We start from the raw sequence: 252,607 nt of genomic DNA, 5'->3' as shown, positions 1-252,607 counted from the left end.
ACCACACACGAGGCACTCGCCGTAAGGGCCACTGTTGAACTCCCTATTTTCGATCTGCCGCTTCATACTCGAAATATTGTAAATTATCATTCGACGGCAAATATAAGGGTAGGAAGCAGTGATGTTTTCAAAGATTTCTGCGTAGATGCGAATATACTTTTAGTTTCTGTGCGGTTTGCGGATAAAATTGTTGATCTTTATGAAAATACTAGAATTTTCTTAATCACTCTTCTAAACAATATTAGTTATTTGTGTCTTGCCTGAAGGTGTGGTTTTGTTTCGGGATAAATATTCGCCAGAACAAATTTGGGATTGGTGGGATTTTCTTTCAATCTCATAATTAGGGTTGCCATATGTCCGTATTTTGTACGGACTGTTTGTATTTTTGGTCCATGTCCGTATCCGTACAAAGCATGAAATAGGAAAATGTTCCTATTTAACATGGAGCTACCCGAAAATTTCCGAGTCGAGAATCGCTAAAATCTCGGACAAAAAGAAATGTATTTTCATCATATAAATTATATTTTAGTTACTATTAATAAAGTAGGTTATGTTTTAAAAAAGGTCTCATTTTTCCATTCCAGGCTTCTTTTTGTTAGATTTAATATACGTAATCTAATGGCACGATTTATTATATTTGTGTTCAGGGAGTAATCTACACCCCAGAACACCCCCTAATATCCCCAAATTTCTTTAAATCAAATTAGTTTAAATTGATGCCCCCCAGAATAAGCCTCAAATATGCCTGCCTCCAAATGTTCAAGAAAACTCTGCTCTCCAGAACCCTACACAGCATTGTTTTGCAACTTCACAAATATTTTGAATATCGCTTAAAAAAATTGAAGACAGATTTGCGCCGCTGCAAATGCTCATACGCGACACTGTGGCACAATATTTCGCGTTCTTCCTTCTGTGTTCTTCATATACAATTGATTTTAGCTAAAACTCTGTCATGAAATTCAAACACCTCGTAAGGTATTTTAGTGAACCACCTGCACCTCTTTTCCTTCCCTTCTACGTTAAGTGGCAAACAAACCCGCTCAAATACATTATGAATTATTTTAAATAAAAAAATCAAATTACCAACTTTCATATTTCTAACAATAAGGGATCCTGAGATATGGACATCTTATAATATTTCCCATCCCTTCCCTTCCCTTTTAGGTAAAATATCAAAACCGCTGAAATTCGTGTTGAATTATTTTAAGTGGGAAGTCCATATACCAAATTCCATGTTTCTAACTTTCAAAGATTCTTAGATATTGATATCTTACTATAATAATTGCAATCTGTGTCCCTTTTTCCTTCCACCTCTTGTTTTCTCCATTGTACTAAAGCATCAAAAAACGTTGAAACGCTTGTAAATTTATTTTAAATAAGAAATCCAAATGCCAAATTTCAAGTCTCTAACATTAAGGGATTCGGAGAGATGGCCATCTTATTAAAATAATTTCCACACCATTTCCCCTTCCTTTCTTCGAATTTCAAAAAAATCTTTCCTGAATGATACCCTACGTCACAAATCTTAACTACTGTTGGAATTTCAAGTTCTAGCTTAAGCAGTTTGGCCTGTGCGATGATAAGTTATTAACTTAGGACTTCGTCTTTTATATATGAATTACAATAACAGCTTGTGTCATTTCCCAAGAAAAGATGATATGCCATTAAAAGCCACAATTAATTCCTGGTCCCTTCCTAATGTTTCCGCGTTGAACCCCAAAAATCACGGCTTCTTTGTTGATCTAGTAGCTAGCGAACGTATCTTTGATCTTTGATGTATGAAGTTCTGTGGTCAGTGCCGTGCCGTGAAAAATCAGCACCTGGGGCGAGAGTAAACGACGGCGCCCCCGTACATATAAGTAAGGTCGATAGACTAGCCGCGAAGGGCCACCATGGTTGGCGCGAAACATAAAAAAAATTTCAAAAATAAACCCTGCTTTTCCTGGTTTTTGAGTACATTTTTATTACTTTTCTTCCTTCCATTTTATATATGTGCACAAGTATAAATCTGACCTCGGTGAAATTAAATATTAGATTGAAAAATACTACTGTTGATCTAAAATGTTTTTTAAGTAAGTTTTCCTCTCTCTTTTTTTCCTTCTTTTCTTTTTCCACCCGAATTTTGCGTCCCCTTACTTCGGCGCCCGGGACCATCGCCCCACTCGTCTCGGCACTGTCTGTGGTTTGATTCCTGGTGAGTGAGCATCGAACGCACTACAGTGGTTCAGATCCAACTTTAAACTCTAGTTATCGTTCCGTAAAGCATCGCTTTTGACAAACGACATAAATACATATCAATCAATCAACCAACCGAAAAGTCTCAGATTCAGAAAGCTTTCGGTAAGGAGCGCTGAAGATTCTCTGTTTCTCTTTACTCAAAGTGAAGATACTTGTAGTTTCGGGACAAGAATTCTATTTCCATATCCTTTTTCTGGGACACAATTTTAAAATATACCTTTTTAGTTCAAAGGTTTACCCTCCTTCCTACAGCTGTTCGCCCAACGAGTGAATCATATTCTCGCTCCTTTGGGGCTTATGGTGACCGTCTCAAGGAACTAGGGATAGAAGTAGTCACATTTCAAATATGTCTGCATTAAGTACTATTAAGTACCACACATTTTGATTTGACTGTGGTAGGCTTGTCCCACAGTTTGGATAGGTCGGGAAAAGACCTTCCCAATGGTGAATGCTGGAAATAAATTTTTAAAAACCTCTGGAGGGGCGGTCGCCCCCTCCGCCCTCCCCGTGGATCCGCTAGTGCTTTCGGGTAAAATGCATTTTATACTATTTATAACGGTGAAATCAACAAAACCTTTCTCTATCAATTTATTACTAATATTGTCATTATTATTGTTGATATTCCTATTCCTATTCCTATTATTATTATTATTATTATTATTATTATTATTATTATTATTATTATTATTATTATTATTATTATTAAGCCTATTATTATTACTTTTGATAAATAATAAGAATTGACCTAATGTTGCGTTCGCCCTTACTACCCGGAACACCTCACATAGGCCTACTTTCGCTGTTAGTAATTTAAATATACATCTATCAAAAGTTATAATAATAAATGAAGGAAATAATCAATTTTACTTGTACTACATCCTCTACACACCGAAGTTCGAATTCAATGGCATTCAAAGAGTGGGAGAAGTGTATAAAATGTTCATCAATCTAGTTTCATTGAAAATGATACTATTAACAGTTGAAGAGATCAATTCTAAAAGAGCCTAAGTCAAAAAAGTAAGTTTTTCAGGAGACGATTTTGTGTGTGTGTGTGTGTTTCCATCATTCTATTTCTGTGAAATGAAAGTAATCTACATAAAAGAAAACTGTAATTACCTTTTTTTTTTTTTTTTGCAAGATAACGGTGAAATTTTCTATAGCAAGAGTTTTATAAGTCTTTTTAGGCGTGAGTCAGAAAATAACTGTCGACTAAGGACATTTTGGAAAACAAGGCTCTTTTTTTGCCCACAATTAATTTGATTTATGGAGTTTTGGCATGAAACCCAATTCATTATACAGAAATACTAAAATAGAACTTAACAAAACCAGAAACTCAAAATTGACAAAATATGACTTAGGCTCTTTTGGAATCCACCTCTTCAATTTCTTCGTCTACTAATTACTAATCGTACTACAGTATAATTACTTAGAATCACTAGTGCATTTATAAAGTAAAACGTAAGGGCTTCATTCTCGACAGAAAAGAACAACGAAAACAGTCTCTTGACCTTTAGAACCTTTTTCAAGTAAAGATGTAGATTATCGAAAATATGTAAAAGAAAATTACTGATTAGTAAGTCTTCGTTTTCAATCGGCCAATCATAACAACTTACGTGGAAGTTCGTGCATATAACTAGTTACATGATAGTAACACATTCAATTTATGTGTAGTTATTTTAAGGGAATATACAGAAGGAGATAAATAAAATTATAACTAAGACAATTATAAAAGAAACTGTTAAATGCCGACCTAAAACAATAGTAACACATAACAAGTGTAATCCGTCGAAAAAAAAAAAAAAAAACAGTATTCTTGTCTTGCCTTATCTTGTCAATTATGGCTGACTTGCCATTATGACAAATCTGTCACATTAACAATCATATTCTCTTAAATTTGCACACTAGTAATAAATCCTCATATTAACACTGCATGTACCATACACTCATGCCCAAAATTATTGTCGCATGTCTATAAATATGCTGTTGTAGGAATATAATTTGATAACGAATTCGCCCGATATTTCTTATAATGTTGGTATGTGTATAATTGGCAGAGACATGTATGTGGCAAATTTCATGTCAAAAGAACAGTAAACAAGAATAATAAAACGAAAATAAAACTTTCGTGTCCGTTTAGCAACATTTTGTTTTATTTCATTCTAATTTTCGTATTTATAATTCTTTTTCTATGAAATTTACCACAAATATAAATTTTCCGATTATACACATAGTATCAGTATTAAAAGTACCCTGCAAATCATTATCAAATTATATTCTTACAAGGAATCAGTTATAGATAATGCGACAATCATTTTGAACATAAGTATACATTCTTTATGTTTCTCTTCCTCTATGAAACCCATTTTATTACACTGCTAATTATGTCTAATTTTCCATTGTAACAACATAATTATTTCAACTGATGACAAAGAAATATTGGGAAACTACGAAAGAAAGAAGTGTTTAACATGAATATGAAGATAGTAAAACAACGAAAAGAGTGCAAGAATGAAAATGAGGAGCGACTCTAATCATTCCAAGAGCAATAGTAATTTTTTATATCCATGGAAAAAAGAGTTCTCGGAATATAAGATAGGCTTTGCACTAAATTCCATGATATTTTCTGTTTCAAGAAAAAGATCATTTTATTTGGTAAGTAAGATCGGTTACCTTAGATTTTTTTAAGAGTTGCTTAGTTTCTGATATATCAGTAAATGAGTAAAGTAGCTGGTTATTGTGGTTTACATTACAATATTCTTGTCCTCGAGCTGGTTATGGAGATTCCTTCTATTTCAACTTCAATCGCAAGTTATAAGGAAAATAAGTCGGGTAGCATGATCGAGCAATCTACAACATCAAGTGGAGATCCTGGAGTAGTGGATGAATCCTGGATATTTGAGTGCGATCCTGAAATAAAGCGGCAGAGCGAAGAGTGGCACACTCCGTCATCTCCTCGGCCGAAGAAATGTCGAATGAGCAAATCAAAGATCAAGACGATGCTGATTTTTTTCTTTTTTCTTTGGACAGTAAGAGTATCGTGCACAAAAAATTTGTTCCACCAGGATAAACTGTCAACCAAGTGTTTTATAAAAGTGTCCTTGAAAGGCATAGGAAAAGAGTGATTCCTGTGAGACCAGACATTGCAGTGGATGCTTCATGACAATGCCCCGTGTCACACAGCCATTTCCATCAGTGAACTTTTGACCTCAAAACCCATTACTGTTGTTCCTCAATCCCCCTATTCACCTGATTTGAGTCCTTGTGACTTTTTCCTCTTCCCGAAATTGAAACATGTTCTAAAAGGACGTCATTTTGGAACTCTGGAGAACATTCAAAAGACTGTGACCGACCATTTAAAAATCATACCAGTTGAAGACTTCCAGCGCTGCTACCAAGAGTGGGAACCAGGGGCGGATCCAGGTGGATGCGATCGGGGCGATCGCTCCGCCCCCCAGAAAAGGAAACTTTCTTATTTTATATATAAATAAAGCCATCCATAAAAAGTTTGGAGGTCTTAAAACTAGTTCTAAGTAGCAGTATTACTACCGACCACCCTCCCCCCAGAAGTCCGTCCTGGATCTGCCCCTGGTGGGAACGATTCCGCCGGTATATAGCTGCCCAAGGGAACTACTTTGAAGGGGATAACATTGTTGTTTGAAAAACATACAAACTTTAGTTAGTACAAAATCAGTCTCATTACTTTTCTAACACACCTTGTATATGGATGACAAGCAATATTTATACTAGAATTAAAGAGCACATCAAGTACTTCAAAGATTTATATCAAGAAATTTCAAGAATTAAAATACTTTTAGGTGAATCCAAATATTCTGTTAATATGTGATTCATCTTTTATCTGGACAAAGGACCCAAAATTGAATTTAGACAAAAGTAGTTTAGATAGACAATGTTACCATTTAGTAAGTAACCGAAATCATAAACTTTGATAAAAAAAAATTCCGGAAATGTGAACCACCTAGATATTTGCATATTATCATTTAGTAATAAGCTTAGAGGCGACGAAAAGAACTATCATAAATACAAATGACAGCCACTGATCGCTGAATTTTTCAGTGTAATTCATACTTCTTGTTTCCAATTTGATACGTGCACCTTTATATTGTGTTTCTAAAATAGAAGTGTACTTCTACAAATTAAGATAAAAACAGAAAGATCTTTTAAAAAGTAGTTCCATCCGTTCCATGACATCTCTTACGGGAGAAAGAGAAAAGTATTCCCTTCAAATATCTTGTGTAGGAAATAAAATAGATCAAGGCTAAAAGTATTTGCATAGAAGAAACAGGAGGAACAAATGAATGTCAGATCCCTTACTAAGTAGTAAAATCAGTTGCATTCTTCAGCTATATGGTAATTAATGAGATATAGCCCAAAATTATAATTAACTCTTGTACTTTAATTTTTGTTTAGCTATATGAGCTTGAGTTGAATTGATTTTGAGTTTAACGTCCCGTTCAGCAGCGAGGCTATATGAGACGTGGACCTACTGATTAACGTGGAATCCGAACCACATGAGCTCCCGCCGGGAATCGAACCCGGGCCTCCTACGCCAAGTTTAGCTATAGCGTTGTTCAAATATGAAACATATATCGATTATTAAGTCATATCAAACTGAATAAACAATATACTAGAGGGTAAATTCTTATTTTAATTTTTGAAAAAACGTAGAGAAGATAATTTTTATAGCGATAAAATGTACGTTATTCGTTGTCAATAACCGATATATTTTATTCTGGTGGACTATGTTATTTATTTATTTATGTACTGTGTATGAAAAAATGCATTGTTCATAAGGAGATTGATTTGCCTTCTTTCAACAGTGTCACACATACTTCTACCAGTGACACATAATCATAACGGCAACACACATACACCTAATAGTAGCACACATACTCCTACCAGTGACACACATAATCATAACGGTAAAACACATACACCTAATAGTAACATATATACTCCTACCAGTGACACATATAATCATAATGGTAACACACATACACCTAATAGTAACACACATACCCCTACGAGTGACACACATAATCCTAACGGTAACACGCATACACCTAATAGTAAAACACATACTCCTAACAGTTACACGTAAATAATACGTAAAAAAAAAAAAAAAAGGAGCTTATATTCAATTTTAATGATCGACATGAGTGCCTTTGTAGGTAAAGAACAAGAAATAATATAGCGTGGTTTAGGGTCAAAGAAACAGAAAGGAGAAAGAAGTTGATGAAGTTTTAACGGAGGAAACCACTAATGATAGGAAAGATGTTCAATCAACGAAAGAGAAGACAGACCAGACAGAAGTGGTGGCAACTCTTGAGGAAAGAAAATATAACAATCATAAATTACAATTTTATCGCTACAAGATAAGGGAAGAAACTTAGCTAATGCCCTAATTGTTGAATTATTAAATCTTTATCGCTACATGCTAAGGAAAGAAAACTTATATAATGTTCTAATTGTTGTACGTATTAAAACTTTATTGCTACAACTTAAGGAAAGAAAACTTATATAATGTCCTAATTGTTGTACGTATTAAAACTTTATTGCTACAACTTAAGGAAAGAAAACTTATATAATGTCCTAATTGTAACTGTTTATGTATTTTTTCTCGACAATGTAAGGGAAGAAAACTTACCTAATGTCCTAATTTTTATATACAAGAATTAAGACATTCAGTAAGCTTTTTTCCTTAGCTTGTAGTGATAAAATTATGTTGTTTTTTTTTACTGATATGACTTCCCTTAAGAACCACTATTGCCTGGATGTCTCCTTTAAATGATCAAAGACACAACAACAACAACAAAAAATATAATGGTACCTGATGTTTCTTTATGAAGACACATTTTTCACATCACAATCCTGTGTTGATTGAAGAGGAATCCAACTGAAAATGTAGCTAGGCAAGAAAATGGAAAAAGATGAAATTAGCAATGGTAGTTATCTCATGTGTGTAAGGTAAGCAGTGCATACCCAAAGATAAAACTCACAAAAATAATATTATTATCTGACACTGAAAGAATATTGTAAGTATCAACTGCTGAAAGGAACGCTAAATCCAAAATGAGATCAAAATCTATGTATGAAAGAGGAAATCCTGACTAACTGACTGAATGAATTACTTACCAACGCCTAGACCACATACTTAAAGTAGATGAATTTTTGGAAATTAGACGTGGAAGGAAGGATCAGGGTTGCAATGGTTATAATGATACATCTATATCTCGAAATCCAATAAAGTTAGAGACATTAAATTTGATATTTAGACTTTTCATTTAAAATAATTAAGCACGTGTTTCAGCGTGTTTTGATGTTTCACCTAGAATGCAAGAAAAAGGGGTGGAGATGGTTCAATAAGATTCCCATATAAGACGTTCGAATTTCCTACGAGAGAAGGAAGATGCAAGGAAGATTGACAAAAAAGATCGTAAAAGATTGCCCACTGTTGCACATGGGTTCATTTGCTAGTTGCAATAGTTGCATTTGCTAGTTACATCTTACAGAGATCATTAGACAAGTTAGATTTTTGAATTTATGTGCAACAGTCTAGCAAACTACATTTGTCATATATGATATAAACAAGTAGCAGTGGATAATCAGTAGCGAATGGACAATTATCTTTAAAAGTGGAACTACTGGCATGTGGTATTCTGTCACTTCCGGCTTTAATAGAGACATTAGATTGGAGATAGAATACAAGTATATTCTTGGGGCGCTTCGTCGATAGCAGAAAACTGCTTCTCACTATATGTTAGCAATTTCTTTCTGTAACGATTGAAATGAAAAGTTGAAGTGATCGATTTCTACCACTTCTGTATGGCCTGATATTTTTTCAATTATTATTGATACTGGAAGCGGTAGTAGATTTATATCAATTTCAGTTTTACTAGAGTGGAGATGACACCGTGCTAGTGGGTTTTCTCGGGGTTCTCCCACTTTATTCATTCCGCCATTCCTTTCCTTCCTTATCATCACCGTCTCCTTTAGCCTGACCGGCATAACTGTGGGACGTAAAACTCAAATATTTCATTTCCTTTTATTTTCGAGTGGACATGGAATATCTTCTTTGCAAGCTTAATTGATCGCAGAAAACCGCTTCTCGCTATCAGTTACCGCTTTCACTATAACAATCAGGGGTGGATCCAGGGGGGATCGGGGCAATTGCCCCCCCCCAAGAAGAGGAAACTTTCTTATTATATATATGTAAAAAAAAAAACATCCCAAAGTTTGGAGTCCTTAAAAGTAGCAGTATGACAATCCACCGCCTCCCCAGAAGTCGGTCCTGGATCCGCCCCTGATAACAATCAACGCCAAATCCCAAAGTGATTAATTCCTACCACTTCCGGTTTAATTAAGTGTTAAGTGAGAAAGTAGTCCTATTCTCAGAACGCAGATCGATCCCATAATACCGCTTCTAACTATCTCTTATCAATGGTTTTAGGAAGACTATTCTCTCTATTTACTACTGTTTCTACTCATAGACATCACCGTTTTCTGACACTTTTTGTTTTAATAACAACATTATAATAAAAATAGAATATATTCTTGGGACGCTTGATTAATTGCAGGAAACCGCTTCGCGCAATTTACTAAGTTTTTAATCTTTGACGATCAACGTCGAAACAAGAAGTGGCTGATTTCTGCCATCTCTGATATGAATAAAGGGTTAAGAGATAAGATGGTATCTGTCACAGGGTTCAAATTAACGGAGGAGGATGAGGAGGATTTTCCCCCTTGTCACAATTTATCCCCGGTTTGTAACAAGTAAATGTCTTCCTTACCGGGAATATCTTTTTCTCCTGTATAAATATGTGAAGACAATATCTAATATTGCAATTTAGTTACTGCAAACACTCTCTTGAAATAGTTCTTTCCATTAATTAGTACAGTAGTTAGTAATGTTTTTATTATTATTTAACGGCTATTATTATTGTTTTCAGTGTAATATTATAATACCGTATATATAAAGGTAACCAAGAAAGTTCTATCGCTTTTTGATGAGGTCTGTGTTCAATTGGCCCTCACACCGTGAGTTGAATGCGAATGGAGATAAGGCGAAGGTCAGTTGTTGGGGTGGATATATCCAACATACTACCTGGTTGTGGCAGTTCAGTTACACTGTGAACTTGAGTAAGAACCAGGGGCGGATCAAGGACCGACTTCTGGGGGTTCGGTGGGTTGTCATACTGCTACTTTTAAGGGCTCCAAACTTTGGGATGGGTTTTATTTATATATATAAAATAAGAAAGTTTCCTCTTCTGGGGGGCGATCGCCCCTCTGGATCCACCCCTGGTAAGAACAGAGTGAATATGTGACCTCCACAGAGTGTCATAAGTGCGTGTATGCTGTACGAGTTTAAACTGGGATTAAACGTCGCTGCAGCGGGGCGGAAGACATGCCGGACCTTTGGTAAGGGTGTCGTGACTACGCGGAGAATGCAGCGGTGACTTAACAAGTTTAAGGACGGTGACGAAACACTCGAAGACGCAACACGTCCCGAAAGACCAAGACATGTACAAAACGAAGATCATCTGGCTGCAATTGAGGAGAACAGAGGCCAGACATGTGAGAGCTGGGACTACAATTTAGTGTGAGTGGGAAACCATTCGACAGCGTCTCCATCGATTTTGGAAGCATTACAATTTGGGTTGATGGGTCCAACATGATTTGACTCCGGGCCAAAAGGCAACCCGAGCAGACACCTGTTTCTTTGCTGGCTCGCCTGAGGAAGGAGTTATTTCTGGACAGGGTGTGGACATATTATGAGATGTGGGTCCTGTACGAAGCTCTACGGCGCCGTCATCATTGGTTAGCATTCTACGAATTGGTTCCAAAATAGCCGAAACCAGCACTGCACCAGAAGAATGTCCTATTGTGTGTTTGGTGGTCTACTCGAGACATCGTGCATCGGGAACTGCTACCAGCTGGTCAGAGCATCAATGCAACTGTTTACTGTCAGCAGTGGAGCCGTGTTCAAGAAAAACTATAAATTCAGGAGCCACCACTTTTAAATCACAAAGGAGTCCTGGTGTTACAGGACAACGCTAAGTCCCACATCGCTAGGATGACCCGGGACACTATTCTACGCCTTGGATGGGAAACACTATTGCATCCGCCATACCCCCGGATATTTCATTGTCCGATTATAACCTGTTCCATTCCATAGACAATCATCTTAGAGGACGCCTGTTTGTCCCTAGTAGAGATGCAAAACCTACTCGCAAAACCTACGTTGATACCTTCTTCCCTTCACGACCCATCAAGTTCTATCGCAATGGAATTCATGGTCTTCTAGAACCAGAATTCATGGTTGTTAGAAGGTCGTCGATGCTGATGAGGACCAGTGGCGACCGGTGGATTGTGGTTTCAGGTGTTGCAGTGCGAACGATAAGAGACAGAACATATAAAGTTGACTCATTGACTAATCAGCATAACTTTAGATGCAAATGCTATGTGACATGATAAATTAAATAAAATTCTGTTTTTAAAAAATAAAAAATGCAGAACATTTTATCCGATTAATCACCTTAATTAATTAGTAAGTTCATTATCCTCTCTTTGATTGAAGCAAATCTGTCTAATACATACATGAGGCGAAACAACGCTTACCAATGTGATATGGTCTGGAAAGGAAACCTCAAAACTCGCCAGATGAAGGATCAGCATGTAATAGAAGCCAAAAATCAAAGAACATCAAAACAAACAGCAGTTCTACACCCAGAAATGTTAACTGGGAGGGGTCCAAAATATTTGAGGGACGCGTCCAGTACGTCTACATAATATGAAACCTGTCTCATTCTGCACCCGAAAAGACGATAAGTAATTCTTACTTACTGTCACCTATATTTTTAGAAAAAATGATACAGCGATTATTTCTAGAAGAAAAGAAATAGTATATAATGAGGCGTAAAATGAAATATTTAGCCTACACCAATCGTTTCTCTGTTAAACAAGTATAGTTCGTTAAGAAAGTCTACAAATGTTAGTCAAGTTTCGAAATTTTTGTGAGGTCCGGACCCGGTGGACCCCCCTCGTGGATACGCCCCTGAGCATTGCTAACTAGTCCCAAATTCAATGTGGCGTTCCCCATCATACAGTTTTATGTGGAAATTATCGAGAGTATAAAATATATTTATTTTATAAAAGAAATATGTTTATACTAAAATACTATCCACAGAGGGGGGAGGGCAATTCTACATACTGACTTATTAATATTTGATTCACAAATTACTGTAGAAGAAGCCTTCATTATCAATATAAGCTAAGAATTAACTTGTAAATGCGGGTCTACTTCCATTTGTTTTCTCCTCTACTAGATATTTTCTTTCTTATTTTGTAATTCTGCAATCACTTTTTTTAATTGTCATTATATTGATTTGCTTCAGTATGGTCCCGTAATTTAAAAATATAAATGCATAAAAACAAATTCCATTTGTTAATTGTTAGTGAAAGAAAATTCAGAAATCTTATTTAGCGCGAAAAACCTTCTCGTTCTCTGGAAACCATGCTCTGTTGCAGAAGCACTGCAACGACCAGTACCTTTAACTTCTGAGATAGGGGAAAGGAGACTTAACATTTGCTCCAATTGCCGCGCTGAAGGAATCTGGTCGTTGTATGCTCGCTGCAACACAATATAAATTAGAGACTCTGTGACGGATTATTTTTCGCTTTTTAAAACGGATTAACGGAACAGACAGTTACAGAAGTAAAAAAAAAATATGTTATTTAAAGTGTATATATGCGAGTATTAAAAAGTATTTTTTCTGTTCTTTACTACTATTGATAATAATATTTTTTCTTGAAATACTTTGGTCGTTGCGCAACGCTGCAACGCTAACATTAGCCGCCACTGATGAGGACTATTTTTGATCTTCCAGGTACGTCTTAAGTGTCATACCGATATTCGAAGGTGGTGGGTGAAAAAGCGACAGAACTTTCTTGGTTACCTTTATATTATGCAACTTTGTTTTATATATACATCGAAAACACACAAGCATCCCCCCCCCCTTATCGTCAAGAAGTTTTAAGTCAAACAATTATACCTATTTTGATCGCTGAATAGTTTCCGAAAAATCCACCTCTTGCTATCTGTTATTGTTTTTGCTCTGTGTAGATCAGTATTGAAACCGGAAGTTATATTAAATTTTACCATTTCTGGTTTTAATGAAGAGTTAAGGATTGATACATGGTATGTTATTGGATCGCTTAAGCGATTGCAGAATACCGCTTCTCTCTAGTGCAGTTTTTTTTTTTTTTTTTTTTTTTTTTTTTAAGCGATCAATGTCAAAACTGAAAACAATTATCTTCTACCATTCCCGATGTGTGTATTGGCTCCAAAAACTCGCTCCTAGCGATCTACATTCTATCCAATTTTGGTGATGATTACTCAAGCAGCACTCGAGATATTTTTCTACCGGATGGAGAGGATAAATATACACTTATAAAGAAATTTTGATAAACCAAACCCTTAAGAAAAACGATCCATTTTCCGCAATACTAACAATAATAATATGATAATAATACCCATTTAATAAATCAGATTTAAGTTTTTATTATTATTATTATTATTATTATTATTATTATTATTATTATTATTATTATTATTATTATTATTATTATTATTATTATTATTATTATTGGGCATTGACTTTTGGACATTATCTGCAGTAAGATTTCCGTGATGGTTGTCAGCAAAGAATATGTGGGACTATGAACAATGGGAGTGAGCAATATACCCGAGTAAAAGTGAGCAAACTCAATTGAGATCAGTAAGCGCCAGCCGAATTGAGAGAAGTGATCCCCAGTGGGATTTATTATTCCTTTGATTAGTAACCTCCACTTCTAACTGCCTTGTCCGATTTCTTACAGTCTTATCTATTGCAGACTCAATTTGCCTCCTGTGTTTTTCTTCTCCCTAATATTTCTTTATTTCATTTTTCTCCCTCTTTCTTTCGGCTCAACATCCTTGAGTATCGTATCCGAAAATTTAATACATGCGCCTTTGGTCTCTATATTTATTTTCTTTTGTTCTTCTTTTTTAAAAAAATGAGTTTGAAGCACAAGCAGAGTGAGCAGAGTTCTGAAATGATGTCAAACAAAATGAGTTTGAGCAGGAGTAAATACAAGCTCATTTAGAAGAAATGAACCTGATCATGAGTATACGAGTATGCGAGCCCAATTGATGGAAATTAGTCCGAGAGCGAGCGTGCGAGAGCCAAATTTAAATTAGTAAGCGCAAAAATACAGGAAGCAAGAGCTCACGTGAAATTACAAGCGTGAGCCCAACTAAGATTTGTAAGCGCAAACCCGAGAGAGCAAGAATTCAATTGAGAGAATGGAATCTGAGTTTTACGTCCATGGTTATGCCGGCTAACTAAAGGAGACGGTGATGATGAAATAATGAGTGAAATGGTGGAATGAAGAAAGTGGGAGGAAACGGGAAAATCCCGAGAAAACCCACGCACACGGTGTTTGTCCACCATAAATTTCACTTGGTGCGAGCTGGGATCGAACTACGGACCCCAAGCACCAGAGATGAACGGTCTGCCACAGATAAATGAGTAACGAGCCTCATCGTTAGTTCTCCAAGTCGAGGTCAAGTTCACGCCTGATTACAGTATGTCTAGTATTCTTTGGTTCTCTTAACAGTAATGCATATACTTGTAACAGTAACATACATGCTCCTAACAGCGACCTGACTACATATATCGCTGCTCATATTATTATTATTATTATTATTATTATTATTATTATTATTATTATTATTATTATTATTATTATTATTATTAAATAAAAGAATTTTCCCTTAAATGTTATTTATTAGTTCAACTTTAATAATAGATTTTCTCAATATTAATCAAACAATTCTTAACTACATACAGTATTATTTGTTCTTGACCTGCCTATTTCTTTTTTCTTTTCTTTTCTTTTTTTAAACTCCAAACTGCACAAATCCTTTACCTTATTTTCAACCGAACGAGAAAAGAATGTAGAACGAATACTTTATAGAATGAGTTTTCTTCAATTTCTTTTTAGTTAGTTTCCAAGCAGGAAGTTGATCTAACTGTAAATTATTGTGCAATATTAACAAATAGAGGGAAAGAGGAAGCCAAAAAGAGAAGGAAATAAAACAAAATAGCAGTTACAAGTGTGCAATTCTAAAATTCAATCACCATAACATAAACAATAATAATAATAGCACTTGCTGATGAAAGAGTAAAAAAAAAGAAACCAATAATGACACAAGTGAAACTTGACATCTTTCTGGTTTAATATGATTCTTCTGTTTCCTCCTCTGTGGTGTTTTCTCGCTTCACAGACTGCACAAGAAGAATCAGAGTCAGTTGCTTTTTTTTTTTTTCCTTTCTGATTTACTGTATGTGTTTCTGTAATACTGTGCCGAATGTATTGTAAAGTAATAATCATTTCCACTACGAATTGGAATGCAGATATTTAGAAAGAACTTGTAAGAAACAAAACACAGAAAATAAATGTTACATATTCGGAATCAACAATGATATATATACTGTATATATATATATATATATATATATATATATATATATATATATATATATATATATATATACATATATATATATATACAGTGGCGTATTTACGATTTGGTTTCGGGAGGGGATTTGCTAACTTTCGGGGGGGCTTTGCCTGGAAATGAGAAAATTCTGCAAGATATTTCATTTACTTTACTATACTAAGTAAGATTTCGTGGGGGTTAAGCCCGGAAACCACCCCCTAAATACGCCACTGTATATATATATATATATATATATAAATTTTTAATACTTTTTAAATAATTTTTTAGCATACAAAGACGAAGAAGGCAAATTTTATCTTATACGTAAACGCTCAGTCTAGCCAGTGGTTCCCAACTTTTTTTTTTTTTTTTTTTTTTTTTACTGAAGACACTTTACTGAACTTCCAGGACATCGCGACACACTTCTTTGATATTTTTATTATTACTAGGAATGCAATGTATATACCCGATTGCAATGAAATGAGCTGAGCGAGCTTAAACTACGTAATCAGGAAGCGTTTTTCAGTGATTATTCCTCGATGGTACATCAGATTTTTGATTTCGACCTATGTTGTCACTCAGCATGACATACTCTATCAGCGTGCTAAGTTTGGTTGAGATCGGCCAAACGGTCTAGGAGGAGTTCGCGGACAACCAAACGGCTAACCCGAGTATAAGAGCTTCGCTTCGCTCAGCTCAATAAATAATAATAATAATAATAATAATAATAATAATAATAATAATAATAATAATAATAATAATAATAATAATAATAATAATATCTATTATAGTAGTGAAACTTATTAATTTTTATAATGACTCTATATAGGCCTAGCAAGAGCATTATTGCTACCGCTGGAGGTGTTGACTAGAACAGCCTGTCTCGATTTTAACTAATTACTAGCATCAATTACCCGCTTCTCTGGGTTGAATTAAGAAAAAAATAGTATTATATTCCGTTAGTCAGTAACTTTTTACTATTACTAAAGTGGTCACTGATATCGGTCATATTCGATGAGTTTTATATTTCTCTCCCATACTCCTTCCCCATGTTGCGTGTTTGAATTTAGATTTAAAAGGCATCTGAAGTGTCACTGTTCATCACAGTGACCCCGCAAACTATGGATTCGGCACTAATATCGGTCATTTTCGAGGATTTTATATATCTCCCCCTCCCCTTATCCCATGTTGCGAGGTACGGTATCGGAAGTGTCATTATTCATCCCAATGACCCCGAAAACCATGTCGGTCCGGACCGAACTAATGTCGGTCTTTTCGATCATTATATATATATATATATATATATATATATATATATATATATATATATATATATATATATATATATATATATATAATTATCTCGATTATATTCGGGATGCATTAGGCGACAGGAAAAAATGTACTGGCGTTTTTCTTGACTTAACTAAGACATTCGACCTTGTTTCGCATCAAATACTCCTCTAAAAACTAAACAATATCGGTGTAAGAGGAGTTGTAAATAAATAGTTCCAAAGCTATTTAGAAGATAGAAATCAAGCCGTAGAAATTGATTACACGGATCAGCGGGGTACAAGTTACAAATATACCTCTGACATCAAACCAATAAAATGTGGGGTGCCACAAGGCTCGATTTTAGGCCCTATCTCTTTATAATTTTCATCAATGATCTTCCAGCTTACATAAAAACAGCCAAACCAACCATGTATGCTGACGATACAAGACTAGCCATTACTGAATACACTGACAGTAAAATGAAAGTTAGTATCGAACAAACAATAGAAGAATTAAACTCATGGCTTGAAAATAATAAATTAAAATTAAATACCGATAAAACTACAGTGATAAACTTTCATCACTGTTGAAATACAAATGTAAATAATCCAATCATATCTATTAAAAATAAATTTATAGATAACGTTAAAGCAACGAAATTTCTAGGACTCTGAGTAAGTGATACACTAACGTGGGATAGGCATGTATCTGTACTCCAAAAGAAACTTTGTAAAGTGCACTATGCCTTAAAAAGTGTGAAGACATCATTCAACATATCAGCATTAAAAGTAATTTATTATAGTCACTTTCAGAGTCTACTTACGTATGGAATAGTACACTGGGAAAACGCAGCAGAAAGTAAGACAATTTTTAAGATTCAAAAAAGGGTACTGAGAACAATGAAAGGTACAAAATCAAGAGTATCATGCAAAAGAATATTCCGTGAGCTTAAAATTCTCCCACTGCCTTGCCTTTATATATTACGAACGGCAATATTTATAAGAAAATACCTGAAACCGTCTCTTAAATGCAACAGTGACATTCATACATACAATACCAGAAACAAAAGCGATTTTGCAATTCCCATTCATAATACAGCACTTTTCCAAAAAGCCAAAATATACAGGAATACAAGTTTATAACAGCTTACCCATCAACATAAGAAACTCAGAATCTGATCACCTTTTTAAACAAAGACTAACAAAGTACCTACAAGAGCACTGCTTTTATACTGTCTCGGAATTTTATGAACATGCTCAATCTAGAAACTTGTAGTTGTATGAATCAATAGTAAGGTATTTATTTTATTTTATTATTAGATGAGTAGTCATATTTATTTATGTACTATTATAATCAAATATCTTCTATGCGTGTTTCCTAAATACTAAATGAAGATAGCATAATGTAAAGAAAAAAAAACTATAGATTCTCGCACTATGAATAAAACCAGGTAGATGAATAGATAAGGTATGGTATTTCTATGTATATATATGTATCATATTGTAAGACTAATGTAATGTATAAGGAACTATAGTAGTAGTTTATTATATAGACAATAATAGAATTTGACATGTTCTATACCGCATGTACAAATGTACAATACTGTGGTCTCTTGAACGCAATATATATATATATATATATATATATATATATATATATATATATATATATATATATATATATATATAGGGTGTATCTTTAATGATGGGTCAAACTTCAAGGGATGATGGATGTTCGGGATGCATGCACGAAAGCATTTCCCATTATTTACTAAACCTTCCCTGCGCCTCGCTACTTGTTGTTTGTTTAGAGGAATGAATCGGAACCTGGTTAAAATATAGCTAATTTAATTAACAAAATATTTAATATACACTAGTGGACACAGGTATGTACTGTATGTGAAGTTCTCACTGAATGTTTTATTGCACCACAATAGTTCGACACAAGACACATCCACCACATACGTTTCGACTGTCTAAAAAACACACACACACTGCCCTTCGTGACGGCTCATGTTCACTTTCTACAAAAAAAAAAAAAAAAAAAAAAAAAAAAGGGGGGGGGGGAGAAAAAGGCCACCCTCCGAGAGCAAAGGGAGTCAAGGACACTGACCATAGCCTGGCATATATTCTCTTACGTTATAGCTGTTTAGACTAAATATTTTGTAAAAGAAAAACAATACACTCAACATACGCCGCCCACCTTGAAATATCCATATTTCAACACAAATCCCAATATCGAAGATCTTAATATTGACAATAGATGAAATAAAAATACTAAAGTTACAATACTATGCAATTAAATGTTAGAATAAACATACTAAATGATCAATTACTTGTGTTCAGATTGAACTGTTGATGACTCCCTTTCGTCGAAAGGCAATAGGGACAACTTCACTATCGGCCTCTTGTAGAGTCCGTCAGATGTTTTCACTGTCACCGTACGCACGAGACCATCTTTTCCTGGGTGAGTCTCAACGATCCTGCCAAGTTTCCACAGTTGTGGGGGTTGGTTGGTCTCGCGAAGGATCACCATGTCATTTGGTTTGAAGTTGGCAGTTTCTTTGCACCATTTTGGTCTTCGTTGAAGTTGCGACAAATACTCGGAAGACCACCGTCTCCAAAAGTGTTGCGTTAGTTGTTGAGTCAGTTGCCATCTTGTGAGACGATTCACCTTTGTACCTATGAAATCCTCTTGTGGTGGAGCTAACAATGCGTCGCCAGTTAAAGAATGACCGGGTGTGAGGGCCCTAAGATCACTAGGATCAGCTGACATGGGAGTTAATGGTCGCGAATTAAGACATCCTTCCACCTGAACTAGCACAGTTATCATCTCTTCATATGTCAGCACTGCATTCTTCAAAATGCGTTTCAAATTATATTTCATCGACTTGATGTTGGATTCCCACAATCCCTCAAAATGGGGTGAGGCTGGAGGGTTGAAATGCCACTGGATTCCAAGTGAGCTCAAATAATCACTTGTTGAATTTGAAACTCCTGTCGGCGTCACTATTGTCAAAAGATCCTTCAACTCACGGTTTGCACCTACAAAGTTTGTTCCGCAGTCACTGTATATGTCACTTGGCTTCCCTCTACGCGCCACGAAACGTTTAAGCGCAGCGAGAAAGGCTGAAGTAGATGCTTCGGTCACTAGTTCAATATGCACGGCCTTTGTACTGAAGCACACAAACAATGCAATGTATCCCTTATATGTCTTGGCAGACATCCCCTTTGTGCTCTTCAACAACACTGGACCAGTGTAATCTACCCCACACTGGTTAAACGGCCTACTTGGAGTTACACGCCCAGCGGGCAATTGCCCCATGAGCTGAGTTGCATTAGCTCGAGAGAATCTGTGGCAGGTTATACACTGTCTCACAATCAGGCGCACCACATCTCTTCCTCTTAGTATCCAGTACTTCTGTCGAAGAACTGACAGAAGTAGCTGTGGACCAGCATGCAAATTTTTTACATGTTCGTCACGCACAATGAGTTCGGTTAAAGTATGTTTCCGTGGCAGTAGAATAGGATGCTTCTCGTCAAAGTCTAATTGTGCCCTTTGCAGCCTTCCTCCTACCCTAAGCAGACCTTTATTGTCTATGAATGGATGCAGACAAAATAATTTACTTTGTGCTGGTACGTCACCGTTTTCCTTAAGACATTTCAGCTCTAGAGAAAATTCCTCCTCTTGTACCAACCGAATCCAGCAAACCAATGCTTCCTCTAGCTCACTCGCCGTCAAGGGTCCATGTAGCCTTGCATCAGGTTTACTCTTTGAATTATTTATAAATCGTTTGCACCAAGCTGTCACACGGTTTAATCTTGCTACCGAAGAGTAATTTGAAAGAAGGCTAATATCTGCCTTGGCGTGCATTGTAGCAACCGACGTCTTTTGTTCAACAATCACTGCATCTGAGGTTTCATCGTTAACCTCTACAGCTGGCACTGTTTCTGCTGCTAACCACTCTGGACCTGTCCACCACAATCGATGATTGATCAGCTCGGACGGTCTAACACCACGACTCGCACAGTCTGCAGGATTGGTCTCACTGTTCACGTGATACCACTTGATGTTACTTCTTTGTTGCACTTCACTTACTCGATTTGCCACAAATGTCTTCCATCTACTTGGACATGACGCAATCCAAGCAAGGGCTACCGTCGAATCGGAATAGGCACTCGTGCTGACTATTTCGACTTTAAGGGATTGAGACACAAAGTTTAATACCTTCACCAGGAGCACTGCGGCACATAGTTCAAGACGTGGTAGTGTTTGTCTTTTGATAGGGGCCACCTTTGTTTTTGCACTTAGCATGTTCACTGCATTGCTTCCGTCATTTCGCACACATCTCGCATACACTACAGCAGCATACGCAGCCTCTGACGCGTCACAGAACCCAATGAGATGGACTTCCCTTGTATCGTGTGGAATGGCACATCTTTGGATTCTCACTTCCTGCAGCAGTGGAAGTTCATCGCAATAGTCATGCCATTGTTTGATGATGTTGCTTGGAAGAGGGTCATCCCAGCCAATTCCTAGCTTCCAGATCCCCTGCATGAGGAGTTTGGCCTTTATGGTAGTAGGAGCTAGCCACCCCAATGGATCAAATAGTTTGGCCAAGTCAGACAATAACTGTCTCTTCGTAACACTATGACGAGTCTTTGGTACGGTGATTTTGAAGCAGAATGTATCTTGAGACGGACACCACTGCACTCCTAATGCCTTGATAGCATCATTATCGTCCCAAGGATCTATCGCGTTTGTTTCTCTTAAATGACTTGGAATGGACTCTAAAACACTTGGTTCATTACTCGCCCACTTGCGCAATTCAAACCCTCCCTTTTCTAACAGTTGTACTAGTTGTGACTGTAGATGAATTGCTTCTGTCACCGAGTTACTCCCAGTCAGACAATCATCCATGAAGAAATCGTTAAGCACAACTGGTGATGCTAACGGGAAGTTGTGTCCTTCGTCGACGGAAAGCTGCTGGAGACATTTTGTTGCTAAGAATGGTGCACATGCGATTCCATATGTGACTGTGAGCAACCTGTAGTCTTGAATAGGCTGTTTCGGATCCGATCTCCACACAATGCGTTGAAAGTTTGCGTCTTCTTGCTTCACGCGAATTTGCCTGAACATCATTTTTGCGTCTGCACATAGGGCCACCGGGTGAGTTCGGAAACGCAGCACAATAGACGTGAGATCCTCTTGCAATCTTGGACCGACCATGAGAGCTTCATTCAGTGACACACCTGTCGTGGTTTTTGCACTAGCATCGAACACCTCACGCAGTTTAGTAGTTGTGCTACTCTCGTTTAAAACGGCATGGTGAGGAAGGTAGCAACTTGTTGTTGGGGACACACTGTCTTCACTTGGTGAAATAGGTTCCATGTGACCGAGTTCTAAATATTCTGCCATGAACCTGCAATATTGTTCCTGATAGCCAGACCATCGTACAAACTTTCTCTCTTGTTGATGGAGTCGTTTTACTGCTATATCACGAGAATAGCCGAGGTCAGAATGATTGGTCTTAAACGGTAAGCTAACTTCATATCGACCATTAACTCTTCGATGCGTCACTGCAAAATGTTCTTCACATTCCCTTTCTTCTACTGTTAAGGGACGCACAAACGGTACTTCTTCGATTTCCCACAGTCGCCTCAATGAGACATCTAGATCACAGCTTACATGAAATGCGGACACTGCCGATGAACCACTGCAATTCACTTTCCCCGATAACACCCAACCCAGTGCCGTTTCCAATGCGATGGGTGCACCTTGAGGGCCCATGCGTTTGCCTCCTTGGACGAGTAATGGAAACACGTCCGCACCGAGTAGTATGTCCACACCACTTGTTTTGTAGAACTCCGGATCAGCCAGATCTAAATCCTTGATATGGACCCACTCATTAGCCCTAGTGAGAGCCTGTCTAGGCATATCTCCGGTCACTTTTCTCACTACTACTGCTGTTGTTGAATATTTATCGTTATTGTATCTTGACTTAAAAGCAAGATCTACAACTGCACGTGAATTGCATGCACTACTGGAAGCTATTCCCGAAATAGTTATATTTGCACTACGTATTGGGAGTCCCAGCGCTTGAGCACACCGTTCAGATACAAAACTTACCTCTGATGCACAGTCAAGTAACGCTCGAAAAGATTGAAATTGCTTTCTGTTGTTTCTCACCTTTACCACTGCTGTGGACAGCAACACTTGAGGAAAAACAGTTGTCATTGTTCCCCCATCAGCTGCTACGTGGGACGACACATCTTGAGCGCACTGAGAGAAAGAATCATCTTCGGGCTTCCTGTCAAAATGTAGTAACGTATGATGCAGCTTTCTACAGCGATGACACCCACCTGATTTACACTGAGCAAGTTTATGTGTTCCTTTTAGGCAATTGAAGCACAAAAGCTTACCTTTTACAAAGGAATGTCTGTCGTCTACTGACATTTGAATGAAATCCTTACATTTATGCAGCGCGTGCTGCAGTCCACACTTCACACATGTCACATCTGCCGAAGCATGATACGCCACTGTCCTGCTCTTTCCGGACGAACTTGCCGATTTATGGGCCTGAGGTTTATTTGATTTGTTTGTCGCGGAAGCCGCGAGTGCGCGCGATCTCTGGTTGAGAAACTGCGATAAGTCCGCGAAGGTTGGAAGTTCGTTTGAGTTAATTGATAGCTCCCATTGTTCTCGTGGATCACTATCCAGTTTTTCAGTTATGTGGTACACGAGTATAGCATCCCAATGCTCCACAGGAATGTCGAACACTTTCAAAACTCGCACACATTCATTAGTTGTATCCACAAGCCGTCTTAGAGAAGCTGGTGAATCGGCTACTGCACACGGTTGACGAATCAGTCTTTTTATTGTATCATTTACAAGTTCGCGTTTATTTTGGTACCGAGCATTGATTATTTCCCACGCCTCTGTGTAATTTTGATCGGTCACCGACAATGATTGTATCCTCGTCGCCAAAAGTGCCTTTACATCGCCGTGACGGGTATGTGACAGCGCAGTACTCCGAGGAAGGGATGGTTGCATAAGAAATTGCGATTAATTTTGAAGAGTTTTTATTTTGACTAGGGAAATAACGTAGTATAGGGAGTAAAGGCATAGATTTGAAGCATCAGCGAACTGTCATCTCTGAAAAGATTCGTATTTTCAGTTTTTCAATTTATTGTCCTATATGTGAAGTAAATAAATGCTAACAACTGCTATTAGCGCTTTTCACTCTCCAGGAATTTACTGTGACATTTTCCCAGGACACTTTTCTAAGTCCTAAATGAGTTAGTGAATTACTTGATTCGCCTCACTGTTTTCATTTGAGAATGGAAACTGTGAATATGTTTCGCTGTCGTCAAGCAAGGGCGGTAATAAATGTAAATAAGATTCTTATTATTAAATAAAACACAACAGTATTTATTCTATCTATAGCACAATATAATAAAGTAATTAAGCAACATGATAATTACTAACTCCTGCAGGATTTTTTCCAACGGGAAGGGGGGAGGTAAAAGACCGATATAGAGTTTTTCGATGTATTGCCCTATATATATTAAAAGTCATAAGATTTATCATTGATAGCGTATATCCTCTTACTTTTTAAAATCGCCAATAAAGCCTATTAGTCAGAACATTCATCTCCAGATATAATGTAGAGAGAAGGAAGGAGATATGAAAAGTGGCGTAAGTAATTTTACTGCGCCCTGGATCATCGATTTACTCATACCCGCCCCTGTCCCACGCATTTCAGCTGCTGCGTTATATAATATATATATATATATATATATATATATATATATATATATATATATATATACAGGGTTTTCATAAAGTATGTACGGATTTAATTCGCTTATAATTTACATAAAAATGCTCATATTGAAATCAAATAAAGTGCAAACGGTAGCGGAAGGATTAAATTTTTACCTGTAATCTGCACCAGCTCAGTTCATTCACCACCACACCTCCAACTGGGCGCCATTTACGTCCACACATTCGCGTAGGCGGCGCTGGAATGTTGGCGGCCTCCCACTTCGAGGACGGTCCAGGACGCTTCCTGTCTCCAAGAACTTAGCATGCCACTTTCGGATTGCACTCTCAGTCGGTGCCGGCTTTTTGAACTCTTTGGTGAACTTTCGACACACCAGAATTGGTGATTTTAGCTCTGCGTACCACAGAACACATTGCGTACCACAGAACATAAGAAACTGACCCTTGCCTTCCCTCTCCCTTTCTCAACGTGTTCAGAGTTGCCGCTTATCTAACAGTGTTACCAACTAAAAATTTAATCCTTCCGCTACCGTTTGCACTTTATTTGATTTCATTATGAGCATTTTTATGAAAATTATAAGCAAATTAAATCCGTCCAGACTTTATGAAAACCCTGTATATAGATATGATTCCATGTCAAAAGGGCCCGACAAAAGGGCGAGGATAGAAAGTCCGAAGTCAAAATGGCCCGCCAGAAAGACCCCGCGTCAAAAGAGCAAGTGCAAAAGTGGCCCGCAACAAAAGTGCCGAGTCGAAACTCGTCAAAAGGTTTCCCTCGTCAAAAGGGACCGGGTCAAAAGATCGTCGCGGGAAGAGAGCCCGAGTCAAAAGGGACATATGTCAAAAACCCGAGTCAAAGAGGACCCCGCCTCAAAAAAGCACAGGTCAAATGGTCCTCACCAGTAAAGAGGACGAGTCAAAAGGGCCCTATGTCAAAAAGCCTAGGTCAAAAAGGACCCCGCCTTAAAAGGGCACTGGTCAAAACGGTCCCGCGTTAAAAGGGCCCGGTAAATACAATTCCACGGCTAAAAATTCTGAAATCAAGAGTGGAAATCAGGAGAAAGAAAGAGATATGACCAGTGGCGTAACTAATTTTGCTGCGCCCTGAATAATCGATTTACTCATACCCGCCACCTGTCCCACACATTTCAGCTTCTGTGTTATGTGGTTAAATATCAGAATGGCCCGACAAAAGGGCGAGAAGGGAAAGGCCCGAGTCAAGACGGACCCGGTCAAAAAGGCCCGGTAAATACAATTCTGCGCCTGATCGTTCATCATCTATTTACTCATTCCTGCCCCCCACATTTTAGCTGGTGAATATATATATATATATATATATATATATATATATATATATATATATATATATATATATATATATATATATATATATAGCTCTGTCTGAAGGGCACGGACAAAAGGGCGAAGACAGAAATGCCTGAGTAAAAAGGGACCGGCGACAAAAAGGTTCGAGTCAAAAGAGACCCAATGTCAAAAGTGCCCAAATCAAAAGTTCGACGCGACAAAAAGGCCCTATCTCAAAAATGCCCGGGTAAAAAATGACACCTCAAAAGGGCACGGCTTAAGATGGTTCCGTGTCAAAATGGCCCTACTCAAAGGACCCCGCGACAAAAAGCCCCGAGTCAAAAAGGCCCCGCGTTAAAAGAGGCCGAATTAAAGAAGCCCTGCGTCAAAAAGGTCCCTGTCAAAAAGGCCCAGCGACAAAAGGCCCGGTAAATACAATTCCACGGCTCAAAAGCCTGAGATCAGGAGTGCAAATCACGAGAAGGAGAGAGATATGACCAATTGAATAACAAATTTTACTGCGCTCTGTATCGTTGATCATCTATTTACTCATACCTTCCCCACGCATTTCAGCTGCATGTCAGAAGAGCACGGACAAAAGGGCGAGGACCGAAATGCCCGAGTCAAAAGTGCCCCACGACAAAACTTTCCGAGTCAAAAACGGCCCCGCGTCTAAAGGGCTCGACGACAAAAGGATCTGAGTCAAAAGGGTCCAAATTAAAATGGTTCCTGGTCAAAAGAACCCGTACTCGGTTCAAGACAAGAAAGCCCACGTCAAAGAAGCCCTGGTCAAAAGGGCCGGAGTCAAAATGGTCCCGCGTCAATAGGGTTCGAGTCGAAAGTGCCGCACGTAAAATAGGTCCGAGTGAAAAAGTATCCTCGTCAAAAGGGACCAGACGAGTGGACCGAAACTTTTCAAAATTTTGTCACGGGTAGCTTGGTCTAGGGCCCCAGATCAAGACGAAGAGCTTTTATTCTAATTGCGAACTAGGGGATCTCAGGGGGACGTTTACCGGGACCGGCCTGGGGACCAGACAAGTTGACGGCCGAGAGTTACCAAATTTTGATCAAAGATGCCTTGGTCCAGGTCCCACACCAAGGCAAAGCGTTTTTGACAAAATTCGAACCAGGGGGTCTCAGGGGGGCGTCTACCGGGACATGTAAAAGTACTAGAAAATGACCGATATCAGTGTCGATTTCATAGTTTTCGCGGTCGCTGAGATCAATGGTGAAACTCCGAGCGCATTAACTTCCAAATTCTCCCTATTCAGCTGCGGGCTGTGAGTCAACGGGGGGGGGGGGGATACCGAAACGTAAAAGTAATCCAAAATGACCAATATTAGTGTCAAATCCATAGTTTTCGCGGTTGCTGATATCAATGGTGACACTACCATTAGCGATGAGTCAAATTCATCCACCGTTGTATGCGGGCCTTGGGTCACCAGAGGGGGGAATTCTGAGACATGTAAAAATAATCGAAAATGACCGATATTAATGTCAAATCCATAGTTTTCGGGGTCGCTGGGCTCAATGGTGAAACTTAAAACCGCGTTTACTTTCACATTTAGCCCCATCAGCTAAGGAACGGGGGCATTATAAAGGGGATCACGAGACAAGTAAAAATAATCCACAATGACCGATATCAAATCCATAGTTTTCGCGGTCGCTGAGATCAATGGTGATACTTTCATTAGAGATTTTTTTTTAAAAAATTAGCCACCATTGTATGCGGGCCGGGAGTCACCGGGGGGTGCGGATTGCGAGACATGTAAAATAATGGAAAATTACCGATATTAGTGTCAAATCCATAGTTTTCGCTGTCGCTGAGATGAATGGTGATACTTCCACAGGCGTTGACTTCCAAATACAGCCCCCATCGGCTGCGGACCAGAGGCGTTGTTTTTTCAAAATTGGAACCAGATGTTCATAGGGGCTTTTACCGGGATATGTAAAAAGTAGTAGAAAATGGCAGATGTTAGTGCCACATTCATAGTTTTCGCGGTATTGGTTGGGGGCCAGAGGTTTTTTTCACAACTCGAACCAAGGGGGTCTGAGGGGGCGTTCACCGGGACATATAAAAGTAGCAGTAAATGGCCAATATTTGTGTCGAATCCATATTTATCGGGGTTGCTCAGATGTATAGTGACACCGCCGATAGTGTTTATGTTCAAATTCAGCCCCCATCGGTCTTCCCAATGAAAACACATGTACGTTGTTGGATACATAAAATATGTCCAATTTTAGAAATGTTTCTTAATTGTTCTCCCGTTGTTCAGTTTGTTTACATTGATATTTTATCTGATCCGTGCGAAGAACGTGCATAACAGCTAGTACCAAATGGTAAAGTGTTTTTATAGAGATGCAAGGGCTCGGAAAAAACCGGCTTTTTTTGGAAAAAAACTCGGTTTTTTCTGCTTTGCTTTTTTGCTTGGGAAATTTTGGGCTTTTTTCAAAATACTGCTTTAAATTGATAAAACAGACCTTGTATCGCTTCTCTATAACACAAAAAATCATTTAATTAGTGGTTGATGCTGATAATATAAAACATCGAAAATAAACTATGAATTTCGAAAAAATATTTCAAACAATTTTTCTTCAACATATTTACATTATGAATTCCACAGGATTAACCAATGTATATAATAAGAATTTTTTAACCTCCTATATACAAAAGTAAGCAGAGTTGGCAAGAACCGTGGTTGTTTTTGAAAATGCCAAAAACCCGTTTTTTGGGGGATGTTTAAACCAGGCTTTTTTGGTTTAAACCAGGCTTTTTTGACTTAGATTTTTTGCTTTATGTATTTATATTACATATTCACAGAAATAAGTTTGTTTCGCCTTGATGTTATTATGCAACAGCGGGGTTATGCCGGAAGAACTCCCATAAGCTTAAAGAAGTGCGGTCAGTAAATTTCTTAAGTTGAGAATCTCCCGCCCTAGCCATTGGGAAAATCCCGTCATTACTTGAAATGTAAGACAATAACGGGAAATTCCTGTTATTGCTTTGCATGTAAAATTTAAAGGTCAACGTACCATAATCAGTACGCTAAAACTGAGGTATTAAATTACAAATTTAGTACCGGTACGTAGATATCATTGAAAGTCCAATCCAAGCTAATGTTGGAAGCTACGTAGGCAATCGATAAATTTTGCCAATTTCTATCAATATATTTAAGCAATATTGGCTTCTTTATAAAACAACACGCATTTAGGCATGCAGAAATATACAATTTGGTTTGTTTCGTATATTTAGGCTTAACATCCTTACGAAATACCGAGGTTATCAAGGAGAAGACTTTCGCTTAAACTGACATCCGAACCGCTACTTGGGTTACGCATGAAAGAAGGTTTGTGGTTCGACCGAGAATTGAACATGGGACACCTTGATAAAAAGGTGAAAGGGAAATAAAACTATTGCAGGTGGTTTGATATCTGGAAACGTTACCATGAAGTTCACACGATTCGCATTTTTCATTCTTTTTATTTTTGTGGTTTAAACCACTTATTTAAAAAAAGTTGGTGTAAACCAGCCAACCCTAAAAGTAAACACTTCTTTTTAAAGAATACACAAATAACTAGCAAAATAGTATGTAGTATTTTTACTTCAAAATATTCCATACCCTCTTTTTGAAACAAAATAAAATTAAAATAAAACATAAGAGAAATACTTAGATTTATATGATACACTTAAAGGCTGCACATCTAGAGCTTTTGGTTCTGTATGTTCTTGAAATTCTACAGTTAAGTTTTATAGAACCACCATCACAGTTTACCCAATCCTCAAGTTTTCTGAATTTTTAACAAGAGGGATTCAACATATCATTACGGAACTCCCCCCCAAAAAAGACTACGGAATATATTTAAGTTGAGCTAAATACAACTGCACAACAAACATGACTGAGTGATTAGCTTTTGCGCTTCTATCGGGAAGTCCGGGATTCAACCAGCATTCGACCATTCTGACAAAGCTTTTCTTCATTCCATCTATGAATGTAGAAATAGTGCGTGTACTGTGAGTTGGGCGACTTCCTTTTTTATTGTTTTTAAATCGTTATTATTACTAATTACCAGCAGTGACGGTTTTGCGAAGGTTAGGGGGGCGGTCTTTCGGACTGAAGCCCGTTCCCCAAAGTTACGGAATGTCTGCAACAAACGAAATATCTATTATTTATGCCTTTACTCATAAACTTTAAGCTCCCGTCAAATAAAAATTACGAATGTTTAAAAAAACTAAACATTAGTAAGAAACCCTTCCCAAAATACTTTTGTAAATCCGCCACTGATTCTCAGTATAAAATGATTTTTAAAGTTGTATCCGGAAGATTATTGCTAAACATATAAACGAAACGAAATATTAGTTATGCCTGTACTCATAAACTTCAAGCACTTCCCAAATAAAATTAGTACTTTTTAGGAAACGAAACAATCAGAAAAAACCCTCCTAAAGTACTTTTCTAAATCCGCTACTGATTATTTGTATAAATTGGTATTCAAGGTTGTGTCCGGAAAATTATTGCTAAATCACTTCACAGCTACAGTATAACAGAAATGTGGAAGTACGGTTTGACGGATATATTGAAAAACGTACGCTTTGACGGATAAATAGAAAAACGGGCAAGTTCAACTTTTGCGCTAGAAGCTAGAGTACTAAAAGCTCTTAGAAATGAAACACGGATGACAAACTAGAGAAGAAAAAAGATGTTGATAACTCAAAAGTTAAAATAAAGTTAAATAGCCTCTAAAATTACCCTCAAATACTACATTATTCATGTTAGCTTTAATTCGTAAAACATGTGCTCCATCCATCTTGATGGTGAATTTCATAGCGAAATATCACATTCAGGTCATGGAATTCTTATCTAACTATAGAATATACTATAAGAAAGCTATTTAGATAGAAAAATCATGAAGTTGAAAAAAGCCAAAATTTCCAAAATTCTCGTTTTTTTTCCAAAAAAGCCGGCTTTTTATGTGAAAAAACCATCGATTCAAAAAAGCCGGCTTTTTTGCATCTCTAGTTTTTTATGAACCAAATTACAATGAATTCAATTATATAGATAATTATTATAATTATAATAAATAATTATTTCCTTGTTGAATTATAGATACTTTTCAGTGGAAAAAAGAATAAAATTTGGAAGTCCCAAATCAACGTAAAGTAGACCAACGTAAAGGAAAAATGTATAACATTTTCCATATAATTAAGCTTACAAACTTAAAATTTCCATGTAATTAAGATAAATTTCCATTTTTGTGTCGCTTTGTGCGCCTATTTCCTCGTTTTCTGCGTCACCGGAAATGGCTCAATGTTATCCTACAAATATGGCGGAACAAGTTAATGCTGTTCCGTTAGGAACGATTTCGAGGTCATTTCCTTCACATCGTCTTGTGCGTGTTTTCTACCGTTTTGTAAGCCTATGTCCACGTTTTGTAAATCAATGGTAGTGTGTCAAAATGGGCATTCAATGTGGGAAGAAAAATGACCCACTCTCCCACCAAGATCGAATTTCGAGGTCGCTTTTTTCGCATTGTTTAGTGCATGTATTTACCGTTTCTGCACATATTTTCACGTTTTGTGAGCCAACGAAAGTGGGTCAAAGACGACCTACAAATATGGCAGAAAAAGACATATTCATTCCACTTTCAAGGTCCATTTTGACCCACTTGCACTGATGCACAAAGCGACACAAATCATGCATAAAAATGTGAAGGAAACGACCTCGACATTCGATGGTGACAGAACAGTATTAAGTTATTCCGCTACACTTATAGACCATTTTGACTCATTTTCGTTGTCGCACTAAAGTGGAAACAGGAGCACAAAACGGTACAAAGCAGGCACTATACGATGCGAAAGAAACGACCTCCAAATTCGATAGTGGCGGAACAATGGTTCTATTTCCTCAGACCTTGATGGACCATTTTGACGCATTTCTGGTGATGCTCAAAACGTGGAAGTAGGCGAACAGAACGGTACAAAATACACATTAAACGATGTGAAGGAAACGTCCTCCAAATTCGTTTGTAGCGGAACAACATTAACTTATTTCATTATATTCGTAGGTCCATTTTGACCTACTTCTGGCGACGCACAAAACGTACAAAACAGGCACTAAAAGATGCGAAAGAACCAACCCCGAAATTCGATAGTGGCGGAACAATGAGCCATTTAAATCCCACTTTAAAGGCCCGTTTAACTCACCTCGGGTGATGCACAAGACGAGAAATAGGCTCAGAAAGCTTTCAATAAAGGCACTAAACGATGCGAAAGTAACGATCTAGAAATTCGATAGTGTCGGAACAGTGGGTCATTTTTGTCACACTTTGGAGGCCCATTTTGACACACTTCTGGTGACGCGCAAAACGTGGAAATAAGGGCACAAAACGGCACGAAACATTCACTAGTCGATGTGAAAGGAAGGACCACGAAATTCGGTAGTGGCGGAGCAGTGGGTCATTTTTACCCCACCTTCGAGGCCCATTTTGACCGTCTTCCAGTGACGCACAAAACGTCGAAATAGGCGCACAAAAGGGTACGCGATGTGAAATTAACGACCTCGAAATTCGATAGTGGCGAAACTCTTGATCATTTTCGTCCCATCTTGGAAGCCCATTTTGACCCACTTTCGGTGACGCACAAAACTTGGAAATAAGGACACGAAACGGCACGAAATTCACTTGTCGATGCAAAAGTTAGGACGTCGAAATTCGGTAGTGGCGGAGCAGTGGGTCATTTTTATCCCACCTTCGAGGCCCATTTTGACCGTCTTCCAGTGACGCACAAAACGTCGAAATAGGCGCACAAAAGGGTACGCGATGTGAAATTAACGACCTCGAAATTCGACAATGGTGGAACTCTTGGTCATTTTCGTCCCATCTTGGAAGCCGATTTTGACCCACTTCCGGTGACGCACAAAACGTGGAAATAGGGGCACGAAACGGCACGAAAATTCAGTAGTCGATGCGAAAGTAACGACCTCGAATTTCGATAGTGGCGGAACTCTTGATCATTTTCGTCCCATCTTGGAAGCCCATTTTGACCCACTTCCGGTGACGCACAAAACGTGAAAATACGGGGACTCCTTTTAACCCACTTCCCATGACGCACAAAACGTGGAAGTAGACGCACAAAACGGCACAAAACGATGTGAAGGAAACGAACTCGAAATTCATTGGTGACAGAACAGCAATAACTTGTTCCGCCATATTTTTAGGCCCATTTTGACCCACTTCCGGTGATGCACAAAATGTGGGAATAAGCGCATAAAGCGACACAAAACTCGCACAAAAGATGCAAAACAAAGTACCTCGAAATTCGTTGGTCGCGGAACAAGTTAATGACGCGGTGAGCACCAATATAGACCTAAGTATATACTGTAGTTCTTACCAGGGGGCGCGGTGGCTCAGCGTTCACCTCCGGTGCTTGAGGTCCCTGGTTCGATCCCAGCTCGCACCGTGTGGACTTTGTGGTGGACAAACACCGTGCTCGCGGGTTTTCTCGGGGTTCTCCCCTTTCCTACTACTTTCTTCATTACATTATTTCATTCATTTCCCATCATCACCGTCTCCTTTAGCCTAACCGGCATAACCGTGGGACGTAAAACTAAATATTTCATTTAATTTTTTTGTAGTTCTTACCATCAAGGCTGAGAACTGCACGGTCCAATTTTTTAGCCAAAGTAGAAGCCCAACCGGGATAGTGATGTCAACCGGCTCGGCTCGGTTCAACTGAGCGTACAGCTTGAACTGGCTTGGTTGGGATGACCCATCGACTGGGCTCAATTGAGCCAATGGCTTGAACCGGCTCGGTAGAAACAAGTCATCGACTCGGCTTGGTTGAAACGAGTCCATAGGCTGGGTTCGAGTCAGCTTAAATGAGCTGATGGTTCGAACCGGCTCGGTTGGGGTAAGCAATCAGCTCGGTTCGGTTCGGCTTGTGTGAGCCATCGGCTCGAGCTGGCTTGGTTGGATGATCTGTTGGCTCGGCTCACTTCTCGGTTCGGCTCGATAAGTGAATGAGCTGTGAGCGAGCCGCTTGAGTCGTTGACAACTCTAAACCCGGGTCGAGCAATTTTGAACATTTTTGACTGGAGTCCTATAACTTTTAACAATTTTCAGCTCGAGTCCGAATAGTTGTTCATCCTGAACTCAAACCTAGAACCTCGTGACCGATGTCCTTGCCTCCTGAAGATTTCTTGACGACCGAGATCGACAGTCAACTAATTTTTAGTATTGAGATAAAAGCCGCCTATATCCTATGTTTATACAGGTACACGGTGTTATAATAATAATGAGTTATAGTAGTACTAGTAGTATCATTGATAGTTATATTGTCTATGTAGGACACTTGAAGATAGTAGTACTTGGAACTACACAAAGGACTTAGCTCGAATTGGCTCGACTCGACTGGAAACTCGATCCGAATTCGAGTCGAGTTGGGGGAAATGTTTCGAGCCGAGTTCTCGAGTCGAGCTCAAAGATGTCTGCTTCGAGTCAAGTCGAGTTTTAAAGAAAACTCGCTCGAGCTCGCTCGTGCCCATTCCTATTGTATGCATGACGGGCATATAGAGTTCTTTCGAGTGGGATAGAACCATAAACATAATATATTTTTAAAAATTCTTAGTTTCACGGCTTTCTTCCCAGGGGGGCGAAGGGATGATAGTTATCCAGCATTTCTTATAAGTACCTTATTTCAAATATGTAAAACAGGAACAAGTGGACAACACAATATACACACATCTTCTTATCTTTAGTTTTAATTCCTGAGTTCAATTGCAATTAACAATTACAATTAACAAAACAAGTTTCAATTGTCAATTGCAATTAACAATTAAATGTTTCAATTGCACCCTTTGCAATTGACAATTAACAATTAAAAAGTTTCAATTGCCTGGTGACCAATTAACAATTAACAATTGACGAAAATTTAATTGCAAATTTTATGATTGAATTCAATTGCAATTGAAATTAATTGTCAATTACAAATTGAAATCGTTAGCAATTGAAATCAATTGCAATTAATTTTCGGAGCAATTACTTTAAATTGATTGATCAATTGCAATTGATTTCAATTGATTTTGCCCAACACTGGTCTGTGATTCCTTTTCCTGATTGGGGGCGCGGTGGCTCAGTGGTAGAGCGTTCACCTCCGGTGCTTGGGATCCCTTGTTCGATCCTAGCTCGCGCCGTGTGGACTTTGTGGTGGACAAACACCTTGCTCGTGGGTTTTCTCGGGGTTCTCCCGTTTCCTCCCACTTTCTTCATTCCACCATTTTCACTCATTTCTCATTATCACCGTCTCCTTTAGCCTAACCGGCATAACCGTGGGACGTAAAACTCAAAGATTTCATTTCATTTTTTAAAGATTTCATTTCCTTTTTTTCCTTTTCCTGATCGCACCAAATATTAGGCGTCACTTGGCAACGTCGCATAGCAGATACGTAAACTACAACTTTCGTGCCACAACATGTACTGTGGTTGTCCTTATTCATCAAAGTAAAGCCCGGCATGTAAGTCTTGCAGGCCGAGTATACCTTTTTAATGTTTTCATATACAGTCGTCTTTGGTTCCTTCCAAAACTATTTTCCTTGCAATTGCTGTGGCACACAGTGCAATTGCTGTGGCATACTCACTCCCTAAGGGTGTCACGCGACAGTGTACTTATCAAAATGCGACGGTGGCCTTGGTCTTGAAAACATTCAACTTCAGAGCTGCTCGCTGTTCTACATAGCGTGAGCCAAACCAAGGCGCTTTAACTTATTAATTTAAAGCGCCCTGGCGAAACACTGCTCATAGTTGGAGTCCCTTTCCAGCACAGTAAAAGAGTGCAAGGACGAAAAAATGAAAAGAAAAGAAAAAAGAAAGAAAGAATACGGAGAACTGTTCCTTATGCAAAGAGCGTTTGAAAACATTTCAAAAGGTACGCTATGACTATTATCAGTTAATTGTCAACAACCGATATCGGGGACAGATCCAGGAATTTTTGATGGGGAGGGGCGCAGGTCTGAAAAATAAATTTGAGACATTTTTCTATATGTGGTTCGCTAACCAAAAATGTGAGCTGGAGTGCTTTCTAATACGTATTTATCGCCCTTCTGGAGGCAGCATTGAGGAAAGCCATGTTGTTCAACACGAGAGAATCCAGGATTACCGTAAAAAAAATAATTTTTTTATTACCATCTATTTATTATTGCATTATTTTATTTTATTATTATCATTATTTTTCTTAAATTAGATTATGTAGAGTAAACTATTTTTAATTTAATTTCCTATTAACATAATTCATATTAACTCTTCACTAATATCGTTATTTTTATACTGCATAAGTACTATCGTGGGGTCAGATTTAACCCCGTTATTTGTTTTGAAATTAAACTATGTTAAAACGTATTACCATTAGCAGTTGATTCTGGACCTTTTACTAGTCCTATACTTTAATGGATTTAACTAGTTTTGGGGACAAAAAATATTTTCAAAATATTTTTGACTAATTGTCTTTTAGTAATAGATTATTACAAAGCGAAACAACATACTTAAATGAAATAAAGTTTTTTGTTATCCGAAAATAACAAAGTATGAAAATAAACTTATTTTCATATAAGGAAAGCATTCAATTATTAGTGCTGAGAAAATGTAACTTGTCATTTAAAAAAACTGACAATTGATGCTTTTTTGTTTCATCAGTTGCTTGGCTATAGGCCCGTACCCACATGGGGACTAGGGGGCCGGGCTCCTCTAAAGTTTTACTGTCCCCCTAAAATATTCACGGTAGGCTTGCAAATGAACTACTATAATATAGTGATGAACTATCATATGGTTGGATCACCCCCCTAACTTCTACCGCCCCCCTCATATTTTTGGGCTGGCTACGGGCCTGCTTGGCTACATATCAACACACACAATGTTTAGTCTTAAGGGACCGTCCACATATTACATAACGCTATTTTTGACCAATTTTTACCCCCTCCCTTTCCCTTGTCACACTTCGTAACGCAAGGCTGAACCCCTCCCCCGTTCGTTACATAACACCTTTGTATTTCTGTTTTTCACCAATCTTGCTTATTTTGGGAGTTATTATAATAAAACACTATTTTTAATGGGAGAACTTTTATTACAAAATGCTTTTATTCTGAATATATTTGTAGTGTTTTTCGCCAATAAAGCAAATACCGGTACGTATTAGAAAATGGTAGGATGGTAATCATATTTTAACCCCATAAGATTGCTTAATTAACAGTCCTAATTCTTCAAAACAGCATACTGTCGTTTTCCCAAGGAGATCACACCTATCCTTTTCGGTCAGATGATGACAATGAGGAAATACTGACAAGGAAGATGAAGGTGGAACAGGATCTAAAGAACTAACATTGACCTCTTTTTCAGGGATCCAGGATGCTTCGTGCATTTGAAGTTCGCCAGTGTCGACGATGCAAAGTTCTCTTCCTCGTCGACCACAGATTCGAAGTGGCTGTGAATGTGGAGGAGGAGGGACATCTCGTTTGTGAACAAGCTTTCGAGCATCTTTTTTGGACTTCGGACTTAAGTTTACCTCTTTTCATATTCTTCTTGTCCTAAATCAGTGCGAGAATGCGAATAAACTCAATTTCTTCAGAAATATTCAAATTCAAAAATAATAAAAAAAATAGTACGAATTAGGTTTTTAATATCTTATTTTGATCTACAAATCCTGGATCGTTCCATCGCGGAAAATATAATTTCACGAAAAAGATTTGCTTCTGTTTCCCATGCAAAACCCCTTAGAAGAATAGAGTGAGTAATGATTCGAATCAAAGGTTTCAGATAACATTCTTAAAAATAGCAATACGAGTGGGGACATGAGGGCATTTTCAGGCGGTGGTTACGATCATTAACAACTAACTCCGAAAAAGCATGTTCCCTAAATCCAATGCTGCGATAGCGACAAAACGGAGTTTTATTGTATTGTAATACATGCAGGTTTCGCCACCATTTATGCTGGTGTCTAGTGTGTCTTCGAATCTCTTCTGTATGATTCCATGGTGTTTGGGGTCGCTGAGATGAACAGTAACACTTTCGATGCCGTTTAAATTAAAATTTAGTCATGCAACTTGGGGAAGGAGAGATGTATATAAAAATGATCGAAAATGACCGATATTTGTGTCGAATCCATAGTTTGTGGAGTCCGTAAGTTGACGGTGACAGTTTTGGTTCTATTTATATCCAAAATGAAACGTATTCTCCCCGTATGAAGAGTATTCTAGCTAATTTATAAAAAAAGAAAAGACTGAATAAAATTATTTGTTTAAAAGATTGCATATAAATCTGAGAATAAAAATAAAAATACAACAGAAAAAAGTGTAACGTAACAAAGACCTAAATCCCCTCCTCCCCCCTTGTCAGGCTTTGTAACGCAAGGCCGAACCCTCTCCCCCTTTGCCGCGTTACGTAATATGTGGACGACCCCTAAATGTGTCTTAATCACATATCCGTTAGATACAGAACAAATAAAGACATTTTAGTTGTTCTACTGACAGTCAGTACATATAGTGTTTTTTCTTGAATGACCCTCGTGCACATTTCGGTTGCACACAGAACAGATCCAAGGACGTTTTTTTTTTTTTTTTTTTTTTTGTCATCAATTTGAGGACAAATAGCACATCTCCTCCTTTTAGCTGGAGAATCTGTCTGCGGACGGTCTTCATTGATGTTCCCACCAGTTAGTCGTAACAATGACTGCCGAAGCCTACGAGAAAGTGTCTCGCATTCGCTCCTTAATTTTAGGTGATCTTGAATGAGGGTCATCCGAATACTCCTCATGAAGTCTCGCCTCTGAAGCCTTCTTGGTTCTTTGGAAAGATGGTAAACAACAAGAATATTTAAGCATGCAACGTCCAATATTCTGTAGAAAATTGCAAGAAACCACCTTCTGCACGATCTTGCTAGTTCGGAGTTCTGCACACACCTCCGTAACACTTCCCAAGAAAACCACAGAAAAAATGTAATGCAGAAAACAGATAGCGCAAGTACTATCCTGGAGAAAATTTCGACCCCAGAGGTCCGAAAACATCGAAACAACAAAGCGCATGGAAACGAACACCTAGTCGCTACGAGATCTCAAGATCAACTGAAAATTGCCTCCATTAAGTTTTACGTCCCACGAATATGCCGGCTAGGATAAAGGAGACAGTGATTATGAGAAATAAATGAAATGGTGGAATGAAGAAAGTGGAAAGAAATGGGAGGACACCGAGAAAACCCACGCACACGGTGCTTATCCAGCACAAGATTCACTTTGCGTGGGCTCGGATCGAACCCAGGACCCCATGCACCAGAGGTGAACGCTCTACGACTGAGCATGGGCATGAAAAGTGGAAGGGCATCGCGAACGAATCTTGTGTATGCAACTTCTACTAGGAGAACTTATAAGAGTAAGACGGAAAAGAAAGACAGGTAACATACTGTATGTAATAAAGTTAGAAGTTCATATTACAGTAAGTTCAATAATGAACTACAAAGTGTGAGTTTTGAATATATATCCTAACATAATACATATTTATTTTTACATAATATCTTACGAGAAGTTAAATCCCAAAACTTCCGTTGCATACTCCACAGTGTAAAGACAAAAAAAGTGTGATTATAATGTGACAACTTTGTATATACAATTCCACATTATGTAATAATTACGAACATCCAAATATGTGGATTCTGTCAAAGTATTCCAATGAGAATGTTTTTTTTCTTCTTTCTTTTCAGTCTTACACTCAAATCCATTATGATGATTTGGCGCTGTTCGCGCTAATTGTTAAAAGTGTTGGTTACATCATGTAATTTTTATTGACTTAAGCCACAATCTTACTAAAGTCCGCGTTAATCACTGATATATATATATATATATATATATATATATATATATATATATATATATATATATATATATATATATATATATATACAGGGGTGCCCATCCCCCCCAAAGCTGATGGCGCACTCCCCCCAAAACTAATAATCTCTTCCCTCCTCAAAACTCAAGTCCTCTAAAAACAATTGCCCAGTGTAGCAGTAGTTTTTATAGTACTAATAATTGTTATTTTTGTTGTTGTTTTTACTTCCTGTAGTAGTATTATATAATGCTTGTAGTAGTAGTAGGGGCGGTAGTAATTATAAAAATGGCATTACTTTTATTAGTAGTCTTGGTAGTGTACAATACTAAATATGTTCTATAAGGATATTGAAGGGTATAAAAACTTCTACACCCTGTGTATGGCACAGGTATTCTTTTTTTTACAATTAGTAGTATTATTTTTTTCTTTACAAAATATTGATATAATTCCCTTGTACATGAAAAGTAAGACGCAAGTTACAAGTTATTGAGTTTGATACCAAAAGAAAAGGTTGTCCTCGAAATTAACCTACAAAAAGAAGTGATATCCAACAAAAAACATTCCTGTAAAAGAGCCAAGTACGAGTGGCCTTAAAAAGAATTGAAATCACAAAAATAGGCGCCAAGTTCTGGTGGACAACAGTTACAAACACTCAAGGAATCACTTTCAAATTTAGATTTGAAACTTGGCTATTGTCTGTATGGTTACCATTAGCTCACAATTATGTCAAACTACTTTATAATTTTCAACAAACAACATAGGCAAGTTTCAAATCTAAATTTGAAAGTGATTCCTTGAGTGTTTGTAACTGTTGTTCACCAGAACTTGGCGCCATCGTGCGCGGTACTTCATTCATAGAGTTTCTAAGCAGGGGGTAGGGGGATTCATTCTCGAGATTTAAAAAAAAATCGCATCGTGTTCCAATGTTATTCTGACGACAGCAAAATTACTTATTCGACATTAGAGTAAAAGTCTTCCCCAATTTTTTTATTCCCCCATTTTTTTTCTCGATGGCACAGCTTGCGCCATTCATTCCTCCTGTGGGCGGCCCTTCTCTCTTAAAACAAACCAACCTTTCCTTTCATACGGCTACTTGCGCGGTACTTCATTCAATGAGTATAGAAGCAGGGGGTACGGGGGTTTACCCCGGAAAATTTTTGAAAATTAGCTTCTCAAAATCGTGTTTTAATGCTATTCCGACAGTAAAATTGCTAGTTCGAAAGTAGAGTAAAATCCCCCCCAAAATTTTTCTCAATGGCGCAGCTTGCGCCATGCATCCCCCCTGTGGGCGGCCCTGTATATATATATATATATGTTATTATCGTAGCCGTAACTGTTGCTTTAACGACTAGCGCATGAGCCTTTTCTGTACGAGAGCTCGAGTTCGAGTTCCACTTTAAACTGTAGATCTACCATCTACGTCTCATATAATCTCGGTTCTCAAGAAGAAAGCTAAAATTCACGTTTTGTTTGATTTGGTTTCGTCTCTCTCCCAATTACATAGGGCTGATCTCAAAACAGATTTGTAGTACTCTCTTCAATTGCCATCAAGCGACATAAAAATTAGCAGAGTATTTCTTCTGAATCGAGACCAGAAACTACTTTACGAGACAAGAGGAGACGGGAAAAACTTTTTAGATTATCGAGACGAAAGAGAAATAATCCTCTTCGAAAATCGAGACGAGACGAGAATTCTATAAAAATTGACGAGACGAGAAAATCTTATTTCTCGTCTTTCTCGTGAGGAACATAGTATATTTGGGATTGAATTATGGTCCTCACATCAAATTTAAAGGCTGTACTACTGAGCCATCAATCTTCTTCCTCCCTAGTGACACGGAAGACTTGATTTGAACGTTTGTGTACTGTTCCGCACGAGACGAGATGAGAAATAAAGTTTTCTCCTGTCGTCTCTTAAATTAAGTGTTGGATTCTCGTCTCGTTTTGATTCTCGAAGAATTATTTCTCTTCTCGTTTTATAAATTTATGCCTTGGCTTTCTTCTTAATTTTATCTAGAAATTATGAGAATGCTTCCGAGTTACGAGAGTTCCACTAAGAGTGTAATATATCAATATTTAAATCATATGTAGTATTGAAGTATATTATGTAATAACTTACGTATCTTAAAATGTTGATAAATACTCTTCATTGTCTGTGCTCTTGGGTTTTCTCGGGGTTCTCCCGTTTCCTCCCTTTCTTCATTCCAGCATTTCATTCATTGGTATACGGACAAAATCTCGCGGCTGAAACATCGCCGCCCAAAATCTCGCCGGCCAAAACCTCGCGGGACAAAATCTCGCCGGGCCAAAACCTCGCGTGGCCAAAACCTCTCCGCCCAAAACCTCGCGTGGCCAAAACCTCGCGGGACAAAATCTCCCCGGGCCAAAACCTCGCCGCCCAAAATCTCGCCGGGACAAAACCTCGCCGCGAATGAAACTTTTCTTTAAAATTTACCCAATGTGTTTCCTAATATACAATTCCACATTACAAATAATAATAATGATAATAATAATAATAATAATAATAATAATAATAATAATAATCAAAACATCGTGTGCGTGGGCTTTCTCGGGTTATTTCCGTTTCCTCCCACTTTCTTTATTCGATCATTTCCTTCATCCTGGTCATCTACGTCTCCTTTAACCTATAGGACATAATCAAGGGACGTCGTAAAAACTCATATATTATTTCATACTTTCATAAATATTATTAAATTTTTATTAAAATTTTAAGTTTTTGGATGTTCCAAAGTTCACGAAACTAACCTCGTTAGTTGTCATTACTTTCCTTATGCAGACTTTCTTTCCCTATAACCAGTTTAAAAACATCCTGTCGCCCTACCTTCACATTGAAATCCTCTAATAAAGAAATAGAATTTTCATATGGTATCGCGGGACTTGGTCAAATACCCGTGATACTTCTTCTGAAACAGCGTCTTTTATACCGTCATTCTTATCATCTGTTGGAACATTTACATTTTGGTCAGGCGAGATTTTGGGTATGGCGAGATTTTGGCCCGCGAGGTTTTGGCCCCGCGAGATTTTGACCCGCGAGGTTTTGGCCCCGCGAGGTTTTGGCCAGGCGGGGTTTTGGCCTGGCGAGATTTTGTCCCGCGAGGTTTTGGGCGGCGAGGTTTTGGCCAGGCGAGGTTTCGGCCTGGCGAGATTTTGGGCCGCGAGGTTTTGGGAGGCGAGGTTTTGGTCCGCGAGGTTGTCGCCGCGAGGTTCTGGCCGCGAGGTTTTGTACCCAAACCCATTCATTTCTCATCATCACCGTCACCTCTAGCCTAACCGGCATAAGCGTGGGACGTAAAACTGAAAGATTTCATTTTACTCTTCATTGTGTTCGTACAACCACTGTTATAAATTATGAACTTTTATTATGAATGATGTAATATTAAAACACTGGTATCTAAGACTTCGGATGAGACTTGATAAATATCTTGTCTCAAAAATTAGACAACAATTGTCGTTTCTCGCCTTGTCTCTAACTTGGGCATACACTTCTTGTCTGAACTCTTATTAGAACATACACTTCTCGTCTCGTTTCCGAGACGACACGAGAAATTTCTGTATCCTGCACATTACTTTTTTGCTTCTCCAAATACTAAATTTCTCAGTTACCTTTCATGCCACTTGTTTCCATTTGTTTGATTCATCAACTATTTAAAAGTTAAACTGAATTTAAATATTTCTCTTTGAAGTGTAATCTCTTTCTAATCAGATATGTTTTATTTAAACGAAATATTCTCTATGCGATCTAGCATGATGCAAAGATTTTAGAAGAACCCGTAGTTATAAATCCTACTAACCTATTATCCTCTTGAAATTTTTGTCAGAAATATAATTTCTAAGATTTTTTTTATATATAATACGTATGTTTTCTATTACCATTATTCTGCGGACAATAACAATTTTAATGTGATAGCATTTAAGTTATATATATATATATCTTCTTAGCACTTAGTGCGTATCATTCAAAATTACTATATACATGGTGTTTCAAAACAACACCGAGAACGTTCGGGAGCTGATTCCTGACACTAAGATAAGACAAAAAATATAGACCAACCTGTGTGCACAAATGCTTCCTTTGAGTTATAGACTGCCGAAAACGCGAAAAAATGAAAGTTAAAGGTCCAAAACTATGGGACCTACCGTAGTCGGGTCAAGACTTAGCTTAGGATCTAATATGTGCACTATCCAAATATCCATGTTTCAGAATCCTGCGGTACTTCCGCGACATTTTTTATAGAGGTTGTTGGTGAGTGTTTCAAATTATATGCCCGTAGCCAAATTCCTTCTATAAAATTTGTTGCGGAAGTACCGCACGATTCTGAAACATGTATTTTTGGATAGAGTACACGCTAGTTCCTAAGTGAAGTCTTGACCCGAGTAGGTCCCATAGGTTTGGGGCTATGGACCATTAAAGTTCATTTTTTCATGTTTTGGACAGCCTATAACTCCGAAAGGAAGCATTTGTGCACCTAGGTTAGTCTATACTTTTTGTCTTATCTTGGTGTCAGGAATCACCTTCCAAACGTTGTCGGTGTTGTTTTGAAACATCCTGTATATATATCATGATTTACAAAAATGTCTGTAAAACGGCTTGTTTCTTTAAAAAAAACTCTCGTGTTGAGCTAGGTGTCTCCACCCAGCACATTGTGCGCCTGCCTATCACTACTTTGTGTGACGTCACTCGCTACGGTGAAGGGCTTCTCTTGAGATTGTCTTGCCTTACCCCAATGAAAATCAAACAATATTTTCGCAAACAGCCACAGCTGGGGGACATAGAGTGGCACAGAACGCACACAGCTCGCTGTATAGCTGCAAATACTTAGAACTATGAGACGTGAGACCCATGGACAACTATAGTTGCTCTCTTGTTACAAGGCGTTCAGTCAGGGAGACAACTTTGGTCTTGGTTGCCTCGCACCTACCAAGGTCAGTTCCTGCGACGGAAGGAAACAACAGCAACATAAAACTACTCTCTTCTGTTTACTTTTCACGAATATTTGTCACCTTCGTGGGTACGGGTCACGTACTGCGTAGATTTAAATTATATGTTTGTCAAGAATATATTCCCTATAAAGATATGAGTACTGAGAAAGAAAAAAACATGTAGCTATTTTTGTTCTCCTTTTTCTATTAGCCAGTGGAAGTGTGTTTGAACACCCTTCTTGTCATGGGCGGCGATTAGGGGGGCAAAGGGGGGCAGTTGCCCCCCACCTTTCTGAAATGGCCTATTAATGTATATGGTTTCAACCAGGGAAATTTGTATATTAAAATTGATATACAAATATTCAGATCATGTCTTGCCCCCCCCCACTTTTAACGTCCAATCGCCGCAACTGCTTCTTGTAATTAGTTAAGATTCACTTCGTCTTTTTAGTTAACCTTTGGGTATGAATAACACCGGGACAACTCGTGGTTATGATAGTGGCGTATTTTCGCGCCCGAAGGATTACGGAAATAATAAGTAATGTAGACTCCGATGCTTTTGAAACGGACAATGAAGGTAATTTGTAGGAAGATTCTAGCATCAATTTATGTGACACGCATCTACCTCTATATATTTCGAAATACTGGGTGATATCAATAAAAATAAGTAACTACTCCTGAGAAGTCCTGCTCGTGAATCGGAGTAACTACAGCTGGAGTAATTTCCTCCCTCAATGGGTGATATCAATAAAACGGAGAAGTTACTCATTATTCCCAATTTTGTAGTAGTTACTCGCATTGGTATCAATAAAAAGAGAACTGAGCACTAGTCGTCTCGGCTGACCTCGGAGAAGCCCCGCCCTTTTGAAGTAACCACACCTCTATTCTCGAGCCGAGTAACTACTCCGCGTTTGTTATCAATAAAAATCAAAGACTCTTCTGTGATGCTAGTAACTTCTCCAAATTTGTGGAGCAAGCTAAATAGGTGACTCCGTGCGAAATATGGCAGAGTATATGATTGTTTTACTACGTAGAAAAACTTATAAACTGCATAGAAATGTTGGAAATGGAGATTACAAAAAGCATTATAAGTTTATGAAAGAAAATGGGTGATATCAATAAAACGGAGAAGTTACTCATTACGCCCAATTTTGAAGTAGTTACTTGCATTGGTATCAATAGAAAGAGAACTGAGCACTAGTCGTCTCGGCTGACCTCGGAGAAGCCCCGCCCTTTTGAAGTAACCACACCTCTATTCTCGAGCCGAGTAACTACTCCGCGTTTGATATCAATAAAAATCAAAGACTCTTCTGTGATGCTAGTAACTTCTCCAAATTTGTGGAGCAAGCTAAATAGGTGACTCCGTGCGAAATATGGCAGAGTATATGATTGTTTTGCTATGTAGCAAAACTTATAAATTGCATAGAAATGTTGCAAATGGAGATTACAAAAAACAGGTTCATGAAAGAAAATGTAGAGTAGTTAGCACAACATTTTTTAGGAGAATCAACGGAAATTTGAGATGGTGCACTACGTAATGACGAAAAGATGCGGGTTTTCTTGCTTTACGTGAGTGATCCGGGATTCCAGGTCTGAATGTTAGGGGATTCTGTTGTGGCTCAAAGTACTGTGTCTATGACTACTACAAGTGTAATGGATGCGATTATTGCGAAATATGAAAATTGATTGTTTCCAGAGGTGTGTATAATATTCAAACAGCAAAGGCAGAGTGGCAAGAACAATATACATTTCCGGGTGCTATCGAAGCACTTGACTATACACACGTGGCAATAAAGAAACCTAGTATTTTGAAGACGAATACGCTAATAGGAAGAGCTCCTTCGTGGCTAAGCGCATAGCGTACATGCGTTTGACATGAGAGACCCGCGTTCGATTCCCGGCGGGAGCTCATATGGTTCGGATTCCACGTTGATCAGTGGGTCCCGTCTCATATAGCCTCGCTACTGAAAAGGATATTAAACTCAAAATCAACTCAACTCAACGCTGATAGGAAGGGTGTATACATGAGAATGTATATTTTTTATGCCAAGGTGAAAGGGGACACATATGGTGTGGAAAACGCAAACAGATGGACGTGCTTTATGACGTGACTGGCTGGACTATTTAAAAAAGGAAACAAAGGGGCCAAGTGTCTGATTTCGTTCTTAAAGACAAACAATCTTGGACAACACGTGATATGCACTTATCGTGCTAATCTTGATATTGCTGGATTCCAATCAACATCCATCAGTTCCAAGAGGTTCGTGTTTTTTTTTTTTTTTATGCTCACTCAGATATTAAAGATTCTCTTTTGGATTTGTGTCTCATTTGTAGATGTATTTCATATTTCGTTGCATTTCACTGTACTTCCTTCAAAGCTTCGGCTTTCCTTCGTTTACTTTCTGCTAACTGTGACTTTGAAAGTACCACTGAAAACTCTTTTATAATATCCACAAATGCACTTTGATTGAAGCTGTCGTTACTACTTGTCCCTTCCATGGGGTTTAGGATACTGCGCCATAAGTTACCCACAACGAAATGACCGCCCAACAGATGGGAGAAATGAGTAACCACTTCTTTTATTGATGCGACTCAGTGCTACGTGCAGAGGAAGCGCGAGTAAACGTTCATAAATCTGGAGTAGACTAGACCTGAGTAGTGGCTTGTTTTAATGATATGAAATTGAGGGAGAAGATTATTCCAGGTGTAGTTACTCCGATTCTCGAGCAGGACTTCTCAGGAGTAGTTACTTATTTTTATTGATATCACCCAATGTAGAGTGGTTAGCACAACATTTTTTAAGGAGAATCAACCGAAATTCGGAGAATCAACCCGCATCTTTTCATCATTAAGTAGTCCACCACCCCGAATTTCGGTTGATTCTCCTTAAAAAATGTGCTAACCACTCTACATTTTCTTTCATAAACTTATAATGCTTTTTGTAATCTCCATTTCTAACATTTCTATGCAGTTTATAAGTTTTTCTACGTAGTAAAACAATCATATTCTCTGCCATATTTCGCACGGAGTCACCTCTTTAGCTTGCTCCACAAATTTGGAGAAGTTACTAGCATCACAGAGGAGTCTGATTTTTATTGATATCAAACGCGAAATAGTTACTCGGCTCGAGAATAGAGGTGTGGTGTCTCCAAAACGTCGGGGTTTCTCCGAGGTCAGCCGAGACGAGTAGTGCTCAGTTCTCTTTTTATTGATACCAATGCGAGTAACTACTAGAAATTAGGGAATAATGAGTAACTTCTCCGTTTTATTGATATCACCCACTGTGTGGTATACAATATACGGAATTCAAGATGGCTGCCATGATGTACACTAAATCATTTAACGCTGTTTCTACACCAATGCCAAATTGTAACATTTTCGTTTACTCCGTTCATGCGTCTCTTTGTTACTGCCCTGTCACAATACATTTTTTCTATTAGATACATATGTCAAACATAGCATTCCCTGTCCCAAACAGATAATGTGTAAAAAATAAGTTCACATTCTCATTTGGGAGAATATTCAAGCCTAGGTTGAAGTGTAAAATCATAACCTTTTACATTTAAAACAATATTGTGTGATATGCAATATGGCGGAATTCACGTACTGCGCAGATTTAAATGGTACGCTGTGTCAAGTATATATTCCCTATAAAGATATGAGTACTCAGAAGGAAACATCCACTCCAAATCAGTGCGTCTACGCATGTCGTTATTATTGTTCTGTCCCAATGACCTGTATACAGATCCACATATGTCTTCTCACAGCAACATTATACTAATCTTTTCCACAGAATATTTTTCATTCTATACTTTGATCCAGGGGTAGAAATGAAATTTTAGAACTAAGGGGAAAGTCAATAATAGATAGAGTTTGATTAGGCTATGTATCAAGAATACAAACTCAGACAGTCGGAAGTTCAAACAAACTTTAATGGAGAACGACTTAAGCAATAGCGATTGTTGCAGAACAGTCAACAGCCAAACAAAACTAATTTCACCATTCAAATTTCCTATTTGTTACTAATAACTACAGATATTTTTCCTTCTTTTGCACAAACACTTCAACTTACTAAGGGGATACTTTCCCCTTGTGCATGCCTGATTTCCACTGTTGCTTTCATCTCAGGCTTTTTACACGTGGACCGTATTTACCGGGCAATTTTGACGCTGGGCCCTTTTGACTCGTCTCTTTTTGTCGCGGGGCCCTTTCGCTCGGACCTTCTCCACGCTGGGCCGTTTTGACTCAGGCCCTTTTGAGGCGGGGCCCTTTTGACCCTGCCTCTTTTGACGCAGGGCCCTTTTAACTCGAGCCCTTTTGACCCGGGCAATTTTAACGCGGGGCCGTTTCTACTCAGGGCCTTTTGTCGTGAGGCCCTTTTACCCGAGCCCTTTTGACCTGCGCTCTTGTAACTCGGGGCCGTTTCTACTCGGGCCCGTTTGACGCAGGGCCCTTTTGACTCTTGTCTTTTTTTCTCGCAGGACCCTTTTCACCCGGGACCCTTTGACGCAGGGCCGGTTTGACTCGGACACTTTTGTTGCGGAGACTTTTGACCCGGACCTTTTGGCTAAGGCCTTCTTGTAGCGGGGCCCGTTTTGACATGGGTCCATTTGACATAAGGCCCTTTTTAGTCGGGGTCCTTTTGACTCGGGATCTTTCGACGCAGGGCCCTTTTAACTAGAGTTCTTTTGACCCGGGCCCTTTTGATTGGGGCCGTTTATACGGGGGCCCTTTTTTCGCGGAGACCCTTTCACGCGGGCCCTTTAGACTCGAGCCCTTTGGTCGTCGAGATCTTTTGACCCCGGGCCGTTTAGACTCAGGCAGTTTTGTCGTGGAGTCCTTTTATCCGGGCCCTTTTGACCAGGGCTCTTTTCACGCAGAGCCGTTTTTACTCGGGCCCGTTTGACGCAGGGCCGTTTTGCCTCGGGTCTTTTTGTCGCGAGACCTTCTGACCGAGCCTTTCTGACTCGGGCCTTTTTGTAACGTATCCCTTTTGGTACGGTCCATTTGACGTAGGGCCTTTTTGACTCTACCCCTCTTAACACGGGGCCCTTTTGAATCTGGTCATTTTGTCGCGGAGAACATTGGACCAAGGCCTTTTTCACGCTGGGCTGTTTTGAAACGGGACCTTTTGAAGCGGGGTCCATTTGACCCGGGCTCTTTTGACGCAGTGCCCTATAAACTCGAGACCTTTTGAGCCGGATCATTTTGACCAGGGATTGTTTTGACTCTTGCCTTTTGTCGCGGAGACATTTTGACGCGGAGCCCTTCTCACTCGGGCCCTTTTGAGCGGGCCCTCTTGACCGGGCCTCTTTTGACCCAGGGCCACTTTGTCGCAGGCCCTTTTGACCCGGCTCCTTTTGACGCGGGGCAGTTTGGACTCGGGCCCTTTTGGCACAGGGCCTTTTGTCGTGAAGATCTCATGACCCGGGGCCGTTTTTAGTCGGGGCCTTTTGTCGCGGGTGGACATTTACCCGGGTTATTTTGACCGGATACCTTTTGACCTGGGCTCTTTTCACACGGGGCCGTTTTTACTCGGGAAAGTGACGCAGGACCCTTTTGACTCGGGTCTTTTTTGTCGCAGGACCCTTTTGAGCCGGATCCATTTGACGCGGGGCCGTTTTGACTCGTTCACTTTTGTTGCGGAGATCTTTCGACCAGGTCCCTTTTCACTCGGGTCTTTTTTGTCGCAGGACCCTTTTGAGCCCGATCCATTTGACGCGGTGCCGTTTTGACTCGTTCACTTTTGTTGCGGAGATCTCGTTTTGACACGGGTTCATTTGACGCGGGGCCCTTTTGACGTGGGCCCGTTTTGCCTTGAGCCCTTTCCTCGCCCTTTTGTCTGGCCCTTTTGACATATAAACATATATATAACGCAGCAGCTGAAATTCCTGGGGCAGGCGGTGGGTATGAGTAAATTGATTATTAATCGATCCCTGGCGCAGTAAAATTAGTTACGCTACTGGTCATATCTCTTTCTTTCTCTTCTCTCTACATCGTGTCTGGAGATGAATGTTCTGACTAATAGGCTACAGCGGCGATTTTAAAAAGTAAGAAGATATATGCTACCAATTATAAATTTTATGAATTTAAACAATATATATAGGGCAATAAATAAAAAAAACTTTATGTGGGCCTTTTGCCACCCCCTCCCGTTGGAAAAAATTCTGCTGGTGTTAGTGATTATCATGTTGCTTAGTTACTGTATTATATTGTGCTATACACACAATAAATACTTCTGTGTTTTATTTAATAATAAGAACCTTATTTATGTTTATTACGGCCCTTGCTTGACAACAGCGAAACACATTCACGCTCAGTGTAATTAGATTCCATTCTCAAATAAGGTCAGTGAAGCGAATGAAATAATTCACGCACAAATTTAGGACTTAGAAAAGCGTTCTGCGAACATGTCGTAGGAAATTTCTGAAGAGTAAAAAGCGCTAGTAGCAATTGTTAGCAGTTATTAATTTAACATATAAGACAATAAATTGAAAAACTGAGAATACGAATCTTTTTAGAGATGGCAGTGTACTGACGGTTCAAATCTGTGCCTTTACTCCCTATACCTACGTTATTTCCCTAGTCAAAATAAAAACTCTTCAAAATTAATCACAATTTCTTATGCAACCATCCCTTCCTTGGTGTACTGCGCCGTCACATACCCGTCACGGCGATGTAAAGGCACTTTTGGCGACGAGGATACAAGTATTGCCGCTTCGCCACGCAAAGATGCCTTCAAATATTGAAGCTTTTGCGCTCCATTCAATAATGCATTACTGCCCACGGATGCCACGAAAAGATCCCGAAACGACAACCAATCTTTTAAAGAACCATCAAATGTTGGTAATTCCAACTTCGGTAATCGCACTTCACTCACTTTTGAACAGGTTACGTTTTCATTTGATGTTGATGAAACACTTTCTGATTGCTTCATTACCACCAATTTATCAATTAATTCGTCAACTCTGTCTTGCATTGTTTCTATTTCTTTGTCATACGTATCAAATGTCTGTTGATCACAAGTTCTTGTAAGATCTAACACAAGTTTTTTACAGTCATCTGCTAGTTGATTTGCCTTCTCTATGTACGTATTCACTAAAGCTTTATTGAAGGACTCACTGTTTATTTTATTCTCCAAGCGCGTTATTTCGCGTTTGGTGACAGTTTTGGAAGCAACTAATTGTTCCATCGTTGGTCACTTTTCACTACACGGCTAAACAATCAACGGAGGGGGGGGGGGCGGTGAACGAGATACAGGCAGTTCAGCGGTTGCACAAATTACGCTGGTGTTCTTTACAATTTCACTTTTCTTTCTTCTTCGAACACTACTAAAAAGACAGTACACATATATACACACAGTTCAAAATATTGCTCTGTTTTTAGCCTTTACGATTTTTTGTAACAGCAAAATCCGGCTTCACTAGGAGGACCAAATATTCGGGATGCATGCACGAAAGCATTTCCCATTATTTACTAAACCTTCTCTGCGCCTCGCTACTTGTTGTTTGTTTAGAGGAATGAATCGGAACCTGGTTAAAATATAGCTAATTTAATTAACAAAATATTTAATATACACTAGTGGACACAGGTATGTACTGTATGTGAAGTTCTCACTGAATGTTTCATTGCACCACAATAGTTCGACACAAGACACATCCACCACATACGTTTCGACTGTCTAAAAAACACACACACACTGCCCTTCGTGACGGCTCATGTTCACTTTCTACAAAAAAAAAAAAAAAAAAAAAAGGGGGGGGGGGGAGAAAAAGGCCAGCCTCCGAGAGCGAAGGGAGCCAAGGACACTGACCATAGCCTGGCATCTATTCTCTTACGTTATAGCTGTTCAGACTAAATATTTTGTAAAAGAAAAACAATACACTCAACAATGGAGAATAACAAAAGAAGTGATTTAAGATAAGAAGTTCTTATCCGAAAATGTGTCAGTACTGAGCTATAGCAAGATAGAATAAAAACGAATAGAACTAGAGAACGAATTGTCGGGAAAGGTCGGGTCAAAGGAAATAGTTAATGATGGGCACGAGCGAGTTCAAGCGAGTTTTTCTTGAAACTCAACTCGACTCGAAACATACATCTTTAACTCGACTCGAGAACTCGACTCGAATTTGGGTCGAGTTTCGAGCCGAGTCGAGCCAAAACGAACTAGATCGAGCCAAATCCTGTGAGTAGTTTCAAGTTCCCTTTTCACTTATTCTACATAGACAATATACCGTAATTATTATCAATGTTTCTACTTCCACTACAACTTTATTATTATTATTATTATTATTATTATTATTATTATTATTATTATTATTATTATTATTATTATTATTATTATTATTATTATTATTATTATTATTATTATGAAATTCTGTATTTAAACTTGAAAGATAGGCGGTTTGTTTCTGAATACTAAAAACTAGTTGACTGCCGACTTCGGTAGTCGTGAAATCTAGGACGCAAGGACATCATTCACGAGGTTCTGGGTTTGAGTTCCGGATGAACAAGTATTCGGGCTTTGGCCAAAATTTGTTAAAAGTTATAGCATACCAGACAAATATGTTTAAAACTGCTCTGCCTGGGTTTAGGGTTGTCAAGGACTTGAGCGGCTTGGCTCACAGCTTATTCAATATCAAGCCGAACCGAGAAGTAGGGATGCGCAGTAGTCGAGACATGTCTCGAATCTCGACTCGATTCGAGTAGAGACACATTTTGTAAAATTCGAGTCGAATCGAGACCGCTCGTAAAAATCTTGATTAGACTCGAATGTCTCGAAACTCTTCCCATATTTTTAAAAATAATTTCGAAGAAACTAATCACTCAGAAACAACAATTATATATATATATATATATATATATATATATATATATATATATATATATATATATATATATATATATATATATATATATATATATATATATATATATATATATATATATATATATAAAAGAGAACGTACAAATCCTTTGTCCGCTCATCACGCTAATACGGCTGAACCAATTTCTTTTATTTTTGGGGGGTTATTAGGATTTGGACCCTAGATGGTTTTTATCATATCACTTTAATTTTCAATTACCAGTGTCTTGAGATAATTGACCATTCAGGTGTCCATAACGTACAAATCCTTTGTTAGTTCATCATAGGTATAAAAATAAACGTATGTATATGCAACCCGCATGACCGTGTCACTCGGCGGGTTAACATAAATGACAGGCGTTATAATGGTTTTTATCATATCACTTGAAAGCGAAAAAGTAAAAATTATCTAAGTAACAAAGTTTATTGCGTTCGGGGGTGACCGCAGCGAAGCGGGGCGGGTTAACATAAATGACAGGCGATATAATGTTAACATTTACTGCAATCTTCTATGGTTTTTATCATATCACTTGAAAGCGAAAAAGTAAAAATTATCTAAGTAACAAAGTTTATTGCGTTCCGGGGTGACCGCAGCGAAGCGGGGTGAACGCTGCTAGTATATATATATATATATACAGTGGGAGATCCAGGATATGATCGAGGAGGGCTAAACTATAGTTTGCCGCTTTATCCAATGTAAAGCAAGATTGAAGCCTATTTTATCCAGTGTATACCTGAGTGTGAAGGGGGCTATAGCTCCCCTTGGATCCGCACCTGTACACTGTAAAAAATAATACGTCTATAATACAATAATAAATAGAATAGTACCAGCAGTGCCCCCCGAATACTAGTGTGCCTAGTGTTGTAACATTTCCTTAAATTTTGAACCGGCTGGTAAAAAAACATTTTTTTCCGGTTTCTCTCCCGAAAAAATTGGGAAAATAACAAAAATCTTTGTATTAGGTTAGTTTTACTAGCAATGGAACAGTTATTTTTCGAACGCGTGAAAAATGTAAATTGAGAAATTTCAATATTGTGAATATTTAAAAAAAAGAAGCATTCGAAAATAAAACTTGTAATTATTCTTGAAAATTAATAGTATGCACTCATTTCCTTTATGTGCCTTTTAGTCGTTTACTCCTGGTTGTGCATTAATTACAGAACTTTTACAATTGCATACACATCTACTATCATGAAGTGTTTCTGTTTCAACAGGGCTCTTGAATGAAACTGAGTTCTTAATGTGCTATTTGATCTGGTGAAATTTTGTTAATTTTAATCAAATTCCTTCTTAAAAGAAAGAGCAGTAGGCAAATTTCACTAATACTCATGCACTAAGACATATAATTACTATAATTTAACATTCAAATACAGACATTAATATAAACTTTATGTACAAAATTTTCTATGTAAAAAAATACCTGTTTTCTAATGCGAAAAATTATCTACATATATAAAATGGAAGTGACTATATTTGTAACTTAATAACTCTTGAACCGCCAGACTGATCTCGATTAAAAATTTCAACATACATGAGATGCGGGCCGGGGATGGATTTTACCATTTCACTTTGAAAGTGCAACTTGGAGGAAGGAAGTACGGATATATATTGAAAATTACCGATCTTAGTGTCGAACTCGTCGTTTTCGGAGCTGTTGAGATGAACAGTGATATTTCCGATGAAGCTTAAATTCAAATTCAGCACTGCAACTTGGGGGAAGGGAGGGAGATACATAAAATGATCAAAAATGACCGATATTAGTGTCAAATCCATAGTATTTGTGGTTGCTGAGATTAACAGTAACATCTCCGATGCTGTTTAAATAAAAATTCAGGCCCGCAACTTATAGGAGGAGGAAGCGGAGATATATATATATATATATATATATATATATATATATATATATATATATATATATATATATATATATATATATATATATAAATGATTGAAAATAACCTATATCAGTGTCGAATCCATAGTTTTCGGGGTCACTGAGGTGAACAATGACACTTTCGATGCCGTTTAAATTCAAATATATCCCCGCAAACTGGGGGAGGAGGGAGATATATAAAAATTATGCAAAATGATCGATATTAGTGTGATTCCATAGTTTTCAGGGCCGCTCAGATGAACAGTGACATTTCCGGTGCAGTTTAAATCAAAATTCAGCGCCGCAACTTGGGGAAGGGAGAAGGGGTGGATATATAAAAATGATCGAAAATGGCCGATATTAGTGTCGAATCCATACTTTGCGGGGTGGCTGAGATGAACAGTGACACTTTTGATGCCGTATAAATCCAAATTAAGACCCCATTAGTTACTCATAAAGGGGAAAAATGACATGTGAAAGTAACTGAAAATGACTGATACTAGTATCGAATTCATAGTTTTGGGGGTTCCTAAGTTCATTGGTGACAGTTTTGCTGCTCTTTATACCCAAAATGAAACGCATTCTCTCCGTGCGAAGAACGGGTATTTTGTTAGTCTTTTATAATAACGAACGGAAATTTCACATGTTAAATTCTTTAATATATTTGTCGCTGCTCAAATTTACGCACTTGTGCGGTGTATGTGTATATATGTAAATAAGATCATCTCTTTGATTTGTTCGAAAAATATAAATACAAATAATAAAGAGGAATTTTTATCAAAAATCAGAAAACTAAAAAGAAAAATTAAAAGCTGTTACTTTAAGTATTTCCTGCTAGCGAAATACGTTGTATGCATATATGCTGCAGACACGTTACAGAAAATAAGAAATAGTTTTACAGAAAATCAGGCGAAGAAATACCGGTAGTTTTTAAATTATATTTTCCGTTGACAATATTTCCGATCAAAAGATTTTTTCTAATCGGTTCAAAATTTCCGGAATTTTTACACAGCACAAGGACAATATGTATCTCCTTAAAATATAAAGGGTGTTTCAAAACAACACCGACAACGTTTGGGAGTGATTCCTGACATCAAGATAAGAAAAAAAGTATAGACCATCCTGGGTGCACAAATGCTTCCTTTCGGAGCTATAGGATGCCGAAAACATGAAAAAATAAATAAATAAATAAAATAAACTTTAAAGGTCCATAGCTCCAAAAATATAGAACCTACATAGTCGAGTCAAGACTTCACTTACAAGTAAAGGGTCCAAATGGATGAATTGAGTTGCGGGATGAGACATAGTGCGACTGATAGAGAATGTGAAAATATGTGCAAAGTTATAGCGGCTGAGCGCCATAATAAGCGGAGGGGGAGGGGGTCAAAGTTTGTGGGAGGGCTATGCTATGTTATTGAAATACATAAAATAAACTTTTGAATCGTGAAAATAGTGAAGGATAGACAATAGAAACGATGGTAGTTTCACATATTAGCAAAAGAAGAATGGGCGGAGTGGGTCACGAACTTCCGCCACTATCTTGAAATCCGCCATTTTGGAATATGTGATATTTTTTGAAATGGAAAGGTAGTCATGTGATACATCAATTAAGTCCAGGTTGTTCTCAAAAAGTCAATTATGAACCTTAATGATTGTTGTCTGTACTTATTTGGGAGATTTAGGACCATTTTTATAGTTATTTATGAAAGTCTAGGAGACTGATACTCGTATGTTGAAAGTTTGGATTATTACGAAAACACGTGTAAGTTGAACATATCCACAAGCGAAGAAAACTAACCGTGAAACTTCATATCCAAGTTGTATATTATTAGATTATTATTATCACATTTCACTGTTGAATATCAAATATCACTGTTAGTTTTCTTGGCTTGTAGATATGTTTAGCTTACGTGTGCTTTCGTGATAATCCAAGCTTTCAACATATGAGTATCAGTCTTCTGGATTTTCATAATTAACTATAAAGATTGCATTAAATCTCCCAAATAAGTACAAATAACGATCATTAAAGTTCATAGTCGAGTTTTTGAGAACAATCTGGCTCTAATTGATCAAAATGGCGGATTTCAAGATGGCGGCGGAAGTTCGTGAGGCGGCGGAGACTACTCTACCCATTCTTCTTTTGCGAATATGTGAAACTACCACCGTTCGTATTGTCCATCTTATACTACTTTTACGATTCAAAAGTTTATTTGAAGTATTTCGATAATATAGCATAGCCCTTCTCACACCAACTTTGACCCCCACCCCCTCCGCTTCTTATGGCGCTCAGTCGAAACAGTCTTAAATCTCGACTCGACTCGGCTCGTGCGCATCCCTATCGAGAAGTGAGCATCCCTATCTCATCTCAACCAAGCCGACTCGAACCGATGGCTCATCCCAATCGAGTCGGCTTGAGCCGGTGGCTCACCTGAGCGAAACCGAACCGAGTTGATGACTTACATTAACCAAGCCCACTGGAGCCATCGGCTCAGTTGATCAAGTAGAGCCGAAGCCGATGGACTCGTTTCAGCCGAGCCCACTCAAACCTCAGTCGAGTCTAAGAGAGTTGGTGGCTTATCCTAACCAAGCCGGCTCGAGCTATCGGTTCAGTTGAGTCAAGTCGATGGCTTATCCCAACCGAACCAGCTCAAGCCATCGACTAAATTGAGCCGAGCCGATGGCTTATCCCAATGGAGCTGGCTCGAGCTGTTCACTCAGTTGAACCGAGTCGAGCCGGTTGACATCACTACTCGGGGTGTGCTGCTTGAGCTCAAAATTTCTACCGTGCAGGTCTCAGCCTTGATAGTAAGAACTACAGTATATACTTATATGGTGCTCACGATATTTAATGCTGTCTCGTTATAAATATCTATTGTCGTCTCGTTATCGAGACGAGACGGAATGCAAGCAGTGTTCTCTCTCGTGAGCAACACTTAAAGTATTAAACATTACTGGTTACATTTCTCATACCTTTCGCTTTCCAGTCTAATCACTTAATCAAGCCATGATTTTAAAACGAGCTAAAACGAGCTGCACGAGCGAACCATTTATCAAACTCGACCTCAAAACCAGTGACTCGGCTCGGAACTCGACTCGAGAAAGTTACCTTTGGTTCGACTCGTGCCCATCCCTAGAAATTGTGCATTATTGGACCTGGAGATTCGATTCAGATACAAATCGATGAGGAACAGTGGCGGCGGTATGTTCACAGGAAATGGACAAACTCTTCGTGCCGGAGGCAAATATCCGACGTGGAAGCTGAGTCGTAATTCTCGTACGTAGAACCGTTTGAAATATCGGGAGTGAACAACATAAATACAACATGTCCACAGTGGTATTTATTAGGAAAAGACATTGCTGCACTAGCATCAAAGTAGGTCGCACTAGCTACCGATAGTACAAATGGAGGTGAGTTTGGCGCAAATCCCGGGGGGACAAGGAGTGGGCCCTGGGGGGGAATGTCCCTCCAATAATCTGATGTAAAAAGTGCTTTTGGGGATAAGCGTGATGATTTGTGTCCGACTGCCACAAAGGAATGTAAGATGAAATTGATTTATCTTGGCTTTTCCATTTTCTTAAAAGAAAGAATCGTATTCTGTAGTATTTCAAACTGAACTTCGTGCTGTAATGCGTTTAGTAGTCTCATCAATATGTAATAATTCCATTTCCGCTACTTGGGCACAAATTGCAATAAATGCCAGAGGAGGATATGCCCCTCTCCTCATGCTGAAAAGTTGTCTCAGCTGTAGTTACGGCCAAAAAATTCCGGGGAAATGGGGGGACATGTCCCCCAAACTTTGGAACTGGAGGCTCTCCCAATAATCCGATTTGAAAAGTGTTTTTTGCAGATAAGTGTGATGATTTGTGTCCCACTGCCACAAAGAAAAGTGAGATGAAATTGGTTTATCTTGGCTTTTCCATTTTTAATGAAAATAAAGGTGTGCGACTGTGCATGACTGTGAAATCTTATGTCCTCCTCTCCCCTAGGCCCTAGCACACGAAGAGTATAAAAAGTTCAATGTCAGTAGAACCCATCTTTTCAGTAAATGCGCATTTCATCTATTTATAGTATCAGCCTAGGCATCTACTCATGCTTCGTAAGCTAACTAACTCTATGGCCTATGGAACCCGGAAATTCAATGCCGCGTTCACAAAAGCTCTCCACTGACTTCTATCCTTAGCCAACTGGATCCAGTTTCTACTTTGTATTCCTATTAATGCGAGATTCATCTTAATATTGTCCTCCCATCTGCGCCTAGGTCTTCCTACTGGTCTTTTCCCGATTGGTCTTTTAGTCAAGACTTTTAAAGAGTTTTTACTTTCTTCCATCCTAGCTACATGGCCTGTCCACCTAAACCTCCTAGATTTGATGACCGTAATATGTTTGGTAATCAGTATAAATTATGTAGTTCCTCGTGAAGTTTCCGCCATTCCCCATTCCCGTTCCTATTGGGTCCGAATATTCGTCTCAGGTCTCAGGATCTCAAATACTTTCAGTCTATGTTCTTCCCTCAGAGTAAGCGACCGACCATGTTTCGGAACCTTACAGAACAACAGGTATGATTACCATTTTATATATTTTAAGCTTCAAATTCCTCGACAGAATTCGCGACGACAAGAGATTTTGAACTGAATAACAACACGAATTCCTCGTTTTTAGTCGACATTTAATTTCTTCGTGAATATGATTTTCGTCTGTTAATATTGATCCTAAATATTTGAAAGTATCCACTTTATCAAAAGTATAATTTAATATTTTAATGCATTCATAATTTGCCGTATTACGGTCCCAACGCACTTCCATCTATTTAGTTTTCTCTGCATTTATTTCTAAACCCATGTCCCTGCAAGCGTTTAATAAGACCTCTGCATTTCTTTCTATTGGAGGAATCTATTCTTTCTATGGTAGGAAACAAACAACCAGGACTCCAGATCTTGAAGAAGTTGTTCTTGATCGTGTAACAGAACAACCTTCGACTAGCACTAGAGTATTAGCACATGAAGTGGGGGTTGATCACAGTACTGTTTAGAGAGTACTCCGTGAACAACTACACCCCTATCATCCACAGAAAGTTTAAGACCTGCATTGTAGGGGGGTATACAACCTTCGCAACCTGTGTGGTGTTTAGTGAATGGCTAGTGCAGCGCTGTTTGCACGACCCGCATTTTTGTGCCGCGATCCTCTTCACAGATGAAGACTGTTTTACGAGAGAGGGTGTATTCAATAGCCGGAATAGTCATGTGTGGGCCGACGAAAATCCCCATGGTACCATTGTGCGTGGACATCAACAGAGATTTGGGGTAAATATCTGGACAGGCATCATCGGTAACAAGCTTATAGGACTATATCTCTTACCACCTCGCTTAACTACACCATTGTATGCATTGATCGTGCAAGAAACAATCTCTGAATTATTGTAAGATGTACCTCTTGATGTTCGTCAACGTATGTGGGTTCAGCACGACGGGGCTCCAGCCCACTTTGGAGTAGCTGCTCGCCAGTGCTTTGACTATTCCTATCCGCATAGGTGGATCGGAAGGGGAGATCCTATTTGTTGGCCGGCACGATCCTCTGATCTCAACCCAATTGATTTCTTCATGTGGGGTTATGTAAAAAATCTCTTGACTACGACACACCTGTACAGAATGAAGAAACCCTCCTTGCACAAATTCTCGCTGCCTGTGATATCATTAGCACGAAACCAGGCATCTTCGAGAAGATGAGGCAAAACTTATTCCGGCGATGTCTTGTCTGCATCGAAACCAGGGGACGCCATTTTGAGCACCTGCTGTGAATGTAAGTACATTTGCTGTTTTTACCAGTATAATTTTCAGTTTTGTCTAGCCTTATTATGTGTCCTTCCCATTACCATTCACGCAATTATTACGTACATATTTCTTGCTACAAGGATCCTACTTCCTAGGATCGCTCTCAACCTTCGTGATATCTGGGCTTTGAGATCCCACATTTTGCCATAATTTATACAGCTTTCATGACGCCGGCAAATCGCCTCCTGTTTTGTTATGTCCCTTGAAACACTGTCAATTCTCCATAGCCCTTTTCCCAAGGCTCCGTACAGTACATTTCTGTGATTCTTCTCTTCCGCCACCACTGTTCCTTATCGATTTGTACATGAGTCGAATCTCCAGGTCAAATAATGCACTATTTCCTTTGATCCGACCTTTCTCCTACAATTCGTTCTCCAGTTCTATTCATTTTTGTTCTATTTTAGTACATCTTCAGCGGGCTATAGCACAGAACCGTCGCATTTTCGAATAACAACTTCTTATCTCAAAACACTTCTTTTGTCATTCTCTATCATGCCTTGAAGTTTGACAAATCATTAAAGATACACCCTATATATATCGGCTATATATTAAACGGCATCGGAAGTGTGATTGTTCATCTTAGCGACCCCAAAAACTATGGATTCGACACTAATATAGGTCATTTTTTAAATCATTTTTATGCATCTCCCCTTCTTCAAAGTTACGGGGCTGAATTTGGACATAACGGGATCGGAAGTGTTACTGTTCATCTTAACGACTCCGAAAACTATGGATTCGACACTAACATTGGTTATTTTTTAATCATTTTATGTATCTCTCCTTCCCCCTTCACTTCCCTCAAGTTTCGGGGCTGAATTTGGGCGTAAACAGGATCGAAAGAGTCACTGTTCAGCTCAGCGACCCCGAAAACTATGGATTCGACACTAATATCGGGAATTTTTTTAAAAATCATTTTTAAATGTCTCTTCCCTCACAACCACCTCCCGTAAGTTGTACCGTCAAAGTGATACGGCAAAAATCGTCCCACGGCCAAACCACATCTATGTTGAAAATTTGATCGAGATCGATCGGGTGGTTCAAGAGTTACTAAGTTTTATTTATTTTTATATATCCACCCCTCCCCTCCCCCTCCCTTAAGTTCTACCGTCAAAATGATATCATGAAAACCACCCCAGGTCCGAACCTCATCTATATTGAAAATTGGATTGAGATCGATCCGGTGGTTATTAAGAGTTATAAAGTTTTATTTACTTTAATACACGTATCTTACTCTCCCCTAGGTTATAAGATCAAAGTGTACATATATGGGCCACCCTGTGTATATATATATATATATATATATATATATATATATATATATATATATAGTATGGCGCTAAATTCGTTGTACAAAAGCAGAGGAGTGATTCCTGAGAGTAAATCAAACAAAAAAAAAGTTCCTATGAACATAGGGCGAACCCCATCGTTTAGGTGTTATAGGCTGCCGAAAACATGAAAAAATGAATTCTAAAGATCCATAGCTCCAAAACTATGGGACCTACTATAGTCGGGTCAAGATTTCACTTAGAAACTAGTATGTGCTCTATTAAAAATTACATGTTTTAGCATCCTAAGGTACTCACGCAACAATTTTTATGGAGGGAGTTGGAGAGTACTTTATATCATGTGCCCGTAGTCAAACTCCCTTTATAAAAATTCTTGTGGAAGCACCTCAGGATTCTGAAACATGCATTTTTGGATAGGGCACATACTAGTTCCTAAGTGAAGTCTTGACCCGACCAAGGTAGGTCCCATAGTTTTGGAGCTATGAACCTTTAAAATTCATTTTTTCATGATTTCGGCAGCCTATAACACCTAAACGATGGGGTTTTCGCCCTATGTTTATTGGAATTTTTTTTTGTTTGTTTTACTCTCAGGAATCACTCCTCTGCTTTTGTACAACGAATTTAGCGCCATACTGTATATATATATATATATATATATATATATATATATATATATATATATATATATATATATATATATATATATATATATATATATATATATATATATATATATATATATATATATATATATATATATATATATATATATATATATATATATATATATATATATATATACACAGGGTGGCCCATTTTAATTTTTCCACTGAAATATCTCGGAAACGGTTTAACATAAATCAACTGAACAAGAACTCAAATAGGAAATACCATAGGGAAAATCGAATGGTGATGTCGCGGTGTCCTCCAGGGCCGCTCTTCAAGGGGTCCTGGGCCCAACTTTAAAATGTTAAATGGAAACATGGGACGTGTGGCACCTAGTTCGATAGATCTTTAAAAACTAAAAAGCGATGTGGCAAAAAAAAAAAATAATAATAATAACGGTCACCGTATTCAAAATGGCCGCCAAGATATGTTACCTGTATCAGATAAACGTCCAATACCACTAGTATGAAAACGCTTGAACATAAATGAACCAAACAAGAACTCAAATAGGAAAGTCATGGGGAAAATCGAATGATGTTGTCGCGGTGCTCTCCAGGGCCGCCTTTTATGTGGGCTCAGGCCCAACTTAGAAATTTTAAACGAAAATATGGGTCTAGTGATACCTCGTTCAATAGATCTTCATACACTAAACAGCGTTGTGACAAAAGATTTTTAATATGGGTCACCGTTTTCAAAATGGCCGCCAAGACATGGTGCTTCTATCAGATAAAACGTCCAGTACCACTAATATGAAAATTGTTGGAGATAAATGAACAGGATAAAACTCGTATAGGAAATCACAGAAGGTATTTATCCAGTGTTTCTTCCATACCTGTTTTTTTTTGGGGGGGCACTGTCCCCCAAAGCAGACCAAATAATACGTCTATAATATAATAATAAATAGAGTAGTATCAGTAGTGCCTCCCCGGAATACTAAGTGTGCCCCCCCCCCACGGAACATTGTTTCTGAAAGAAACACTGTATTTATCATTCCACTCCTCGAGAATAATCCAACGGAGGAAAAGATTATTTAAGTGTAAGTGACATAATGCTAAAGAGAAAATCTAATTCTTAGAAAACTATCTTTCCGATCTCCCTCCGTAAGTGGGTGAAGCGGGAATGAATGGTAAAATCTCAAATGAAGAACCCCACTTTTACTTGCAATAGGTATGGTTTGTCTGAAACACTTGGGTGTACAAGTGACTGGTACTGTAATGAACCAAATTGTGTAGACAGTTTTTGAGCAAAACCAACGTTTGTACACATTGTTCTAAAATTGCATTGTTAGACAAATTGGTTTCCCATTACAGTTGTTTCATTTTTGCAAAAATCATTGTCTGTAATCAAAATGGAAGGTACAGTCCACAGCAAAACACTTGCAACATGAGCATGTAAGTTTATTGTGAAACTACGCCTAAAGGCCAACATACACTAGCGTATTTTTCAGCGCGCAATTTCGGTCCGTAAGGTGGCCCATACACCTAGCGTAAAAATAGGCGCGTAAAAGAAGAAAAAGATGCGGTCATTTTTCGCTCTTCCTCCCACCCGTTGTTTGAGCACGCGGTCATTTTCCAGTTTACTCAAGAACAAGATGGATTTATCTCAAGCCATGCTTTTAAGTGCAGGTGCTATAAAGGTTGTGTTGTGAAGGAAACGAATAAAAAGAAAGCATAGAAAAAATAGAAATATTTGGACCAGGAAATGGATTTTAGAGAGAAATACTCAGGGTGCGTATCACCAGCTTCTTCAGGAATTGAGAGTGAGTGATATCAATGCATATAGAAATTTTTTGCGCATGAACGAAGATGATTTTAAAACTCTACTCGAACTTGTGAAACGAAAGATTCAGAGAAGGGATACGCAAATGAGGATGTGGGTTGGTTCTTCGAGTCCGGACTCTCCCGAAATCCTGACTTTTCTGTAAATTTCATCTAATTTTAGGGTTAATTTTACAAATTTTAATATAATTTATCCAGAAAAACCAGTATCTCTCATTGAATTTGCTCCAGGAAAGCAATGCATCTCCCAATATAACTCTTATATACGTCTTTGACTATACACATTTATTTCTGATTACTTTCCAAATGAAATTAACCATAATTCGGTTTGAAACATTCTAATCTGATTCATAGTTTACCCCTATTTTAACAAAGATAACCAGAGATCGAGTAAAGCTTTAACCATGATAACGCAACAAATATGTATATTTATAATTCTTAGAGTGTACATAAGAGCTAGGACTTTGTTGAACTATAAACTACTACAAAAAAATGACTGACAAGTTTTATAGAAATACCATAAAATGATATAGTGAAACAGAACTGACCTGCTTTATAAGGATCGTGGACATATGCTCACTGGCAAAAACTTCACCACAAACAATACAACAGTTTTATAAACTAATTATATAACTAGCTGAACCTTCGCTCTCTACACAGCGCATCATTCACATATGAGCATGAATTTCCTTGTCATTCCTCACAACATCTGTTTACAGACATAAGTGAAACACGTCTAGATAAAAATCGGCTAGGATAGATTTTTTTTTTTTTTTGATAATTTTTTCAATAACTCGCACCGTTTGCAAGATTTGAGCCTACTTCCGGTTGAAGTTTCTAATTCATGTATGACCAATGTTTTCTTTCTTCTTGTATGTGGTACGTAATAAGGAAATATATTACACATACAACTAATTATAATGCCAGTGATATATGATGTTCATTGGACAAAACACTCCAAACAATAAAGATTCATCTTAGACTGGGAATGTTATCCTTCGTTCTTCATTATCATTTTGACCATGAAACAAACGCCTGAGAGGCATGTAACCCCTGTATACAAATATGTGTTTTTGGAATGAATAACTCGGACGATACGATGCTTTACTTTTTAAATATTTCAACACTTCCAGTGTATTCCTAAAAAAAATTAATAAAGAAATAATGGCCATGTTTTTTTTTTTTTAAAAATATTAAATTAGAACTGGACAATCTACACAAAATTTGCAATCGACCAGTGAAAACGGAATCTTTCTAGCACTTGTGGTTTTCGAGATCTCATTGTCGAAAAGATTAGAGAGAAACATATAAATTTTTCTTTGGAGACAAACATATAAACCTAGTATTTTAATATATAGATAACTAGCTGCACCTGCACTCTCTACACAGCGCATAATTCATATATAAGCATGAATTTCCTCTTTATTCCTCACATCTGTACATGTCCCTTTGCAGACACAAGTGAAAGAAGTCTTGGTAAAAATCGGCAAAAGATACCGTAAAGGGGAGATTTTTTTCGATTACTTTTTCAATATCTCGTACCGTTTGCAAGATTTGAGCCTACTTCCGGTTGCAGTTTTTAATTCATATATGATCAGTGTTTTCTTTCTTCTTGTATGCAGTATGTAATAAGCAAATACATAAACTAACTCTATGGCCTATGGAACCCGGAGGTTCAATGCCGCGTTCACAAAAGCTCTCCACTGACTTCTATCCTTAAACAATTCGATCCAGTTTCTACTTTGTATTTCTATTGCTGCGAGATCCATCTTAATATTGTCCTCCCATCTGCGGCTAGGTCTTCCTAATAGTCGTTTTCCGATTGGTCTTCCAGTTAAGATTTAGAAAGCGTTCGTTCTTTCTTCCATCCTGGCTACATGACCTGAGCCTCCTAGATTTGATGACCCTAACAATGTTGGATAAACCGTATAAATTATGTAGTTTCTCGTTATGAAGTTTCCGCCATCCCCTATTCCCGTTTCTCTTGGATCCGAATATTCGTCTCAGGATCTTGTTCTCAAATACTTTCAATCTATGTTCTTTCTTCCGAGTAAGCGACCATATTTCGCAACCATACAGAATAGCAGGCATGATTATCGTTTTATATATTTTAAAATAAGCTAATACATTACACATACAATCAATTATAATGCCATTGATATCTGGTGTTCATTGGACAAAACACTCCAAACAACAAAGATTCAACTTAGACTGGAGAAATGATTATCCTTCGTTTTTCATTATAATTTGGCCATGAAACAAACGTCCGAGAGATATGCAACCCCTATATACAATTGTGTGGTGTTGGAATGTATAATGGGTAGGATATGATGCTTTAGTTTAGTTTTTTTTTTTTTTTTTTTAATTTCAACACTTCCAGTGTACCGGTAAAAATGTAATAAACAAAATAATGGCCATGTTTTTTTTAAATATTGAGTTAGAACTGGGCAATCTACGCAAAATCTGCAATCGATCAGTGAAAACGTAATCTTTCTAGAGTATGTAGTTTCCGAAATCTCACTGTCGAAAGGATTTCCCACAAACATAAACGTCCACAAACGTATAGTTTAAAAAAATTACAAAGATGGTAGCACAATTCATTTACATTTATTTTGGAAAAGGCAGGGAATCAATGTAACACATGGCTCGAATCACACAGAAGAAACCTCGGCGTCCACTCCTGCACACTTATTTTGGAGCAAAAGACTTCGTCGTTTCACAATAAACTTACATGCTCATGTTGCAGGTTTCTTGGTGTGGCCTGTACCATTTAACAAGAATTTTACCTAATTCTTTCCATTACAGACATCTTTCTCTTATAAAAACACATTTCAGATAATTTTGTTGCGTAGCTACAATTTGAAAAAATCTAAGGTTCTCATTTGCAATTTCACCGTTCCTCCCCGTCCCGCTTCACCCAGTTACGGAGGACGTTGGAACGTAGGAATTAGATTTCCCCCTTTGCACTATGCCACTTTTACTCTAATAATCTTCTCTTCTGTTGCAACATTTTCAAGAAGTGGAATGATAAATACCCTCTGTGATTTCCCATATTAGTTTTATTCTCTTCATCCGTTATTATCTTCAACCGTTTTCATATTAGTGGTACTGGACGTTTTATCTGATACAAGCACCATGTCTTGGCAGCCATTTTGAAAACGGTAACCCATATGCATAATCTTTTGCCACAACGCTGTTTAGTGTATGAAGATCTATCGAACGAGTATTACTTGACCCATATTTTCGTTTAAAGTTTCTAAGTTGGACTTGGGCCCCCATGAAAGGCGGCCCTGGGGGTACCGCAACAACATCATTCGATTTACGGCATGGTTTTCCGATTTGAGTTTTTGTTTGGTTCATTTGTGTTCAACCGTTTTCATATTAGTGGTACTGGATGTTTATCTGATACAGTTAACATCTTGGCGGCCATTTTGAATACGGTGACCGATGTGAGAAATATTTTGTCATATAGCTTTTTAGTTTTTAAAGATCTATCGAACGAGGTGTCACTCGTCCCATGTTTCCATTTAGTATTTCAAATGGGGGCCCTAGGGGTACCGCGACATCACCATTCGATTTTCCCCATGGTATTTCCTGTTTGAGTTTTTGTTCAGTTGATTTATGTTCAACCGTTTTCGAGATATTTCCGTAGAAAGATTAAAATGGGCCCATATATATATATATATATATATATATATATATATATATATATATATATATATATATATATATATATATATATATATATATATATATGGCAAAATAAAATGGCATAAAATGGCCAAATATGGTTTAACAACTCCCTTGATCATATCCTGGATCCGCTCCTATATATATATATATATATATATATATATATATATATATATATATATATATATATATATATAGTACAGGGTGAGTCATAAGTCTCCATACAAGATGACTAATGTTTATTTTTGACTTTCCAGGCAGTAAGTCTCCAAACAATATGACTAATGTTTATTTTTTTTCAGGTAGTAAGTCTCCATAGAAAATGACTAATGTTTATTTTGTCTCGATATGCAAGGGAAACATGTGGAACGTATTTAATAACTGTAGTGTAGTATTATCATCATTTGTATGGAGACTTATGACTCATCCTATATATATATCTGTTTGTGTGTGTGTGTGTTGGTGTTTTTGTTTTTCTTTGCAGTGGGTATAATAATGTTAGAATGGTGTGATGCCTACTCCGTAATCGGGTGGTTCTGGATTTCAAACTGGAGCCGCCCACCTTGACTAAGTTGCTGCAAATATATTGGCTAAACAAATCTAGTACGTAAACAAGACTAAACCACACTAGCCCATCCATCAGGTGTAGAAAAAAAAGTATTTTTCTGAAAAAATAAAAATAAAATGTACAAAATTCAAATTCACATGGTAAGCGTATGGCTCACCGAGATACAGAACTGCACTACACATATCAAGGTGGAATATCACTTCTCTCGCAAATTGACTTGCTATTATTAATTCGATCATTTAACTTAAAATGGTGTATTTCTCATGACTGTGTGTGCCTTTCCCAGATTGGCTTACGGACCCCTTGAGACCGTCTTGCGGACCCCTGGGTATCCGAGGACCCTAGCTTGGGAAAGGCTGTTCTATAGTAAACTCCTTGGACATCTGTTGTTTGCGATTTAGCACTGCGAAATTGTGGCACGTAAAAATAATTAGAAGTGAAATCTCATCTAGATTTTAAAACTATCTCACTTGATAGTAGTCTGTCAAACATTTTTTAAGAGAATAAATATGATACAATAGAATAATTAATTATAAAAACCACCTTTGATATGGTTCATAAAATGAGAAATTCAATGGACAATCCTCATGGAATGTTCTATTTTATAATGTAACAATAGCATTCTTCAATTTATATTCAAAGGCAGTAATCCCTTAGAAAAAGTATTAAATAAGAAACTTGGCTGGCAGTTTATATTTAGAAATTGGCATGTATAGCAATCTCTTTTGAATAAAAACAAGGGAGACTTCGAAGGTCAAAGCGTGCAGGTATCATGCTAGAATGTTTATCTGTCTCCTCCGCAGAGTAGGAAACTATCTGTCAATCATGCGCACGCACAGATTTTTCTCAAGGAGTAGTGGCACCATAACACTGTATTTAAGAAGCTAGGATTTCATTCTGAAACTGTCGTGTCATGTTTTGCAATGCGATATCCAAATGAAGGGTAAGGGAAAAAAAGAAGGAATGTCACAAAATTGCATTTTCGAGAAAACGGCGTTTTAATATTGAAAACAACGTAAAAATAATAGGGTTAGTCAATTTTTTGCCCCTTTTTACATGGATATTGCTACATCTAGGCATGCATGGCATATACAGTCAAATAGTACCAAGAGTCACAAACAGATAGGACAAAACACCCGAAAAAGCACGCACATGGACATTCCTTGTTTTTACCCCTTACCCTTCATTTATTCTATAAACACACATGAACAATTGTTTCATGTTTATTTGATTCAATCATCGACATTATAATATTATTATTATTATTATTATTATTATTATTATTATTATATACGAATATATCGTATTTTTTATACTCAATAAATCAGCATACAATTCAACCTGTTTCAATCAACAAAGACTTGGGTGTTATGATATATTCTAAATTACTATTTGATCATCATGTTTCTACCATGGTTTCCAAGGCTAGAAGGAATCTGAGACTCATCAAATGGAAATGAAATGAAATGAAATCTTCGAGTTTTACGTCCCACGGTTATGCCGGTTAGACTAAAGGAGACGGTGATAATGAGAGATGAATGAAATGGTGGAATGAAGAAAGTGGGAGGAAACGGGAGAACCCCGAGAAAACCCACGAGCACGGTGTTTGTCCACCACAAAGTTCACATGGCGGGGGCTGGGATCGAACCCGGGACCCCAAGCACCAGAGGTGAACGCTCTACCACTGAGCCACCGCGCCCCTCGACTCATCAAATGGGTTGCTAGAGATTTTAAAGATATTACAACATGTAAAATCTTATATTGTGCATATGTTCGATCCCATTTGGAATTTGCTAGTTTAATCTGGAACCGCAATCTTACTAGTATCACTCAAGCTTTGGAGTCAGTCCAGATTTCTTTCTTGGCTTGGTTAAAATATAAATTTAAATTATACAATATGACTAATAGGGAGATTCTTGCTAAACTGCATAAGTCTTGAAGTTCGGCGAAATTTAAGGCAAATCAAATTTTTCATGATATAATACATGCTAGAGTCAATTTAATTGATAATCGGTATAGCAGTTATAATGATTTGTGTGTGTGTGTGTGTTTCGTTGCTGTATGCAGGATTATGGAAAAACTGGTACGGAATGACTCTTCATGTTTTTTTGTATACCTCAAATGAGACATTGATTGATATGTCTTATCCTTGGACATTTTTTCCATTAAAGTATATAGTATTGTAGAATTTATCGGAACACAGTTTAACGTTTGCGTATAACGCCAATCTCTTAAGCAGGAGTTCGTCAAAGAATCAAACAAGGTGTCTCAGGTGATGATCTTCTGACTACTGAATAATTGTAATAAGGAAACAAGAAAGACGTATATACGGAAATAATAAAACATTTCATAGTAACTCTTTTTGCTCATGTAGAAAATATCTTCTTGTTCTCCTCAACCATAGGTTGGTGGGCAACATGGAAATTTTAAAACCTCTCTCTCCCTTGGGAGAGCTGTTTTATACTTTGATAGGGTATCTTCTTCGTAACTGCATCTAAATATTCTATCTTTGGTCTTCCTATTCTTGGTTCTCTTCTGTCTTTCCCTCTATCAGCACGGTGATCAAATCGGAGTGCCAAATAAGATGGCCAAGCATGCTGTTTCTTCCTTTAGTAAGAAACTGTCGATTTGCTTTTAGCTTCCTTTAGTAAGTCTTCATTCCTTTTCCTTTCGGGCCATGCGCAGCATTCTGTACCAACGCCACATTATAAATGCTTCCAGCTAGGATATTTAAGCTTTTCTCGAACGTCTAACGACACATTTGTTGATGTTAGCAGTCCCCTTTTCCTATTGAATGTTTGTTTAGCCTGCGCTATTCTGGAACTTCAGTCTTTTTTACTTCTTCCGTCCGAGGATATTAGACTTCCTAAATAGGGGAACGTTTTAACGTCTTCGATTTTCTCTCCATTTAGCCATACATTTTCCCCTTCCTGTCCTGCTCTTGTGCACTTTGGTTTTCTCTTTATTTATTTTCATTTTGCATTTTTTGTTTTTGTTTTTGTTTGTTTGTTTTTTCAGTTGCTCACCAAGTTTGAAAGTGCTGCAGGTTCTTTTCGTTCTCCGCTATCAGTGCTATGTCATCAGCAGGGCCCTGATTTTGTTGACCTAAAATTTTCTAAAAAGTGACCTATAAAATCACACTAAAATTCCTGTAAAATGACCCTAAAATTCACAAAAGTTGACCTTAAAACTTGCAGTTTTTTAAACGTTTATTTCATTAAAACATTGACATTTTTTGAATATTTATTGGATTTTAATTACTATTTCTCACTCATTCTCAAAAGTTCTGTTTTAGTTAGTTGCAGTCCATTGATTATTTGTATCTTTAATTAGAAAAGCAATAATATTAAAACTAAACTCTGACCAACTTAGTAAATAGCTTAGCATTTCATATTTGAATTACAGATATATAGGTCTATATCCAGTTAAGCAACATATAAACATTTTATAAGCTGTGATACAACAAACTAACTCAGGAACTTTGTAATCGTCAGAAAATTTAGCTCATACCTTATTCAGCATTGCAGAAGATAACTGTAAATATTGTTACGATTTTATTGAATTAGCAGCCTTAATTATATACGGAGCAGCATCTGTTACAAAAACAACATGGCCATGTTGGACACCTTCAGGCCAAAGTAGGGATATCGATTTATCGAAAAGTCTACATATTGTAAAATGGATGACAGATTCCAACACTTCACCAGTTAGCAAAAATATTTTGCTAGGTTCGTCGGCTTTCATTGCCCCAACAATAATATTGACTATATAGCGTTCCTTCACATCACTAGTCTGTCTATTTATCTGAGTCCAAAGTTCCTCTCTTATTTTTATTATTGTGTTCTCGTTACACTTTGGCATGTATTTTTTCCTAAGATTGGTTTCGTCTGGAATGGAACGACCTGTATGACGTTTCAGGAAATCCCGCAATTTCACATTGTTGAGTTTCCAAAGAGGAATATTTGAAGACACAAAAACTTCACACAACTCTTCTGAAAACTGAGGATTTGCCTTTACTATTCAAAGCACTCTCCACAAGTAACAACTGCGAACACGTGGTTTTATGTTTGTTTTCAACTGCCCTTAAATGTTTTTCGCTTTTGATATGCTTTTGTACAATGTCTCTTTTCTCTGCTGCCACTTTTACTTCACATGCCTTGCAAAACAATATTGTACCGTCAGTACTAAAAACATCCTCACCAAATTCGGAAACAATCTGTCTTAAATGAGAAGCTGTAGATAATTTAGACCTCGGCATTCTACATACTGAAACCATCAATTCACTCTCGAGTTGAAACTAGGAAGCACACTTACAGAATAAAAGTTCGCAAGTGTAGATTGTATACACCAGAATAATAGATAAAAAGCCTGTTTAAAATATTTGTACGTCTTCTAATCTATTTTTAGTTATTCACGTAGTCATATCCTTTGTGGTAAACAACCAGAACCATCTGCTTTGGTCACTTACGAACCCCCAGCCCTCGTCAACCAGCTACAGCGTTCACTAGCTTGTTAGGAATACAGTTTCTTCACCCCAACAATCAGGATGCAGAAAAGAAGATCATTTAACTTCTTGTTTTTAAATCAGTAAACGGTTTTCATTTTAAGATTTCCTTATGTAGAAGAAAAAGAATAAAAAGACCATAAGTGACCTAAAAGTTACCTTAAAATATTAAAAATTGGCCTGAAACTTCAAAACGGGGAAAAGTGACCAAAAGTTGGCCCTAAAAAATATGCTTTTAGAACCTTGAGTTGACTGATAACATTTTTATTTGACTTTGCCTTGTCCTATGCGTAACAGAAAAAAGTTGACTTGTCAACAAGATCCGGGCCCTGGTCATCAGCAAACTTTATTGTGCTGAAAACCTGGCCATTTACTTTTACGCCTTTCTCGTTTTTATCAAAGAATTCTTTCATAGCCACTTCTATATAGATGCTGAACAGGCAAGATGAAAGTCCACATCTTTGCCTTACTCCTTTACTTATTCTTGCTTCCTTCTGATCTCTTCCTATAACAGCTGTCTGGTTCCTGTAAAGCTGGTATATTATTCTTCTGTCTCTGTAATCCACTTTCAGATCCTTCAACGCTCTGAATATATTCCAATCTACGTTGTCTAAAGCTTTTTCTATATCTACAAATGCTATCACAATTGTTTTGTTTATTCTGATATGCTGTTCCATGATCAATCGTAGGCTCAGTAACCCCTTGTTCCCCCTTTTCTACTGAATCCAAACTGGTCTTCCGATAGCCATTTTTCGATTTTCCCCTGTTCGTTGTGCGATAATTTTGCACAGTATTTTTTATGCATGGGAAAGCAAACTTAACGTTCTGTATTCTTCGCATTTCCGTGCGCCTTTTTTCTTTGGAATAGGGAACAATATGCTCTTCGTAATTTCCCGAGATGTAAGTTACATTTCCTTAATAAGATTAAGTAGTTTATTCTTTGTTATTCCAAGATTATTAATCACTTCCGCTGGTATTTGGTATATTCCTGGAGCTTTAACATGTTGCATTTTCTCCAAAGCAATGTCAAATTCGCACTGTTAAATTAATGACCCTAATTCATTTTCATCGACGTCTTATTCTTTCTCTGACTCTTCTTCGATCACTGTCTCCTTTGTAGAGTTCTTCAATGTGTTCCTGCCATCTTCTTGTTAACTGCTCCTCTTCTATTAGCGTTGTTCCATCATTGTCTATGATAATGTCTGTGCGTTTCTTTTTCTCACCGAACTGTTTCCTGACCTTTCAATATGCCGTTTCTGTATTGCCTTTGACTATATTTTCTTCAATTTCCCTGCACAAGTTGTTTACCCAGTTTTCTCTGGCCTTCTTTACTTCTCTGTTGATGTGATTTCTGCACCTTCTATATTCCTTTTCATTGTTTGTTACCTTGAACTGTCTTCTTTGCCCCATCATTTCCAATATTTCTGCTGTTATCCAGGGTTTATATTGGGTTCTCACTTCTCTTCCTCTGTGTCAGCTGCTTTTCTAATCCCTGCTTTAATGGCTTCCCATTTGGAGTTCATGGCATCACCCGCTAAAGCTACCTTAGACGTCTCTTTGTTGCAGTTTTAATTCCCTTTTCGTGTTTTCATCTCTTCTTAGCTTGATTGTTCCATCTTTTGCTTGGTGCTACCACTCTTCTTCTTTACTCGGAGTTCGCTCTTCATCAAAAGTAAATAATAGTCTGAATCAACGTCTGCACCTGGCTAACTTACTATATCCCTCTTACTAAGGCATTTTGGAGATTTTCAAACCTTTTAATTAAATTTAAAAAAATCTCCAAACTGCAGATAAGCTTATTGGAATGATATTACATTTGTCACTCTGTAAATCTTAAAATAAGTAGGGTAGCTTCGGTAGAATAGGGCCACCGGATGAATAGGGCCACTCGTTACATTATTCACCTTACTTGTTTGTAGAATAGAAGCAGAGAAGCGAGTGCCACGCCGTGTCTTCACTGTGAGTCTCTACAAGCTCATTATGCAGTTAGATTGAGTGAATGCTGGACGCTGATTGTATTACAGAGCAACTTTCATCATCAATTGAATGCAAGTGATAAGAAAAATAGTGTATTTTTAATAATTCTCTCATGTATTCTTTCTTGTTACGCTATGTAGTTTTGTTGGAAGTTCAGAAGTTTCATTTTCTTATCTTCAACAAGGTTAACTCAAGTTGTTATGCCTAGCATGATAATCGTGAAGGAACTTAAACAGGGTTGCCAACTTATTTTTCTATATATTACCAACTAGGGTGAATAGGACCATAGCTAGTTAGGGTGAACAGGGCCATACTTTTTGATTAGGAAGCTGCGATGGCTGTGGCAGAACGTTCACCTCCGGTGTGTGGGATCCCTGGTTGGATCCCAGCTCGCGCCAAGTGGTGGATAAACACCGTGTAGATGGATTTTATCGGTGTTCTCCCGTTTACTCCCACTTTTTCATTTCACCATTTCATTCATTCTCATCATTACCATCTCCTTTAGCCTACCTGACATAACCTTGGGAAGTAAAATTCAAAGATTATCTTCCCACTTCAATTTTGTTCGAATGCATGTATCAACCACACCCCACCCATTCATCCTATCTATTGTCTTATAGAAGTGGTGATATAAGAATTCGATAGTTTTTGTCTCTCTTATTTCAGATGGGAAAATATGAGCGTTAAACACAGATGACGTACAAGAAGCAGTACAAGTTTTAGCCCTGTTGCACAATTGAAATATCTAATAAGGAAGCAGAAATTAACGCTAACAACTCAAGATCTGCAGAGTAAGAAACGTCAGCAACTACATCTGTGAAAAAAAAAAGTTGAGTGTATGCCTATGTCCAAGAAGGCATGCGTTTCTTTTCATGATTTAATACCAACTCCCCAAAAACATTGTGAAAATATATCCAGTAAATCTAGACCTAAGCAGCGTGCTGAGCTACTAACATCTCCAGAATCTGTTCGAAAAAGCATTATTTAAAAGGGATCGGCAACGTAGAACGTCAGTAGTAAATTCAGACGACCTGCCGGAAGAAAAAAAATATGATGAAGATGAAGCAACAAAAAATAGAAATAAAAATAAAATGATCGTGTGTTGGTTTTGCAGCATTTCCTATTGCTACCCTTTGTTTTCATCCTTTGGGTACTGGATATATTGCTACAAATGCAAAGCGTGGTGTCATACGCGATGTATCGAAGGAGAATAAAAAAAAAAATGTTTACTTGTGGACGTTGTCTCAGCAATCCAGCAACCGAACGAAATAAAAGTTAAAAATGAAAAGTTTACTGTTTTTTTGCAATGTAAACTGAAGTTTTGTTTTTGTGTACTCTTCGTATATGATAGGCTAGGCCTATAGACACGGGTTAATTAACGATTTTTTGCTGATTAGAAAAAAAGAGATCGTTCGTCTTATTATTAACAGACTGTTCAAGAATTTTTAGTTATAATGTGATTATTGTGATATAAAAAGAAGGTATTAGAGACTACTTATTTGTGTTGTGTTTTCTTAAAATACATTGGAGAGAAACTTGTTTCCACCCAAATATAAATATATGACTTTATGAGCACGTAAATCTATTGCTTATACCTTCTATTATTCTAAAATATTATGTATACGAATTCTACTCTATGTTTTAGTATGACTTTACAATTGTGTGTGGTTTCAATCCACTTAATACACGTGGCCCTATTCACCTTACGAATGGCCCTATTCACTCAGATATGTTAGGATGAATAGGGCATTCGAGGCAAGTATATATATACATTTTTATAGTATTATACAATTTTTGAAGAAAATGATTTTTTGTGAACTTCATAGTATATATATATATATATATATATATATATATATATATATATATATATATATATATATATATATATATATATATATATATATATTCTTTAATAAAGCACTAATTAATGCAGTACAACATAATTTTCTTGAAACTGGCCCTATTCACCCCAATCTACTATAAATAAATAAATAAAACTGTGAATCCCAGATGTTAACAACTCTTTTGTCAGTATCCTTGATTAATTAGATGAGTAAAAGAATGTTTACACTTAAAGTTTACAAAAGTAATCTGATGTTTAGTCCGCGATATAAGTGAACACTATATTTTATAGGACAGATTTTATATAAAAACATGTTTTTATTATTTATTTTGCAGATCACTATACGTACATAATTACGACACAAGAAATAAGGACCTAAGACAAAACAACCACGTTTACAGAATTATATTTTCCCCGGATATTGTTTTTATAAACTTTCAGATTAATGTTAAATAAAATATATTACAAACACAGCTGCATTTTTACATAAAACAATTACATGTTTAATTGATAGAAGTTTAAATGGTGAATCTGAAATAATTAATGTTCATAGATACTTTTTGTTTTGTCTCAACTGTACTATATTTTATAGGAGTCACGGAGGATCAGATTCTATTCAAAGCTGAAAACATATTATACAGCCTAGTTTTTTTGTTGCTTTTTTAAAAATTAACATCCCGCTACTATGCTCTGAGGCTAAGGGAGACGGTGATGATTATATTGAACAAAACTGTGGAACGATAAAAGTGGGAGGAAATGGAAGAATTATGAGAAAACCAAGAGATATGATGTATGTTCACCATAAAGTCTACATGGCGAGATCTGAGGCAGAACCAAGGACCTCACGCACCAGAAATGAGCATTCCGGCATTTAGCTACTGTGTATCCTCGGTACTCGGTGTTAAACTTCAAAACAGCCAATAATTTTAGCGATGTAATAATGTCGAGGGGCTCGAAGCGATAGAATATAAGTTACAAGCTTGAACCGACAGATAGGTACATCATGAGGCACAAGCCCCACTAAACATATTGTGAGTCCCACTAGAAGCGTAAACAGTCCTCACTTCTGATACAAGAGGTCTGGTCTAATCACTGGTCATGTGAATTGGAAGTGGACAACATCGAGTCTGTGGATTTTCTTTAGGTTCTCCCGTTTCCTCTTACATCTCTTTTTTTTCATAATCACTCACTTCCGTTAATCGTATTCCTTTGAAATAAATGGTACACCTTGTCTCAAAAAGGTTGAGCGCATTCTTTACTGGTGTTTTGAGGCAATAATTTTCTAAGTCCAGCTTCGGGTATCTTCGGGAAAAAGTAAGCCAGGTTCGAACCTCCAAGCCAGCCTTTGCAATCGGGAAAAAGTTTGCAGATTTGTTTTTCTTCTTTTAAATATAATAAGACTTGTTACCAAGTGTTTAAAAAAGCAACATTGATTGAAATACTTAATGATACAATATTTCGAAACCTTTTTTTTTTAATGTCAGCACATGCTTGTTTGCCATTTAGCTCTCCATACGTAATGGAACATTTAAATACATTAAAGAATCTTTCCATATGTAAAAGAATGCTCAAAGTTAAGAAATAGAACATAATTATCGCCTGAGTACTAAAATAAAAGTCAAAGTAGAACAGAAACAGCGTTTGTAATGGATATGAATGTCATAATTATCTTGAGATCCGTTATACATCGCTAGAAGCATAATTCTAGAAGTCCTTGGGCTAGCTCATTGGTAAGCTGTCGGATATCAAATCATAAGGTTGAGAGTTCGAATCCCGTTTAGGTTAATCCTTTTTTTTAAATTATATTTTCCGCAATGCATGAAAAATTATATAAAATAATTACATTAGAATACATAAGTTGTGTATATATAACATAATCATTGCAGAACATAGTAATTATTATGTTTAAAATATAACATCTGAGATAATTTTCACAGTAGGTCGGTATTATATATGAGGATGTAAATACAACTTAAGAAACTCGTTCAATAGCAATAAATAAATCATGTAGTGTATTTATTTGCAGCTATTTGTCATATAGAGGGTAATTCTCAACATTCATAATACAGAATGTCATTTATGTTCTTGAAAAGTTATTCGATGCATAAACAGAAGGTATAAACAGAGAATCCAAAGTCGGAACGCTCACAAACAAATTCATGAACCCCAAAGGTCACGTGAGCAGACTGGAATTGTCCTTATGAAGCATGCCACAGCAGAAAGTCTTTACATAGATTTTCAATTCAATTCCTGATATATGCTTTTGCAATGTGGAAATGGTGATGCCTTCAGTCGCTCTCTCTCGCTCGCTCGCTCGCTCACTCTCTATTTATACAGAATATAAAAGTGGATTTATGTGTGTATTTCAACATAATTCTGATATATCTAGAGCAATTTTAACTATATTTCTTACAGTCTGAAAAAAGAGTACTGTCGGGATACATATAAAAAATGCTAGAAACGGGTCGATATTAGTATCGAATCCATAGTTTCGTGGTCGCTTAGGTGAATGTTTCTACTTTCAATTCAAGTCCAACTAAGCTCCCATTAGCACCCAGGGTGGTTACGTAGCGACATAAAGATATCGAAATCATTCGATATTAGAATCGAATCGTAAGTTTTCAGCGCCGCTAACAGTGCAGCATTTCCCATTAGTCCACAATAGTCCACATTTCACATTAGTCCCATTGCCTAGAGGGCAACATATTTGCAGAGTGCAAAGTTTAAAACTTGAATAATATTTTATTTTTTTCCGTATGAAAAAGTTATAAATCAAGAGAAAATATACTATTTCACGAACAATCCTCTTTTACTATTCTAATATGTTTAATAATAGCGTAAGAAATCTAATAGTAATTCAGAACATGTTTCACAGTTGTTATTTTTTGTTACATAGTTGTAGCTGTAGCATGTAGTGAGTGGAATTTAACTGTAATAAATTCACTAATTAACCATATTCGAATTAAGTTTTATTTTTAAGTTCGGGATGAAGGGGCGGAGAAATATGTAGTTATTGGGGGCACCGAGCTTTTCTACATTTTACTTTCAAGATCTCCATTTTTCTTTTGTCATTTGCTCCTAATAAAAACAGTTCAGTCACTTTTGGATTGTCATAGGATAGTAGGAGTTGGATTTTGGGATGCAGCCTGTGAGATTCTAGAGGAGCTAACTGCTTGAAAAAGTATTTTTGAATCATCTGTAACATATGAAATAAGGATATGTATCATAAAAAATTGAAAGTAACTATGTCTGCGTAATCATCACGGTCAAATTGCAAAGTCAAATAAATTGACGTTTGGTATATAATCAGGCTCCAATCCCAACTGGGAAGTTATCATACGCGTGTCACTTTCATTATAATACATATCCTTAGGGGGAGTAGAAGTCCGAATTTTTGCGAAAAATTGAGTTGAGTTGAGTTGAGTTTAGCGTCCCTTTCAGCAGCGAGGCTATATGAGACGTGGACCTACTGATTAACGTGGAATCCGAACCACATGAGCGAAAAATTGAGTATCTCACAAGCCGTTCAACTGAGAGCTGAAATTCAGCATATAACTCTTTATTAAAAATAAAGAGAATATGTCCTGGCATTTTTTAAAATTATCTTTTATGAGCGGGGAGACGGGGGTGCATTTTCTATATATTGGAAATTGGTAGTGGGTTGATTTGTAAAAATAATCGAAAACGATTGATATTAGTTGAGAAACAGATTGAGTAATGCAAATTAAAGTTCTTTTTGAATTTTATACCCACTGCTTTCTATTTATAATTGCTGAAGCTGGTGTTTAATATATGGAGCGTTCCGAGCATAAGGCAATCAAGCCATAAAGTTAGAGAAAAATGGCCATAAAATTTGTATTCTAAACTTAATTACATGGGCATTTTCAATTAGTACGGCATGCTTAATTATATAGAAAATTAGTTTCTCTCTCTCTCTCTCTCTCTCTGTTTTTTTTACGTTGGTCTACTTTTCCTTGATTTGAAACTTTCAAATTTCACCCTATTTTCTACTGAAATGTGTCTGTAAGGCAACAAAGAAATAATTATATATGATAAATTTAAATTCATTTTAATTTGGAAGATGAGAAACACTTTGCCATTATATATCGTAAAGGTCAGACCCACCAGTATTGTAACAGAGAGGTGCTTGAGCCATTAACGGTAGAAATTCAAACTCCGATAAGTGATAATTTCACAGTCTTGTTTTATTACAAGTGTAACCTCTTTAGCCAATGGAGAGGAGGACGTGGGCCATCGGTCAGAGTTGATGTCGATGGGTTTTGGTGGGTCGGAGTTGGTCACAATGGTTCATAGTTGGTGGTGGGCCAGAGTGGATCACGATGGTTGATAGATCAGAGTGGGCCAATGGGGCATTTGGGTGGTGGGTGATAGTGGGTCATGGTGGGTCGTGGATCAAATTTTCATTGACCCACACCATCTCTGGTTAAAATTGTACTAAAGATAAGAGGCACCGAAGATGCATGTCGGCTATTATGCTCAAATTTTGCTCATGGATAGTACTCCACCAGGAAGCAATAAATCTGAAACGGTTCACGGTATCACCTTCTAGAACTCGAGATGTAGGGGTTTGTCTGATTGGCTAAATTAAGACGTCAATGATTTATCCTTCAACAACCAAGCTTTTTATGATCGTTTCCGTGGGGAAGTCAGAAGAACACGTGCCTAGTAATCGTAATATTGATAGTTTGCGTCCACCCCGGGTATTTGTTTTGTGTTTTTTGATTCACCTAAATATAAACAAATCACACATATAGGCATTTTGACATATTTTGGGAGAGTAATTTTGTGGTTCGTTGGCGTTTCATCGCGTCTCTGCTGCTGGTAGTAAAGTTTTCAAAATGAAACTTGGGCCACCACGGATCGTCGCTGCGGGGCCACCAATTTCTGGCGAGAGGTCAATAGTTGACCATCTGTAGTCCACCGACGCTTACAGCTTAGAGTGATGAACGATGTCTTTGCCTTGTAGAGTTCATGACTACCGACGTCGGCAGTCAACTAGCTTTTAGTATTCCTTTACTAACCATCTATTGTTCATGTTTGTACACGGTGTTGTCATAATAATAATAATAATAATAATAATAATAATAATAATAATAATAATAATAATAATAATAATAATAATTATTATTATTATTATTATTATTATTATTATTATTATTATTATTATTATTATTATTATTATTATCATTATTATTATTATCATTATTGTTATTATTATTATTATTATTATTATTATTATTATTATTATTATTATTATTATTATTATTATTATTATTATTTGTAGTAATAGTAGTATAATTGATGATAGAATAATTATTGTCTATGTATTGTCCAGGTAGGACTACACACAGGATTTTGCTCGTTTTGGTTCGACTTGACTCTAATCCGAGTCGAGTTGGAAGATATTTATCGCGCCGAGTCCAAGAGTAGACCTCAAAGATGTCTGTTTCGAGTCGAGTCGAGTTTCAAAGAAAAGTCGTTCGTGCCCATCCCTACTAATGAGAGCTTAATCGGAGTTAAGCGAAATTGAAAGTCTCACTATTTATCTAAGCGACCCCGAAAACTATGAATCTAATATCGATCATTTTCTACCAATCTTTTATATGTATCCCCCTCCCATTCACCATAGGTAACCCGACAGCACTCTTTTCGAAACTATAAGAAATGTGGTTAAAATTACTCTAGGCCAGTGGTTCTCAATCTAATTCCTATCACGATCCCCTTTTATCACACGCTCTTGCCAGCGACCCTTTTATAATTTGTTTTATAATAAGCTTGTGTGGGATTTTTAACATGCCTATTTCTATAATAGTAGAATCCATTTTTTTGTTTATAGTGAACAGTGCCATGGAAAATCAGCGCCCGGGGCGAGAGTATAGTACGATGTCACCGTATATATGAGTGACGTCGACAGACTAGCTACGAAGCGCCACCATGGTTGGCACGAAGCTCAATAACATTTTCAAAATAAACCCTACCTTTCCTTAATTTTGAGCACATTTTATTAGTTTTTTCCTTCTATTTTACCCATGTGCACATGCACTTTCCTAACATGAGTAACACACTTCCTCCGAAATGTGTGGCCCCTTTTTTCGGCGCCCGGCACTGACAGTGGATACAGTAACTGTAATATCAATATTCCCAACGACGAAGGTGCTGGTTCAAGATGGATGTTAAACTCCTTCATTGAAGAGGCCATTAACGTATCCGATCTAAGCCCACAACTTCTCTACCAAATAATAGAATGATCATGCGACAAGTCTTTGCAACTGTTTTTTTGTAACGAAGACTTGGACAAGTTCTGCCTGATGAGGAGAGAAGAATATCCTGGTCTGGGGATTGCTGCTTTAAAAGTAATAATTCCATTTGCTATATCGTACTTGTGCGAAAGTGTGTTTTTTATGGTAAACATTAAAACAAAGATAAGAAATCGCTTATCAGTTGAAAGTGGCTTGATAATGTTCGTCATGAAGATTGAACCGGACATTGCTGAACTAGTGAAATTACACCATGCTTAGGTGTCTCATTAGGTTTTAATTTTAATTGTATTTCAATGTGCAGGTTTTGTTGCATGTGTATTTTTCTAGTATTTCTATATACAGTTCTCATTAGTTTTATATCATACCTCTTTGATTTAAATTCATTTTTAAACAACTCTACTAACTAACTAACTCTATGGCCTATGGAACCCGGAGGTTCAATGCCGCGTTCACAAAAGCTCTACACTGACTTCTATCCTTAGCCAATTGGATCCAGTTTCTACTTTGTATTCGTATCTCAGCGAAGTCCATCTTAATATTGTCCTCCCATCTGCGCCTAGGTCTTCCTAATGGTCGTTTTCCGATTGGTCTTCCAGTCAAGATTTTGAAAGCGTTTCTACTTTCTTCCATTCTAGCTACATGACCTGTCCACCTAAGCCTTCTAGACTTGACGACCCTAACAATGTTGGGTAAACCGTATAAATTATGTAGTTCCTCGTTATGAAGTTTCCGCCATTCCCCATTCCCGTTCCTCTTGGGTCCGAATATTCGTCTAAGGATCTTGTTCTCAAATACTTTCAGTCTATGTTCTTCCCTCAAAGTAAGCGACCATGTTTCGCAACCATACAGAACAACAGGCATGATTATCGTTTTGTATATTTTAAGCTTCAAATTTCTCGACAGAATTCGCGACGACAAGACTTTGAACCGAATAGTAACACGAATTCTACACCCTTTGAAAATGTTCAGTAGACTTATTTTTTATTGTTCTTTACAGTGTGTATAAAAAACAAAAGTATGCCTATCAGAACAAAATTAAAAATAATATTTAAAAATAATTTCTGGTATTAGATTCTAACTATATTTATCTCTTCCGCCTATCTTCGCGATCCCCTAGGGGCCGCGACTCCCAGGTTGAGAAACCCTGTCCTAGGCATACATGAGTTATGTTGGAACATACATACATACACTTTTATGTGTATAAATGCAGATAAGAGAGAGTTGAGAGAGAGCGATTAAGGAATTACCGCTCTCAATCTCTTCACTTTACTTTTGCGATTCGCGAATTTCTTACGTGACAGTTTGGGGCTAGCTAGTTTTTTGTCTTGGACCACGATCCGATTTTCGATATGCTCTACCTAAATGCTGTAATGCGAATATTGAGAAGTTATCTGTGATGAAAGTAGCTGCAAATAAATACATTACATAACTTATTTATTGCTATTACACGATTTTTTTAAATTTGTGTTCAATATTCACACATAACACACCGACGTTCTGTCAATACCTCAGATGTTATATTTTAAAGATAAGAATTACTTATGTCGTGAAATGATATGAATATATATATTCAATTGATATATACAACTGATGATATGAATATATATATTCAACTGATATATACAACTGATGAATTGTAATGTAACTATTTTACATAATTTTCATGCATTGAGGAAAGTAGAATATCATAAAAGAATTTCACCTGAACGGGTATCGAACTCACGATTTAAACGCTCGGTGGTGTACCACTGAGCTAACATGACCGCTTTTCGGAAGCTGCTTCTGAAATATAACTGAGCTCATACGTAAATGCTCTTTTCCGTATGGAAATCACAATGACGAAACGAGAGTGTGAATACATAGTCTCGAAATATTGTATCATTAAGTATTTCAATGTTACTTTTTTCTACACTTAATACCATTTCAACATGTCTTATTATATTTAACAGAAGGAAAAACATATCTGTACATCGTTTCCCGATTACTAAGGTTGGCTTTGGAGGTTCGAACCAGCAGCTTTAGTTTACTGTTTTCCGAAGATACCCGAAGTTGGACTTCGAAAGAGTTTGTCTCAAAACAGCTATCATCATATCGCTCAATCTGTTTGGTATATGTTTTTATACGTGTAAAGTCAGTATAACAATTCATTCTTTAAACAGCTTTTCGTATGTATTAATATTCCTTTATAAAAACTGTTTTTGATATTATTATTACGGCACACCATTTTCAGATTTCTTTCGCGAGTCGTTGACCAAGTCGTTCCCCACCAGCGTTGCCAGACTCACAGCTCGGAATTATTCCAAAACCTGATCGAACTTATGCTAGATTCGGTCAAATTATGCTAGATCCTCATAATTACTAATTCAGGAGTTTAAAAAAACGAAGTTGAGATACGATAACGTAACTTAAAATACACAGAGAGCAAGAATGCAATACTTCACGCACCAAAATTTTAACTCAGCTAAATTAATGCAGTCGTTGCCAGACTCAATGGCGTATATATCGTATAAATGAATGCAAAGTTTTTGTTTACATATTTTGAAAGAAAATTACTTCGCAGCATAAGGGGAGTTGGGAATCGTCTGCTAGGGGGGGGGGCGGCAGATTTTTGGTCGGTCTCGGAGCTGTCATTTCAGGAATAAATATGATCATGAAGTCAGAAATAAAGATGGCGAAGTTGTCAAAAAGTTGGGGGGAGAATGGCCCCCATGGCTCCGCCCATGCCTCGGAGTTAAAGGATTAGAAAACCCTGGGTGGAGCCACAAAAAATCCCAAAGACGTTTCGAACTTACTTCGGAAAATAAGACTGCCTGTATGGTTTACCGACTGTATGAATCAATGGAAGAGGATACATTTCTGCCGTTCTTTTTCTTCCCACGACCAACTTCTTTCTCATCTCCAGGTTTTACGGCTTTCTGATAAACTTGCTGAAATTGTGCTAGATTTGGGCAGGATGCTAAAAGCAAGATGCTAGACATGCAAATTATGCTAGATCTAGCATCATTATGCTAGATCTGGCAACGCTGTTCCCCACAATAGGCGTGTCGTGCAAGTAACCAATCACACGTCAGGTACTAGCTTTTACCTATTGCTTCCTTCTCACAGCTCAGAACATTGGTAACTATGGATAGACGTACAGCAGTAATTACTTTATGGGAGTTGGAAGGTTATTCTGCAACTGCAGCTAGCAGGCGAGTAGGTGACCCGGCCTCTACAGGAAGGCGATGGATTCGGAAATATGGTGCTACAGGTCAGACTGATAATTTACGATCTCCTGGTCGTCCGCATGTGTCAACCGAAGCCCAAGATGCGAGATTAGTAAACGAAGCCCGGTTAGACCCACTAAGGACGTCTAGACAGCTAAGGGAAGTTTCTCTCTTTCCTGGTAGAAAGCATACAGCTCTGCGAAGGATTCGTCATGCTAGGTTACGTGGCCGTGTTGCTGCCGTGAAGGAAAAACTCTCAGACGACCACAAAATTTACCGTCTCGCGTTTGCACAGGCGAATGTGGGTCTCAATTGGGAAAACGTAGTTTTCTCAGATGAATCCATATTCACAACATCAAAGGAGGGACGCCGTTTTGTGTATCGTCCGAGAGTCACCCGATATGACCATGGATATGTGGCTGCTTGCAATCGCAGTGGCCATGTATCTATTTTATGTTGGGGTTGGATTTCCAGTCGCGGAGCAGGACAGCTTCATAGAATTGAAGGACATCTGGACAATGCTCAGTACTTAGACATTATCAGTAATATCATGGTGCTATCTGTACGAGTATTTCAGCCTGATGGTGTAATTCAGTTCCAGCAATACCAGTCGCCAATACATACTTCCCGTGTGATTCAGGAATGGTTCGCAGGGCATCCTGAGATTGATTTAATCGACTGGCCGCTCGTGGAGCAGACCTCAATCTCATGGAAAATATGTGGGCAGAAGTGAAGCGTACTCTAAGGGAAAGTTGGCCTGAGGCAGATCCACCAAGAACTCAGGATGACCTGTGGCATCTTGTTTCCGAAGCATGGCTGGAGGTAGGGGAAGGAGATAGATTTGTCACCCATGTAATAGATTCCATGCCCAGAAGAATGGAGCGTGTAATAAATTCAGAAGGGTCTTGGACACAATATTAATGTCCCCGCCTTAACTACCGAAAACAGCCCTTTTCAGGGCTACCTAAACGCTTCTGAAAATATTTCTAGAAATAAACCACTCCTTGTATCCGATTTCTGTGCAATCCTACTAACAAAAGAATGATCATTAGCTGTAGGCTTTGAACTCAAGACCTCTTTATTGTCAAGTCCGTACTCTACCAGTGAGCTAACATAAACACGCAAACCCAACCTGAAGAAACACGACTTTCAATTTCTGGTATTCGATGACAATGATGCTCATATACTTGGCAAATGTTGTATTCAACTTGGGATATTCCGCAACACACACACACACACATACATAAACAAAGCGAAAGAGAGAGAGAGAGAGAGAGAGAGAGAGAGAGAGAGATGAATACACAAAAGCATATTCAACGTATTCGAATGAGACTCTAAGTAACGACATTCCGTTCTAAAGAGAGTTTGTGTTTCTTCCCGTGACGTTAAGGGGATCGGGAAAAGTTATGTGTCTTGAAGCAGGATACGACTTTGGATACTCTGTTTATACACTTTCTATATCCGTAGGAATATATTGTATTTCACGAATGTAAATGACATGCTGTAATGAGAATATTGAGAAGTTACATCTGTATGACAAATAGATGCAAATAAATACACTACATAACTTATTTATTGCTATTGAACGAGTTTCTTAAGTTGTATTTACATCCTCATATATAATACCGACCTACTGTGAAAATTATCTCAGATGTTATATTTTAAACATAATAATTACTATGTTCTGCAATGATTATGTTATATATACACAACTTATGTATTCTAATGTAATTATTTTATATAATTTTTCATGCATTGCGGAAAATATAATTTAAAAAAAAGGACTAACCTAGACGGGATTCGAACTCTCAACCTTAAGATTAGAAATCCGACAGCTTACCAATGAGCTAACGCAAGGACTTCTAGAACTATGCTTCTAGCGATGTATAATGGATCTCAAGATAATTATGACATTCATATCCATTACAAACGCTGTTTCTGTTCTACTTTGACTTTTATTTTAGTACTCAGGCGATAATTATGTTCTATTTCTTAACTTTGAGCATTCTTTTACATATGGAAAGATTCTTTAACGTATTTAATGTTCCATTACGTATGGAGAGCTAAATGACAAACAAGCATGTGCTGACATTAAAAAAAAAAAGTTTCGAAATATTGTATCATTAAGTATTTCAATCAATGTTGCTTTTTTAAACACTTGGTAACAAGTCTTATTATATTTAAAAGAAGAAAAACAAATCTGCAAACTTTTTCCCGATTGCAAAGGCTGGCTTGGAGGTTCGAACCTGGCTTACTTTTTCCCGAAGATACCCGAAGCTGGACTTAGAAAATTATTGCCTCAAAACACCAATAAAGAATGCGCTCAACCTTTTTGAGACAAGGTGTACAACGTGGGACTTAAAAAAAATAAATAACACTTTTTACGGAACTGACTTTATATAAAATATGCTTGTTTTGAAAGTGGCAAACTTTCAGACAAAACAATCGTATTTTCAGTTAATTACAATTTTAATTGACACAAGTTTATAATGATAATGAATACCTGCAAAGTAATTAATGCCCATATAAATTGACGTTATTGTTAGTATTAGCACAATTTTTATTTTCCTCTTTCTTTTTTTCTTTCTTTTTTTTTTTTTTTTTTTTTTACAATTTCATAGACAGTATTTACGTTTATCTTAATGTCAAATTTATGCAATTTGTACACTATTCTGTAATCATAATTATTGATTTATCTCTACTATACTATATTTTTGTAGTTTGCACCAATATCATGATTGTTTTGAAATAGCGTCCCTTTGACATTAAAGTTGTGATACTACAAGCGCTTAACTTCCACAATTTAAATTATTAGTCAGTTTATAATTATTGTCACTTTAAAATTTAGCAATATTTTAACTGGGCTCAAAATAAACTCCATGTGTTGTACCTTTCGAGAATTTTAGAAAATGGTATTCTTTAAAATTATTTAGTGGATATTTTCTTTATATTTATATAAGATGATGAATCTAAATAAAGTAGAATTAGTACTTTTTTTAAACAAAAATGTCTGTGGTAGGTCAATCATATATATGTGCGATTTGCGTACGGGATCTAGATTTTACATTTTTCCTGTTAAGTTTTACTTTTCTGGCAGTTTTGCATTGTACTTTTCCTCGTATAATGATTTCTTACGTTTCCTTAGCAAATCAAAGAAATAGTTTTAAAATGATATTATAATGCAAAAATGATTTAGGGAAACTGATTTCTCAGATCCTGTTAACTATGCAACCCAGAGATGACAGTAAATGACAGTAATGCACAGAAATATGTATAAGTAAATAAATTAATTAAATTTCACTTATCACTAAAAATCTTACTTTTTTTATCTCTCTAAAAATTCGTTTTTTCTTCCCCTCTGAAAAATCAGGCAACTTAGATTTATGACGGAAAAAGTAAAAAATGGAATAAAATGAAGGATAAAAATAAAAGAAACTTCACCGAGTCCGTAGAAAACAAATTCACTGCAGAATAACACTTTTTAAGTATGAAAAATTTTCCTATCCCGTTACGCTTAAAAAGTGTTGTTAATAGCACGTGCTAAGAATCTGTATTGCAGTGGTATGTGCTTGTGCCTAAACTTACTAGCCTTGAACTAGACGTTTTTGAAGAATGTTATAAATAATCTTATGAGCAGAAAAGGGTTCTTCGCGAAAAACAAACAAAAAAAGAAATAAATAGGAAACAACATAAAACTCGTTTTGAAAAATGTTGAAAATAATAACACTTGACAGTAAATTTATGTGAATTTTCGTTAATAGTAGTAGTTCTATTTATGGTTTTCGTCTATACTTAATTAATAAAAGTAAATGTACTAAAATTCTATATCTTTGTAGCTGTTTTTAAGGAGTTTGGTTTACCAAAAACTCCTTATGTATTTTATCTTGTCTGTCCGTATGTCCGTCAGGAAGACACAAAATCCAAAGAATTCAGATTGATCACCATTAATTTTAGCCAATATGTAGACGGTCAAAAGTTGGGAATCGAGTTCCGTTGATGGAAGTGATCCGTAGACGTGATCTCAAGATATGAACAATTCTTACAATTCTTGAAATAGGAAAGGCCAATGAAAGATGCTAGGTGCATTTAGCACGAAGCATAGTATTTTAAGCAGAAATGAGTCAATTGCATTAAATTGAATTTAATTTCGTAAATAAAATTGCAAGAATTTCAAATCTTGTTTAAAAAATTTTCTACAACGTCCTATTTTAGAGGAAGCAAAAAGAAAATAATTTAGGCGAGCACTGCCTGCTCTCTTTCCTCCCTGACTACAGACCTGGACTTAAATATTTTCTATTTTCAAATATTCATGCAAAAATTATGATAATCCAAACTCCAAATTGGTTTGTCATTTACCAAAAGTGGCATTATTTGTGGATTTAGGAACAGTTATATTCACCCCTTCTAATCGGTTTAGAACAAGGACTTGAATTGCTATTTTATTCTCTTTGTTTTGCTACATGAATCCGATTGCTATTTATTTTTTTAAAAAATAAATTTATTGTAAGTCTTCCAGGAGGAAAAGGTTTTCGTATACGTGACGAAAGCAAAAGGAATCCATAGCTCAATGAACTCATCTGGACTCGATTATCAAATCTAGCATTATAGAACTGGATCGGTAGAAGGCTTAGCGAAAGTAATCCTTTCATACATTTGCCGTTAATAAACTTAAAAAGCTATTAACTGAACCATCAACTCCTGTATTTTCGGAGAGGTTACTTCCAATAGAGATGTTACCCACCTTTCTTTCTTGTATCTATTGGCCATCTGAGACATGACATTAAATGATGTTCTAAAAGGATTTCAAATAATGTAGACCAAGATCACATACACTATCGGATGTTTAATTGCAGAGCGACGTATAGAGCTGAATTTAGCACTAGAAAGATAGGAACAGCGTTGCTTTAATGATGCCAAGTTCCAAGGCAGACAGGTGAAAACTTACACAGTAATAAATAATGCATGTCTTGAAGTTTGATCCATTAAAGATACACCTATATATATATATATATATATATATATATATATATATATATATATATATATATATATATATATATATATATATATATATATATATATATATATATATATATATGCACTATGATTAAGGATAAGTACAAAGTCTATCAAAGTGTAAGCGCGTAAGAATCACAAAAAAGAAAAATATATGTGAATTCCTTGTGAGGGATGTCAAAGTTGAACCAAGCTAGCCTGTAAAACTTGTCATGTGAGATATGTCACATAGTGTTGTGTTCAGTCATTTTAATAGTCTGTATGCAAAACCACTATATTATTTTTCAGGATGAGAAGATGAATAAACATTAAATTATATTTGAAACATTCAAGAGATGATACCTTGATTAAGAAACATCACACCAGTAATCAAAATGAATATCCTAGTTCGAGTAGTGGACATCATTAATCGACTATAAAATTCTGAAGAAATGAAGTAGAGTTGGTTGGCTATTTTCGGGTCACTGGGTTTGTCTGAGCACTGGGTCTTCAAAGATCAGTTCGGATCTAAGAAACGAGACCCTGTTCAAGTGACTCTTGCAAAAATCGTGACCAAAGGCATCCATGTGACACGTGATATCATTGTTTGGGTGTATTTATAGTTTTGGAATGGTAGGTAGCACTTACCCAATGGAAGGAATCAGCCAGAATTACTGCCATGATCTGTTAGTAAGCACTTATATGTGGGAGGAAATATTACAACTTAGTACATTATTTTCCTCTTGAATATAAATTCCGATGTTAAAACTGATATATATGTATAAAGATCATGAAGAATATAAAGAAATCTCAAATTAGAGCACGCATATGTATGCAATTAAAATTAATTCTTGGAGATCATTATATTGTGCAAGAAAGAAAAGTACTTGTGTTCCTGGTAGTTGTGGCACTTTTAAATAATGACAAGTTTACCTTGAATATTAAATCAGTTCTTTAGAATTTATACCTGTGGCTTCACTGGAAAACTAGAAGAATAAAAATCAATCAGACAAGGAAATTTATGAAAAAATAATACTTTTCTAAAGATGTAACACATCTTAATGATCGCATTTAATTTGCAATCAAATTGCATGTAAATTCTTTTAAATTAGAGATATTTCTGAAAAGTTTTTGCAAAATCTCTCTTTCAACTAGTAAATCTTGGTGAAGTTCGACTGAAGTTCTTCCAATGTGACAGTTTAACCAAAAACTACGCTTATGTTAGTGGTGAAAACGATGTTCTTTAAAAGCCTCCAACAAAAATACGCGGATGCTAGAGTTCTTTTATATGAAAGGGTAAAATTATTTCTATTTACTTATTTATTTTGCGTGGTTCAATAAACAACTATATTTGAAGTCTATCAGTTTTATGTCCCACGGTTATGGCGGCTAGGAGCCGGTGATGACGATAAATTAATGCAACAGTAGAATGAATAAAGTAGGAGGAAACGGGAAAACCCCGAGAAAACCTACGAACAAGGTGTTTGTCCATCACAAAACCCACTTGGCACGAACTGAGATCGAACCAGGGACACCACAGGTGAACGCTATAATACTGAGCTACCGTGTCCCTACCACTACATTTGTACGCATTCTATGCATAACTATGGGTTGTGAGATGCCGATCTAATTGATCAAAGTAAAGTCGCATATAAAGTTGATAGGAGATATGAAACCTCTAGAATAGCAGAGACATATGCGCCAACATGTTTATTTTCACTTTTTGTGACAGCATATTATATGAACTTTCCTCTATCACTGAGAGAGTCAATCGTTTATATATAGCGGATTTCAGTTCCAATACAAGTAGTCTACTAAGGCTTATGTATTGGTCAAGTCTTTAAAACCAAAACTTATACTAGTGCATAAGTTGTTGCGACTCATATAAAATTAAATATTACCTACATATGCTCTCCGATCAAGTAAACATCAAGTAAATTACCGGTTTCAATACTGATTTCCACAGAGCAAGAAAGGTAAGAAATGTCGAGATGTAGTTTCCTGTAATAGATTAAGCGTCCCAAGAATAGGTTTTATCTTCTATTCAAACCAGAAGTGGTTTCAATTAACCATTTCCGGTTTCAATATTTATCACAATCAAACGAAAATGCTAACAGATAGCAAGAAGTGTTTTTTTTCTTTCTTTCTAAATGATTCAGCATATCAAAGTAACGAACCATGAGACTGCCGAACACCCTCCAAAACTGGGGTTGTTGAAATTTACTATTACTTCCGGTTTCAATACAGATTTTGATAGAGCAAAAAACGGTAAAAGATATCGAGATGCGGTTTTTTGCAATTGACTCCGCGTTCCCGGAACAGGTTCTACCTCCTCCGTTAACCCGCTGTTCAACCCGGAAATATTAAATAAACCATTTCCGGTTTCAACATGTATCGCTATAGAACAAAATGGTCATTAGATAGTGACAAGTGGTTTTTTAAACGATTCAGTGAGTCAAGAAAACATATCACCACAGCACCCAAACTTCAATAAAACTGGAAATGGTTGAAATTTACTACTTCTTCCTTTTTCAATAGTGATTTCTGTAGAACAAAAACGGTAAGAGATATCAAGATGCATTTTTTTTCTTTTTTTGCAATTGATTCAGTTTCCAAAGGGTATACCTCCTTACTTAACCATCTATCTAAACCGAAAATGGTTCAAATTAACGATTTCCGGTTTGAATCTTTATCGCCATAGAACAAAAACAGTAAAGCGTAGCGAGTAATGCCTTTCTGATATAAATTCAGCATTCGAGGAACAGGTTCTAATTTTGATCTTGCAACCAGTAGTTATAGATGTGCTATTTCAAGTTTGAGTATTGAATTCCCATAGTTTGGAAGTCTACCGTAGTTTCACACTGTGAAATAAAACTTACTTGCTCATTATTAGTCTTAATTCAAGTTTGAGTATTGAATTCCCATAGTTTGGAAGTCTACCATAGTTTCACACTGTGAAATAAAACTTACTTGCTCATTATTAGTCTTAATTCAAGTTTGAGTATTGAATTCCCATAGTTTAGAAGTCTACCGTAGTTTCACACTGTGAAATAAAACTTACTTGCTCATTATTAGTCTTAATTCAAGTTTGAGTATTGAATTCCCATAGTTTAAAAGTCTACCGTAGTTTCACACTGTGAAATAAAACTTACTTGCTCATTATTAGTCTTAATTCAAGTTTGAGTATTGAATTCCCATAGTTTGGATGTCTATCGTAGTTTCACACTGTGAAATAAAACTTACTTGCTCATTATTAGTCTTTATTCAATCCAGCCATAGTACTCATGCATGTTGCCTTTGCGCGGATGACAGTGCACTTAAGTATTGGTTCCTAAGTTTTCTGTTAGAAGCTTCACATAAAGATCTTGAACAATCGCTGAATCACTCTGCCCAATGAAATCATGCTTAACTGATGTCACATCGTATATAATTCGCTACGCAATAAGTAATCTAAATACATTTGTAATAATTAATTTTACGATAACATTATAAACTACAGCGAAAATTCTGTAAAATTACTGTATTATCATCGGTACAAATTTCAGAGATGTAGTTAGTATGCAAATGTGTGCAATTTAAGTTACAATATCTCACTCTAACAAACAGAAAAGTAACCTAAAAAAAGCATATTACTTTTTTTTTTTTTTATTTAAGGAGCAAATTCAACATAGTGATGGTCAAACAAAATCCACGAGTTAAAGTGAAAGTAAAGAATTCTTACTTCGTGATATTTTTGAAGAGTTAATGAAGTGTTCATTATTTTGGCGGGAGAGTTCACGAGCGTTGAGAATTAGTTACAATAAAACTACATCATGGCCTTCAATATTTCTTAGCTTGCCCGTTTCATTTAGTTTATTATAACGATTCTGTGCCTAGTAGTGCAATTCCAATTATATGTGTATAGTGCGGGAGAGAAAGAGAGAGAGAGGGAAGAATGATTATAACACTTTCACAGTCAATGATCCTGAAAATATTGTCTTCGTACACAAAAGTTTGTGTAGAGACAATAAAAATTGTTTTCAATACGGTTCTAATTTTCTACGTAATTTTGTAGTTAACAAGTATGCTAAAAACCATTCTCGCAAATACCTCTGACCGAAGAATTAAACTGTAAAGTTTGACACAATTACTGAATGATCTTTTATATTTTATAAGTTATCTTTTTAGCCATCCTATGTTTAATGTATGTTATGGTTCTATAGTTGATATATATTTTAGTCATTCTATGTTTTATAATGTCTTTTTAGGTATTCAAAAATATTAGAAAAAACATATATCGCCTGAATAATATAACATCCTCTGGAAGCTTCCCCTCGAGAGCAGATTTGAGCTTAAGAAGGAACATGAAGTCAGCTGAAGCTAAATCAGGCGAATATGGGAGTGTTCAAAAATCGTGGCTCTCGTTTTGGTCAAACACTAGTTTGGACCGGATCATTGTCATTTTACCAACATTTCTAATTCACTGTAATTTATTAATGAACACCTACTTGTGCCTCGTGGCAAGACAAGAAGTTCACGTTTATTGGACATTGTCTAAAATAGAATATTTTTAGCTCTATCTTCTCTGTTCTCCAGTGTAATAAGTTTATGGTTTTCTTTCAAATTCTGTCAGCAATCAAGTCATTGCAATCGAACTTTATATAGACGAGGAATTAAACACTATTGCTCAATTTCCACAAGTAAGATTATTTTATAATTTTTCTTAACATGATTGTGTCATGTAATTAATAATTGTATCTAAACTCAACATGACCTCTAAGATTTTCCATTGTTTCTAATGAATCTGAAAGTGAAACAATGAGGTTCGATGGCTAGATTCTAAAGAGAAATAATCTCTAAACCACTACTGAAAAATCTGAGATATTTCCAAATAGTAGCATGAGTAAACTAAAGTTGTTTAAGAAAAGTAACTTTATATTGGATATAGTGTATGGATTCTTCATTTATCTACTTACAAAACCAGATACGACCGGAAAAGGCATTTTGGACTGCCCATAAGACACTTTAAAAATAGTCCAAGTATAACAGAAAACAAAAATACTAGAAAATAGGCCTAAAATTACTGAAAACAAAAGAAAAACAATAAGGCAAGTATTCAATCAGATATCACACTTAGAAAGAACAAGGAGTACATTATTGGTAAAAACACCAGTACTATTCTCTCTCTCTCTGAAAATATTTTCATTTTTATCTACTATATAGTAGAAATAAAATCAAACGACTGTGAATTGTCTTTTATAAACAGAATTCTTTGATTTCAAGTGTTAAAATTTCGTGCCTAAGGTTACGAGAATGTGTTCTTTGAAAGAAAAGTGAACGGGTTAAAGAAAGGTTAAACTTCCACTACTAATAATGTCTAAATCAGAAAGAAATTCATCAATTGGAGCAACAGTCTATTTTCAAAGTATTGGATAGGGATGCGCACGAGACGAGTCGAGACAGGATTTTCCTTACAGAATTCGAGTCGAGACACGGCTCTTCCAATAGAGAAATATACATTTTTCGAGTCAAGACATCACTTTTACAGCATATTTTCGAGACGAGACAGCCACAAATCTTGTCTCGTGCGCATCCCTAGTCTTGGAGCATGTAAGACAAAAAAAGGTGGGTGTAGGAGTATGTCCAGCTGTAGAATGCAAAAATCAGTTAAAATTTCATTATTCTTAATTCTTTCACAGAGATTGAAATACCTATTTATACTCTGTCTTCACACATTCTTATGCACACATACACGCACAAAATGACCAGAGTTGGGGAGAAAATACTTTGATGTTATATTCATAAGATGATAGGTGGAATAGCATATTAACATGGAATTAAACCCTATTCAACTTTTCTTTAAATGACCATGACATAATGTAAATCATAGTCTGGGAAATGCTAGATTTCTTATCTCCAATAGTCAATTCACAGTCTTTGTGAACGTATTGGTAACAACAAGTAGCACCATCTCAGAGTTCGCAAGGGATAAGGCCAAAATAGTCCTCCGACATAACAGTTAAGTTGATTTTGAGTTTTACATCCCGTTCAGCAACGATGCTATATGAGACGTGGACCTACTGATTAACATGGAATCTGAACCACATGAGCTCCAACCGGGAATCAAACCCGGGTCTTCCACGCGAAGGACGCGTACGCTAACCACTTAGCCAGGAATGAGTTCCCACCGACATAAGAGTTTTACGTTTTTATTAATATACAATTTATTACAAAGTATGTGTTTCTCAAATTATTGCCCCCTCTTCCCTAAATGATGCACCTGATAATAATTACCACGCCGAGTATGTCTAACACTTCCTGCTATATTTATGCTCACATTACCGCAGAACACGATTTTCTCGCTTTAAACAGAACATTTTAAAAGTCATTTTCTTGACTGTTTTAGACAAAACAATAGGAAGTACTATATCTTTTGAGATGGTAGTGGTGACGGCTGTATCACCATTATTCTTCCAGTGACAGGTAAATTTGCGCAAATACTAAGCATTTAAGACATCTATGCACTAAAGACGTTTACAAGACACAGAATAAAATATTAAAATACTCGTGAAAATTATAAAGAAAATTTTAAAATTGTTCAAAGAAGCTATTTTACTGCGTTTTACTGAGAGCATAATAATGCTTTATGCAATAGGATTTCTTAATTTGATTGATTTAATTGTGCGTTAAGTGGAAGATCATTACTAGATGCGTTACTTCTTCTTCTTCTTCTTCTTTTAAAATAAAAATCAAAATAGCGTTATAATCAAAATTAAAAGGTTTCTTTTGGACTTTTAAGTGTGTCAAATGAATCATATAGGTTCGTCAAATATTCTTGTAAAACATCCTGTGTTCTGCGAAAAACCATGATAATAGAAACTTTCATGTTACGCATAGCACAATGTATTTACTATCACACTAATATTAATTGCAAGAAATACATGAAAGACGACAATGATTTCTTTTTTATTTTGGACATCATTAGTGACAGATAAAGAATATATAGAGGAAGAAACAAACAAAAGTTGGAAATGGGAGTGAAAGTGTTATGGTGTGTGAAAACAAAGAAGGAACGATGTCCGCGACAATGTTTCCTGTGACGTTTGCTAATCAGCATCGCTTGTGGGAACACCAAGGAATTCTTTTCCATCAACCTTTCTTTGTGTCGTAGCTATCACTGTTCACACTTGATAGATATTTAAATACAGGGGGGGGGGGAAGTCACTTCCTTCATTGTGTTATTATGTTTCCATGTTCTAAGAGCGTGTACTTCATTTAGTCTGATTGTCTAGAGAAAAAAAAAAGTAAAACACATTAAACGAATGAAAGAAAAATAGTTATTTCAAGTTTTGTTTATAGAGTAGGGTACAGTCCGCAGCAAAAAAACCTTGAACATGAGCATGTAAGTTTATTGTGAAACTACGCCTAACAGCCCAGGGGATCAGCGTAACGTCTAAGCGGCACGAATCACACCAGGAGAAACCTCGGCCTCCTCCCCTGCACATTTATTTTGGAGCAAAAGACTTTGTCATTTCACAATAAACTTAGATGCTCATGTTGCAGTTTTTATTTTTTTTTTTTTTTTTTTTGGCTGCGGATTGTACAATATATTTTGACCTTAATGTAGTCAATTGTTCAGTTTTTCAATATTTTCTGACAACTGCGATTTTTCTTTTTTGATAGGATATGTCGTGCTTTAAAGCCATTACTATCATTAGGGATATGCACGGAATAAGAGTTGAGGGTGTCTTGTCTGTTTCCAGGTCCGTATCCACGGGGGCATAGGGAGCCGGCCCCTCTAAAATTTTCACGGTAGGCTTCCAAATGAACTATAATACCTATGGTGATGAACTATAATATGGTTGGATCAGGCCCCCTAACTTCCACCAGGCCCCTCTACATTTTCGGGCTGGCTACGAGCCTGTCTGTTTCTGTTGAAAGGACGCTGTCTGTCTCGAATTCCGACACGAAAATGCTATCTTGTATCCTTTCTTGCGCAACCCTAATCATCAAGAGCACTTTGCTGTCACTAAGAGGTAACTTGGGATTAATTTCAAAGCTTCTGTATTACCTCTGCTTGTTTCTTGTTTTATTTTCTATCTTGAAGCGATTTTTTTTCATCATTCATTTTCTCTTTGTTACCAATAGTCTTTCGCAGCACTTCGAACAGTCTGTGTCTTACGCCTTTCTTCAGAATTGTTTATTGTGACGGAGCCAAATGGCTAAGTAGTTGACGTCCCCACTCTACCTCCAATCAACGAATGACTCAAATTACATTCGCTTCTTCTCGATTTGGTACGTAAGAATTATGTTTATAAACAGATATCTAATTTTGCTCTCAAACACAATGAAATTACATTTGTTAGGATGATTTAGGCCTAATATTTCCGAGAACTGACTTTATCAATATAACATTACTTGAGATTATATAATCTACTCCGCCTCTCCCTATTGTGTTTTTTTTTTTTTTTTTTTTTTTTGTTAGAGGTAAAAACGCAAAGTAGACCTAAGATTTGATACATTTTAGATTACATGTCTAATTTTGATTTTGATTTGATTTTAGCGTCCCTTTCAGCAGCGAGGCTATATGAGTCGTAAACCTACTGATTAACGAGGAATCCGAACCACATGAGCTCTCACCGGGAATCAAACCGGGGTCTTCCACGCCAAAAGCGTGTACGCTAACTGCTTAGCCACGAAGGAGCTCACATGTCTAATTGTAATAATGTAGAGTGAAGATAATATATTTCTTTTTATTTGTTAATTTGGAAAAAAAATGACGCAGGAAAGAGGTTAATAATGTTTTTTTAGAGCTTGCCGATAATAGGAAATGATTCAATCAATTACATATTCGCATTCGGTAAAGAGAACTATTAAATAGATTACATAATTATTGAATAACAAACAAACAAACTTTGTCCCTTGGGACCAACATCTTATACACAAATTTCAATCTTGTGCTTTCCAGGGACCGACCAAGGCAAAATTTTTACCCTGGCAAAGTGATTTTTTGGCGCCTCCCTTATCCTAGCCTATATTTTACGTTTTATTAGAGTGATTTTAATATTTTAAACCTATTTTTCAAAAAGAAAAAAATAATACTTAAATACATGATATAGGTATATTTAGTATTAATGCTTAAAAATATACATGTGGCATCATTAGACCTACATTGAGTTTTTTAGTATTATTATTTATAAACCGATATGTATAAAGAAAAACAATATCGAACAGCATTTATTGTATATAGTGTTCCTTCTCAACCACCACTTTAAGAGAGTAACAAAAAAAATCCAATAACATTCTTTGTCTGGGAAAAGTTCACCAAAAACATGGCCCGTTATAAACAATACCAACTCCCCCTCCACTCTTTCTTGTATATGGCATGTCTCCATTTGTCGATACAGCCCAAATAGTACTATGAAACTCTCTTCTTCTATCGTGGAATGGAAAAAGATGATGTAATTGACGCTACTTTACAAGAATATAAAGCAGAAAGTCAGTAGAAAACACGTTGTAAAATTTACTTTTTGAGGTTTGTTTTGGCGCCCTGGGCAGTCGCCCAGTTTGTCCGGCCCTTCCTCTGCCCCTTGTGCTTTCTGAAGTGATATCAAACTTAAAAGAAAAAAAAAGGTAACAGGAGGAAAGCAGAAATTTAAAATTTGGACACTAAAAGTTGAAAGACGAATAAATTAAAACTAGAGTCATTACAAAATTCGAAGAAAAGTATTTCACATTCAGAAGAAATAGAAATAGGAATTGACGAATTATGGGAGCATCCCTGTGTGCTTGGGTGGCAGAACATCATGAAAGGTATGGCCTTAAAAACCACAAAGTACAGGAAAAAAAAAAAGGACAGAAAATAGGGAATGAGGAAGAAGAGTGTAGGGAAGCAAAAAATTGCACGATGAAGAAATATATATATATAGTGGAGCCGTATTTATATTTGTGGTTCTTCTTATGACTTAGTTTACTATATTTGTACTTTCCTTTTACTAATAATATTTTGTGTTGGACTCCGTTGAATAGGGAGCTATAGATGAAAATAAAGAGTAGAAGTGATGTAAAGACAAAGGAATTGGAACTTGTAAGAAAATTAAAAAAAAAAAAATCTATAAGAAAATAGAATCAACGGAAATAGGAAATGAGAATGCTTTCGGAATTTTATAATTCGTGTATGCTTGTATTAACTTCAAATTAATAATAAACTATGTCTCAAATAGGATAATGTTATCAAATTATACAGTACAATACATTTGTTATTTCTCTCTATATCACATCACAGATATCAATTGAAATTTTATCAGTTTCTAATCAATGCAACATTAGGAAGGAGTAGGAAGTCACAAAAATGCATCCACATTTAGTTTGCACATGTAACTCCTAATCTTAGTTTGAGCCTGCATTTTATTTTAATTTTCATGAAAGAGAACGTCCATTTGTAGGGGATCTATCCACATTTTAACCCTTTAATTGGCGAGCATTGATAGCATTACCATTAAAATATTTAGTTTGCTTTTATGGTTGAACCATGTCCTCCTGATCATAATTTCGAAGTATTTTTGTACTTTGGTTACAAAATACAGGATGTTTATTTCAAAGCAACATTGACATAAAATAGGTCTTATGTATAGCTACTGAGCAGCATTGCCTTATTATGGTAAAATATCATAAGAATACTCTCAGTAACTACCGAGTTTCGTTGAAATATTTTCCTACAGAGCTAAAAACCACACACACACACACACACACACACACACACACACAAAAAAAAAAAAAAAAAAACTTTTGGGGAACGTAGGAGATAAAGCTTCTACAATACTAAACTTGACTGTCTCTTATTGACGAAGATTAGAAATATCTAAAGAAGCGACCCGCAAATCATCTATATGAATATTGTATGAAAGCAATAATGCCAATTAAATGATAACTGAAGTTATAATTCGTGCGAGTAACGCAATAGAATGCGATGTTGTTTGAGAGCAACACTGCCCAATAAAGGGTTAAAATTAGTTCGTAGATCAAGACCATTTTGGTATGGTGACTGATCATCGTGTAGTATCATAACCACGTTTTTTGAAATTGAGCCCTAAGGGAAATAAAGAATACATTAATACTACATGTTTATTTTGAGCCATTGTGAATGTGTGTCTCTTCTGGTCATGGAAAATAATCTTATTCCTATGCATAGATTCAAGATGTATGATACTGGGGGAAGGGGAGTGCGTTTGTAAATTGAATCATTATGCAAAAGTGCTCCCTCGTTGCTAAGCGGTTAGCATACTCGCCCTTGGTGTGGGGAACCCGGATTCGATTCCCGGCGTAAGCTCATGTGGTTCTGTCTGTGGCTAGCTCATGTGGCTAGTCTGTCAACGGCGGTGATTTTTGGATCATAACAAGTCAGTAGGGTGATTTTATCACATCATTTTTTTTCGTCGGGAATTCCCACCCTAAGGTGACATTTATTATAAAGAGGGTTTTTAATCTAGATACCAATACGAATATGTCATTCACTTGGATAAATTCAGCATGGAGAACGCAGAGAGAAGGATAATCGGGAAATATTATCAGCAGTAACGTATGGGAACATTTGCTAGATTAATGTAGAATAACTGGTAACATGTAGTTTTAAGCACTTCTTATCATACAAACGTTCACGAAAAGAAACGAACTTTCTAAATGCAGAAGTTCTTATATATGTTATTTTGCTATCTTAAGAAAAAGAAAAAAAAAAAAACATAATTTCTTGTAATATTAGCCGTTGTCATTTGTTGTTTTATTACAGAATATCTATAAACTTCAAACGCTTTACATTACTTCAATTAAGAATAAGCAGTTGCGTTAATCTAATAAAAAACAACAACCAAACAAACGATAATCAAGAAATATGGGGATATAAAGCCATGAATTTCTCGCCATACACACTATTTTTTTCTTCTTTTATGACGAAAAATAAATGAACGTTTTCAATGGAAACTTATGGCACAATAATAATATAAAAATGACGAGTTTTATATTTTTTCTCCTTTTTGGTTTAGCGTGTTTCCCTTTCAGTTTTTTTTAGCACTTAAAGAAGAAGAAGAGTAATCATAATCAGATTTTTCCCACGACAAGGGAATTCTCTGTGGGATTATATGAGAAGGCATTGACCTGAAGAGCTTCTTCTTTCAAAAAGAAACAAAAGGAAGAAATGAAACTCACAGTATATTTATAAAGGGTAAAAAAAATCAACGAGGGATATTTTCATTGAAAACTCCCACGCAAGAGATTATACTCACCAGTGATAGGGAAAGGTTTGTTCAAAAAGGAAGGAAAATATGAAGGCAGATTTTTCTTAAGAGAGGAAACACTGTGACAATACATTCAAAAGCGACATGAAATTCCCGTTGAAATCAATGAATATTTGTTAGATATATATATTACACGTTTGTTTTATGTATTTATATTCGTTGTCCAATAGGAACTAACTAATCATGATACTCAAGATTCACGAATTCGATTTTTATCTGTTCTAAATCTCTAGGAATACCAAATTACTATACGAGGAGAAAGCAGACTTTTCCTCGCTATCTCCATTCATTTGATTGTGAGTATTTTCTAAACGTACTTATTTCTTATTGCCTTTTGTTTTACTGAGTTACTCCTTCCGTGCTAATTTGATGTTCTATTAGTGTACACGCAGATGATCCGAAAATTATATACTTCGTAATTGCAAAATTTAAATCATGTTCTGTCTTTCTTCCCGCAAAAAAAAAAAAAAAAAAAAAAAAAAAGTTGAAAGTGTGTTTCTTAAAGAAATGAGATGAAATATTTAGTTTTACAAGCCTTAGTTGTCCTTTAAGCCATAGGAACGGATTATAAATTTAAGCGAACAATGATAGAAGAGAGGAAGCAGAAGAATAGGGGAAGAATAGAGAGGAAGAAACTAATTAAATAAATAAAACCTCGAGAAAACATCGTCATACATTCGAATAGCCTGGAATCAAACCAGGAATGTTTAGTATTAGAGATGATCTGTTTGCAACTGAGCCACCATGATCTCCATTTTCAGTTGTTATAATAAATGAAGGCAGAATGATAAAAAGTAAGACTCCTGTCTATTAATAATAGTAATGTATAGAGTGTGATATGCTAAGGTACTAACCTATACACTAAACCTCAGCAGACGATTCCTGGGTCAGATAACAAAAAGTCTTTATCAATACATGCTTGATACCGCGTCGCTCCCGAGATACAGAGGTTGAACCAAACGACACGACATACACTGTAGTGTGTGGAAGTGGAGGTGAATAGGTCATTAGTAAGCCGGAATGACTACTAATAAAGTGAAAATGATCATCAGTGAATCATAGACGTAGTTAAGGGGGACCCTTTAAAATTCCGGCTTTTTTTAAAAGGTAAATTATAGACTTTCAGCCAAGCGGCTTCAGCATCTTCCCTATTTATCGTAATATCATGGTTCATATTTCGTTTTTTCACAATAGAGCACCCTTTCAAACGGTTTTATTCACATTTCCCTATCATGTCTCTGAGGCGGGAAATTTTGAGAGAAATCGGGATTTTTTTCTCTGAATTTTTAAAATTTTGAATCCCTCTGGACCCCCCTGTGTTAATGCAGAGATCTGAAAATCAACTGAAAAATACTAAGGGGTGTACTAAGTGTGTGTACAAAATTTCAAGGTTCTATCTTGAATAGTAAGGACGGGAAGAATATTTACCAATAATCCCACAATGCCCCAAATTACCGCAAAAGACCTTGATCTCAGGTGAAAAATTTCCTGGACTATTCGTATTTATCTTAGCGTCATGTTTTGAACCTCATTCTCTTCAGAATAGAAGTGCCTTTCAAACGGTACGATTCACATGTCTCGATCATGTACTTTAGGTAGGAAAATGGCGAAAAAAAAAGGGATTTTTTGGTTAAAATATACCTTTTCTTTACCTTTTTGCCCCTCTGGATACCCCTTGTGTTAACGAAGAGATCTGAAAAATCTGATAAATACTACTCTGTGGACTGAATACTTGTGCAAAATTTCAATCTTCTAGGTGCAAGAGTAAGCTCGCCAAGAAATAATAAAAATAGGCCAAACAAAAATATATTTTTTTAACGTTATGACGTCATCACTTTCTATGTCTCGACGTAGAAAGGCGTGAAACCATACGTACTTGAAAAAACACACGCACAAAGAAACTAAGTAAAAAACTTTATTGGTTCTTTTTTAATCAAATGATGAAGACATTACTTTAGTATATAAAAATAGCTACTAGAACTCCAAAGGGTTAAGAGGGAAGATGGAATGATGTCAACAGGCACTAGAAACAAATATTTAATTAACGCAACTTTCTGAATGACTCATACCTCTCGCAGGAATCAGGCACATAGCAGGCTTGGCAGATCTCCGGGCACTGTCCGGAGTGCCTGGGTTCGAAATACATTCTACGGATTAAATATTAAATTCCCTATAATTCATACTATTATATAAAAGAGTAGAAGTGTGTGACTCATCATTGTGAAGAACACTACTATAGGTTTTTAACGTGAAATTTGGAGAGAATACTCACTTTGTCACAAAAATAAGGGACAAGTAAGGATTTTTGGAAATACCTATTCTAGGCAGGAAAAGGAGTTCAAAATTTCTCCCAAGAATACTATATCTCATGAATTCCTGATGTTAGAGAGATGAAACTCGATATATAAACTCTTCATTTAAAATAAGGAAAAACATATTTTAGCGTTTTCGAATATACCGATCCAAAAGAGGAAAAGAGGGGCATTTGTAAAATACTCAAATTAATCAGAAAGTGCCGGATGTGAGGACTCGTTTAATTTAGAGATCTGAAATTTCGTATGGATTTTTAATTTAAAATAAGGAAACACGTATTTCAGCGTTTTCGAAAATTCCACTCTTAAAGGGGAAAAAAAAAGATAATTTCGATCATGTTGAAATTTTCCTTTATTTATACACAAGATGCCGAATATTTATTTATTTTACAATCACCAGATACAGCTCAGAGGCCATTTTATACTGGATATCTAACAACAACAACAATGGAAAGGATTTGGGAAAGTGTTGGTCAGGGCCTGTTTGAGTGGGTACCATCCCGATTTGCCTGGTAGGACTGAGGGAAACCCTGGAAAACCCCAATCAGGATGGTCGGCAGCGGGAATCGAACCCACGACCTCCCGAATGCGAAGCCAATGCTCTACCAATTGAGCTACTTCGCTCGGTGAAGTATTAGGATTTGCTTAAATGAAATTTAATGAAATTTAACTCCTTGCACTGAAATAATGAGTCTAGCTCGTTATGACCTCCCGGTGCTAAATCGCACAATGACGAGCTACACTCGTTATAAAATTTAAACTATTGTAGCATCATGTAAGATTACTATATTGATGTTTTGAAAGCTGAATAGTGATGTACCATCTATAATACACTTATACAACTTATACTTCAATTATCAGAATTCAGAAAATAAATCGTAGTGGAAGGGGTTAAACCTAAGATTTGAGATTAGGTTTTAAAACTCTTCGTTAAAACAAGAAACATGTATTTCAGCATTTTTAAAAATTCCGCTCCAAAGAGAAAAGGGGGCATTTCTAAAATACGTTGCTAAGGGATTCATATGTTTTTTTTCTTCTTTTTCAGAATAGAGTACCATATGTATTCCTTAAGTTAGGGAGATAAAACTCAGCATATAGAGTCCTCATCAAGTGGGAACATGTACCGTCATTTCTAAAAATTCCCGTTTTAAGAGGAAAGAGGGAGTTTCTATTATTTCCCCCCCCCCCCCCGCATTGAAAGTGATATTGTCTGTTGTTTGTGATCGCATCACGGAGAAATGGCTAAAAACTTTGAAATGAATTTTGGGACATACTTAGTATCTACTTCGAGCTAGGTCTCAATCACCACTTTGATTAAAGGGTGTGTCCTAAAAGAGTATGGGGTTCAAAATTAAAGCAGAAAAAAGAGTTCCTCATGAGCCTCTCAAGTTAATATAAACCCCTCATTAGCAAATAAGCGGACACTGAATTTTCCAAATTTCTGGTTTTGAGGCTGGGAGGTGCAATTTTTATATTTTCCCACCACATGGGAATAGACGTCTGTTGTTTGTGACTGCATAACCGAAACCGTCTTAACCGTTTGAAATGAATCTTGGAACATATCTCGTACCTAAAGTTTTTATCATGCCATATTGATTAAGGAACCTATCCTAAGAGGATAGGGAAGTTCACAATTTATGTCAAAATAGAATATCTTATGGATTTTATAATGACATTTTCATTGAAATTGATATCATAAAGGGGAAAGGAGCGGAATATTCCCCTTAGGAGCGTAATTTTCAGAAGCGCTGAAATACATGTTTCCTTGTTTTTAATTTAAAATCTGTACACGGAATTTCGGATCTCTAACTTAAGCAGTCCTCAGGCCTCACAATGATTAAGGGAAATTTGAGTTTTTTTCCCCCTAGAAATCTCTCTTTCCGTTCTTTCGGGTGGAATTTTCGAAAACGCTGAAACAGGTGTGTTCCTTTACTTTTAATGAAGTGTTCATGTTCTGAGTTTGATTTCTGTAACGCAAGGAATCCGTGACATATAATATTCTTGAGGGACATTTTGAACTCGTATTTTCTCCCTTACAATGAGTATTTTCAAAAATTCTTCCTTATTCCTTACTTTTGTGACAAAAGGAGTATTCTCTCCAAATTTTATGTCAATACATCAATACTTATAATAGTACGACCTGGGCGATGATGATTCACCACCCACCTCTACTCATATATACTACTTATATATATAAATATAAACTTATAAATCAAGAAAGAAAAATGAGAAAAATGTTTAAACATATTTTTATGTAATAGACCTTGTATATTTTAGTCTTCTTACTGTTGGAACAAAACATATTTTTGTGATTATACCTTCACAATTACTGTAGATAATTAAATCATGAGAACTGTTTGACAAGATTACATTCAAGCTAATAAACAAGATTACAGAAGTAAATACTGTAGACAAGATCATTTTTTCTTTTATGAAACCAAAGTATTAAATCACTCTTGACAGCAACAAAGGGAGAAAATTGTTATATTTATTGATAAAAGCTGTGGGTATCTGGCTGGGTGTCTTCCTGTTCTGCCAAATACCTGTTCTTCCTAATGATCCTCCAGCACTTTGTACCGCATTTTTGATTTAATCTTATCTTTAGGCAGAACAGGAATTCCTGTTCTGCCTAGCTCCTGTTCTGCCTAATTCACACAAAAAGGGATATTTAGATTTGAGGGAAATTTATTAGTACATATTTCCCCTTGTTTTAAAAATATCATTCAAGAAGTTTTTAATAAAACTTCAAGGCACGAGTGAGGGTTGGTTAGTTAGATTGAACACGCGAGTGGAACGAATTGTTTCATGTGACCAAATACTCCTAAAAATCATTTTAGTATAACAAATGTAGGGAAAGTGTCCGGTATAATGTAAAAAGCAAAACAAAACAATTACGTTGAGTAAGATGATTACACAATTTATTAGAGATAAATACTTCCAAATTTCTACAAAGGAAACTTTAGAAGAACAAAGTTTGCTCTACAATAAGAAATTAAAATATCGGAAAGGAAATACAGTTTTAACTTCTTAAAGTCACATATATATCTTTTTAATTTGAGAGAGAACAAAACTTCGAAACTTCGAAACACATACTAAACCCACACACAACCTTCATTGTTATAAATGTGAACTGTAAGCTACAGCGTCTACATAGGAAATCAAATCCAATTGACCCGACTCTCATCTACTTTGCAAGGACTTGATTCTCTGCTGAATACGCTTATATTTCACTTTCTGTCCTCTTGGTTTCTTCCCAACTTCTAGAAGCATCATTGATCTTTCATTTTCGTTCTGCTCTTGCTGTAAAAGCTGGACAAGGGTAAACATATTCGGATGTTCCTTTGTCAGCCTTTTATTAAACTTCGAATGCCTGCCCTCCACTATATTGTTTTTTCTTTCTTCTCCCTTGTCATAATAGTTCCATAGTTCACTAGAAAACATTTAAGAGAGCATTAGTATTGAACAACACTAAGCAAACAAATTATAACGTTTACGAATAGATAATTGTCTGAAATATCTGTTGAAGTTTCAACGAAAAGCGCATCAAGTTTTCTGCCAAAATGTATGAAATTCAGCGTGCAGTAAACAGACTGAAGGTTCTAACACAGGGTACAAAATCGCAACAGTCAAAGTGGGAGGAGACAGAAGCACAAAAATAAAATCTCTTCACACTGAAATGTACTCGTATTGACATAGGGAGCTCAAATATTTGAATATCCATAATTATTACACTTACACAGCTAACCATTACTTCAGCCATTAATAACATATGAAATGTACGTAAATGACATATGAATTACTGTAATTCATTTGCGGGCTTTTGACAATGGTGTCAGTGTCACTTTATTCAGTAACAATCAGAGCTATTTTCGAAAACTATATGTTGAAGGAAACACTGGAATTGATCAACATAAGCAAATATTTTTGTCTGTCTTTCTTTATTGCAAGTTTGGACCAATATACTAAACGCAAATCGGTAATGAGGAAAAATTACTGCAATAGGAAATTACATATGTTTTATATAATTCGTAAGAAAAAGTAAACCTAACTATACAGTACTTACGGTGTGAACTTGGCGTCTGCATCGTCCAACCACGTTTCAACCAAATAATCGTGAAAATCGTCTCGATTCGGCACTTCTGGTGCATCTTCTTGTATATGTAAGTACATATGTAAGTAAAAACAAGGGGAAATATGTACTAATAAATTTCCCTCAAATCTTAATATCCCTTTTTGTGTGAATTAGCCAGAACAGGAATTCCTGTTCTGCCTAAAGATAAGGTTAAATAAAAAATGCGTTACAAAGTGCTGGAGGGTCATTAGGCAGAACAGACAGGAACCAGAATTTAGAATCGTAAATAAATTTATAGCTTCTCAATATTTTGTTCTTAAACGGCCTTATATATTTTACCACATTTACTTCTGTATAATCTGCATAAAAGGCCGAAATAATTTTTAACCTATTAACAGTAATGATGTGGAAGATACTTCACTTTGTCTAGAATCGTTTTGTTCGCAGCTTCTGCCGAAACGGATGCTTGGTGACAGTAGCGAACAGTAGCGAAAAAAAAAAAAAATGCCAGAAGAAAGAAGTTTTAAAATACATAGTTTTAAAGAAGGCTGCTAAAACCATTGAGTGAATTTGAATGTTTTTAAAACTATTATTATTATTATTATTATTATTATTATTATTATTATTATTATTATTATTATTATTATTATTATTATTATATAGTAACTTTTTGATAAAGAAGCACTAATAATATACCTTTTTTCATTTTAAACCATATCTATCAACTTTGTGTCGCATAAAGTTTTCATCGGACGTAGGTTATTCAAATTAAATTTCATAAAAAGTAATGCGCCAAGGTTGTTATCAAACAACATTATGTTATATTAGTGATGTAATTTATAGTAGAAACAGATTAAAAGTGTTTTAGGAGAGTTAAATTCACTACCACTCCTAGAGGCAGGAATAATTAAAGCCATTCTTTATGAAAGAAAAATAAACCATTTATTAATATTTCGGAACATTTTTTAAAGTTGCGGTAAAATCACTCCTTAATATTAACCTATTTCAATTCCAAGCAAGAAAAAAAAAAAGTTCTGAAGCTTCAAGGAACACATACCGTGTAGGGCGTATATGTAATTAAAATTAGAAAATGTAAACGAAAGTTATATAGAAAACAAAAAACATTGGAATTTTAAGAAGTAATAGTACTTAGAAATACTATTAAACAAACTGATCATTATTTTCAAGATCTTACATATACAGTATCTATAATGCAGAAATTTTTGTATCTAAATAAGTTTTCACGAAACCAAGAGCTCGATTAGTCTCTACTTCGCTCCAGGAAACTACTACAAGAACACTGACTATGCTGCCTGATAATACTCACCAGTTAATATCAATTAGATTTTTTAAAAAATTCTCCATCGATGTTTGAGCTAGATAAGGAGGACTTTTTTTTCATGGATTTGGATTCTTCCAAATCTTAGGGAGAACTAAATATGAGTTCTCAAACGTTTATATGCGATTTTTCGTATTTCCCGAGAGGGGGAGGGAAAGCAAAATCAAAATTTGGGAAAGAACTTCTCCTCAGACATCATTGTTTCGAATTTAACAATTCGTAGCTTTATTATAAAGTATATATTGATTTACTCAGAAACTATGTGAAAATATTTTGTCTCTTGTTGTCAAGTGGCTAACATGTATATTTCAGTTTCGGTCACGATTTCCGATGAGGTTTTAAACCTTAAATAAGAATCGTAGTGTAGTGGCTTGTATCCCATTTTAAGTAATAGGTCTTATTTTGCATATCCTAGTATGCAGAAAAATGTGCACTAAATTGCATACTCCTTGATATTTCATTTAAGTTTTATTTTAAATGTATGTTGTTAAATTATGAACGTATGTGTTAAATACATTTATGATTCTTGGTTAAGATTTAACTGCAGTAAGGCAATAATGAGTTTATTGTAAAGTTAATTGTAAGTTTTAACTAAATGAAAAGCAAAAGGCTTTATATTATGATTCGAAGAAATTAAAGTAAAATACTGAAATGGAGAATAGTTAATGCTATGAAAATTAAAGTAAAAGCAATGTTCTACGTGATTATTTTCTGAATGTGTTTTAAGATTGCTTTAAATTTCTCGTGTTCTTCTGTTCACTGGATTATATGATTTTGCAGTATTTACTGTAATTACCTTTTGACAAATGCAGTTTCGTTTTAAGGACATCGCTAAGCTATAATTAAAATTAATTTTTAAGCTTCCATTATAATATTATACAAGCGTATATTACGATAATAGTTAATGTAAGTTCTTCCAAATGTTGTTTTACGGTATTGTATCACAAATCCAAGGAAAAGCAAATTCTTTTTTGTGTTCTACCCTTGCTGGGCACTTACGCCTACCAAGAGGAAAATAATCAGACACAGTAATCACGTTCAGTTCTATTGAATGTAAAAAAAAAAAAAAAAAAAAAAAAGTCCTGATTTTATATGCAGAATTTTCTTTTTCATTAAAGCACAAGGAAAAAGAGGGCGTTCCAGTGATAAATGCTAGTTTCCCACTGGAAGATTTATTATCTTGAAACAAGCTACTTTTTAGGGGGGATAATATCTGCATACGAAAGATTACACACGCTTTCTCTGCTTTGTGTCATGTATTTTGTCATTTAGAAGTTCACAAAATTATCTTCAATGCATCTACCATAAATAACGAACCACATTTGTGATATATGGTTTATCCTAATTAAGTATACACGTTAACATGTTTCTATCTTCTCCTTCTCTGATGATTTTTTGCTATTATTAGCATACATTTTGACAACATTTGAAACATCCATACCATGAAAACTCAAAGTAAATATCATATGAAGTTTTGCTGTACTTATGACATGAATAACATTTGAAGATTATATATGATTTCATTTCTCGCTTAGGTTTTTACTAATGTCTCGTGCGGAGAGATTATATACTGTACAAATGGCATAGCCAGATGTGGAGAGATTATATAGTGTACAAATGGCATAACCAAAAAAAATATCAATCATCAGTCATGGAGGGGACTAGTAATTGCCATGTCGTAGCACCGTACGGACACACACACACACACACACACACACACACACACACACACACATATATATATATATATATATATATATATATATATATATATATATATATATATATATATATATATACATATACGGACGAACTTTCTTGTCCCGGCAAAAGTGTAAGTATTACTATGAGTGTCTATGAGTGAGAAGTTTCCCTTTTAGGGACACGGGCTATCTTCTTTTACCTTCAATGCTTTAGTAATCTCTCAATCTTTTCATAATGGATATAAATTATTCTAAAGAATTATAAGAGGGGGACCCAAAAGAAACCGGATTGAAAGAGCGCCGCTATTCCTAGGCGTAGTAGGGAGTTCACCCGCTAGGTGAGTCTAGTAGAGATCTTCCCAAATCAGTTGGCCAAGCGGCGTCTGCGTAGGAGATTAACGTTTGATCGTATTATTGTTTTTCTCACCTGTTCTCGTTTGCCGCCTGCAAAATTGTTATGGCAGATTCAAAGGAACAAAGAGTGTATTTCAAAATTTGCTTCCTACTTGGAAAATCGGAAACGAAAACATACCAAATGCTTCAACATGCTTTCAGAAAGGATACTATGAACAGCACACAATTTTTTGAGTGGTTTGGACGCTTTAAGTGTAGTGAGACGAGTGTTGAAGATCATGCTCGTTCTGGGTGCTCTTCATCATTTCAAAACGAAGAAAATATCGAAAAAAATCTGTCAAAAAATCAACGAGGATCATCGATTCATGACCGATGACATTTCAAAACAGACAAGAGTGAGAAGCTCGTGGCAGCGTGAGATTTTGCAAATGGAACGTGTTGCCGCTAAGTTTGTTTCTCGCCTGCTCACACAGGATCAAAAACATTCGTTTGAATTTGAGGCAGAACTTAAAAACTCAGATTGAAACTGATCCCAACTTTTTGAGCAACGTGATGACAGTTTCCGAGAATTAAACAAAATCTAAAAGGAAAGTGTTTTGATAGTATAGAGGCTATAAAAAAAACTTCGCAGAGTGCACTGAACGCTATAAAAGTTTAAAAGTTCAGAGATGCTTCAAATAGTGGGAAAGAAGACTGGAGAAGTAAATCGCATTTAATGGAGAGTACTTTGAAGGAGACTGAAAGAAATTCATAAAAATAATAATAATAATAAAAATACTATATATATAGAACAAACGTCTGGTTTCTTTTGGGTCCCCTGTCGTATGTATACAGAATAGAAAATACTTTCTGCAATTTCATAATTAAAAATCTTCAACTGACCCAGCAGTTACAAGCAAATTTCGATCAGAAACTTGTGCCCGCAGGACTACAGGGCAGGCAGTTATTGTAGAAGGAATAGTATCTTACGAAGTTCATGAACAGTAATGATTAGTTAGTTTTGTTAACATTTTCAGTATTTAATAACAATGCTGCAAGTTCAATATTGTCTTACAAAGGAAATGAAGAAGGTTTGATCCGGGTCAATCGCCCTACCTACTAGGGTGGTTCGAAAAAAATCATTTTTCTATTTCCGGAATGCTATTTTTTATTCATATATCTTCCGGTCCCGCATCGCCGTTAAAATTTGAAAAATCCGGTAAAAACAATAAATTTTCAATATTTTTTGAAACGACTAAAGTATATACGACGAGAACCCTATATAGACTAAAGGTTTCTTCAAGTATGTAAAAACAACGTTAAAATAAATAAACTTTATCTATATGACATCTTCTGGTCCCGCATCGCTGTCAAAAATTTGCAAAATTTGCGAATTTAACAAAATTTGCGAATTTAACAAAATTTGAGAGTTTAACATGCTTTTTTAAAAATTATTTTCTTAAAACAAGTAAGATAAGGATGCTACTCACGACGAGGGAGTGACTGCACTTAAAGAGTTCCACTACCCAACCTCTTGATTAGGATGTATTATTTACTATTGTATTAACAAGTTTATAATTTTACATAATTCGTCCCCTACAAATTTGCATTTTCACTTTTATTTTTGTCCATTACCAATGATTTTATACTCTGATTTATGCGGGGGCAGCGGGGGCTCAATCATAAAGCGTTCACTTCTGAAGCACGGGGTACTTGGTTCGATCCCAGCTCGCACCAATTGAACTTTGTGGTGGACAAACACCGTGTGCGTGGGTTTTCTCGGGATTTCCGTTTCCTCTCACATTTTTTTCATTCCACAATTTCATTCATTTTTTTATCATTACCGTCTATTTTAGCCTAGTCGGCATAATCATAGGACGAAGAACTTAAAGATTCATTTTTCATTTTTTTCTGATTTATGCGAAAATGTTGGGAGGAAATGGCACAATCCCGAGAAAATTCACACACACGGGGTTTGTCCACCACAAAACTCACTTGGCGCGAGCGGGGATCAAACCAAGAACCCCATGTACAAGAGGTTAACGCTCTATCACTGTCACACTGCTGCCCCCGTATTAATCAGAGTTTAAAGTTATTAGTAATGGGCAAAAATAAAGGGGAAAATGAAAATTTGTAGGGGACGAATTATGCAAAATTATAAACTTGTTAATACAATAGTAAATAATACATCCTAATCAAGAGGTTGGGTAGTGGAACTCCAAGTGCAGCCAACCCCTCGTGGTGAGTGGCGTAAGGAAAAAAAAAAACATGTTAAACTCTCAAATTTTGCTAAATTCGCAAATTTTGCAAATTTTTGACAGCGATGCGCAACCAGAAGATACTATATAAATATAGTTTTTTTTAAAGTTGTTTTTACATGCTTGAAGAAACCTTTATGCTATATAGGGTCATCATCATATATTCTTTAGTTCTTTTAGAAAAATATTGAAAATTTATTGCTTTTACCGGATTTTTAAAATTTCAACGGCGCTGCGGGGTCGGAAGATATATGAATAAAAACATTTTTCTTTTTGGTATTTTTCTTGTCTATACCAATGGCAACTTTTGCGCAATATAGCGTTCCGGAAATAGAAAAAATGATTTTTTTCAAACCACCCTACTACCTACGTCATTGTAATGTGCATTCTTATTCATCTACCAATGAAGATACTGACTAAATAATATATATTCCATTGTATACTTTAGAAATACTTTCTCTTTATTTAATTTTGTATTTCAAGTGAACGGCGGGTATACAGAATACTTTTTTGAGATTATACTTGTTTTGTGACAAAAATATTTACATGCAAAAGAAGATATTAAGCGCAGTGTTATATCTCCTAATCAAATACGTAGCAAATTATCGTTTTAATAGCAAGCAATTGTATATTATACTTTACCTATTTAATATTTTTCATATGCAATGTAAAGTTGAATATTAGTACTCACAAACAGAGTAATATATTGCAGCATCTAGAATTATCTGTAGTAATTATATAGGTAAACTTTAAGATAGAATTTACAGCATACTGGGTATATGTTAAAAACTTAATACAATTACTACATATTGTTATAGTTGTCCCTTTTTTAAAGCTGTAATAACATACAGAATCTGCCTTACCTTAGTATGTTATTCTTTTCAAATAACTATCTTTTTCACTTTGATTCATGGATAAAATTGACTTGCAGCATACAATTTACCAAAGAGGAGAACCAAATATGAATTTATTAAAATATACGAAACATAAGTAGATTAAGTATTAAATCAATAGAAGGAAGAACTTCGTATTTTGAGAAGCAGGGATTAATGTTAAACTGTTTTTTAATAGTTTTTACTGCTTAAACTGTTTAATTCTACCTTCAAATGGTACATTGAAGTTCGATTGTGCTCTTTCCTAGTTTGGAATGTAGCGCATCTTTCAGCACTGAGATTATGTGAGAAATGGATCAACAGTTTAATGTGGCATTCGAACCACGTGAGCTCTCACCGAGAATCGAAGCCAGGTCTTCCGCACCACATGTGGCTATGTTAGCTAACCATTTATCCATAGGTGAGCTGAATTCTCTTATTAATAAATGCAGAAATGCATAGCGACGTAGCTTAATGTAGGCACATTTCAAGAACTTTGAACCTCTAAAGTTTTTTGGGGAAAAAGTCTTGTGTTCATGATAACTTATAGGAAAGACATTGCAGTCTAAGTATTGTAGCAAAAGCTTACATGAATGCTTCAAAAAAGAAACAATTAATGTCAGGTTCTACTTGCACAAATAGTCAGTAAAATGAGGGAATTTTCAATTTGAAATACCATTATAAATTTATCAAAATCTAGATTTTTATAACGTTCTAAGAATTTTAACAAATATTGTATTGTATTTCATTGAATCTTTTGAAAACTATCTGGATAATTATTGCAACTTTGAGCTTCACTACTTTCTTGTTCTTCTCATGTTGGTGCCAGTGGTCACAGCCTCAAGGACAACACAGGCCTCGGAGGTATGCAACACGCTCAGAATCTCAAATTAAACAGTTGCATTGGTCAGATTGGCATTTACAAGAAATCCATTTCGATTACTTATGGTATTGTCCAAAGAGCAAGCATGCCATCACAACCTGGTTTTCTGATGCAAGTGAACTGAGCGTGGCAATGGGAAAAAGATACCTCGTGGCAAAAAAACACAGAGAAGTCGCGCAATATACCGTTAGCTCACGTTCTCCGTTCGGGCCGGTGCGATGGTTTGACCCCAGGACTGAGTGCTTCCTCAATTCCCAACTGTCTATAACTGCTTTCATGTTCTCCGTTTCAGAAGAATCCTCGTCATATTCAGCAATCGATATTAGGCACTAACATTGTATATAATAATGAACACTTATTGTAGATAAACGTACAGTGACATTTTAGCTTTCTTGTCCTAAAGATGATACTAGAAACGCATGAAAATAAATTGTCTATCAATATTTCTATAGTAGTTATATATGTATATAATAGTCAACAGAATTCGATTAAATTACAACTATAAGATGGTTAAAAGTAATAAAGTCAAAAATTAGATGTAACATTCAAGCACATAGATAAACAGAGTTAAATAAATAAATTCTATAATGATACTAACATTTAACGGGAAAAATGTCCAAAGATGGAATATATATTAATCGATAGATCTCATTGTGCTGATCAAAATGATACGGTAAAGTGTACATGTTTATGCGTAGTTTTAGAGGAAAACAAATTCTTGTAAAGTTAAACAATTGTTGCTATACGATGAGCAGGTCATCAATTAAAATAAAACTAATACTGAAGAATACACTTATAAATCTTTTCATTATAATAAAGGATATCTAGGATTCTATGATTTGATTCCATTATCTTCCCTGTACAACTCTTATGCTTAATGCCTTAAGTATAGGAAAGTGTATGCGAAATGGGTGGCTACAAGTATTTGACAGAGATTACGGAGCAACCGGTATGGAAAATCTCGTCTACTGTTGTGACAAATGCTTGAACAAAAAAGGTAATACATCGAGGACTAGTGTTGAGTGCCCTCTATCATCAGGTGTGTTAATTTTCCAGCTATGTCTCACATATAAGTCATAATAGGTTTTGTAACCTTTTTCTTCATCATTCTTCGTATGCCCTATATATTCATTGCTAGTTATTCCAAAATATTAATGTTCTTTGTAATTCAATTGAATGGTACAGTATGGCTTGGGAATTATTATTATTATTATTATTATTATTATTATTATTATTATTATTATTATTATTATTATTATTATTATTATTATTATTATTATTATTATTATCTATTGTATATGTGAATGTATTTCAGGGTTGCTTTGAGATAATTTTTAAGAAATATTGCTAGCTGTAATTAAAATATTGCTAGCATAGGTTCAACATTGTTAGAATATCAAGTTCTCTGAATATCTTTTTACCGGATACTCTTGTTCTGGTATTTTCATTGCCCTTGTCATTGAGCAAAAATTAGTAATAATCAAATTTGTTATTTCACTTGCTCTACAATAATTCGGTACACGATTTTCTTGTAGGATAATATGGGTAATTGGTATTATCCTCTACTGCATGTAACCTAGTATAAATGGAATATCACGAGAGCAAAATTAAACAGATTAACAGAAAAATAAGTTAAACCTAATTTTGTATGTGTGATGAACAGAAACAGAGACAGAAAAGGTGTAAACAGGAAGATAAAGAGTTTATGATGTCATGGTTAATGTAAGCGGAGAATGAAAAACAAGTGATAAATAAGTAAATTTGAGGATTACGTCATATTGAGTTGTGTCTGTCAACAAAGACGCGAACTGTTTTATAAACAATAGAAACGACTGATGTCCTTATGAGTCAATTTACATATTCCTGTGAAATCAGGTATTAACCAGCACACAGTCATATGAGCAAGGAAATAATTTGGTTACGGTAACACAATGAATACGTACTTGTTGTTAGAACTGAGAGCAACATGCAGTAGACTCTCCCGCCTATTGCTTCTAGTAAATAATTTAAACACGTATGTGTGTGTAAGGTAAATGTAAGTTTCTTCAACAGAATGTTAAGTCAGCAAAACACAGGTCAAAGTAGGATAATTAATATTGTGTCCTAGAGAAAACTACGTCGGTTTCCAACAAGACCTTCTATTATTATTAAATTACAATGATATCACAAACATTTCTATTCATTGATAAATTCAGTTAGACATTAACTTGACAAATAAAAAAATCAAAATCAAACTATTGAAGTCTTCATTTTTTCTTTCGTAAGAAGAAATTTTAATTCACTTAACGATTGACCCATTGTGTGTCAAAAAGTTCTTCTCAGTTTCCAATCTACAGTAGTGTAATCTTAAGACACCTATATATGTTTATTACAAAAACAAAGACACAAATAGAAATTGCAGTAATAACTGACCCTCTCGGTAAATCATTTAAAATTTTGAGAAGAAGAAATGACTCAAGTTTTCACTACTGCATTTGATCTTCAAGGTGATTTTAGATCTGTAACTAGTAGGTGCTCAAAAAATATATCTTCTTAAAAAGTTATAACAGAAAATGATTTCTCCCACTTACTAGTGTTAACAGTCTCGTTGCTGTCACTTTGAACCTAGAAATTTAACTCTGAAATATGGGTAAAACAATTGAAAGTGTTATACGATTGAAGAGGGTATTTTCTTCATGTAGACAAAATTAATAGTTGAGAATCATGCGAAGGATGGAAGATATTTTGTTCCAACTCTATATCGAAATTGATTGACAATTTATAGTCTTTAAGAAGATGATGTAAAGGACAAGAGCCACTAGCGACAGTTTCCAAAGAACTGCCAAAGCTGTCGGCTCAAGAGTGGCATGCCACACTTACGCTTCGGATTTAATAATTTAGGAGAAAAGTCAAACTCCCATTTTGAAGATTACATACCTGGATTGTTTTCAGTAACTTCTGTATTATCCTTAATGTGTAAAAAGAAATTTAAAAAATTAGTTTTTCTTCTTGAAATGTTCTAAATTTATTGAAGTATGGCAATACATTATCCTGATTAAAATTTTGCAATATAGTACTTGGAAGTACTACTCTCACTCTTGAACAGATATTTCCCATATTGATATCAGTGTTGCTAAGTCGTAATTCTGTCAAAATATTTGTAGATGTGTGGAAAATCCCCTGTACTGAATTTTTCTGTAAATTTGAAGTTATAGATAGATTGATCTTTTATATACGATTGTTTACAATATAACTCCATTGTTTGTTTAGAGTACTTTTATCTAAATTTAGTTGAAAAATTTGAAGATTGCATCATTGCAGAAATAATAAAACTCCATTGGATTATGTCCTGTGCTAAGTCTGGTCAGTCCGGATTGAAATTATTCACCTCTGCCAGACTGTTTTATGTTGTTCTATCATCTTGTTCTCGGTCTAACAAAAGGTCTCTTTCTCGCAGGCTTTCCAATTAGAATTTACCAATGGTAGTACACGGTTCTGACCATTTTAGACGTCTTGACTTTATTATCCGTATGTAACTACTGTCAGTGATATGTAACTATTGTGAGGTTTCGTATCCTAAACTTATATCCTGTTCATTTTCTTTCGACACTCAGTTCTTGCCTGTTAGGGAGAAACTTTCACATTCATATAATACAACGCACAGAATATGGCGTGTACTTAAACAGATATAGATGCATAGAAGAGACTAGTATTATATGGGGGAAAGAGGATAATAAAAAGGAGACTAGAAGTACTAAATAGGAATAAGTGTACACAAGACAAGGTTTTAAAGAAATTGGAAACATTGTGAAGTTTACTTGTAGCACCCTGAGTACCACTTACGAAGCTGACTGTAGTTATTAATCGATCGCATACCTGAGGAAGATTCAGCAATTAGGACGAATATTTTGATAAGATAAATAATAAACAAAAGGGACTTGCTTGAAAAATTGTAGTAAAAAAACACAGACAAACAGCTCTATTCCAGTTCCAAATATCTCCCTTACGGGTGATTTATAAAGAAAGTCACGGCCATAAAGCCCTGTTGACTGCTTCACTAGTTTTGTTTTAAGTATTTCGTTAAAAAATCTGATTGTAGAAAATGGTGGGTTCCAACATGGACGAATTCGCTTATTCTTAGTAAATTTGTTTTAACACTATTTTGTAGAAATAAATGGCGGGGGTGAGGGTGAGGGTAGAAGCGCCAGACATATAAAAAGTATGTAAAAATATAAAGATTGTAACAAACTAAATTATGTCTAAAAGTAAAATTGTTTCCTAATCTACAATTGAAAAAAAAAATAAATAAATAAATAAATAAAATTAAAGAGCATGACGCTCCAATAGTGAACAAACCCGACACCATTTTGATCCCCCAGCTCTATTCTCTTGATCATTATCAATTTTATTTCCGCGTTACTAAATTGTTAGGAAGTAAATTGTGAAAATTCATCGTGTTATAAGAATCACATGAATTGTGTTTATTATGGAATGCTATTATAAAAATACAGTTTATTATACAATTATATGAGTGTCTTGTTTATTTTTCATTTAAATATTTGATTATATTACCTATAAAGAAACGAAATGGTCAAACACAAGAAAATACAACTTGATATTTTAATTAGTTGCTAATTATTCAGTTCGTCTAACTTAAAACTCATCATCTTGGAAATGTAATATAAAGTAGCTATTTTGATCACTACTATTTAATCATAAATGAATTTGACATCATTATTGGTAAATATTTCAGTTACCGATATAGTTATTGTTATATATATATATATAAGTAATGAGTTGTGGGTATCTTGCTTTGGAACATTGAGCAGTTTGTATCATTACTAGGCTTTAATTGGGAAAATTATCAAAATTCAACCAGTAAAGAGTTACACCTTTTCTTTGACCGAGCTGCTATGTAATTATTTGATTAAACAATATAAAGCTGATTTAAATAATAATAAGAAGGAAAGAACAATGACAGGTTGCCAAGCCAGAGAAAAAAAAATAGTGAAGCTTATGGCCTGGAACTTTCTACATTATACTAATTTACATTCTGATTATAAAGACAATTTAATTTACTTCATTCCATGTTTTAAAATTGGCAATTCAGACATATGTCCGTGCCACCCATTTCAATCTAATTAAAAACAATATTACTTGGATTTTATATCTGCTTCCTGTTTATTATAGCATGTTATGGTTATTAAGAAATAAATAGAAGATGATTTTATTCAGAAGTAGTTGTGGAAAGTCAATCAATTTTTAGAGTTCAAATTGTCTTGATTTTGATTTTTCTTTTGAGAAATACATTTAATATTTTTTTTAAAATTAGTTCTTAATTATTAATATTATTAATGAAGTGCTTGCATATTACAATAATGATAAAGATTAGCGAGACAAATGCAGAGCAGTCTTCTGTTCTGGGAAGATACGGAGCTTACAACAAACAATGAATATGGTCTGTAATTATACAAGTATTATACTGCAGTGATGGACTGCAGATATGATGAGAATTATTGAGGAGCATAAATATGGAATTTAATATCATTTTATGATCATAGGCTATCACGAGCAGCGTCAGATATGAATTGTATCCACCATCAAGGGACTCTAAGCAAGAAAGTATGAATTCAGGTATTTTTTCTGAACTTCTTCAAGGTAAGGAAAATCAATTCTCTGTAAGTTCAGATAGCAGATTTTCCAATATATTTAAGGAAGAAGTCAATTTTCTTCTAATATCTATTTATTTTTTGCGCATGTTTAACATGTTGCGTTTTACAAAAGAACTGAATCCAACTCACGTAACGAAAGATATTTCATTCTCATGTTATAAACAAATTCTGAATTGATCAAACGTGTTACAGGCTATGCTTTTTAAACATAAAGTTACGGAATAAAAATGAGAGACCAATTTGGAAACTTACTTCAATACTACAAGTTCGTAAGAGGCTATAAAGAATGGAATTCAGAACATTGAATAGTTCATGCAAATGTTTTAATCTTATTTTCTAAAGTGATTTTGAGGTTAAGCACAAATTTCTACATTTACAAGGCTGAATTACATTTCGGCTTAAGACAGTTTAAGACTACGCTTAAGAATTCTAACTATTATTCTACTTACAGGGTTCTGTAATTCCTGAATATTATTTGTATTTCCACAATTTCCACTTCCTCCTGGAGTCTTGGTCACGGAGGATAAAAACAGGAAGAAGACAAATAAAAACAGAAGGGAATAAACTAGAACGGACTTATCAAGGGAAGAGCGGTGCTGGAATACATTTTGTCAAGTTCAACGATCACATGTCAAATGGTGGTGACACAAGTTGCAATATACCAAAGCCGATTTCTGCGATCTTTCGTTATTCAGTGAAAGATTGCCAGCTCGTATTGATATTTTTGTTGTTACGCCAGTGCTCTGCGAATTTTGTAATTATTGCTTCCCATTCACCATTTAATCATCTCAAAATTTAATTATGGTTTTCTTAAACGAATAAATAAATTTTGAAATACGAAGTCTCTACTTCATTTTTGGCTCCCAATAAAATTTTTGTATTTTCTACCTTCTGTAGAGTTTCTTTCAGATCTTTCGAATGACCTGTCACCGGGCTTTTCGCTTTTGAATCCCTAATATGCTCCTTGATTCGTACTGTAGATTTCTTTTGGTTTTGATTATGACAACTGCAGGTTTGCTAACTATCATGGCAACTGTATTTTAGATCATAAATACTTGATTTTACATTGGGATCCGTGTAGTAAGTTTTAAATTGGGTAAAGTTCTTTTCTAAGGTTTTGGAGGCTTTCAAAGCTGTACAGGAACCGTATTAATGTAGATCTTATTCAGTGCAGTTGTCAATCTGGGAAAATAGGTAATCCCACTCATTTTGTGTCATTCGTGTCGGTTTCATGTCTATAGAAACATAAATTCCTTTTAACCTGGTTATGCCAGTTAATGGAGAATGGGGACTGGGTACCCATTCGTACTACCTAGCTTCAATAAATGGCTATTTCTATCTGTATGTTTCCAGAAAGGTAAGGTAAGTCTGGAACGCAGAAAGCAATTCTTCCAAATATTTGGTTCGGTACTTGCAGAATGAGCAGATTTATAATGTGTGTACTGTGTGCCGGCTGTATGCTTGCGGTAGACACTAGTGACTTATTGTTATATCTTCTCATATTGAGTTCTAAATAATTAAGTCTTTCTTTCCGTTCTCAAATGTAAATCTCAAATTACTATGGATTCCATTCAGTTCATTCAGTAAAAAATCAAGTTATGAATTATCCCTGTACAAGAAAAGTACATCGTCTACATATCTCTAAAAATAATATTTTGTAAAAGGGTAGACTTTGTCAGCGTTCCAAAATAACTGAAGTTCTCACTTTAATTTTAAGAATCTTTTTGAATCACAAAACTTTAAATTATTTCGTCTCTGTCTAATTCAAATATTTATTATAATCTTTTACATTACTCTTGTTCCCCCCTCCCTTTTTTTCCTTGTATCTTATAGCACAGAGGCCAGCAAAAAGTGTATATTTTTCTCAAGTTAGAGTGTTATAATCTAATTAACTCAGAAGTAATTTTGGGAAATCGTAAAATTATGAATAAACCCCCCTCTCCCCTCCATCCTAAAAAAAAGACATGTTTTTCTGTCTTATAAGACTCGATACAGCCATTAACCAAAGATTATACCTTCTCTTTCTGTATGTTCTCTTATCAATAACTAGGAAAGACGAATGGGTCATTTTGTATGCACTTTTCGGTACATTACAGAAGATGATTTTTCTTTGCGTTATAGAAATTTGCATTCAATTTTATCAATCCACAGTTATTAAGAAAATAAATATATAGGAAGATACTATGTACTTTCGCTGGCTACTATACCAATTCATAAACGACAAGAAAAGATTACGCTTCTTTCGACCAATTATAGCACTCTTTTTAAATTAGGAACACTCTCTTAAAGTTACGGGAATACTGTACCAAAAATTGTCTTTTCATTTGTTCTGAATTTATTAAGAAAACAACATTGTCTCATTGGATTTGAGTTTAGCATCATGTTCAGCAGCGATGTTATATAAGACGCGGATCTACAGCTTAACGTGGAATTCAAACTACATGAGCTTCCTCCGGGAATTGACCCTGAGTCTTCCAAGCCAAAGATGAGTACGCTATTCACGTACCTACGAGGGAGTTATCTCAAATTCAGCTTTGAATGTCACTGTACGATTCTTCACAAAATATTCTCCTCCTGTATCGTAACATTTATTTTTTTCATTATTATGACATTATTAACTTAACTTAGGTTTTTAAAAATACATTTCCCATAAAATGTCATACGTCATAAAGGAATGAAAGAGAACAAAATATACATTTTAAGAACATTTTAAGTTAGAACTTTTTTTTCCTACAATTTTCAAGCCACAATAACAATTAGAGCTAATAATAATTATAACTTCAATTAGTTTATTGTTTATTGTTTTTTTTTTTTTATTATTTTTTACTCATATTTAGTCTGTTCGAAAATTAAATGGAATCTATTCACAAATTGACTTTAGTATGTAAATCGACGTACAGTCACGCTCAAATGTAGGACTCTAACAAATTTTCCGTTTTATCAATTTTTCAGTAGCATTTGTGTTTTCATTTCAGATAAGTATAAATGTTAGAAAACAGATGGTAGTATATATCACCTATCTTTTCAATCTATTTATAAAATGAGACAATATGCACAAGTAATTAAATCAATTCAAGAGATTAATACACAAACTTCGTCCGAAGACAAATTGAATAGGTAATTAAAGAGTACGAGAGAGTTTTATTGATTGTAAAGCGCACTTAATTGTACTCTTCATAAGCATGCTTCCAATAATAAAACGTTCATTAATGGAAGGAACAAAATATCACAAAATTGTGCGGATAATTTCACATATATTAACGAAAGGAGAAAACAACCAATTTAAACTTATTTCTACATACCAAATCTTCTATAGGCGTGAGTTCAAAAACACACAAAGAATGAAAAGTGAATGACTGGACCGACAATCGAACCCGAGATCTCTGGCATACGTGCTGATGCGTCATACCTAACCACCTAGTCCGCTTTCCAAAACAGCAACACTCTTTCACTCCTGAAGTGGATGCTCTCCACTCAGACCACATGCCTTGTACCATAGAATAGCTGCTGTATTTGGACAATCTAGTGTCCATATATTGAGAACATCTTTTAACGACAGTAATTTCATATATATTAATGAAAGGAGGAAACAATCGATTTAAACTTATTTTTACATACCAAATCCTCTGTAGGCGTGAATTCAATAGCACATAAAGAGTTAAAATTGAATGACTGGGCCGAGACTCGAACCCAAGATCTCCGGCATATTATGACGCTGCGTTAACCACAACGCGTACGCGTAGTGGTTAACGCATCGGTACATTATGCCGGAAATCCCGGGATCGAGTCCTGATTCAGTCATTCACTTTCTTGCCTTTTGTGAGTACGGATAACTCTCTAATTATTGATTCAAGTTGTCTTTGAACAAAGTTTGAATATTCGCTTCATGAACTAGATATTGTTATTGTGAGTATTGTCATCGCCTACAAAATACATTAGAAAGACAGGGAAAACGCACTGCCATCTGTTGATAATTGGGCTCTTTTAAACTCACCTTCATTAAAGAATATTCTTCTCTTATTGGTCAATTTACATAAAAGCTACTGACAAAGGATTATTATTATTATTATTATTATTATTATTATTATTATTATTATTATTATTATTGCTATTATTAGATAAAAGCTACTATCGCATTATAATATTTTGATGATGTTCACTACCTTAAAAAGGCATTTATTCAAAAATTGTACACATTGCCATTTATCTATATGTCTATACGAAGGCGTCCCAAAAGAAACCGGACATTTGTTCTAAAAAATTAATTTATTAAGTTTTTTTTTGTAACACATTTCCTTCAGTCTCCTTCAAAGTACTCTATATTAGATGCGATGTACTTCCCATTGTTTGAAATACCTCTGAAACTCTTCAATTTTAATTCGTCCAGTGCCCTCTGTGAAGCTTTTAACACCCTCCACATCATTAAAACGCTTCTCTTTTAGATTTTTTTAAATTATCGAGAACAGAAAAGAGTCGCACGGAGGTGGGTCTGGCGAATATGAATATGGCAGCGAATGATAGTTCAGCCATTAGAACTCAAATAGCGGTTCACAGAACAAGTAGTGTGTGTGGGTACGTTGTCATGGTGAAAAACCAGTCAGTTGATCACTAGAATTCCAAGAGTTTCCTCCACACATTCTCCCGAAATGTCTTAAAACTTCCAACTAAAAGTGATGGTTAACAGTCTGAGCAGAGGGGACAAATTCACGGTATACAATTCACGAACATTAACAAAAAAAAAAAAAAAAAAAAAAAAAAAAAAAAAAAAAAAAAAAAAAAAGATCATCGTCTTAACATTTGATCTCACTTGCCTCGTTTTTGTTTTTTGTTTGTTGTTTTTTTTCTCGTCAGGAGGGAAAGAGAGTCGAGTATCTTTCACTAGCCAGACCCAACACTTTCAATCTGATTTTTCAAGTCCTGGCTCAAATTCAGACGATTTTTTTTTTCATTCTGTGTGAACAGGCGAAGAACAAATTTAGCGGCAACACATCTCATTTGCAAATCTTAGGTCAAAATTCGCTTACATGAGCTCCAACTCACTCTAGTCTGTTCTGAAAGTTTGTTGATCGTGAAACGATGATCTTTGTTGACTTTTTGGAGTGTTTTTTCAATATTTTCGTCTTTTCAAGATTATAAAGGGTGCCCAAAACGAGCACAATCTTCAACACCCATCTCACCACGTTTAAAGCGCCCAAACCACTTGAAAACTTGTATGCAGCTCATATCATCCTTCTTAAAAACCTGTTGAAGTATTTGGTAAGCTTCCGTTGCCGATTTTCCAAACAGTAAGCAAATTTTCAAACACACAGTTTGTTTCTTTAAATCTGCCATAACGATTTTGCAGGCGGCAAACGATAACAGTTGAGAAAAACATTATGATCAAACGTTAAAATCCTTGGGCAACTGATTTTGGAAAAGTTACTACTAGACTCACCTAGAGGAAGAACTCTCTACTACGACTTGGAAAGGCTGCCCGCTTTGAATCCGGTTTCTTTTGGATCCCCTCCCTCATGTCTTTTGATTTTACATTAATAATCCACTAAACTGTAAGTTTATTTTAAATTACTTTAATTATTCTCTTTAATATTATTTTTTTCCTAAAAAAATTCAGATATGTAAATGAGAATGTATACAATATTTCAATATCTCTTCGAAAGACACAATGGAGAATAAGTTTTGAAATTATAAACTGAGGCGTCAATGCTAAAACATCGTTTCTTTGTATACAAACCATTAGGAAGTGTATGGTGTATAAAGGAAAGTCAACAATAACAATTAAAGAATGTTATTGATATCAATCTTTTTTTAAAATTATTTCAAGAACAAATCAAACCTTCGTAAAGTATATTCCTAAAAGATGTATTTAGTTCTTGACTTTCGTCAAAACTATTATTCGAGAAGCAAGAATTTCCGCTTGAGTTGGGAAACCGTGTGGGTGTTCATAACTGGTAAGATATATATACGTCATTTCTTATCTGCGGACAATATATCTAAGACACTCGCTACTCTATTTCATAGTATTCTTAAACGCCATGTCAAAATTTTAATTTTATTTTCTAATTAGAGATATTAAAAAAAAAAAAATGAAATGCTGTGAATATTTAGTTTGAATAACCCTAAACAATACAACTTGATTCACTGGGAAAATCAAAATTTTTCCGCCTTCCTACTGATTATTATAGTACTGCTGATTTCAGAGTATCAGATTTAATTCTATTAGGGACTGGAAATATTAAATGTTAGGCGACTGATAAAAGTTGAAAAAGTAAATTGGAAATATAATTTAATTTAATTTTTCTATAATGGGATCCCTTAATACACTTTTTTTGGTGGTAAGTGATCATTTCGAACTGATTTTGCTTTCCAAAATTAGCTTAATTTTCACAGGAACTAAAATAGAGACAAGTTTGAAATAGTTACAAATCTCTTTCTACTTGAAACAATATTCCGTCTCCTTTAGCCTAACCGGCATAACCGTGGGACGTTAAACTTAAAGATTTCATTTTCATTTTTTTGAAACAATATTATTAAGAGGGAGTTGTAAAATTACAGGTATAAATATAATTTCATTCATGTAATTTTTATTATTTTTCTTTTAAGATATCAGACGTTACATCGCTGAAATATATTTATACATACATACATAAAACAATGGATAATTTGTGATGTTTGGTTAGTAACACAGGTCACATTTAATATTTGTATTCATACGCATTAACGCATTTTTCTGACACACACACACACACACTACTTCTCTCTCTCTCTCTCTCTCTCACACACACACACACACACACACACACACACATACACACACACACACACACACACACACACACATACAGACATACGTACTTTTAAAAACAGACACACCCACACATATCATTACATCCCAATCGGCTTTCCCTTGTTTATGAATTCATAATACAGATATTTCTTTGATTGAATATTTGTCTAAAGTTTAAAAAAAATAATAAGTATACGAAATATTCATTATATAAAACAATTATCAAAAATTTTCCATCCTGTAACCAAACACAACCACACACACATATACATACATACATACATATACACATACACAAATATAGAATAATTTGTGACCTTTATTATACAGTTAACACAAAATTCAAAAATATTCCTTTACTTTTTCTTTAAATATCTTCAATTCAGCTATGATATTCAAAAAAAACTGTTCATTAATACATCATGGCACGTAACACTTCATTCAACAAAACGTTTTTGCTCTTGATACAGCCAACACTTATACATTCAAAACATACTAATAAATTTATTTATTTACGATAAGATTGAAATTGTTCTTTTCTTTTTGTCTTTCTTTTGTTTTAAAGAAAAACGTTTCTTTTTAATAAGAATAATTTCATGTAAAGACTGGCACTATTTCACTAAGTTGCAGCATCACTGGGTGTTGGTCTTTGCAGCACGAATTTTGTTTCTTATACATGCTATATCCTGAGTATATTTACTAATGCATGTCTTTTTCCTTTATGTGTGTGATATTTTATTAAACGGAATCATTTATATGACAGTGGCACAATAGCAATAATATACAAATCTATATTTAGTATATACTATTCATAAACTATGAAAAAAGGTAATATTTTACAATACATACAGTTAATACACAGTTTCTTTCCTTTTAAAGTTTCTTTGAGCAAATGAGTGGAATCATTATATTATACATTTCATAATTTCCTCAGTTCATGTTATTGAAAACAAGGTAAAAATTAATATATAATAATAATAATTATTATTATTATTATTATTTCATGATTAAAACTTGAATTGCTGTATACTATAAATATTAATAAACAAAAATCTATTTACTATTGTTTGCCAACTAGTAATGGTTTTGAGTGAAAAATTTTCCCTGTTGAACATACAATTACACACATTGGTGATTAAAATCGAAATTGGAATAGTAGTAAATGTAATTAACACATATGACACAAGAATAATTACTTTTGAGTGAAAGAAAACATGTAGGCCAAAGAAGTAAGTTTTAATCTAGGTTTTAATAGCTATAAACATGTAAACTTTAGTCTCATGCAACACAGGTAATTTTTTCTAGCGATATTACTATTTTACTTTTCATCATTATTAAAAATAATACGTACATTTCGTTCTAAGAATTCTTTAAATTCATATTGTAGATTATATTTTCGTTTCTACTACTTAAATTACATTCCGATTATTACCATATTGTTTGGTAAACAAGCATAAGTTTTAAAAGTTAAGAAAAGTTATCATTCATCTCTCTTCAGCAAAAGAAAATCAGTTCTTGATGATAACCGGTGAACCTCTGATCTTCTTCTGTTGGCATTTTGAAAAGCCTGGAATATGTTTCATGTTCCAGCGTTTTAGTGTCGTGAAATAGGAAACACTGTTGTTAGAAACTATTGGTTTGTGGATACAATGTTGAAGACTATAGTGATCAAGATTGTTCTTCCATAAGGATGGAAGAATTTATAGTTTGTCAACGTAAATTGGTTTTTATTATAGTTACGTTTATGACTTAATAATATCGTGCCAGTGTTTATCAAGATTTTCTTCATCTAAATTTTATTTTGGCTGTTTCATGAAAACATTGTAAGTTTTGGAAACAGTCCTTTTCGTTGGTGATTTAACAATGTGTAATATTTGTATTTGATTCACTGTATGTTCACTTTCAATAAATGACTACGTAAAGCAGAAGTAGAGGTGTTTTGATTATTAGGGATCTTTGTGTGCCCTTTTCTTCTCGTTTCTTCGTCTTTCCTATACAAATATATGTATATTCACAATGGCTTAGTAACTTTCTAAGACGTAATTTTGTATGTGTAATTGGTTTCCATTTCCTAAGTGACATTTTATTTGTTGAGTTGGTTTTCTTTTAAAGCGGAGAGGTGAATAATAGATTCTTTTAATTTTAATAATGTGCTCTGCGTGCAAAAGCGATATGTGAAATATAATTTTGTCTTATATTTTGCTAAGCTAATATATGTTAATTAATACATAATCGTTTACAGAAGTAATTCTTTATTGAATTAATTTTTATTGCATAATTTGTTTTCTATTATGAATGATCACGTGATTTTCCCATTATCAATATATTGTAAATTAAATTTAAAACCATAGTCAGGTTTCGCTTCTCTCTTTACCAGTGCATAATTTTAAAATCAACTCTTAAATATGGTTTATATATACATACACAACATTGATTTACTTATGACAGAAAACTATTAGTGATTAGTCAGTATTCACGATGAAGATATGCATTTTTGCACGCAAACAAAAGTCTGAAAAATTGAAGAAAATTAAGGAAAGAATTCCTTAAAAAATAATAATAATAATAATAATAATAAATAAATAAAAAAATAAATAAAAAAACTTGAGTTTTGTCTGAATTTTGAGTCAAGTTCTTTCATCATCATTGTTATTTTTAATATTTTGTTGAATGTGTTTTATATATGAGAAGAGGATGAATAATACATTTACGTATTTTACAAGTTTTATTTCATCTGTTACCGTTTAATATTTTTTGTATGTGAGCAAATTTTAAGTCTTTTATTGCCTTTCTTTCTTTGTCTGGAAAAAATGGTAAAGCAAATACGTATACTGCACGTGACGAATCTAGAATTCCAAATTGGACATAATATAAGTACTGTCAACTGAGAAAAATGTATTGCTTCGACTCTGATTGATTGAGTGCTTGAAATTATCCACATGGTTTGTAGTAATAACGGTATTTAAGTTTAATTTTTGTATAATGTTTGCTTAAGCACTCAAGTTTGAGGCAAAAAACAAATATAAACATTGAATTCAAGTTCACATATATATAAATACAGATATGCACATCTAGAGAAAAAAATACCACAAGGATGACATATTACAATTATTGTTTCATTATATTTGCTAAGTGTTACTTATGAATCCGTTATTTTTTTTTAGAAGTCTAATGCAAGCTGAGTTGTATGATGACCAGTGTACTTTGTTAACACTATTTGGCTAAAAACAACAAAAACGGCACTACAGAAACTGTATTTACTATTATAGCAATTCAAATTTCAATCATTTAGTTTAAGAAAGAAAAATAAATAAGAGTGACAAGTTCTTGAACTTGCAAAAGCAACTGTTTTCGTCATTTTACAATGACTTAATTACAAATGGATACAGCATATTATCACGTTACACTATAATTCGTCAACTCAGTTTGCGCTCTTATTCAATTTACTGTACAGTGGTTTAGTATAGACGGTTGTCGTTTTGCCTATCTTGACCTACACTGGGCAGTTACAGGGCATTCTGAACCTTAAGGCTATCCACATCTGTCTGTGTCCCTGTCCACACACACATTATAATTCTTAAACATGCCCCTTTCTCCTCAATTCCCTTGGCTTTTCCACAACCAAACGAATCAGAAAAAAAGAGCAATCTTTTTTCTCTTTCTTAAACCTCCAGTTATTCTGTTTACGGACGTTCGATCGTCAAAGTTAAAGTGTGTTTGGAACAGGTTGTTAGTTCTTTAGCGTTCCGAGTTCCGACGACCGCCTGGTTGGTATCATGCTTCGAACCTGACTGGAAAATTAAAGAGCACAACTCGTCTCCCGGCACTCCTTGTCTACCTAACCAGTGTTGCCAAGTTTAATGTTGTCAGTATCCAATCAAGCAAAAAGGACCTACAAGGCCAACAGCATTACACGAAAATAAAGGTTTTACAATAAAAAAAAGAAGAAAAAGCCTGAGGAAATATATATACTAATATCTGGGAATATTGAATATTTGATACATATAACAGTCAATTTTTCTAGAAGAAAATACACCTAACTGGAATAGTAGACAACACACGTACACAAAAATAACAAAACTAATCTAATTAAGTTTATCTCCGTATACGTGGACATAATGGGACTGAGACGAAACAAACCGCAGGATACAGTACTTGATCAGTTCAAACGTTGATGTATGTATGTTTGATAATACACGTTGCCATTTCGAAGCACCATCCAATGTATGTCAGGCGGCATCCTGCTTCTTTTGACACTGCATAAAAAGATGCTTGCGACCATTTTTCACTTCCAGCGACCTGTAAAGATACAAAAAGAAAGAAACTGTAAGAACACAGAAAAACATGTTTATGTTTTAGTTTTGCATTATGAGCTATTTTTAAAACTAGACCACAAGCACATTGATATTTGTGTTCTATTAAATTAGAAACAAAATATTTACCAGAAGCAATGAAAATAAATAAACCACTTTATCCAGTGGCGTAGGGAAGGGGGGGGGCCGGAGGGGCCGGGCCTCCCCAAAGAGGTCCGACAATGTACTTTGGTACTTTGATGTTTGTAATTTTTTATATATTTTTATGTTTATATATTTTTTTGTTTGTAATTTTTCTATATGTACCTATAACAGCACTTGGGCCCCCCCCCCAAACACACATCCTGGCTACGCTACTGACTTTATCAATATTTCGCTTTTTAGTATCCTGTATTTAGAAGTACTTGCTGAATTTTCAATGAATTGAGCTGTCGCCTTTATTCATACGCATTTGTTAGGAATGGTTCAGTGGAAACCTATTCACTGTTTTGGCCATCGCAGTAACGATGGTAGAATTTAGTCTTATCATTGCGATCTAAGTCACATTAAAGGCGGGCGGCTATACGCTAGGAAGGTGGCTTCTATGGCGTAGAATATAAGTTTAGAACGTGGTTTTAAGTCTTCACCATATTCTGCCATCTGTCAGTGTTAAAAAGAAACATAATGCACTGATTTTTCTTCTTTGTGGTGGTGCTATCTACATAACACTATTTGAACGTGTGCTGAAATTCTTCGACTGCAGCATATTGGGTGAGTTTGTAACTATTTTTTTAAAATTTATATTATGTTGTAATATAACATTTTCATTAATTGTGAAAATATGTTACGAAAAGTGGTGGCTCTATAGTCTAGTGGTTAGAGTGTTGGACATGAATCCAACACTCTAACCACTAGACCATAGAGCCACCACTTTTCGTAACATATTTTCACAATTAATAAAAATGTTATATTACAACAGAACATTATGTCCACGTGGTCCTGAGTTCGATTTCCGGCCGATGCATCCCAACTTTCGGCGTCCACCCAGCATCGTGAAGCAAAACTGAGGAGTCACGTGAACAAAATACGTGACGGTCACTAGGTCCAGAAAACTTCTGATACTCCTCTTTGAGATAGAGAGACGCAACGCACTGACCATGTGCTGTCGCTAGGGTGGACGTAGTTCAGCCGGTCGCTAACAGATGGTGTTGGGGCGGCTCAGGTCCAGAAAGAGCTATCACGCCAGTAATTTGGTTATGTTAGTAGAAGGGCTTGGTAGTCTCCTAATATGTAAGCAGTGAAACTTTTAAGTTCCGGGTTAATTCTGTGAAAGAAAGACTTTTTATATATTAAGGAGTGTATTATTCTAAATATCAACAAATGTAGATCCTTTTCCCTTATCTGCTATTCCATTTCAATTTTCAATAAGAAACCTAATTGAACCATTTCTACAATGAATGTATATTTATTACGCAGTAAACACTAATTATAGCAATGGTTCAATTGGATGATTTCTAGCTTAAAATCCATGACTAAAAACATTCAAATTTAATAACAGATAAGGGAAGAAAATCTTAAAACATCTGTTAACATTCAGAATAAGATATTTATTATAGAGCTAAGAGCCAATCACATACACACTCAAAGCTTATCAAATTCTAATTAATTTCTAGCTAATAGACTCAAACGTGTATGATAGCTATAATTCAGCGATAATTCAGCAAGTACTCTGAAATACAGAACATTTAAAAACATAAGGAGTAAAGAATTTGTAGTTGACACTAAATTATAAAGTTAATTCCATCAATAATTACCAATAAAGTGTACCAGTACAACGAAGTTATTTTAGATGAAATGTCTATTATATCAGCAAGCATGCAAGCATTTGCTCAGGTTATGGAGTAATCGACATATGGTGAAAATGAAAAACATCTATTTTAATTTCTCATATTTTACTTTCTTTCAAGGTTAGTAAGGACTTTCCGTACCTTGAACCAGAACTCAGATCATTCATGTCAGAAAAGAAGTTAAATCTAAATTCAACTTAAAACTAATCGATAGCGTGAATATTGCTTTAACTAATCGACTGTAAATCCTCGCTTTATATATATATATATATATATATATATATACTGTAACATTTAGTCGATTTAACTAATTAAAAAGAAAAAAAGTATTGATTTATTATGCGCTTTAATGCTTTGTCCAAAATTATAAAATCAATCAAGTCACAAAATAAGTGTATAAGAAAACTTAACTTTTTTTATTTTATTTTTATTCATTTGATTTCAGTTTAGCATTCTTTTTATTAGCGAGGCTATGAGATGTGGATCTGCAACTTAACGTGAAATCCGGATCACATGAGCTCCCGCCGGGAATGGAACCCGAGTTTCCCGTGCGAAAGACATACGTTATCCACATAGCCATAAGGGAGTTCTAGAAAGTTTAACTCTTATGCAACAATTCTGTATTATCTGGACGAGGTTTGATCATTTTTTAAAAGGTGGTTGATTTATTTATTTATTTATTTATTTTTGTTTTGGGTCTATTGTTAACATCATACTTAAAAAAATACCTAGATATATCGTCAGTGTACCAATACATGTTCAGTGAAAAAGCTAGGGCAAAGAGTCTTTGGTTTGATCCCAGTCCATGGCGAATATGTGGTGGAAACATCGTGTCAGAATTTCTTTTATTTCCTCCCATCTCACTTCTCAAGACTTCTATTTCATTTACTTCTATTATTATTGATGTTCTTTAGCTTAGAGGGGATAATCGTGGACAGTGCCGGATCTATAAACCGCAAGACTCCGCATTGCAAGGGAGCTTGTGCCCTAAGGGGTCCAAGGGCTTTTAAAGGCCTCCCTGCATCTTGCCTGTAAATACTGATCTTTAAAAATAATATTTACACAATAGTTTAATTACTTGAATCAAGTACTGAGCTACCAAGACTGACAACGACGTACAAGATGTCTCTTACTTTCGAGGTGTTTAAAAATAAGCTTATCTGCATATTGTGCTTCCTGCAAGAGTCGCAACACTGCTGAAGTGTGTGGGAGCAATTCGTTTAGTAGCACTCTGGCCAGTTAACTCTGGTGCATTGTCCATTGTATCAGAAGCATAGCGATTGGCGAAAGTCATGGATTCCTTCGATTTTGTGTTTCTGACTGTGATGACAAAATGAGAGAATTCCAAACAAATAAAACAAGAGGACACAGCTGTTGCTGAGAAGTGGAAAGATGAACTGGTAGAAGATCGTTCGTTTTCGAATACAGAGGCTTGCTTCAGGGTTAATGTTTACAATAGACTTCTATATATATCATACAATTAAATAGAGAACCGTTTTTGCATCGTCACAAACAATTCTTGATGAATTTTCAATCATATTCCCGAAAAGTAGTGTGAACCTTTCAGACGAAGAAATTTTAGTTAAGACTGAAAAACTACAAAAGAAGTACCAGCAAGACATTGGCTCGTCGCTACCATTGGAATTAACTTCCCTTCGCACTGAACCTATAAACCATATTTCAAAAATTAACCCTGGTCTTGAATTGGCGGTATTACTATACGTCGAGTTATTATTGCCCCAAGTTATCCTGAAGTTTTGACTACTCTTGCTTTATTCCAGACTTTACTCGTGACTGAGGCTTCCACTGAAAGGTCATTCTCAGTCTTACAAACGATCAAGAGCTATTTAAGGTGTTCAATGATACAGGAGAGAATGAGCGACTTGGGAATATTGGCAATCAACTATCAGAGGGCTGCGACCATTGAAAAGAGAGATCTTATACGGGAGTTTGCGGAAATGAAGTTGAGAAAGAAGGATTTCTTGTAAAACATAAGTATTTGAGTTTCTATTCCATAGCAAATAGAACACTAGGAATATTTCGTTAAAATGTACTATTAAAAAAGAATTGAATATAGAGGGGGACCTTCAAATTTCCTTGTGGGGGGCCCGAAATTTCTAAATTCGGTACTGATCGTGGAACGTTAAACTAAAAGTTTAATTGCAGATAAATAGGTAAAGCCAGAAATATAGATGTTAATTAAAAGTAATCTTGTTAATGGTTGTCGTATAGTGGTTTGTTATCCATGAAGTTATAGTTTTTTAGTATTAAATAATAGATATATCTTATAATTTCTCTTCTATTTCCAATAAACATTTAAAACTGAATTACTTAATGGCGGAATATGACGCATATTAATAATTGAAAATTATACTAACTGAAGTATCCAAATGCTGTCGATAATTTAACGGTACGTTTCAATGGCTCCCTGTCATCAGTATATTTTCATGAGTATATTTTTAACAAAATTACACTCCTTGTAGTTCTATATATTTTGATCAGTCTTCTCTATTATAGAGAAAAATTCGAAGTTTCTTGAATTACCCCTTTGGTTAAATCTAAACAGTTTGAAAAATATTATTGAAAAATAACACCAATATTCATAAACACTGTGTTGAGTTGATGGTGTGTTTTTAAAAAATGTTAGAAAAGGAAGGAGTGATTTTCGATACGGCCTACTGTGGAGTAAACTGATCAGAACAAGTAGTTCTACAAGGAGTATTTTTTTTTCTTTTATAACGCAAGTATGAAGAAAATGACAAGAGGTCACTAAAGCATAGTGTCAATTTATCTTCAACGTTTGGGTGCTTAAGTTAGTATAATTTCAAATTTTAATTAAGAACTGATTAAATTTTCATGTAAAAGGGGACAAATATAGTTCTATTAACTTTCAGCGTTACTATGAATTTTATTGATATTTGTTTCGCTTGATTAAACCACGTGCTTACAATATATACTTTTAGAATTTACATATATAATTTTTCTCTCTTTAATATGATGTAGAAAGTATTTGCATCGCCATAATCTCTATGACCTACGTTGCCTGTTGCTTCAGCCATTGAAAACAGGAATTGAAAATAACAACGAATAAGAATAAAAATCAACAAGGAAAAAAGAAAAGAAGGTAAAAGGTAAAGTCGTTTGATGAGGTTGTTGTTCTACAACCAACTGTAACTCTTGATTGCATCATTCATACGGTAGGTAATAAGTGTTTTTATGTTGAAATGATCCAGTTACTCCCTTTAGCGAAGAACAGCCGTAGCCTACATTGGGTTTCAAGACGAACTGAAGGCAATAACCACATTTTGTCTGTAACTTTCATCTTATAGATCATAAAATACTTATTATTAAATGTTATGAGTGTAGAGAATAAACATAATCCTGTAAAAGGAAAGGCACAACAACAATGAGAAGTATTAGTTATATAAAATATGAATAAGGAAACTAGAAGTTATCGCCTGGCGATATATCATAGTAATTAAAGATCACACTATAAATAAATGAAGTGCTTCCCTGTATGAAACATAAAATTAGATTCTGACGAATGCTTTCAATGACTGTTTAAACAAACATATATCTAAAGAAAAAACAAGAGTTACCGTGTACACATCAGAATCATTTTATGGGAAGAAAGGCAAAAATAGGAAAGCCAATATTATTGATCCTGATGAAACGTTGATTTCCTCAACTTCCTCATGAAAGATCGAAAGTATTTAAAACAAAGCATTTAAAAGTTTTTACTGTGAATTTTAATTTGTAATAATTTACTATTTTTTTTGTTTAATTAATAATATTAACAAAATTGATTGGTATTAATACAGTGAAATATGTTGAATGTAAGGTTCCTTACAGAACAAGAATTTCACTTACATTGTTTTAGAACAATATTTTACTAAGTGCGGAAAAAAAAGTCAAATAACCGGTAAAATAATATTATCTATAGTTTTAGAAGTAAAATACTTTACTACAATTTCTTAATAATATTGAATAAACGTTAAATAAGAGTTTATATATAATCTTATAAATTATGGAAAACGTAATTTTAATATAGAACACTAACAGAATATTAAAGAAGCACTACTTACGAAATAGATAGATTCTTTTAAACAATTAAATGAAACTCAAACGCATAATGATTTTCCGAAATTTTAAACAAATAATATAAAAAGAGAAATAACCATCATCTTCCTTAAAATCACTTTCTTGAAGTTAAAATCAATATATGTAGCAATACAATATTTATAAAAGTTTTCATTTATTCAGAGTCGAAAACGCTCTCCGTTTTCTTGATAGACAGATTTGCTCAATGCAAGTTATATTAATGGTAATTATACAAGAAAAGGGATTCAAGGGATTGTATTTCTTTCCAGTTCTGTTAAATGGAAGTTTTATTATAGAAGTTTTGTTTAGAGTTTATTAGACAGAGTTTCAGCTGTTTCGATTTTATTGCATATGTTGTAAAGAATATGTTGATTTTAATATTGCAGTAAACTTGATCTCTGCTATATATATATGTTAAAATTCCGTTACATCTTAAAGTTAAGTTTCTAAGTGGAATTACTTACAAGGTTAACACATTTTTTATCGTTAGGTAATCAATCTTATTGCTGTTATTTTATAATTGATACGAATTCATCTCGAATGTGTATTGAAAGGTAATAACGGATAATAGTAACACTTTTATATATTTACCTTTTCTCAAATGTTATAGTAAATAATTTTATATTAAAATATAGTATCAATTAGGCATTTTACGAAAAATCCATTGAAATAGAGAGAAACTGAATTCAGACAAATGTGTTCGTAGTTACCTGTACCTTATACACGTTTCTGTTTGCTAAATTCCTCTCTAAATTTGCTACCATAATATCTGCAAACATTACATAAAAATAAAGAACTAAACGATAACCACTGGAATATCTGTAAGTTTTATTATTCTAAACAAATAATAGTTTAAGTTTGCTTCCGGGTGCAAACATATTTCCCAAAGCATTTCTTCGAAGCAACGAAAAAAAAAAAAAAAAAAAAAAAGGCTTTCAAAAGAAGATAAATATTATTTAAGAAATGTTTATAGCTGCGGGCTCTTTTGCAATTACTCATGAGTATTTTCATAAGTATTTTCAAAGTTCGATGTGAATGGCACATAGAAGGAAGGTCAAGCATGTGCAACAGTGCTCAGTCATTTTTTAGGCCGTTGTGTCAGTCAAACAGGTCGAGGACCATTCTCAAGGATTTTGTAGGTTCCATGTTATATGATTCCACTTTGGTGTTATGACAACAATAATATACTTTTTTTCTTTGAAAGGAAAAAAGTGAAGTTGCTTTTTTGAGGCTATATTAAAATAAAGAAGAATTGAAATGATGTTTTTTCCTCTTGACTTATGCTGTTGTTTGTTGTCATTACGATGCTTGAAACGCGATGACAGAAATTTTCTTATGTATACTACGTGTCCAACCATGCGTACACGGAACTTCAACTAAAAATTACATACTGCTAACAGAAAACTTAACAAATAGTACATTTATTTAAGGATGACAAAACGAAACTTCAATCTATGCAATACAATATCTTCCTTTGTGAATAAAATATCGAAATTACAGTGTAATCACTAATCATTCTAGAAACAGTAATCAAAACATTGATGCTATTCAGTAGTTTTAATTTTAACATATATTGAAATGTTTAATTACTCTGTACTTCACCGGATAAATTTTGTAAAACAAAAGTATCTTCATCTTCTATCGCAAATTTTCGATAATAATTTTTTCAGATTTCAGTGATGCAGGAATTACAGTATCGTAACTGATAAACAAACCAAGAATGATTTCTACGAAATACATAAAATTACATTCAAGGAAATTCAATGCAATTCTTAAAATAATTCTGATTAGATGTAATTGATTTAAAAACATATTTTGAACATAGGATAAACAATCAAGAGTATAGTGCTAGTGTTTTCGTTTTCCACCCATCATAAACATTCTTTTGCTACTAATGCTTCAAGAATAACACAATTTTCATCATTGAAGTTGAACTGATTCAAAATACACACTAATGAGATATTACTTTTGAAAAAAAAATAATAAAAAATAATTGATTTAAGGTATTTTTAAAAGATAATAATTTGTCTACAAATTAGTTTAACTGTACGGATGAAACTGCAAAAATGTCTTTGAAATGTTAAACAATAAAATAATATTTTATAGGAATGGAGAATCAGAAACACGTTATAAATATGTCGGCAAGTAGAAAACATTTGCACTTAGAATCAAAGGGATAATAACAACATTATCAGATTGAGAAGTCAGGGATAATAATAATAATAATAATAATAATAATAATAATAATAATAATAATAATAATAATAATAATAATAATAATAATAATAATAATAATAATAATAATTATTATTATTATTATTATTATTATTATTATTATTATTATTATTATTATTATTATTATTATTATTATTATTATTATTATTATTATTATTATTATTATTATTATTATTATTATTATTGCAACTGTATGTATCGAACATTACAACTATGCATGACATTACAAGTAAGAGCACTTGTATATACTTGTATATTTACATATTATTTCTACTGTTGTATAAGTGTTTCTATTTCATATTATTTGGCAAATCATTCAAAGACACTCCCATTAACACTACTTATGTGTACAGTACTTATAGGTAATTTTAATTGTTGTACTTGTAGACCAATAGTAAAACACACTCCTAAATATGTAAATCATAAAGTAGATTGCTTATGTCATTCACGAGAATCACAAATTAAATTGAAAATTATAAGAAGAAATATATTTAAAAGCAGAAAATATATTTAATACTTTTACGTTGGAGAACCAGAATAAAACTCATCAATGTTGAGTATATTGGTTACTTTTGGTCCAAAGAAAGTTTTGTATCTTGCATAGATGATTATTTACCGACAAATTCGTTGAAAATGAAATGAAATTTGAGTTTTACGTCCCACGGTTATGCCGACTAGGCTAAAGGAGAGACAAATTCGTGTAACCTAAATTCTTTGTTTTATGTTTACACTTGAAGAGGAGTACTCAGAAAAGTCATTTGGTGCTTCAAGGGAGGGGTAATTGTTTCCTTGAATTTAAAGTTGAGTTTGTTGAAACAGCGGACTGTCATTGAACTTCTGGCTGCGGAAGGTTGTACGCCAGGAACATTCATCGCCGGCGGTAAGTCATGGATACACTATTACGACCCGGAAACGAAGCGTCAGTCTATGGAGTACTCCCACACATCCCATCCTCCGAAAAAAAAAATCAAAGTTGTCCCATCTGCTGGCAATGCCTCATCCTGCCTATAACCTGGATCTTGCGCCCTGTGTTTTTTGACTCTTCCCCAAACTTAAGAATCACCTTAAGGGCCAAACGCTATAGTTGTGATGCGGAGGTGGAAGCAGCAATTCGACAATAGTGTCGTCACCATAATTCTTCGCAAACGGCGTGAAAAACCTTGTTTCGTGTTGGCGTAAGTGTGTTGCCCGTAATGGGGACTATGTTGACAACACCATTTGTAGCTGTCATTACAAGCTTTTCACTGGTACCTCTATCGGTGATATCTGTCAAACACAAATAAAGGTATCACCTTGGAGGAATTACTTTCTGAATCACCCTCGTAATAAAAAGTGTGAAATTCTACTTATATTGGAGAGTCTCTCCCCGTAAATAAATTTGAAATGACACAGTTGCCAGTTCCAACAGGTTCCAAATATAATACATAAACCTGTTCACTAAATGCTTTGTATTACTGCAAATATATTTAGCTAATAGCTTTCAGTTAAATTACAATGTTAGAATTAAATGAATTAGCAGAAGTAGAAAAGAAGAAGAAGCTAAGGTGATCATTTTCTTGACCGATAAAACTTGACACAATATTGAAGTTACTTTTCTGTTTTCGTCCTTTTTTTTTTTTTTTTTTGTTTCTTTAGCTATTTATGATATTGTTCTGGATCTCTCAAGAAAACCTGTTTTCTTGTATGAACTCCACGGAACGAATAGAACAAGAGAACTAATTAGTTTTATATTAAGTGTGTAGTTATTAAATAAAATAAATAAAAAAAGTGATCGGGAAGAAAACACTTACATTACAATTTAGTTTCATACCGGAAAATCTGTATTATCAGATAAACGTTTACCTTGTATGATGCATTACGTGCTTTGTTGTCATTGTTGTCATAAAATTGACATTAAACAATGTTACATAAGAGCAATGATTTAAATATCATAGTACATCAACATTTTCCTACTAATAACAGATAGCTAGATATAATTAACATGTAATTTTCTCCCTTCTTCTCAGTTTGGGGTAGATATTTGTAGTAATCAAATTTTGTTCTATATTGGAAAGCTTGGAACATGATACTTTGGTTAAGAACTAGTACAGTCTATATGGAGAAAAAATTTTAGTTGTCATAGACATATCTATAAAAAATTCTATAATTTTACTAGTGTTTAACGAAAAAAAAGGATCCAAAGATGTGATATACACCAATCAATACAGTGGTAGAGCGCTTATCTCTGGTGCGTGAGGTCCTTGGTTCGATCCTGGGACAAGTAAGTTTGTGGTGAACAACATTGTGCCCGTGGGTTTCCTTGGGGCACTCCCGTTTCCGTACATTTCTCATCCCACCAATTCTTCCGTCATCACTCACTTGACGTAATCATCGTCTTCCTTAGCCTAAAGGGCATAATTGTTGGACGTTAAACTTAAAGATTTCATTTTTTTCACATCAATCAATAGATCTCATTATGCTGAACAAAATTATATAGTATGTGCAAATCCTCATGCGTAGTTTTCGACAAACGAATTTTTTTGTAAACCTAAAATTTAATGCTGAACGATAACCATGTCACCTATCAAAATGAAACTGATACTAAAGTATACATTAGTCAAGCTTTTCATTATAACAATAGTAAGATGAAAGTATATAGATGGTTAATAGACAAGACATATATCAATCCATAGACGACATCGAGCTAAACAAAATGAAATTCCTGAGGGTATATTATCATGCGTAGTTTCCGATAAAATCGAGTAAAATGAATGGCGTTAAATATCATGTCGTTCTTTGGCAATCTAATGCAGTTGATAGTTTTTATTCCGCTAGAATAGCTTCTTTTTATTTATTTATTTACTGTATACTAAATAATATACACTGTTGAGTAGCAATTTGTATCTATTGTTTGATATCTCCTAACAGTAACACACAAATACAGACACACGCATACAGTCCTAATAGTGGCCTACCTACTACCTGTGTTTCATCTAGTTCAAAAGAGACCTGGGTACCTGTTTTACTTTGATAACCAACAATAATATATTAATAGAGGTTATTATAAGTCTTTATCCCTCAATTGTTTTACACTGAAAACAATGTAGAAATGATGTAATATAACAATAAAATTGATTAATTATTTGCAAGTATTTCCAAAACAGTACATTCATAAATACTAGGGTCATTGCTTTCAAGATATAGAAGATTGAGTTTGTGATATTAAGATTATTATCATATATGATATTTTATGATATTTATAACATAAACATATCTATCTATCTATCTATCTATCTATCTATCTATCTATCTATCTATCTATCTATCTATCTATCTATCTATCTCTCTCTCTCTCTCTCTCTCTCTCTATATATATATATATATATATATATATATATATATACTGCAATAAAATGAAATTTTACATATAGTATGATTTGTATAGCTAAATGATAAAGCATGGAAGGAAGCAAACGTAGGTGGTGGAAAAACCCACTGAAACAACTATTTTCTAGAACAAAATTCACCTGATATGGAATCAAAGGTGTGATCTCTGCACTAGAGGTGAGCGTTCCTTCACTTTTTTTTTTTTTTTTTTTTTTTTTTTAAAGTAACGTTTGAAACCAGCAGTAAATTGCTACGTCATTTCCCATACAAAATGAAATTGTTTAAGATTTATAAAGAGATAGGAAGTAAAATACATACGTAATGTCCAATTTTTATACATTTGAAATCTGCACATTCGCCAAAGAATTATTTGACGACAGTGACTCCATAATTCGCCCTAGATTAATTCATATCACATGAGGGAGGTACTTTCATTCCTGTATTTATTTCATTTAGGAAAAAAAAATATTCTATGACAATAATTTGTTTGCCTTACTTCAGTAATATTGTAGCATGTTTTTAGTGTTCACTCACCTTGAAAATGAATGTCTCAACTCTTAATATTAGTGAGTGGGTGGGTTATTATTGACTTTATATACATTTCACTAAGCATTGCTTCAGCTGCTATATTTACTAATAATACCAGACGTTTGAAACAAATTTTCAAAATTTATGTGCTTTAATTCACATGGAAATGAGAATTCCTCCATGCTTGAATTGCCTACGTACCACCACAAAATCTACATCGCCAACGCATTTCTTTTCTTTTTTTTCACTGAGAAAGGAAAATGAATTGGAATTCGTCAATTGCTACAACTTCTTCATCAGTTTTAATACAAATTCTCAGATCGTAAAATAAGTCATGCTTTCGTGATACCGTGTAAATATTTTACAACATAATCACCGTACAATTGTTTGGCCATTGAAATTAATTGCTTCTCTTATGCAAATAAATCGTGCAGAACTTATTTTTATTCTCTTCAGTAATTTTGAAGTTAGAAAAAAGGTTATTATTGTCAAATTTTTATTTGTACGTACCAGAAAGTTATAATGCTTTTTTCACATACATTTCAGTTATAATGATATTCAAAGTAAGTGTAGTAATTTATGTGTGTTCGACTGTGAATTTTTCTCAACCTTGTATTATTTATATATTACATATTTTCTACAGTATTTGGTTTTATCAATCAGTTATTAAAGTGTTGCTATGGCATTGCTTTAGAGTATGTACAAAAACACCTACTTGGACACACCTTAAAAATGGCCGTCAAAATTTACTTCAAATATACTTAATCAAGCGAAAGAAAATAAAGAAGTTTAAAAGGTAATCAAGGTATGTTAACTCTGACGAGTTAAAAGTACCGGCAACATAAGTGAATCAGTTAATGCAAAAAGGGCTTCAGTCACACAAATTTAGTTTTGAGAAAAATAAGAAAAACATTGCAGTTTTGAAACTATAAAATCAAAATGAACTATTTTTTTTTTTTTTCGTGTAAATAACAATTACATTAATCGAAAGGTGTATAGGAGAAAACATTTTTATGCTCATTGCCACGAAAAAAAAACTCTGGATTGAAGCCCTTTTTGCATGTAAATTATAGACAAAGCCCTGTATGCATGTAATTTTATTTAGTTATTACTTTTTGCTCTTTTTTAAAACACAAAACTGTGTTAAGATATTTTTTTGTCAGGTTCCAAATGTTACAGATCTACCTACCGAATGGGACGAAATCAATAGCTATTGCCACTATTGAAGTCTTTTTTTTTTTTTTTTTTTTTGGCATGAACTGCTTCAAGTATGAGTAATTGGAATTATTATTAAAATTAAATTAATAAATTTAACATGATTGGAGTAGTTAAAATGTCCCTGGTAGTTTTCTTTAAATGAGAGTTTCAAGTAAGAGGAGACTAGCACACTAATCTTGAGCTCTATTGAGTTTGATTCGTAGATTCATTACAGTCTTCAATACGTTGCAGGAAATACCTGACAGTAAATTAAAATAAACAAACGTCTCTTTTGTGGAACAATCATGTACATGATGATAAAAACAAAATTCCAAAACCAGACATAATGCATGTCTAGCATAGTTAATTTATATATATATATATATATATGTTCAATTTCTGCTACTTAAAATGTTTCACGGGAAGTGAATAAATATACGCATTTGTGTATGAAGAGTAGGAGGCATACATGATAAGTCCATTTCACATTTGCTCATATACCTTTCTGAGCACAAACAATAACAAAAGGATTTTTATATAATATACTAGCAAATACTGTCATGTGTTACTGCAGGCAACATCTTGCATTTTTCTTTCTGTACCTTTCATATAGAATCGATCTGAATTCCAAGGGTTGCACGAAATTCGAATGTCTTGTATGAGCATCTTAGTTAACTGCCCTTACCCTTTTTTCTTCCAATCCAGATCATATATAGAAACGCTGAAGTACATGTTTAGTTATTTTGGATGAAAAGTCTATATACCAAACTTCATATATATATTCCGAGATATAGACTTCTTATTATAACAATTGCTACCCCCATTTTTTCTCTTTCACATCAAATTTCCAAAAGCCCTTCCCTATGGTACCTCACATTACAAATCCTATGCACTGTCCAAATTTAAAGTTTCTAGCTTAAGCAGTTTGACCTAAACGTTGATCAGTCAGCTGGGACTTTTCCTTTTATATATAGAGCTCCTTCGTGGATAAGTGGTTAGCGTCCGCACCTTTGAGGTGGGAGACGCGGGTTCAATTCCGAGAGAGAGCTCATGTGGTTCGGATTCCACGTTAATCAGTAGGTTCATGTCTCATACAGCCTTGCCGTTGAAAGGAACGTTAACTCAACTCAACTCTTTTTATATATATATAAACTATTTTCAGGTCTGGCTGATCGATGATTGATTCCTTAACAAATTCATAACAATAAAGAAAACAGAAGGGTGAGTACCTTTTAAGACTAAATTTTAAAATAAGACTTCTTTCCTTTTTTATTGATTAATTCTGACAGTTCGAACGGAAAAGTTGTAGACTGACCGTGGGGTGAACAATGTTTTGGGCAATTTCCTCGTGGCACTCTGAAATGGGTATAGAAAAAAGAAACTAGATATTTAGTGGTTAATTTAAACAATTAAAATATTCCTGCGAACATAAAATAGTTTTAATTAAACTGGAACTTTAAGATTAAAAACGTCTAAGACATACTAGCATTTCTAGGAAGTAATAATTTATTTTTAAACACATTGTTTTTCTTTTCTAATTAAGTAATGTTAATTCGAAAAGAAGACCATTGTTGCTGTGTGGAAAGCGGTATACTAACACTTTTATTACAATTTGATCTATGAATACTTCCAAGAACCAGCAATTTATATGGTTATGTTTTATTATGTAAGGAAACGTCCATTTTTTACGTGTTCCTTTTATTCTTATATGTACCATGTCATAACATTATCAAATATGTTATTTCTGAGAATTACCACCTTACAAATTAAAACCAAAACAGTCTTTTTTGTTGAAAGATTTAGACTTTTATTTCTTGGTAGGTAGGTAGAGGATTTCTTGAAAAGTTATAATTGTACATGAACATTAGAAGCTCATTTATATATATATATATATCGGGTGTTGCAAATTAAGTGTTACAACTCTTGGGAGGTGACTCCTGACACTGAGACAAGAAAAAAAGTTCTCTTCAACTTTCGGCTATCGGACATAGTTTCAGATCTACAAGGTGCCGAAAGCGTGGGAAAATGACTTTCGGATGCCAATAGTTCGGAAACTATCCAACGTAAAGAGGGCGGGTAAAAAATTCACTGAAGAAGTCGTACCTGCTGTATTGAATTTTGCATGTTTCACAATCCTACCATGCACGCGCAAGGGATTCCCCAAAGGAACGTAGGGAGTCCCGAATAATCTGCCAAATGAAAATTGGTCTAAATGGATACGAATTGATAGGGTTTCTACCAGGTAACAATAATTCGTTTGTATTAAGTACATATCAGGAACAAATACAAAATGGCGGACACGTTCATGCCCGTTGTGTGTGGTTGCATAATCGCCAGGTACGGATGCTGGCCAACAGTGACGTTCTGAGTATTAAGTGTAACGAATTTGTACTCAAATGCTCTAGAAAGACATCTGGAGAGTCGGTAGAGCACAACAGATGAAGCAGGGTGATTCACATGTGAGGAAGCACGTAACGAAAAATGCCCAGAGATGCACTCATACTCAGTAAACGTGAGTTGAAAGCATCGGAAATGTAAGGAATAGCATCAATAACATGAAAGCCATTGTCAATTCACCAATAATATTTCATCAATCCGATGCAATATGATCTGTATGGTAGCATACCAATTAGGATGCAACAACTGAGGCCAAGTTGAAATTGTGCAAGGGGACTCACGAAGAAACTGGGTAAACTCAAGGAATGTCAGTAGTGGTATCGCATGATTCTTATTGAAATATGGCCAATGTGTGTTGATATCGACATGTAGGTAATGGACAAATATCAACATGTCCCATTACTATTGGGACACCGTCCCACGTGCAAAAATTAGGAAAATAATGTTGTACATTCTGCTATTACATCTGGCGCACTTTTTGGTAGAACCTAACTAAAACCTGATTGTATCAATGTCCCTCTTTGTTTGGGACATTGTCCCACAGTCGACAGATATGAAAAGATATCTCTTAATCTATGGTTCAAATTCTGATAGAGCGTTAAAATAACAAACTTGTATCATGTCCCACGTCTTCTGGGACATATGACGTACTCGAAATATAGGAAAATACCTCCAGAAATTCGTATCTTATACACAGTGCACATGCCAAGACAAAGACGAAAATGAACCAATTTGGCACATGTAACACTAATGCTGGTAAACCATACATATGGAAAATAAAACGACATGAGAAACGGGAAGAAACGTCTTAAGGTTGGTTTAAAGTGTTGGTCTTAAGGTTGGCGATATGTGCTACTACAGTCTTCGTATCTCTCTCGTGTATTTTTTAACTTTGACGAAAATTTACAATTTCCCTTACAAATTTCAGCCTAGAGACTTCAAATTTTTTAGAGAAGGAACTCCATACCCTATCAAATACAACAGTCCGTGCCAACTTTTCATTTAGAATTTTCTTCATTGTTGAAATGGCTGGATTGTTGAAATTTGTATCCAAACCTTTATAAATATAACTATTTCAACAATGAAGAAAATTCTAAATGAAAAATCGGCACAGACTGTTGTATTTGATAGGATAGTTAGTTCTTTTTCTAAAAAAAAATTGAAGTCTCTAGGTTGAAATTTGTAAGAAAAATTGTAAATTTTCTTGAAAGGTAAAAAATACACGAGAAAGATACGAAGACTGTAGTGACACCTATTGGCAAAACTTGTCACTTTACACCAACCTTAAAGCTCTGATTGTTCACAACTGTGCAGTAGCAGTAACAAAATGAAACACACAAGCATATCGGAGGTTGTACAAGAGCGCTTGCCAAATAAAGTGGGTAATCCTCAAAATAGTGAATACAGAAAAAATGAGGCTCCGTCGAGGCCTGAGGGCTAGAGCGCTCTCTTTCGCTTGCGTGGTCGCGGTTTGCAATCCTACTGGGAGCCCACGGCCTCAGATTCAAGACCTGAGTAGTTATTTTCCTATTTCTCGTACGTGGGACGGTGTCCCAGCAGTAGTGGGACATGTTGATATTTGTCCATTACCTACATGTCGATATCAACACACATTGGCCATATTTCAATAAGAATCATGCGATACTACTACTGACATTCCTTGAGTTTACCCAGTTTCTTAGTGAGTCCCCTTGCACAATTTTAACTTGGCCTCAGTTGTTGCATCCTAATTGGTATGCTACCATGCAGATCATATTGCATCGGATTGATGTAATACTATTGGTGAATTGACAATGGCTTTCATGTTCTTGATGCTATTCCTTACATTTCCGATGCTTTCAACTCACGTTTACTGAGTATGAGTGCATCTCTGGGCATTTTTCGTTATGTGTTTCCACACATGTGAATCACCCTGCTTCATCTGTTGTGCTCTACCGACACTCCAGATGTCTTTCTAGAGCATTTGAGTACAAATTCGTTACACTTAATACTCAGAACGTCACTGTTGGCCAGCATCCGTACCTGACGATTATGCAACCACACACAACGGGCATGAACGTGTCCGCCATTTTGTATTTGTTCCTGATATGTACTTAATACAAACGAATTATTGTTACCTGGTAGAAACCCTATCAATTCGTATCCATTTAGACCAATTTTCATTTGGCAGATTATTCGGGACTCCCTACGTTCCTTTGGGGAATCCCTTGCGCGTTCATGGTAGGATTGTGAAACATGCAAAATTCAATACAGCAGGTACGACTTCTTCAGTGAATTTTTTACCCGCTCTCTTTACTTTGGATAGTTTCCGAACTATTGGCATCCGAAAGTCATTTTCCCACGCTTTCGGCACCTTGTAGATCTGAAACTATGTCCGATAGCCGAAAGTTGAAGAGAACTTTTTTTCTTGTCTCAGTGTCAGGAGTCACCTCCCAAGAGTTGTAACACTTATTTTGCAACACCCGATATATATATATATATATATATATATATATACAAATGAGCTTCTAATATATTATGTTGATTCAGCTATAATTTTCTGATTACTATTAAGTGGCGTAACGCATAAATTAAAAAGTTTCATTACCCTTCATGAGTTTAACATAGAGAGTGAAAGGGAATAGTCGAGACAAGAAATTCAAAATAAAGATGATGAGCATAGCATAAGCAGTTATTTCCTGTTATACTAATTGCATTAAACGTTTACTATCTTTTAGTCTACAAACATCTCACCTTATATCTTTAAAGTATCTCTACATGAATCTATATACTCAAGATTGTCTAACAGTCGTGTTGAAATCACAAACATATTTACTGTTATGATGTCTTCGTTTTATTATCTACCTCTCTTGCGAAGATACACTTCTTAGCTATCCACAATTATCTTATAATAAACTATTTGATCAATAGTTTACCTAATTCCTCCTATTGAATATACTGGTAGCTATCAAAGTTGATATCTTATTTCTCAAAACTAGTTAAACCTTCTCGTAGTCTTTACCCAGGCTTTCTGTCCAGACTAACATCCCAACAAAAACACATCATGCCAAAGATTACCTCTATGTGAGTAGATATTAGCTGAACTAAATACTTTATGTTAATGTAGGAAAATATTTTTTTCGCATATGTTGAGATAAAATGAAGCTTGGTAACTAAAACTGATGACATTACATTCTAAGTTAATATTCTAAGAGAATGTTAACAAAAGTAAATACATATAGTAGAACATTTTATTAGATACTGATGTTGGTTATTTTTTTCTGAAAGTGTAAAGGTTGATTTGAGAGATTATATCTTCCTAAATTTAATTTCATTTTTAACTTCAAATTACTAATAAATTAAACTTTGTTTTATGAGTGGAAATAATTTTACAGTTTGATTTTTGGTTTGAATTTTGAGTTTCTCGTCTCTTTCAGCACCGAAGCTATATGAGACGTGGACCTATAGCTTAACGTGAAATCCAAACCACATGAGCTCCCGCCGGTAATTGGACCCGAATTCCCCATGTCATGCCAAGGGCGTGTGCGCTAACCACTCAGCCACGAAAGAGTTCAATTTTAGATACAATATTTCTCGTAAATACATATTTCAGAAAATATAATATAGATGTACTTCTATTGCCTAGAATGCCGAAGACGAACCAGAAAAAGCTATTTAAAATGCGTGTATCCAAGAACCACTCCAATCTTCTCTCCTGAATATTGGGGACTAATTTTACAAGAATTTCTCATTGTTACATGAAGTAATAATTTTCTTGTGTTAGTTTTAATATGATAGAACATCTATACAAGGCAAAAAATCAATTACATTGCTGTATATTCTGAATTTGTAATATAAAGAGCAACATGTTTTTCATTCAGGTAATTTGCAAGTGTGCACTGCAAGTAGTCATGTAATTTGAAGCACATTGATATATCGCAATACAACACAATCTGCACTTATATAACTATTAGGTTATAGATAATTTTAATAGCTTTAATGTCTACAAGGGTAATAAATTCAGTATAATTATACGAAATAATGCATTTAGTAATTGTAAATATGTATATGTAAGAAACAAACATTAAATTGCCACTCTCATTACTACGTGTAGAAATATATTGAGTAAAAATGCTTATCATTTACATAATAAATATGTGTGCTACACATCAACAAGTTCTGCTCTATCGACATGTGTCAGATGAGAATAGTATTTTTTTAATTAAGTTTTTGTTGTTTTTATTTTTTGTTATTATTTACGTAATAACCTTACACAACTTACTTCGATACCCATATATATACGTACGTATGTTGTTATTTATTATTTGTTCTTATGTTATGCCTACTTATATATTTTTCAAGTTTCTTTTTACACATTTCTGAACATTTCTTTTTGTTTCACATCAAATATCTTATTCTTTACCAGATATAATCTCTCGTGAGAAGAATTCGCCAAGGAAACCTTTCAGTATACTTTTCCCATCTCGTTGTTAAATAGCCTTGTTCCATTTGGAAAGCTTCATTCACTCCCATATGCTCTGATGTAGTTATGTACATTTCACATTCACTCAAAAGTAACGTAAAGATAAAGAGAAGAAACAGAAACTTCCATTGGAAGTTGTTGGAAAGTGTTCTTTTGAATAAAAAGAAGAAAAAAAATCTGCCAAGAGCATCGAAATACTGGGTATAACATGAAAGAAACGAGAGTTATTTGTCTGAGAATATGATTGGCGGAACTTTACGTGTTGTGCATGGCATGTCTGCTGATATATAGGGCTCAAGGTGAATATATTATTAACTTGTGATTGACAGAAGATAAGACTGCAAGAATTAATCCAGAGAAAGGAGAAATGTCAAGTATAAAATTATCTTTTTCTTGTCATTCTGGGATTCTAACAATGTACATAAAATTAGAACTTTCTCAGAAGTGAATTAGCACATTTGAAGTTTTCTTTTCACAGCAATTTGATCCATTGTTAGTTACTCGTACTTTGTGAATATCCGCTCACTAATATTATTTGACTATGGTAAGATATTGTTTTAATTACATGATTCATAGACCAAACAAAATGTCTCTTAATTCTGGCCGCCACTCGTGTCATACTGGTGGTAATGCATTTTCAATTTTCCTACTATTTCTCGAAGCATCTGATGACTCGATTACAGCGCCATGTCATGGTTGTAAAGTGTAACAAACAACCATTATTATAACTAAATAAATTATACAATATAATTAAAATATATAGAGTTACATGTGTATGTAAAATGTATAAATTTTCTTTCCTTTTCCTTTATTTAAACACATTTATGAAGACATTTTATGTACGTACAATCTATTTAGACTAGAAATTTAAGAAAATATATATCTTTTGCAATGTTTTAGTTATCAAACGTCATTTTAATCTATCAGTTGTTATACAAACTTCCACAATCTTCGAAACAATGGAAGTTACAACACAACAACGATATGAATGATAACTGTACACAAATTCTTCTATCAACAGAGGAAGGAATTCTTCAGAAACAGAGCTCAAGTAGCATGCTTATAAAGGTACATCAACGTTTAGTTTGACAGGACTGAAGAATAATGTTGGATAAATTTCCGTCAGGATTTTGACAAGAGATGTAGAGCGGCAGCTATACTAACAAAAAAATATTTTCACCATATAGGTGTTAGAAAAATTTGAAAACTCGACAAATTTAACTCAAAATTAACAACACATTAAATACGGCGTTATTAGATACATAAAGGAAAATATTTTTACGTACATACCCCGATGTCGACATCGATACGTATTATCTGAGTACTTTGTACATAAAACAGTATCTTATAATAAAATTGTTTTTAGTAAGTTGCAAAATCGACAGTCGCCAAGTTGATTATTCTCCAGTTTACTTCATTTTGAAACTACTGAAACTGTAATAAGAAGTTTGTAATTCCCGTTCTCTTAAAAAAAAAGAAAAAGAAAAAAGTTATGAAGAGCTTGTTCGGAAGTTTATGTTTATTAGTTCTTTTAGTAATATTTTATTAATTGATTATTTACTTGTTTATTAACAACGTTTCGGACACAGTTGCTGAAGCACGATTTTAATGTAGTCTTGGAAGCGATAACAATTAAATTAGGAATTCTTCACGAATATCGGCCAAATACTATTCATGTAAAGATACTATATCAACATTCGTCTGGCAGGATTGAGGAAAAGTCCTGGATAAATTTTTGTCAGGATGACAAGAATTGGAATCGAAACTTTAAGACTACAAACCAAGGATATTAAAGGGTGAGAATATTAAACAATATAAATAATAATTAGTGATATCATATATAATAAAGAAATTGTAACTATTTGTACTCTACATTTGACCAATACGACTAATATCCAGTAACACGAGTAACGCGAGCCAAAATTTTGATAGTACTGGGAATGTGTTTGTCAATCATAAAAATCTGCAGGAAAATTCCAATAAATTTAAAGATTTCATAAATGCAAAAAATACTAGGTATCCCAGGAAAATGTTGGTTTGAAAAAGTACAAAAGAAAATAAAACATTTATGCCATGACTGTATTTATAAGAAATGAAATGAAATGAAATGAAGTTGTCACAGGAGGTGCTTGCAATATCTTTCCTGTAGTCCAAACACAACTGAATATGAGGTTCTGAAGTTGGTTGCCAAAACCTCTGTTGTTACAGGTCAAATCTTGCTTCAGATGTCATCCCGTGTCCTCATCTTGTTGGTAATAACCGAATGTGAGTTCCTGACGATCTAACTAATTCAGAAATTCTCAGAAATGTAAAAGAAATCCTTGAAATATTTGTAACAGCAAATAAATATTATCGGAGCTACCTTCGAATGGAACACCCGTTAACAAAGTATAGTGCTCATTTCATAATCAAAGGTTATGTAATAACCTTCCGAAATAATTTTCCCCATTTAATTATTACGGCTTTATAAAGATGAATTAGAACAAATCACGCATAAACTTCATTAGTTCTCAGGACAAATTAATTGATTGTTTGATTTCCTATACGTCTTATACAACACAGAGTTTATAAAAGATGAAACCTACTATTTACTTGAGCTCCGAACTACTCCAAGACATTCATTCGATGCATTTGATGGGTGCATAAGATCATCCAGCAAAGAACAGCTAATGGATTTTTAATTCATCACGGTGCTCACAGAATAGAAATTTAATAGACAGATAATGTACGCTAAAAACTTCGAAATTTATAATCAAAATCTATATTATACACAATTTTAAACAAAATTAAATATACTCATATTATATTAAAAACGATCTTTCCCTATTCTTTGTAAGTTGGTCCTTGTATGAAGAAACCACATTACAACCTTTCTATTTCACTGCCTACATACTTTTCCTTGCAATGGCATGCTGCGTAGTTTTAGTTGATATCTTTCTTTCGTTTTGTTCACAATGCTTGGTCGACTGAGTAGGTGGAGGACTTTGTGGTGTGCTTTGTGTGCATGCATATAGACTATAACTTGAAAGAATAGGCTTCAATTGTCGCCCGCAAATATCCGGTTAGTGGTAGCCGCGCCTTCTAAGGTCTAGTTACGTCAGACTGGACTGGACGTTCGTTACACCTTCTCTGAAAGGTCATGATGCTTTTTGTGAAACCAGAACAGCTGATAATAAATTGCTCTTGAAAAAGCAATTGAAAGTTTCTGACAATTTACTACAGAACTGAGAAATTCTTGATAATTTCAACGTAAGTAGTATTTGAGAACAAAAGAATGTTTCTGCATATAACTATCAGTGGCAGCTGTTAAGGAAAATAGTCATATTGATAAACATCTAAATTCTACCGAAATAAGCTAAGGGAATAAAATTGACTGAATGTGTTAATTTTCGTACACAGCTTTCAGAAGCTGTATGAAAGTTTCTTCTCTTAATTTGTATTCATACTTTTAAAATAAATATCGATATGACTTCCCTTAAGAACCGCTGCTGGTAACTATTGAAGTTTTAATCTTACATAGAGTGTCCTAAAAGACATGTAATCATGAGCTTCGAATGATACTCGTATGGTTCAGAAACTGAATACGAGGAGAAGAAAAGTTTTGTGTGGAAAAAATTAGGATCTGTTTATTCAGAAAATGCAACATAAAAAAAAAATTATCATCCATTAATTAACGATAATTGATGGAAACATTACTATATTTTCTTATATTTTCAAAGTGAATATACTTACACAACACATTTATGTAAATGATAGCAATATTTGTCAATACTATTCAACAGCTTACATGGCTTCCCATAGAGTAAGAAACAGAAAGTTCCTAGGATCTCATAAAATTTGTACAGGAGTATATATATTTATATTATGAATTACGAAAATCGAAGATTTTCAATAATAGGAAGTACACTATAATATTGCTTTTGTCAATTGACATGAACAGGTTTGCTACATATCTGGCTACCTAGTTATGGCATTTTTAAATATAAAGAATAAAGTTGATTATCTCAGAAGAAAAGCTGAAAGGGTTACCTAAACCTGACTACCCTGAGTGTCATGTGCGATGTGAATTTCGAATTTCAAGATATTCGAAATAATAATGCCATACCTATGCCCAAGACTTCTAAAACATGCTAAAAGATGTCAATTTATGTGTCCAACAGACTTTGAACACTTTGAACATTTGGTTTTAAGTTTGTAGTTTCAAGACAGCCAGATATAATTTTCTCATATAGCTGTTACAGTTTCCTGAAATAATTCAGCTCTTGTCTTTATCATTAAACATGCCACAATTAAGTAGCCAGACTTAAATCTATCTGTCAAAGACAAGTGATAGTATTTTCATTAGAAATTTGTTTTTCTTACCCTTTGGGCAGCTGTATATGCCGTTCAGTGATATTGAGAAACTCTGCTATTCCTTACATAAATGAATTCAATTTTAAGAAGGTTTCTTTTTTAACTCTGGCAACACTTTTAACAATAATTATTAATTGATGAATGATGATAAAATTTCCTCATAATATTTCTGCAAAAAGATTTTTTCTCTCAGCTTAGGATACTCTATTACATATAGGACAATTATTTACTAGTGTATACTAATACAATAACGTGATTTCACGCATATATATATATATATATATAACGAGTGGAAAATACGAGTAGAAAACAAAATCCTCTACGTAAGTCACAGAACTCAAAATTTGCTCATTCGTTTCGGATTTATTGTCTTTAAAAACATATATTTAAAAAGTATATCGGTACTTGCTTCTAATGGCGACTGAATTTAGAATTTCAGCTTTTTCTCATTATTTTTCCAATATTATAACCTTAATAAACTGAGATAAATTTAGTTATATAGTGGGTAATTTTTTTTCATTACTTTATTGAAACTTAGATATTTTAGGTCAGGAACAAATAATTTGTAAAAAATATAACAACATACTATGTCTAAATGCACTTTGAAATTAAAGCTTTAAGAAATTGCATATGGGTATGTAGCTGTTGCTTAATAGGAATTTTAAGTGGGTGGTAAGTTGGGAAAGCAAATAATCTTGGAAGTTTATAATCACAGTAATAAACTTTATAAATATTGATCAATGGTGAACACATTTCTACAAAATTAATCCTACATGTGCAGTTACAAAAGAAGTTCCAGTGCAAAGTCGAGATCGTTCAATAGAAGAGTTTTTCAAGTATAAGAGATTTACATTAAAAAGAATTTAAACTGATCATTTTTTAATTAGGCATATGGGAAAAGTCCTGAGAAGTAAAAACAACTATCATCTGAGTTTTTCAGAACTACTGTTGAAAGTAACAGAGATTGCTGAAATAATACAATGAAACTGCATTTGGATGCAGTAAGTTGTTTGTATATACATATATACATATATACATATATACATATATACATATATACATATATACATATATACGAACAGCTTACTGGATCCAAATGCAGTTTCATTGTATTATTTCAGCAATCTCTGTTACTTTCGTCAGTAGTTCTGAAAAACTCAGATGATAGTTGTTTTTACTTCTCAGGACTTTTCCCATATGCCTAATTAAAAAATGATCAGTTTATAAATTCTATTTAATATAAATCTCTTATACTTGAAAAACTCTTCTATTGAACGATCTCGACTTTGCACTGGAACTTCTTTTGTAACTGCACATGTAGGATTAATTTTGTAGAAATGTGTTCACCATTGATCAATATTTATAAAGTTTATTACTGTGATTATAAACTTCCAAGATTATTTGCTTTCCCAACTTACCACCCACTTAAAATTCCTATTAAGCAACAGCTACATACCCATATGCAATTTCTTAAAGCTTTAATTTCAAAGTGCATTTAGACATAGTATGTTGTTATATTTTTTTACAAATTATTTGTTCCTGACCTAAAATATCTAAGTTTCAATAAAGTAATGAAAAAAAATTACCCACTATATAACTAAATTTATCTCAGTTTATTAAGGTTATAATATTGGAAAAATAATGAAAAAAAGCTGAAATTCTAAATTCAGTCGCCATTAGAAGCAAGTAATTTCTCTTTTACAGACTTTTGAGTCAAATTCCCTATAACTGTGTAGTTTTTGAATATGTTTATACATATGTATCTAGATTTCGTATACAAATGTATAGGCTTCTGGAATTTAGAACAGTTTGCAATGGTTTGTTTACTATCTCGATCAAGTAATTCTGCTGCTCTGTTTCGTTCACTCTCGTTCTCAGACTAACTGGAGCTTTCGTTACCTCGCAGCTCACCGTTGTTTGCGAGTTTTCGTAGTCCCACAACAACCACGAGACACTCACTCACGGTCTCACATTGTTAACAATAATAAGGTTTTATGACTTTGAGAGAAGAAAAACAAAAGAAAAGAAAGAATAAAATCCAATAATGCGTGAAGTGTGAAATGGCTGTTATAAAATATATTGAAACGGAGTGTGTGTATTCACCTTATATTTACATCAGATCACACTTAAATTACTGGCAATATGCGATAAAAGAAATATTGAATTTTATGGAGTATATAAATAATACGTTACTTAAGAAGTTTTTATTTTGTTTAACTGAATATATTATATTATTATGTTCATACCTGTAATCAACAGCCAGAGATGTGCCCTTTAGAAAAAATCCCTGGGAAATGAAATCTTTAACTTTTCATGGTTATACCTTTCAGACTAAAAGAGACAGGTAATTGATGAAAGTGAATGATTATAAAATTAGTGGATTAAAAATGTGAAAGGAAACACGAGAATCCTACAAAAACTCACGAAGGCGATATTATCCGCCACAAACTCACATTACTTGGAATTGAACCAGCGACCCATGGCACCAAAGTTAAGCATTCTACCATTAAGCCACCGTACTTCCTAAATATCTGTGGAGTATGTTTTCAAATATATGTCCATTAATATAGGTTTTACAACGATGAAACCATATTACTATTTATGTTCTTTGTGATTTGTATAATTATTACCTGGAATATATGAATATAAAAGTTTTCTAAAAAAAACGCAATGAATCTAGGAATCTATTAGTCTTATGTATCCTAATTTCCTTTATTATACAGTATTCATTATTATATTGATTTATTGACTGGCTCGTTGAGAATTTTGATGTCCTTTTTCAGCACCGAGGCGCTGTACAAGAAGGAAATGTATCACTACAAATTGGGTTTGGATTTGAGGTAAGCACCCTCATCGGAAATGAACTCGTTACCACACAGGGAAGCTAACTTGCTTAAAAATGTTAATGTTTTACAAAGTACTTATTTTAAGTCTCTATTATAATGTCATAAAAGAATTTATATATATATATTGTTAATATCGTCCATTACATATAAAATAGTTAAACGAAATTAAGATTCATTAAGCTAACTATTTATAAGTTCGGTAATCGAATGAAAATTTTACAAGGTAATTTTCTTGTAACGTTCTAAAAATTTGTTTGCTATTTTACCATCCGAATATTTATTTTAAATCTATTCGTACATATAATGTGAAATGAATGGACATCACATCCTTTTGGTACAAAGCTCTACAAATATTAATTGTATTGAGAGTCTGACATGGTATCTTGCGATGTAGCGGTGTGTTTCAGGTATAGAAAATACATTTATGTTGTATTTAATGTAAAACAAAGTCCTAATAAAGCTATAAACAATGCTGTATTACTTTATTCATATTTTGTGCAAAAGACAAAAACATAATTACACTCTTCCTCAATGGCACCTTACTCGTTAGGGACACAAGTTGTAATAGAAACTTCAATAACAAGGATAAATTTCTTGAATAACTTTAGCAAGATTCTTTTCAGATTTTTTTAATAACTAAAGGACATATTTTTGGAACTTTAAATAAGAAGAGACAATCTAAATGAAAAGCACACTGAAATTTTTCATGAGCAAACAAAATTATAAGGAATATATCTTTCGCTCATGAAGTACCTTTCCTTAACTACACAGGATAAAGTACATGATACTTGTTTTAAATAAAGTAAAAATCACAAAAATATTCGATGAATAAACAACTTATCCAAATGTTATCTAGAATTTTAAAACAAATCATGAATGAGAATTAAGACTAATTGAGTCGCTGAATATCATTAAAATGCGTGGGAAAAAGTTGCATCCAAGCAACGAGATAGACATACGACTGAAATGAACCTAAAGGCTATAGAACTCATGTGTACATTTTACTTTTAAAAAAATCTTGAAAATAAAAAAAAAGTAACTAATACGTTGACATGCAAAAGAACAAGTTTCATCTTCACGCGAACTCTTGGGTAAAAAGAAAATAATAATGAAAGACGCTCGTGGTTGTCATTTCTGAAAACTAAAATAGCCTCGGGGGACTTCTATCATATTTGATGCAGAAGGAAGTTCTACGACCTTTGATGACTCAAATGTTTTTTTGTACCATTTTGCTAAAAATCTGGGTAAAAAAATGAAAGTATTTTGATGAACAAATGGAAAACAAAATCTAGGCGTTACTATTTTAAATGATATCAATATTATAAGATTTTACGTATGTATAACAGCTTATCATAGTTCAGTACTTTAGAATTAATAAACACTAAACAATCAGGTCGTAACATTATGTATTTGTAATTATAGGTTGATATTACACGTAAACTATTCATATTGCAACAACAGTATTAAATTTAGAAAACTTTATAGACTTAGCCTCTGTCATAGTATTCAATTTTGTTCTTTCCCAACATTTAAAAATTTAAATAGACTTGGCAACAAACCTTTTTAATTTGCTAGTGCTACTAACAACGCAACAGAAAAATTAAGTGAATTTGTTCTTAATCCTTAAGATTTGAAATAGTAATAATAAACTGGGAAGAATAATCTTATCTGGTAAAACTGGGCAAGTTTTTTCTTATTATTTATAGAACACTGTAGTATTTAAAATGTGTTAACCTATCTTTACTTTGTGCTTTGAAGAAGATTGCAAACTAAATACGATAGCACTCTAAGCAAGACTATGTGATAATATATATAAAACACACAAAATATCACCTAGCCTTTCTTAGTGTGCTGTTGTGTTTAGTTTGACAATGTAAAAACAAGACCTGATCAAACAGAAGATTGCAGTATCAGCAATTAAAATTATTAACGAAAAGTTCAAAAATTTGAACAAGATTCGTAATTTCTTATATATATATATATATATATATATATATATATATATATATATATATATATATATTCCTTACGTTTGATTATTAAGTACGTATTCTACCCATGTTATTAAAGCACAATGTTTCTAACAGAAAATGCAATACTCAGAAAGGAGATTTCACCGGTGGAATAGAAAGGTAACCGCTTGCGTAACACAAATAAAATCTAAGTTAAAATCTAAGTTGTTGTTATAATGTTGTTTAGGAAAGATGAGATTTTCTATCAGAGAAGTAACACACAAATCTATCACTGGAATATATAATTTTTTAATTTGATGTGAACCGACTAACAAAAATACCTTAATAATGATTTTGTTCTATATATCATTACTGCATTAACATTAAATAGTGATCAACACAAAAAGATCTAAGACTCTTTTTCCTAGAAGATCTTGATATCTTGATGCATTGACAGATATATTCTACAGCTACAATTTTTCTGTTTTTGTGAAATGTACATTTCGTAAACAACCCTGTACTAATTAAATACCGTGAATGACGATTAAAAGAGAGAGAGAGAGAGAAAAGGAAATTATTAAGAGAGGACCTTGCAATTAAACTTTCAGAAAAAAAATCAATTAAAAGCTTTTTTCTTTAACTTTCATATTTAAACCTTCAGGTTATTTTCTAATAGGAAATTTAACTTCCCCTGCTCTTAACTTTCTTTACTTCTAAGAAATAATTTTAGGCAGTTAATGGCATGTTATTAATAAAGAAATATTTACAAAATGGGTACAAAGATCTTGGAAAAATGTAAACAGACTTGCGTTAATTTTTTTTTTTTAAAAAAAAAGAAAAATAAAGGATAAAGTGTTTAAAAAACTGGCTAGTTTATTTTGAAAGATTAGGAATGAGAGATATTCGTTCATCTACCTCAGAATGACAAGGGTATTTGAGGAGAGGTAGAAGGAATTTGTGTGAAATTCTCTCGTATTGTGAGTGGTTTGGTGCCTGTGTTACGATGAATTCCTACGACGTTAACAGCGTTGCCAGATTTGTGTCAACATGGGTCGGTCACACACACCTGCAACAGCAGCAGGCGAAAAGCACTGCAATTCAAGGTCATGCTCGGTCTATATAATACTGATATCCCTTTGCAATAAATGTATAGCACAATCTGTTATTTTTAATCTATATTTTGATTTTCACTTTTTTCTTTTTCCTTTCTTTTAACTGATAATGATCAATCTAATTTGTGCAATTTCATTATCTGATCAAGAATGTTTATTTTTAACTTTTAAATATGATTTTAATTTAATTATGAAATTTTGTTTTCTTATTTTTAATGATATGAAATCTAAAAAATGTGATAAGTCTTACAAATCTGTTTGTAATAAGGTATAGAAGTCTTTAGTAAACTCAAGGTGGGAGCAAATCGAACACTTGATCTTTCGCTTAACATGTGAAAATTACTCAGGAAAAGATTATATTGTCAGAATAGCTATGTTTTTGATTGTCTGTTTATGAAAGTCAAACTGTTTTTGATCTCAATTTCGTAAGCGAATTCAATTCTTTACACCTTTTTATGTTTTCATTTTGAAAATATTTCTTATATCCTAAACTTATAGACAAACAAACAAACAAACAAAAAATGAAAAAGAAAATTAGATTTACATATTTTACTTAAAATTTTAACGGTAAAGACCAAATAATGGTCTATGTTATCCTTAAAAATTTAGTGTGCAACTATTTAGTTTAAATGTCAAATCTTTACTTTAACTCTAAAAGCAATATCAAAATTATAAAAAGGAAAGAATGAAGAGACAACATTAATAAGGTGGAAATAATAGAAGACTATCTTGTAACCCATATGTAAAGATATCTTCTCTGCTACTAATTTGAGATTAAAGTATGTTCCGAAAGTAACAATAGCACGGAATCATTCTTGTCAAGTATGTCTGTCTCTAATTTCTTTCTTTCGTTTTTTTCGTTCTAATGAGTAATGATTCGTGAACCTGGTATCAATTTTCGAAGTTTATTTATAAATGACCTATGATATACTATTTATTTCAAGTGTAATTTTTCTTCGGTGTTTAGAGATTTGATGATGCTTGAGAGTCATTACATTTCGCATTACCGGTACATTTTTTTCTGTCGAGTGTGTGTATGTGTTCGTTTGCCCTTCCTATGTTTGACTTTTGAAAAGAATAAGTAATCTCATTCACAACAGAAGAATCTAAACTTGGTAATTTTTAAAAAATATTATTCGGTTCAATTCTTCTTGGAGGAAGATAAGCTGTATAAAAATTATATGTTTGGAAGCCTGTTGTAGCGTATTGTTTGTAGAAGATATATGAGCACATTTGAAGCAAAGAAATGTTTCTATTTCCATCCTAGGTCCGTCATCTCTTATTCTTCACTATTTTCATTATATAGACAATGCTTTTAGAATTAAAACAATGATTTGATGTGTAAACATCTCTTGTTATGCATAAGAAGTGTAATCGGTTTCTCAAGGTTAATGTATACTATAAACTTAAATATCTTCCCTTTCTTTTATGTAATATATTTCAGTAGAATCAGTCACTAATTGAAGAATTTCTGTATTAACTAAGGTCTTGAAGAGAGTGTGAGATTGACAATGCATAAAGGCTCCTCTTCTTTTCTTCTACTTTAATACCATCTTGAATTCACAATTAATATTGATAATATAGAGTTATGAAATATACATGAAATATAGTATTGAATAAAATTTTCATTTATTTTACTACTCGCTGCAATCGACCATCAATATATTTATGATAGCGATTGACAGACCATCTTTTTTGCAAGAACCATATTCTTTACACGGTAATACGTATCTATTGAATTGTCTACAGTGGACCATGTAGGAGGCATGTTTGTGTAAATTACTATAAACTCAATGAACTTAAAAATTGTCCCGTTTAAATTAATCGACTACTTTCGCAAATTAATATTATATCCTACTTAAAAGAAACTCATAGTATTAAACCAATTCTATATATAGTGTGTATAAAAGTCTTAAGTTTCCTACCTACACCATTTTTTGTTACAACTGCCTTGTTTGATTCATTTTGTCTTCAATACGTTATTTCTTTATTCCTTTTGCAAGTTAGTTCTTGGTTACAAGATTCTCCGGTCATTTTATCTCACTTCTTATAATCAATCTACCCTCCCAATCTTTTGTACTAAGATTACCATATATGTTGCTTTTTTCTTTATATAAGTTATAGTTTTCTTACTACTTTGTTTACTATTATTTTCTTACTATAATGTTCGTAGTTTTCCAGAATTTAGTTTACTAATATATCAACCACTATATTTATTAATTTATTCAAATATGAATTTACAGTATTTATTCTTTCAGGTTAGTCTTATGGATTGTTTGTTTTCGACTTATTACAAACAGTTTAGTTTAAGGTTCAAATTTTTGTGTTCCATATAAACGAAAAATAAAAAACACCTATTTCAAAGTAATAAACAGAAAGTTAACCACAGTCATACTATAAATTATCGGACCATTCACATACAGAAAGATGATCATTAATTTCTCAATTTCCTTTGGAAAAACATGAAGGTAATGGTTGCACTTTGTAATTCGGATCGATACAGTTGTTAATTTGGTACTAAAAATGTTCCATTGTTGTTTACATTAGGAAAAACCGCTTTAAAAGTATTTGTATGGATAAAGATAACTATTGCAACATGTTGCAAGGCCATGCGTTACGCAACATTATACTATGTACGGAATTCTCAATCGCTTTTTTCTCTTAAAAGAATTAAATACCACGCCCAGACAGTGTTGCAAATCCAAGCTAAATTCATAAAAATGTTCTTGGTTTATAACTTCTGCTTCCTGGAGTTCCTTAATAAATAGCTTTTGTCTTCGGATTTTACGTTAATTTTATATCTTGCGCTAAATAATGTATCTTAAGAACAAAATCAAATTTGTCTTCAACAGTGGACAAGATAATTAAAATTTTATCCTTGATGGGAATCATATTCAAATTATAGTATCTTTTTTTTTTTTAACATTTTGTTCCATCAAATATGATAATAATAAGAAGAGTAACAAGTGACAAATATATATATCACTAATTCTGTTTTGACTGCATTTTAGAGAACTACAAACATTCGGCACATTTACATTTCCCTAAGAAATTTCTAGAAAATACAATAAATTAAAAACTAAAATCCCAAATTAGTTTTAAAGGTTTGCCTGCGTGTATATCAACTTCAGATTCGGTTGATAGAATTCAAATTTATGTCTATCTTAATAATAACAATGACAATATAATCTAATGTTCCATTAGAGAAAAAATTGACTTGAAATATAATTTCAAATTAGGATGGTATCATTTTGGTATAATTTCCATTTTCATTTTTCAACTTCTGTTACATATTCGTCGAAAATATTCGTGATTATAAAGAATAATATTAGCTCTGAGATCAATGTTATGAATGTAAAAGGCCTTTATATTTTTTCTGGTAGCACATAAGGGTGCATCGTACCATCACCTCTCTGAGATTTATCCTTTAAGGTAATATAAACTTTATTTGTAATTTCAAATAGCGTAACCAACTGGTACATTGATTCGCGATATTTGTAATAAATGCATGTAAAGTACACTATATTCTGCAAACGAGACAATTAAAATCCTTTCTTTAAAAGGGTATAAACACTAACATGTAGGTACCTTTACATAAAAGAGAGATTAAGTATTGATTTCATCATGGTTTTTAATTTTAAATAAATATAGATTATGAAGATTTTATTGTGAGCAATATTAAAAATTCATGATTGATCCTAAACAAAGAGAACTTTGTGCAAATACGAGAAAGGGATTGAAAAACTCACTAAAATCCTAGCTGTTGGCTAGTGGGAAGGAATAATGAAAAGACATTGGAAATTTAGCAAATTTAGTTAGACACAAAACGCAGGAAAATAAGTTAATTAACCTATATGGTTAAAATGTATTCTTTACTCAAAATTGAAAAAACAATAGATAGAGGCTGTTTTAGAATTGCGGAATAAAATAGAAAGGAACATAATATCACAACATCATCGTTAAATATATATGATATAATTATTTTTTACATTTTTAGTGACTGCAATTGATTTAGACTTATGTGAACTGAATTCAGAAGATCTCATATTATATTTTTCTTCGAAAGTTAAAGTAAGCGGTATGGAGATTACTTCCTTCAAAGTTAAAGGGAAACTAAAACTAAAATTGTCTCAACATATAACATTATAGTATTTCTTCCTTTCTTATACGTGCAGTGAGAACCAACGTGTCATAGACATATCAATGCCCCCTCCCCTCTTTCAATAAAAAAATCAATAATAATACTTCCGTATTTTATAAAGCAGGTGCACACCCTAATCTAAACCGTTGATAGTCAATTAATAATATACTGCGGGCCCGGACAAAATAACAACTATAATTGGATAATAATGTCACATATATGGTAAACAGTGACTTTTGTTCCAAAATAAATCAGAAAAAACTTTTACTTTTCTTATTGTTGTTTGCACTTTGAAAAGAGTTTCAGTCTTTATTTCTTCTTCGAAGGAACAAGTAAACTCTTGGATTTATTATTTCGTTTTTTAAATCACAACTGTAGAATGTCTTACTCCTCTGCTCTCTTGAGACGACGGCATGCTGAATGCGCCTAAGGCACACATTTTATGAAATCTTCTTTTTCTTCTATTCCGTGTCCTGTTGTTTCATGTATTTAGGCCAATTTTTGGACCTGAGCTACGAACATTTGAAGGTAACTATAAAATCTGCAGTTTTCTAAAATCGACCCTGTACCAAGGACCTTATCTTGTAGAATAAGCTTGGTAGGCAAAAGGTTAAAGAAAATATTTTGACAGTTAAAAGTGAAGTCTCTATTCAGATATATTGTGATGAACCCTCTTCCTTTCACAAATGGAATTAAAAAGAAGGAACAAATCATACATTTTTATTTACGACCCGGATGAAACATATTCGCATACCGAATTAGGGCCATTTCCATCATTACGAACATTCGACAACATTGATAAATTGTTACATATTATATAGAGTAAACATATTATATACCTAACATCGTAATAAAATTTTCATTGATGAGACAAATATCTATGTCAAGTGTACTTTAAACTACACAAACGATAGTCTATTTTCACGTGAATCTTCTAATAATACAGGTATGGCATTGTTTCCTAAAATATGTTATATACCGTAACAGCTACAATTTTTTCCTTCTAAAAGAAAACAAAAATGCATGAAAAATAATCTACTCGTTTTCACCATTCAGCATAAAGCGGATGAACAGCATGTATAGCCTGAATAGACACAGAGAAATTCAACGAGATTTTATACATCGTTTCAAAGAGAGTAGAGGATGACAAAACTCAAATAAAAAAAGAGATGGAGGGGAGGGAAAGACTTTTGAAAAATACCTCTTTTCGTTTTTCCTGTGTAGCCGGCTGTTCGCTTGAGTGCTCAGATTTCAAACATCTGATGGGGTCACTGTTCATGTAACACAACACAGGGACAGGTGCAGCAGACAATAGGAAAATCACGGTATATCCCGGATAATATGAAATACTATTTTTCCTCTCCCTTTTCCTCATAATGTTCTAATTTCTATATTTACTTCTGTTTACAAGTTTGTATGTATTATTCTTATGCTATAAATCTTGTTTTGAAATAAAGTACTAATCCCATTTAAACAAGATTTGCTAGTCTCTTCTATACGTAAAAGTAGAATTATAAGTTGTTGTGTTTTTATCATGTAATTTGCTATTGTAAAGGATCTAACTCTTTTATCATAGATTTATTACTTAGATTAAAATCTTTTCTCTTAATATTGCTTTATTTTGGAGTTCAATTAAAATATTACTTCTTAGGAGCCTGACATACTAAAAATAATACTAAATTTACCATTTTTCTTTTGCTTGTTTTTCATAAGTGAAAGAAAATAATGAAATGCAACTTTACCAAAATCATAGATAATGTTATTCTACAACAGAAAATATGAACTTGAAGAATTTTCAGTGTTGTCATCCATAGAAATTACAGTGTTTCCAGAATAACATTTCCTCCAAAATCTAAGTTAAGGCAGTGACTAGAGGAATGAACTCAACTGCATTTGATTACGTATCATATTGTTTAGGAATCCTGTGAACTATTTTTTAAATAATTATTATTTAATTTTATTAATTGTATTTTAAAACTATTTTGTTTATTAAAAACTAAATATAACTAAATATTATTTAACAAGTAGTTCCAAGGATTCCTAAATAACATGATATGTAATTAAATGTAGTTGAGTTCATTCCTCTGGTCACTGCCTTAACTTAGATTTTGGGGGAAATGTTATTCTGGTAACACTGTAATTTCTATGGATGACAATACTGAAAATTCTTCAAGTTCATATTTTCTGTTGTAGAATAACATTATCTATGATTTTGGTTAGTTGCATTTCATTATTTCCTTTTACTTATGAAAAACAAGTAAAAGAAAAATGGTAATTTTTATATTATTTTCAGTACGTCAGGCTCTTAATCATAAACTGCTCACATTCGAATATATGTCAATTACAAAAATCTAGAATTAATTGGTGCCTTGAAAATATTAAATTTACTGTAACTCTATAACAAAATTAACTCAATAAAAATAATTAAATCAGCAATCAATTATAATATTTTCTTTTTTAGCTCAGTTGACAGAAAGATAGTCATCTTTTGACCTGAATCAATTATTTGAATTTACTTTCTTGTAATCCTAAATTTATTAACATATTCCGCGAATGTTTTGGCAGCTTGTACAGGGTCTGGTTCACTTCAACATAGTGGTGTGTAACGACGTCAAATTTTAATATTATTCTTTGTGGTAATATAATGCATTCGAATTTTGTTTGAAAAAGAATGTGCCGAGGTTATATTGTCTGAAAATTTAACAAGTAAAATACGAAAAGATGTAGTACAAATAATTTTTGATTCTCCACATTGTTAATCTGTTAATTTACATTGTTTCTTATCATATTTACCAAATTTCTATTTTTCTATGTTTAAAAATTAATGCATTTTTGATGTATTTCCCGAATAGATTATGGCATATATAAAGACGACTGAAACAGATGTATTGCTTTTATTGCCAATGTGAATTAGAACATTTGTATCATCTTAAAAACACTGCATGCTTTTTCTACTTTACATCTAAAAATTGAGACTTTTCTCATCATCGGTGTTCATTTAATTGTAAATTCATTTGAACAGTTCCGACGACAAAATGGTCAAAGTATTTGGAGTAACTGCAAAATTAATTTTAATTAAATAAAACGAATAAAAAAATTCGCAAACATTACAAGAAATTTAATTTATAAGACGTTGCATGTACTTCTGATGCAATTTTTGTCTTCAGAAGCAGGTGGGAGCGTCTTCGCTTATCCTTCAGTACATAAATTGACTGTTCCTTTAGTTGTGTAAATTTACAAAGTATACATCACTGTAATTGAGTTTTTTTTTTAAACAAAGCAGCTCACTTATATTAAGACTACAATGCAAGAAAGGTTTAAGTGGTAACGTCACTGCTATATTTGCTTACGCCATTTTAGTTTACCTCTTTGAAGACAAACATGGAAATGACTTGAATCAAGTAGTTAGATGGTCTTCTTCTTAGAGTGAAGTGCATCAGAATGAAGGTCAAATATTACGTCATTCCTACCTTTTGAAGTGACAGAGTAATGTGCTGTACTAGGAAATGGAATTTTTAAAGAAATCTTAATGGATATTTTTTTTTAATTTTATTGACAGCAAAATAAGTGTCTAAGGTGATAAACAAGGATAAAAACTCCGCACGTGCTGAGTATAAAGACTAAGTCTTTTAAAATCTTTAAAAACGGAAATTACAAAATGCTAGTATCATTATTGAAACTGACACGAATACAAAAAATGTGTTTATTTATTTGTTTGAAGAAACACCAAATCTGTTTATTTATTCGTTTTGAGTTTCACCCAATTTCAGAACTACCTGTTTCAGTGGCTAGTTTAACCATTCAGTGGCTAGGTATGGGTCTTTAGTTTAACGTGGAATCCAAATCATGTTACATCTTACCAGAAACTGAAATGAGGTACGCCAACGCTAACCGTATGGCCAATTTCAGCAAGAGAAATCAAAGTAGACCATTAATGCAGTTGAAGGCAAATTCAAAGAGAGATTTACATAATTTCTAGTCATTGTAATATATCTCAAGAGTATTTAATGCTAACAGTACAGCTATAGCGTATGAGATGCAACAAATAAAAAGTTAAAGCAATTTGACAAGAATTTGTTTGGAGGATATTCTTAATTATTGAAACTTGCTATCGAAGAGTCATGAAGCTTGACACAGCAGATTCGCTCAAAATCAATTTTAATATTAGCAATTATTCATGTTCAAAGTTTCATATTCTATGTTACCTGTAACTTTCTCTAGATACTATACAACTATAAATATCTGAGTATTATTAGATTTTTTACAAAGATTATGTAAAACATGTGATTCAAAATAGAATTTTAGAATTATATATTGTAATTACTTCACTTAGATTAGTAGCATGTATGTATCTTGAAACTTCTAAACAGTAAAACGCATTTCTACGTCTTTAAAACATATAAACATTCTTTACATTATTATGTGTAAGTACTTTGTACCGAAATTTCAGATATATATATATATAAGGAATATCAACGATGTAAGCTACAAAACAAAATCTAATTGGTAAAATGGCATTTTATATCATATATATATATATATGTATATATATATATATATATATATATATATATAGTAAGTTATATTTTCCATATGGAAGTACAAGAGTAATGAAACAACTAATATCCTTAAAATTTTTCTAAAATATTCCTTTCATTATTACTAATATTTCGTCTAACAATAACAGACTTAATCATGTCGATGATCGAATATATCGTAAGAACAGATAGACAAGATAAAGTATGGTACAAATAAAACCATCCACTCGTCAGCATACTAAAGTAAGATTGTTTCTATATCGCATTTCTCCTTTATTACGCTGCCAAGCTAGAATGATAGTAATTGACCATGAGGGCAATATATGATAGGTTACTGTTAAATATTTAATACCTAACTCTCTGAAGCAAAGTTAAAAGCATCACGCGAAGCAAAATGATCTTAGTAACCCGTAATCTATTAATTTAATATATTGAAAAATACTTTAATTCTCTAGCATCTCTTAAACTCCTGAAGATTTTATAAGAAGCGTGAATACAATTATTATCTGTAAAACATGTTACAATTGATGTTAAAGCAGAACAGACTCTGGTGGTGAAGACATAAAATTGCAGTTGTCTGGGTCGTTTTCACATGGGAAGACATGGGGTCACAATACAATGGAAGGTGTGGTTCTCCCCTCACTTAGTATTCCTACTCTAACAACTTCTCTGAGGAGAAGACACATGCTACAGTCAAGGGCAATTCAATGTCAAGTGGATCATCGCTGAAAAAAAGATACTCGTAATAAAAATGCTAGCGAGAGTTTACATAGTTTAAGGATAACGCGGTTCATGCATATATTTCATTAACTTATTTCATGCAAACGTTCGAGCAAACTTCTGATAAAATTTATGAAATAATCGTTTGCTTACTTTTTAAAAATTATTTCATTTATTTGTATCAGATTAATTGATATTTACTTGAGCAAAATTCTTAATACTTGCTCGCCAAGTCGACAAATGTTACTTCTATGATCAACAGTTCTAAATTTTGTTCTGATACAGGTGTTACACAAAACTTGATTTGCTCAAATGAAAGTGAAAATATGAATTGTCAAGTATAGGTGGTTGTCAATTTGCAAAGCTTCTAATTTTAAAATCAAAATACAACCTAAGATACTAAACTTATATGTATCATTTTAATTAAAAAAATTAATTTTGAGACATTTTTGCTCTAGGTTGCAGGAAGAGAAGGAAGAAATCGAAGAAGGAGAAACAAAATACGGACACATGTGCCTGCAATTATTATGAAAACTTACAATCACAGAAGAAACTATACTACAATCATCAATACTTCAAATAACTTACATCCTAATCTGTGGATATTAAGCTGCGAAATAAATTGTTTTATAAAATTTTTGGAGATAAAAGAAGAAAAATGAAATTCCACACAAGAACACGTGTGGACTTTAGAGTAAAGGTCCTCATATTATTAGGAAGACTGCTTAAAATATACCTAGTTTTGTACTAAAATCTTCACGTTTAAAAAATGGTATGAAATGAAGATTTTTTTCTTGCTATATGTACAGTATATATAAAACTATATTTTTGAAGTTAAGTCCACATAACAAAATAAAGAATAAATTATTAAGAGATTGTTCACAATTCAGACTTCATGCTATCACATGGCATTTAGCTTATAATGTTCCGTAATTTATAAGATCAATCTTAATACATCACATAAAAACAAGTACAAATAAAATTATTTTCTTTTCCCGCGTATTCGAGACCAAAGATTAAAAGAACGAAAAGAAGGAAAGAAAAAGAAACGTATTTACAAAGATTTGATTTTTAAAGAAAAAAATAACCTTAAAACATTAGGATTATTTCAGCCAGATAAAATATTTCCTTAGAGAAGAAAATATAATTTTACAATACTTATATATTTATAAAAGATGATCTTGCTAAACACTTGTAACTTAAAACATCCTTCCTCAATAAAAAGTCCTGGATGTACTATACTTGAAGAAACTGTGAAATTATGAAGGCGAACACAACTCAGTACCTTATAAAGAAAAATCTTCAGCCATTCGTGGTTTAGTGGTTTACATGATGATGATAAGAAGAATATTCTTTTATACTTTTTTTTTTTGTCAGTCCCGTAACAGAGCATCTTAACGGCTTCACATCGTGGGTATTTCTGCTACTCCCCCTTCTGTCACGAATCGGATATTCACTTGAACGATCACAGCGGTCATCTTTTATCCCTTGTGACATGAGCAGTGGTCTATTTAGAAAGATCCACCTCTTTTTGGTGTACAGCAATTGAGCATTTCTTACAGATGACCGCTATATAGTTATCTTCTCTGAATTGCTTTTTCTCTGTTTCTCCTTGTGCAAAAAGATTTAAGTTCTTAACTGTTCTAGAAATACTTGTGGTTTTTCCTTTGCATTTATTTTTTTTTAAAAGCAGAAAAGCAATGATAATAATTTCTTAAGGAATACTTTTACGTATACTTCTAATATTACTGCGGTGGAACCATATACTTCATTACATATTTGTCCTAGAGGAGGTCTAATGCTCAACGTGTACAGCAGGAAGAAAAAATGGATTCTTGATGAGTTCTTTCGAGAGAGTAATTGTACTCATCAAAATGGATGTCATTGTGAAAATAACTATCCACTATGTTTCATTATGTCAATAACATTATTTCTAGTTTTTGTCCAGTTCTTACTTTGATTCAGTAAGAATGCTCCAGTACTTGCACACCAATTTTTAGAGAGGTAGGTGGAGAGTGATCAAGTATTCCCAAACAGCCTCTCTAAAAATGATTGTGCAAGCACCGGAGGTTCTGAAAGATGGATATTTGGATAGTTCACATATTAGTTCCTCAGTAATGTCTTGGCCCGACTACGATCGGTTCTATAGTAGTGGAACTATGGACCTTTAAAGTTTATTTTTTCACGTTTTCGGCATCCTGTAACTACGAAACTATGCACTTCCGACCACAGTTCTATCTGAACTTTTTTCTTATTTTGATGTGAGGAATCTATTTTCAAAATATTATGACAAACTTTTGAAACACACTGTATATCTACTGTGCAATAAAATGTTACCTGGTATGGAAATATTGCATCAAAATACGTACAAAACTCGAAAAAGGGAAATAAATCGCTTAATTTAATTTGTTTATTTTAGAGTATGATCGAAATGTGAACGAAATGAATGTCTTTCAGAAAGTACATTCTGATATATTATAATACTGCATCAAAATATAAACAAACTAATTATATTTGCTCAGTATGTGTAGATACAATAAGAAAAGCTAAAACGAAACTATGCATATTGAAATTAACAGTAATTCAACGGCGCATTGTGCAAGAGATTGAACCATTAATGCACACATCTAGTGCATGTATAATAATCTCTAAATTGTACGTATCTAACGGAATAATCTGGTCAAGTATTTATATGAATATACACGATTGAAATACATTGCCATACATTTATTGATTTCAGTTTGACATAGTTTGCTGCGAGTATTGCTTGATAATTTTTTTTAAGCATGTATCGTATGATAATACGCAGCTAATTTTTGAAAGTGACATCGAGAGAGATTTGAACCTCTCCCAGTTACCACTAAGGATGATATACAAATCACAGTACTAAATAGTAATTTTTACATGGTAGGAATTTACTTTCTTATGTTAAAACAGCAAATGTATTGTTAAGTATCGATTAGATAACTTTCTAATGATTTATAGTACGAAAATTTTGCGTTTATATTAAAATCAATATACATGTTTGAATAACATTAAAATCATGATTATGTTAAAATTAAGAATTGTGAATTTTAAGTTATTTATTTGGTTCTTCCATTTATTGTCTAAGCTGATAGATGATTACCCTATATGAAAGTGACTTTTATTGAAAAGTTCGATAATAATAATAATAATAATAATAATAATAATAATAATAATAATAATAATAATAATAATAATAATAATAATAATAATAATAATAATAATAGTAGTAGTAGTAGTAGTTGATGAGAAGAATTAATGAACACGAAATATTATTTTCATGATCCTTAAGATATTGAGTCCTTGCCTGTAAGCACCCTCCAAGTTGAGTTTCTAGTGACGCTACTGCTTTAGTAAGCTTGAAGCAACCACTTGTCATGGCAGATAAGTTATCAATTAAATTGGAACAATCTTGCTGTCACATAGGTTACGCTAGCTAAGGAGCCATTTACCTTTTAACTGTGAACTAAAAATGCAATTTATAACCAAAATAGAGACAAATGGGTGTGGATAATTCAACGAAAGATCTATGGGTCGTTTGACATTGGAGAACGTTTGCGTTCATGGTTTATTCTGCTATTTTAATCAACCTTACTGTAACCCAACCATTAATGGAAACTCAAGAGCGACAACCAAACTGTAAAGCATATTCACCTACAGACACAGAACCTACGATCTACCGGACTTTGAGGTAAAACAAACATCAATCCACATTTACTTAGTGAGCAATACTTCACAACAAGAATGATGTAGCTGTCCAGGTGGTGACCTTATTCATTTAAGAAAAAGGAGAAGAAAGAAAGAAAGAAAGTACTTACTCATTATTTCCGTAAACTCTTTAAGCACACACGCATACAAATAACATTAATATAAACTGACGCTGAGTTATGATTTGATGAAATAATGTCAAGTAAATTCAAATAAGCTTATGAGTGAATTTAATTGTCCATGTCCTTCACCAATGATGATAACGCATCTTATGAAGAAAAAAAAACTACATACAGTTATCAAGGAGAATGAAAGTATTGAAATAAACTAACCTTGTAAAGATTATGCGAATAAGTTGTTGTGAAGCTGAGAGCCGGAAGCTGTTAAAAGACCAGAGATACAAACTTCTTTTGTAAGTATTCCCTAAAACACAGCAAGTGAAGCAAAATTTTGAAATACTGTTAATTACTATTGGATTCTCAAGGTTTAATGGTCTTTTCCCCCAAAACGTTCCTTTCTCTCATAAACAGATAAAGTATATCACAATGTGACTTTCAGATACAAATAATTAAAGAATTCTTTAGGATTAAATGTCTTCTAAGATCCGTGTATTTTTCATTTCTTGATAGTAAGTGCTTTATTGAATTAAGATATACTGCTGAACGGATTTTGATGGAAATATGAACAAAACCTAATCAGGAAATGTTAATGTTTTGCGTACGGAAACATTTTTGAAATTATTTAAGTAATTATAAAATAAATATAATAAAGGTGGTTCTTTATTTTCTTTCTGCATAACTTAGATAGTTACAGAAACTGCTGCTATCAAGGTTGAATGCCTTTCTATCCTTCAAATATGTTTTATGTCATTTCGCTGTATTTACATCAACGAAACTGTATTCAAATCACCCCACTTGTTACCAAGCTATTGTCAAAAGAACATGTTCTTAGTGAATGGATATGAAAGTTTGTTCGCAACTGCACAAATCTTGTAAATGTATTGTATTAAAATTTATATCTAATCAAGTTATTTATATAACTTGATCCAAGCAATTTATATCCAAATATTCACAATACAACTCAAAAACAATGCTTATAGAAAAAAATAAATTTTTCGTAGTACTTTAGAAATGCACTTGACATTTTTAAAGATTTTTCCATTCGAATCAATCTGCTATCTTTAATACACAAACCTACTTTTCAAATTATGTTTTACTTAGTTAATTTTGTATATATTAAAAAAATGAAAATATACAACTCAAGTATATGCTTGAGTATGGACCAAACTACGTACTGTTCCTTCATTACAATTTATCTTCTCCCAATTTAATATTTTCTACACTGGAATCAAAAAATGAACAATGCCTATTTCAGAAACAATCACCGTGACTGGAATATTACTGTACCTCACAACAAAGCACTAGCGTTAATGTACCGTAGTATATCGATTCATTTCTTCAACGCGCAACAAACAGAAAAAAAAGGATATATAACTGTTGTTCACAGTCATTGTGGAAGCATCCATCTGCAAAAGATTGCTTTGTTTCAGTTCTTTTCATCTCTCACCAATTCGAAACAAATTATTTCCGCTGCTCGAAAATGTGTTTCAAATGATGTTTTCTTACTTGTTTCCTGTAGTAATTTCAATTACAAAAGAATAAAAACTTTAATAGTATTAATTAACAATAATATATGTGATAATTGATTCTAAAAACAATGAAACATACTGTATGTATCTCGTATATAAACAAAGACGCATAACGTAAATATCCTGTTATTCCATATTTGTCACGTAAAAAAAAAAAAAAATCTAATATTTTTCTGTTTTCAGAATATTTTTCAGTTTCACTTAATTTGTTATTTATCTACTATTCTTGAGTACATTGTTAACACTTGCGATGTAGTACAGAACGACAACGTACAGAAACTACTATGAGTGGATATAGTTATACTATTGCATAAAAACAAAATATTACTTTAATCTAATAGATGTATTTACAGTTAGTATATAATTTATACATATATTTTTTAAAATACTTGTAGTTAACAAATCTTTTCAAAACCTTGTTCATTTGAAGAACTTATATATATATATATATATATATATATATATATATATATATATATATATATATATATATATATATATATATATATATATATATATATATATATATATATCGGCTCCCCCCCCTCCCAACAAGTTGCAGAACTGAATTTGGATTTAAATAGCATCAAAAGTGTCACTGTTCATCTCAGCGATCCCGAAAACTATGGATTCGACACTAATATCGGTCATTTTTCGACCATTTATATATATATGTATCTCCCCCGTCCCCTAAGTTGCACCGTCAAAGTGAAATGATTAAAACCATCCCAGTTCCGAACCTCATCTATGTTGAAAATTTGATCGCGATCGGTCGGGTGGTTCAAGACTTATTACGTCACAAACATAGTCACTTTCATTTTTATTTATATAGGTTTTTATTCTTTACGAAAGATGCTTTAACAGGCAATACCAAGCTTTAAAAACTAAAAATACCTCAATTTATCACAACTACTGTATTCTACTATTTTCACCCCTATCTTTCAGTAATGGTTATCCTAAAACATTACATGCCTAAGTCTCTCAAGATTACCCTAAATCAGCGATTAAATTTAGTTAGAGCTCTCCGGCACGTACTTTGGGTTTTCGTTACACTCGGGAAGATAAACCATACATTTGTGTAACTGCAGCTACTCCAGATTAATTGTTATACTACTCTATCTTCTTTATTATAGAAATAAAGATAATAAAAATAACAATAATAGGTAAAAGAGGCACAAACGTTTTTATTATTATTATTGAAGAAATACTTTTACAATTTCCAGAATTTAGTTTCAAATCCTCTAAAGATCATCTGCGAACTAATGTTAAACAAATAATTTGTATTATTATTATTTACATTTAATTTTAATAGTCCCACTCTCAAAAAGAAATCAACTCATAGCTTACACTACTAACATCTGAATAAGTATTTCTTTTTCTTTTTTTTTTTAAATTTACTACTGCCTTAATGATACGTTTGAAAAAAAAAATCGAAGAATACCAGTGCTTGTTGGTACAAAGGAACTATCTTATTGCTGAGTTTCTTTGTTTGGTTTAAAAATTTCTGTACGCTACAAAAAAATTTCGAAAGTTTATTACTAACCAATACCTTCTACGTCCGAGCTTTAAAATGTACAAATAAATTTAAGGATGCTCTTCTTTCTTTTTGGTACTAGTTCATGTGTAATTCCTTGACCCGTTTACGATAGACCCCATAGTTTTCAAGCTAAGGCGTTTTAAGAAACTGATTTTTCATATTCCCGGCGGTTTATAACTCTGAAAGGCGTTTTTTGACCGGTGTTTATTAGAACTTTTTTTTCCCATTTAGTAGAAGGAATCATGGTGTTATTTTTCCGCAGTCTGTATATCTTATCTTTGGATAATATTATAATAGTATAAAAATTAAAATTAAAATTGAGTTAGGCCTATCATAATTTTAGGCTGTATTTCATTAGCCATTCTCTGTACTGTCATGTTATTAGTATTATAATTGAAAGCCTAAGTATCAGTTTTACCTCAATAGGTGGTGCGGTTATCGTATTGTATCAATTTTTAGGCTTTTTTTTAAAAAAGAATTTTTTTTTCAGAATGTCTTGAAAACGGCGCATGAAGATTTACACTGACCCGTATCATTTTATTTGGCTCGATGAGATCTCATCTATGGACATTTTTAAAATTAACTGCTACTAGTATTAGAGAATTAGATTTAAATAAAGGATCACTTATTATCTGAGAGAAGTGTTGAATGTGTTTGAAATAGTGTAACTTTCTGTACAAGATGTTGCTATAAATAAATAAAATAGTAGTCAAACTCAGTGCTAAAAACATGGCCCCTTGTTTTGTTTGTAACTCTCTCCAAGGTATTTTTGTCTCTTAAATTCACAATTCACGTGTCGGGCTCCGTGAATACCTTTCTCTATAGAAGACTCACCACACCTCTTTTTCATAAAGTTTCTACTCCTTCAAGAGAAAAAGCACCAAGAGAAACATGCGGTTCTGCGAAATGAAAATTATGCGTATATCCTATATATATGGGTGGCCTACAAGGATGACGGAGAGGCTAGGTCAATGGAAAGCTTGTGGCAGCTAGATACCGCTTTTTAGATCACTCTTGCCTTCAAGGCATACATTTCATTATTGTTTCTAACACATGCGGAAGCAATATATATTTTTTTAAAGGGATGAGCGAAAGAGAGATGGTGGGAGTGGGAGTGAGAAGCCGGAACAGCTAATAAAGAAATATTGCAAAACAATAGCATTTCATAGCAGGTGATAAATTATAAAACACAAGTTGGCAGTTTGTTCCATTTTTGATGAATTACCTTTTGGTTAAATAAAATTAATGGGTTTAACTGAGGCAGAGACATCTTATAATATTGTGTTGGTAGTACGTAGGTACGTACGTTACTCTGCGCGATAACTCCTCAACGGATGCGATTTTTTAAAAATTTTGATTTTTGCAATAGAGAGCTAGAGCGATTGTCTCGGATAAGATTCTTAAAGAAGTATATCCATTAACGGATAATGGTGACGTGACTTTAACGATGGTTATTTATGGTCCATTAGGAGAACTCTTGAATTGTTTTATTTATTTATTTATTTGCAATAGATCGTTAGAGCGTTTATCTCGGCCGAGTTTGTTAATGAAGTCAACCCGTTATCAGATTAACGGATTAACGGATAACATAATTTAACGGTGGGTATCTATAAGCTCATCTCTCATACATTTAACTGAATTTTTTTAATTGTTTTTACAACAACTAGAGTAATTACATGGACCGAGTTCATTAATAAAGTCAATCCGTTATCGCATTAACGGTTAACGGCAACTTTAGAGTTGGCTATCTATAGCACATATTCCATGCATGTAAGCGATTTTTTTTTTAATTTTGTTCTTTTGCAACTGATAGATAGAACGATTATCTAAACTAAGTTCGTTAATGGGTAATGATAGGTATCTGTAGCCCATATCACATACAGGTAAACGAATTTCTAAATTCTGTTTTTTTGCAATATATTATATAGGTCGAGCTTGTTAGTGGAGTCAATCCGATAACATAATAACGGATAACGTCGAATTAATAGTGGCTATCTATAACCCATATTACATACATGTAGCGAATTTTTGAATTAAGTTTTTTGGCTATAGACAGTAAAAGCGATTATCTCGACCGAGTCCGTTAACGGAGTGAATCCGTTAACATCTTAGCGGGTAACAGTGACTTTAACGGTAGTTATCCGTATTCTATTTCTACTATTGAAATTAAGGTAGCAGAAGTTACACATCTCGCCACTAGATGGCAGCAGACATCCTTCAGGAGTTGAAATCTATAGGACGAAATTGAAAATTGTAGTGCGTGATCCTTTTTTACTGTCTATCAACATTTTATTGTTATTATTAAGAAAAGCTGTAATTTTCAAGAGAGATGGAGAGCATTATTACGAAATGTGTGCTTCTCAACTTTTAATTTCTATCAGCTAAACTGTGAATCATTCCACCCTTTTATTATAAAAACAAAATAATAAACATGAAATATTTTCGAAAGGAAAATTTAGATTTGAAAAAATGTGACGTAGTCACTACTGCTGTGAAGCTGAAAACTTGCCTATAGTTGAGAAATCACGTAACATTCCTGTTATTCCGTATAACTAAAAATAAATCTTTCAGTTTTACGTCCTATTTTATGTTTTATATGTTAAAGAAGATGGACGATTAATGGAAGTGCGTACATATAATTAAGAAATATTTGCTGGCACAATTGTCTTCATTTCAGAGTTTCTGAAAAAAAAAAGAAGGTAGATACTCAATTTTGCTGGCGAATGTACAATTACCCACAAAATTGAGTTAAATTATGCCTATTTTATAGTGTGGAATCATAAGGTCGTCAAGCGTGTCTATGTTCATCAAATTGCTTCAACCAAAATACAAGAAAAACTTAAAAAGAAAAAGATAAGAAAAAACGAAATAGTTACTAAACAGGACTTTCTGCTTCTGCAAAATATCCTTGTAACGGTTTATTGCAAGCCCCTGACCGATAACTGCTCTACCTATCTGGAGGTCTTAGCGGGAAGAAGCACCTCAGGCACACACTGTATAACGATGATCAGAATACTTATACTTGTAACACCAGAAAACTAGATTAAGTGATATGTCTACAGTATAGCTATCCGCACTCGTTTCTTTTCATCAAATTAAACTCATTAAAAATGTTTTGTCAGTTTCATCACTTCAAGCAATCTAACTTGTTTCTTTCTTTTTTTTTCTTTTTTCATGTTCAATTTTCTTCAGCAAATGTTTAGTAAAATTAAATATTTGTAGAAATTTAAGACAAAGACTTGTATATTCAAAAGACATATGGTATCTAAAGAGCAATTGATGGGTTATATCCAAATATGATTTTAATTTGTTTTGTTAACCATAATTTAACATTATGAAAAGGGATATATTTCAATTCATTATCAGGATTACAAAATATTCGAGTATGATCATATCTAACGTGAAAAATACATTTATAACAGATCAATAAAACGTTTAAGATTCTTGTTTTCACCTCTCACAATAGTCCAAGGAATATACAAATTTGAATGTAGTATTGTAAGAATTTGAAATATTAAAATTTTCAATATTCAATTATTTTTGAACAGTTTTAAACAGTGCTAGTAAATTGTACTGTTTAAGTATTTCTAATATTTGTGCTATGTATGTTTCTAATATTTATGTAGTCTATGAGAATGGGTCTCGAAATAAATATAATTATAATACAATTTTTAAATTTATTTTTTCAGACAGAAATTCCCATGGCGTGTAGCCCTATCACTCAGAATAATGATTTCCGAAATTTTTTGGTTCGCGTAGTCGCGTAGTCATGTATAAGTTATCTTTTATATATATATATATATATATATATATATATATATATATATATATATATATATATATATATATATATACTAGAACAAGCTAGAACTGGGAAACTTTTCACTTTGTTCTCTTTTCTCTTTAGTTTTCTTTTTTCTTTCTTTTTTTCTTTTTCTTTTTTTTTTTAACATACTAATGTATTCTAGTATTCTTCAACCTATATGAATCAACTTTCAGCGAAAAGAAATATGGATGATGTCTTTGTAAAATATATTTCGGCAACTGATTGGAAACAACACAATCAGTTTCCGGAAAAGTACTCTTTAATTGATCTAGGCAATTTGGCAATATCTGTGCCATTTTGGTTGCAGTGAATATTGTGATTAGTGAAATCAAATAATTAATTACAAACTAGTGAAACTAACTAATTATATACAAACAATTCCTATACAAAACAATTTTTAGTGATATGGTCGACAAGGTTTTAAGGCCGCAACCTTAACATAAAACTAAATAAATATCAGTGAGTAGTGAAACTTAAATTAGAGCTTGCACTTTCAAATTACATTACAAGGTAAAAATATAATTGGAAGGCTATATTCTTCAATACAATTTATCAGTGATTTTACATTTAATATATCTCTAGATTAAAGTCCGAACTACACACTCTCTTCAAGATATTTTGACCTGGAAGTTGATATTCAAATACTGGAAATTATAACTACTATAAGTAGCAATTAAGTAATGCATATTAAAGTTTCAGTCTTTATAGTTTATAGTCTCTTTTTAGTGGCTTGTATGTAAAAGCAAAGTTAGAGTAAAGAAAGAAAGAAAAAGAAGTAAGTTTGTCACTTCCAGATGTTGTCTTTGGCCGTTAGCAGCAGATTGTTCCCGTCCTAATTTTTATATTACGTGTATTGGGTTTCAAGATGTCTTTACGTACCTCCGGGAATGGAAGTAATACCTAGCCTAGCTAGGTGAATGGTAATAAAAATTGTAAAACGAATTTTTGTTTATAGAAACTTAGACTTTCAGGATCATAGGTATACCGCCCGTATCTCCACCTATACCTTCGAAAATTAGGTAGTTGAATCTTTCATTTTCCAGAGGAATAAGGAGTAACTTCTTTTTCTGTTTGTTAAGTAGAGATTTCAAACTTCTACTTTCGGAATTAATATATTAATCCTTTTGTTTTCCTTACACTTACAAACTATACTTCAGCTAATATGTTAAGGTATGAAAAAAATACACTTTCGCGCTAAGTATGTAAAAAACGTTTATGTCTATTATTACACTTCAGTTAGTTCAACTTCGAACTCTCGTTCCACTGTAGATCTCAAAAGATCTCTGTTTTTGTATTTTCAATATATGTAACCGTACTATGTTTTCTTACTTTGTAAGCAGCTTCCCCAGACAAATAAGCGGGCAAGGTATTTTTAAAAAAATCACGAACGACTTATACGAATATAAGTTTAACACAGAAGTGAGAACCGTACACAAAAATTATCTCAGAAGTTGAGATAAGAGAATATAGAAAATAGCATCTGTATATTTATGCAGTACTTCTGTACATTCAAGTTAGTAATATATCATACAATATTTAAATAGGAAATTGAAAGTATAGTGATTGCTTTATGTGTCCAAAATAAACAGCTTCAGTAAATTTATACAGAAGTTCCTTTTCAAATATCCTTAAAGTTGAAAGAATTTCGCTAAAAATATTTCGGATATATTTTTATCTTTTCACTACAATAGAAGGATCTAAGACAAACAAGAAACGGTTCTCTTGTAGTGTGCCTTTTCATTCAGGAATGTGCCAAATAGAGAAAGACGGAAGGGTCTGTCTTCTTGCCTCAAGGCCTAAAGCGGAACGTCTGAGGTATGCAGCAAGATTCTGTAGAAGTTTTTCCCCTTGAAGCGAAAGAACGACCCACTGACTCTAGTTGAACTTACTAACTCAATTCACCTGCGGCTTACCTTTACCTGCGCCGTGTGACAAACCAGCATTCATTCGGTCTTTCCAGCAGGTGGAAAAAAGAAAGAGGCAGAGAAAAAAAAAAGAAACATTCAATTTAACAAATAAAGCAAACAGAACGACAATATACCTAGTTTGACCTCTTCGTGAAGGATTCGTCCAGACAAACAGGTGGCATAAACATCTGACGTCACTTGTACGCTGGAGACAGCTGGTTTGTTATCTGTATAGTTCATAGAAAGCACTGCAATGTTTGAAGAAACTGAACTTGTTGTTTAAAGATCCAGTATTGGAGAAACTGCATTTTGCAATAATAGATTCTTCAGAAATTTTCGAAGAAATAATTTAGGAAAATAAGGAAAGGAGTGCTAATAATGCAATGTCATCGTAACCATCAATCTTAAATATCATTGTTCTTAAAACTCGATTGAATTATTCATAGTAAGTTTAACTATTTGTATTAATTATGCACATTAATTAGCATTTATTTATTCTTTCTGCTTATACTTATTATTTATCTATTTGTTCTTTATTCGTTGAAATACAATCTCGTTAAATAATTGGGCACCAATCTTTCGGACGTATAGGTATCTTACGCCATCCTTATTTCCAACTATCCTCACAGAAATCCACTACCCTATGTTAAAAAGCTGAAATGTTGGCATTTTATTGGAAATTATGGATAGAAGATAAGTTTTTAAGTAAGCATGTCTCTGTGTGTGTGTGTGTGTGTGTGTGTGTGTTTATGTACCTAAATGTAGTGTTGCTTTATTTTAAGAAGGAAATGCTTTCTTCTTTTCTTTTCTTAACATAAGAAATTATTATTTCAATATTCAAAATGATTTTTTTAACGAGGAAATTATGACTAGCGTAAAATATAAGAAAATTAAACCAAAGGTAAATAATTAGGTACAAGGTTAATATAATTAAGTAAAAAAAAATAGAAATTAAATTTGAGATAAAAATAAAAAGGAAATTTCATTAATTCGTAACACGTTCAAATGTAAATTTTAAGAATAATTAGCAGAAGTATTAAACACGTATAAATGAAAACCACATTGCTGAGAAACTAATGCTTCCAATTTCTTTTACGACGGATAGGCGTTGAAAATATGCATGCTTCATATACAAATGAAAAATTTAAATATTTTTGACATTTAAGTGAGCTTATTTTAGATTGCTTTAACACGATGTATTTTATGTACCTTCGGAGTAAAATATAATCTCACCGAACAAATTTAGACTACGTGTTTGTCTTAATGGATACCAACAAATCTATGCCATTAATTTATTTCAACATGTGGTTACTGTATTTAGTAATGATTCGCATCAAACGTTGTTATATTATTTCTAAAGTCACATCTTGGGCAACACACATGTGCTTTCATATCAGCAAGTTCAAAAACATGCACACGATAAGAATTTGAAAATATTTTCACACAATCAGTTTCGAAATCAAGAAAACTGTACATTTCACGAAAACAGAGATTTTGAAAAACAATATTTTTGTGTGCACTTCACTGCAGTAGCTTTGAAATGTTAAAATGTATCAAAATAGAGATATGAAAATAAATTAAATGTGTTTTTTTAGAAACAAAAGTATTTTTATGGTTTCCATACATTCCATACTAAAATATCAACAACATACTAGTAATGAGTCCGTCATATTCGAATTGTTGTAATTGCAGTGTTATTAACAATTTGCAGTAAAAACAGAAAAAAACAAGTGATATACAGGAAAATAATATAAGCAAGAATCATTGTATGAGTAATTAATAAAATCACACGCAAACACACTGTATACTTTGTTAATTATTTAGTTATATCTGTTTAATGACATACATCCACACGAATACCGATACCACGAATTATAGTAGTAACTAAACGAACTGAAAAAAGTAGATTGTAAGATTGAAGATCCCAAAACTGACTTCGATGTCAGATTGCAAATTGAATCAAAGCTGTGAGAATAAACGAGCGTCTGCTTTCGTACTTAAAAATAAAAATATAAAAAAAAATGAATATTCATGAATATGAGAAGTATGCATGTGAAGAAAATGGTGAAAATAAAGCCACAATCGGAAGAGAAAAAGTATGAAGGTATTTACTTCTTTTCCGATTTCATTTCGTTTTGGCTTACAGCGTGCGAAGGAATTAGTTATTCGTGACTGCCAGTGGGCCGGAAATCGAGAACACATTCCTTTTGAAAACAGAAGGAATACATATGCACACATACATACACAAATATATATACAGACACACACACACATACACGACTCATCCATCCTTATATCAACCTACCAAAATAAAATACCCTGAAGGCAACGGCACAGCAAAACTACTTTTTTTTTTTTTTAAGTGAAAAATCTTCCCGTCAACAATCAGATGGAATACAGGTGAGGTAACCGGAGACAAATATGGCAACGTGGGTTCTTGCCTTGGGTCGTGACGCGGAGTTGCCACATCTAGGTTTTGAGGGTAGAGAAAGAGTGGGTCTTCCTTTTCACCTTTTATCAGAACAGACAGAAAGCAATGCGGAGGAGATTTTTCATTCCATCCAATAAACAAGTTTTAAAAAGACGATAGAAAAGACCGTCGACCACCAAAAGTAGTACTACACATTACTTCCTTTCTTCTTTTTCTACCAATCTCTCTTGTTAGTTTTATGAGCTTCCTGCTTTTAAATGGTGATAAAAATATTGATTTAAGCTAAAATGCTGGTATTTGCCGTCAAGCAAAAATACTTTTCTTGAGGGGAGGGGGGCGGTAAATGAAATTCGTCATTACTTTGTGGCCTACTTAGTATTAGTTAATATCCAAAATCAAATATTAAATTTATATTTTTAACAATGAAACAAATAGGACTAAAAATAGTACAAACATTCGTATAACAGATGGGGTATTTCCTGTTATTTATTTATTTATTGTGTATATGAAACACCACAAGACAGGTGTACGCTTATTAATAGTATTTCAAATATAGAGTTAATAAAATTCTAATATATATATATAATGACAAATTATAAGAAATTGTAAAGCATTGAGAAGCGAAATAATAACATTTCGACGGTCTTCATCAGACGTAAGGAGAGATTAACACACTGTTGACACTGACAGTACATAACATATTGCAACAGTCTCCAACTGTAAGCCTTAAATCTGTTAACATTGCTTCCGATGTTGCTCATGTGTCAATATATCAATTTCTGCATTTTTTTTATATTTACAATAGAATGTTTTTATTTTTTTATTATTTGACTTTTAATAGCATTCTTTTTCTTTTTTTTTGTTTTTTATATTTATTCAAAGTGTCAATTGAATTTGTTTAGAAATAGTAAAAAATAAAAAAAAGACCGATATAAATTAATCTTAAAATAGAACACGCACACACACATTGTACTAATATTAAAAAGGATTTAAACAACTTGTGTCATACTAGATTGCCATCTCGAAAGCTTCGTCCATTAAATTTATATAGGAAATTATATTTTATTGTTTGTTGATATAAAAGGTACTAAAAAAAAAAAAAGAGAGAGAGAGAGAATGGCTTCACTGATTTTATTTCATTTCTGTACATTTACTTTAATATTCTTTCTGCTGTAAAAACTAAGTTCTTACACCCCTCCAGCGGTCGGATTGGAAATAAATTACTACCGGTATGCTCAGAAATATCATAGATACGTTTGTTTTATACTCTGACATGAATGTCTTCCGTAAGTTACGTGATTTTATTACCTAAATATCGAAAGTAGTGTATATTCCAAAACATTTTAGAAAACAAACAAAATATCAATGCTCTAGAACAAAACTCTGCGCCAGAGGTCAACTTTATTTATTTGTGTTTTAATCGTTGAGTTGAAGTCTTGGTTACCCAGAAGCAGGGAAGGCTAAATGACGGCTCACGAACACAAATTAAATATGTAGTATTATTTTTATTTCAAACTTTTGAAAAAAAAAATCATTCTTTCCATTACAAGTAATGTTTCGTTTCTTTTTTGCGCATTAATCATGTGTTTTTATTTTTGAGTAATAATAATATGTTCTTGTATTTAATTTTCCTGGTAATCAAGTATAGTCTTATTTTGTCTTGACCTTCAGTATATTATAAATTGGCCATTAATTGCCTAAGAGTATGACATTATGCTCCTAATTAGATTGAAAATGCATTTCTCAATAATGATACAAGTAAATACGTTGAAGCAATCAATTTTAATCAATACACTCTTGAAAGTCCAATGCTCCAGTGTAACCAAGTAGTCAGCATGTCTGTTTTTGATATATATTTGTCTGATTTAAATTTGTCAGCAACATGAATAAATTAAAAACAAGCTATTTGAATTAGAAGAAAGCGGTAACAATCCTAGGTGTAGAGAGCTTCAAAAAGTGACTTTGAAACCCAATGACCACACTACGTATCCAACTATCTACCCCATTTTTGAGCTATAGTGATATTGAGCTATTGTGGGAGCACAGGTAAATTATGTTCCTGTAATATTCTTAATCTGATTTCTCAATTATCTTGAACAAAACATGTGGCGAAATGTTGCTGGACCAACGAACACATAGAATAAACTATCTCATAACGAAAAGAGATTTAAAAACTACTATTGAAGCATGTCATACATTTTCCTTTCGTGACATAAGACTATTGATACTAATATAACATAATTTGTTATTGTTTCTATTTTAAGTATATACCTAAGTAATTGTACTTGTTGAGACAAGCACAAACTGTGTTATGAAATCTAAATTGAACTTGCCTTTTCACTTGTTTTCTTTTCAGCATATCCATCTCCCGCACAATAAAGAAAGAAAAAAAGAAAAAGAAGAAGAAGAAAAAGAGTATCACAATAAGGTCATGTAACCTGTCTCCAACTCAAAGAGATCTTTCGTGGAAGAACTGGTCTTGTGTTGGTTAGTTTCTTGAATTGCAAAACGCTACATGAGTTATTGTCAACCTCGATATTCAAAAGGTAAAGAGCTATGTGGAGTGAACAAGAACATGAATAGACAGGAGCATTTGTCACTATAAAAATCGGAGACGCAATACAAAGTAGAAAGAAAGAAAACGAGGTATTTTTTCTTGATATAAGGATGAGAGTGAATGCAAAATGTATTAATTATGTTGCAAATTAAAGGAAAACATTTTTTTGGATTCCATTAAATACGTGATTAAAGCGAATTTATTGTTCGTAAGATAACAAGTTATTTATGTATTGGTAAAATAAATATGCATTGGTTCAGAACAGAACATACCCATACCGAAGCAATAATTTTTAAAAATTGGAAGACGAGGGTAAACCTGTTTCATCTGTTTCTTTTCAACTGTATTTCTCTCCTTTTGTGAAGTGATTTTTGCTCCTTGAAATGAGTTCAACCTATTACAAAAAACAGAATCTAACCTATAAACAAACTATGAGCATTAATTAACTGTTCAAAGTACTTTTATAAATATTGAATACTGTATTTGCAAATAGAATGCATGTTATATTTATAGGCAGCGCTTTGTTCTGGTGGTACACAACAGTACGCAGTAGCGCCACCTATTTTTTTATTTTTATTTTTTTAGACCTAGAGTTTTTAAAGTATGCGTTTTTCAAGGCATTTTTATTTTTCCGATTATAACATGAATTTTTCAGTTTAAATCGATTTGAATATGCATTTGAAAAGAAATACTATCAATAAATATCAGGAACTATTTTTTTCGCTTATTCAGATTTTGACGTTTGAATTCGCAGCCAATCAGAACGTGTACTGCTTGTACGCCACATTACAAACTCAGATTTGCAAACTTAGATTTATTTTATTGTTTAAATATTTCGATGGGTCACATTAAAAAATTCTCTGTACGATAAACGATTGTGTGAAACTAAGGATTATAACGTGTTTTAAGATCGCACTTAAGATTAAGCCAATTGATAACTTCTTCTGAAGTAAACAAAATGGAAAGAAAATAACTTAAAAGTCATTGAGGACAAAAATGGAAGGTTAAAGCGAAAACCTCAGGAATACTACTAGAATGCCATCTATCTGGGTGTCCTATCTTGCTTGGAAACTGAGAGTAGGCGTTAAATATAAAAGGACTCTCAAACATGTTTTCTTTTATTTATAATAGCACTACATTCCATTTACATCTAACTGTACGACTTCTACCCGGATGTTCGCTTTATCCTCACCGCTTTATTCTAGTCTTACCAAGTGTAATTCAATCTGTGTTATTTCAGTGTGTTTTCTTAGTATATATATATACACGTTTTGTTGTCATCTTACATCAACTTTTCTTATCTAGAGGAAGGTTTAAAAAATACATATTTGGATATATATATATATATATAACGTGTAAATGAAAGAAAGAAAAAAATGGTTGTTGTGCTACATGGATGACAAAAGCTGGGCTCCTACTTGCAGATAGGAACATAGCTTGGAGGGTTTTTTGAACTTTATTTATATAATTTATGTATCACGTAGCATCAGGGATTTATTTGTAGGGAAGAAAGCCAGGAAACTTCCTATTTATAGATGTTTCTTTACCTACTTCTATGCTTAATCCTGCCTTCGCAACTTGGAAATATCAATATTTCATAACTTTTACTTAGTTTTCTGCATTAAATCTATGGAGTGAAGTACTACAATACTACACATATAAAGAGATGTTGTATATTACACTTCCAAACCACGTTATACGTATCTGTCGGAAGCCTTATAGAACGACTTTGTCCATCCGCCCGTCTGTGGACAGGTATCAGAGCAAAAGCGGTAAGAAATATCGAAATGTGGTTTTATGCCATCGATTCATTGTTCCCAAAATAGGTTCCATTTCGTTCATTGACTCTATATTCAAACTGGAAATGGTTCAACTTAGCCACTTCCGGTTTAAACACTTATCATCATAGAACAAAAATGGTAACAGATAGTGGCAAGCGGTTTCCTGCAAACGATTCAAGGTCTAAAGAAAACATACCATTACAACCCGCAACACTCTACCAAAACATTAAATGCTTGAAAGTTGCTACTACTTCTGGTTTCAATGTTGATTTCCGTAGAGGAAAAACAGTAAGAGATATCGAGGTGTAGTCTTAACAGATTGAAAGCTTGGCAAAGAAAATCATTCATTACTTACACTGTCTGTGTCCTGAAGTTTTATAGTACGGCAATCTAATAAATACTAAATAAAGAAGTATATTTCAGTTATCTTATTACTTCACTTTATAGTGAAGGGAAGGGGTGGTACTGTATGAGGTTAGAAAACTTTGCTAGAATTCACTACATCTAAAATTATTACATGTGCATTTTCATGTCAATAACGAAACATCACTGTTATTATTATTATCCTAAATACTTCCAAATGTGCACATATAAAAGTATTGGATTCAGTGACACATTAAGTACTGAAAATATCCAGTGGATTCTAATTCCTATTTAAACATGCTATGTTTAGAGACACGATTTTGTGGTAAATAAGAATTCGTGCTTAAAGCGGGATAAAATCAGTAAATAAAAATTCAACGTAAGAACACTGTTTTCCTTGGCAATTATGCAATTAGTTACCTTTTATTTCACCCTAAGTTTTACTCATCAGTCATCATGACATGAGCTCATGCATGACTAAATTAAACAATATTTGAGTTTTTTTAAAAATAACACTAGGCATTCTCACTGAATAAAAGTATCATTTAAAGGAAAAAAAAAACGCACAAAGAATATTATTAGAAAATATAACTTTAGTGTTCACAGTTTACTTATGCAAATAACACGTAAGCGTTGTTTCTATGTTTTCTGGTGTTAAACTTGTTCTTTATTACAAACAGTCTAGTCTAATATTACAAAATGTACACATAACTATTTTTTGACGTGCATCAAAAATGTAGTAACCATGATCTTTAAATTCTTGTGCTTTATCGAAACATGTTGTGATTTTCGGCATTGTACCGGTTGCTTTGTCATTCAGAAGTACACGAGGCAAATCTGGGACCACAATCGTTGCAGTCATGAAAACAGACAAACAAACTGAGAGAGGGCTGGCGCCAAACATTCGGCAGTCCCATATTTCATTGTAGTGGACAAATGATGAACTAGTAGCGTTTACTTGTGGTGAAGTACGCAGAAGGGAGAAATAATGATAATGAATAAATCGTAAAAGCGTTGAAAAATTGTCACTTTTAGCGTAAATTTCGTGGAATATCGAGACGTGTTGCAAATTTTGCTAATTCGAAAAAATTTCGCGTTTAATCGCGAGCGTTATATGGTCTAACAAAGACTGAAAAAAAAAATATTTTTTTTTTTTTTTTAAGTACATAACATTTTCATACATTTCGTGTGTCACCAAAAAGTCGTGTGTCTAGCTATGTTCTATAAGTTGATTTTAAACATTTAGACGTGGCTCACAGATGACAAATGTAAGGATATTGTTTTTTTGAAAATCATTCATGAAACACTATCGCAAGAATAACTTAACATTTTCTGATCAGACCTTAATACACTTGGGAGGAAGGTTGTTGTTGAAACAGTAACACTTTATTTTAGTTTCAATAAATAAGAATATTCAACTCAGATCAGAAAGTGTTTGTTGTTTAGGTAATGAGTTCCAGATTCGTGATGGATAGAGTTACTGCCACAATATGTCACATTATTACACTATTATGCACCTATGCATGAGGTAATGTTAAAATTTAAAATTTGATGAAGCAATACATGTAGGACTAAATTTTCACAAAAATATATGTAAATTTATGAGGGAAGTTTTTGGGTCTCGTTGGATAGAACGTACTAGTGTATCATCGGTTCAGTATCTGTGAAATACACGTCAAGAAATATATTAAGCTCTCGACTATATTGAAATTTTGCTTTTTAAATGATTTATTTTAAAACGAAAAGTATGTTGGATAAACAAAACGTATTTTTTCTGTAAAAGAATATGTCCCTGTTTCGTGTACGTTATTTTCTCTTACGCACGCAAATTCGAATATAGGAAAAAGATTTTTAAAAAAAAGTATTACAACTATATTTTTACATTTTAGGCGATCATAATACAAGTGCGTGCGGTCAAAGTTAAAAAATGTGCAGTTATTGTCACATAATACACGAACCTTCCATCCCAAAATATTATTTTGTAACATCTGTTTTTTTTCTCGCATTTAATACGTTAACATCAAAGAAAAAAAAAAAACAGAAAGTGAAAATTGCCGACTCTCATATCCGTATTAACATAAAAGTCTTAAATTACGTAATGTGTGTATATACCATAGTTCAAATGAGGAAGTTTCTTTTTCTTTTCTTTTGAAAGAAAGAAGAGAAATAAAGTCCCAAGTGTTGCTTTCTAACTTTGTAGCTACAACCTCTTCGCCGGGGATTTTTTTGTTATTTTAATATGCGAAACGTCCCACTTCCGATTTCTGTTGCTTTCTATGTATACAAACAACAAAACATCAGTTGCAAATAACCTGTTATTAACGCGTGTTAAATGAATCTGTTCAATAAACAGTATTTTCTTCATATTTTTTTTATAGTATAGCAATGTTACAAACACACTTAATCCAGTACTGTGATTAATTCAGAACCAGAGGTTGATTTGTGGTTGATTTTTTTTATGTAAATGTATTAACCTATTTGACAAAATTAAATTTATTTTGAATACTTGTAATTAGTAATATCTTCAATGTTATACATGACTTAACGAATGAGATATCATTCTCATTATTCGATTATAAGAATACACATAAATCTTTCACCTGGAGATAGTTACAATACTGGAGTCAAACCTATTTTTGGACAAATTCGTATTGTGATGTATCATTTTACACTGATCTATGAAATTTCACTTGATGGATAATGTGTTTGCACAGAAAAGTTTGTGTGAGGGGGAAAGGGAGCACTAATTAACGTATTGTTAGTTATTGCTCCTAATTCAAACCCAGACCATGCTAGTTTGCGTTAAACAGCATCACGTGCATGTGTTTCCATCGTTTCCTCTAACGGTATTCATATTCCTAGTTATTCCATAAGCATTCATTAGCATTTATTATCCTTTAGCTTGCAGGCCATAACTATGGAATGTTAAAGATTTTGTTTCATCATTATAATATTTTGTGTACACAAATACTAAATTTTACGCGAATAAGTCTACAATATTAGTTATAAACAATTAAAGAAGACATGGCAATGATGAAAATATATTTGCCTCAGAGCTAGAACACATTATTTATAAATATAATTTCCATTCCCTTTTGATTAAAAGAATTGAATTATTTCAAATGTCAATACATATAACAAATTATTATAGGTCTGTCACTGCTAATAATAATTTACAAAAATTTGGTATTGAGATCTTTTAAATAGTACATTATTTCTTATTCATGATCTTGTTATTTGTTTTATACGGTAGTGATATTACCAGTTACTTGGTATTAATTGTATTTATGATATTCGGGTGTTGATATGAAGGTTTTTTTATATGAACTGCTTTGGTACTGAAAGGCCTAACTGCAATAAAAACTAGTTTAAAGAAATAATATTAACTGATTTCAACAAAAGCACTAAAAAGCAGAAAGTATTAAAAGGGCTTAAAAACAGAAAATAACAAAAGTGCTCAACAGCAAAAAATAATAAAAGCTCTCCACAGCAGATAATAATAAAAGCGCTCAAAAACAGAAAATAACAATAATAAAACGGTTAAAAGCAAAAAATAATTCATTACTATAATCTATAAAAAAATGTTGAAGTCTGTATCAAGCTAACAAATTAATGCCTCATAAAATTACAAGCCAAATTTATTTTATATTAAGGTTACCAAATAGTACTTATATAATTTAATAATAATTAAATACTATTATCTTGATTAATTTTTAATTTAAAAGATTTCAAAATTCAATCCTTCAGATAATTTATCAGCGGTTCCCTGTTTTGATACTTTTTCCGTTGTTGTATGAGGATTCCAGTGGTTGAATTGGAAATAAATTACTATCAGTATGCTGAAACCGAAATAATAATAATAATAATAATAATAATAATAATAATAATAATAATAATAATAATAATAATAATAATAATAATAATAATAATAATAATAATAATAATGATGAATGAATGAATGAATGAATACGAACAAAATTAAATTAGTTGTTTGTTGTAAATATTGTTAATTAAAACTTACTTTATTCAATTCACTTAGTCAGCTATCAACAACGAACGAGTGTACACTTGGCATTACTTCAATATAGTAGAGTTTTTTTTAAAATTTTACAGCTGGTATAGTTTTTGGCAACTTAATTGTTAGTAATATGTCATATTGGGAATTGGACCACTAGGAGATTCTTTAAGCATTCGATCTTTCTATCTATAAAGTAATATCCATGACGAAATGAAATGAAATTAAATGTTTATTTTTACGTTAGATGATTATGCACCGAGACTCAAAAAGACTGTAATTATGGTAATAAAATGGTGGAATAAAGGAAATGGGAGGAAACGGGAGAACTCGAGAAAACACAGGCACACATTGTTTGTCCACTACAAACCCCACTTGACGCGAGCTGGGATCGAACCAGAGACCCCACCGCACCAGAGCTGAGCCTACCACTGAGCAATAGTATCTACAAATGAGCTCCAGAAGAAAACCCAAGATTACTGATTTACCATGCTTTCATTTGCGGATATGTACGTTTGTGCAATCTTACCTGTAGTATATGTATATTCTGAATTAGTTTTTTTTTTTTAATATTTATTCCAATATCCTGTTAGCAGCGCCTCAATTCTATTCTGGTTTTCTTTTATTATTGAACACTATTTATCACTATGTCTTCTAGAAGTCCTTGAATACTAGTTACAACTTTCAATACGTGTTCCTTTTGAACTTGATATTTCTCTGCTTGCAAAGACATACACACGATTGATAAGAAAAAAAAAACTTCCATTTTGTTGTCCTTCAGTGGCAAATTATCACAAAATGTATGGTATTTTGTGAAGCTACTAAGTTCCTGTTTCGTAAGTACTCTAGATCTTTTCAAGTGCTTGTTTTTTTAAAAAATCGCAAAACATGGTTGTCAAATTGTTTTAATACTGTAAAATACCATGTTTGTTTAATTTCCAGAAATTAGACGATTTTTTTCCCCTATAGGCCGTTACTTTTGGAACAGGAAATTACATACCTCTGCTAAACACACATATTTTCTCACATTAATTAATACTTTCGTATTTACACTGTACTCTGAAACTTTTACAAACAGGAAATGAAGAGAGAACATTTCATTTTAGTGAGTTGTGAACATGTAATTATATATGAAATATAACAAATAATAATAATAATAATAATAATAATAATAATAATAATAATAATAATAATAATAATAATAATAATAATAATAATAATAATAATAATAATAATAATAAGTGTATAAATGTCAACATATTGGTATTTCAATCGCTGGTGAAGTGTGAAACATGAATTCTCGAATATCTTTAAGATAGTGAAACTGACAATGAAATAAGGAAATATCAATTGACAGTTGGAATTTAGGAAGGCTAATTAAAATTTTCTGAACCCACAATATCAACTCATAATGTTGATTTATGAGTTTATTAATAGGAATGAGTAATTAGTTTTGAAATGTCAGGAATTCTGAGAACTTAAATAAACAGCTATAGTTCAAGCGTCTGTAAATCTATTTCTTAGTATTTCAGAAGTTTTCAACTTTACGTTGGAATTGAACTAAGATTTGTTTTTCTACCGCAATAACAGATATAGAATGCTTATCAAGGAGGGTTTCAGTTCCTAAAGTCTGTTACTCTTCAGTCACCTAACACAAGAACTTTGCTAAGCTTCCGGCACCAATAAATGTGATTTTCATATTCCATTTATTTTGATATGATGCCCAATAAATTATATCTTTACTGCAATGATGCTACGATGATCGCACTTTCTTTAAGCATATACAGATGCAGCAATTGAAATTGTATTAGTACGTCCTTTCCTTCACTGTCTTTCGTCAACATCTCATCATTGAGGCTTAATAGATAAATAATTATAATTGAATTACGAGCTTATTAAAACAGTTACTTTTGTTGTTTTTGTGTTTCGTAGCGATTAATAGTGGCAGATCTAGCCCGGAGCTGGAGGGGCCCAGGCCCCCAGTTTTTTGGGTGACAAAAATTATTTCAGCTATCATCTTTTTGAAAATTTATAGGAAACTCATGATACATCTATCGTAGTCTGGGTTCAGGCTGCCCCCCCCCCCTCCCAAGGCTTTTACCTTCTAGATCGGCCATTGGCGATTAAGGAAGCACTTCAACCCGTTTGCAACACTGTACTTTCGGATGACATCATGGTTTAAAGAGTTTGTCTAAGGTAGTCTTTCAGTCTAAGGTAGTGTTTTTGAGTATTTGGGTAGCAAAATGTTTTCTGGATAGATTACAACAACAACAACAACAACAACAACAACAAATCTTTTTCATCTAAAGGCTTGTGTGACTGCACGCTGGATGCAGTTCACAAACCATAATAGATCGATGGAATACATGTAATATAGGTGTAATATTGACAAAAAGATTTTCAAGAGGATTTTAAGGGAAAATTTTCCCCACAATGTCCCTTTCCTTACGAACACGAGTCAGTACCAATGTTTTTTTTTTTCTTTTATGAGGGGTAAAGTCTGTATAGCTACCTGGAATTTGTAAAGGGAAATTTCACAATTAAAATTCTGTCAAAAGGCTCTTTCATCATTTCCGACATATTAATGCACTGACCAAGCATCTGGTGTTCCGTTTTATTATGAATAAAACAAATTCATGAACCATTATTCTGCGTCAATTACAGTGGGGGTTAGAGACATTTTTTAAAAAGTGATCAACAACCTTCAAAAGTAAAAGATGTAAAAGAGTTAATAACCATGGACAAAAATTACTAAGTCACATTTGACAACACAGCTTCCAGTGCCAATGAAAAGTTCTAACCAGGGCCGTGCCGTGGAAAATCAGCGCCCGGGGCGAGAGTATACGACGGCGCCCCCATACATATATTCCAAACAATTTTTCCTATCTTTTTTCCTTTTTTCTCTCCCGAATTTTTCGCCCCCCTTACTTCGGCGCCCGGGGCCGTCGCCCCGCTCGCCCCCCCCCCCACGGCACGGTCCTGGTTCTAACAGTTACTTTCTTTAAGCACCCTGAAGAATATGAGCAATTTGGTTTATTAAAATATTGGCTAGAGTATGTATTAGTGTTGTTAAAATTTGAATTACTCATTATTCAAACAATAAATTCTTCGAATATTCAAATAAAATTCGTTATTCGAACAACTAATCGAATATTGGAAACGAATATCGGATATTCGAGTAACGGCAAAAAATAATATGCGAATAATTTTGACAGATGTAGTAGGATGTAGTATGTATACTGGTGTTGTATTACACACGGACCCGGATTGAGAATACTATTCAATCTTCCCAAGTATGATTGTTACTTTTCCCTTAGATCTTAAAAGATGAGCACTCATCACAACAAAGATTAACAACATTATGTTGAAAGTCCCTAATTGAATCTTATATTTTTCAATTAGTACTTAAAAGGAAGGAAAAAAAGTTTATATTCGAAAGAGTTATCGCTACTCATGTAGTGAGTATGTGGTAGTTCATCTAGCTTTTGGTACAAATGGTCATAGATTTAGCTCTAGTAAAGACCCAATTTTAATAAATGTTTATCCGTGTCATGAATCAATTGGGAAACTAGGTGAACTTTGATCTGGAAGGGTATAAAGGGCATTGATGGAAGTTAATACAGAGATACGTCATAGACTATAGCTAACAACTATCACTACGGCCAGAATGCTTTCTGAACTGAAGTGAAATCAGTGTTCGTAGGTTTCCTTAAGGAAATTTCCTTCGACAGACACAAAATTTTCCCTAGTATGATAAGTGCCCAATTCCTATGAAAGAAATTATATGATAAGATTAGCTATGTTGAAAGAAGTGCCAATCAGATTTGTTTTATTCATTTGCTTTTTACTTCTATTGTTTTTACTTTTCCTATACACTCAACCAACAAGGGGTGCAAATTTTGCTATTTTGAACACACACACACACAAACTATTGTTATTGTATTGGTTTATCTTGAACAACAAAGAAAAAAATTAAGGATTTATATTGGCTAACCAGTCAGCGCGAGAATTTCCCTGAATTTTCACGTTTTATTTTTAAAAATCTCTTTTTCTTTTGCTAAATTTACCTACGAAATTTCCCTAGATTAGAGAAATTTCCCTCAAACTGCGAACACTGAGTGACATTAGTATTGTTATTTTTTAGGAAAAAAATATTATTTTAAAAATATAGTTTATTTCTACAAATGTAATAAAAATATACTGTTTTTTAAGTTAAAATAGTACCGTATCTCATGAAATTACTAGGTAAAACCAGGACTTTTTTCTGTCGGTGCGCAGTATCGGTATACCCGTTTTTTTTCGAAAAAACTATTTTTGTAATTTAAAAAAAAATTGTATTCACGAAATTAATATTTCAATTTAAATTAATTTGTTGGAAGCTGAAATAGGAGTATATTATGTGAATTAAAAAGATAATAGATGGCTGCGTATTCTAATTTCTTCTACTTGTGTAATTTTGGCCTTCAAGCCAGAACGCAAAAAATAACGTATTCTTGGTAAATACTGGCATCTTTTTTTTTCGAGAAAGAACACTGGGTAAATTATTATAGAAGTATTATTGAATTGCTTTCAGTATTTACAAAAACTATTTCAGTCTGATTCTGAGGACTATTCCAGTCTCTGGAAACAGCAACGAACTTGGGAAAGATGGAAAAGAAGCGATTCGAGGTGCCCATGAAGAAAAAGAAAAAGAAGAAGAAGAAGAAGAAGAAGAAGAAGAAGAAAGAATTACAGTTATTCATTACTGACATCTATTTTGATCAATCTATCCTTGTTCTAAATACTACCCCTTTTATGTGGAGGTCATGGTAAATACAGGCCATTCTAACATTTGCCTTCTGAAAGAAAAGAAAGTTTGTCAGAATTACTGGCTACAACACTTTCAACATAATTACTCTGGACTAACCATCTGACATTCAGCAATGGACAGATCAAGTTTTGAATTGGAGCAGAAAATGCGCTGTATTAGTTATTGGAAGATATCAATAAAAGGTTGTATTTTTATAAATACTTTCGAAATGTATTTGGTTTTGGTTCCATTTTTGAAAGCAATTTTTTGGGCTTTTTGGGGATCTAAAGAGTATGACCGTTAGTCCTGATCTGTACTGCTGAATCTCCCAGGACAAAAGGGAAATGGCTCAAATATTTATATTAAACCATTTCTCCGTTGATGAGGGAAGCAATCATGAAGGTTGGCGCCTTCGACATTGATAGCTACTACAAAATGTCATGGTATCACTTGTATCTAAGGCATGGGCATCCAATTAAAGAAACGAAGTAGAGTTCAAGCCTTCTTCCTAGCCCTTACAAGGCTTGAACTGAGAATAATTTTACTTCGGGCTTTTTCTAGATCTTTAAAAAAAAAAAAATCCCTCTCCTTGGTATATCTCGTTTAACTTCACGTTAACTATATCTTACTTCCGATCAATATCATTATGCTAGAGCGCGAACGAAAAGTGAATTGCAAACTTTTCAGTTGCTTTGCTAATTTTAAGGTACTGCATATTTTCTAGTTGACTCTAATCTCAAATATATCCAGCAGTATTCAACATAATGATTGTGTCAGGTCTTCCTATGTTAGTCTCGTTTGACTTATTCCCCTATAAATGTCTTCTGCCATTTTACAGGTATATTGTAGAAACCGTCCGTTTCTATAAATATTAGTCAGATTTTGATAGAAATACTCAGATATCAAAAAATGTTTTAAGAGGACTGCTTGATGCTGCTGTAGAATGATAGTGTCCGGAGCGCACCGACGCGGGAGATCCACCGGGTCCAGACCCCTCTCTCCCAAATTTCGTAACTAGAAATATATTTGTACACTTTCTTTGTAAAACTATGCTTGTTTAGCAGATAAATGATCGCTGCAGCATAAAATTTTGATTTTACATTCATCTGTACTCTTTGTTTTCTTATAAAACAATCTAGATCTGTCATTTTCTCTAATAATATAGGTAGGTACAGTACTTAACAATTACTTATCGTCTTTTCGGATGGAAGATAACATCGGTTCAATACTAGATATATAGGGATAGTATTTTGTAGTATGGGATTCTCCCCCCAGAAAACTTTGTAGACCTCCGAACAAAACTTCCTGGTTGCACGCCTGGCTAGTGTAGTTTTGTTTTAAATGTATTTTATTCGCATCACTGATTATAGGTAAATGTTCTCTCTGAACGTTCAACTGTGTATGTATATATGTTTATTTTAACTTACATTAGAGCTCCCTCATGGCTAAGCGATTAGCGTATGCACCTTTGGCGTAGGAGACGCAAGTTTGATTCCTAGCGGGAACTCATGTGGTTCGGCTTCCATGTTAAGCTGTATATCCACGTCTCATATAACCTTGTTGCTAAAAGAGAAGCTAAACTGAAATCAAATCAAATCAAATTAATTTACAGTATTTAACATTTTTATTTGATTTGTGTGATGAGCGAGAAACAATGTATATTAAGAGTAGGAAGCTCAAGGCCCGCGTGACACTTAATGGCATGTGGGGACTTCCCAAATGCATATCTAAAGTGACCCTTGCATTAGGTTATTGCAAGTTTGTGTTTCAGAATAGATTTACATTGTTTTTCTCTCTTTCTTTCAGTTATCATAGACTACTTACTGATATAACAAGATAGCATTGTATATTGCTACAAATATATAGGTCTATTCTATATGGGAGCAAGACACATGAATACCTTGGAATTGAGATCACCAAACTTGTTACAGCTTATATTAATATATTCAAGAAGAGACCATGAGCACTAAGCAATTTCTCCTTTTAACGGTTAGCAGTGAACCTTCACGATGTTGTGTGAAGGCCATGGAGTACGTGTGCACTGTATACAGTGCTCTCAGATAGCAACATTGAAATGAAATTAAATTAAATCTATAAGTTTAACGTCCCACGATTATACACTTTTAGGCTAAAAGGAACGATGATTAAAGCAAGTGAATGATGATGAAAGAATTGGTGGAATGGGAAAGTGGGAGGAAAACGGAGAACAGCAAGAAAACCCATGGGCACGATGAGCAACATTCAAATAAAACTATACTTTGATTAAAAGCTTATCAGTAGGTAATAATTACCGTAGTTTACACTTATACAAGTGATTGGCTCAGTTATAAACTATTCAATTTTTCAGTGAAGTTCATTACCATATGGATTATTTGCCAGATAAGCCTCAATCTATTATTTATTTTCATGATGGCTCCCAGGAACATCAGGATTTCTTCTCGGGCTTGAGCTATTGGTATGAAGATAATAACCCCAAAATTAACAAGAAATTAATTTATTAATTTCTAAACACCCATCTTTCGAATTTTTGAACATACTTTTTTTTTTAAAAAAATCAGAAAACCAAAATAAATTAATATTACAAATTTTAACTGAATGGTTGAGAATTCAAGTTGAAATGAGTACTGTGCGTAATAATAGGCCTAGCTATAGTTCTTTATATATATATTGCAAACAATGGAAATTTTATATAATTTCTGGGTAAATGAATGCAGTGACGTTTTCGGGGCTGGTGATCCGATATCTGTTCACTCGCAATGAGGGTTACCAGTGTAATTACAGTAGACCTACTATTTTTGACCCTCTGTGCATTGAAAGTTCTCCAGCGGATGTCTCCAGAGGTGACCTTTATTGACCTGACTGCACAACTTCTGACTACTTTGTACCAGTAATCTACGGGGCATAAACTTGAATAGTGTTGCTCGCGAGATGCGATCTGGGGCTGTTTCGTCTCGAAATAGTATCATAAAGTGCTGTCTCGTCTCGAAAATCAACTTTTTTTTCTATTGGAAGACTTCCTTTTTGTTGTGTATGTCAAGAAAATTCTGTCTCCCTTCATGGACAACACAAAATTTGAAATATTAAACTTACTATTTTTGTTTATTTAATTCATATATAACCAGGCATTTGTTTATTTAATTCATTAGAAACCAGGCATTCCTAAGCCATATATATATGGCGTTTTAATATTGTTGATATTTTCTGTCTGGTCTCTGCAATGGTCCTTAAAATGTAGAAGTATATGTTGAGCAGATATCAATAAATAGTATCCATCTTGGAAAGTTCTAAATAAAACCCCATATCACAAATTGAAGTCGCATTCAAACACGTGAGTAATAAACGCGTTTAAAACTCCAAGGTTTCATATAATGGTTCTTTAATCCTTACGCTATTTTTTATTTTGTGTGTGTGTGTATGTGTGTGTAAACACGCACACACGTTCCTTTATGGTACACTCATTGAGTCATAAAGTAACATTTAAAAAATACGCCATTGTTTTTTATTTTTTATTTTTTGCCGTTAAAACACAATAGGTCAAGAATATGATGTCATTTACATGCTTACCGAAGAGCAAAATGAGCATAGTCCATTCGATATGAATGGAATACACATACGGAAACAGCGGAAATAACACCGTTAGTGAAATGCAGCGCAAATATGAGCTTATCAGCTATTGTGTTGGTGTGACAAGGGTGTCAAATCCATTTATTGATATAAATAAAGTACACGCTTACTAAGACCTATTTTTAAATATTCCTGCTATTGGAAATAAAGGAAACAACTGAACAAGAACCATAGTTCAAGTAAACAAGCCATAATGTCAGCAACTGCAGGAAGTAGGAATCAAAGGGAACCAGGTCAGTCAACTGTACGCTACACCCACAATATACAATGCATTCTCCTTTTGCTTCTATAGATAGAGTGACAGTTGATGATATTAGTAGAGGCATTTTATTTATTTATTTATTTATTTTAAAGTGCTCAAACTGAAATCAATAAGTACAGGATCCGTAATCCTGATCGGGCGATTTTTAAATGGTAGCGAAATAACGAAAATACTACATGCTATGACATGTTTACTTCTGAACATAATATTAACTTCAATTTTTCAAAGTGACATTTTCAATATGCCCTTCATTTCGACACACACACTTAACCAGCTGATCGTGAAGACTTGTCACAGCCCAACGTGACATGTCTACCGGACTCTCGAAATCTCTTCCTGTACATCATGTCCGTGGGTTTTCTCGGGATACTCCCGTTTCCTCCGGCATTTCATTCAACCGATTTTCCCATCATCATTCACTTGCCTTAATCAATTGTTTCCTTTCATCTGAAGGCCATAATCGTGGAACATTAAACTGAAATATTTCATTTCATTTCTCTTCCTGTATCCGCACCTTTGGTTTTTGAGTTGTGTGATGGTTTGTGGCACCATCCTTTTGAAAGTAAGCATTCATACTATGGAAACGAGAGATTAAGAAGTCCTGATTCATTGTTCACACTAGAAGAGCCATAATTAATGCCATGCGTCTATCTTTCAATGAATGCCTCATCTCCAGAAAATGTGACGTCGAATGGCTAACACTATCACCAAACTTGAATGTTTGCAATCTTTCTTGTGGAGCTATCTGAAGGTCATGTGTACGTGTATTATTCACCAACACATTACACAACTGAAGAACTATAGGAGCGGTAAACACACAGTATGTAGAGTTTTCGCGATTTCACCATCATTTAAAAATCGATCGATTAACTGGCGGGCTCTGTACTTATCAATGACAGTAATAGGCGGAAGAGAAATTTACAGGGAAGATATACTGTTAGCTCGGCGGCTGCAGTTTTATCTCCAGAGGGGTGGGATTTTCCCCCCTCATTCTACACTCGTTCCAATGCGACCCTTCAGCCATACTCTCTGGGACAATCTCATGAGTGCCAAAATCGAGAAAATTTGGAGTCTCTACACAAAGCCCTTAGGTCTTCATTGCCTGTCCTGAAAGGGTGCGACTTTTACTCTTAATATAACATTTTTATTAATATTTTGAAATATTATTAACCAGAATATCTCCTGATTAACACTTGAAAATCGCACCCAAGTCTCCAGACAAAACGGTAATCATTTAGCTACAAGCGAGCTACTCATTAAGACATATGTTGAGATGTAACCAGGCATTCCTAAACAGTTTCTCTATCACCCTCCAACTGGACATCAGAAACACTTTCCCTCTCTTAGTGGGTATTGAATACGTATTCTACAGGTAGTTTGTGAAGCTTAAATATCCTGAAATGTCTGTTACACCCCATAATTACAAAGATATGAATAAGACACTGATATTACCAGCTTGTACTTCTTAACTGGATTAATGTGCTCATGCAGCAGACCCACATCGTTCCCCACATTTCACACAAAACTCAGATCAATACCTTAGAAACTGAAATGTCTCATATCGAAATTTAAATGCACAGAATATATTAATAAATTTGGGTGCACGTAAGGAAAATACTCGTATCATTTGAAGTGGGGATACTCGGTCTGAAAGGTGTAAAAAGCCTTTTCAGACCAGCCATCCAAAGTGAGTTTTCTCCTGAGATTCCCCCATTCACACCAGGCAAATGCCGGGATAGTACCTAAGATAAAAGTCCCAGGCAGCTTTCTTCCTTTCCCACTTCCCTAGGTAGTGTAATCGCCAAGGGACGTCATCCCTCATACGTGACGGGCTAAAATGGCGATAGATGCCGAAAGCCAGAAATACAATTCCTAGTCCAAACTCGGATCGTTTGTGTTTCAAGTATAAGCACAAGAAACCGAAGCTCTATTGTTGCACTATACGTTGCTCATGTATTCAGTTCTTCTAAGCACATTTTTTCGGAGAGGGAATCACCTCCTGGAGCAAGGTGAATTATATTCTTATTACAAGTCACTTTTTGTCCAGCACACGTCCTTTCAATTGTTCCAGTTCAGCTCAGGCCTGTATCCAGAGGGGGTCTAGGGGGGGCGGGCCTCCCCTAAAATTTTACTGGCCCCCTCTAAAATTTTCAGGGTAGGTTTGCAAATGAACTATAATATGGGATGAACTAATATTTTTGGATCGGCCCCCCCTAACTACCACCGCCCCCTACATTTTCGGGCTGGCTACGGGCCTGCTTCAGCTCCTTCTCATTTTCATTTTCCCCTCTCACCCCGGACAAAATTTTCTAGAACAAGGCTTGCGTATATTTTAGTTCTTCAATTTCTAATTAAACCTTGACGTGGAGGTAGGAAAAAAAATCATAAAAGAACGTAGCTGATAACAAACAGGTAAATACCAAATATAATCTCATATCATAAAGTAACTTTTGCATAATGATGTTTCTTACAAAGAGACATTTACCTTGTAAATAACCTCATCCCTCGCTGTCATAAAAACAAGGAGAACACTGATCTGACACTAAGTCTACAGTGGTTAATATTCACAATTATATTTCGAAAGAAAGACGAACAATATAGAGTACTATATTCCTAATGAAGCACGGTATCCAGTTTGGCTGTATAATACTGACACTGTAAATATACATTATAAGACAGCAATGTAAACATTTTTAGATTAAAATCAGAATTTTCGAAACTGAATCGGTTGCTCCAGTTTTTATTAACTTATTTCAATGTCCGTTAAAGGGAGATTCATAAGACCCAAGAATGAGTGTACCACAAAGTTATAAGATTCTTTTCTGAAGTTTGCATATATTTTTATATACGTTGTATGTAGAAATATGGATGGAAAACCAATGAAAATTTCAGCTATTACTCCATTATAACAAAAGCTACCAATGGGGTTTTAAACTTTAACATATTTATCAGTGTCTCGATGGGTAATGAATTTGTCCTATGGAAATAAGAGTCCGAGTCAGAGTATTTTTCATTAACTTCAAGCTAGGAAGAGCTAAATACAAAATTATAAAATAAATTAAAAACATGCTTATTTTATGACATAAAATAAATTCACAATCTTTCTATGAGTACACGGCTTTCTGCGCTAACGGTTATTCTTTTATGCTGGCTAACTAAATTTGTTACTAACATGTGTAAGTATAAAGTTCTACACGTATTATACACAAGGGTGTTTGCAAGTTCTTTTTTTTTTTATCGAAAACATATTTTTTAATGCCACAATAAGTCATGGTTGTTTCCACATTCGTAAGCGACCCGCTAAAAGTGTAAAAAGAAATGTCTCTTAAACGGACAATAACATAAAATGATAAAATGAACTTCACGTGAAATGGAAAATAATTTTCCTCTTGGTTGTTCACACATGAATATATATTAAAAAGGTAAGAGTGATATGTAATTTATAAGCAGACGTAAGGTGACAAAATTAAAATTATAATTTTATATTCCATATATCTTATATAAAGGACAATAATTCATATTTTATATATTTCCTAAGACTATTTTTCTCATGTATGCAATTTTGCATGGTGTACAAACGTTCAATGAATAAATGAATTCTCATTAGATATGTTTCTTGTTACTACCGTGTTGAAACGTAATTTCTCAATAGGAGATACGCAAACAATCCTTAATAAGACATTGGAACGTACTGAGAAGTGTATTACGGTATAATGTAACACTACATAATCTTATGTATTTAAAAAAAAATAGAATTAAAAAGCTTTTAGTTTATGCTTTAATCATCGTCCCAGATTATGCCCTTTAAGCTAAGGGGACCATTATTAAAGAAACTGAATGATAATGGAAGAATAGGTGGAATGAGAAAGTGGGAGGAAACCCACGGACACAATGTTGTTCACCATAAACTTACTTGGCCATGGTTCGAACCAGGGGCCCACGCACCAGAGATAAGAGTTCTACCACTGGGCCCCCATGTTCCCCACAGAATTAATGTATGTGCAACACAAGGTAAACATTTTTGAGTGATCCTGGCACTGTACTTCTATTTTAGTGAAATATGTGTAAACATCTACAATATTTTGAGAAACTTTAGCTAGAGTACTTTGAAGTTTGTATTTCAAAATAAGCATTATCAATTGCCCAAGCTTTTCACCTTGTAAATAATAATAATAATAGTAATATAATAATAATAATAATAATAATAATAATAATAATAATAATAATAATAATAATAATAATAATAATAATAATAATAATAATAATAATAATAATAGAGAAAGAAGACATTGGGATCACTTCTATTTATGCAACCAGAAAACATAAATAATAGAAGCAATAGAAAATCTTTTAAAAAATGTGAAAAAAGAACATAAATAAATAGGTAGTAAGGGAAATACAAACTTTGATAGATGTTTCTTGCGGTAATTTCAAAGTAATCTCTCAATATAGCAACAGTAACCAAAATGCTGCTTTTGAGATTTAATAAAGCTTCCATTTGTAGGATGATTTTCAGCTGTTTCCATTTGTAGAGAAAATAAAACTGTATAGTATAAACAGTAATACTAGTGAAAAAGAATTTTGTAGAAGGAAATGATGGGGAAGAGGAGTGAAAATTTTCAATATTATGACGCACGCTTATGTCCTATAGGCTAGAAGAGACGGATGATTATAAAATGAATTAATGGATTGAGGCAGTTGGTGAAAGTAGGACAACCATGAGAAAGCCTACGAACTATTATGCTGTTCAGCTCAAACTCAAATCGTCTGGGATCGAACTCAGGACCCTTTGCACCACATGTGAGCTGACTAGCACTGAGACGCCATTTTCCCAAAAGGAAATTGGGGAATACGAAGACAGTTACAAGATCTGTGTAGGTACATCATACGTGTAGGATCATAATTATCTAGGGAACGTGTGATAACCTTTTAATTTTATTTCATAACAAGACGAAGAGTCTCTAAAATCTTTTAAATACCACTATCCATCTAGCCTCGATGATGGAGAATCAAAATCCAATTTTGGCAAGAAGTTGATAGAAACTGATTCATAATTTATCATTCATATTCATAATCGGACTCGAAATATTAAGTTTTTTTTTAATTTTAAATTTTGTCTTTGAAGATGGCAACTCTGGTAATAACTATCGGTGTACGTATATATTTTTTTTCTTTTGTTTTAGAAGTACTGCAACAACAACATATATGAAGATGAGAAGACTCCGGACGACGTATCACATGCCGACATGTTCGCACAGAAAGAACCTGGTCGAACTCAAGAGAGAATGCGGAAGTGAAGACCCAGTGAAAGACGGGAGAATCAACAGGGCTTATTGGCTGACGGGATGCTTGTTCTTGGGTTACTGGGTGGGGACTTGGCGACAACTACTAAACAACCGCTCAGTCATAGCCAAGATGGGTGACATTTTTTTTCCTTTTTAAAAAAACAATATTTCGACCAAAGTACTGTTTGAAGTATCACTGAACAAGTTTGTTAATGACGTCGTGAAGGACAAGGCTACAAGGTTAACTTCCTCTGTTACATTTACGTATATACATAACAAGATCAACTTAAAAAAAAAAAAAAGACAAATAAATATTAGAAATGCACAGCAGTATTAAATATACCGTAAAGAATTACATTTCCCCACTCTGCCTACATGGTCTAGCAGTGTCTAAGAATCCAGTAGGGATAGGTCACATGAATAAAATCTCTGTTCAGAGTAATTCAATTTTGTTTTAGTTGTGCAGAGAAAATTCTATCATACATTTGTATAAAGAACACAGAAAACACTTCGAATGAAGAATTATGTTATATTAAAGCTACGGTTATCACATTTTGAAGTTAATAATAATAATAATAATAATAATAATAATAATAATAATAATAATAATAATAATAATAATAATAATAATAATAATAATAATAATAATAATAAGTAATTGATAGAGGAACACTTTGCTAAGTTCGCTCTTACTACCCGCAAGTGCCAATTCAATATTACTACTAATGTACTCGTATATATGGTACTTCTTTTCAATTCAAGCTCAGTGGGAAGTATTTTGACCTAGCAGGCTCAATATTGGACTTACGAAGAAGTTGGTCAAATGATATACTGTATATGCACATTGGACTGTATGGTTCAGAGACTTGAATATTACGGAAGTTAGATAATAAATATTTAGAGAGCTTCGAAATGTGGTGTTGGAGGAAGATGGAGAAGATAAAATGGAGAGAGAGTAACAAACGAAGATGTTTGAAAACGGATAGGAAAAAAGAGGACACTTCTAGCCAGTAAGGCCAATTGGATTGGACACATCTAGCGATAGGAGAAAATATTGGGAGAGAAAGCTGAAGATCGAGAAGCGTGGAAGAAACATTTTCAGGCCTAAATCTAAACTTTAAAAAAAAAAGAAAAAAAAACTCATTATTCCCAGGACCTGCCAAAAAACAGAATACTTAATAATAATAATAATAATAATAATAATAATAATAATAATAATAATAATAATAATAATAATAATAATAATAATAATAATAATAATAATAATAATAATAAATACTTTTTTTGAATTTTTCAGAATGTTGACCAAAAACCAAATTTAAATTAAAGGTACTAAATAGGGTGATAAGTATTTTTGTTATTTATTACGAATAAGACATGAGGAATTAGGATGCATTAATGTGAAAATTACCGGTGGGAGCTCCATGTGGTTCGGATTCTACGTTAAGCTGTAGATCCACGTCTCATATAGTCTCGCTGCTGAAAAGGGACGCTAAACTAACAAATCAAATCAAATCAAAATCACATGTTAGAAAACTATCAAAATTCTTTTAAAATATTTGATACTGAACTCAATTAAAGAAGATGGGAACTTTGGATATTTATCTATAAATTAAAATGCTAGGTTTATATGTTCGTGGTCGAGAAAAGTTTATATGTTTGTGTCCAATTCTTTTCGACAATGAGAGCTCGAAAACCACAAGCTCTAGAAACTGCCGTTTTCGCTGGTCGATTCCAAATTTTGTGTAGATTTGCCAGTTCTTATTCATTTTTTTAAAAAAAAGTCTTTATTTTTCTATTCCACATTTTAGGCGTCCAATTTTGAACCTGTTAGTTTAATATTGCCACTAGGATGTTAAAGCTGGAATTCTCGTGAAAGTCAACTAGTAGAGGAGCTACGTATAGCGGGTTAACGGACATTTCAAGAGCTTTGCTTTAATCTGAATGACAAAACTTATTGCAAGCTGACAACTTCGAAGGCTTGTTGACTCACAATAAGGCGTACTTGCATATGGAATTATAAGAAAAACAATATTTGCATCTGGTATCATCTATTACTTATCCAGTTTGCCACAAACTCAATCCAACATTCTATATATTAAAATACTACATTTATATGTGTGTCTATAGCAATTCATTCCTTTTGAGAGTCTTCCTGTCTTTTATTTGTGTCTGCAAGTGGACTTCTACAGATGTAATGAGAAGCGGGAAAGAGATTCACGTTCATATTAGAACGGTACGCTGTGTAGACAGCGTAGGTTCAGCTAGTTTATGAGTAATTTGGTCCGACTTAGAACTGTGGAAAAGCGTCAGGCTTTGAGTCCATTATAAAACCCAATAGTTAATTTTATTTAGCCATAGTGGCTAAGAGGTAGAACGCTCACCTTTGATGAAAGGGGTCCCTGCCTGGTTTCGATTCCAGGCCATGCGAGTTGGTGGGGCACATCTTGTCCGTACGTTTCCTCGAATTCTCCTGTTTTCTCCCACATTCCCATTCTACCAATTATTTCATAATCATTAAGTTTCGTTAATCGTTCGTCTTGATTAACATAGAGGACATGTGGGACTTGGAACTAGAAATTTTATTTAATTTCCAATAGTTACTTCCAAAATTTAATTCCCTGAAACTCAACAGTTAATGTTCTGCTAAAAATTAAATGACACTGTTGAAATATAGATTACATTGATCAGATTACATTGATCTACCAATTCACTTGTTTCGAGATGTTTACGTATTTACATTGACATATTTGAATATCCACGAGAATATGTTGTGCTTTTATATTTAGACCATATAAATATTCTTTCAGCATGGAAACACACGTTAATAATATAACAGGTGCGTCCGAAACACCAAATATATACAATTATAGCATAAACTGATCGTTAGTTATTATTCCTTCCGACACGTACGTTTTCTCCATTCAAGAGTTATTATTATTATTAAAAACTTACGTAATTTCTAAAAACCTAATTCTTTGCGTTAATGACAAAACCGATGACATAATTTCTGCCACACGCAGCCGCACACACACACACACAACACACAATGTCCCTTTTTGTGATTTCTACCAATGGCGTTCAATGGTCACTTGAATCGTAAGCGACTTGACTTTCTAATAACTAGGTTAAGTAGGTGACGAACACATAGAACTGTTATAGAAGAGAAAATCCTTGAGATTTCGTGGTTTAATTGACCCCTTACCTTCATGCATATTATATAACATGACTTACTTCTGTCCTATTAATATGTCAATGACATTCCGATTTTAGGCTGCTACTAGCTTCTAGTACATAAACAGTCTTACACAATATATATAATTTCTATACACTTGCCACTATCGTCTTAGCACTGTATACTATTGCTTAACATATTCATGTTTATATAAATATTTCCATACATAAACGTTGGAATGTAGTTTAGAAAAATCTATTTTTAGCATATAGTGTATACGTAAACACATTGAATATTCTATTCTTCATGTATACTCGACATAGAGTTGACTATATTATACCTATCGAAAGAGAGATCTTGTATTTGGCACAATTTTTGAATTATCTCTCCAATCCCGATTTCATTAATCTCAATCGCAATTTGATCCCAAATCCCGATTGAGATCACTTTCCCAAGTTTTAAAAGATTTTCATAATATTCCTATACCTTTTGATCTTCAGATAAATAAAGATAATTTCTATGACGAATAATGTTCCCTAAGACAAAATATCAATGCAAACATTTCTACTAAAGTAGAATACTGTGGAAAAAATGGGTATATATAACGATAAAGGCAAAAGAAGAAATAATTCATGCTCAGCATTTGTACGAAACTATTTGTTCATTAAAAGTCCCTTTTTCAGCTCAAGTCTTTCATTGGCCAGATAGTGAAAGGTTACCTGAGTGATACATAACCACTGCATCAACTCCTAATGTATTTTAATGCATCTGTCTCTACTTGCTACAAATTGTAAAGGAAAAGATGTTTTTTTTATGATGTTATCCCTGGAATTCTTGCGTTATTATCGATCTGCAGATTACATGGAAAACAACTGGTTTTTTTTTTTTTTTTTTTTTTTTTTTTTGCAAGTATCACCACCCGCTTGTGTTTGCATATAGTATTTGTTTCAAGTTTATACCAGAAGTTCGTAACACCAAAGACATTAAAATTGTATAATAATTTTAACGAAAAAAAAAAAAACTTCATACGTGTGTATGTAGGGTATATTTTTCCAGAGACCCTGAAAATTTACTGATATCTAGCAAAAAAAAAAAGATATGTGTATTAATATATCATCATCGACATATTTTAAGATTAAATATACAATGCAAAAACTAATACGTATTCGTTGTAACCGAATGATACACGAAGCATACACACTATATAAAATTTTGTAGTACATTTGATGTTTTATTCACACAGTTGAAACCAAAATCATACACAGAGTTCATTAAAAGGGGAGCGACTACTCAAACAGTCATGTTTATATTGCAGGAGTTTTGCATACATATATTAATATGTTAACGTTTATTTTTTAAATATCTTGTTGAAAGGCAGTTTAAAACCCGGGAACTCTTTTTGCGTACGCCACTGTTTCAAACGTATTTAAAACCACTTTCAAGTGTCACAGAATTCAAGAAAAATCTTACAATATAATTTGACATTTTAGGAATTTAGATATTTTATAATTCTAATATACCATTTAAACTACCGTTCTTTACTGTAGGACTCAAACTGCTGAATGGATTAAAACCTAATTTTTAATTTAGAGCTTTTAAAATGGGGTCTTCCTACTTAAATAAATGTAATTTGTTTACTTACGAACAAAAATAGAAAAAAAAATATTTTCCCGAAAACCTTTCTGATAATTTTATCCATAAGTAAACAAATAAATAATTATCCTCTACTATGCTATTATCTCATTTGCCTTCGAAAAAATCTAGAAAATATTTTATCTGAAAATCATACTACAAAGGATAGAGTTTCGTTCTGGAGTTAATGTTCAATTATGCATGAAAGTCACGTATCAAAGGTAAATAGAATAAGAGCCACTACACTTGACGGACCAATCTACCGATCCCTGTGAGATTACCGAAGTAATTTCATTCCCAGGGTCGACCCTAGGCAATTTGGTGCTCCATGCCTCTTTCCCAGAAAGAACACATTTTCAAACCTACTATTTTACCTAAGTTACCCCACCATCATTTCAGTAGCGTTACTAAAAATGTTTCATCCAAAATAATAATAATAATAATAATAATAATAATAATAATAATAATAATAATAATAATAATAATAATAATAATAATAATAATAATAATAATAAACTATTAAGAGGAACTGTAGTGTTGGTTAGAATAAATAAAGTTACAGTGTGTTTCTCAAGCATTAGTTTGCACCAGAAATGTTAATTTTAAATAATGTAGTTTATATGTGCATTTTATGCCAGATATTTCCGCCCTTCAAAACTTGTTGAACCGTGCAAAGTTACAGATACAGTTAAAAAAAAATCGAACTGTAGGAGTAATGAATATTCAATTGAATGGTTGCTCACCCTAAAAATTAACATCGAGGAATAGTCGGCTTCAGCTCTTTGAGGCTTAGTGCCAGTAAGGTTTATGTGGAATCAAAACAAAAGTAATGATAAGTGTACATCTTTTATTAATAATAATTAATATTTTGTTACTATGAGATCGAGAGTTCTATAGATATTCTTGCGCATGACTCGCTATTGAAGGACATACCCTTCAATTATTAATAACAAATTCCAGTGGGTATCAATAAATACCAGTTAATACAACTAAAATATATTGACAGGAAATGTGTGTATGAAAAGTAAATTACCTTCAGCAGAAATGAAAATCCAACTGAAGGAGTTATGGATATTCAATTGAATGGTTTATCTGATTTCGACAGGGGGCGCGGTGGCTCAGTGGTAAAGCGTTCACCTTCGGTGCTTGGGGTCCCTGGTTCGGTCCCAGCTCGCGACGTTTGGACTGTGTGGTGGACAAAAAACGTGCTCGTGGGTTTTCTCGGGGTTCTCTCGTTTCCTCCCACTTTCATCATTTCACTTATATCTCATCATCACCGTCTCCTTTAGCCTAACCGGCATAACCGTGGGACGTAAAACTTAAAGATTTCATTTTTGATTTCGACATTTATCAATTTATGTGCTATGTGGTACAGAAAGGTTAACTTTATCATTTTTCTTACTGATTTAGTAGCTAGTAGTCCTGCTTCTGGAGCACGAGGTCTCGGGTTCGATTCCAGGCGGGAGAGAGCATCGAACACGAAATATAGTGGTACAGATTCCACTTTGAACTGTAGCCTTGTTGTTGACAAAGGCCTAAATATATGCCTCTTACTTCGGTGCTGCAAAAAGTTCATTACCATAATTTCATGTCTCCTTTAAATTCGGAGCATAATCATGGGACGTTAACCTTTTTAAAAAAGTTTTAAAAGCTTCTAACTTGCTGTAGAACATAGTTACCTTAATTTAGCACCAAGTGGCATAAAATACCTTTCTACATCACAGAGAATACAAATCATTAAAGAATTAAAATGAAGTTGACTCCTTTATGAAGCATGTCTTTCAATCCCAAAACAGAAGAGCATTGAAGAAAATAATCAGTTTCCAAAGAATACCTCTGAGGGTAATCTTCAATGCTATATTACTAAAAAGTGAAAGTGGAATTCCTTCCTAAAGATTATTTAGAAATAACCTCGAAGACATAGCCTACATCAGTGAAGAGGCGTGCGATGTATATCAGAGGCTTCAGATATAATTTTCCAACTCTTACAATTTCGTAATAAGTACAACAGCATAACGAGAAATACACCAAAGCAACATGCTTACAAATTCCAATAATAAATATGTATACGTATTTGGTGGGGGATCCAATGTGAAACGAAGGAAGATAGGATATGGTTTTGTGCCGCACTTAATTATAATCCGGAAGCGCATATTTGCACGATCTCTCGCATGCACTGGACTGTACTGTACAGCTAGACTAACGTTTACACTACACAGTGAGTGTGTTCAAAATTACTGCTTGCGTAAGAAACAAAGATTACGTACTTTAGTTCCTTCGCTGCTATACACATAAATGTTTGAAATAATGAGACAAAGCGGACAAATGAGAAAGAGTAACAAAATGAATACTGCTAAAGAGAGTAAAGAGAATCACGTGAAACACATTTATGAACGAATGGACTTGCGTTTATGCTAAAGGTTAAGAATATATAAATAGTTTTGCCTAGATGGTTATGCAACTGGTAACTTAAATTGTTCCGAGGTTTGCATGTTAGCGTTACACGAAACGTACATTTCGTCGCTGAAATAAACCAACCGAAATATCTCACTACTTTCATTAGCTCAACTTAACGCCTTTTGTTGATGCGCCAAATCTGCTTTTACCTTGAGATTCACGCTCTCAGCCAGGGCCGTCCCTAGGCAATTTGTCGTCCCGTGGCATTATTTGCTCTCCCCCTTTCTCCAGAAAGAACAAATCTAAAAAAAAAACAACTATTTTAAGTATGATAGCGCATTATGAACAACGAAGGGGATGGAAAGCCCACTCGCACTCAGAAAGGTCTAAATACAATCTCGGTGTCTGTTTTTCTTAAGTAATAATCTATTATGTTAGTGAAAGATAAAGTAAACATCTGCAGAGAAAAGATGGTAATCATTTTTATAGAATTCAATATCGAGCTTCAATCTCAATGTATCAGTTTGCAATTTCAGTGCGATTAGCTCTTTTATCTTTTTTTCTTGATTTTCCTTCTATATCTGTTAACACAATAAATAAATAAATAAAAAGAACTTCTTTCCACCCTCAATGATAAGAAACTTGTTTATGACAAAGACAAGACTACTTGTATATCAAAACTGATAAGTAACTAAACGGAATAACTGTTTGCTACTGTTCGAGAATTGAGTTCTTGTATTTGACAAAAATCAAGCAATTTACGCTGGAATTTATTTGACCATTTCCTTTACCACTGTCCATGTGACCTTAAACTAATGCGCCCTAAACATGATCTATGAATGTAGTATTCAAATAAAGGGTCAGCAGCTTAGTAAATTTAACTACCATTATCATGAAATTTGTTTGCAACCAGAAATATTTATTTTAAATAATATAGTTATGACAATTTTTGCCGCCCCTCGAAACTTACCACCCCGTGCAAATTCACGTCTTGCACGTATGATAAAGCCGGCCCTGCTCTCAGCAACTCAGGAATGAAGCCTTCGCCACCTATGCCTCTTACGGCGATCGATAGATCTTGTAAAATTATATAAGGTACCAGTGTCAACTCAAAATTGCAAAATTTTTAGATACGACTATTGGTTATTCCAACGACGATTTATGAATGGTTAGGGTATGGATAGCCACCGTTAAAGTCACTCTTTCCTGTGAAGATATTTAGCGGATTAATTCTATTAAAGAACTCGGCCGAGATAACTACTCTAGCTATGTATTGCCATTTGAAAATATGTTTTTTTGTTCAAAAGTGATCGTGTGGAGAATCGGAAATTTACAAGGCCCGCTAGTGTGATCATATTAAACACAGCAACAGTAAATAGTGGGTAATCGACATACTTGAATGAAGATTAAGGAGAATTAGTGATGCTCAGTACCTATGCCATCTTTGGTTTTTGATCTATCAATTTATGTGATATGTGTTCAATACTCTCCCACCGGGAATCTACCAAGAACCACATGAACCAAAGACGCGCGCACCAGCCATTAGACCATCAGCGATATAGAATACTGAATGATTGTTTGTTGGGGATATACAAGTGGTAAATCATTTGGATTGAGAACCATGTTATCGCATTTGCCATACTAGTTTATCTACAGTGTTTTTTCGTTCATGTCGCCTGAGGAAAATTCAATTAATTATTCAAATCCGTTTCAAATTTTTAAACTGTGTGAAAATGATTTTAAAAAAATGCCGACTTGGAGAGATTTCACATTGTCAGTAAATAAACAAGATTAAAGAGGATCGTTCTGAACAAGAAAGTACGATCTTGTAAATAGATAGGCAAAAGAACTACTTAATTCTGTGGCAGGTGGTTACTGGCACAGGATATTTAACGCAGGATACGCCTCATGTAAGGTCAGGCTTAATGTTCATCTGCTATATCTTTATCATGAAAACATATACGTACATCTTATTTCTGGTAATTTTCATCCAATGGAATCAGTTTCGTGGGAACCCAATGAAGAAGATGTATATGTGGAAAACTTGCTATCACGGGACATGGAAAGTTAAAATCAACGTTGCTCGTCAATCGACAGGACGGACGCTCTTTTTACGTAACGAAGCCAAGGACATCGAAGCCACGCTTCGTTGGAACCAGTAATTATCGCTATCTACTGCTAATTACGGAATGCATGATATACACTGCCACCCAACCAACAGTCACGGGGTTGCTTCATTTGCTCCTGTTACACTTTTCCATTGAAAATGCGCGATTTCTCGGTACACATGTGTGACACACACGAGCTGGATTTTTTTTCAATTGTTCTATTTAGCACATCTAATATCTACATATTTGTGTGTATTGTATATTTACGTAACAGGAACACCACTGAACAGGATAATGTGCTGTTGATTCTTGAACTAGAATGTTTTTGTGTCTTTAGTTGCAACTGTTCAATTATCCTCTATCAGCTATTAAAGGAAAGTATATTTCCATACAGATGATTGACAAATCCACAGAACGTATAGGACATTGATTGAGAGCATATTTTCCTTAAATAGTCATATATCCATGAAAATTGAGAGGAAAGAGGGAGCTGATTGAAAATATCTTACATTTAATGGTTTTTAAAATTTTCAACCCTTGTGAAAAACGAACAAATATTAATTTCTATTGACTCCTGTGTATATTTTTCTCGATACTTTTTTTTAAAAAAAACAACGGAACACATTTTGTTTTGTTCTTATCATTAATATTTCAGAAAAGCTTCTTCGATTATAGTGCATCTAATGAATATTATTATAATTAATTACACAAATGTTAATCTTTCTCTCTTAACGCACTGCAATGATCAACTAATCGGAAAAAGTACAAGAATTGCCTCCGAGGTACTGCCGTATCCTTTTAATGCTGTATTATTTACTATCTTACACTTTTTAAATTCTCTGACTGATTTTACATTTTTGATTATCTTTCCTTAGCATTTTCCTTTAAGAAGAAGGTAATTCTCATTACCAACAAGAACAAAAGGATGCCTGCGAGGCTCCTATTAAAGCGAGCAATGCGTGAGTCGAGGTCGCATTCTTTTATTCCCCGCTTTCCCTCGTAATACCTTACATTTACCCATCTTATCCATTACATCGCTGGTCTTTCGTTAGAATAATTTCCTTTATTATAAAGACATTTTGTATAAATTTACCTGTAGTGATTCGTGAAAGATATTCACGTTTCTTTAGTCTCAACGTACCAAGAAGATATGAAAACACTGCGATATACTGTTCTGTACCCCATCTGGTCATACTAGCGTTTGTAAGTAAAAGTTTAATGCTTCAATGTACACTTTTTTCAATTTACACCTTCAAGGATTCAACGTGTAATCGTATTGCTCACGAGATGAGACGAGACGACTCGTCTCGTAAACTTTGTCAAATTCTTGTCTCGTTTTGTAAATTTATATACAAAATGTATACTCTGATTTTTCTTCTTAATTAGGGATGCGCACGAATCGAGTCCAGTCGAGGTTTAAGCCTGTCTCGACTCATCTGGAGAAAATGCTGTCTCGACTCGAAACTATGTTTCCGTCTCGACTCGAGTCGAATTCGAGACGAGACGTCTCTAAGTTCGAGTCGAGACAAGATATACGTGTTAAAATATACGCACACATCAGCCAGAACATTATGACTACCTACCTAATTGTCAGTATGTCCACCTTTGGCACAGATAACAACGGCGACGCGTCTTGGCATGGACGCAATGATCCTTGGTAGATCGCTGGAGAGAGTTGGCACCACATGTGCACACATAGGTCACCTAAGTCCCGTAAATTCCGGGATGAGGGGCGCTGCGCTCTGACATCACGTTCAATCACACCCCATATATATCAACAGTGATGCTTATAAAACAAGACCTACACTTTTAAAGTAGTACTTACATTGTAGTTCTTTCTATGTTTACCCACGAAGAATCGAACCTTGGACCTCATGCACCAGAGGCATGCACTTTGGCTACCAAACTTATGGTAAGACCGTATGTTTCCTTAAACCTAGGCAAATCTAACTAGTAAGCCTAAGCTATTGTTGCTATATATATATATATACATATACATATACATATATATATATATATATATATATATATATATATATATATATATATATATATATATATATATATATATATATATATATATATATATATATACTAACGTTCTAACGAGATACTATTACTTCGACTCATGTCAAATCAGAAAATAAAATCAGTCAAAATGTTCCGTTCTCAATATATGAAAATGTCGCACTATCAAATACTTCCGAAAGTTGATTCACTGAAGGCATGCTAGGTACCTTTCGAATTAATATAATTATGCACGCATTCTTGACGCATATGCATAATTTAATTCGAATAAATGTGTTAATTTCTCGTATTTTTATTACTTTTCCAGGGTCATACAGAAAGATAGAACCAAGGATTTCAACCACCTACTTTCTTTTCGAGCTTTTTTAAACTTTTAAATTAAGCTACTGTGAAATGAGATGATTTTTTTAGTCCAGAGTTATTGGTTTTCATGTGTGGATTTGATCTGCAAGTTCGACTACCGATGAAATACAAAATGTATGGTATTAGAACACTATGATAATGTTTCCCACGAGAAGAGAAATTTGTTTTTTTTTCTCGATTATTGTCTCAAAACGAGACTAGAGTCGGGACGAAAATACATTTTCAAATTCGAAACGAGAAACATGTCAATTTTCGTTTTGTTTCCGAGACGAGAAATTTCTCGAGCCTCGTAGGGAGCACTATCACCAAGTCTTAGAGAACTCAAACACTATTTTAGTGTTACATGATTCAACTATAAATTGATAAAATAATTTTAAGAATACAATGAAGAGCATTTATGCAGCTTTTAAAATATTACCCAAGTCATTACATAATATACTGCAATATTAAATACGATTTAAATCTTGTTATAATTAGTACACCCTTCGTGAACCTCTCGTGATGCAAAAGGATTGTGATAACTTGTAGATTAAATTTAAGAAAAAAATCAAGGCATAAATTTTGTACATAAATTTACAAGACGATACGAGACGAGAAAAGCTTTCCGAGAATCGAAATGAGACGAGTCGGGAGCCTACAAAAATTACAAGACGAAACAAAACAACTTATTTCTCATTTCGTCTGATCTACACTACACTATAATAAAGAGATTCGGAAAATGTCTTTTAAAAAAATGTGCTGAATGAACTAACAAAGCAGCCAATCAGAACAAACTAAACTTGAAAATCTTTACATATTAGTAATTTTTTTCATCGGAATTTTACATACTCTTTGACGTCTGTACCATGTATGAAATATATTTATCTACATCTTTCTTTTTTTTTTAAACGCATGATATTTCGCTTATCAGGATGTCTTTTCGTAGTAAGCGCTTAACATGGGTGGCCCCATATTTGATCCTCAGTTGGAATAAAAAGAAAATCGATTAGCGATTTGAGTCCCACTTTTGCAACATATCTCTCGCTTCTTATATGCATTCCTTGTGCCGGAAAGAGACATTACATTCCCATTAATTTTTTTTTTTTTTTTTTGACCAAACAGTTGGGGATCAACGAAGTTAGCGAAATGGATATTTTCGAAATGTTCTATCAAAAGATTTATTAGTACATACGATTTCATTCGAAGAAATTCTATTGATTAGAGATTGTACAAAACAGTAGTAAGATAGATAGAGCTTTTATAATAGAAGTTTAGAAAACAAATTATATTACCAAAAATCATAATAGGGGTCTATCGTTTCTACAAGTAGGCTACATCGTTTCCGTAATGGATTGGAAACAATTACGGGTGTCTGTATCCATTGCATCAGAATGTCTGTGTCTTTGCATCCTTATACAATACTGAAGCTATGACCAACGGGGACTATTATTAACATAAACTCCGTATTACTATCGGGATTTAAATCCAGAGCAGTTGGCGCGTGTACAGAACACCACAAAAATCAATCCTAACTGTCTAGGCCGTTCCTCACCTCACTATACCGTCTCGAGGAGAGTTGGATTACAGGATCACACCACCGGCCCCAGCTCACTGGATTAGGACAGAATTTCTCCAATTGTTTTTCAAGTGGGGACAAACTTTCTCCTGCTCCATGAGACAATTGTCCATATATATATATACATTAAGCACATACAACTGTACCAGTAGCTCTTTACTGATATTTTAAAATTATATTAATTAAAATCATCTTAAATTTGATGCTGGTATGAACATCGGCACAAATCTGTCTTCTACTTTGGGGGGGATGGGTAAGACGGTTCCCACAATATATATGGGAAAATATTTGATGTTGAAAATATGTTGAAAATATTTATGATGTTGAAAATATTTATGAAGTTGAAAAACAATGCTCTGGAGGATCAGGGAAGTAGAGTTGTCTTCTACATTAGGATGCGGTCAGATTTGAGGCTTATTCTGTCGGGAGGGGGAAAGGAAGTGAGATGAGAATCATATTACGATAGACGATTCTGATTTTTGAGGCGAACCTGTTGTATATTATATAGCAAGGGACATCAATTTCATCTCACTTTCCTTTGTGGTAGACGGACACAAATCATCACATTTCTCCCCCAAAAAACACATTTCAAATCGACTTATTGTGGAGACAGCCCACCCCCGAGCTACAAGATTGGATGGGACATGTCCCACTATGTCCTCGTAATTTGCGCTAGTGTATAGGAATGGAAGAAAATACATATACCATTTTTGAAACGAAAATATTAAAAAGAATATCAAGAATATATTATAATAACAATATGTCTCTAGAACCTATTATTTCTGTAAGTTATTGTATACCTGTTTCCAGGCGCGAACTCAGAAATTTTTGTTGGGAGGAGTCCAAATTTTTTTATGGGATAGTCCAATACTACAAGCCACGACGCCTATGTACTCGGGTATTATTCTGCACCCGAAAAGACGATAAGTAATTGTAAAATACCTCTACCTATATTTTTAGGAAAAAATGATAGAACTTGATTGCTTTTATAAAAGAAAGAGCACAGTTGAAGTGCAAGGTCAAGTTTTCATGCAACATTAATCATTTCCTTGATAAAACAAGTAGTTTTATTGAGAAAGTGTACAAATGTATGTTGAATTAGAAAGTTCTTTTTCAGGCGGTGTTCAGACATAGTGGACCCCTGTAGGTGCGCCCCTGCCTGTTTCATATTCTCAACTACAATGTGTGACGGTGAATCTTATTTTTTTATGTCTTTTTATGCACTGATATTCGAACAAAGAGGATCACAATGTTAGACCTTGCGGGCCGCAGTTTGAGAAACAATCGATTAGAGGACTGACATTCTTGCAACAAGGAAACTAGCGGAATCATTGTCTTAAAACTATATATTCAGAAGGGACTTCAAACTGGCAAAACATTCTACAATTATCAGCTTGTATACAATATAATTACTGAATCATAGCGTTCGAAGAACAAGGATATAAAAAAACATGTTTCGAAATTTGCAATACATTTTATGTTTACATAATACCTTGAATCATGTAGCTAATGGTATGTTCAATACTACTAACATTAAATGTTGTCAGTTACGTCTTATCACCAAAGAGTGATTCATAATTTCATAGTTGAATGTTCCCTGAGTAACCGTATTAATCACAGCTAGTTTTCCTTGTAAATTAATTTGCAAACAGTGTCACATACTATCACGTTGTAAAGCACATCCGATCACGGCACTAATATATAAAGTGCCCACGCTTGGATAAATTTCTAATCGTGCTTTCTTTAAATAATAATAATAATAATAATAATAATAATAATAATAATAATAATAATAATAATAATAATAATAATAATAATAATAATAATAATAATAATAATAATAATAATTTGAGGACGCTGAATTCAAAGAAACTATTTTTAAATTTATCCGTCCGCGGTGTCACGAGAAAAATTACCTCAAAATTGAAGTCTTTGAGGTATCGCTTTATGTCACATGAACCCCCCCCCCCAATAAATGGATATGTTTAAAAATAATTCCATTCGATTTAGTATCCTCAAATTAGTGCAAAAAAGCACAATTAGAACTGTATCGAATCATGAATATTTTTACTATTGACGTAAGCGGTACTTCAAAGATCCCAACTTTGAGATCATTTTTCTCATAGCCCTATGAACGGATAAGTTTTAAAGTAGTTTATTAGGGTCCCTAAATTACAATAAAAAGCGCACTTAGAAATTTATCCAAGCGTTGGCACTTTTTACTAGTTCATTTATCTAGTTAGGTGAGGGTTAGTACCGTATATCAGTAGAGCAAAAGGAGATCAATTTAGTTTCTCTGGAAGTTAAGGAGTTGGTACTAAGAAAGTGTAAGGAACAGACTAAATCTTTAAGTTCTGAAATGAAATGAAATCTTTCAGTTTTATGTCCCGCGGTTAAGTCGTGGCTAAAGGAGACAGTAATTGTGAGAAATGTATGAAATGATGGAACGAAGAAAGTAGGAAGAAAAAGGAGAACCCCGAGAAAACTCACGCATATGGTGTTTGGCCACCACAAAGTCCACTTGGTGCGAGTTTATATCGAACCAAGGACTCCACACACCAGAGGTAGACTCTCTATCACTGAGCCACCGTGGCCTGCAACAGACTAAAAGTTAAGGGTAGTGATGTATCAGAGGAATAGATATAAGTCACTCTGAATTTGAAGCTAAATCCCTGACAGAGGATGATTACTAGTAGTAAATAGTTAAAAAGAAAATAAGTTTGGATTAAGTTTTATTATTAATATTAAAAGTATTACCACAATTTTAATGTGCTTGTTAAATTAAAGAAACTTAGTTATACGGTTTAATAATGTGTCACTAGGAACTTTAACTAGAAATAGTTCAACCAATGCACGAAATGTATTCATTCTTTGAACTAAACTGAATCAGACACAAGTTCACCTATTTTTCAGTGTCCTATTATGTTTGTGATCTAATACTACAGTAAAAATTAAATTTCATGGTGTCATAGTTAGTCAGACATAGACAAGATCATGTGTGTTGGCACATCGGTTTCCGTTGCAATTATTTCAGACTTTCTAAATAAGTAATTTAATAAATGAAACTTACTTCTTTATGTCTAAGCTATAAATTGTTGATTGCACAAGAAAATTACTTAACATGTGAAGTATAATGCAAATATATATGTAAAATATTGCTCATGTTTCATAGTTATGAAACAACACGATGATCGATTTATAACAAACGTTTCATTCTGTATTATTCGAATGTCGTTTCTTCTTCTTTTTTTTTCATGTGACTTTTTTCACATACAGTATATAGGGAAGAAATCATAAATTTATTTCATTGTTTGAGGTGACAAAACATGGCGCGGATTTCAGGTATGTGAACATGATGCCGGAACTGACTTGACAGTAGAAAGTTTTAAGTTTGGTGTTTTCCGTACAAAAGATTAGAAAAAGCTGGGGACTTTTATTTTTAATTGGTCATGGTAAGACTCTATTAAATAATAAAACAATACGTTTTACATGCAATAATAGATGTTAGAAAATCATGCTAAATATTTGAAAACATCAATTCAAATATAAATTGCATGTAATAGTTTTATTATCTTACATTAAATTTAACTAAAGAAAATATTCGTAAAATTTCTTTCAATTAATTGATAAAATAATTTGCGCAAGCTTTGTTTAATTAGATGCTTTTAAAAGATATCCATGTATTAATTTCTCTTTTATTAAAAGAAAGCAATGAAAATAAAGAGAAATTTACTATAAAATCAGATTTTAGACTTTAACTTTTTTAAAAGAAAGTTAAATAATCAAATAAAACAGTCACCTACAGGGATATTGATAATCGCTGGTAATTTTACATAACTCAACATATTCCAAATATTCCTATCATATATTTAAAAATACTTTGCAGCAAATGAAGTGCAATTTACATATATAAAAGCATGCAAATCTTGTTTATGTGTTGTCAACTTTTGGTCCTTATGAAACATTATTCTCTAAAAAAAAAATTAAATAAATAAATAAATAAATAAAAATAAAAAAAATTTTAAAAAAATCTTTATATAGTTCTCTGACATATTTCTTGATGTTAAATGCGACACTAAATGTACTGAAATATCTTTACTTCAGTGTAGCCGGTACAAATAATATACGAAAAATAGTCGTTTTACACGTTTTTAACTTTTACTAGATATGCTTTGTAGCCCACTGGGATGTGTGGATGCCTGAGAAAGCATAAAAAGCGGCAGAAGATGGCTACTACAGAGGGTTAGGGAACTCAGCGAATATGGGCGGGTACCTCTAGGGGAGGCGAGTAGGATAAAGATTAAGGAGCCGCGAAAACAGAAAGTAGCCAGAAAACAAGACGAAGAAAGACATTTTTTTCCTGTTTATTCACAACTTCCCTTCTATCGTTCTAATATTGCGTGTTACTAACATCCACAATTTAACTATTTCCCAAAGTATTCGGGTTTTCGAGTTTAACATTAACTTATTTTGAAATTGCACGGGTAAAGTGGTGAATTGCTCTTATTTAGTGATGAGTACACACTACACATTTGTAACTTAATATCTCTTATATTTGGTGTTTAATTTTTTCGCGCCACACATTTTGCCAGTACAATTTCCAAACAGTTGACAACACACACAAACTAGACCAATGCCAAGCAAAGTCCACTTTCGTCCTAAACTTGATTTTTCTGTTTCTAAAAATAAATCACAAGGACAGTATATACCATATTCGATCAGCAAACCTCATCCAATTTTCACCCAAGTCGGCATGGTGGTAGATTTTTATTTGCTTAGTGTATACGCGAGATATGATCCTGTGCAGATCTCCGTTTCCAGAGTTATGGGACATCAAATTTGGGATTTGGACAACTATATTCTCAGAAGGAAAAAATCTAATCAGAACAAGAATTAGGGAAGAATATATGGAACACACCTGATAAACGTTAATTTAAGATTCAACATTCTAAACAGTAAGTAAATCAAGTGCGTACTTATAATAAGAATTTTCTATTAAAATAAATTTAAGACTAATTTTCCCCGCAATCGGGAAACTGAATACTAGTAATGTTAAATTTTCATTTCAAAACTACGTTTCTCAATGATCAGAATTTTTCTGGATGAGTGTTCACGTTTTTGGTGAAATTATTTTTACAACATAAAATTGAAGAGTAAAATATTTTTTAATTAATTCATGCATCAAATGCCCTAATGGCACAACTCGTTATCAGTAAACCCACTCGCATACCGTGTAAAGAAGCGAATTATTATAAGAAATAAAACCTATCTATACAGAAACAAATAGACAATGATAATAAGTACGTGGAAGTAAATGGCTTTTACTTTCAGTTGAGAAATGTACGTAGACTGCACGGATACACTTCACAGTCAGCTGGGCAGAGCGTGAAGCCAAAGATGCACATGCTTCAACTTCGTGGAACATGCAAATCTTCTCGCCATTATAAGGATGATGCTTCGGTTACGAACCACGAAGGGCTGCGACCTCAATGCAAAGACATATAGTACTAAGCGTATTCTATAATGAAAACGAAGAGGTGATAGGGAAATTAAGTTTTTTAAAGACGACACGTGAATTTTACATTATCCATTACGTACCACTTTCATCAATGTCACAGTAATTTTTCATTTTATTTATTTATTTTTAGCTCTTGGTTACTATGATAGTCTTTCAGTGGTCTTCGATGAGTTACGAAAAAAAAAAAAAAAAACAGGAATAGATATTTTGTGGAATGGATGCCTCTTCTGAAGTATGAATAAAGTGAGTTTGAATTCTAGTTTCACCATTGGGTGGGTGAAAAGAGTTCATTTATTATAACATTTTATCCTTATTTTATCACCGTCCATTCGTTCAATTGCAGTGTTTCATTTTAAATTTTGAATAGCATAACATGATTAATTAATTAATTATTTCATATCTGAACAACACTACTACATACCTAGCTCATTCACTAGATGTCCTAGGACCTCTTTAGATATTCGCAGAGGCGGCCCGTCATAAGGGGCCCGATGGGTCCGGCCCTCCCATCGTTTTGTATTGACATAAAAAGATGTATGTATCTTAAGTTATCCTGCTAGTATTGTTGCTGTAATTTCTCTCTGAACCAAAAACAGTAGTTCTGACTCCTTCAAATCAGTTTTTCCATGAACTACTTACGCTTATGGACACGCTATTCACGCGGTCAGTACAAAATAAGGGCAGAAAGGGCCTGAACTGTTTGGCTCAGTGGTAGAGCGTTCACCTCTGGTGCTAGGGGTCCCGGGTTCGATCCCAGCCCACGCGAAGTGAACTTTGCGGCGGACAAACACCGCGTGCGTGGGTTTTCTCGGGGTTCTCCCGTTTCCTCCCACTTTCTTCATTCCACCATTTCATTCATTACTCATCATCACCGTCTCCTTTAGCCTAACCGGCATAACCGCGGGACGTAAAACTCAAAAGATATCATTTCATTTCATTTGTTTCTGTGTGGACTTAGTATCATCTCACATTGACTCGTGTGGCGAACAACGTCAAAACCCAGCTTGAATGTCGGTGGCATGGGTCAAGAATCGTAGGCCCTCACGATGATTCCACTCGACCCCTTCCGACGAAAAGGTTTGAAACTTGCTTGTTGCCAAATTCGCTTTGTCTGTAGAGGTTTTTGATTCCGCACTTTCAGTTATTCTGTCCCTTTACCTTGCTCTCTTGTGTTACTCCTGCTGAAGGGATCCAAAATCAACCGTGTGTCCATCTCTCGGTTTAGACGTGCATCTTATTAGTGTCTTTTGTGCTATTTTCCCCCTTATTTTCGTGTGGTTGTGCGAAAATGAATAAAGTACGCGTGTTAGAAAGTATTATGCGCGTTTCCAATAGGTGAACTTTTTCACTTTTAAACATTCCTTCCCGACCAATGCTGAACAAATAAAAGCTCAAATCCGAACTACCGGCCGCATAGAGCAATGATATTCTTTGCGCAATTAGTAACAAAAGTGATTTATTACTATATCTGCTCGACAATGACTTAAAAGATACATTTTCTGATTTGCCAAAACTGGTGGACATAGTGTTGTTGCCCTATGATTATACTTAACGTGTTAGTGTGATAAGTTTTTCTGACTGCAATTTCGAGTTTTTAAGCAATTCGCTTAATAATAACAATAATAATACATTAGTAGTAGTAGCAGTAGCAACAATAGTAGTAGTAGCAGTAGCAACAATAGTAGTAGTAGTAGTAGTAACCATAAAGTATTTGTCTTGAGACTTGGCCCACCCTACATTTAATTCCACGAGCCGCCACTGGATATTCGTATGTGACAGAAACTATTGACACAATAACCTAAATTATCATAGCAATGCTGGATATTAGCAAAAGTTGAGGACACTGTTCACAACAACGATTCTACTCATTAAACTGTGATAGTAAATTGGATCTATCTATTATATCTCTTTTTATAAGAATCAGGTCCTCAATGTAGATAGAGCCCAATAACCTGCCCTCAATTGTCTGTCATATGATAATGTTCTTCTCACATCATACAAAATACAGTGTAAATTCATTGACCCTGCAGTACAACAAACCTCCTATCCTCTCCATATACCCATAACTTAGGTTTAACTGATTATTATATTTCTGCTGTTTTCGTTGATTGATTAAGATAAATTTCTGTTATGGACATAGGTGTACAGAGACTTCCACATTGGAGCAGACAAGTATAGTTAAGCAATTGCAATACAGATTAAATCTTTAAATCGTATCCATATGCTATTTGACAGGAATTTTAGGACGTCGAAATATTAAAGGAAACACATACCTTCAGTATGTCCTATATATGACCGGCTCTATTAATGGCTGAAGGACCAATTTTGTTGGCAATTTCTTCGCTTTGCTATAATTTGAGTATGATCCAGGCCATCAGAAAATCACACAATTGTGTGAATGGAGATAGATACTACTTTGATTGTAATTTCAGCTACCAGAGGTTTCATCTGAGAAGTTACAGATTATTTATTATCAGGTTTAACTGTACAGACTTATTTTTATAGTAGGATTCTCCTTTTTGAAGTACGCTAACAGTACGTAAGTGATTTAAAAGCTCAGGACTCTATTCTAGAGAAATATTTACACTGAAGTTACGAATTCTTCTTTGGTATGCAATGAATCTAAGTTAGCACAGTTAGCTGGCCTGCTGTCTTGTACCAGCAGTGAAAACTGCGATCTAAAATTTGAAAACAGAAATCCATTTATACAGTGAAGACGGAAAAGTTTGACCTTTACACTACGAATAACGGATAGTATTGCAGAATACAACAATGTAAACCTAATTACTATATTTACTGACCTTCTTCTAATAGTCTAGAAAATTTTTCGTGTGACATGTAGGACACTAGAACTGAACAGTTCTACGACAAGTACTTCTTATAATGTTCTTAATATAGAATGAGAACTATGTCAAACAACACAAAATAAAATAGTTTTCACACAAACAATTTAGCTTCCATTGAAGAGAAATTATCCTGTTTAGTAGCTGAAAATAGAAGAACCAAAACGGTAATGCATATTATAAACTTTCTGTTACTTTTCTCAAGTTTCTGCATTTTACATATACAAATAGCTACTTAGGACCATAAATAATATTAGTTGCAGAAAAGACCTACATATCATTCGAAATGGCGTCGAAACGACTACAGATCGCATCTTTGCTAAATTATGCTAAGTATTGGATGTCTAGCCAAAAAAAAAAAAAAAAAAAAAAAAAGTAAGAAAACGGTAATTCTCTTTCCTGTAAAGAGTCCATCAGCATTGTACTCAAGATTGTGTTAATGCAACGAGAAGATAAAAACCAAATGCGCCTGACAAATTGGTTCTTGTACTACTTTAGAAAAAAAAAAAATGAAGTTCACAAAGAGTAGACCTTGTTTTAGTTCTGACGACGAAATTGCGAATACGTACAATGATTAATAATGCATTTCTCCCTCCCTCCCATTCTTTAACATGTATCGGATTCATGCTAATATTCAATAGCATTTATTTTTGTAACTTTTTATTCACTAACTTTGTTCTTAAACATGGAAAAACGTTTAATTTGTTTGTTTGAAAATTAATCCTCTGTAACGCCGACGTTACGTATCTTATATGAGACATGAACTTACAGTTGAACGTGAAGTCCGAGCTTAATCTACTTCTATTGGGGAGCAGGACATCAATTGACGAAAATAATTAAGTGATAATAAGTATAGGCACCTGCAGAGAGGTACAAGGGAGGAAATTGCCTTCTCCTCGGATTTTCGAAAGACGTTCAGTTGTTTGAAATACATCCTAAAATATACTAATTTGCTCTTATATATTGTAGTATTTAACATGCACTATAATTGATTTACTGTAATTAAGAAGGATATCTGCGTAAATAACTGTTGTTTTATAAGAGGTATTATGCGTGCGCTTGCATCGAAATGGCAGTGTATTCGCGACTATGCTTGTCTGTCAATTTTCTAGGAATCGGTATTTTGCCCCTTGAAATCAGTATTTGCCTCACCTTGGAAAAAATCCTACGCGCGCCCCTGATGATAAGAGTGTCTTGGGTCATGAAAGCGCACGTGCACTGTGTTGATCCAAGTCCACGGACTATACAGTTGCAATATAACAACTGATGTTAGGTCTAAGAAGTTTGAATAAATGTTGTGGATAGAACAACAAAATTTATCGTGTATCTTGTTTCCTGTCTATAGCTAATTTATAACTCAATTACTATTGTCTTATTGTATTCAGAAAAGAAATAAAATAATCAAAAGATATGAAGTAGTAAAGAATAGGATCAACTGTCAAAGTACTGTCTTATCAAGTAAGCCACAAAGTTTGACTTTGAATGGTTGAGTTGAAAATTTGCATACCTTTCAGCAGCGAGGCTATATGAAACGTGAACCTATAGCTTAACATGGGGTCCGAACCACATAAGCACCCATCGAGAATTGAACCCAAGTCTCCCGCACCAAAGATGTGTACGGTAATCATATAGCCACAAAAGAACTCAGAGTTTGAGTTCTTGTGCTTTGCGTTCTTATATAATACCGAGATTATGAAGGACGGGACCTACTATGTAGTTATTAATGTGAGCTTCGAACTATCACCGGGGTTTGAACCTGGTGCAATTTACGGGTGCACAGACATTCATGCAAGATTAATACTCAAGTATAGACCGTTCCCCACCAGACTATCTTGCCTACAAGAGAGCTAGATTACAAAATCAAGCTATCAGTCCCCGTCCTTAAGCCACAGAGTTAGTCAACATAGTACGCAATACTTAGCTCAAATGGTAAGCGCTGTAAACTAAGACCATGTCTGCAGTATTTAAGCGTGATGAAAGAAATTTCTCTTTTCGGGGGGATGGGGAAAGATAGGGTTATATGTATATATGATCTCCAAGGACGTTTGTCTATGATTTAACCGAGAAGCCCTGAATTCGCTTTTCATCTTAGATTTATTAATATACCTATATTTGTTTTTAGCATTTTTGCTAGCTTTTTCTTTTAAATAATTTAGACGCAAGGGGAAACTACTGGCGCTATTGCCCTTATAAGAGACAGTATAAAAGACAGTGGGAAAATATTGTCTTACATTAACGTATTGTGAACACGTAATAGTTTGAAATTAAAGTTTTACAGTATTTACGACTGAAATTCAAATCCAAAGCTATGGTGTCAGACATATTAAATATTTTCGAAAATGTACTGGCAATAACTTTTTTTTTTCAAGGGCAGGGCCTGTGAAACGTTTGTTTGCTCTCCTCTTTTGCTTTCCACACATTGACGAAATATTTTTTGCGATAAAAAAAGAAAAATTGCGATAAAATAAAATTGCGATAAAAAAAAAGAGAGATTATGACATCAAATGAATCCAGTAAACAGAAGCAGTGAAACACATATGAACTCAGTTGAATGAAGTGATTGCTCTACAAGAAAAATTGAGACATACACCACCTGAAACAACTGCTACTAGCCAAAAATAATGCAATAAATATCAATCCCATCAAGTTCATTTGAATTTATAACTCATCTCTTTCTCTGACCAGAAATTCTTTCTTCCATTAAACAGAGCCCGAGAAAAGCAAACAGAAGCAATTAACTTCATTCAGATCATTAAAGTGCACAGTGGTCCCGATTGTCAAACATGTGACCAAAAACTCCTATGTCCAAGTTTCAATTTAAAAACTTTTAAGACCCTAAGTAGTTTAAGTTAGTATCTTTACTGTCAGAAACAACTGTTTTCGAGAGCCAAATGCACGTATCTGGCTGTCAAAACCTATTTCAATCTTAATATCAACCTCGTCACGTAGGGATCTCACTTAAAACTCAAGCAAGTAATTTTCAAGTGCGTTGCATTTCCTTCCATTTGTAGTTATTTTAACTTTTTTCAAACAACGATGACTGAACCTAAACTTCGGTTATGAAAGTAAAATGCGGTAAAAGCTGATTATTACTAAATTAGTATAACATTTAAAATATCGTTTCTCTAAAATTATTTTCAGTTTAAATCGCAAAAGTTAAAATATGTAGAACTCGAAAGTGCTACGAGATCCTACTCTCAAACATTTTTTGGGGGACTTACTAAATAGTTCTTAATTAATGTAAAACAAAGAGTAGCTACCCTTCATTGCCCTGTTTTCTTTTATTCTAATTTTTCTGTGGTGATAATAAATATGCCTTTAGGCGTGTATTGCAGGCTTTCTATTTGGCTGGTGCAAAATTTTGTCATTCATTTATTTAAAGTTCAAACCCAGTGATCTTGGAAATCCTATAATTACGTTATTCTTGAAATTGAATTATTTTTAATATTAAGACCCTATATTGGATCCCCCATTTTGTATTTTCAAGCAATAATATGAAATTAGAAATTGGCGAACTCGGATACACATTAATACCAATTTTTATTGCAATCAAATTATTTTTCATTGTAAGTCCGACATATTAGACCCACCATTTTGTTTTTGTGTTTAATTTTTTAAAAAATAATATCAAATTCAAAATAAGAAGGGTGGTGGCTCAGTAATAGAGAATTCACCTCTGGTGCATGGGGTTCTTGGTTCGATCCCAGGTTGTGTCAAGTGTGCTTTGTGGTGGACAAACACCGGGTGCTTGGATTTTCTCGGGGTTCCCCGTTTCCTCCCACTTTCTTCATTCCACCATTTCCTTCATTTCCCATCATCACCGTCTCCTTTAGCCTAGGCAGCATAATCGTGGGACGTAAAACTTAAAGATTTCATTTTTTCAAAATAAGTTTTAAAACCCTCTATATACTAACTTCTAGAAAGATTAAAATAATTTTTTGATGTTTGTCTACGTTTTTGGGAACTGAGGCCAATGTGGTGTTGCAAACTTTAACAGCACTAATTACACTATTATCAGTGGAATTGCAAATGATGATAATGAACACAAACGACAAATAGTGCGATACTTCCTGTTGGAAATTTTGGATAACGTTCCAGACAACATTTCAACAACTTTTTAACGCATAAGGGAGTTTAGAAAATGATTTGTCTTTGTATGTGAGTTTGAGGCGTACACAAATGTTGATGAAACAGGATCAATTATCCAAAATTAATTACTAATTGCAATGTGTTAGCGTAATTTTATACAGGTAACTCAGACGAAGTAGAGGCGTTTAATGACATGAGTGATACCTGTATATCCAGTGATGCTTTTCTAATTTTTCAACCGGTTCTGTATATATATATATATATATATATATATATATATATATATATATATATATATATATATATATATAAAGGGTGTCACATCAGGAAAGGACCATATTTTGAAAAGGGCCATGACAAGCAATTGTTCGAGATATCGATCAAAAGACCACTCTATTTCGTACACATTGCTTCGAAGCCGCATAGCTCTGGAAATAATGAAGATATCAGAGACATTCTAAATCAAGTAGATAGCACACGCAATAGACATTATAGATATGTATTACATTCAGTACACTCACAAATCCCAATATTCTGGGCAAAACCAGGGAATTCAAATTTCTATCTTGCCCATTGAATTGAAACAAGTCAAAGTTGGTTGCTTTCACAACAATGCAAGCGAGCGGGAAAAGTACAGAGGTGTTTTCACAAATTTATTTGGCTTCTTTCTTTCGCTCTTGACTAGGTTATGTGTATGTGTGTGTTTATGTCTCGGTATAACAAAGGGTTCGGCGAACTCGAAATATTTTAACAATCGGTTCTAACGAAGCGATGTGAACCGGCTGAATAGCACAACTGTGTATATCGAAGAGCCAGAGAACAGTAAAAAATCAGAACTTTACACTAGAAGGTACATTGAGGTATTTTACTTCAATGACGTCAGAATTTGTACCTGCTCATTAGATATTGCTAAATCTATCTATATCTGTAGCATCAAGGGAAAGATTATTCGGCGTACTTCAATCCTTCACACTAAAGATTATTTATGTCACAGGATAGGTTATCCAACTTAGCAAATAATTTGAATTTAAAATGAAATTACATCTTTCTTAGACACGCCATGGGATACTTTGTACAGAATTTCATAATTTTTGCATGACTTTATTGCAGATTTATTTGATATTTCTTGTAATTATTACATTTTAAGTGATCTGGTATAATAGGAGCACTAAGAAGTTTTTTAACCCCGGGTGATCTTATGTCTTGTAAACGTAACTTGGTAATATTCAAGGACACATGATATTATAAGTAATTAGTTGAGAAAGTGTTTATCGATAAATCCTATTTCGATCAGGGACGTACGCAACGGGTGGGTCTTGGGGGTCCGGACCCCCACCGAAATTTCGATTTTTTTTGTAAATTTAGCCTAATTTTAGGGGTAATTTTAGGAATTTTAATATAAAATACCCTCACATTGAGTTTACCCCTCCCCGAAATAAATTCCTGTGTACGCTACTGATTTCGATGACTGACTATTTTGTTTCATAACACTTTGTTAGTACTATACTACAACAGTGCCGATTTCTGCATAAATTTGAGGGGGCTGGTCCAGGTATCTATGTTTCGTAGTCAAATATTCAAGCAATGATCTAAGTAAAGATGTCCAGATCCGAGGAAGGATAAGTAAACTTTGGAAGGGACGGGGGCAGAGTCCCTTGGCTCCCAGGGTTAGTACCACTGTGATATCTAAATTTGGATATTGTTCTTTATTTTGCTTTAAATTGGGTTAGTTTGAAAATTTTCTGTTGCGATGTGACCAGCAATATCTTTAGAAAATCCTGTACAGCCATTTTTAAACAGTATGAGCTAATAGAAACAATATAAAGGTACTAATACATGGTATTTTCTTAATAGTATGGAACTGTATTGAAAAGTAAACCTCTACTTACTTTAAAAATTCTACAAGTATATGACTTAATTTTGCCTTTCTTGACCCAAATTTTTTTGGTTAGAGAACAACCGGTATATCACAGTTTCTGGAAACGCTACTTTTCTATGGTATCGCAGAATGTGCAAGAAGTGCACTTCTTTTTTAACAATTCTCGCGTGTTTAATGGCCAACAAAGTGCTTCACCATGTTACAGGTTAGAGGGTGACAAAAAAGGCTATCTGAAAAGGAGGGCATACAAAAGAACTTAGCCTACATTTCCATGGTACCATGAGATGAGTTGTCTTCTGATAGAAGGAAAAAGTTTACTTGCTAAACGATTTCGTTTTGTTTTTCAAAGAAAAGACAACAAAGTAAAACACGTTTCAGAGACTGTCAGTTGATACAGTAGAATGTGTAGAAAAGACTTCAACTAACGTATGAAGAAGCAACCAGCGGAATAAGAACTAAGAAGTTTTCTTCTTCTTTTTTTCAGATTGTAACGCTTGAGGGTGCACCAAAATTCTCATTTCAAGGTCGGCCAGACGGCACAAGTATCTGGCAACATTGCTTTGAACATGGAAGAAGACAATGGTTATTTTGGAAGGTAAAAACTTCACAGTCGACCAAGAATGAATATGATGAAAAGAAAGGAAATGTCGTGAATCACGTCATCAAAGCACCTTGTGATGTTTTTTTTTTTCTTCTGGTGGCAATGTTTCTCTGTCATCAACCCTTTGCTTGGAGCATGAGGGAACAAAACTTTTTAAATTTTTATCTTTGCTTTTGTTTCAACACAAACGGCACATCAAGGAAGAGGCCTATATAATAACAACTGAAATTGTAAATTTGAATTTTATCTGTTACAGATTTTCAAATAGGAAATAACTTGCGAGTTAATGGCTTAATATGAGAATTAACTAAATTACAATAAATCCTCTTGTGCTAGAGCCTATGAAGGGCTATGGCCGACAGATGGCTATGAATGTTCAAGTGGAAAGTGTGTAGTCATCTCGTAAGGTTTCAACACACGCCATTTTATAAGATAAATCAAGTATAAAAAATGAAATGAAATGAAATCTTTGAGTTTCACGTCCCACGAGTATGCCGGCTAGGCTAAAGGAGACGATGATGATGAAATAATGAAGGAAGTGGGAGGAAACGAGGGAGCCCCGAGGAAACCCACGCACACAGTGTTTGTCCACCACAAAGTTCACTTGGCGAGAGCTGGAATCGAACCAGGGACCCCACGTACCAGAGGTGAACGCTCTACCACTGAGCCACCGCGGCCTTCTAAATCAAGTATTAAATCAATTAGCACCCTAACTGCTTCACGACGCTGGGTCAATACCAAAATTTCTGTGTTCAACTGGAAATCGAAGACAGAACCACAACACCAAAGATACTAATCCAGCGTAGTGTAGTCGTTGACACTCTCGCATTCGGTGCGAGCGGTCCCATGTTCGATTCCCGGTGAGGGCACTCGGTCGTAAAAGTGTAAAAGGCTTTTCCAAGCCAGCCGTCCTGAATGAGGTTTTCCTCGATTTTCCGCATTCACACCAGGCAAACGCCGGGATGGTACTAACATATACTGTAGCTTCCAGACCGCTTCCTTCCTTCCCTAATCCTTTCTTTCTTCCCTTTCCTCGCTTAGTGTGCTCGTTGAGAAACGTCATACCTCATACGGGACGGGCTAATATGGCCACAAATGCCGAAAGCCCAGACATCTAAATCCTAAATCGTAAATCCTACTTAAAACTAAACAAACTATGTAAAACAAATGTTAAGCAAGAGATCAAATTGGATAGAACTTATTTTAATACTTACAATAAATAGAACATTCAATCAACCTGATTTTCTTTAATTCTTAAAATGGGAACAACATATTTTTCATTTGATTAAAATAAAATACGTAAAAGTGTTGCGTATCTGAGCCATCTTTATTTTCAGCCTTACATACAGTATACGGAAAATTATTTTAGTTCCTCTTTTTAAAATGAACAGAAATTTTTGATGATTTGATTTTACTGATTTATTTTTCAAATCTATTTAAATATCCTTTACTTTATGGAAATTCATTTATTTCGTCACATTTTTAAAAATATTTAACAATCAAATTTAATTTAATGTAAATGATTTTAAATTTATTCGTATAATGCAAATTCGTTTTGAAAAGTAGGGGACATTTATCTAGATTTGAAGAGGAAATCAGTAAAATAAAAATCATCAAAATTTCTGTTCGTTTCAAAAAGAAAAACAATAAAATAATTCCCCATATAAATTAATGGGCTAAAAATAAAGATGGCGCAGGTATTCAATACCGTTAAATATTTTATTTTAATCAAATGAAAAACATATTGTTTCAATTTTAAGAATTAAAAATAATCAGGTTGATTGAGCAGTATATTTATTGTAACTAACAAAATAAGTTCTATCCAATTTGATCTCTTGCTTAACATTTATTTTACGCTGTTTATTTAGTTCTAATTAGTCTCCATATATAGCCTAATAGTTAGCACGTAACTTTGGTGTTGTGATTCTGGCTTCAATTTCCACTGGAACAAAGAACTTTTGATGTAGACCCAGCGTCGTGAAGCAGTTAGGGTGCTAATTGATTTAATACTTGATTTATATTATATGCCCTATTTAAATTAATGGATTAAAAATAATGATGTCCCGGGTATTCGAAACCGCTAAGATTGAGATTCGAATTGTTGCAGGGCTCAGTTCAAGGTTTAAAACTTTACTATATGAACTACTTCAATAATATTTTCATCACATGGACAACACAGAACTTGTATCTGTCGGTCTCTGCATAAAGAGTTAAAAAAAAAAAAAAAAATCATACGTTCCATACGAAGCATTGTAAAGTGTTTAGAACAGAAAAGCGATTGAAGAGAACAAAAGAGATTGAAAATCTGTGTATTGGAAAAGAAGAAAAAGAGAGATAAAAGAAAGGAAAACAAATCTACGTGGATATAATCGAAAATAATTCCAAATTGTTTAGAAATGAAGTATATTGGAGGTAATTACAAATGAAGAATGGAAACTTGTTGAAGCAATGTTTAGAAATGAAATTGTGCTTTTGGAGATGTGACAGGATGTATGGTGATAGGATAACAAATAGCAAAAAACAGAAGAAGAAGATTGTAACTAGTGAACAGTATAGAAATGGATAACTTGTGGAAATTAATAAAACTGAATTAGATGAAGATGAGATTTTTTGGGTGGAGATATAATTTTTCATTAAAATTGGCAAATAGCAGTCTTTATGCTATAATGATGCTTTTATGAACGCAAACTATGGAGGAGGGTTTAGCATGAATAACATTTTATTTCAATAGCTGTCATAACAAAGAATGCATTCTGTTTTGATTGAAAGGACAAAATTGTGGCGGGAGATACAAGCAGATACAAACTGATTGTCTTAAAAAATAAGGGGGGGGGGGGCAGAAATTATCAAGTGAAGTAGCCTCTATGTATTTGACATGTACTTCACTGTAGGAGCTCAGTATCATTTTTTGTGGGCGGTGGATTATTTCTTTCTTTTGGGTGTACAAAAATGAACAGTAAATAAAATAAAATAAATGAAAATGGATGCTATTTGTCATTACTGAGAACAATTACATTACATAGAACAATTAGTACAAATTTTGGAGGAAGTACGAAGGTACTGGAATTCCTTCTTAGGTGAACAATCAGTATAGTCGTCTTTCTTTTGTCTCTTTGCAAGATCAACAACCTTTTCCAGCAGCAAACCTAAATGAAATGTGAATTTAAAATGTAATATGTGATATTAAATACAAGGAGATCATTTCTGAGAAGAATTTAGGTTTCCCACTTTAAAGACGGCTATACCATCTGTTCAGTTACAAATGAATCTCCTTGCCTTTCGTTTGGGATAGCCCGGTTCAATTTCTAGTAGAAGAACATGTGGTTTGGATTCTACATTAGAAACAATAGGTCAAAATGTTACATAGCCTACGCTAGTAAAGACATACAACTCTGCCGCGGCTACATCGTTACTATACGCACATTCGGAGCGAGAAAGACTTCGATTCCTGATGAGGGCATGTGTGGTTCGGATCAGACGTAAAGCTAGGCTAAAAAGAGACTTAAACTCCAACATTACTCTTGCTTAAACTCCGAAATTAAAAACCTACCGGATAATTGAGCTGAGCGAAGCGAAGCTCTTATACTCGGGTTAGCCGTTTGGTTGTCCGCGAACTCCTCCTAGACCGTTTGGCCGATCTCAACCAAACTTAGCACGCTGATAGAGTATGTCGTGCTGAGTGACAACATAGGTCAAAATCAAAAATCCGATGTACCATCGAGGAATAATCACCGAAAAACGCTTACTCCTAGACCGTTTGGCCGATCTCAACCAAACTTAGCACGCTGATAGAGTATGTCGTGCTGAGTGACAACATAGGTCGAAATCAAAAATCCGATGTACCATCGAGGAATAATCACCGAAAAACGCTTCCTGATTACGTAGTTTAAGCTCGCTCAGCTCATTTCATTGCAATCGGGTATATCCATTGCATTCCTAGTCTATGAACGAAAAACTACTTTTAACTATCTCATCCTAGAAGTTAGACAACCAAACAAAGCTTTGTGTGTATGGGGTTGCATATGATACAAAAATTAGTACCTTAAACATTATTTTCCAAAAAAAAAAAATATATATTCTTTTTCAAAAAATCCTAAGTACGATATTTTAATCACAAAACACTTAAGCAACCGTACACAATCTTGTTTAAATATCCCGGCCACCCATCTTTCTTCAAAAAGTATTATGGTTACAACTGTATAAAACGTAATTTAGAATTTTGTCTTCAATGAAGATTCACATTTGTTTGAATTCATTCTGCTTATGGGTGTACAGAATGGTTAGGTTTATTAAAGAGGCGAATTACCGCAACTGTTTGAACAATACTGTATATAAAACGGAAACCATTAAAATTTTTAACGAGGCATAGCACTACTTATAATAACTCAAGGAGCTATTTCTGATTATTTCCTAGAGCCAAGGACTTTAAGTGAATAATATCCTACACATTATCTAGACACGAGAAATACTAGGGTGGTGACACAAAATGGTATATCTCTTATAATAATTTTCATTATACCGCACGGTTACATCGTAAACAAATGCTTTACAGCGCCATTGTTGCTAGCTTCTACAATTTGACACGATAACCTTTAAGAATGCTCAAATCTGTTGATTGTGTCGGGATGAAATTAATCTAGAATAAGGTGTAAATTCAATCCCAATAATTTCCAAGATAATGTAATAATAATTTCCAAGATAATATATAATTTCCAAGATTTTGATTAAATCTTGCGAATCTCTTCTATGGTCTTTCAATCATTTCAATTTCTTAGCATTGGAATTGGTCAAGAAATAAAGAGATTAATTCATTCCACTCATCTTAAACATATGTTCCACGATAAGTTTCATAAGCAATATGTGACTTTACGAGATACAAAATACGTATAAAAAAAGAAAAAGAAAAACTAATGCTAAAGTTTGAAACCAGTAAGAATATAAGAGTGCGGTGGAGTAAGGGCAGAGACATCATCTTTGGTGAGAAGAGTATCTGGTTCGATCCCAGGTCATGTGAATTTGTGGTGGATAACATCGTATCAGTGGATTTTCTCAGGGTTCTTTCATTTTCTCCCACATTATCATTCCACCAATTATTTTACTAGTCATCCATCTCTTTCAGCCTAGAGGACACGCTCATATGACGTAAAACTGAATTTTTTTTTACTAAGAGCATGGGGTGAATTCACCTGTTTTGTTATTTTTTAAAGTTAAATGCTAACTTCCCTTTCAAAAATCTCAGTTTTTAGAAAACTTTAATTTTAATTCTTTACTTTCTTTGAGCTTCTCAACGGGATCTATTGCATAGGATTCAAGTCGGTCATACATAAGAGGGCGAATTCATATCAAATTTAAGAAAAACATTCAGGGTAACTTCATAAGGATTTTCCAATTTTCGTAAAATATATTAAGTGTTTTCTTTAAAGATTAGAAATTACCTGTAATGCTTAGTGTTGAAATCGCATGCTCTACTATAATAGGTAAAGATTTAAGTGAGTTTATACACGTGTTATTCAATCAGGTAAGCGGAATCAATGCTAGCAATTGAAAGCTCTTTAAATTGAGAAGCCGAAACAAATAGATCTTAAAATAGCTAAATAAAAAAAAGTATAAAATATAATATTAATAGCAATTCAAATATCATTTCCCAGTATTTTTATGTTTATGTACCAACGTTTCAGACAATAATCAATTACATAAAACCAGAACATGAGAGCTAATTTCAACTCACCTTATCTTCTGCTCGCTGGTCGCCGATTTTCATAAATAGCAGCTGGAACCTCAGACCTTTCTAATTCGTCTCCCGAAAGCTCTAGGTCCTGCATCATTTGGATAATTTCTCTCTCCTTTTTGATATCTTCTTTCATGCCTACAGCCGAATCACCGTTCGCAAATTTTAAATTGGCCAGAGAACCGTACGAACGGGATCTGTGTTCTTGTCGAATAGAATAAGAAAAAGCTCGCTCGTTGAGGTGACCTTTCTTGCGGTAAATCCCTGTGTTAAATGGCGATTCCAGGGGAGATTCATCTCCTTTTTTGCTGCCAGTCGATTTTTTCTTCTTTTTCATGTATTTGTTATCTGTAGTGGCGTATTGCTGCATAAGGTAGGCTTCGTGTGGGAAGTGACCAGGTTGATATGATGCTACTGGGCTTAGAGGTCTTGCTGAAGGCATATAAATGGGTTCTTCTATAGCAATGGGTTGCGGGGGATGTTGAGGATGTTTGCCCTTTTTGGACGGTACAGGCATTGCTGCAACAATGGCTGGAGGTGGCGGCATTGCAGGAGGGGCCATTGGGGGTCCTGGAGGAGCTGGCATGAGGAATGGTGATGGTATCGAGCGAGGAACCATGGCTCTGGGACGATGGGCGTATGTGCCAGCAACCATTCGTCTCATGGGTCGACCTTGAGGGTGAGGAGGGGGTACAAGAACCAAAGGAGGACCATAGCCGTTCATCTGAGACGAGGGTCGAAGAATTGTGCCATTGGGCATGACACCGCCTTTTATAAGGGTTCCGCTCAAAGAGCTTGCAGGCCTCCCATTCATGGCGCTCATGGGCCTCATTAAAGTTCCATTAACAGGCATTGGATAATATTCCTCCTTGGCACTTCTATCTTTGTTTTTCTTTTTAGATTTATCCTTTCCCTTCTTTTTCTCTTCTTCATCTTCTGGGGGTGGAGGGGGCTTTGATGGCATCATAATTTGTCTTGGTCGATTTGATCTCGAAGTGCCAACCGTTGATGATCTAACGCTTCGAAGGGTGCTGCCGTATTCTCCATATATACCATCCTTTTCAGGACTAGTGGAGCCAGCCCACACTTTGTGGTTCTCGTCACCGTTATAGATAGAGATTTCATCAGCAGCGCCATTATCCACAGAATTGAGTGTACCATTTTGGACCAATTCATGTTGATGTGGCTGACCATTGGGGGTTGCAGATGTTCCGGGAGACATTCTCCATCCTTCTACTTTTTCAATGCTGGTCACGGGTTCGCTAATTACAGACTGACCTCCTTTGTTCGACTTGAGAGTTCCGTATACGCTGCCCTCCATGTGTCTTGCATAAGAAGAATCGGCATATGCATGAAAACAGCATCTCACCAATGCGTTGGCTGCCATTTCTCGTTTACAGATGAACGCGTGGCATTCCAAAACCTTGATGCCAGTGGTCCTTCGAAGGATGCTGGCAAAAAGAGGAGGATGATTAATATTAGGGTTACGGGCAAACGGGGAATCTAAAGGCAAAAATCGGGGTGTTTTTTCGCCACCATGTCCTGGTACAAGAACATATCGAACTGCAGCACAATAGTGTAAAGTTTCAATTGGGAAGAACCTGGTCACCTTTTTATGATTTTCATCGACATTCTCCAGGAGCATCCCGTTACTCCAAACGCTCAACCACGAATCGATCCCTTTGGCTCCGATTGCCCCTTGTTCCGGATATAATTCTTTTAGAGGTTCTTGAATACCTTGTAAACCATCTTTTGTCACATGAGGTACTGCAGACCCCAAATATAACACACGACACCGGCATATTGGAGTTGAATCTGGTTCACCTCGCGTCGCCATATTTTTCTTTTTATTTGCCACTTTTATCCGAAGTTACCGTCAACACTGTATAATAACAAAAAAACACCACTGCCACAACACCAAAAAAAGACGCACAGGGCCTCCAAGTCTAGGTGTCAATCAAAGCACTTCCATTGCACTAGAAAAAAAAAGCACTGTCTGTCAAGCAGAACAAAAAAATAAATCACGAAAATTTTTGCATATTCGAAAAACAAGAAAGAAAAAAATCCTCGACGCCACACACAAAACACTGCACCTCCCAACCTGCTCACTTGATGGCCTCTAACAAACTCAACAGCACCGCACCGCTACACCTGAGAACACCTGAAGAGATACCTTTGCGCATGCGCACTCGTTAATGTTGTGCTCCTGTATATTCCTCAGCAATAGCTTCTCTATTTCTTCAGTACGTGTGTATGAATATGTGTATGTGTATGTATGTATGTATGTATGTGTAAGCCACTAGAGGGAGGGACAAACCAGGGGGAAATTTTCTTCCGCAGGCTATAGTAAGCTTACAAAAGTCATTCTACCAATACGAGCATGAGATTGCTAGCCTGCCAAGCCAATAGAAACCGCGGACACGTACATAGAACTGAACGGTGGCAATGACCGGCTTCTGGACACATTCCATCTACAGTCAAACCGAAATGGGACAAGAGACCTACCTATTGCATGGTTTAGAAAGAAAGGAACTTGACACTTTCCTGAGTTTTGCTAACATTGTAGCATTGTTATTGTTATTAGTAATTGTATGAGATCTCTTGTTTCTGTGTTCAGCTATGAAACTGTGTGCGGTCCACCTCAACTCAAGTGAAATAATAGTGACGTCATCCCGTATCATCAACATCTCATTGGACATACTTTTGTGATGTAGAAACTTCCCGTTAATTTTTAACTTCTTTTTAAACATTTTTTTCTTTTTTGTCTTATCTTCATCTGCTTCTAACTTCGATCAGATAGCGAGGATAAAAGAAGCTATTATACTTGTAGAGTTAAAAGGCATGTTCGGATAATGAAAATGTCAAGGTTTACAAGGAGAAAAAAATGTTCGATACTTAAAAGCAGTGGCGGTAGAGAAATTAGTTCTGGTATTACTCTTGCTTTGCAATTGCTCGATTGTGTATATATTCTATTTTGGCAAGATAAAACTGTTAATTACTCTTTACATTTGTAAACATTTATTTTTTATCCAGTGGCGGAGATAACGTCCCGCGTAAATATAGATGAGTGAGCCCCCAAAGTTTAGAAGCTTCCTCAAGATAAGAAACTCGAAGAAGTAAAATGTTAAAAAAAAAAAAAAAAAAAAAAAAAAGAGGTGCAGAGCTGGTTTTGCCGTCACTGCTTTTATCCTTGGACCAATATAGGTGGAGTTTTTTTTTTATTATTCAGGAGAAAGACCAGAGGACAACATTGTTTTTTTTTTTTTTTTCTTGTTGCGGATTTCTGCGATTCTTCCATAGCTCTCTCTCCCCTATTGGGATCGCTTTACCAATCTAAGAATACACCTCTCTTATCACCTACACTCCCATTACAGATGAGAGGATGTGTACGTTACCAGGAGCTGGGGGTTTCGGGTTTTAATCCACACTTGAACAATATTAATATATTAAAATATGTATGAAAAGTGATATAAAATTGGAAACTTGAACACCCCTTGGTCAAATTCTATGCGGGCTACTGATCAGGAGAGATTGTAATGTCATTAAGAGTGTTGAATATCTACACAATCTTAGTCTCTCATCCATTGACTTGTGGAGACAATAAGTACCTTTTAAAATTCGAGACGAGACAAGAACATTTCACGACTCTCGTGTGCAACACTGGTTTACCGAAGTTTCAGATCTCAAACACTGTTTGAATGTTACATAGTTCATATATAAAAACTATACATCGGTAAAGTGATTATACGAACACAATGAAAAACATTAATCAAATTTAAAGATACACTAGTCATTACATAGTATACTCCAAAAATATATGGAGCTACAGTTATGTCAACCTTCTTGGACCCTCCGGAAAATATCTGATAGCATCTAGATGACGTTAAGAAAAAATAAAGCAAAAAAATGTACATAATCTTAAAAACGAGACGAGACGAGAAATAATACTTCGAGAATCAAGACAAGACGAGACGTAATGTAAAATTTACGAGACGATATTAGAAAACTTTATTTATTGTCTCGTCTCATGGACAACACTAGTGGAGACATATTTGTCTGTGTTAGGCATGTTAAACCCACGGCCTGTGGGTCACATACGATGGTCCTTACTTCATTTTGCTAGGGTCTTCGGTCCTCTCCTAGGAAGTAAGAAAAATACGTAATTTACTTATTTACGAAATTGTAATGATTTAAACTTCATCGCTTATGAAAAGAAACAAGCCCCAAGCGAAAATAGATCAGCCCATTCATCTTAACTACTGTTCTGAAAATCGCTAGTGCGAGGAGTATGTCTTCCTTTAGTCGCTTTTTAAATGCATCATTAAATATAAAGATATTTCTTTTAATCTTTTTTTTTTATGCCTCACACTATTTGGCCCATTTCTAGTATTGAGTTTAACATATGCCTGGTCTTAGTATTTCCTTTGAAATGAACGAAGATTTTAACAGTTTGATTTTCCTAATTTCTTCTTCAGATCTATTTAGACGTCTCTTACTCTGTAATAAATAAATAAATAAATAAATAAATAAAAGTTATGTGTGTTTTTAATATTTATGAAGAAACCATAATATTGATAATGTTAAATTTATATGTTTAATAATATTAAGATTAAATCACAAACATTCTCTTTCAGTCTGGATTGTTTCATAGGAGACAGACGAGACGAGACGAGACGAGACTGTAAATACGGTTTTCTCGTTTTCTGTCGATTCTTGGAGAGTTCTTTCTCGCCTCGTCTCAGTTACTGAAAACCTTTTCTCATCTTGTCTCGGTATTTTCTCGTTTCGTTTCGTAAATTTATGTACAAATTTTATGTTGTGATTTTTTTTTGGTTAATTTCGTTAGAAGTGATAAAAATCCTTCCGCATCACGACAGATCAACGAAGGAAGTGAAATAACAACATTGAAGTAATATAATTATTATTTTAGTATATTGTGTAATGACTTGCGTATCTTTAAACGTTGATAAATTTCTTAATTGTCTTCGCACAATCACTTTATCAATTTATAGTTTTTTATCCTATGAATCATGTAACACTAAGATTGTATCTAAGATCTAAGATTGGTTGAACTAGTGTTGCCCATGAGACTGGTGAAATGTCTTATTTCGTAAGCCAAACAAGAGAAAACCTAGTATTACTTTCTCATTCAATGGCCTGAGAAATAAGATGATGCACTTATTTAATGTTCTTCATAAAATGTCTTTCTAAATTTTTCTATTCTCTCTATTGCATTGCTTTTTTTGAGTTTTTAAGTATTATATATGTGACCTTTAGGCTCAAGGGGACGATGAGAAATGAATTATTATATACTAAAGTAGGTAAAAAAAACAATACATAACAATTCTGCCCTGAGCAAGATTCGAACCCGCAACAGGAAGGTCGAAGTCTTGCGAACGCCAGCCTACTAGGTTGCAGAGTTGTCAAATTAGCAATCGAGGCTCATTCGGATTGAGTATCAACTATCCTCGAAGAATTTCGCGTTCATTAATCTCAATTAGTTTGACACTAGTTCAATCTCCGGTTCGTTAAACTGTAACCGCGCTCGCTAAGACCTTGGGCCCATAGTCCACAATAGGGTTCTCTCGTCTGATTAGTGTTGCTCCTGAGACCTCATCTCGTCTCTAAAACGAGATGAGCAGTATCTTTCTAAATTCGAGACGAGACAAGCCTTGTGGGCAAAACAAGTTTGCTCAAGTTAGATCTCAATCATTTAGGTGCTAAATGATTCATAGAACAAAAACTGTAAATTGATAAAGTGATTGTGTGAACACACAAAGAAGAGCATTTATAGACGTTTAAAGACAAGTAAGTAATTACACAATGTATTCTAATAATAAACATGGCTTAAAGTGTTGAGAAAAAGACTCATAAAACGCTTCCTGTGGAGTATTGTGCTGTATGGGGCGGCGCATTTAAGGAGGGAGCTTCTGCGCCTAAGTCCTCCCTTGAAATCTTATTTACCATATTAAAGTAAATGAAATATCTTGCAGAATTTTCACATTTCGAGGAATAAAGTTAGCAAAGCCTCCCCG

General features: G+C 34.4%; 2 protein-coding genes across 2 annotated transcripts; both read right to left on the bottom strand.

The window, feature by feature from the left end:
• Positions 1-19,405: 19,405 nt before the first annotated feature.
• Positions 19,406-52,159, bottom strand: LOC145692276 (uncharacterized). Its single transcript, XM_081767573.1, has 2 exons — positions 51,748-52,159; positions 19,406-23,922 (listed from the first exon to the last, which is right to left on the bottom strand). The coding sequence occupies exons 1-2, from the start codon at positions 52,157-52,159 to the stop codon at positions 19,406-19,408; spliced, it is 4,929 nt and encodes a 1,642-aa protein (XP_081623699.1).
• A 78,428-nt stretch (positions 52,160-130,587) lies between these two features.
• LOC145693166 (uncharacterized) lies at positions 130,588-248,869 on the bottom strand. Its single transcript, XM_081768921.1, has 2 exons — positions 246,573-248,869; positions 130,588-135,111 (listed from the first exon to the last, which is right to left on the bottom strand). The coding sequence occupies exon 1, from the start codon at positions 248,407-248,409 to the stop codon at positions 246,574-246,576; it is 1,836 nt and encodes a 611-aa protein (XP_081625047.1). The 5' UTR covers positions 248,410-248,869; the 3' UTR covers positions 130,588-135,111; position 246,573.
• Between the last annotated feature and the right edge of the window lie 3,738 nt (positions 248,870-252,607).

Source organism: Thermobia domestica, chromosome 8 (genome assembly GCF_964235325.1).
Source record: "Thermobia domestica chromosome 8, izTheDome1.hap1.1, whole genome shotgun sequence".
Classification (NCBI taxonomy): Eukaryota; Metazoa; Arthropoda; class Insecta; order Zygentoma; family Lepismatidae; genus Thermobia; species Thermobia domestica.
Note: the sequence above shows the minus strand (reverse complement) of the source record. Positions and strands in the feature narration are given on the sequence as shown.

What these genes read in the sequence shown, in the direction of transcription:
- LOC145692276 (XM_081767573.1), bottom strand. Translation starts at nt 52,159, where the DNA reads ATGGAACAATTAGTTGCTTCCAAAACTGTCACCAAACGCGAAATAACG. An exon ending in TTTCGTGGCATCCGTGGGCA is followed by an intron (nt 23,923 to 51,747) that starts GTAATGCATTAT and finishes AACCGTGTGCAG; the next exon opens with TAGCCGATTCACCAGCTTCT.
- LOC145693166 (XM_081768921.1), bottom strand. Translation starts at nt 248,409, where the DNA reads ATGGCGACGCGAGGTGAACCAGATTCAACTCCAATATGCCGGTGTCGT.